Source organism: Pelodiscus sinensis, chromosome 15 (genome assembly GCF_049634645.1).
Source record: "Pelodiscus sinensis isolate JC-2024 chromosome 15, ASM4963464v1, whole genome shotgun sequence".
NCBI lineage: Eukaryota > Metazoa > Chordata > Testudines > Trionychidae > Pelodiscus > Pelodiscus sinensis.
In genome coordinates this window covers 37888146-38132131 of record NC_134725.1, presented here as the reverse complement: position 1 = coordinate 38132131, position 243986 = coordinate 37888146, and the positions used below count along the sequence as shown (strand labels likewise).

Genomic DNA, 243986 nt, shown 5'->3' with positions numbered 1-243986 from the left:
ACAAGAGCAATGGTCTTCACTAATTACATGTAATTGTCTCAAAGTGTTCTCATGGAATCATAGAACACTAGAACTGGAGGGATCCTGAAGATGTCATCAAGTCTAGTCCCCTACCCACACTGCTGGACCAAGCACCAACTATATTATCTAGGAGGAGGCACTTTTCAGACTTCTTTTCTGCCCATCTTTCTGAAACAGCTTCTAAACCAGTGCCACTGCTGGAGAAAATTAGATCTGTGCCTGTGCTGTGCAAAAGAATCAGTGATTCAAACCTCCCTTTTTTCACCAGCTGCTAACACGCTTTCTTCCTCTATTGACTCCTGAGAATCTCAGTATCTTCGGATGGTTGATTAGGCTTCAGCTGCATCTTGCTTTCCTGACACACTCAAAGGATGTTTTGAAAAAAAGGCACTCACTTTAACAAAACCCACAGTGTACATTTGACCCATGAAAAGCTTTCTTGTCAATGGGAGTTTTGAGTACCTACTGAGATTTTGATTCTTCACTTCTTTGATCTTACATCATCATTTATAGCCATAAACAGTAAGTCTGCATCCTATGTGTAAAACATATTCCATTTGATAACACATGCTTAAGTGTAACTGATGGCAAAAAGGAGTAAAGAATCAGGCTAAAAGAGATACAACACTTTCTACAACTCCTTTTCTAGTGTCTCTAGTCAGTAAAAGCACAGCGATAAACAACAGACAGAATTTTATTGATTTGAAAATACATTTAACCATAGAGAATATAGTTTTAGTTTGTCTTTCTCAATAACAGTAAGGAACATTTTACAAAGAAAACCCAAAAGCATGAGTAAAATATAAAACGGATATTATATACCACAGTGTGAAAGTGAAATATGCTCAGACAGACTTTAGCAGCACTTCTACAACGTTATAATAAAAGCTACAATGCTCATTATTCTCATACAGAGTGTATTCCAGAGACCAAAATGGCATCCTATGGGTAAAAGCAGCAATTAATTGTAGGGCAACATGAGGTTTAACACCATTTCCTACAGTACATTCCTAATCCTGTTAAATTTAATTCTTTTTCCAACACATCCTTGTGATAAGTTTACCATTAATTTCCTGGATGTATAAGACGTCTGTGCTCTAGGGTTTCCCACTGTACTTAGCAAAAACTAAAGTTAGAATTATAAGGTTTAGAATGAGACAGGTGCCACTCATGAGTCCATAGTGAAGGCAGAGTTGCATTTTGTATATAAAGCAGGGATGCAACTTCTTTTTATGAAAAATACAGATTATTCTCCCCAAATTCTCCACACTTAGATAAAAATGATTTTTCTGAGAATTTACACGTAAATCTATTAATTAGTTTTAAGAGAAAAATAATTTTTGTAAAACTATGTCCCTTTAAGAAATGTAGTATCCAGTGTCAGACCTTTTTATTTAACCTCAGTTATTTTGGTATGGAAACAACACAGACTTCAAATCTGTCATATGGTTAAAGCTTACTGAGAAATTGTGCATAGGTTAACATTTGAAGATTTTTATTTATGTTTCAGATAAATGGTCATTCTTAGCTATTGCTGAAAGTCCCTCCTTCTGCAGGAGCTGGAGATAAAGTTCTATTATAGAGCCTTCCCATGAAAAATTGCCCTCTTTTGAAATAGCTACTACTCTCTATTGTTCTTAATGGGAGTAGGGTCACTTGTTGCCCTTAGCAAAGATGTCCACTTCCTCCATTCAAGCAAGCTCTTCCTGGCACAGACAGAACCACTGTCTAAACTCTGGGAGCAACGTGCCTTCATGGTTATTGGAAAAAATGGGAGATGATGGCCATTTCGAAAGCAGGCAATTTTATGAGCTTTTCTAAACAATTTTATGTGCCAACTGCTGCTAAAGGAGACACTATAAGTTATGAAAAGTAGCAGAAAAAATTACCATTAATCCTAATGATTTCATTTTAAAACCAGTCCATTGCATTAGATCTACCCAATAGAAAGAGCATGGGGGTGGTGAACCAGGGTGAAATGTGGAGGACAGGCAGTAGACAGACACTAGGGTATAAACTCTGGTTGCTTCGTACTGATTTGGCAATGCAGAATGGTTGTAAATGCAGCTTAATGAGCCAGTAAGAGTCTGGCTACTTAGTCCTGCTTCCAAGTCCTATAACACAGTTAGAACCTACTGGGAAGCCTGGCCCTGAAAATAAAAATAAAGGCTGATACTTTGTACCCTTAAGTCTTGAGCAATTTCATGCAGTAACATTCTCTTTGGGCTTCTCAGTTAGTGTTCAGGTATAATTTTTTAGTATTTTTTTAAAGGAAATAATTGACAAAAACTAGAGTGCACACATCACTAATTTAGAGTAAAATAAAGTACAAGAAGGCTGTGAATATTTAAAACACAAGCATTATAAACCCAGGAAATTCAGAATTAAGATTAATCTTGAAAGTAATCCAAATATGCTGAGTTACAGAAATGCATAATTAAGGCACCCAAACAATCTTAACTCTTCCCTCAGTGACAAACACACACAAAAATCTAATACATCTTTAAATGTCTTTAATCTGGGACTGAAAAACTAAAAAAAATTTGAATCATTAACATGTGTCTTGCATGGTATAACTGCAGGGCAGAGTTAAGGTGGTTTGTAGACAGAAGAAGCAAAATTCAAAGGAATAAAAATGGAAAGGTATTTGAGAGAGGTATAATATTAGGAAAATACCATCTTGGCCTCTGATGATAGGACAATAATCAATTGTCTTAACTTGAAGCAAATGAGGTTTAGGTTGGACAGTAGGAAAAACTTCCTGTCAAGATAGTTAAACACTGGAATAAATTGCCTAAGGAGGTTGCCAAAGCTCCATCCCTGGGGATATTTAAGAGCAGGTTGGACAGACACCTGTCAGGGATGATCTAGATGGTGCTTGGTCCTGCTGTGAGGTCAGGGCACTGGACTCAATGACCTCTTAAGGTCCCTTCCAGTTCTAGTGTTCTATGATTCTATTACCTTTATCTCCTGCAGAGTTTTAATTATTCCTTCTAGCAATATTTATCACATTTCTAAATTGATGGAAAACATACACTTCATAAATAACAAATTATGTACTTCCGCTATCTACACGTGCTCAAGAAATATGGGAAACATTACTAAAACTGCGGGTATCAGCTAAGATTCCAAAGCAGATAGATAAATCAAAAGGGTGCCATATTTTCAATACTTTTATCAAATGTAAAAAAAATCTCTCCCTTTTATTTCTCTATAAAACTGGTTCAGACAATCACTGGCTGAACAAAACAAAGCAGCAACTTACACTGCATATTTTCAAGTCACTTAATTTTTTAAAGATAAAATGGTAATTCATTTGTGTGAGAAGGGTCATGGAACGAGCACTCTGTACTCTTTATAGACTATCGCTAAAGTAACTCCCAACTGAGTGAAATCACTTGATTGACAGAATAAGTGGGGACAGAAAAGAAAGTCGAGATTTCTGTCACCTGAGAGTTAAAATTAGTCATAAGAAACAAACTTAAGTAGAAGTAAAATTCACCCATGGCCTTGGCTCATGAAGACTTACATACCTCTGAAGAGGGACTTACATGGATTGTGCCTGTCCTCTGCTAAGACGTGAATTTTACCCAAACAGAACAGATAAGATTATGCTGTCTACATTATAGCATCAGGAACAACTGCTTCCCTTGAGTTGGCTTTTAAACCATCAGTAAAAGTTATCATTAACACTAATGCTGGCTGGACTGCAGCAAAAGCAAAGTTCTATATGCTAACAGGCTGCAAAAAAATAAAAGGCTCTGAGTGAAAGTAAAGGTATACCTACACTGCCCACACTGTAGCACAATGGACAGTGTAGTCACTCTTCATCACCAAGGGAGAGCTCTCTCAAAAACACCCCAAACGTGGGGTTACCACTGTAGAGCACAGCTCCCATTGATAAAATGCTGCCTATATTGGCAGTTTTCAGTGCTAAAACTTTTATTGCTCAGCGATGTGCTTTTCCCCACCCTGAACAACTAAAGTTTTAATGCTGCAAATGGCAGTATAGACACAACCTTCGATGCAATCTTGGTCTTTGTCAAGAAAAGTCAATCCGTATGAGAACTGTTTATGGAAAGGCCATCTAGTCTCAACACAGGTAAAAAGGAAATAAGTTTTCTATGTAAAGCACATTGAGGAACAAAGACCACTTCTAAAATGCTCACTTTATTAATGCTGAAGAAGATGGATATCGAGAGTTGTCACATCTGCAGAAAGCTCAAATGCAGGCAAAGAATCCATTAACAATCCCTTAGGAAAGGAGTAGAGTTGTGGTTTGTTTTGGACATTAAGTAGAATGTATACAAAGCAACCTGATCTCAGAGCTAAAAAAAACTTCCCCTTCCTATATAAGCTCTGGGTCTTTAAAGGTGGAAATTGCATCCATATGGAGTTGCAGAAAGAAAATATATTCACTTGGTTCATCTAATTTGCTCCATATCACAATAATTGTCTGACCCATTCCCCTGCCAAAGGCTCTATCTTTTGGTGCGTCTACACAGCACTCTAAACTCAAAATAAGATGTGCTACACAAATTGCATATTGTATTTCGAATCTATTTTGAAATAGTTGATTTTGAAATTTGATGTGTCGAAAGAAAGAAAGAAAGAAAGAAAGAAAGAAAGAAAGAAAGAAAGAAAGAAAGAAAGAAAGAAAGAAAGAAAGAAAGAAAGAAAGAAAGAAAGAAAGAAAAGTGATATGTTTCAGGGACAGTTGGGAATCTGATGGCATTTTAAAGACTAACAATTCTATTTTGCCATAAGCTTTCATGAGCTACACTCACTTCATCAGATGGATGGAGTGAAAGACAAAGGAAACAGTAGAGATACAGAGATGGGAGTGTTACATCAGAGCTAAGTCAATCAGGGTAGATGTGGGTAAGAATGTAAGAATATCTAAAGTGGAAAATTATTTATGATAATGAGTCAGCCATTCCCAATTCGAATTCAGACCCATTTTGATGGAATCAAATTTGCATATGAATTTCAGCCCAGCAGTTTCAAGTTGCTGCCAATTTTTGAGGGTTTTTTTTTTTTTTTTGCTTGAGGATTGCAGCTTTCAAGTCTGTAATTGTACGTCCAGGAGTTGCAGAACGAAAATATTAATCTGGCTCATCTAATATGCCCCATATCACAATAATCATCTAACATATTCATGCCAAAGGCTCTATCTTAGGCTACATCTAGACTACAAGCCTCTTTCAAAAGAAAGCATCTAGACTACAAGCAGATTTTTCAAAAAAGCAAGCCGCTTTTTCTAGACGCTCTCTTTCAAAAAAAGCACAATTTGCATTCAATAGCACCTTTTTTCGAAAGCATACTTTCAAAAACAGGCATTATTCCACAAAAAATTAGGTTTACCATGATCAAAAAAACTGCCGCATTCTTTCGATTTACTTTCAAAAGAACGTGGCTGCAGTCTACACGCAGGTGAAGTTTTTTCAAAAAAAGGCTACTTAAAAAAAACCAAACAAACCTGCAGTCTAGATACACCATTAGTGTCAAAAGGCACTTTGTCTGCTTGCAAGTCCGTAGCAAAGAAAGAAAGAAATGTTCTCATGCTAGTTTTTGTATGTTACCATTTTGAGGTCTGATTTGCATCCATTTATTCGGCTGCATATAGTCTCGTCCAATACGCATGGCAGAGGGGCATTGCTGGCACATGTTGGCTTAGATCACATTAGAAGATGTGCAGATGAATGAGCCTTAGGTAGTATCGCTGATGTAGGTAGGCCTTGGGATTGTGTCACTAGGGTGGATGTGTAGACAGAGCTGGCAACAGGGTTTGTTGTAGGGATTGGTTCCTGGGTGAGTGTTTCTGTGATGGGGTGCATGGTTGCTGGTGTGTGTTAGGTTCGGGGGCTGTCTGTAAGTGAGAATTGACCTGCCTTCCAATGTCTAGCTGTGAAAGTGCTGAGCTGGAATTCATATGCAAATTTGACACAATAAGAAAGAGTGTGAATAGGGAATGGGAATGGCTCACTCATTACCATAAGGAATTTCCCGTTTTTTATTCACATCCAACCTGATGGAAGTAGCTCTGATGTAACACTCCCATCTCTGCATCTCTATTTGTCTCCTTTGTCTTTCACTTCACCCATCTGATTAAGTGAGTTGCAGCTCACGAAAGCTTATGCCATAATAAAATTGTTGTCTCTCTAATTGATATGGCACTGTTTTCCCAGAAAATGCAGGGTGATTCTTAAATTTTAGGGCCTTTATGGCACAGGGGCACACTCAGACAGAAAGGAAAGGACTCAGGAGAGGGAAAAAGTTTAACAGCTAGACAAGCAAAATCTTCTTCTTGCAACTCTGAGCAGCTTTTGACTGGCCCTGACCCCAAGTCTTTCAGTATGTGCTTGTTTTCCACTTGTCTTACCACATCCTTATCCTTTCAACCCACAATCAAGCTCCTTCCCAATGGCCACCCTCTTAACTCGTTCTGTTTAAATTACCAGAAGGAAACCACTCAGTGTACGAACTAGATGTCTCATACACAAGCTCATCAATTTCAATAGGAACTGATACTCTATACGTGGAACACAATACAAGCTTGATTTAAAAGGTGGCCCCCATTTACCTTCAACTCATACATACAGTGCATGCTAGTGAAGATACACATTACCACAAAAATTATGTGGATACAAGTGGGTACTAAGGGTATATCTACACTGTTGACCTGGGTATGTACTGAGGCAGCTAACCAATGCTGTCATGGCTTTCCTGCTATTGGCACCTGAGCTAGTTAGATTAAAGCTATCTCCGGTCTGTCTACACACAGTGCAATTATCCCATTCATTGCTGTGTGGATTTTATCCAGTTGGAGCCCTAGACACACCAACCCCCATGTACATTACTTGAGAGTCCTGTGAGGTCAGTTCCCATTTATTACAATAGAACCCCTATTTATATCTAATTAGTGATCAAGGAGTTCAGAAAATTTAACATCTCACACTGAAAATGGTACAGTGCTCACGTTGCAGTATGGTTCTCAGCACCACTTACTTCTTGTCCTCTGAGCTGCCAAAAAGCGATTCCTGATGCACTGAGCCATTAGAGTATGTAGTGACAGCAACTCAGTTTTCAGCCACTAAAATGTGATTTTTTTCGCTCGTTACATAAAGGGCTGTGTAATGCTGTTTGTAAGACTAGTGTTCACACACATCACGGTTCTACAGTATTTAAACCACTGATGGATGGGAGTGGACATCACAGTCACGTTATTCTAATTCAAGGGTGGCAGTAATTTTTGATGGGGGGGCACTCCAAGAATTGAGTAAGTGGTTTAGGGCAACACTCTTCCATGATATTAATGGAGCGGGTACAGTGTCTAGGATGGAGAAGGGAGCTTGGGGTGTGGGACTGAGATGTGGGATCTCTGAGGGAGTTTGGGTGGAGGAGGGGACTGTGACCTAGGACAGCAAACTGGGGTGTAGGATGGGGTGCAGAGTCTGGGAGGGGAGTGTGATCTGGGATAGAAGGGTGGGGGGTCGTGTTGTGACCTAGGACAGAGGATTGGGATTCAGGGTCTGGGAGGAGTATGGGAGCAAGAGAGGATTCTGGCCTGGGGCAGGAGTGCAGGAGGTGGTGCAGGGTCTGCAAGGGCATTGAAACCTGGGGCAGGAATGAAGGAGGGCCTGCAGGGATTTGGGTTGTGACCAGGAACAGCAGATTGGGGTGCAAGGTCTGGAAGGGAGTTGTGACCTGAGGAGGGGTGTAGTATCTGGGAAGTGGTCTGGGGGCTGTAGCAAGGCTGCAGAAGGTTTGGATTACATGGGGTAGGGATGCAGGAGTGGGGACAGAGGGTTGGGGGAAGGAGAGACTCAGATGCCAGAGGCTTACTCTGGCTGGGAGACACTTACCTGGGCAGCTTCCAGCCAGCAGCCCAGCAGGTTCCTTAGCCAGGGTCCCTGCCTTCCATGCCCCTGCACTGCTCACATCTACACTACCATAATAATGAAATAATGTTGAGCTGAAGGACTTCTTACTCCGGCTCATAGTAACCCTCATTTCACGAGGAGTAAGAGAAGCCGGGGGAAGAGAGCTTTTCCTTCGACTTCCTGCTATGTAGACAGCGCCAAAAGCCAAATTAAGCTATTTCGACTTCAGCTGCACAATTGATGTAGTTGAAGTTGTGTAGCTTAATTTGACTTTAGCCCTGCTGTGTAGATGTACCCAAAGTGAGAGGAGACTGTATCCCTCTAAGTTTTTCATTATTTTCCTGGAGACTAGCCTGGGATCCGTTTAACGTTCAAACTCTCTGAGCTAAATGGATACAGGGTTTCTTTAACTACAGACTAATATATTACATTCTTGGGGGAGTGTAATTTGCTGCAACAAAACACACTAGGCCCTGATCCTGCAATCACTTCTACCCAGGCTGACCCCAGTGCCTATGCAGAGTCCCACAGAAATCAGTGGGGTGAAAAGAGCCACCTGTGGTGATTCCATTGAAGGATGAGGGATAAAATAATCATTTCTGTTTCTGTTCCACAGTTTTTAATCAGAGCGAAACCAAACAAAGCTGAGATTAAATGGTTTCTTAATGTGCACTGAGCTTTCTGTTGATGTAAACTGAGCAATTCTCACAGTACAAGGAAAGTGACAGATTGGCACATCATTGAGTAGGTGCTATAGAGAACCACACAATTCTTAGAAGTAAAGATTCCTTTTTTTTCCTCAAAAAAAATATCCCACTTAAATCACATTTTTTCTCTATACTGTATATATAGACACAATTTCCCAGTAAACATTTACAAGATATGTTTGCAACATTGAAAAGATATATCTCCATTTGCATAAAGATTCACACTCACTGAATTCAGTATACAAGGACACACAGTAATGTACAGTCAATAGAATAAATAAATACTTTTTTGTTAGAAGTTGTTCAAAAACACTGCTATTGATGGGCCCAAAGACACACTCACATAATACAGATAGCAGATATTTGTGCAGGGTTCTCAGCTATCTGTTTAAAAAAAAAAAAAAAAAAAAAGCCTGAAATCTAGGGTCATCAGAGTTGTTGCTTGATAAAATACTACTATTAATGCCTACCTAATGGTTATTATTCCTTAGCTTTGCTATGAGAAGGTGTCACTTTGACCCATTCCCATTTAGAACAAGGTTACTCAGATTATTTATCCATTCTAACATCTGAAAAGCGACATGGTCTAGAATCAGGAACAGGTCGCCAGAGCAGGCGTGAGGTTTGCACTCTGCTTGAGGACAAGAGGAGAGATTCATATTTGAATCTGAAGGTTAAAAGCCCAGCTTCTTCGGTTTCAGATGCTAGTGCAAACTGTTTTCTCCAGTAAATGAAGCTCTTTTTGTAGTGAAATATGGCAGATTGGCTCTACCCTGGGCAGGAAATTGCTTCAAAGGATTTCCTACCTCATATGCGTGAAGCACAAATAGCCTGCAAAATGAATAATTAGAGAAGACAGATTTCCTCTGCTTTCCCCTGGCCCTGTATTCTTCTCCAGCCAAAGAGGTCAGCAGGCACTGCCTTTCCCTAGTTTGTAATTACAGACTCTGCATCCCCATAGTTCTGAAAGATGAACTGCTTTGTGCACATGGCTGCACCCTGACTCACTGTATTGTGCAAGTGGATTCTGGAGCACGCACTGTTTTCTTCTGGACTTCTTCTGCAAGCAACATCTGAGACACACCACACATAAACACAAACACCATCAGTACAAAGGAGGCTTCTGCAGGAGGAGGGACAGCGGGGTCCCTTTCCCCAGCTGGTGAACACCACTCCCTCAGTGCAGGGGGCTCTGGCCTGGCCCTGCTCAGGGAGCTGAGCGAAGGAAGAGAGAACACATTGATCACACATTGTATGGCTGGCAAACAGATTTTTGCAGTACAATGAGAGAAAGTCCCCTTGAAAGAGCTACAGCAAAGCATTTTCCCAGCTGCTAGAAGCAATCCTGTACTGGCTTATCCAGGGTAATGACCTTCCTGGGCATGTAGGAACTAAGCCACTAACACCCACCTTTTCTCTCTTTGACTTTTTTTTTACCTGAGTTGAAAAATAATCCCAAACTCTTGGCCGCACTAAACTCACCAATTACACAGCAGCTCAGCTCTCCCGCTGCACATGGGCAGGCCAAGGGGCTACAGGCCACAGGTCTAGTGGTCCAAAAGACCATCCCACTGCAGGGGAGCTGCCCTGGAATTGCCCAGAGCAGAGGACACTAAGCTTGGTGTGTTCTCCACATGGGCTGGATCCAAGCCCACTGATGACCACTTGGAGCCTTTCCATTGACGCCAATGGGCTGAGGATTGGGCCCCACAAGCACAAGAGACCCCGCTGGGGACAAAACCCTGAATTTGCAAAACAGCTCAAGGCCGGATTTTCCAAGTGCTCAGGACCCACAACTGGAACCAGACTTGTCAGTACAGCTCAGCTCTGATTTTGGCACCTAACTACAGGGCATCCGCTGGTTGCAGCTCCACATGCTCTGGCCACAGGCTGAGGAGCAAACTGTAGTAAAGCCTGGGGAAGGGAAGGAAAACAAAAACCCAGAGTAGGAAGAGGGTCTGTCAGATCAGAGTATCTCCTCTGAAGGCACAGCCGCACTCTTCTCCCACACAGCAGAATACTGAGACCCACCTGGTTCTTACTAGCTTGAGAGGGGTGCAGCCTGGCTTTCCTGTCGCAGGGGAAGCTGCTTCCTGGGAGGTGCAGACCCCAGGGCCAGCAGAAGTGCAGCCAGCCTGTAGCCCAGCAGCCTTGAGAAAGCTTTGTCTGGAAAGTGCTCTTGCTCAAGATGGAAACCATAGCAGCAGGACTACCCTCAAAGCAAAGCAAGGCAGGGAAACATCTGCTCAGGGCTGGCTTCCAAAGTCAAAAGGTTTGAAAAAAGAAATAAAATGAAGGTTTACGGATCTTTGGTCAATCACTGAAAACGAATGCTGAGTGGAGAACTAAACCAGGGGATCCTTCCCCTAATGCCCAAGCCCAACAGCGTAAGAGCAGATATGAGGGTACTTTCACCTTAGGGAGCAGCATGTGTCGAACTACCAAGATTTTTTGTCACAGTTATGGCACTTTAAGGAGATGGGGCAGGAAGTATTGGACGGGAGTTCATGACGTCTCGCCGAACACTTCTCCCTTCCCAGGCCTTTCATTTATTCTCAATCAGCGTCTGCACTTTGTACACCAGGTCCCGGGCCAGCTTCAGGAGCTGTTTAGTGTTGTGCCGCTCAGCCATTTCTGGAACATGGAAAGAAACAGAATTAACAAACGATGGCCAAATAGCTTCCAGTCTTGAGAGAGGCAGGAGCCCACCAATGGTCTGCATCTCTCTCCCCAGGCCATGTTTGGGGAAGGAGTGAAAGCTGTTCAGCGCAGTTGTGGGCCTCTAATCTTGGCTGTGTCCAGAAGCTCCTCATTAAATACTGATGAGAATCATCATTAGCTAAAGAATCCTTGTAGAGACCAGTCCCCACAAGGGGATGTAACCATACACGTAGTGGAGAATCTGCGGCATGGAGCAGTGAAGCTACTGCCCTGAAGCCCCAGAGGGAAGCGGAATCCGGAGTCAGGATTAGAACTGACAAAGCGCTGGCTCACACCTCTGTGCTCAAGACATCAGCCTGGCGCCCTCTCGTGAGCGATACTGTCCCATTCTGTTTCAACATACACTGGTTATCAGGTGAGACTAACACTACCAAACCACGAATACTGGCTGACAAAGGCTGAGTGATTGCCAGTGGCTCTGCCCAACAAAATTCAGGACATACCATTGAAGAACTTGATGATATCTGTAAAATCCATGTTATTTTCCAAAATGATGTCCCGGTACATTTCCACCAAGGCCAGGGCTATGAAGAGGACATAGTGTGAAGAGGAAACGCGTGCAGCTGCCCAGATAGTCTCCCAGACAGAGAAAACATCATCATATACCAATTCTGTAACAGAGAGAACAACAGCGGCTATGCTAGGGCATCATTTGGGATGGGTTCAGGACTTAGAATGGGTCTATGGAGAATGCCCAGCAACAATGGAGGGTCCCTTCTCTGGAAGGTTTTAAAGGGGAATTGGATTCAGACTCAGGGTTAACTTATATGGAAAGTTGTTCTCATCAATGGAAAGTAATCAGACTCCTGCTAGGAAGTAAGGACTAAAATGTAGCCGACTCGGATCTCCCACCAGTATAATAAGGGGAAACCTTACTAGCTGTTGGAGTTAGATGGGTGGATGTGGCAGAACATTCAGTCCCGGTGCAAAAGATTTAAAGGAGAAAAGCAGAACAAGCACCAACATTAGGATTTAGCATCCAGCCAAATTCAAATTAGAAATATGGCAGCATTTTTTTAACACTGCGGGTGATTAACTGCTGTAACAAGCTCTCAAGAGAAGTAGCAGGTTTTCCATCTCTTGATGTCTTCCAACTTACACTGGCTGCCCTCCTGAGAGCTGCTTTTTCCAAACACAAGTTATAGGGCTCAATACAGAGATAACTTGTGAAATTCTCTGCCCTGTGTTATCCAGGAGGTCAGACGAGATGATCTAATGGTCCTATCCGGCCTTAAAGTATGTGACTCTATAAATTATTCCACTTTCCTGTGCCCAGATATTTGTTATCCACATTATGGCCTCTACATCTAATATACATTATTTTCCTATTATTGCTGCTCCAACATGAGAATACTGGGAAGTAGCATTCTGTGAAGGAATTACTCTCAAGTAAGGGATGGCCCCACCGCAGCTATCCGCAAGCTTAGTGTTAGCACTGCTCACATAACTCGCTCACTAGCAATCTGACATTCCAAACCCACAGCCTGCCTACTCTGGAAATCTCCCACTGGGCTGGCTTTTGATGCCACTTTGTGTTGTGACTTACGGGGACTAGGATGAAGCCAGATTATTATCTCTTCCACGTGGGAGGGAGGATGTCCGAGGGGTGAGAGGGGAGGCCATTAGATGAGAATGTCAGAGAGAGCCACAGCTGCAACTTATTTTTTAAAAAGAAGAATGAATTGTTGTTCCCCTAGGTTGAAAAGCTTTGAGACCGGGGGTGTTTTGCAAATATCAACCCTGTAATGACATCTGCTAATGTCACTCTGGCTTCATCATCACAAAGCCACTGAAATTAGACCCTGCTCTTCCTCCAAATGGATGGAGAGCTAGCCACGCCATATGTCAGTGGTATGCCACCACCACTGAACCGTGGCCCAGCTGCTCCTCCATCCATCCATCGGGTGGCTGGGCCAAATGGTGCAGCAAGCCGCAAGATGGGGAGTCTGTGCAATGGAGTGCAGAGCAGCCACTGAGAGCTTGACTCCTGGCAGCTTATATGCTAGATGGGTCGGAGGGAGGGGAGGCTCCCCAGACGAGCCTCCTGTGGGGCACAAGCAAAGACTGGGACAGGATCCCTGAATTTGTTCCTTTCCTTGCCCCCAGGAATATCTGAATCGATGCCAGGCTATGTCTATACTGTGCCCATTTTGCGCAAAAAACCATGCAAATGAGGCAAAACATAATTTGCATAATTAATTAGGCTCAATTTTTGCGCAAGAGGCTTTTGCACAAAAAGAAGCCATCTACATGGCTAAAATCCCCCTCTTGCGCTCTTGTGCAAAAGCCTCTTGCACAAAAATGGAGCCTCATTAATTATGCAAATGAGGCACAGCAATATTCCACACTTCGCCTCATTTGCATATTTTTTGCACAAAATGAGGGCAGTGTAGACATAGCCCCCGTTTTTAAGATACAGGCACCCTGGGACATTCCTGTTGTGCTGAGTTCAGTAGAGGTCTTGAGGCCATGGCTGGCTCACACCACTCACCTCGCTTGAAGTCCAGGAGAAACCATCGATAACAGAAGTAGAAATGGGTGTAGTCCCCATTCTGGTGCATCAGCTCAAAGAGTTCAGAGTCTAAGATCTGTCCAAGAAAAGCAAAGGGAACCCAGGAACCAGTTAGTGCACAAGAGGCACCAGCTACTCCTCCCATCCAGCCTTTTGGCCCTGCCCTCTGCCCTGCCCATGCTCCATCAAGCTCCTCTGTAGCTGTAACACTCCCTCCTGTATGGGGTTCCCCACAGGTGCCTCCAGTGCCCTCCCCAAACACCAAGGGAGCTGCCTCCAGAACCCAGGATTCCCCCACACCCTCCACCTACGAGCCCTTCAACACAGCAGCTGAATGAAAAAAACCTTCCTTTGGCCGGCCTGAGAAGCCATTGCCCTCCCGCCATGAGCCCAGCCCAGTACCTGGATCAGTGATCGCATGTTAGCGAAGTGGGTGTCCATGGCCCCCCCATGTGGGAAATTCTGGTTCATCCTTTTCATGAGCTCAGTGAAGCAGCTGAAAGCGAGCGCCTCTGCATGGGACCAGAGAGAGACACACACACACACACTCTCACAGAGTGCACAGCCACCTTAGCATGGTGTCAGTACGTACACATCGGCAACACGCACACACAACTGAAAGTAATTGTTGAGTCTCGGCAGCAGAGAGCCAGGGTGCAACGGAGCACGGAGACAGAGCCTCTTCCCCACCCAGAGGGTCTCTCCAGGCCCTGCTGGAGGCTGTGTAGAGGAAGTGTAACCTGTGCTCGTGCAGTCCCTGTTGGAAGCCTGCAGCAGCATGGGCACAGGGCACCCTGGCAGAGCCAGGCATGCCTGGACCTGGCAGATCTGTGGGAGTGGTGGAGTCAGCAAGCTCTCACCCCACCTCCCCTTTCAAACACTCAGCTGCACGCACCTGCTGGAGCTGCAGGGACATGCTCACTCACCATCGTCCAGGATGACCAGGAGAGGTGCCAGCAGGTCGCACATTCCCTGCACGTAGCCAATCTCAATGTGCTGCCAGATGTAGCTGGGGAGACAGTGGGGAAGACAGGCTGTGAACTCACCACGAGAGGCAGCTCATTAGGAGGGCAGCCCACCCTCCTCTGGGCAGCATGCAGAGTGCCTGCCTGTAGCCCACCTGCCCCTTCCGATTCCATGGACCCAAAGTCTGAAGCCAAAGGGCTCAGGTCCTTAGCGCCGTGTGCTGTCGTCATGCCCCCCAGGCGTGGATGGCAGTGCCTGGCATCTGGCAGGGGACACAGACCCCATGGATCCCCACCAACATCAATGGTGAACAAGGGCCAAGTAAAACTGAGTGAAGATGTGGCTCTGGGGGAAGGGGACAAGGCTTAGCTCTAGGTCCCCAGTGCACATTGCCTTTAGAAAGGACCTGCCAGCACAGCGATCATTGGTGGCCATGCACTGCAACATCCTTCTAGAAGGGCAGCACGCGGAGCAGCAGCTGGGGTCCTGCATGTGTCTGACAGAGATACAGTTGGTGCAAGATTAGCGGAGACATCTGCATCTTCCTTTCTCCCTAGGGAAGGTGCAGCAGGGGGCGCTCTCTGAGAACACGTTTCACTGCCACACTCTACCCTGCACCCGTTTGCTCCTCGACATGGCCCGGCCACCTTCCCTCAGAGACGGACTGGCAGGGCTCCTTTCAGAGCCCAGCAGTGCTGCTTGCTGCTCGAGCTTGCCTTTCCGTGCAGGAGGGCCATGGAGATCATCATGGAGACAGGAGAGCTGCCTTCTCTTCCCCCTGCTAATTCCACTCTCAGTTTGTTCACTCATTCCAGCAGCTCAGCTAGCCTATAAACGATTCACTGCCCTTCAGCGCTGAGCCATGAAGGGGCATGTTAGCAATTAGATTCGTGGTGCACATCCCAAGTCAATACCACACAATAACGACTCAGCCAGGACCAGCTCAGGAGCAAGTGAAATCAGAATCACACAGTGCCAGGGCAATGTGCGAACAGCAAAGATTTAACACCTTGTTTGTTAAAGGAAAAAAAAGACACATGCCCTGCCCTCCAGTCCCTTCTCTCACCCACTAGACAGCTCATCTGTGCAGACAACTTGCTGCTACTTGCTTCTCCCTCCCTGGATCAAGAGCTCCTGGCGAGCAATTATAGTTTGGCAAAGATCACATGCCATATTTGGCAATAAATCAAAATTCACTACAGAAGGCCACAAAAGCCTATTCGTGGCGTAAAAACATCATTACTTAACAATCCTGTCAGTCTTTTCTGTTAGCTTTCCAGCCGCCTGCTGCACCGGAGGTTTCATCTCAGCCAAAATCTTCCAGGCCTGCCTGTGAGATTCAGTGGCAGCACTAATGAAATGATTTCTTTTCCTCATATTGCTGAGCCATGTATTATTAACGGCCTGGGTCTGCTGTGCTGCAGCTGTTTGTGGGCTGTGATAGGCTCTACAATGACCTCCTCAGGAGATGACTAACCAACAGAAGAAATCCACCCAGGTATTTGTCATTCCAGGTACTCCTACAGCCCTCGCCACCTGCTGTAAGAAGCACAAGTAACGAACGTCTGGCATTTTCACTCCTCATTAGCATTTGGATTCTGCAGGGTGAATCATTAAAATTCTACATAGCCAGACAACTGAGTGGACTGAACTCTGTTCCGCAATGGGAGGCTGGATGTGGTGAAACAGTGTCTGCTGCTGTCCTGGGTGACCTTGTTAGCATGTAAGAGCAGAACCCACCTGCTCTGAGCTACACACAAGCCAGCAGGTCCATGTGGGGTTTCAGCAGGGCTGGAACAGTCCTCTCTCTGCCCACAGCTGGCTGCCAGCCGGGTGCCGCTCCCAGGCACTCGTTAACTAGTTAGCCAGTAAATATCATTCAGGAAGGGTTAGGGATGTTAAATTTCGATTAATTAACTAATCGAATAGTCGATGGGATTTCCATCGACTATTCGATTATTCAATAAGAACTTCTGTGTTTGCCTTTGAAATGTACCAAAGTCCCCAGCAGGGGGTCTTGTGCTTTTCAAAGTGGAAGCGCTGCATGGAGTCTGGGGTTAGCAAGGGACTCAGAGTCCTGCACTGGCCCCAGGCTCCATGCTGTGCTTCCTCTTTGAAAGGCACAAGTGTCCCTGCGGGTGACTTGGGTACATTTCAAAGCTGGCACGAGCCTGGGGCCAAAGGGGAGTTCTGCTTTGAAAGGCCCAAGAGCCCCAGCACTGGCCCAGGGCTCCATGCGGCATTCCAACTTTGAAATGAACAGGAGTCCCCAGCTGGAACTCTTGAATATTTCAAAGTTGGCTGCCGCTGCGCCCCTGCCCCCTCCCACAGAGCTGGAGCTAGGGGGAACTGGCTTTTAAGCAGGCTCACTCCAGCATCCCCCTCCTCATCCACCCACCCCGTTGATACCTCTTTGTGATAGAGGCAGCAAGTGGGGGGAAGCGACTAGTCGACTAGAGTGTCAACTAGCTGATAAGTTTTGCCTACTGGTTAGTTGACTAGTTGATTAGCCGCTTACATCCCTAGTAAGGGTAATGCTTATCAGGTAACTGTCAATCTGAGGTGCCAGAGAGGAGCTGACGGTCATTGCCATCAATGGCTATTGCGGGTGGGGTCTCAGAGGCTAGTTTCTTGTAGCCACCAATCCTGTCTTAATACCCTGATCGCAAGCTGCCTGAGGACATGGGAGCCTTCTAGGTGGGAGACACAATAAAACAGAAAACAAATGGGTTTGGAGCACCACTGAAGCCACCCCCCATGGCCTGGGGTTTCCTGTCACATGCACCCCACTTATGAATGGGCCACATGCGAGAGACTCAGCTCCTGCACCGACTCCCCCACCAAGCAGTACCTGCACATGACGTTGCGGAGCTTCTCCAGGTTGGCAGGTGTGAAGTACCAGTAATTCCGGTCACACCGCTGCACGTCCTTCTCAATGCGATGCAGGTTCACGGTGTACATGTCTAGGAGCTCTGGCTACAGAAGCAGGGATGGAAATAATACAGATATAACCCCACTCTTACCCCCTCAAAGGAATGCAGCAAGGTCAAATGAATCCCTGGGCCCTGCACTCCAGGTGGGAAGGCATTCCCATCACGCATGCAACTGCAGAACCAACGGGGCGAGTTGCACAGAGCAACCGGCAAATTGCATTTGCAAAGGGATCCACAAATGGCTGGGTCCCAGCCCGAGATGGAAATTCCTAAGTAATACTCACAGAGTAGGTGACCCCCGTTGAGGAGACAGGAGAGACTTGATTGTTAGCCAAGTCAGCCACAACCAGGGAATCCAGCTGTGGGTACAAGCTCTCCATCTCTGGTTCCTCCGACAGATTGTCTTCACTCCCCACCAAGCTGCGCTTTTCAGCTTCACCGCCAGCCCAGCTCCCATCCACCAGAGAACAGCTCCCCACTTCATTGTCTGCCGCAATCCCCGCCGTGCTCTCGCCAACTGGAATAAAGACTTCTAAGCTTCCATTGATGGGACATTCACTTTCTAGGGTGTCCTGACCCTGCAGCTCCTCTTCTGTCAGCCCACCCTCTGACACTGTGTTGGCTGAGCTTGGTGGTTTCTGGGTCTCTGCCCCACTGGCTCTTTCTTGGTGGCCGGCCACCATTTTGCTGCATTCAGCTGCATTATCTTCAGTGCTGAAGCTGTGCTCTGAATAGCCTGACGTGCTGGAGAAATACTGGGAGGAGGGATGGCCCGAGTCAGGGGAACATGTGCCATTGGCAGCAGCCCCATTCAGGATTTTGTGTTGTTTGCCGTTTTCGAGTTGGGCATCCGCCTCAGTCTGCTCCACCTCATCAACCGATTCAAACACCTGCGCAAACAATGAGCAGAAAGCCCCCTTAGCCCGGCCAAAAACCCTTTGCATTCACTAACCATCTCTAACTCTGGCTGGCAATGCAATCCCTGGGTTCCCTACTGAGTGAAGTTGCATGAAGCTCTGCTCTGAAAAGTGACACCCTCCTACTCAGTCACTGTGCTCCCTGCATACGTTCAAAGGCACCAATGAGCAGCTTTCACTGCTTGCAACTCCTGGAAGTTCTGCAGCACCAAAGCCACTCAAGAGAGAGCTGGGTCCTAGTTTGATTTGTGCATCATCAAATCAGTGATGCACCTGCAACCCCACAAACAACAGACATTGGGGCAGGACAGATGTGGCCAAAGGCAGAGTCTTTACAGCACATGACAATGAAGCAGCTAGAAAGACTCCAGCATGCCTCACAGACGCAGCCAGGCCTCCTTTGGCTTATGAGTAAGACATGGATCCAAACTCAGGCACCACGTTAAGACCTACTCCAGCTAAAGACAGAGCCCTGAGCTGAGCAAGGGTCACTCCGTAGAGAAGAGCCAACCCATCTTGATTCTGGCTCTGGCTATCCTTTGGGGATGCTCCAATACACTGCCTAGGATGAGCTGAATTTTAATTTGTATGTTGCTGAACTGCAGGGGTCTTCCATGGAGATGGCTAGGTCAGAAAACAAAAACATCCTCATTATCGTATCCACAGAAGTCCCCAGCTTCAAACATACAGTCTTACTCAGTCTAGCTAGAGGCAGGTTCTGGTTCTTTACAGAAAAAGTGACCACAGTCTACACAGTATTTTAATGCAGAAAGGCATGAGCAGGGTTGTAATTTAGGTACACAAATGGCTGCTCACATATGAATCAGCTAAAGCAGTGGTCTGCAACCTTTTCACACCCAAGATCACTTTTTAAATGACAGAACAATCCAAGATCTACCACCCGCCCCTTCTTTGAAGCCCCGCTCTGCCCTCTCTATTCACCTCCTCTCCATCACTTGCTATCCCCAACCCTTATACTGCTGCTTTTTTCCCCAATTCTTCTGTAGGAAGAGGTTTTTCCAACATTTGGCCTGTCTAGACTGGACCAAATGTCAGAAAACCTCCTTCTTTTGGAAGCCACCTTATTCCTTGTGGAAAGAGGAATACAGGGGTGACCGAAAGAGCATGTTTGCTCTTCCACTAAAAGAAGTGGAAGAATAAACACATCCCTGGATGCAGAAGAGTTTTTCTGGGGTATCTCCAGAATCCTGAAAAACTCCTGCAGTCTAGCCATACCCTCGCTGGGTTGAAACAGGATGTGTAGGTTCTGGGGTGGGAATGAGGGATTTGGGGGTGGGAAGGGGTGGGAGGTGCAAGCTCTGGGAGGAAATCTGGATGCAGGAGAAGGTGGATAAGGGGATACTGGCTTGGGGCGAGGGTGCCAGGCCAGGCAGTGTTGGGGTCAGATGTAGAGATAGGGTACTAAGCAAGCCACAGACTTCTGCATGTGAGGGTTCAGGAATTTGGGTTGGGGTATGTGAGGGGCTCAGGGCAGGGGGTCCCAGTGTATGATAGGCTCAGATGTAGGATCTGGGGGAAAGGGGAGTGCAGGAGTGTTATGATGCTGTGGCCAGATGGGGGCTTGGCCCCAATTTGGGATTTGTTGGCCAGGCTTCATTTTTAAATTAAATATTGTGTTAAACAAAAAGTTTCTGCATTGTCTTTATTTCTGAGAAGGGCAGCGAACCTGTCTTGAGTCAGGGGTCACTGACCCAAGAAAAGTCAGTTAGGGCCACACAAGTGAGATGCAAAAAAACCCTCCTCCACCCCCCCCAAAGCTACACTAATGTGGCCCCACCTGTGTTGGTGGGAACAGGGGACATAGTACCAGGGAAGGGAGCTAGTGGGTGCTTTGGCAGGGGACAGGGTGCCAGTGGGGACAGAGTTCTGTAGCTTGGGACAGGGGAGTGGGGACAGAGTTCTGTAGCTGGGGACAGGGGAGTGGGCAGTGGGGAGAGGGAATGGGAGAATGGGGATGGGGAGGCAGTGGAGGCAGAGGGTCCCCTGCATCTGCCCCCTCCCAAGATTCTCCACCACCTCACGGGAAGCCAGAGCATGCCTCCTCCAGGTGCAAACTCACTCCCCCCACCCTCCCACACACCTGCCCCGGGGCCGACTCCCCCAGCGCAGTGAAACCCCACGCGCATGCGTGCGTGCCTGCCCCATGGCTGGCTGGTTCTCCAGTCCTCCTCCTCCCGATCTCCCCTGCCCCCTTGCTCCCCCGGCACAAGGAAACCCCGCACACGCCTGCCCCAGGGCCTCCCCCTCCCCCCCCCCCCCCGGTGCAGAGAAACCCTGTGCGCGCACCTGCCCAGGGGCTGACTCACCCCTCCTGTGCAGTGCAGGGAACCAATGCTCCCTCCCGCAGTACACCCGGCAGAGCAGCTAGTGCTATTTCCAGAATCGCTGGAAGTGGCGCTAAGCTGTGGGACTTCTGTCCATCCCCAGGAAACCGACACTACCTCCATTTTCACTTGAGGTAGGTAATGAGGCTTCTTGGGGGTGGGAGGGAAATGGGGGAGCTCGCAATCGACCAGTTGATCGCGATCGACCTGTTGGTGACCACGGAGCTGAAGGCACCAAAGCTGGGAGCTAATGAGGTCAGCACATGCACAGCATTTGCAGAAAATGGAGCAAATCTTTCCTAGAACCCAGGCAGGACTCCTGGATGGCAAGTCATATAAAGCAGTGCCCTATCTTAATTTGTGCAGCCTTCAGAGTGGCATACAGGCTGCAGTGGGGTGAGTCCAACTGATTTTGGACACCCCTAAGACAAGTGCATCAACCCAAATGCAGGAGTCACACTGAGGGGCGGCAGCTGCTGAACAGGCACCAGCCTGCCCTACCAAGCTCTGCGCGTTACCTGTGTGCTGGAGCTGGAGTCACTCTGCAGCCGAGTATGGCCTTGTTGGCCAGAGCTGCAGCTTTGGGAAGACTGCAAAAGAGAGGAGAGGAATGGTCAGTGGAAGAGGCAACACACGGGCTTGTTCTACCACCCCACCTGGAACACCGGGGGAAGCAACACAGCAGTGATATTGGAAGCACGCGCCTCTGGATCAGGCAGGGGAAACTGACAAAGCCTCGCATTTCAACTGGGGAAATAAGAGATTCATGGGAGCATGGGACTTGTCCTATGGATTGGGTGATTTGTCCCTGCCTCTAGCAGGGACCAGAGCAGTGGTTTTCAAACTGTTTTTCTCATGACCCAGTTGAAGAAAATTGGTGATGCCTGTGAGTAGTGTTCCCTCCAAGATTCTCCATCCGTGAGTAGAGTGAGTTTTGTCTTGTGCACTAATAGTGAGGTCATGGGTGCATGTTCGGATGTGTGCCCCCATGGCACCTGCCAATGGCGCTGCCTCCCAAGAGACTCTCCCAGGTAGCGTCCCCCTACCATGTAGCCCCAGCTGTCCCCAGGCTTCAAGGGCAGCTCCATCTCCCTACCACCATTCAGCCTTAGCCGCCTGAGCAGCCCTGACCCCCCTGCCACGTGGCCCCAGGTAAGGTGCTGCCTGCCACGCAGCCTGCAGCTCCAGATTCTGAAGTGCCAGAATCTATCAGTCCCTATCCTGAGTCAGCAGTTAGCTGAGTCCCCATATCTTAGTTTGCATGGGTAACGATACCACAGGCCATAACCAACACTCCAGGCTTTGTGAAGCACTGTGATTGCAGAGAGACTCTGGAGACAGGCCGGCTAAGGAAGTGACAGCCGCATGTTCTGACTCCACGCTCTGTCTCGCTGTTACGGATCCATAATGAGCCACGCGATGCACGGTGCTTGCTGCTTCTCTGCTCCTGGTCACTGACCTCCATGGCTAAACAAAGGCTCTGGGGCGCATGGTAGCCCTGCTCCTCATCCCTCCAGAACTCACACCGTTACATGTCTTGGGACCAAGGTGCCATGTTGCTCCTGCCAAACTGACACCTGCACTCAGAGTGACACTTATTGATACATGAAGCTGCCATGAAGTAAAGACAAGAGCGTTCAGAGACAGACGAGGAGCAGGGATTTGCAGCCTGTGCCCACACTGGGACTGAGTTTGTTGGCCGGGTCTCCAGTGAGGAGATTGCTTTCTCCATCATCAGGGGGACACTTTGCAACCACAGATTTCAGATTTAAGGAAGGGCAGGGGTGACCCTCTACACTTCTTGGATCTGTCACAGCCCCGTGCAGGAACAGGCAGATGGGAAGGGTAAAACTAAACCACACACGGGAGGCACCAATGAGACAGGAATGATTCACTGATGTGAAGTAAATGCCATATTCTCAGCCCACTCATGCCTAGCTCAGTGTGAGAGATGTGTCACCTCAGATCCTGCAAGCAATAAATAGTATTTGTGCACTGCCTGCATCTCTCCTACACCCCACCCACAGCTACCTCCAGCTCTATCCGACAGACTCACCAACCAACACACGCACACACACACGTACACGTGTGCCCTCTTTCAGTAGGGAGACAGTGGAGCACAGATGCAGCTCAGATGGGCGGACCCAGGTGGTCTTTTTTGGCCTTCCTGGACATGGTTTTTGCTTGCAGTGGATGAGGTCAGAAGGCGTGGCTGATCACTTGTTCTGTGGCACAGAAAATTCTCCCCTCGGCACTGCAGTGCCCTGGTCTGTAGCTGGCACCTTCCCAGTTCCCACTGTCCCTGTATGGATGCCCTGCTCAGAGAACAAAGCTGGACCAATAGCTCTCGCATGCATCTGTGTTCAGTCCTCCAATGGACTCTCCTCCAGTCCCTGGTGCTTGTTCCCTAGATGTACGTGCCTTGCCACATGTGATCCTGTGACATCAAGTCTCTCTCTGCCTGGTCCATAGCTAAACCCAACAGCTTCCCTCCCACCTGCCTGCTCCCGCTGGACCAGTTTGCATCCCAGGACCCCAGCAGGGCTGAGGCAGAACAGGAACAGGGATCTGAGTGCAGACATCATGTCTTCAAAGGCCTGTCAGCTATTTCCATAGTGTCTGAGCCTGGCAGAACCCTCCTCCCCCGCCACCCTCGGGCCTGACTCTCCTCCCTCTTACACCAGTTCAACATGGTTTCTGCTCCACTGAAGTTATCTCACTGTGAGCGAGAGGGGCATCTGGCTCTCTCCCCATCTGTGCACCCCAGGAACATCTGTGTAAGGAGGCTCTGAACGGGAACAGTGCTGGGGGGGGGGGGGATGGCTTGTTCAAGGCCACATGCTACCGAGGCTGGGGTGGTGTTTTCCCAGAAGAATGCTGGGCTCCCTTCCCCGTTAATTGCCGTTCCCTTGTCACACGGACACCCTGCTTGCGAGTGGGAAGTGGCTCCTCGGGGTGGTGTTTAATGTTCCCACGTGCTGGGGGGAGGAGCCTTGAGCGGCTTTGGTTTCATGTTGGGAAGAGGAGCCCTTTGATGCTGAGCCCGGCTTTGCAGCCACCAACGCCTTGGAGCAGAAGGCTCGTGCCTGAGTACATCTGAGTGAGACTGAGCATGTGCGTGGCCGTGCATCTCTGTACTTATGGGCACGCTGCAGTCTACACTGATCAGCCTGCAACCCAGAAGTGCACTGTTCTGCCACCCCACCTTTCACACAACTGCCCCAGACAAGCCCATTCAGTCACAGCCTCTCCATCTCTGGGCAGGGGTGGTGAACTTCCAATGCACATCGCTGTGCCCTTCACATGCTGCAATGGCTCAAGTGGCAGATGCTCCACTACCAGCACCCCCTGGTCGCCCGATTCCTTTTCCAGATGCCAGTTAATCCAGACACAACACCCTGGAGCACGATCTTGTGTAATCTAGCCCATAGGGTAGCTGGCAGGCGTGACTGCAGTGCGGCAGGTCCCCGCACTTCCAGGGGTTATGTGTGGGGATTGCAGAGGCTGGAGCTCCCCAGGGAAAGGAAGAGGTGGGAGAAGACAAGGTTCTGCAGGAAGGCCGCAGGTAGGACAGGCCCAAGGGGACAGAGACATTACAGAGCACACAGCAGCGTCTCTGTCTAGCTGGGAAGTGAAACAGTCATTGTGTGAGCAATGTCTGCAGAGGAGCGGAAATGGGGAGAGGCAGAGAGGAAGGGAAGGAAAGAGAAAGGCAAATGGGCCAGCAGTAAAATGCTAGGGAAAAGGAGCCTTCTTCCTGGGCTGGGCAGTTGGGCCCCATCCTTGACAGGCCCCGAACCCCCTCACCTCATTGCTGACTGTCGAATCTCGGTGCATCATCCGCTGAATGTGGGAGTCTAGGCTCACCCCAGAAGAGCACTTGGCCAGAGCTGCAGCGTGGGATTCCTTCTCCCTTTGCCGAACAATGGCCTCACAGCCCAGCCACTCCGCCACGATTTGTTCGTAGCAGGCCCGGATCTGGTCATCGACCTGCAGCATTCAGGGACAACACCGACCGGGACAGTCCGTGAAAGAGGCAACCCACCCCAAGCATGCTCCCCACACCCCGAACACGCTTCATACCCACGCTGAGCACCAGGCCTCAAGACCTTCTGCTGTCTGGTCTGAGCTCCTGGACAGCCCAAGGCAGAGAACCTCATCCGGACAGGCGCCACCTCTTGCAGAAACAATGAGCCAGCTTCTTCCCTGCCCAAGAAGCTGTCAAAGGGTTGAGCAAAGTGTTCTTTGCAGGGGATCAGCCTCCAGCCAGACAGCAGCATCTCAATCCCTTGCTCACTGGGCACTCAGACCTTTCCTCAGGCACCACTGAGTCCCAGCCAACACATGCCTCTTTGCTGGTCCCAGCCCCGCTCTGAGCCTGCTGTCTTCTCGGCCCCTCCTTTCCCACCCTGGAACAGCCACCAGTGCAAAACGTCAGCCACTGCGGACCGAGCACAAAAACCGCAGCTCTACCAGCTGCCTTCCTCCCCAGGCTTTCAAGCCACCAGTCCCTGCTAGAGATGTAAGCAACTAGTCAACTAACCAATAAGCAGAAACCTATCGGATAGTTGACTAGTGATGTGACTAGTTGCTTCCTGCCCTCCCTTGCTGCCTCTATCAGAGCGAGGCAGAAAGGGGGGAGAGCAGGAGCCAGTGCTGTGGGGAGCCAGCTTAAAAGCTGGTTCCCTCACCACCATCTCCGCGGGAGGCAGGGGAGGTAGAGGTACAATGGGAAATGGCACGAGCGGGGACTGAAGCAGGGGACTGCTGCGATTCTGCTTTTGAAATGTACCAGAGCCCCACCAGGACTACTGTAGGTTTCAAAGGCTAAGGCACACAGGGATTGTGGGTCCAGTGCCCCGCTGTGGGTTTCTGCTTTTGAATTGAAGCAAGAGCCTGACAGGGCTCTTGCTACAGTTCAAAGGCAGAAGCCTCCTTGTTGACTAATCGAATAGTCGATGGAAATCCCATTGACTATTTGATTAGTTAACTAATCTAAATTTAACATCCCTAGTCCCTGCCCTGGCAGCAGCCCAGCTGGCAGGATACTGACCTCTCGCCTCTCCACTGTCGTCATCCCAAAGTGGTAGTGGCCCAGGAGGAACGGCCAGACAGCTTTCCTGATCTCATGCTGGATCCCACCAAAGTAGATAAGCCGTAGCAACTCCTGCTCCTCGTAACTCTGCCGGGAGAGCTCAGTTACTGGAAGACTGTGGACAGACTAGTTGAAAACTCTCTCTGGAGCACCGCATTCCCCCAGCATGCACTCCTTTTGGGTCCCAGTTCCGCCCCCCAAATCCTGAACTATAATGCTCAGCTTGAAACAAAACAGAGGCCTCCGAAGCTAGGGGCCTCCCTGGAGAACACTGGGCTGGAAGGGCCTTAGTTAAGCTGTGCAGGGTCCCTGTGCTCCAGCACCAAGGTGAGACACAGAAGGGAAAGGATCTGGCCCAGGTGAGATGGGGTCATTCTCACGCCTCTGCACCGCCAACAATGCAGCTCCAGTTCTACAGCCCAGGGCAGAGTTCCCACCCACAGCCACCACGTCACTCCACCCTGCGGTGGCTCGACCACCCAGCAAAGGCACCTAGTCCATGGGGGCTCTGGAGCACACACTGGCAAAAATTAGCAGGTGTGGAGAATCCACCAGCAGTTAACTCCCTCCACCTCCCAGCACCTCTCGCCCACTGGCAGCCCTGCTGAACAACTCCTCCTCCCTCCCTCCCAGTGCCTCCTGCTCGCTGTGAACCGCTGTTTTGCAGCATTCAGGACACTCCAGGAAGGGGAGGGGAGAATGGGGATGTGGTATGCTCAGGGGAGGAGGTAGAGAAGAGGCAGGGTGGGGGCAGAATTTGGGGGAAGGGTGGAGTGGAGCTGGGGCCTAGGAAGGAGAAGGGATTCAGCACCCTGGCTAGAGGGGAAGTCGATGCCTGGCCCTGTTCACACTAGCTACCATGGAGAAGCTTTGTGTTTTGAGGAAGCAGCACTAGTTCTTGCCTAGGCCTCTGTTGACCAGTCAAACTAGAATGCTGGACCTACTGTGCTGTCCTGCAGGTATTTTTGCCACGTCTCTGCAGTCAGGCCAGAGCTGGCATTCCCTGGCAGGTTGGGAGACACAATGCTGTGGTTAACCAACGCCGAGAGGTGAGTTCGCACAGTGGAGAGATGACGGCAGTATGCCAGCCCTGTCGGGAAGAGGCAAGGATCCATTCAGAACCAGAAGAACACAGGCAGAAGCGTGGAATGCCAATGAGTACATGCACCCTGTGTCACTGGGGAATTGCTCTCCAGTGCAGATTTTCCAGGGCTTTTTCCAGTCTAAGAGTCGCAAACAAGGGCTCTTCCCCCTGTGGGAGACTGGTCCACAGCCCAATATATTTCACCAGGGCTGTCCCGAGGGGACATGGGGCCTGGGGCACGTCCTCTCAGTGACCCAGGCATGGGGACCGGGGCAGCGCCCTGTCCCCATGGCAGGAACCATCCCACCCCTACTTCACCTCTTCCCCAAGCTCCACCCTGCTTGCCCCTTTGCGCCCTCCCCCAAGCAATGTGACTTAGGGGAGTCCAGGACTTGGTGCATCAGCGGCAATAGGGTCACCCCTGCATTTACCACATGGGGCAGTGAGAGCTGGAGTGGCCCAGCAGCCTGCTCTGCTCTGCCCTGCTGTGCCACTGAAAAGCAGGGAACCATGGGTCGGCAGGGCAATGGGGCAGAGTGAAGCAGGTGAGTGTGGAGGGGCCACCCCTACTGCTGCCCCATTCCTGAGGCGCCTCCCATCCATCGGACAGTTGGGCCACCCTGATTCATGCTGTGGATGGGGCAGCACTGCGTTTCACTGCCAGGAGGGCTTTCTTGATCGTGGGCAAATTGCTGCTGCTGTCTGTAGCTCCCTGGGCCACAGCTTGTGTTTCAGAGCAAGGCCACAGCTGTGCTAGGAGCCGTGCAAACCCAGAACGAAGGCAGTCAGATAATTTACAGTCTCTGTTTGTACATGAACAGCCAGGAGAGTCCCAGGAAGCAATGAGCCAATACTGGTCAGCGTGAAGGGCAGTGGTTCTGTCAGCCTGGCCCAAATTCTATTCCCCACACTCGGTGCATGCCGTCGGCGGGCAGCATGGGTGGGTGAGTATGCATTGTGTATGGCCCTAGACTGATCCCCCAGTTAACTTGCTGCTGACAGCATGCTGTACTGGCCAGGAGACTCTGACCCGCCCTCTCTTAGGGAGCACTCACAGCCGTAGAACGCCCGGGAGAGGATCTGGTATTTCATGTTGTCACACAGGAGCTTTAGTGGGGTTCTGCTGAGAGAGGAGAAAACGAATCAGAGAGGAATGGCCCCCCATTACTGCCCCTGCTGCCACACAGTGCCCTGGCCCGCCTGATGGCACTGACTGCTCATGTGCTCCCCCGGACAGAGCCCAAGTCATGCAATGACCAGATCACACAGCAGCCTGCCCTGCAGTGTGACCCGAGGGAGGGGGAAGGGTTCACTTTTAACGCTAATTTGTTTATCCTGCACTAATTGTCCCACCTCAGAGGTGGGCATCTGCTGAGCTGGGAAGCAAAGTGTGGCGGGAGAAGAGAACAGCCAGGAGGCTCAGCTCAAGCTTTTTGATCCATTGGTTTGCTCAGTCATGGCTTTCTGCTGCCACCACCTGACCAACGCTTACCCACATGGGCTGACTGTGCTTGGAGAAAGGGCAACTCAGAATCAATATGATATTTACAGATGGGAAACTGAGGCAGAGAGTAAAACTGGGATTTGTACAGAAGCTAGAGAGTTAGGCACCTAACTCCCCCAGTCTCCTCAGACAATGCCAGCCTACGCTACCTGCCCAAGGCTGCAGTGGGACTACACAGGAAAGCTGGGATCAGAACCTGGATGTGCCCAGCTCATAGGCCATCCCTATGAAGGGAGTCCTGTACCACGATTAGCCCCTTCCGGACAGTCACGCCCAGAAGAGCCTGAGCCCCTTTAGGCCACAGCAAGGATTTTGCTGCTAAAGATCTTTTCACTTCTCTGTGTGCTGCAAAACTGTTTCCATGGTCCTACTGCAAACACAACCAAGTGCCAGCCTGAGCATCCCAGCATAGGACAGAAACGCCCTGCAAAGGTGTTCCCGTTAGAGTTGTAGATAAGAGGGGGACACATGGCCTGGAGTCTGACCTCGCCCTGAGACAGCAGAGTCTTTCAGCTGACAAAGGAGGGCAGTGAGGCAAATGTCTACCCCATCCCCAGCTCTCCCCTAAGGCATTCTGAGGATCTCAGCATGGTCCCAGCACATGAACTGCGGTGCACGTGCATCCGCCACACCAAGAGGGCACCTGCCGGTCGTACCTTTCGTGGCTGCAGCCGTTGGATGGGCCACCATCAGAGGAGCTATTCTGAGAGCAGGAGGAGCAGGAGGACTTGCGGGTGCTGGGCTGCCACATGGACGGCAGGCCACTGACTGGTGTCTCTATCAGGTCCTGGGGAGCTGCGAGAAGCCAGGGAAGACATCACTGAACAACTGTGATAGGAGATAGATGCCTCACACACCAGAAAGAGCGAGAGACAGGACAGTTCTGATTCGAGAGATCAATATCCCCCAGTCTTCCCAAGCAGAATGTATTGAACCGCACAGGTCTGGTGCCAGCCAGTCCCATTGCTGAGTAGAGATGCATTTGCAGGAAGGGAAAGAACAAGGAAAGAGTAAGAAATGTCACCCAAGTCAAGCTCCGGTGCTCAGGACTGCAGAGCGCTGAAAAAGACCCGATAGCAAGCAGACATCCCTGCGTGTGAGAAGGCCAGCCACACACAGATCACTAGAAATCAATCAAGCACAGTAACGGATCATGGCTCCAAGATACGCCCATCCCAGTCACCCAGGAATGCCGCCGACATCAAAGGGGACACAGGAAGAAGGAGAGGATTCTAGAGTCGTGACTGAAGAAGCAAGTTTGATTAAGAAGCTGCAAGAGGTTAACCAGGGCAGGGCAAGGCAGCGCAGGCTGCTCCCAGGGTATTGTCATTTGCTAAATCTCTGGGTGATTTGAATGGTCACTTGCAATGGTTCGGGTTTGAAATTGTGAGCTAATTGAGCCTCCTGCCTGTTTGCAAATACAGGTTGAACCTCTCTGGTCTGTGACTCTCTGATCCAGCAACCTCCGTGGTCCAGCAGGAGCATATTGGCAGGGAACAGAGCTGGGAACACTGAAGCCCCAGTGGTCCCAGAGACCCCAGGACAGCACAGTGCCAGCAGCCTCAGAGCCCGGTGGAGGGGAGCCGTACGGCCGGGAAGAGAGCTTGGCCGGATCAGCCCATGGACCCTGGGAGAGTCCAGAGACTTCTCTGGTCTGGCAAACTCCCTTGTTCGGGACCCTGAGGATGCTGGACAAGGGAAGCCCAACCTGTAATAGGCCAAGCAGAGGCTAGCATGAGCTTCCAGTTCAGAGAGCCCTGCACATCCTGGGTTTGCTGCTTTACCTTGAACATACCCTGATGCTCCCCTGCCATTTCTGTCTGCGGCCTCTTATGTACAGAGATCTCCCAAACCAAAGGGAATCTTGGGGCTGGTACAACCTGAGATAAAGAAGCAATAATCCAGTCCACTCTCACGTAGGAGCTAAGAGAGGGTAGGAATTCTGGCCTCCAGATGGGAGAGGCTTCTGCACACCCACTGTTCCCTGTAAGCTAAGCGCTTGGGCAGCCACCCAGGAGAGATTCAAGTGCACCCCAGGTGATTAGCAGAGTACCCACAGCCAGCAGCGTGTGTGTTTCTAATGGTGGTGCACATGATACATGATTCAGTGCATCTAACAAACTTATTCCACACCTGGATGAAAATAATTAGAGGGGATATTGTGCACCGTGATGTGTTAATCAAACCTGCATGACCTAGGGGAAAGCCCTATTCCATGTGGCATAGGAGGGCACCTAGCCATAGGAGCTGTCAATCGCTCATTTAACAGAGAATTCTGCCGCAGTAGGGAGCGTCAGGGTATGCTCAAGGTAAAGCAGCAGAACCAGGATGTGCAGGGCTGTCTGAACAGGAAGCTCATGCTAGCCTCTGCTTGGCACCTTATAGCCCTCCCTGCTTTTCATTCTTGAGCAGCTGCTGGTGTTCAAGGTGAGCACCAGAAGTGATATTAGGCCTCACCAAGGCCTTCTCCCTTCTGACAACTCACAGAAGGAAAACAATAACCCAGGTGGGCCTGCTGAGGTCAGCACACAGGGATCCACCAGTGACAACACGGCCCAGACAGCAAAGCAATGAGAGGAACCGGGGTGACAGCAACATTACACTGACGCCATTCAGCCCTTGGTGCAGTGAAGGATCTGTTCAGGAGGCCCTGAGAGCATTTGGGGATCACCACAGTCTTGCTTGTAGCAGGAATCCTTGTGGTCCTTGCCCACCCAACGGCGACGGAGAGTGCAGGAGAGGCAAGGAAAGGACGAGAACGACTGTTAACCGGAACTAAAGACATGGGAGACAGACGAAGGCTCAAATGAATGAGGCGAGGCAGAATCCGTGCTGGAGTTAGAGCTAATCCAGCCTACATGCCCTAGGGGAAAGCTCTATTCCATGTGGCAGAGGAGCTGTCAATAGCCACAGGAGCTGTCAATCACTCATTTAACAGAGAATTTTGCCCCACTAGGAAATTGCACAGGAGGGTTCAAAACTAAATCAAACATCTCTGATGTTTGGTTTAGTTTTAAGCTGTGTCCACACTCACACGTCTGTCGGTAAAACTTTTGTCCATCCCAGGTGTGAAAAAAAACATTGACAAAAGCACCGGTGTGGACAGCGCCATGCTGGTGGGAGATGTTCTCTGGCCCACACAGTTACTGCCACTGGCTGGGCTGGTTTCATTATGCCAGCAGGACAGAGCAGCTACCCAGGAGACCTGACAGAGACAGAGCTGCAGTGTAGACATAACCATTCTCTGCCTTGTCACACACAAGTTATTGGGCACACTCCAGGAGTAATAGGGGGAAACCCTCTGGCTTCCATGATACAAGCCAAACTAGATGATCTAATAATGATCTATTTCTGCATCAGACAACCCAAGGAGGAGATGAGTAGGTGTGAGGACGCCAGCTAAGCCAATGTGAATTCTCCCCTCTACGTGCAGCTGGAGTAGCACAGAAAGGACTTATGTCTAGCTAAGGATCTAGCCCACTGGGGTTAGCAAAGTGTTTTCTGTTTTGCACCAGCATGAGAGGAGGAACAAACAGGACTTCCAATTAACACATTTGTGGCCACCTGCTTTTGCAAAAAAAGTGCCCAGAAAGGCTCAGGAACAAAGCCAGAAAAGGATCTCAGTCAGAGTCCAATATCTGGGGAAGACTCCTTCCAGTATTCCCAGAGCTCCATTGTACGGTAGCCTAGGGCCCTTCTCCAGCTATGAGAGAAAAAGGTCAAAACAAAACATGTGATACTGAAAAGGGAATTCCCTCACAGACAGCCTCTCTCCTGGAATAGATCCTGGCAGGGACTTCTGCTGGGCGTATCCAGCAGCACTGGTGTCAGGCTAGTTCCACTCCAGAAACAAGTCACATTGCATGTCATTACTGGGTGCACCTACCAAACTCCGACTGCATGCCAGGGTATATGATCCTGAAGACGTAGTCGGTAGCCTCATCATCCTCCTTATCAGACGCCGACTCGGAGGAGCCCTGAGGACTTCGTTTTCTCAGCTTTGGAAACACCTTCCCCTAAATAAATAAGAACTGCTGTTTATAGAGCCAGGCCATGGGTTTACATTCAGGGCAACCCTCAAATGCAACTAAAAAGGCTACGAACACCCACACTCTCCCACTGAACGAGGAGCACACACATCCTCACTAGGGATGTGACCGGTTAACGGGTTAACCAGAAAGCATCGCCTTTAACAGGTGATGCTTTCCAGTCATGGTTCATCAGCAGGGACTGGAGCAAGCCCCCCCCCCCACCTGACAAGGGCTGGGGGCTCTCCAGCGCAGAGGGGCCCACCGTGGGCAGGACGACAAAGCAGCTCCCCTGCACACCCCCGTTTAGGCAGATAACTAGTTAAATATATTGTTTAACCAGTGTACTAATCAAATGGGATTTTACACCCCTCCTCCTCACTATTTGCTCAGCTGGAGATCTGCCAGCCAAGCGAATGGTGAGGAGGAGGGGTGTAAAATCCCATTTGATTAGTTTACTGGTTAAACATTATATGTAACTAGTTATCTGCCTAAACAAGGGTGGGCAGGGGAGCTGCTTTGGCTGGACTGGAGTGTCCAAGTGTCCGCCCGCCCACGGTGGGCCCCTCTGGGCTGGATCTCCGTAGTCACAGTCCCACGTACGGAAGCGCTTACCCCCTGAAGTAGGAGCCTCGACTTGATCTTGTGCCAAATCTCCAGCAAGCCCCAGCCCATGTAACTTGCATAGACAGATGGGGAGCAGGGAGTGTGCAGATCCCAGCTTTCAATGGGACCCAGCTACCTCCCTTGAGAGAGGGCATCGCGAGCTAAGACCAACCACTAGCTCTGCTGCAGGGCACCAATACACCTGTGTGTTAGGTAAGAGCAGCTGCAAGCTGCTTTATGGCCCTCCGGCCCCCGGAACGTTGCCCAGTGGCCTAAGGCAACCAGCAGTGTCTGGTGAATTAAGCAAGTCAGGGGGAAAGGCAGCCCTGTCTGGGTACCACAAGTCTCACTTGCCCCTGCCCGGCTGACACTGTGCCCAGCTTTGCTGCTGGCTTTCAGGGTCAGGGATGCATTTCGCCCAGGGTACAAGCAACGGCAGGGACAGGAGTGTTTGCCTGAAATAAACCGGCACTTGTATTCAGCCCCCTCATGTGGGGACTCTGCTCTTTCTTGGTAGCTCTGGTTGCTGGCCCATGTGCATCAGAAACCGGAACAGACGAGTTAGCCTAGACCAGGGCCCAGGAAGAGCAGGGTACAGTTATAAAGGGAATGGGCTGAGATACAAGGCTTGATTGTTCATAGGCTGCAGGCTCCACTCTACTGTGTGGCCTTCTCTTCTGCAGGGGATGCAGATCATGTCATCACACCAGCTCCGGTCCAGCTCTAGGCTCCTGTTGTGTGTGACTCCAGAGCCATTCAAACGCAGGATTTGTAAAGTGTAGCTATCACCTGGTACAGGCTGAGACCACTCTGCAGCACCAGCCAGCAGCCCTTGTCAGCAAGGGGTATGTTCCCCGTAAGTGAGCCACCGCATTCCCTCAGTCAAGGTTCCTACCTTCCCTCTCTGAGACCAGAGAGGAGGGTCCAGCTGTCCATGAGGAAGGAGGCCATTTTCTAGGCAGGAGAGAAACTGTAGCAGGTGTCCTCCTTTGGGGAACCTGAGCGGAGGCCTCTGAATTCCATCTTGGCTCACCAAAACAACTGTCCCCCCGCTGTCTACTATGAGCAGCCGGAACAGAAGCAGAGAAGATACACAACACAGGCTTTAGGGAAGATAAAGAGATAAACCTACCAACCTGAAAGAATCATAGAATCACAGAACACTAGAACTGGAAGGGACTTCAAGAGGTCATTGAGACCAGTCCCCTGCCCTCATGGCAAGACCAAGCACCCTCTAGATCATCTCTGACAGGTGTCTGTCTAACCTGCTCTTAAATATCCCCAGGAACGAGAGATTCCATAACCCCCACAGAAAATTCATTCTAGTGTGTAACCACCCTGACAGGAAGTTTTTCCTAATATCCAACCTAAATCTTCCTGGCTGCAATTTAAGCCCATGGCTTCTTGTCCTATCAGAGGTCAAGGAGAACAATTTTCTCCATCCTCTTTGCAGCACCCTTAGTAAAACTAAGATAGTAAAATCGCTATCATGTCTCCTCTGTCTTCTCTTTTCTAAACTAAACAAGTCCAATTCTTTCGGCCTTCCCTCATAGGTCATGTTCTCTAGACCTTTAATCTTTTATGTTGCTCTTCTCTGGACCCTCTCCAATTTCTCCACATCTTTCTTGAAATGTGATTCCCAAAACTAGACACAATATTCCAATTGAGGTCTAATCACCACAGAGTAGAGCAGAAGAATGACTTCTCGTGTATTGCTCACAACCACTTTTGTTAATGCATCCCAGAATCATGTTTGCTTTTTTGTGTGTGTGCAACAGTGTCACACTGTTGACTCATATTTAGCTTGTGGTCCACTATGACCCCTAGATCTCTATCTGCAGTACTTCTTCCTAGACAGTCGCTTCCCATTCTGCATGTGTGAAACGGATTGTTCCTTCCTAAGTGGAGTACTTTGCATTTGTCCTTATTAAACTTCATCCTGTTTACCTCAGGCCATTTCTCCAGTTTGTACAGATCATTTTAATTATCCTCCAAAGCAGTGGCCATTCCTCCAAGGTTGTTATCATCTGCAAACTTAATGGCTATGTCTAGACTGGTGTGATTTTCCGGAAATGCTTTTAACGGAAAAGTTTTCCGTTAAAAGCGTTTTCAGAAAAGAGCATCTAGATTGGCAGGATGCTATTCTGCAAAAGCACTTTTTGCGGAAAAGCATCCGTGGCCAATCTAGACGCACTTTTCCGCAAAAAAGTCCCAATCGCCATTTTCGCGATCGGGGCTTTTTTGCGGAAAACAAATCTCAGCTGTCTACACTGGCCCTTTTGCACAAAAGTTTTGCGCAAAAGGGACTTTTGTCCGAACGGGAGCAGCATAGTATTTCTGCAAAAAGCACTGATTTCTTACAGTAGGAAGTCAGTGCTTTTGCGGAAATTCAAGCGGCCAGTGTAGACAACTGGCAAGTTTTTCCGGAAAAGCGGCTGCTTTTCCGGAAAAACTGGCCAGTCTAGGCATAGCCAATAAAAGTACTCTCTATGCCAACACCTAAATCGTTGATGAAGACATTGAACAGAACCGCTCCCAGAACAGATCCCTGCAAAATCCGTTTTTATGCCCTTCCGGCATGACTGTGAATTGTTAATAACTACTCTCAAAGGGTACATCTATACTTGCTCCCTAGTTTGAGCTAGGAATGTAAATGTAGCCAACCGAAATTGCTAATGAAGTGGGGATTTAAATATCCCACACTTCATTAGCATAATCTTGCCCGCACGTTATTCCGCTTGCCATCTGATTTGAACCAGGAAGTGCGCTCATTTGAGGAGTAACGTTAGTTAGAACCAAGGGGTTTGATTCAAACTAATGTGTCCCAGAGCACACTTCCTGGGTCAAATCAGCTGGCGAACAGAATAACGCGCGGGCGAGATTATGCTAATGAAGCGCGGGATATTTAAATCCCTGCTTCATTAGCAATTTTGGTCAACTACATTTGCATTCCTAGCTCGAACTAGGGAGCAAGTGTAGACGTACCCTAAGAATGGTTATCCAGCCAGTTATGCACCCACCTTTTAGTTGCCCCATGCAGGTTGTATTTGCCTAGTTTATTGATAAGAAGGTCATGCGAGATTGTATAAAATGCTTTACTAAATTCTAGGTATACCTCATCCACCGCTTCTTACTTATCCACAAGACTCGTTCTCCTGTCAAAGAAAGCTATCAGATTGGTTTGACATGATTTGTTCTTGACAAATCCATGCAGGCTGTTACCTATCACATTATTATCTTCTAAATGTTTGCAGATGAATTCCTTAATTCTTTGCTCCATTACCTTCCCTGATGCAGAAGTTAAGATGACTAGTTTCCACTAGATTTGCCCTTTTTTCAGTCTTCTGGACTCTCTCCTGACTTCCATGATTTTTCAAAGATGATAGCTAAAGGCTCAGATACCTCCTCTATCAGCTCCTTGATGCATTTCATCAGGATGCATTTCATTCTAGTATGCATTTCATCAGGCCCTGGTGCCTTGCAGACATCTAATTTCTCTAAGTGATTTTTAACTTGTTCTTTTCTTATTTTAACTCCCAAACTGAAGTCGTTTCCACGAGCATTCACTCTGTTAGGCATCCCATCACCATCAATCTTCTTGGTGAAAACTGAACTGAGTACAGGTTGGAGCTCTCTGGTCTGGGGATTTGCTGGATCGGGGAGGTCCCTCCTCTCATGGCACATACTGCCTCACTGTCCCTCGACTAGGGCTGCAGCCTGGCCCCACTGCTGCTCCAGTCCCCTGGAGCTCTGTAGCTGCCATTATCCCCACAGTACCACGGCCAGAGCTCTCCACTGGAGTCAGAGCTCCCTGGACACCGGGACCAGAACTCCCCTTCATACCACCTTCTGCCCCCCGGCATGGGGCTCCCATGTACAACCTCTATTTCCAGACTTGTTCTGGGCACTCTGCCATTGCCACGTTCTCTGGGCACTGGCTGTGAGTGGATGACACACGCTGCGCTGGAACAGTGCAAAGCCCACCTCCCTTACCCTGCTGGTGGCAGTGCAGGTAGACGATCTCCTCAAGACGGATGGTCATGGCATAGTCCCAGTACACACTGGAAGAAAAGAGGAGAGAGGCCTGAGTCACTCGGGGGAGTCCTATACCCCACGGCTTTCACCTGTCAGAGAAGCCAATCGGGCTATGCGACTCAACAAATGGCGAGAGTCCAGGCCCAGTCTTCTGTGGGTGCCGGAGCTGCCCACGTTTATGTCAGCTGAGGACTTTGCTCAGCAGATCCCAAGAACAGCAGTGACCCTCTGTCGCTCCAGGTGGGACACGGGGAGTGTGAGTGGCAGCCAGGTCCCCCCCAACCAGGCGCCTGCCATGCGAACAGCTTCTCTCTGTGCCTCCCAAAGCTGTTCAACAAGACCGAGATGTGTTAAACCCAGGACTGCGTGAATGAGGCCTTGGCTGTCTGGGCATCATTCCCTGTACACAGTCATATGCATCCTCCACGTATGTAGGAATGTGCACTGCACTGCCTGGGACCTGGAGCAGTGCCCTGCAGAGACCCTTCCTCTGGAACCTAGCCCACCCCTCCCACCTCCCCCCGCTCTGGGAAGGTAACAGTCATGTAGTTACGCTCCCCTCCCCCAAATGGATAGGAATTATGGGCACGGAATTAGTGGGGAGGGGGGACTAACCACGCTAAATTATACCCAGCTTCTTCTAGCTCACTTATGCTAAGGCAGATATCCCAGGATTCACTGGGGACACGTGAAACTCAGCCTTTGCCTTAGGCCAGGGTTGGGTAATAATGTTTGCAGGGGGGACACTTAATCAATTTTGATACATGGTCATGGGCCAGTTCCACCCTCCCAGAGGGGGGCAGGGTCTGGAGTGAAAGGGGCAGGGCTGGAGACTAATCTCCCCCCAGAATTGTCTGGAGCTGGGAGGCTTTGAGTTAAAAACACAGCAAAGGGCTTGCAGCTCCTGGACACTGCCACTACCACATTGCCTGGCAGCCATCCGCAGTTGCTGTGGCTATTTAAAGGGCTTGGCTACATCTACACTGGAATGATTTTGGGGAAATACTTTTAACGGAAAAGTTTTTCCATTAAAAGTATTTCCGCGAAAGAGCGTCTAGATTGGCAAGGATGCTTTTGCGCAAAAAGTGCTTTTGCGCAAAAGCATCCGTGCCTAGCCACGCTTTTGCGCAAGAAAGTTCCGATGGCCATTTTAGTCATTGGGCTTTGTTGCGCAAAAAATTAAGGTGCCTGTCTACACTGGCCCTCTTGCGCAAGTATTCTTGCGCAAGAGGGCTTATCCCTGAGTGGGAGCGTGAAAGTATTTGCACAAGAAGCACTGATTTTGTACATTACAAAGTCAGTGCTCTTGTGCAAATTCAAGCGGCCAGTGTAGACAGCTGGCAAGTTTTTGTGTAAAAGCAACTGCTTTTGCATAAAATCTTGCCAGTCTAGACGCACCCTTTGTGTCTACAGTCCCTGCAGGGGGTAATGCCATGACTGTGAGCTGTCAGCCATTTAAATAGGCTCCTGCTGCCTGAGTCATCACCTAGAAAATCAGTGGCACAGGCAGCAGGATATAAATAGAAAACAGCCAGATTCAGCCCCTGGGCTGGATGAAAATGTTAAGTGGGCCAGATCCGGCCCCTGGGCTGTATCTTGCTCAGCTCTGCCTTAGGCAAATAGAAAAACTGTCGCAAGCTAGATGGAGATGCACCACGGAAGAAAGGCACAATGTGATATAATAGAGTCTACGTGATTCCTTTGTGTTCTGGGGCAGCTGCATGCCCCATAACATTTGGAATCGAATGCCCCAAATGAAAGACGGGAACATACACAGGCACAGCCAGGACAAAGCTGGCCCAAGCTGGAGAGTTAACCTCCAGTGCTGTGAACAGCACAAGCAGACGTACTGGAGAAGATGGCTAGCTTAAGGGGCATTTGGGCAGCATCCCTTCTATGTAAAGCAAAGGGAACACGCAGGGAGAATTTGGCCCCTGGGAAGGAATGGTGATGGAGTAACTCTCTTTCCTGTGCTGGGCGGGTTTGTCTCGAGACAATAAACATGCCTGAGCTTGGTTCTTTGGTAATTTTCAAGAGCGAACGGTGAGGTCAACAATCGGTACCACCCACTTTTAATCAACAGGCCAAAGGGGCTCAGAATGGAGAGGGAGTGAAACGGCTTTTCAATTTTACGTTCCTGTTCTTAGCAGCAGAACCCCAGGGATCATACCAGACGCATCACAGAGCAGGACACCACTTGATAAGGCCTGGATGCTGCTTTTTTCAGCTGGGCTATTTGAATGTGGCTCCTAAACAGAGGAAGCCAGGTACCACTCCTCCTCCAACCCAACAGCTCTCCCCTGGCACGTTGTCTCCCCTCTGCTGGGGAAGCTGCACCTCCACACAGGAGGCAGCATGAGGCCTGTGCACCACTTGCCCCCAGTGAAGCCTAACAGGACATGAGAGGTGTGCAGGCCCCCTGCTGGCCATTTGTGCTGGGTACGTTTCACAACACCTCTGAACTCCCGGGCTCACCCCAGGGGACTCCATGCTCTGCAGAGCTGCACTGCTCATTTACTTCCGTAACAATACCCCTTGAAACTGGCTGAACAATTTTTCATTTTAAATTTCCTTCACCGCTGCTTTTACAGACAAACAGAATGATCGTCAAGTCGAGCCGTGCAGGATGACTGCACAGTCCTTGACCAGAGGGGAGCAGGGTGCAGGACAGAGGATTGGCTGGGCACAGCCTGGCACACAGATCACATGGGGAAATGAACATGGAATATAAAAAAAAAACTGTGTGAGGCCCATCCGAGAAATGTTTCCTTTTCTTCTTAAAGACAAAGCCTCAGCGATAGCAGTTTCATTTCCAGAAAGGATCAGGCAGGATGAAATCTCTATCTAGTTGTTTAAACTCTGTGTAGTTTTATCTTAAAAAAAAAAAGTCCAGGTTTTCAACAGCAATATCTATCATTTAGAAAAGCAGAGTGTGTGTGTAACATAATCCCAGAAGGAGGCATACTTACTTTGTGGTTTGACCACTCGCTCTCTCTGTCTTGCCTGGACACTGGGAAATTTTAGAAATTAGCCTGAGGGCCAAGTCAAGAACTCAGCCAAGCAATAGAGATGAAGGGGCATTCCAGCAGAGTGCCAGTCAGCCCCACCAGCAGCAAGAGAGACAGCCCCCGCCCCAGGGCACATGGGGTGAGAGTGAAGATGCAAGGAACACAGGCAAAAAAGGGAGATAAGTATAGAGAACAGACAAAAATGGAAATGAGTTACATAGACGCTGATGCGTCTCTCAGCTTATAGGACATAATGCTCAGTTATTTCCCTCCCTCAGTTTCCTACACTATTTATTGAGAAGCTTCAGGGGGTAGCCGAGTTTGTCTGTTACAGAAAAAAACAGCAAGCAAATGTTCTGGTTGAACAACAACCATTAACAGAATTCCCATGTGCTTTCCAGCAATAGATCAGTTCTCCCGAAACATCTCCTCTCAATAAATAGCAAGCAAATGGTCTGGTAGCACTTTATAGACTGACAAAACATGTAGATGGTATCATGAGCTTTCATGGGCACAGCCCACTTCTTCAGATGACTGGAGTTAGCTCCAGTCATCTGAAGAAGTGGGCTGTGCCCATGAAAGCTCATGATACCATCTACATGTTTAGCAGTCTATAAAGTGCTACCAGACCATTTGCTTGCTATTTATTGAGAGGAGATGTTTCGGGAGAACTGATCTATTGCTGGAAAGCACATGGGAATTCTGTTAATGGTTGTTGTTCAATCCAAGCTGTTATGCCTGTGCCAGTAATAAGTTGCTGGAATAGGCTTTTCTGAGTTGCACGTAAAGGGTTGGCATGAGTTTGTACAAGGGAATGTTGCAAGCAAGAAAAATGGCACCAATGCACATGCCAGATTCCAGGATTCATTTAATCAGGGAATGTCACCCAGAGGGCAGGTGTGACCTCATAAAGGTACGAGTGGTCCTGTAGCACTTTAGAGTGCGTCTACACAGCAGAACTAAACTCAAAATAAGCTATGCAGATTGAGCTATGCTAATTGTGAAGCTGAAGTCAAAATAGCTCATTTTGGCTTTTGGTGCTGTCAACACTAGCAGTTATTTCGAGAAAGAGCACTCTTCCTCCAACTTACCTTACTCCTTGTGAAATTAAAGTAGCAGGAATCGGAGTAAGAAGTCCTCCAATTCGACATTATTTTGAAGTTATCAGCTGTGTAGACATAGCCTTAGAGACTAACAAAAAATATAGATAATGTCATGAGCTTCTGTGGGCACAACTCTCCTCTTCAGAAGTGAGTTGTGCCCACTAAAGCTCGTGATACTATTTATAGTTTTCTTAGTCTCTAAGGTGCTGCAGGACCACTCGTTTTTTAAACTTTGTTTTTTAAGTTACAGACTAACATGACTACTTCTATGAGACTTTTACCCAAGAAGGGAGACGTGGCAGAGACTGTGGATTTTACTATGGATTTTCAGGGGAATGGGTTCAGATATATCAGTGACAGGCAGCAGAATACGGTGTAAGAGCAAGAGAAGGAACAGCCACCTGAGAACTAACTGTGTCCACCCCTTAGTCCCAGCACACATCAGCCACTTTAAGTCTGGGCTGATCCTGTAACTACACAAGCCCATTGCCCAGGGTTGTGAATCTGGAAGCTTCTCACATTTTTTCTCCTTGTTCTTGGAGTTCCCTGTTTATTTGCTTTGCAATTTCTAGATATATCAGCTCAAAATATTGAGACAGACACACCAAGCGATTACTCACAGGGCAAGAAGCTAATTGTTCCACACTCTTCAGCATCAACAGCCTCTGTGATTTGATCCACACAGCCTGGCCCTCAGAAGATGGATTCCTCAGGGGCTCTCTGTCCCTGCATCCCCTTCCTGCTCTCCATCCCCATGGGCTGCTTGCTTTCTGTGGGATTGTGTAAGTTCCTGGATAACTAGTAAGTGTTTCCTAAACAGGCTTTGGTAAAAACTGGCACCAACCTAGAACACAGAACTGGATTCCCCAGGCAGTCCAGAGGAGGGCTTTTCCCAAGCCCCAGTTTACATTATACCTCTCAGAAAGCAAAGGGATCAGACAACATCAGCTGAACAGCTGAGACTTGATCCAAAGCCAGCGGAGCTCAGTGGACGGATCCCCACTGACTACAGTGGCTGTTCCATCAGGCCCTTTTTTAGAGGCACCTAACAGGACAATTTTGCTTGGAATGGCTCATTGATTGCCCTCCTGTTCTCTGGCTGGCAGGATCTTGCATACAGAGCAAATCACCTTTTCTCATAGTCCAGATCTCCCACAGAACCGTTCATCAGTTGGTTGGGGGTCCATTTCAAAGTCATGATGTCGGCAGTCTGGTGAAGGGACAAATAACCCGGTATCGCCTCCATGTCGTCTCTCTTGATAAAGAAAACAGAGAAATGACGTCACTGACCCGCCTTGGCAGCATGGATGGCATGGCCGGGGGGTGTGGCTCTTGGGATCAGTAGGTCTCCATGGTCTGCTGAAACACACTGTTGGACCAACATCATAGTGGCCAGCCCACACACCCCCACAACCATGCCCAGGATCCTGAGTACTTCCTGCTCCAAAACCAGGAAGAGGGCTGTGAAGCCATTCATGCAGAGCTGATCTCCCATGAAACATCACTGCAAGCCTGGAAGAGCAACACCCTGGGCTGGTCAGAGGACTAGGGGCAGAGCATCCACTGGGGGAAACCGCCACAGCACCAGTGAAACTGTTTTATCGCACTCCCCTTACCAGCAGAAACTGCCCTGAGCAATCTACTTGAGCTAAACTGAACTCTGTGTCCTTCCCTAATTCCTTCCCCCACATCTAGGCTTGGCAGGTCAGAACCAAGCCTGCTGTCTGAAATCCCTGCATGGCTGATCCTTCAGGGGTTAGGGTGGCATGGAAGCTGCAGAACACAAGGCAAAAGATATGGAATGGCAGCTCCCCTGCAAGACCATCTCTGCCAAGCAATGGTATCTGTCTGGGTCACAGGCCTGCACACCAGACCCCCCAGCATGTGCAAGATAGATCTTCCCCTTCCCACGGAAGCCGTGCTCAGCGCAGCTCTCTCTGCCTGTATCTGTCCCCCAAAGCTGCAGGGCCCCTGCAAAAGCTTCCCCGTAGGCAGGCAGAGTGAGGAAAGAAGGTTGGCAGAGACATACCACCCAGCTCAGCAAAGCTGTGGGACTTGTACCGGGAAAGGGCCCAACAGACCCAAGCGGGCCCCTCATAGCTGCCTGTCTGCCTGGGCATGTCACTCCTCTGCCAGTCCAATGCTGCACCGTCAGCTGGGCAGTTACCCAGCGGATGGCTCCAGTGCAGCAGTCCCTAGAGACCCCCATGTACGGGCCCATCTGCCGTGCCGGGACACACACCAGCTGCAGTGCTGGAAATGGCTCATCTGGCCCACGCTCCTCTGGGTGAAGGAAAAGGGGACCAGCTTCTAGCCAAAGGAAAGAAGAATCCTCGCCCCTCCCCTCCCCCCAAAAAGATACACATTTCTAGCCGAAGAATCTCTCTCTCTTTTGCCTTGAGAAATGGAGCGCAGATTCTTCATTTCCCAAATGATGCACTGACAGTCAGCCTCTCTCACAGCCTGGGGCAGGGCTGGATAAAATGAAGAGAGCAGTCTTTTTAAGCACAGGTTTGCAGGCACAGGAAAGTCTCTGACTCCTTTACCTACTAACTGTAATGGTATAAAGGTTCTCTCTCTCTTCCATGCACACACATACACACACAATATGGAAGTCTAAGAGTCCTCTGCATGGGTAGGGTTGACAGGTGTCCAGTTTTCACCTGGAGAGTCCGGTATTTGTGACCCCTGTCCATTAAAAAAACCCAGAAAATACTGGACATGTAAAATGTCCAGTATTTTCTGTGTTTCTCAGACAGAAGACCGGTGGGGTCATTCTTCACCTGCTGCGTCTGATGAGGGCAGGGTGATTTAAAGGTGCAGTAACTTTTTTTTTTTTGCTCAACCAATTTTTTTCCCGCCATGTTTGGGATTTTTTGTGAAAGTATCTGGCAACCCTTTGCACAGGATCAGAGAGAGTGCCATGGCTCTACAGCATGGATGTGCTCATCAGAGGCAGGGTTCCCTTTAAGGTGTGCACCTGTGTGGGTGCCCACCAAAAATTTCAGTCTGGCCTACCTGTTCAGCAGAACTGTGCAGCTGTGGCCCCAGCTGCTTCCAAGGGTAGGTTTGTGTGGCAGATGGCTGCCCCACCCCAGGAGCAGCTGGGAAGCCATCATGTAGTCCATGTAGTGGCTGCCAGAGCTGGAGCCTGGGCTGCACTCATGCCCCTGGGAGTAGCTGCAGCTGTTGGGATCAGGACCATGGTACTAAAAATAGTACCACAGTCCCAGCCTCTGCCGCCTGCCATGGCTGGGGTCATGGCTGTTGGGATCAGGCCCATGGAACTAAAAATAGTACCACACTCCTAGCCCCAGCAGCCACCATGCAGCTGCAGCCCCAGCTGCTCCCAGGGGTGGGCTGCATGGCAGGCAGCTGCCCAGTGTTCCAGGACAGCAGCTGGGGCCATGGTGCAGGTGCTCCTGGGCCAGGTCTGCAGTGATAAAAATAGCACCACAGCCCAGCCCAGGTGCAGCCATCACACAGCCCAGGCAGAGCATGGGAGTCCTGAGCTGCAGTGAGGCTGCTGGGGAGAACACAGAGCTTTCCCAGGTAATATCAGAGCCTGGGGGGGGGGGGGGGAACAGAGCCCAGGGTGACAGCGGCACTATAGGAGGATAGGGGACTAGCAAAGCCTCCCTCCCCTATGTGAGAGCAGAGCTCCAAGCAGCAGTGTGGCTAGGAGCAAACGTGGAGACCAGGGTGCATTGACCTCCCCTGGTCCAACAAATTCCCTGGTCTGGAACCACTCAAGCCCCAACAGTGCCAGACCAGGGAGGTACAACCTGTAGTTTATTTTGCCAGGGTATCTTTGGAATCATTAAGGCTAGAGCTTTTTTTATTTTTTAATCAAAGTTGAGGTTCTGGAACACAACATAGAGCCTCCCGGAGAAAGAACCAACTCACTGAACCCCCATAAGTTTAGTCATTACTATAAAAGGTGCTTTGTTTCATTCACTTTGATGAGATACCAATTTACTTAACAAGCCATTTGCATGAATCTGTATTTAAGTAGCAAGCAGAGTTTTCTGTTGATAGCCTCATGTCATTTGCCTCTGTTGGTAGAGAAGACATATCTCTTGTCTCTGTCACAGTGCTCCCCATTAAAAAAAAATCAACGTTTGCCAAAAGTTACCATTGGGCATGAGATGACTGTGCTACCTCAAATAACACTGTGCTAACTGATGGCAACTGCTGAATTTTCTAGTGTTTGGAAAAAGGAGCTATAAATGGGACAATGTCAGATTGGCAGGAGGTCTCCTATGGAGTTGCACAGGGATTATTCTGGGTCTGGTGGTGTTTATTATCTTTAGTACTGACCCTGGATGTGGGAATGAGAGCGTATTAATCAAATTTGCAGGTGACAGAAAGGTAGCCAGGGGCAGGGTTGAAAATATAGTGAAGGATAGAACTAAAATTCAAAGGGATCTTGATAAATTAGAGACCTGGGGTATAGATCCAAAATACAGCAAGGACAAATATAAAGTGCTACACTCAAGGAAGAAAAAACAAATGTGCAAATTCAGAATTTTTTTTTTCTCTCTCTCTCTTTCTCTCTCACACACACACAGTGTATAGGCATCTAAAAACGTCTTAATGAATATAGATTATTTTGATGCAAGATCAATATAGAGTTGATGATGACATATTAAAGGGACTTTTCTGCAATGCCCAGAGTCTAAAGCATGCAGATATTATAAGAAATATAATCAGTAATTAGACTGTGTTCTGTTTACCATGTAGTAATGTGAACTAAAGAAAAAGAACTGGATGAAATTTTCTGGTGATATCCCTAAACTCATTTTCTGAAGGTCATTAACTTGCAACAGCAGAATGAGCTTGTAGAGTCAATGGGGAGGGACGATGCAGTCATTTTTTATGCTTTACTATTTACTTTGACTGGATTGGGCTGGGAGAAAAGTGCAGGGGTTGGGATGAAGGGGGCATTATGCAGAAGATAGGGGCAAAAGAGGCACAATACTGGCTGAGTGGTAAAGCATGCACAGGATAGAGGTTCAGGGGTTGGAGAGTCCATGGATGCAGAAGCACTAGGAGCAAGTCTGGATGGGAAGGAGATTTGGTGCTAAGCAGGGTGGTTTTCAGGGTGTGTGTGTGCAGGGTCACACACATTGTTAATTATCCCTTCTTTTAGTATTTTTTTCTTCCATAACAATATATATACATATTATTGTTAATAACTGATGGGTGTCACAATGGCACACATCTGAAGAAGCGCACATGCCATTAATATTGGAGCACAAAACAAAATTCACTTTGGCTATCGGATGAAAAATCTTAGAGGGAACACTGACCAAGGATGCCATTTTGGGGGGACAAGGGGGCAATAGCCCTCTCCCAAGTTTGAACTCCTGCATTTCATACTTAAGGTCTGCTTAAAGTCCATGCCCTGATTCCAGAGGCTGTTCTTAAATGCAGCAGAATTTGAGCTGCTTGCAGCTTTGCCTTTGGTGCAGGGAGTTTGTTATAAAAAGAGGGAGGCAGGTGATTAAGAATAACAAAAGGCTGGGCATTCAGGCAACTGAAGGATCGTTAGATCATCATGAAAACATTGCCGGATACTCCACTTAAAAGATGGGGGATGGGTAAGAGTAGGAATGAGTGTTTTGCTGCAGGAATCTGCATTTGGACCGCTACTGTTAAACTTCTCATAAATGTTCTTGAAAAAGGGGTGAACAGTGACTAATCCAAAGCTGACTGCAAAGAGTTACAGGGAGATCTCACAAAACCGGGTGATTGGGCAACACAAGGGCAGAGGTTGATAAGTGCAAAGTAATGCACGTGGGAAAATATAATCCTAATTACAGATACAAAAATGATGGGGTTAAAACTAGCTGTTACTACTCAAGAAAGGGATCTTGGAATACTTGTGGATAGTTCCCTAAAAACATCTGTTCAATGTTCAGTGGCAGTCTAAAAACTAAAAAGCTAACGGAATATTGGGAATCATTAGGAAAAGAACAGATAATAAGATAAAATATCATATTGCCTCTGTATAAAGTCATGGTATGCCCACATCTTGAATACTGTATGCAGGTCTGGTCATCCCATCTAAGAATGATATATTGAATTTGGAAAAGGTACAGAAAGGGCAACAGGAATGATGAGGGGTAAGAAACAGCTTCCATATGAGGAGAGATTAACAAGACTGGGACTTTTCAATTTGGAAAAGAAATGATTAAAGGGTGGGAGAATATGTCAGAGGTCTAGAAAATCACAAATGGTGTGGTAAAATAGAATAAAGAAATGTTATTCATTCCTTTACTCACATAACACAAGAAGCTGACCTAATTAAATTTATAGGCAGCAGATTTAAAATAAACAGAATAGGCAACAGGATTATGATAATTGCCTCTTCTATTTATTCCTTCAGAAGCACGTGGCATTAGCCACTATGGGACGACAGGACACTGGGTTAGATGGACCTTTGGTCTGATCCAGTATGGCCATTCCAATGTTCTTATATAGAGCTGAAATGTATCTGCCTCTTGCTATAACCCACTAGACCCCACTCCTGTTTCAGAGCAGAAAGGGCCCAGGCATCCTAACGAGATCTCTCTCTCCCCACAGAGTTAGTAACAAAATCAGAATATATAGTAAAATTTAAGACTAACCAGTGTCCTGACTTGCCATAAGATGTCAGATCATGATAGTCTTAGAGCTAAGTGGGTCTAATATATCTTTAATTTTCTTTCTGATGTATAAGACTTAGGTACAGTGCTCCTGTCAGCTAACTGCTAAGTTCCCTGCCAAAAAATTAGAGTTTTCCAGAGCTTTGGTAACCCCGGATAAAGATGATGGTGGGGAGGGGGGGCAAGTGGGCTTGGTTACCCTTCTCCCCAGTTTGATGCTTGGTTTGTACTGAGCATGCTCAGTCCCAATGCTGAAACCTCTGTCCTCAGTCCCCCCCTCATGCTCTCACTCTCCCCCCACATCATGGCATGCACAGGTCACCCACCAAAATCTGAAATGGCACTAATGGTGCTCACATGTACCCATACACCCAGGCGTGCATGCGTAAATACACACTCACACTGCGTACCGCCACCTTCACATGGTGTCTGTATGTACACAATTGGCAACACACAGACCCGCTAGCCATATGAGAGCACCGTGGCTTTAACCTTTCCTTCCACTCAGGCTACTTACCGGCTGCACCAGGACATTGTTTTTGCCATACAGTAGTGTGGCTCTGGAATTCTGATGCAAAGACTCCACGTAGTCTCTGGCAGACAGTGACGGCCGGTCATCCATGCTGCCACTCGAATGCCTTTTCTGAATCTAGAAGGGACCAGCACAGGATAGCTTTGTGACCTGCTCCTGCCCTAGACTAACCCAGCACCCAGAGGGGCTTTCGGCATATCACAGCAAGGATGGTCATTCTCTTTCCTCTTGTGATGAAGTGGGGATTGTATTCACCTTGTGACGTTCCATGTAAGTTTTACTGTCCTGTAGTAACCCTGAGAGTGTGCCTCAGTTTCCCTGGGCACTGCACCAATACCTAGACGGTGATGGGAATTTCATGTGACAGTCTCCCCTACATACACCATGGCTGATGTCCATCAAAATTTGAGCCTGGGAGGAGGATATGACCAGATGAGACCTTTTTCCCCAGAATCAGGACAAAGGCTGGAGAAGAGTGTGGCTGGGGGCTGGTTCCAGGCAGCTTTGTTGGGGGGTCTCGGTTGACTTGGGGTGCAGGGAGAGAGTCAGGGCACTGGGTTTGGGTCCCCTCTCCCTAAAATAGATTGTACTGGCTGCTTCTGGTTACTATGCTGGCAAGTCTGTTCTACAATGTCTCCCTGTGAACTAACAAGCCTTCTGTTCTATCTGCCAGCTGAGAGTCACATCAGACTACAGATTGGATTCCAGGACTCGGTGACACCTTTTTTTTTTCTTCTGTCTGGGTCAACAGTTTGACACTAGCCAAAGTCAGACCTGAACCAATGGAAACCCCAGGGCTATATTTAATTTGCACTAAATGCAGCAGATGGCAGCTGCCTTCATTTTTTATTTCAGTGGCCACCCACAGAGATCCCAGAATGCTCCATGCAGTCTGTAGACTCCAGAGGCTGAGTTCTGGATCCAGCCAGAGAGATCCTGTTACCACTATTGTTAATTTACACTTCTCTGGCCTCTTTCGTTTGCAGAGCTCAGTGAACTCTGCAGGTCAATTCAAGGAGCTTCAATGCTACCCAACTCTATCCCTGCTCACCACCATGGGAAGCAATCCACCCCCGCCATCCTCTGACACTCACGCAGAGGGCAGGGCGCTTGGTAGGAGAGTCCTGGCGACAGTGCGAGCTGTGAATGCGATGCCTCTGAACGAGTTCGTCAGCAGAAGGGTCTGTCCAGAAATGATCCGCCGTCTTCATCTTTGTGTACTCCAGTGCACAAGGTCCCACTGCGCAGGGAGGAGATTTACAAACCAAGCAAAGGGCAATCTTTTTCCCCTTGGGATCCTTGTGCCAAATGCTAAGACTCTGACATTTGGAACCAGAGAAGGTGCATCCCAGGAACTCGAATGTGACTCAGAGACATAGCCCAATTCCTGGCCTGCACCAGGGGCTATGCAGGGGCAGAGGGCCCCTATTCAGGCTGGGCTATAGGGTGACCAGCCAGCAGTGCATATGTATTCTACACACATACTGTCCCATGTAGTGGCACTTAGACCACATACGGAGAGAGAGAATGAGAGCAAGCTGGCTTTTAACTCAAGCTGTAGCGGCTCATGCACTAAGTTCCAGAGGTCCCAGGTTCCGTTCTGCCTTTCAATGCTACACTTAGGTTACTGATCCCTTCCAAGTCTTCATTTTAAAATAGAATGTGGGGGCATGGAAGATGCATTAATGTTCATTGTTCAATAGCTAAGAGAACCAATGGAAGCAGACATTCAGCATACTCCAACGCCGAGCAGTCGGGAATTATTTAGGGATTGGTAACAGCTCTTTTTAAATGTACTCATGCAATTAAGCACTGGAATAAACTGCCTAGGGAGGTTGTGGAATCTCCATCACTGGAGATATTTAAGAGCAGGTTAGACAAACATCTATCAGGGATAGTTTAGACAGTGCTTGGTCCTGCCAAGAGAGCAGGGGACTGGACTCAATGACCTCTCAAAGTCCCTCCCAATTCTAGTGTTCTAGGATTCTATTAATTCAATCTGCCCACCCCAGATGTGGCAAGACCTTTTAAAAATCTGTAAAGTTCTCAGGAAAAGATGGTATTGCGAGCATGCAGGGCCATTGGGGGGGAAGAAGTGTCTTGCCTGCAAAGTCAGCTCTGAGAGTAGGTTAAAGGATAAAGTTACCCAGCAAGGAAGCAAGAATTGGCCCATCTACAGGATCCATCAGGAGAGCTTCTTTCTCATAGTATTTACTAGAAGAAAAAAAAATGGTGTCGCTGGCAGACATGCTAAATGACAGAGGATGATTTTAGCCATACATTGCCCTATTCTTTCTGCTCCTCGGTGTGCTGCCACACATACATTATTGCTGATGAGAAAGGACAGGAGGTCATAGCTAGAGCTCTGCAAATCCACAGATACCGCTTTATATCCTTGGGTATCCGCATCCATCCAGGCTCATTTTTGCAGATACGGGTGTGGATACAAATCTTTTATCTAGAACAGGGCAAATGTGCAGATATCCGCTTTATCTCCACTGGTATCTGAATCCACTGATGTCAATTTGGATATCCATGGCTCATTTTTATGAAGGTGGAAACAAATTTTGTATCCGTATAGGGCTCTAGTCATCGCAGGCGGTGCTACTTCTCCAGAATTAGGCAGTCCTCCCCCAGCCTCCATCTCCATCTGACACCATCTGTACCAGCCCCCTGCCGGGCCCAAACCAACCCATTAGGAGCCCCAGCGGTCAGGAAGGCCTCCAAGAATGGAGCTTCCAGAATGGTCTCTAGCATAAGTGATGTCCAGGCAGAGCCTGACACCTGTCATTCATTCGCTGACAGCATAAGGACTCAAAGACCACGGGAATCCTGTGAGCCTAGCACCAAACAGGAATCCGACATAACTGCCTCCATGTCAGGGCGGGATGCAAGGGATCACTGAGTCCCAAGCCTTGACCATCCCACTAAGAAGAGGGTCTACATTTCAGATCCTGGGACATGTGCTGAGCTGCAAGAAAAAAAATGTGCTGGTCCTGTGATGCCTTCTGTCCAGCCAGGCACAGGAAAACTAAGTCAGCCATCCCTTCCCTGGGTGTTGGCTTTATGGCGGTCCCTGCTGGGAAGCAAGGGAAAGGAAACAGTTGGCCCACACCAGTCCTCACCTGCTGTTTTCTACCAGGTAATGCACGATTTTGTCCAGGACCTTTTCAAAGAGGGCTGTGCGGATCCAGAGGTGCTTGATGGCTTGGGGAGACAGGTTCGGCAGCTTCTGCACTTTGCGTACGTTCTCCTGAAGGCCTGGTACCTGGTTTCGGCTTCAGAGACACAAGGCAGAACAATACTGCAGACTTACTTTCCAAACCAAAGTAGCAAGCTGAGCGATGGTGGAATGTGTGCCCTGCTCCATGAGTGCAGAGCTGGCACACTAGCCCTTCCCTGAGTGGATGTGCCGCTAGGACTTGAACTGTCCCGTCTTGGCAGCCCAGAGGGTAAAGCCTACGGGAAAGTCCTCATGTGCTTGGAGCATCGTTTGGTAACAGAGCCCTTCATCTCATCCTTATGCTCTCCTTGCTGCTCCTTTCCTGGGAGACCTATGTCAGAGTGTTTAGATGTGACCTTGTTAAAGTAAATGGCCAGTTATAAATGAAGAGAACTGAGGCACAATACAAAGAAACCCCCAAAAGAGCTGCTGACTTAAGTCCTGATTCAGCCAAGGACAAAGTAGGCTTGGAAGGATCCGATTTTTATCGGTCCATGTTGGTAAACATCAATTTCACTGTGCTCACAAACCCATGGAAAACTATTTCCAACAATAATCACCAACATTTACAGAGAGACAAAGAAAGAAAAATGTGGTTTGAGAACGTGTTAGAGTTTGATTTAAAGCATAAGACCGTACGAAATCTGAGCAATGGTCCATCTATCCCAGGGTGTGTCTAGAATACAGGGTCTTTTCGAAAAAAAGTGGCCTTTTTTTCTGAAAAAATTTCTCAAAAGCAAATCGAAAGAATATGGCAGTTTTTTTCGACCATGGAAAACCTCGTTTTACGAGGAATAATGCCTTTTTTCAAGAGTGCTCTTTCGAAAAAAGGCGCTATGTAATGCAAACTGTGCTTTTCCGAAAGAGAGCATCCAGACTGCCTGGGTGCTCTCTTTCGAAAAAGCAGCTTGCTTTTTTTGAAAATGCTTGTTGTTGTCTAGACGCTCTTTTTCAAAAGAGGCTTGCACTCTAGATGTAGCCCCAGTGTCCTCTTTTTTGACTCTGGCTATTTACTTTGTCAATGTCACATCAAAATAGTGTGTTTCAATGGTAATAAAGTTATAACCTCATCAGTCTTAATGCCTACGGGTGTTAACTGATTATTGTCTATTCCCCCCATAATTTCCCACAACCATGAAAATTTAAAATTAAAAATGCTTTGAAATAAAACTTGATACTATCCACTGTAAAGATAAAATAAATAAAAATTGAATTGTGCCAAGCTGACACATAAGCAAGCCCGTCAATCCTACGGAAGTCAAGTACTAAAGTGATATAGGTCTCCAAGTTCCATTTTGAAATGTGGCTCAGTCACTGTGGGACCTACAGCTCATTGCAAGGCTCTGGGATTTGGGCTCCTACATCGCTTTTCCAACATGAGACCCAAGGGGCTCCCGTGACTTGCTGAGAAAAGCATGCGTTTCAGTCCAGTCTAAGAGCTTTGAACAGCATCTTTGTAAATCCCTCAGGACCAACTTCTGGGGAACGTTACTGATCTTGTCATGACTGAGAATCCTGAAAACAGCCAGCCTGTTAACGCCCTGGGCACCATACCTCCGGCCTGGCCCCAGCTCCTCCCTGAGAGGCAGGATTTTCAAACAGGGGTGCTTACTGGTGGGCATCTGATTCATGCCAAGCGTCTCAAACCCCCATTGGCCTCAGCACCTCTGACAATCAGGCTCTTGGGGAGGTGCCAAAGCAGGAATTTTGGTGCCTAACTTCGGGCCGCCATGTTTGAATATTGCAGCCCAAGTCTCCGCCCAGCATGGGTGCCTCCAGGCAGCCCAAGACAGTGGCAAATGCCTTACGTGTTCTCGATGAGCTGTTCCAGATCTTGGACCTTTCTAGAAAGCTCTTCTGCGGGAGGGAAGCTCCTGCCCACCTTCATGAACAGGGCTGCTATCTTGTTACTGCGCAAGAACCCTGCTGCTCTCCGCTTCAGGCCATGCAGGACGGAGGCTTCCACAGCCGCTGAAAGCAACAAAGCCAAAGGGTTACCCAGCCCTTGGAAGCCCCACAAACAGCCTCCCCAGGAGCCAGACAGGCCCGTAACTCATCATGGATGTTTCCTGTAGCATCCGAGGTCTTGCCCTACAAGGAGACACCTTCCCTGAAAACGAATCCAGTTCTCGCATTCTGTCTCCTGCCTAAACAAAGGAGAGATCCGCAGGCATGCACTTCCGGCTCAGCATCAGAGACAGGCTGGATGTTACACTCATTGAAAGAGAACTTCCAGGACCTGTGACACAGTGAGAATGTGCAGTCTTCCTGCCTCGGTGCTGAGAGACGGAGAGAGGACCCTGCAGCCCTACATTTCTAGGATTGTAAGACTTAAGATAACACGGACACCATCCATAAACAAGAAAGCAAGAGGGAGAGGAGCCACAGTGAAATAGAAAGCTAGTCGCCAGGATTTTGACTCCTCAGAGCACTCAGACACATTACTGTTTGGGGGGGAGTGGGTTTGTACCCCTTATTCCTACAGCCCTTTGCTCTTGAATGCTAGGAGCCAGTTTTGCTCACTGAGAAAACAAGTTATTGCTGGCATGCACGGGGCCACATTCTGCTCACTGATGTACCTGAGTCACCTCGCTGATCATAGGGATGTAAAATCCCACGTAACTAGTTAACTGCCTGCCATGGACTGGAGCAGCCCTCCTCCTGTCATGCAATGGGCCCAGCTATGCTGGAAGATCCCCCTGCCCATGGTGTGCCGCAGGTAGGGGGCTGCTCCAGCTGGATGCTGGTTAACAGGTAGGCATGCTGGTAAGGCAATGCTTACCAGTTAACCAGTTAACCCTTTCCATCCCTTCTGGATTTCAGTAGAGCTGTTCTCAAGTGAGAAAAATTGGGCTTGTGGCAAGGACTCTATGGCAAAACCAGGACAGGCAGAAATGCCTCTCACTCAAAATCAAGTACGTTAAGATCGATGAGCAAAAATCATGTCAATTCATTAAGATACACAGAAAATAAGTGCCTGCCCCCTGCACTGCCCCCGTGATGTCTCTGGTTATTCCTCCCCATCTGAATGCATTCCAGAGCGCGCTGAGTGAATGCTTTGATTATAGGCCAACTGCTGTGGAAAACTGGGAAACATTGGATAGATTTTTATGAAAAACAGCATGATCGGTTTCTGCTCTCGTTTCATATTGTGGGTTGGCTGGGAGGGAAGGGAGCAATTTTTCTTAAAAGAAGACTAACCATGCAGCAAGTGAGGGGAAGTCAAATGAAGCATCAGCCAACTCTTAGGAACTAAAATCGGGTGGGGCAAATAATGCAAATTGCTGAACAGTAACAAGGCTGTAGATGACCCAGCCCTTGCAGGACACTGGCTGGTTTTGACGGGGTGTGAGTGGGGAGCAGATAGAGAACTGAGAAGTGTCGGACTGGCAACCTGTTGTTGATGGGAGGTCACTCGCTGGACCCAGGAACTGACATGACACGGAGCAAGAGGGTGTGAAGGACTCTAGATCCTGCCAGAGTCTTTGTGAGGAAGACAGATCACGCCTGGCTAGACAGCTTTTCAGACCAGCTGTCTAGTTTCCAAGACACATTTTTCTCTGCTAGAGTGCTTTTGTTCTAAACAAAGAGTGCACTTTGTGAAAGCCGGTGGGTCACTGCACTCCCAGCATTGCTCTGGACAGAAAAAAGGGCATCAGGTCCTCAGATTCACTGATGTGATAAGGGCGGGCAGAAGGATCCCTGGCCTAGAGGGAAAGGAACACAGGTGCCCACCCTGAGAAAGGTGGTGGCCAGAGGTCTGAGCCCTGAGTGGGGTGCTCCAAGGAAGTCACAAAGACATCAACAGTGCAACCTTAGACACTGTAATGGGGTCTACATATGAAAAGTGCAGCCAACCTATTGGACAATACAGAAGTCCTTTCAGAGTCCTGAGGCCTGGCTGCATTGCAAGCAGGTTGGAGTCCCTGCAAGCATGCAAAGTGTTTCTGTATGTGCAGTGGGGGTTTTGACGCCAGCTCTCTGTTACCTGGGTCACCCTTAACTATAATTGTGCAGGACTGTATATATATGCAGATAGCTAGACAGTAAAACATCTGTGGCTCTCGTCTCGCACGGCATCTTTTAGGTGAGAGTTTCTCACATGAAGTATGTTTGGATTTACACCAGCTATTAAAAGTAGTGCACCAGAATGAGCTGGCTAGTGTCTGTCACTGCTGCCCTCCCCCAGACAGAGTTCCATCCCTGCTCCAACTGGGACGTTCTCAGTGGTCAGCTCTCATGGACAATTTGTGACGTCCTCAGTGCCGATAGGTTGGTTACAACATGGGCAAGGAGCACATGCACACCGAAGGATTTCAACAGCAGTACAGCAAACTGGGCAGTTTTCTAGCTCAGTTCTCAGAACTAAGTTTGTGCCTATAGCTAGTCTAAAAACTAGTGACTTGGAGAATCTGGCCCCTGCCAGTTCCTACAACATCCCAAGTAGCAGAGAACACCCCATGCTGACCCCTGGCAAACAGGGAAATTCACCCACAGCGACACCTCAGAGAACAATGCACCTGCACACTGATTTTACTGGCAATCTCCCTGCCTGAGCCCCTGGGGAGGATCAGGATATACGGCCCGCCTCAATCGAAAAATGTTTTCAATAGGGTGACCAAAGCCCCACCAATCAACAAGCTAGTGATCTGGGTGTGGACAGGATAAGCTTGCTGGCAGACAGACTGTTTCTTCTCTCCAGAAGGACTCACCAAAGAGCTAGCCACACTGGGGATTTTCTGCATCAGTTAGGCTGTCGCATTGTGTCTTGTTTTTGTAAAAATATTTTCCTGAATGGCTGAGCATGTCTAGGGAGACACTCAAAGTCGTTTCCCACAGACCTGCCAGACGTGGATCCCAGGGCCGAGGAAGTTGGTGTCGCATACCACTGCATCTGACCTTACCACACAGACAGTGGGGAGTTTGCAGCTGTGCAGGCATATGACATATGGTTAATCCTGATCTGAACAAAAAATTGAGAGAAGCAGATGGCATAAGCCCATTCCCTTGAGACATCGATTCAGAGCAGTGAGCTGAATTTCTGGTACAGGTCAAATCTCTAGTCTGGCATTTTCTGGTCTGGCAACATCTGTGATCTGGTATGATTTTAGTTAGCTGGTTCTCCACTTACCGTGGTGTGGCCAAGTTTCCTATGGTCCCATATAGTTTCTTTACAGCCACCAGTCCTGGCTCTCAATGTTCTGTGCTGTTCTTTAGCTCTAATTTACCCCCAACATGTCTTCCAACAGCCCAGTAAGCAGTGGCAGCGTTGGTAATGCTGCAAAACAATAGTGATCTCCCGGGGTTCAGCAAATTCTCTGGTGTAGAACCGATCAGGTCCGGAGGGTGCCAGACCAGAGAGGTTCAAGCTGTATTTCAATAACATGCTGTGTTCTCCCCAAGTGCAGTCTCTGCAGACAGCACAAGCTGTGCTGAGAGGGATCCTCCTGGCTGACAGTGAGATTTGTGCTGAGGCAAGGGATGCCTATGCTGCAGTAAACCTCCAGCTGGCCTGAGTCAGCTGACTCCAGCTCATGAGGCTCAGGCTGCAGGGCTCTATAATTGCAGCATCGCGGTTTGGGCTCAGGCTGGTTCCCAGGCTATGGGACCCTCCGCTTCTTGTGTGCTCTAGAACCTGGATTCCAGACCAAGCCTGAAAGTCTTCACTAATTTTATAGCCTTGCAGCTCAAGCCAGCTGCCTTGGGTGTTTTCTGGCAGTGTAGACAGGCCCTAACGGACAAGCTGCAGTTTGACTGCAGCGTAATCACTTCAAAATCAGACCTGCTTGTGGTATTGGCTTTGGGATTAGGACGCTCTAGAACGCTGTAAAACCCTGAATGTTTCCCTGGCATTCCTGTGCAGATTTCTGGGCAGCTTACTGCATGCAGGACAGTTACACACAGTTGGCCTTCCAGATCTTGTGTACTCATGGCTATCTTCTTGTGCCCAGCTGGCATGTCACACTTCAGGGAGGAGAGAAAACGGCTGCCAAAAGCCCACAGCCTAAGGATATAAAGGTCGTGCTTTTTAACTACCCAGCTGTTTCCACAGTTGTTGGCCTCCTGAGCGTCCCCTTGTGGCCTCAGGGCAGGCCTGCAAGTGAGACCTCGCCTCAGTTCCCCCTGCAAGGGGCTTCTTACACTCCACGCAGGCTTTCATCAGTCCATGACCACAGCTCTCCTGAGGGTCTGACTTTATTCACAGGAAGTGCACAAATTAATACAAACGTCTTCCTGCTCAGCCATTTCGCACCATTGCGCTGTCTCTCCCTGAGCATCCATCCCCCACCCACCCCTGCAGCTCCCTGCTGCCCTTTCTAGGGGAATCAGGTGGTTCCAGTGTAGGCTGGTCTCCTTAGCAACTGAGGCTGGCTTGCCCCAGGCCTGCCCAGCTCCATTCCAGCTATTCAGATTAAGCCAGTGCACTACGTGGTTCAGTTCCGTCTGTGTCTATTAGGCATTTGAATGGTTAATGAGTTAACCAGTAAGCATCACTCATACTGGGTGATGTTTGCTGGTTACAGTTAACCAGTGAGGGGCTGGAGCGCTGCCCCCCCCCCACCAGCCGCTTCCAGCCAGGCCAGAGTAGCCCCCCCCCGGAGCAGCATACTGTGGGTGGAGGCACTCTACACCCCCTCCCCCCCGCTGCCGCCAGCTAACCGTAACTGATGTTAACCATTCACATTCCCAGTTTGATCCCTACAGTTGTTGCCGTGTGGAAGACAGTGTACTCCTCACTGAAACACGGGCTCACTTCCCCATTGACAAGGAACTGGTCTCACTGATGATGGGGATTTAAAAAAGCAAAATATCTTCCCACTGTTTTTATATCACCACTGCCAACTTTCAGTTTCATTGTGAATCCTGTGGTATTTGCTGGTTTTCAGAAAGCCCCAGCTCCTGGAATCACAGAACAGAATGAGACCTTCCGCTTTCATTGAGGGAAGAAGGAAAGCTGAAAAATGTGACCTCAGGGCACTTGAAAGATTAAAAAACCGGAATTAAGAAACCAAACATTTGTGAAAAGTCTTGCAATGTCTGGGGGCTGGCTCCTGGTTTCTGAATGTTTGGGGTTGGTGTCTGAACAATTCACAGTAACTCTCCTCCCAACTCTCTCTCGCACCCACATGCACATGCACACACGTTAAATAAAGTTTTGTAACATGGTAAGTGCATACAAAAATATATTTTCAAGTGCAAATTCCATCTATCCCCACAGATTATAATCTGTAGCAAAATACACACAAACTAGCCATGTTTTTCCCATAGCTGCCCAACCACTAGGCTACTTTTTGTTCCTCGTACAAGGCTACAGTGGCTTTGACAGATGGACAGCAGGTGGGAATGTGGCCGAGGGTGTTTACATTTACTCTGAACAGCTGAGGAACTTTAATGTATTCATTAATTTAATGTATTTATTTATGTATTAAATAAATTCATTTATTAATTAATTTAATGTCTTCATTCACAGGATAGCCATTATGAACGAATAAACCCTAGTACCACAGAGGACTCATTTTAGCTTTGGAAGGGATGTTGGTACTTGACAGGTGTCAACACACGTTTATCTTCCCCAAACCTTGCAGCTCCATAATCAGCAACACTGGACTGCTGAGATCAGCTGCCCTTTTCTGTCACTCAGAAGCTTCATTAACAGGGATTTTAGTTAGAGAAGGCATGGGAGGGCTCAGATCACAAAGCCCGGCAGAGGAGAAAGCTGCCCCTGTAAGGCATTTTGCTGATTATGAAGACTGCGTTCTTTATACAGCCAACTCCTACTACAGCACCCAGGGACCCTTTCAGACTTGAAATTTAAATGGCAGCAACAGATCGAGACTATGCTGTAAATACCCAGAAGCCACTGGCAAGTCCCATGACATCATTCACGTGACCAAAGAGCCCTTCCCATTGCCTGGATGCCTCAGCTCTGTGGCGCAGGATGCTAGAAATAGTTCCAGGCTGTGATGCCTCACACTGCACAGAAAGCGGTGAGTGAGTCACACCTAGAAGTTCTGCTCTTTCAGAGAGCCTCTCTGCTGGTACAGACTGGCACATGCACTCACAGAGAGCAAAATAGGCACAAGAAACTCCATCCAATGGTGATCACCATCATGCAGGAACGTGGGGATTATATGTGCTTAGCAGGATCGTGACAATGTCCTAGGGAACATGACAATAAGCACCTTATATAAGCTACATGATCTCTCCCTTCCCCCACCCTCAGCTCTCCTACTCTTCTAGCGTTGGCCTGCACACAACTCTGCATTTCAACTTGATCTACCACATTCTCTTTCATTCTATTCCTAGCACCCTCCCAAAGCTGTGCCAATGCATCTCAACCCCAACCCATAGCACACACAGCGTCACCAATGCACCTTGATAATTGGCCTTTTGCTTCCCTCACCCTGATGCTGTTCCAGCCATCACACATCTGTGTCCGAAAGCTTTGGCTAAACACCTCAATCCTGGCCCGATGGTGTCAAATTCCACATTGCCCTTCTCCCACAAAGAAGACATTAGAAGTGGCTACGCAGCGGATGGCCTAGCAGCTTTCTGTCTGAGCTCTGCTTTCCTGGCAAGAATAGGCTGCATTGGGAGCTGGTCTCCAAAGAGGATCGTGTCTTCCTGAACACTATGGGCTTGATTTTCAGGGGTATGGAGCCACCTCAGATTTCACCAGCTAGGAAGGGAGGGCTCTGCTTTGCCCTTCTGAAACTCTTGCCCTGTCCAGGACAAGCGCTCGTTTGTTTGCAACAGGGTCAGTGTTCGCAGCGGTTCTCAAACGTCCCTGCACTGCAGCCCTCCTCTGACAACAAAAATTACTGCATAACCCCAGGAGGAGGTACTAAAATCTGAGCCCACCCGAGCCATGCCACCCCCAGTGGGGAGTCAAAGCCCAAGCCCTGCTGTCCAGAGCAAAGTGGGGTCCAAAGCCAAAGCCCTCTGCCCCACGTGGGGGGCGTGGGTGAGAGGGGCCTGTAATCAGAGCCCTGCCACTCAGGGCTCAAGACCTTGGGCTTCCGTCCTAGGTGTTGGGGCTCAGGCTCCAGCTTCAGTCCCAGGCTTTGGCCCCAGGTCTCAGCAAGTCTACCACAAGCTCATTAAAACAGGGACACGACCCATTTGGGGTCCCTACCCACAGTTTGAGAGCCGCTATGCTAAAGAATGAGGCACCTTCTCCATGGGTCCCAGTGCAAGGTACAGAGAGCTAAGTTGCTAAGACAGCCTCTGGCCTATACCTCTCCTGGCGTGGCACCCCAAGCTCAGCATTGGACAGCTCCACTATCCGCTCCCCACATCTTCCAATGCAAGAGCTCTTCATTCACTTTTCCTGGCTTCTTAGCTCCTATCCTCCGGGCAACCCACACTAACCAGGACACCACTCAGCTGGCTGATCAAACCACATCAGGCTCTGTGCACTGGCTGTCTCATGGATCCCCACACAGGTGGGGCTCAGGTTAAAATCAAAAGGCTTCCCTCCACCCCCTTAACTGGGTTTTTTCCCCCATCTTGTGCATCATCATGAGCAGCAAAGGCCATGTGGAGCATATCCATGTGCTCAGAACTTAGTAAACAATGCTCTGAAGGATGCACCAGCTGGAAGAGACTCTGGAGTTCACAATCTCAGCAGGGTTGGCTACTAGGGTTGCCGGGTGTCCAGTATTGACACAGACAGTCCGGTATTTTCGCCTCCTGTCCAGTAAAAAAAATAGAAAATACTGGACACCTAAAATATCCGGTATTTTCTGATTTTCTGATTTTTTTTCCCGGCCAGGAGGTGAAAATACCGGGTGCTTACCTGGTTCTGCAAGGGGGCTGTTTGGCCCAGAGCAGGAAGACACGATGGCAGATGGCCACCCGCAGCCTCAAAAGCATTTCTTAAAGGGGCTATGCTGGGTTTTTATTTTTTTACTTAATAATTTTTTGCTGAACAACTTTGGTCTCCCCCCTTTTTTTCCCTTAACACAATTTTTTTCCCCGGTGGGGGTTTTTTCGGTGGCGGAGGGAGGGAGGGAAGGGTGTTTGGTATTTTTGGTTAAACCATCTGGCAACCCTATTGACTACCCAGGGCAGTTAGCAGATATCACTCTGAATACATGCAGCCAGACATCCCTGCCCCCATCTCAGCTGCCCCTGCCGAACAACACAGCTCAAAATACGTAGCATGGGGTGAAGGGAGAGGTGATTTTAAGACACTACTGCATCCCTTGAGTTTAGTCACAGTTTCTCTAGGTTACAGTGGGCTGAAGAGCTATCTATGGGCCCTGCTTCTGACATTCTCTAGTGTTGAGATCCCAGAATCAAGTCACAGAGCAGGCCTGTTCAGATCAAGAGACTAATTCCCAAAGAAAACATATTTAAATGATTTTTACCTTTAAGCCCCAAGTCGTTGCCTTAGGACCCAGCTATCAGAACAACCTTCCCGTCTGCAAGAGCCCAGAGGGAAGAGTTCTGCCCATTGGGGCAGCAGCCTGGAACACTGAATGTCAGTCCAGTCTGGCAGTACCTTCCACAGCTCTACTCTCCAGCTGATGAGCCTCCGCCCTGCAGGGAGCAGAGGCTGTGGCACGGGGCCTGCAGGGAAGGCTGGCTGTCATGTCAGGAGAAGAGTGACAGCAAACAGGCTGCTTTCCTAGCTCTGGAGAGGAGTCTCATTCAAGCACCCACCATTGTGCTCAGGGCTCGTGCGAGGAAAGGCAGCTCCTGCCAGGACCAGAGGGTTTTCAGCTCCCACTGAAATGCTCTCCAGCGAACAAGTAGCCCCTTACACTAAAGACGTTCTTTGCTTCCTACGCAAAATCCATCTGGACCCAGGACTCCAAGTTACAGTCCTAGTCCTGCAATAACTGGGGTTTGTTGCTGCTTACCTCATCAGGGCATTGGGAAATTTTGTTAATGGCCAGTACTTGGGGATCTCTAGATGCAGCGTGCAAGATGAGCAATGAGCACGGCCACTGTAAGCGTGCCACCTGGTGGGAGTCAATCAAGTCTCATCCTTCCGGATGTAAGTGGACTACTAGAGGGGGTCCAGTGGCCCCAACCCCCGCTGCAAGGCTGCCTGGGGTGCATTACAGCAGAGTTCCTGCTGCATTCTGCTGATGATGCAGCAGCTCTCTGATGGGTGTGATGGCACAATAGCCAGCCGAGGAAGCTGTGGTCTAGGGAGATTTTGTCTTCCCTTTCCTCTGACAGCGTCTGCTCTCCTGCCAGCTGGCATCCAGACAGGACAGGGACTGTCATAAGAAGTCTTAAATTCAACCCTTAGCTAACTGCTTCTGGAAAGTCTCCCCCATCTCTGTTTGGTGAACGCCTCTGGATCCCTGGTTCTGCCCCCATGACTCCCACCCTGCCTCCTATTTTCTCATTTTTTGTTCTCTGAAATTAACTGATTTTGTGGCTCAGAATCTCCCCGCCTCGTCTGAGGGAATGGGCCTTTCGATGCACCAGCAGGCCTCTCCCAATGACTCGGGAATAGGCCACCAGCAAATTCAATTCAGGGTCAGTCTGGACCGGACAGTGCTGGACAAAGCTTCACTGGCTGTGAGCCAGAGACCATTTAGAGGCCTGTTTCTGGGACACATTCGAGGTCACGCACAGTCCCACTGACGCTCCCGGCTGTGTTATTCAGAAGGTAAGGGTGGAAAAGCTGACTGGCTTATGGTGTTTTGATGCTACACGACGCATAGGGGAGGCTGTGGAGCAGGGAGCCTGCTTTCCCCAGCATGTGTTGCCATGGACACTGCCCTGGGAGTCCTGCAGCCATGAAGGAGAGGAGCAACATCAACAGGCTGAAAATGCTGTTTCCTCAGGCTGGGTTCAAATGCCTTTTTAGTGACTTTCTTTCCAAGAGACATGTGCCACGTGGGAAGGGATGGAGCAGCAGGGAGAAGGCAATCAGATTCCCAGAGTCACGTCTGTTGTCAGCACGGAAAACCCCACTTCTCCCTGGAGTTGGAAGCAAGAGAGAACCATCTGCTTCTGCCCAGAATGCCCAGTGTACACTTGGGGAATCTCCTCATCCTCTTAGGAACAGTTCCTGTTAAGGTGCGCACCTGCGCAGCCGCCCACAAAAAATTATTCCCCCCTACCACCTCCCCCGGAGAGCCGCACAGCCACTCTCGTGCAGCAGGCGGCTGCTCCAGTAGGCGGGGCTGGCTGCTCTGGCATGGTGAGGCAGCTGCTGGGACAGGGAGTCGTGACTGCCGTGGCTGAGTGGCAGGGAGGCCTGCTCCAGTGGCCGGGGCTAACACGTGGCAGGGGGGCTGGAGCCAGTTCTGATGCCTGGGGCCAGAAATGGGATCTGCCACATAGTGGGGGGATGGGTGTCTGCTCCAGTGGTTCAGAATGGGACATGCCACATGGCTGGGGAGGTGGGGTCTGCTCTGGCAGCTCAGAACGGGTCATGCCAGATGGTGGAGAGAAGGGTTTCCGTTCCATCAGCTGGGAATGTGTGTGTGTTAATAACTTGGGTGCCACGGTGGCACACATCCAAACCAGTGCACATGACCTCAATGCTTGTGCACAGGCCCAAAACTCACTACATTCATGGTGGGGAAATCTGAGAGGGAACACTGCCCGCAGGGATGAGATACTTCCATGTTTCCCAACCATGCAAAGCCAGACAGGCAGTGCCTACATTGTACAGTGGGTTTTGGCCCCCAGATCTGCCCTGCAGAGGGTTGTTCACGCTGGTGTTGTCATATGGCACTGGGGCCTCCTGGCTGCAGTAGGAGGCAACTGCAATACCAGGACAAAGAGGTGCTCATGCGAGAGGGAGGAGGAGGACAGGTGGGGCAGTTTCCAGAACTGCAATAATTCTGCTTTTAAATAAAGAAACATCTCTAACGAGGCAGCCCCACATTCCCAACAGATGGACAGAGAAAGTAAAATCCCATCTCATATGCCATCAGAAAAGCTGGTAATTGGATAAGAGATTAGGAGCCCTGCAAAGTAATCCAAGTCCAGAGGACTATGCACCAACACTGAAAGGAACAGAAAGGGCAAGGGCTGAGCTCTGGGAGCTCTGGGAGCCAGGCTGAGTGGAGGTGGCTGACAGGACCCCTGACAGATTCAGCTCTCATAATTCAAGCCTCAGCTTTATACAAACCACTTGCAGGAAGGAAGTTGCTGCTGTGCACTTCAGTTCTCAGCTCGGAGGAGAACACTTGTACCTCTTGCTCTTACATTATCCAGTGCCAACAGCCTCGCCTCCAGACACACCTCTACTGCGACATCAATGAGCACTTGGCCCAAAGCTGAGGTGAAGAAGCAGTAGCGGGCTTTCATCCCAAAATATGATAAAGCTTCTGGGGGACAGAACTTTGTGGGTTTGTTTGAAGGGTTTGCCCAGTTCAGATTCTGCCCACTTAACAAGGTGGGACTCAGCTGGCTTCTGCTGAGTTGCATCCACTTACACTTGGGCTGAATTCATCTCCATGTGTCTAGGAGATTCTCCCAAGAGGGCCCCTTCCACCAGATTTCTGGGTCCCTGCCGCGGCTGCTATCAGCACCACACAGTGGTCTGGACAATCCAAGAAGTTCCAGAACCTGCCTCCCAGACACCCTTAACAGAATTCCCTCCCAGCATGTTCCTGTCTTCTATTAACTCAGAGAGTGGAGCTTCAAAGGCTGACTCCACCCACAGGACTCCCACATGCTGCTTCTGCTTCTGCTGTGCCACTGGCTGAGTTGCATTTCTGTCAAACAGCTTCTCTAAAAGGAGTCAACCATCTATCTTGGGAACGATGCATTCACTGCCCCTGCTAGAAACTCCACTGCCTTGGCACACCACAACCTAAGGAGCTGCTCAGCTGGAGGGGAAGTGTGCAAGTTCAGACCTCCAAGGCTTGTCTAAAGAGGCCTCCCATTAACAGCTGTAGGCAGAACTAGCGAGTTGGTTCTCCAACACCTAGAAGGGCTGGGAGTAGGCAAAGGCCAATCACAGTCCAGCAGTGCAGATAAAGACTGGCTGCTTCTACACAGGCAGTTCTGGGGGACTAGAGTTCTTTTAGGGACTTTAATATCCAAGTGGCTAATCTGAGTTCAGATTTACTTAGTTTACAGTTCTCTCGGAGTGGGGATCCAGCCAGAGTGTTAGGCCACAGAAGCATGTGGCCATTGCAAAACTAGGACAAGGCTGTCAGAGAGGAAGAGTCCCAGCAATGTCACACCCTGACATGGAGGGGAGGGGGAAGTGTGTCTGGAGGTGAAGCACATTAGCCCCCTCCATGCCAAATGCATCATCTTTGACAGTCGACACTGGCAGAATTACCCTTTGGTCCCTGTAGCCTAGACCATTCATGCTACTCCTGAATTCTCAGCAGAGAAAGGCTCAAGTCACACGGTGACTCGATGTCTTGATTTTATCGGGACAATCCCAATATTCAAGGCTTTGACCTGAACAGGACCCTATAACTTCCCTCCCCCTGTCCTGATTTTTCACATTTGCTATCTGCTTTGGTATCCAGTCATAGAAGAAAGAGCCATTACACAGGGAGAAATACTGGGAGGCACCAATAGAAAAGCACCTCATTTTGCCTCTTAATCCCAGAATCTCATTTCTGATTAGCCGCAGCGATGCTCCAAGAACCATCTCCATCATCCCCCTGGTCTTCCAAAAAAAAAAAAAAAAAAAAAAAAGAGAGACATTGTGGCAAATGTACTGACCTAGTAGCAGCGTTATTTGCTTTGAGACAATCTCCAAGAAACCTCTCCAGCCCTGCAGCACTAACAAAGAAGCAGAGAAGGCTGCTCCATCAGCCACTGGCTAGTTTGCTGCAAGAGGCTATTAGTTCTGTTTGTTGGACACACAACCATGGAGATCTGCAGCTTGACCATCTCCGGCCTGATTATTTTGTCTCCCAAGCTGCACTTTGCCTGGTTGTCTTTGCACCAGGCTAACAGAAAACAGACCTGCAATCTCTTGAATTGGATGATGGATTGTCCAATGGGAAAATGAAAAACGAAGCAGCTTGCTTCCGCTATTGTACTGGAATGTTCAAAGGAAAAAAACACCTATGGGTAAGGACGCTCCTAAAATCCCCCCAGATTTCTGTTCTACAATTCCTGCTGCAAACTCACCTCTGGGTTCACATCTCACAGCCAAGCCAAGCAAAACCTTTAGGGAGCCATTTCATGCTTTGCCTGACTGTTCTTTTAACTGGCTCATGCTAGCACACGTTTTCCAAAAGTTAAAATTATCACTACACCTGGCAAAAGCCAGGTATTAATAAACTGAGTAAAGAACCTTGTCAAAGACCAGATGCCAAAAATTGAACCAGCAAAGGAGGCTGGAGGCAGATCTCCCATATGGTCTCATAATACAATTTTAAAAGGATTTAAAATCTTCACTAGACATGCTCCCTGTACCTCTGCTCCCACCCCCACATGTACCATTTATAAATAGGAAGCAGGCTGTCTCCCAAAGCTCTGGCTCTCATTTGCATACATTGACCACAACAATAAAATATTCAAACCTCACATAACAAGGCCTTTGTTCAATCCATTTATACACAAATAAAAGACACTAAGCTCTCCCCACATCCATTGGTCTTATTTGTTTTCTAAAATGAGACAAGCAGATGACATCTCTGTCCTCTCCTTTCCTAAATCGTTTTCACCATCCTGGGGGTTAATTTTGTTGACAAAAGGATTAATTTCTTGGCCCTGATACTCATTGGTCTTTGCACAAGGTACCATAAGAACAATACATCGGGATATCAAAAAAAGGGTTTGTAATTCAGTTTTAATGGGGTTGCCAGGGCTGGTGTTAGACTTGCTGGGGCTGAGGACAAAGCCCAGGCCACACGCCCAAGGCCAAAATCATAGAACTTCATCCCTGAGTCATAGGGTTCAGGTTACAAGTCCCCTGACCTTGGGCTTTGCCCTCCTCCTGACCCAGGGTGATGGAGCCTGGGCTAGTGTTGCCTGTAAGCTGTGCTCTTGAGCAGACACCCATGCCACCCAGCTGATTAAAAGAGTGCCCACAAGTTGGTAGCATGGGTTTCTACTGGTGGTGCACATCTGCACATGCCTTGATGCACATAATAAAATTTATCCCACACATGGATAGAAAAAATTAGAGAGAGTGTTGGCTTGGGCAGCTCAGGCTTTGGTTCTGCCTTCCGAGATCTTGCAGTAATTTTTGTTGCCAGAAGGCAGCTGTGGTGCAGGGAAAGTTGAGAACCGCTGCCATAGAAGAACTCAAATGGGAAGTTCTCAGGCCAGAACTATGCTGCAATGTGGCAACAACCCAAAATGCAGATGGAGCTGGGCTGTCAATTTCTCAGAGTCCATTTCTTTTCTATACTCTGTCCTTGGAGGCTTACCGCAGAACGATATGATGTGGCTGCTGTCCTCGTGCACAAACTTCCTCGTCACAGCTTCCTCCATAATCTGCTTCACCTGTCGAATAGAGGAGAATTAGGAACAACCCTTTACAATACAAACAATATAACTGCAGTGGAACCAGAGAATTGCAGATGGAGCAGGTATGACATGTTCCATCTGAGTAGGGGGTAGCAGTGAACATCTGCGTAACATCTGCAAGAGCCAAAGTCACAGGGCTCAGAGAGCACAATGCTATTTAAATGCTTGGAACATGCTTGATCATCATCCCTTCCAGTAAGGAACTCTCTCACCTCCTGCTGTCCTTCCCTGATGACCACTAGCAGGCCTTGTGGCTACTATTGGTTGCAGGGTCCCATGGGAAGCCACTATCCACTGACCTGATGAATGAGACTATAAAAATGAAGCAAATGATTTAGCTTCATTTATATTTTTGGAGCGGCCTTAGACTGGAAAAAGGAAACAGAAAATTAAATCCAGGGATTGAATGGTATTTCATTAAAAAGTATCAATCAGGGTTCTCAAATCCAGCTTTCGCTCACTTATGATATTTTTATGCACTTCTGCTTTATGGGCATCTGACAAATGTCATGCCACACAGTTGGCCTGAACAACCTAGAATTACCCATCAAACCAGATGACACTGAATCCACTCTCATCTTATGAAACAGGAACTGTTATTTGCATAGCAGTGTAATTAGTGCTGAACTCTGCATGACTGAATCTCTATTGCCTGTGACTTATTGTTGGCATTCTGTTCAGTTCACTTCATTAAAGGGAACCTGTCAAGTATGTTGGACATTTAGGGCATGACAGGTAAAAAAGGAACCCACATAATTACGAGCAGCTTTTGAAAGTACAAAATGGGAGGTCAGATGTAAGAATCAGACCTAAAATGTGGCCCCTGGCACAGTGCCACAGGGGCAGATGAGTGACCCTGGCAGGACAGAGCACAGGTTTGTCCTAATGGCTCCAGAGGCTTTAACTACTGATTTTGGCAGAACTAGGAAAGAAACGACCCATAAATTTAATCAAGGTCACTCTCCTTGAAGCTTTTTCAGCCACCTACTGCAGCACTAGCTTCCTCTAGAGCAATGTTTCTGAAAATGCTCTGTGTGATCACTTTGAGAAACACATTAACTGGCCGCCCCAGTTTGTTTATTTACTGGCCCCGCAGCCATGGAGACTGGCAGCTCCCATTGGCTCCGTTTCATCCTTTGCAGCCAAGGGGAGCCATGGGAAATGGCATGGCATCTAGAGAAAAAAAAAGAGGGAGACCAAAGTTGTTGAGCAAAAATAAATAAATAAATAAATAAAAACAGTATGGCCCCTTTAAGAAATGCTTTTTTGAGGATTTTTTTTTTCTTTTTCTTGGCCCTAACAGGTTGCTGGCGGCCGTCCACCATCTTGTCTTCCTGCTCCAGGCCAGACACTCACTTTTTCCTTTTACCCTAGAGGTGAACAAACAGCCCTTGGAGCTAAATCACAACCTGCCTCTACAAACAGGGCCTCTGGCTGTACAATGGTGAACAGCCCAGTGCCCAAGTGCTGGTCTCAGAATGCAAAGTGGTTCTGTTCCCACTGATGCTCCTGATTCCGAGACCCTTCCCCTTTCTGTCTCAGTTTCCCTGTCTGTTAAATGATGAGAACACAGACTTGCTTCAGGGAGGAAATGTAAGGGTTAATATTTGTCATATGCTTTGAAACTCTTGCTTCAAATGAGAGCAGGAAACACAACATGTTATAAATGAAAAAGAAGCAACCCTGGATGAAGGAGCACTGACAGCTACACATAGCTGATCTCATACTGTTGGTCTTGGCATTCCCTTGTCCTGCTGGTGGTTGGCCCTCCTGGTACATCATTTCCTTGCTGTGGTCATATAACATTATACCACACTGTCACTTGGTAAAGGTCAAACCCTGCCAGCTGATACAGCTAACCAGAGGAACGGCTATGACTGTTTTCCCCTGCACTGTGGTCCCCACTGAAATATGCCTGGTGCACATCCCAAAGCTTCTCCCAGGGAACTCTTGGAACATCTGTCCTTGCCAAGCACAGGGCTGCTCACATCTCTCTCTCGCAACTCAAGGCAGCTCTAGGTTACGTCCCCAGCTAGTATCAGTTGCCACTGCAGTCAGTGAAGATTCAATTGGGTAGCAGGCCCTTAGTTGGAAATCATTTTCTTTTTAACAACTTGCAAGCCACAGAATTTCCCTTTCCAGTTTCTCAAAAGCATCTTGCTGTTCACCCTTCAGGGTTCTGACACACAGGAGAATTCACTTTGTGGTGCTTCTTGTGTGAATGAAATGCTCCACTTATAAGGATGCTTATCTCTGTGATGGTCTCTTAAGAAGGTCTTTTTTATTATTTTTATTTAAGATTTGACCAAGCAGAGCCTACATATTCTAGACACTTAATGATTACCATTTGGAAAATTAAACTCCTTCAGAAGAATTACCCAGGGTCAACTGGGCATAATTGTCAGCATGACAGATGGAGTTCTTTACTGAATACAGATATAAAATCTGTAAAGCCAAATCCACCCTGGCCTTTTGAAGCAAAATGGGTCAGCTCTCAGTGCAGCTCTGTCTCCTACGTGCTTGGTGACTAACAGAGGCTGTTCTTGAACCCAGGAGGAAGCTGAATCTGAGAAGAATGATTTCAGCTGTCTCCCGGGGGGTTTAAATTGGCTGACACCAACGCAATTACTCTCAGCAGAAAATGTAACACAAATGAGAAGACAGGCCCTCGACAGTTGCATCCAACAAGGTAGCTAGCATGGGCTTGTAGACCCTAGCTCATCAGAGGTACCTCCCATGAAGCTGCTCACTGAAGGAGAGGTCCAGCCCCTCGACTTGGCTCAGACTCTCTATATAGACCAGAAGGAGGCACAGGACGTTGTCATTGCAATGAGGTGAATCCCTGGATAGCTACTACATTGGACCCTGCCTCCCTGCCCTGCTCCTAGTCCCTGACTTGTCCAGCTTCCCTGCTTCTCTCCCGCAGCTCTAGCATCTGACTCTGACACTGACCCATGGCTGGACTCCTGACTCTGGCTCTGGTTCCCAGCTCCTGCTCCAATAGGACCCTTCAGCCTGAGGACTACTGCTCTGCTCAGCTACTTCCTAGGCCAAGACAAGAGCCAGCATCGGCTCGCCCACCATCACCACAGGAATGGTGGGCTGGTGGTTAAGACCCTGGTCCAGACACTTGGATTCAGTTCCCAGCTCCGAGGCAAGTGACAAGACAGGGCAGGACAGTGCCTCGGGGCTTCAGTTCTCCGTCTGTCAGAGTGAGACCATTGTTCCTTTCTTCCACCCTTTGTCCATCTTCTGTGTTTCCTGGACATATGTACAGCATCTAACACACATCTCAATACTAACAATGCTGCTGCTGCTCGACCTTCGGTCCCGGCTGGTCTGAGAGGATGAGGAAACCGTTAAACTGCCAAGGACCTGGTATGTGAAATTAGGCTTTATGGTGCACAGCGGAGACTCAAAGCTGCAAGACAACACCGAGGACAGGAAGAAGTTTGAGATGCAGGGAGATCTGGTTCTTTAACGTACAGCACCCACATGTTTCCATACTTCCATGACTCTGCCCATCTGATGTCAACCACGCACACAAACGGGCAGCAAGAGCCCCCGGGGTCTGCATGGCACTGGGATGAATTCAGATGTGAAGAGAGCCATGCACAGGGGGCTGAGGGACAGGCAGGGTGCCTCCTTTTTTCTGCCCAGAGGCTACGAGCTGCCTGGGGAATGCCATGGCTGCCTGCCAGATACTGGATTCTGCGCTGCTTCAAGAGCTGCCCCGTTTACAGTACGCTACGAAGCAGCCAATCCAGGCTTGGGCAAAACACCCTTCACGGGCTGGGTCAGGCCTGCCAAGCCACCGGATCAGGCCCGCAGATGCAGTAGGGGGCCTCAGGCAGACTCCCTGCTTGCCCCGCCCCTGCACGCCCTCAGAAAAGCGGCTGCCGGGGCTCTTTGCGCTCCACTCGCTGTGAGCAGGGGGAGTGGTGCCTCATGGCTGCTCCCACCCCCAGCACAATCCCATTGGCCGGTTTCTGACCAATGGAAGCTCCCTGTTTCAAGAACAGGCAGCACGTGAAGCACCCCTCCCTCCCTCCTCTCAGGCTCTGCCTAAGAACAAGCTGGGCTGCTGGCCAGGAGTCACATAGGTAAGTCTCTTGGCCAGAGCATTCCTCTAGCACCCCAGCCGCTCCCTTCCCCCAGTTCTCTGCCCTCTCTCCTGCCCTCCTACCCCACACATGCTAAACCCCCTACCCCACTCCTAAGCCCCCCTCCCAGACCCTGCACCCCAATCCCCTGGCTCTAGGTCACAACTGCTTCCTTCACCCAAACTCCGTCCCAGATCTCACACTCCCTCCTGCACACCAGTTCCTTACCCCAAGCTCCCTTCTGTACCCAACCCAGACCCCGCACCTCCTCCATTAATATCACGGGAGAGTGTGGCCCTCGATCACTTTCCAAAATCTTGAAGTGGCCCCCCATCAAAAATTATTGCCCTCCCCTGAGGTAATCTGAATGCAAATAACCAGCCAATCCAGAATTTAGCGGGTGATGCTTACCGGTTATGGTTAACTGGTGGGAACTGGAGCAGCCCCTGCACACTCCCATTTAATTGGTTAACCAGTTAAACATGTTAACTGGTTAACTAATTAAACGGGATTTTACATTTCTAGCTGTTAGGCAGGTATATACCTCATTCCCTGCACACTAATTCACTGCATTGGGAATACCTGTTGAACCATGTCTTAGAAAAACCGTTCCCAACCACCGGTCCACAGACCAGTGGCAGGCCGCAAACCCCGCCTGCGGCACCACGGCACTCTGCCAGGCCATACCCCCAACTGCTAATGATCCCTGCCTGCTGGAGAGCTCCATTCCCTATAAGATGTGCACCTGCGCATGCACTAAAAATTCTCCTCTCACAGTGAGTGGCACAGCGGGCTGCCCTGGAGTGCCACGGCTGGAGCTGGGCTGTGGTGAGGCTGTCCCTACTGGGGTATGGCCCCGGTACCAGCTCCACTGGCAGCCACACAGCCCAGCTGGTGGGCCTGTATGGCGGTCAGTTGCTCCTTGACCTTTCTGTTGCGGGCAGCATGTTCAGGACCAAAGGAGCAGAGCCTTCACAGCCATGAGAGTCCCAGCCTTTATTGATACTGAGAAAGATCAGGTGAGAGGCCCCGGGGAGCTGCGCTGGGTGTCTGCGATATCCGCACCTCCTCCAGCAGGTCCCAGCTTCTCCCACAGAGTCTCCCCTGCCGGCTCAGGGAGATTCTGTGGGAGTCTGGCCGCTTCCCAGTGTCCAGGGGTGCCACAGCCAGCAGCACCGGTCGGAGATGTGCAGGGGGAGCCTGCCAGGGGACTAGTACCACCCGGCTGTCGGGTGGGTGCTGCAAGCCCGAGACATGCATGGGCTGAGTGATCCAGCACCTCTAGGCCCCAACTATTAATGGACTGGAGGGGAACTCTTGAGCCATCAGAAACGTGTGCCCGCCCCCTGTCGCTTGTGTGGCAGACACCGCCGATCCTGTGTGTTGGGGCCTGGGCTGTCACCCGGCCGCGGAAGAGCACTTTGCTGCATGGCAGGAGAGCCGCGCGGAGCCCAACATGGCAGCCTTAGAGCAGCCACGACCTGGGCAGGATCACTTAGCTGGTGGCTGGGAGGCAGTGTAGGGCTAGGTGAGGGGAGTGGGGCTAGTGCTGGGGGACTCTGTGGGTGGGGAGCTCTAAGAGGCGGGGAGCTGGCACTAGGGGGGTTTGGGGACTCTTGAGGTCAGTGACTGCCATTGGGGGGTGGTAGTGGAAGGGAGGGGAGTTCTAGGAGTTAGGGCTGGCACTGAGGGACTCTGGAGGCCGGGGCTTTTGGGAGACCGGTAACATTTTATTTGAATATTTGTATATTAATTATACAAATAATGAATAAGCAAATATGCAAAATTTACCAGTCTGCCAAAAGTTTATGAATAAGTTTGCTGGTCCATGGTATCAAAAAGGTCGGGAACCACTTTCTTAGAACACCATCCCACCACTATGCATGCATGGCAGCCATCTTGTATCTGCCTAGTGCCACAACCCAGCATCCCAAACCCCTACTGATACCTAAAGAATTCTACAAACTATAGACGTCATCCTTCCCTCCTAGTGCCAGTGGTACCCAGTGCACAACAATAATGCACCACAGTTTAGGACAGGAACCAAAAAACATTTGCCAGTTGATGCTGCTACAAGAAGTCAGAACTCACCTAGGACTCTGTCCAGGCCGGCTTGTTTCACACAGAGAACACCATGACTCTTAATGACCACAATGGCTCAGCTTTCATTTAGGGATGTGAATGGGTAACTGGTTAACTGTTACCTGATAAGCATCACCCAATAAGGCTAACCGGTTCCCTAAGAGCAGCCCCCCACCACAGCCTGCTGTTGGTGGAGGGCTGCTCCAACCCCACCAGGCCCTCATGCAGGGCCACCAGCCAGCAGCCCATCACACACAGCTGGGAGCTTGTCCTGGCAGCCAGCTGGGGCTGGGAGTGAGAGCCTCACGAGCTGGAGTAGTTCTCCCCTCTCCAGGATCCCGCATTGATGGTTAACTGGTTAACATGTTAGATTAACCCAATATTTAATCAGTTACTTGATTAATCAGGATTTCACATCTCTAGTTTCATCCCAAGGTGGCCTGGTCTTTGCACTGAGTTGGAGCAAACAGTGCTCCCTAATGAATTACCAGCACCTCTTCCCCATAGTACACAGCTGAAATAAGAGGTTTCCTGTCCGAGTACCCAGCCCATACCTGCCTCACTTACAGAGTCTTAGAGGATCACAGAGCAGTGTGCTACAACTGCAGGCTGTAACAGAAATTGCACTTTAGCCACAGAGCCTCATAAAGTTGGAATAAGAGCATCTATGGCATTCCGGGGCAGGCTAGGACAGATACCCCACAACTGGCCAATATTTATTGGAGAAAACACTACAAAATTTGCATTTCAGCATTTTTATGCTAATCCATATACAGATATAAGATCAAGAGCCTCTGGCAGATGAAAATGCCCACTATTGAGTTAAAGCAACACTCTCTTGAAGGTAATGAGATGTTTGCTGCCCTTTGATGAGAACAATACATTAAAAGAGCAATTAACAATGTAACTGTAGGTCCTAATCATTCCATGGTCCCTATTTATTACTTTTATAAGTTGATCAATATCCTTCAGGAGACCAATCTTTTCCCAATGCAGTCCGAGAGATCAATCAGTAAACAATATGCCCATCTGTCCATAATGCATCTGTCCATAATACACTTTGCACAGGGAGAAATGACTTTTCCAGCAACTGAGATCTCAAGAGGCCTATGGAAAAATGACCAAGTGAATTCCATTAACACTGTAAAAATAAAACGCTCTTAGTATCTGGCCCTCATTCCATACCAGTTTCTGCAATATATTTGTATGCCTTTATATCCTGTACACTTATTTGCTCAGGTGTGTGGAAATTAACATTAAACATCTGCATGTAGGCCAAGAGAGCAGAAATGGCTGTGGGCAAGCTATCTAGGTTTGCTGTAAGTTGCATCACAACTTCAGTGGAAGATCAGGAACACAAACAGGATTTGTGTTCCTGATCTTCCACTGAGGTTGTGATGCAACTTACAGCAAACCTAGATAGCTTGCCCACAGCCATTTCTACTCTCTTGGCCTTGGGGCCTGCAAACACATAAGCACCGGCTTAATTTTATTCACGAGACATCCTATTGACTTCAGTGAATCTGCTAATCTGCTTCAAATTAAACATGCATGTTTACAGAATCCGGGTATGGGTATGCTAAACCTATGCCACAGATCTGTTTCAGCCACAACACCCAATCTCGAAAAACCAGCCTATACACAGGGATTCAGGCGTATGTCTCCAGGTTTTTAGCCTCTAACCATAAAACCCAAACCAAGTTATCCCATTCATTTGTCTGCACGTCGCTCCTGAGCCCCACAATCCTATCTGCCATTGCTCTTCAGTTCAGACAACAGCTGGAGTACAGGGACCAGGAAAATGAATAAATTCCAAGTGTAATGAGTAAGTCAATATTTACCCATAATATTGCCTTTTCCCTTGGCTAGGTTTTTCCACCTGTCTTGTCACATACTACTGCAAACAATGTGCCTCCTATATTAAATTATATCTGCATTCACAATTTCCTATGCAATAAGGATAAAAAGGCTGTTTTACTGACTACATGCACATGTCTCTCCCAGAGGTTTGGCTCTGTAGGACAGTTTATGTCAAGGCTGTTTCGCACTCTGGTACTCAGAGTGCAGAAGGTCAGGACCCTCAAGAGACTTTAAAAGACCCTGCCATTAAAGGTTTCTGCTTAAAAAAGTCCCCAAGGTCACAGATACCCTGACTTTGGGTGGTATGCTGCCACTATCCAAATGCAAAAAAAACCCAAAAAAACTTAAAAGCAAGGAAGACACACCTGGGAATTTCTTTGGTTAAACCCCAAGCTTTTAAACACTTCTTCAGGATAGAGCTTGAAAACAAATGGTAATCTTTCAATAGCTGACCCTCCATCTCAGGCACAGGCACACAGAGTCCCCTGCCTTCTAGGACACTGGAATCAGATCAGAATCTTAAAATGATGATTTTATTAAAAAACAAAGAAGATGCATTTGGTAAAGATGGTTGCTAGGTTGCTAGACGTGATAGAGCAACTGAAAAAAGCAGATTAAAGCACAGAGAATTGCTTCCCTAGATTCAGGTTTAGTTACAGTGTACGGGGGGGGGGGGGGGGGGGTTAGCATAGAAGAGTTTAACCAAATTAAAAAAAAAAAACCAAAGAACATAACCTCATTGTGTCTAACTAAATATTCTCTGTTCACTTACATATCCTCTACCCATGGTCACCAAGCAGTAGCTCAGGATCTACTGGTAGATCTTGGAGCCTGTGACAGATGATCCTGACAGGTCTGGCCAAGAGGCTGTCAAATGCTGGCACTTCAACCGCCCCTCCCCACACACTGCTGTGCATCTTTTGCCCTTTGTCTTAGAGCTTGTCCCCCACCAGGAGCCTCCCGCTTACTGTAAAAAACAGGGAAGGGAGCGGGGGAGGGGGGGCGCTTATGTCCGGGTGCCCCCCTTCCACCTTGTATGCTATCTTCACAGAACGGAGGGGGGCACAACAGGGTTTGGGATGGAGGAAGTTTGCTGGCTGCTTTGGAGAGTGGTGAGATGCCAGGGCGGGAATGAGCTGCCCTTAGCCCCACCGCACCACCTCCCAGGAGCCACCTGAGGTAAGTAGGGTATGTCTACACTACAGCACTAATTCGAACTAACTTAATTCGAATTAGTTAATTTGAACTAAGCTAATTCAAACTAGCGCATCTAGACCTAAAAACTAGTTCGAATTAGCATTTTGCTAATTCGAACTAGCATGTCCACATTGAGTGGACCCTGAATCGAGGTTAAGGCTGGCCGGAAGCAGTGCCGGCAGGGCATCAGATTAAGACCTAGAGTGTGGAGCTGCTGTCTCAGGCTAGCCGAGGGCTGTGCTTAAAGGCACCCGACCCCTACCCCGGACAGACAGTTCTTAGGGGTTCCCCGCTCGCTTGTCTAACTCGATGAGGGATAGCAAAGCAGTTCTGACTTGGAGTGCCCTGAATGCCCACATCTCACACTCGGCACATCACAGCACTCGGCCATCAGCCCGGCTGCACTTGCCGCAGGCTGCCATCCGGGGGGAAGATCAATCGGGGGGCTGCAGGAGAGCTTCCACCCCGAGGAGCCTGCAGAGCCAACCCAGTCCTCCCCATCGGGGGCTCATACCCCATTCCTCTCTCACCTCCTTCCACTTACCCCTTCCTAGCCCCCCTTACTGATGTACAAAATAAAGGACACGTGTGTTCAAAAATAGAAACTCTCTTTATTGAACAAAACTCGGGGAGACTTGGAAAAGGAGGTGGGAGAGGGGAAGAGAGAGGGTGAGAGAGGGGAGGGGGAAACCTGGGAGGAGGGAGCTGGAAGGGGGAAGCCAGGGGAAGGAGGAGGAGGGGAAGTATCAAACTATGGTACGCCATATCTTCAGTACTGTGTACAGATGTGATCTCCTCACCCCAGAAAAGATATTTTGGCCTTGGAAAAGGTTCAGAAAAGGGCAACTAAAATGATCAGGGGTTTGGAACAGGTCCCATATGAAGAGAGGCTAGAGAGACTGGGACTTTTCAGCTTAGAAAAGAGGAGACTGAGGGAGGATATGATAGAGGTCTATAAAATCATGAGTGGTGTGGAGAGGGTGAATAAAGAAAAGTTCTTCATTAGTTCCCATAATAGAAGGACTAGAGGACACCAAATGAAATGAATGGGTAGCAGGCTTCAAACTAATAACAGAAAGTTCTTCTTAACAAAGCAAGTAGTCAACCTGTGGAACTCCTTGCTGCAGGAGGCTGTGAAGGCTAGAACTAGAACAGAGTTTAAAGAGAATTTAGATAAATTCATGGAGGTTGGGTCCATGGAGTGGTATTAACCAGGGGGTAGGAATGGTGTCCCTGGCCTCTGTTTGTGGAAGGCTGGAGATGGCTTGATCATTGTCTTCGGTCCATCCCCTCCAGGGTAGCTGATGTTGGCCGCTGTCGGCAGACAGGCTACTGGGCAAATGGACCTTTGGTCTGATCCAGTACGGCCATTCTAAGCTCAGGGCTCAGGGTTGTGGGTCTCACTGGACCACCCTGATTTTCATGCAAACCTGCTCCTGGGTGGCCAGGCTGGCAGCTATCCTGCCCTAGACGGCCACTTTCCTGTGCCTAGTGCGGAGGTTGTGGATGAGATCCACGATCTCCGTACTAGACCAGGTGGGCGCCCACCGCTTGCGGACCTGGGCAGGTTCCTGGGAGCCGCCAGCCTGGTCCCGGGAAGAGGTGGAGGGCTGGGTGGCAGCGGGTGGCTGGCTCGTGCCGTGCCAGGTGCAGGGTCTGCTGGCTGGGTGCTGGCAGGCTTTCACCTGGCATGGGCACTGTAGCCAGACCGTGCCCCTTTAAGGGCTCAGGAGCCAGGAGGGGGGCAGACGAGTTTCCCTGTTGGTGCCTAGAGTGGCCACCAGGGAAAGCTGGGGAGGGCTAGCCTCCCACTAGTTCGAATTAAGGGGCTACACAGCCCTTAATTCGAACTACTTAATTCGAACTAGGCGTTAGTCCTCGTGGAATGAGGTTTACCTAGTTCGATCTAAGCGTTCCGCTAGTTCAAATTAAGTTCGAACTAGCGGTTTGCCTGTGTAGCGCCTATCAAAGTTAATTCGAACTAACAGCTGTTAGTTCGAATTAACTTTGTAGTGTAGACATACCCGTAGTGTCCAGCTGGAGCCAGCTCCAAACTCCTGCACTAATCATGAACCCGCTCCTCACCCGAAGTCCCAGCTCTAACCCTGGGCCCCCTGGACCCAAACTCCCTTACAGAGCCTGTACCCTGAACCCCTTCCTGCACCCTAAGCCTCTGCCTCAGGCTCAGCTTGGAGCCCCTCTCACACTCCAGATCCTTTAGCCCAAGACCAGAGCCTGCACCCCAATTTTCTGCCTCTGCCTGATGAAAGGGAGAAAGGATGAGGGAGGGAAGGAGGACACAGTCAGCAGGGGCAGGATCTCAGAGAAGGGGCACAAAGGAGGCGGGGCCAAGGTATTTGGGTGTGAGGTAGATGCACTTAAATTCAAAAAGTGATCTTGTGCTTAAAAAGGCTGGAGACCACCACTCTATTCCAAGGTTGAGTCCTTCCTTCGGTGTGGATATTGCTGAAAAATCCATGCCTTTATTCCTGGTTCAGTCCATCTCTCTCTGCTTCATTTCAAATCTCTTACTTTCTTCCCATTGGCACTCCTGGCTCCCTGCCAACACTGTTAGGGTACCCACTCTTCTGGCTTTAGCCCTTTGCAGGCAATTTAGTTACTGAATACGGGGATGTCTAGAAAACGGTAGTAGTCCTCCAATCCATAACAGTTTATAATAAACTAAACGTGGTTAGATGGAGAAGTATGAAACAAGCCAAAATATGCACTGTTCACTTCAACTACAGCTCTAGCTTCCACCCCTCAGATGGTGTCCTTGGCCTCTGTTTGTCAGAGACTGGAGAGGGATGGCAGGAGACAAATCGCTTGATCATTGTCTTTGGTCCACTCTCTCTGGGGCACCTGGTGCTGGCCACTGTCAGCAGACAGGCTACTGGGATAGATTGACCTTTGGTCTGACCCAGTACGGCAGTTCTTATGTTCTTATGTTGACAGTTGCATTAAACCTGACACAGTAACAGCTCTGAATTTGTCTCCATCCTGTCCTCCAAGAGTTGTGGATCTGAATACCCTTCAGCCACGTCCACACTCACAGACTGGCATTTCTGGAAGACAGAGTTATTATTTTGAACACGTCTGGCTACAAGAGTCTCTGCAGAGATCATAAGCTTTCGGCCGGGTCTGGCACATGCAGATCTGCTCAGCAGAAATCTTGGAAGGATGCTGATGCAGATACAGCTCTGATCTGGGGCTCAGAGAGCTGGGTTCCATTCTTCCATTCACTAGACTCCCTGAACGACCTTGGACAAGTCACTCATGTCCCAGTGCCCACATCTGTAATACTGCTGTTGCCCTATGCTGAGCTGCAGGAGATGTCTGTGGCCTTACAGATTGGCTGCCCAGTGAAGGAAAATCAGTGATGAACAGACGGAGCACATGTTAAATGTAACCGACTTTATTTACACATCAGCATCAGCCCTAGAACAGAGATGGTCACACAACATGCAGGCAATCCCTTTCCATGAATAGCTCAGCCTAACACCAAGGCCCAGATCCCAGGGGAAGCAACACTACTTCCAGGCACTAGCCCAGAAAGAGGCCAAGGCAGAGAGCAAACTCTCACACAGCTGCCTCTCCCTCAGCCTCGTGTAATGAGAACACCATGCAGGATGTCTTGACAAGGCTTTTTTTTTAAATATGTGCAAATGCAAATACATGTGGGTGGGCAACAGCACCTGCTATAGTGAGACCTGCCATATAAACACTCCCTTTTTGCCACCTCTAGCCTTCCTTGTATACCTCACCTGGAAGCTCCTGGGAGCAGCCACTGTTTTCCCCCAGGGGCACATACTGTGCCTCGCACAACTTGGCCTCAGACTTGCCTGGGGACTCTGTAATAAATAATGCTATAATGCTGTTGTAAAAAGAGGCCATCTCTGCATCTTTGCCATGCTTGTGGTTGGTGATCTGTCACCCTGGAGGGGTGAGCACACTAGACCAGATTTTTAAAGACTGGCCCCCGTTTTGAATCTGCAGTGGGAGCACACTGATGGGGGGCAGTTTTACCCCTCCAAGTCTGGCAGAACCAAATAATCTCATGGAAGGAAACTGTGATGAGCACTGTAGTTTGGATCCCAAGATGCCATTCCCAGCCCACACCGCAACAGCTGAGAGATACCTGGAGTCCAGGCACACCCCTGGGGGGTTCTATCACAAAGCTATACCAGCCTCCTCCCAGCTGTTCTTCCAGCATCTCTGTGCCCCAGCCCCCATCTCACTTCCAACCCCAACACAAAGCCTCTTTGCTTTGATTGTAATGGCACAGCTCAGAGGTCTCAGAGATGGTAGGAAAGCGAGGAACAATCTAATAAGATGAGCCTTTGACAAGAGTGCGGCGGAAAGAGAAGCAAAGGCAGGGAAAGTGATTTGCCTGAGGTCATCTGGCACATTAGTGGCTGAGCAGGGGATTGGCTCCTGGTCTCTTGAGCCGGAGTCCAAATTCTATGCCACTAGGACAAAATCAGTAGGAACAACACAGGACAAAATAAGCCCATGGTGTAGCAAACAAGCCAGGCACTGGAAATGTCAGAAGGCAGCCGGAAGGCTGTTTGGAATCTAGAATCCCTGTTCACAATTATTCCAACTATGCCATTGTGGAAGGGTTATTTGTAACTTTTATTCCATGCCCATTGTCTGAACATGCCTGGGACTCCTGTTTCAAAATGCCTGCACCTAGTCATGAAACAAGTGCCCAGAAAAGCTGCCTTTCAGTGCCATCTCCAACGCATGGCAGGCTGACACAACTTCCTGCTCAGGTTAGCAGCAATATTCATGCCCTGCCTGAGCAGGGCTCCCTCCCTCCCCCCACACACATACACCTGGGGTTGCAATCTTTGTTTCCTGTGGTGTTGATCATATATTCAACAAGTTCTTCCTTGAGCCATTTTAACTGCCAGCTTTGGTGCCTCTAATTTAAGGATGGAGGCTCCAACCCAGCAGTCCTCATTCAAGTCTCAATTCAACAGAGTCCTTAAGGGAGACATAAAATGAGACATAAGGACATGTTGAATTTTAAGCACATGTTTAAATGCTTTGCTGAATTGGGGCCTCACTCCTTTAACAGCCAAAGCGCCAGTTAAAAGGAATGCAGCATTTGTTCATGCGATGGCATAAGTTTATGATTTTGTAAGAAGCTATGGCCACGTCTCCATTTACCGGAGGATGACGCTCTAGCGACTGATCCTCCTGGGTTTGATTTAGCGGGTGCCAGTACTCCTAGTTGTCACAAGGAGTAAGGGATATCAACAGGAGAGTTTCTCCCGTCAACCTCTTGCTATGGAGCCGTCCTAGAAAATCTGTGCAAGGGACGTCACAGTTCACATAGCTGAAGTTGCTTATCTTACATCAATTTTTTCCATCAGTGTAGACCTGGCCTATGGAATCTTCAGGGAGACAGAGGCCAAAGGCAACTGTGGGTACATCTACTCTACAAAGAATTTGAACAGAATTCACCAGCAGCACAGTTCAATCAGCAGTAATGCCACTGTTTTGTCAGCAGGCCATCTAGCTGGTATTTTTCAGTGACAAAGCTGCAAGACTGGCTTTTTATTACCCCAAAGACAGAAGCCACGCTGGTAAAACACCTTCACCCTTGCGACAATGTCCCTTTATTGGACTGGTGACTAGATTCAGAGAGCTGAAATCTCTTCTGTCTTTCATGTTGTTGCTTTAACAGATGTCACTGCCTACAGCTCTGAAGCGACACACGTTTCCACAGGATACAGGTGGTAACCGCTAGCATCTGCGGTGATACAGAGCCCAGCAATAATCCATGTGTCAAGTGGTTTACCTGTTAGAAGTCCCAAGGAATGATCAGTTTAGTGCACAAACACTGCAGCAAAGCTAAGTGATGTAGGGGACTGCAATCTAGCCCCCTCCAATCGTGGTGCAAAGCAGTTCCCAGGAATTCATCTGCAGAGATTTTGCCTCAACCTAGGGACCAGTGAGCATTTAACCTCAACAGGGCTGGATGGCTCAGGACATAGAATCATAGAATCATAGAATAATAGGACTGGAAGGGACCTCGAGAGGTCATCGAGTCCAGCCCCCCCCCCTCAAGGCAGGACCAAGCTCTGTCTACACCATCCCTGACATAGACCTTCCACCTCCAGGGCACAGTGGGTATGAATTCAGCCTAAGTCAATCATACCCCTTCGAAGGCTGATTGGTGGCCAACGTTGAGAATCTTGGTTCAATTCCTAGTAGACACCTGAAGAATCACACAACCCATCACAACAAATGTCTGTCTAGTGGAGAGCTTTTGCAAAGACCCAGGGAGAGATAACCCTGGAGTTCCTCCGGGTCAGGATTGAGGCCCACTGGTGGTGCAGTGCCGGGAAATGAATATTTATTATTCTTGGTATTACGGGCCTGAAAGATGCCATGGTGAACAAAAGACAGCTCTTACCCAAGAAGTTGACAACCCAAGATAAGACACAACAAATGACACAGACTGGCAGGGGAGTACCAGGAAACCATTTGCCGATACAAGTGACAGGCAGCGGTCACAGCGCACCACCATGCTGTAGCTGTGCCGCAAGTCATTACATGACTTCAGTCTCCTTGGGGCTGCCAATCCAACACCTTTCACAAGCATCAGATTTGCTTTTACATTGCAGGGATAAAGGCAACAGAGTTGTTAATCTGGTTCCTTTAGAAAATAGAACCACAACACCCTGTTTTATCTGCTGTCTTTATCACATTTACAATATCACGATGTAGGTGCTTTTAACAACTGGCTCATAGCCTTTCCAGCAATGAACGGTCTGATTATTCCAAGGGCAGGTGCCAAGCAGGCCTCTAAAGCACCCTGCAAGCTGCAGCCAAAGTCTGCTGCTTATCAGCTTGAGAGTTTACTAGCTGACCATTAAATAAATAACCAAATGAATTGTGCTCTGCTCGGTTAGACCGCTGCCAGCCCCTGAACGCACAAACCATCCCTATCCCAAGACTGCACAGGCTCTGTTCATGTCCACAAGGTCACTAATGAACTCTTCCCAGAGAACTTTGGCATAGTGTAGTCACTGGGGGTTGGGGCCGGCCCACAACATTTTGGCACCTGAGGCGGGAAGCTCAAATGATGCCCTCATGCCACCTTTTCTCCTGCCTGCCTGTTATGTCTCTTGTGCCCTCCTTCCTGCAGCACGGCACTCCACCATCTCTGTGCATCTAGAGCAGAGAGAATGCGTATGCACCAGCAGCAGACGCAATTTTCTACACTCTAGAACCTAGTGGTACCCCCCTCACCCCCCACACACACACACAGCCTGGCACCTGACGTAGCTGTCTCAATTCGCCTCATGGTAAGGCCATCCCTGCTAGGGGTGCATCTAGACAGCGGTGTTATTTCGGGATATTTCCGGTATCCTGAAATAGCATTTTCTACATCTTGACAGTGCTCCCATTATTTCAAAATAGCTTTTGAAATAACGGGCGTGCTATTCCGATTTCCCTATAAACCTCGTTCCATGAGGATTAAGGAACATTTCAGAATAGCGCTCTATTTCAAAATCAGCTATTTCAAAATTAACTCGATATACTCTACACAATTTGCGTAGCTCAGACTGCGCAGCTTATTTCAAGCTAAGGGTGCAGTGTAGACGCACCTTGGGTTACCTGCAAAAACCACTTTACTGGACAACCTGACACTAGGGAATTATTGCTACCATGCACACTCTAGAGACTAGGAACTGATCACCATGCAAAATGCTGCCCCCAGGCATGCTAGGGTAAATCCACAGTAGAGATGTAAAATCACATTCAATTGGTTAACCATTTAAAAATTATGTTTAACCGGTTAACCGACTAATTGGGGCACGGGCAGGGGGCCACTCCAGTCTCCCATCCTTTGCCTGCCAGGGCCAGGCTAGAACACCACTCCCCTCTCCCTGCCTTAAGCAGAGGCTGCTCCAGCCCAGTCAGAGTAGCCCCTGTCTACAGGGTGCCCAGACTCCAAATGACTGGAGCAGTCCTTGTTCACGGCAGTTCCACGGCTGGAGCATCCTCCCTCTCACAGCCAGTGATGTAGGGAATTGCAATCTTGCGCACGGGGAAGAGAGCAGCACAGATAGAAGAGCAGTGCATGTTAAGTAGCTTTTAATTAGCTAATCAAGTAGCTGATGGATTTCTATCGACTACTCGATTAGTCGATAAGGGGAGGCGGGTGCTCACTTCCCCCACTGCGGTTCTGCAGTTTAAACATAGTAGGGTTAGCTCCCGAGGGTGGTGTAAGCCGGGACTGAGCAGTCTCGTCTTGTACCAGCTCCGAGACCGCTGTGCCTCTGCGTTTTAAATGCAATAAGTCTGCCCGGCTCTTACCACATTTAAAAGGCAGAGCCATAGCAGGGGAACCGGCGTGAGCCAGTTCTGAACGCTGGCCCTGTGCTCCCTGCAACACTTTTGCCTTTGAAGTGTAGCAACAACCCTGGAGTGGCGCACTTATCGATTAGCCGATTAATCTAAATTTAACATCCCTAATCCCAGCTAGCCTAGGTTTATCAGGTAGTCAACTACTCGACTAGTTGCTTACATCCCTAGTAGTGCAAAGCAGCTCCTAGTTGACAGTTAACCAGAACCGGTAAGCATGACTCATTAAGGTGATTTGGACTGGTATAGGTGAGAGCTGTAATCCACAAAACCAGATTCTCAGCTGGAAAAAATCAGCATAGCCCCACTGAAACCAAGCCAAGACTCTGGTCCTTTTTGCATAATGTTCACATATTGCCTCTCCCGAGCTAAGAAGTTGTTGGCTGCTACTGCCTTAGCCTGGTCTGAAGTGTGCACCGGGTGGATAGTTCCCAGGCTCACACACAGGCAAAAGCAGATCTGTCATTTAATAAATAAACAAACATGGATAGGTGCAAATCCTACTGAAATTTTACTTTCAGTTGCATTCACGCAAAACTACTGAAGTGAGAGCTGTTACTCCAGATTTACCTCAGAGACACTGGACTTTGGCCCATCCTTTCCACATTATATTTAATAAACAAATAAATCCTTCCATATGCTGCCTGCAATTCCAGGATCCTCAATGACACATTGAAAAGTATGCTTCACTGATACAGGAGTACTCAAACAGCCAGCCCAGGAACATATTAATAGAAGCAGAATAAATATTCTGGGTTAGCCAGAGCAGCTACATCAGTGGGAACAGTCATTGCTGTTAGTAATTTCTCTCTTGCTCCAGTGACAAGAAAGCTTAAAATTTCTTTGAAAGAGAAGCACTGGCGACCAAATGTAAAGAGAGAAAACAGCACTGCCAAGCAATCAAAAAACTCTGAGTACGACCCAGAAAATAATGAGGGATTTTTTTATTATTATTAAAAGTGTTTCATTCTTTTTATATGACTTCAGGGTTCAGGTTTTCTGGCTTTTCTTCCCCACCATAAAGGCTGGGAAACTTCCATTTAAAAAAAAGGAAATTACATGAGAATGTCAATCACATGACTCATGGAGTAAGGACTTCATAGTAAAATCCCAAGAACTGGCAACACAGAAAAACCTAAAATACCTTGAAAAGGCTTTGTTTATCTAATCAAATAACCCCCTGCCTCAAGCCCTGCTGTAGATGGTCTCCTGATGGGCTATTTACAATTTTGCTTTTAAAAATAATTGTCCAAGCGAACTGATCCAAGAAATGCTTCAAATCAGAGGAGCATCATAATGTAGCCTCAGTGAGCCAAGCATATGCTGGCCTCCAGCGCCAGAGAGGCAATGGATCTTCGAGGCCTGCCCAGGGGCTGGAGTGAATCACACCAGCGTAGGCCCCATCATTTACCCAGAAAAAGGGTCTAATTTTCTTCTCACTGACCACTGTTAATGCTGTAGGCCCAGATTCATTGCTAGGCACGACTCCATTAAAGACACTTTTCCAGCAGAGAATCCTGCCTACAGATTTCAATGTAGTTACACCAACGAACCCAGCCATTACCAGGGCTCTGGAGTTTCCAGTGGGAAGGGTGACTTCCATCTACCTCCATGGGCAGAGACCCACGCTTGCACTGCACTCACAGCATCCAACTGTTTAACCACATTTCCACTGAGAGATGTTCAGCAGCTGGATATTGCTGTAGTCAATGAACCGCTAATTTCAACCCTTTGACTCAACCTTTGGGTTTTCTGGACATGTTGTTTAATAGTTTATAGCCACTTATTAACTACAGCATAACACCTCCATCATCTGCCATATAAACCCCATTGCTGTCCATGGGTTTGTACAGGATTACTCCAGACTGAGCCAGTCTATACGACTCTGGAATTTCCTGACTCTTCAGAGCTTGATTGTTTTGTGCCCTTTTTCCTTCCTCTGCCCACCTTACTGTTGCCTCAGTGTCAACCCTTCCACATAGACCATGCAAGAGATTTGCAGATCTTTATGCCGGCCAACAAGTATTCCACATGACCTGGCCATATCGCTAGTTAGTTTTCATTTGGGAAATATGTTATGTCTATATATATCACAATGTTCAATGGGGCAATTCACTGATAGCTGCCTCTCATTTTTCTTTTACAAACACATACAAACTAAATGCAAAGGTTGATGTTCATGCAACATGAAGATGGGGTGAGCAGCCAACACAGAACCACCAAGTGACCAGGAGTCAGGAAATGCCAGAGTCTCACAGGTAGTTCAAATCTTGAGGAAACCAGGTACAAACCCGCTCATTTACACCAGGTCTGGACTACCTGTGAGACTCTGGCATTTCCTAACTCCTGATCACCTAGTGGTTCTGTGCCCTCTGCTCACCCTGTCTTGAACTTGTCCTGTGGTTTCTACTTGCAAACATTTAATTTGTGCACTATGCACATGTGTAGTAGGATCTGTGCCTGTTTTCCTCATTCCGTGCAAACTTGCAGACACGGATATTGGTGGTGTTGGTGAACATGTGAAAGATGCTTCACTCTGGTAATTTCTTGACTTTCGAAGGCGTGATCCTTCAGCTGCAGCCCAGTCACAGCACAGCCTGCACCATGCAACTGGCAGCCAGGAAATAAAGAACATGAATGTTACGCTGATGTTTGTTTTGATTTTGTTGTCTCACCAGTGCCACATTTGCCAAACATGGATGCTGTTTGCAAGTGCGCTCTTCCCAGCCTGTCTTGCTTTGAAGCCATAATGCTGAGTTTGTGACAAGGCAGGCATTTCCATGGCAACCGACTGATGCCACTAGCACAAGAGGATGACTTCATGGCGGCCTCAAATCAAGGCTGGACTGGGAGGGGAAGAGGAAGTCTTAATTGAAGCAGAGATCTTCCGGAAGTGCTATCAAAGGGAACATGGAAAAGGAGGAAGCAAGAAAATTGGGTATGATATGAAAGCTCCCCCAGGTAAGGTTTGCTGGAATCTGAGAAAGCGGCTGTAAGCAAGTGATTTCATCATCAGCCAGTCAGAAAATGGCTCCCTAGTGATTAGAAATACTGTTTTCAGCAGAGATCAGCGCAGACATCCAAATCTTCCTTTATAATTAGTAGCTTTCATTATAAACTGACAGCATTTCAGTCTCATGTTGGTTAGATCTGAGCAGTTCTTACAGCTGAATCACCGTTTGTTACTGTCTTGACAATAGTTAATTCTCAAAAACTGATTCTGCTTGAAAGCCCGATAATTTTAAAAGACAATGAACAATTTGCTAACAATCCAGAAATAAGTGAGTTTGCATTGGCTCCAGTAAGCCAGTATTTCAGGAGGACTGGTGGACACAGCCCAAGAATGCAGACACAAGCTGTGCAAACATTGATATTGCTGACAATTTTGCATAACTTAGCTGCCAACTCAACAACAAGGCTTGTGTAGCAAAGAAATAAACGTAGGAGGTGGGAGGATGAGTGATTGATTTTTGGCCATCTAGCCCAGAATGGTATTACATAAAACCTTCAGCAGAACTCATTCAAGCTATAAAAGAAGCAAAAGAGCTCATCTAATAGATAAAAACTATAAAGCATTGTTAATGCACTAGGATGTGACCAATCAATAATTAAAGAAAAAAATCTAAGGCGAGGCAGTACAGTGTACAGTACAGGGAAACCAACTGTTTATTGATAAAACATTTAAAAATGTCTATTTGCTGAGTGGCAAGTGAAAAAAGCAGTCTCAACAGATGAATAAATAGAATAATTAGAGAGCTGATTTTCCTGTTTCAGGCATTTATTTCATGCATGACGGCTGTTCATGTAATTAGCTCCTTCTAAGCACACTGTGGGCTTGACTCCAGAGGTTCTGGGCCAATTTTTATAGTGTGGGGACTGGAAACCATGTAGTTGGTTGTTATTACCACTCCAAGCCAAGGAGTGCTGCTGCAGCACCTGCCGCAGTTCCAGCTCCCCTGCCTCTCATGTGCCTTTCACGTTTTAACAGAGCATAGTGAATGTAAAATGCAGCCATTTTGATCTGCTATCTTTACCTTTTGCACTAGTGTAAATGACAGCACAAAGTATGGGGAGGTAAAGAACTAAGGACAGCTGTGAATGGATAAAAATTTTTATCCACATCTGTATTTGCAAAAATGAATCACGATATCTACATTGACCTCCGCAGATGTGGATACCTGCAGGTATCTGCACATTTGCAGAGTTCTATATACAAAATTCGTATTTGCCTCCATATCTGCAAAAATGAGCAAGGAAGTCTTAGGGGTGCAACAAAGAGAGGAAATTCCTGCAGTGCTGCTATCCTGACCCAATGTGAGCCCTAGTCTTCTGGCTTGACCCCAAAAAGAGCATTCAATTCAGACAGGAAAAATCGGGTTAAAAAATATGAAGCAGATCCAATGAGCAGCAGAAGAGAGGGCAATGCTGCACCAAACAAATATGCCTAGGAGCCACCTGTTTTAATGATCAGGAACATCACTAAATAATTAGCTGCATAGCCCAGAGACCCCTATTTTCTCAGATGCTTTTCTGACTTCTAATGGACAAAAACAGTGGGAAGAGAAATGCAGCTCCTGAGCTCAGCAAGGCCAGACTGCATCTTGCTGAATCTGGATCTTAGAGACAAGCCTCCATTGACGTCAACGGCAGTAGGTCCAGCCATCTAATGCCTTCACCTCCCTCAAGCCTTTGCCAACAGCACAGTGACCTGAGTAAAGAGAAACTATATATTTGGATGCTGCACTCAATGCTCAGGTCCTGCCAGAAAATCCCATGCAAAGCATTGAAAATAAAAGAAAAAAGCAAATGTTTTGCAATCCAGTATAGGTGAATGTTGGGAAATTCTGCAGGGTTTCTATATCTCTTGCACAGATGACACTGAAAAAGGCTATTACAATAATGCACTCAGCTTGAGGCCTATTAAACAAAAAGCAAATATTAGTCTGTGCCATAGGCTGACATTCATGCACCCCAGATGGGATGACTAGAGCTATTTCACTTGGCCACCGTGTCCTTCCTCTTTCCCCCCCCCCCCCCACCTCCTCTTCATGTCTCCTTTGATACAGACTTCATCTTTGGCTGATTTTACCTGGACCCACTGAAATGTTGCATCACATGGCTGCTCATCTGTGCAACAGAATGGCACTGAATAAAGTGCTAATCCCAGACTGTGGAACACACTCCCCCAGAAACTAAAGACCATCACAAACTAGGGATGTTAAATATTGGTTAACTGAATAGTTGAGTAACCTCATGAAATTTTATTGGTTAGTCGACTATTCTGTAGTCCCCGGGGGCAGGGCCGGCAGCCACTGTATCAGAGGCAGCAGCATGTGGTGCCAGATGGGAGCTAGTCCGCAAGGGGAGCCAGTTTAAAAACCAGCTCCCCTCGCAGATCAGCTGCCTGTTGTCTTGTGCTGAGAAAAAGGCAGCAGCGCAGGGTGGCAGAGGTCTCTGTCTGGGGGCGGTCTGAGCTCCCGGACCCAGTGCAAGCCAGAACTGAGCTGAACTGCCTACCTGCCCAGCTCTTAATATACTTGAAATGCAGAGCTGAAATGGGAGTAGGTCCCTGACCCAGTGTGAGCCAGGACTGAGCCAAGCTGCTGGCCTGCCCAGCTCCTAATACACTTCAAATGCAGAGACACAGCAGGGGTAGGTCCCAGACCCATTGCAAGCCAGGACTGAGCACTAAAAAATGTACTGGTAGGGAGGAGAGAGAAGGAAATGTGTGTAGTCAATAGCATTAATCTATAAGCTTTTGCTTATCGGTTAAACGGTTAATCAATATACTATTACATCCCTATCACAAACCTTACTGTCATCTACCCCACGTGCAGGGCACATTTCTTCAACCTGTCTTCTCTAGCACACTCAGAGCTATGTGCACATTTAAAAAAACAAAAAACAACGCCCCTCCCTGGGGAGAGAATGAACTACACAACTGTGCTACCATGATGAGGGCAGGATCAGAACCAATGCAGAACAGATTTCCAGACCTGAAGATCATGCCCATTGTTCGAACCTGTGTTATCAAATATTACTCATCTTCTTTGCTATCACCTGCCTGCCATGAGAGTTTGCCTTCTCGTTCTGTGTTCACCCTTTCTATTAATCTCAGTTCAGGAGGGGTTACAGAAGAACTGTTAAATGTCATACCCTTCTTCCAGTTTAATAGCAATTGTCAGGGCAACGAGAAGTTTCTTTCCATCATGCTTGTCGCAACAAGCGTACGTGTGGGTAAGGGCACAAACTGGTTGGTTTGTTGTTTGGCTGCTCAACTGCGTTTGTCCATTTTCCTGGAAATAATTTTTTCAATTTTTCAAACTTTGTTAAAAATGCAGGATGTTTAGTTGATAAAGTGACTAGACAAGGCAGGAAATCCAGAGACCTCAATTCTGTTCTTGGCAGTGCCACTCACTCCCAGAATAATCACTTCCTCATCTCTGAAAAAGGGGGCTCAGAATGCTTATCCACCCTGGGGAAATATTTCAAAGTGAGAGGAGCTGCACGAGTGTTGCAGTTATACATGACATAGTGTGCTCTGTCCGAGGCACAAGTTGGCAGCACAAGACTGGGACAGTAGAAGCTCTTAAACTAAACAGACTGTATGGATGTCTTAAAAGGGAGACCATAAAGCCATTCAGGCCTGAACTTAAGCCCCCGAGCTGTCCCATGTTGTGGGCACTCACACAGCACTGACGTGCACATGCATGCCCTTCTTGTGAGCAACACAGAAGAGCTGCAGTCAGGATTCTGAAACATTTTGACATGCTGCTAACTTATACAAAGGAAGCAGTCAGGCAGAAGACAGGAACAAGTTGTACTGGGGGAGGTCTAGGCTGGATATTAGGAAAAACTATTTCCCTAGGAGGGTGGGGAAGCACTGGAATGGGTTACCTAGGGAGGGAGTGGACTCTCTATCCCTAGAGATTTTTAAGTCCTAGCTTGACAAAGCCCTGGCTAGGATGTTATAGCTGGGGTTGGTCCTGCTTTGGGCAGGGGGCTGTACTTGATAACCTCCTAAGCTCTCTGCCAGCCCTAGGATTCTATGATTAAAAATTAGAGTCATTCCTGCCACTGGGACAAACACTGTGCTGTTCTGCTCTGCTGGGGTGGGGGGTATCAGCATTGTCAGCAACCAGCAGCAAAACCATATATTTACACAACACCGGACAAAGGACTCTGTACCTCCAATGTTAGAAGGGCCAAGCGTGCAAATGCACACCACCTGCAATGCTCAGCAACCCAGCAATCAGCCAGAAACACTGAAGACAACATAGACCCCGCATTCAAGCTGGCATTGAATATAGTTACATCCATTACTATACTCTGCTATGCTGGATTTTTGGTTGGCTTTCTTTATTTGATTCTGCGAGATATGAGTATGGACCCACAGTGACATACCACACTTATATGGTAATATAAATACCAATAATTCTGCTCCTCTTTGCAAGTCCCACACTGTCAAAATAGAAGAGAAAGGGTCCACGCACAATCTGTGCAATATACATTCCACTTGCGGGTTCCAAAGAACGAGGGGGCTCCCGCGGGCTGCACTTCCCTGATTAGATGGAGCCAAAACAACTGTTAAAATGATCACTAAAGCACCGTTTCTGGCGAGGAGGCAAGGGGTGAAGGTGACCTGGGACTTGGGTTAAGCCCAGAATCCTATCACCCCAAAAGATGCTGCTTTGCCTTCTTTTTTAAGCAGAGTAAATATTGGGCCTTTGAATTAGGGATGTAAAAACGTGATGTTTAACCAGTTAACCAATTAAAGGGAAGACTGGAGGGGTTCCATTAAGGGTGATGCTTACCAGTTAACCTTTCACATCCCTCCCATGAGTTTTCTCAAAGGAGCTGACTAAAACCCTGAAAAGAGGGAAAAATAAAGGATCAAGACAGCTGAACCTGGGTGCTAAGTTCCCAGGCTCTGCTCACACAAACGACTCATGTCTGCAATTCCACTATAGACAAAGTGTATGCTTTCCTTGGGATGCTCTCACTTGGGAGAGGCAAAACGAGACAAGGGGCAATCTAGCAAAGCACCTCCAGGCAGTACACCTCCAGGACGGCTGCTAACACAGCTCTCTCCCCAATCAACCCAAGGAGAATGTAGCTGTGTGTTATCAAAGCATAGCCTTTAATGGTTACAGCACTGAGACTGGGAGCTCTTTGGGATAGGGGCTGTCTCTTTATTCTGTCTGTACCATGGCTAATACAGTGGGGTTCTGATTCACAACTGGGCTCCTAGATACTAACATGGTACAAGCAATGCCAATACCCTAAAGGATTTATAAATGGAAACAACCCTTCATATCTGTACAGGCCCCTGACTCTGAAGATCTAATAGCAGTTAACAAACCTCATAGCATCCCTGAGACACAGAGAGAGCTGAGGTGACTCTGCCAAGGTCACATGGCAGATCAGAGGACCTGCTAGAATGAGGACCCAAGAGCCCAGGCTTCCACTAATCACTGGGCCCTGCTGCTCCTCCATTACCTGTAGACAGCTATAAAAATCAAGCCCGAGAGTCCTTCAGGGAAAGTCTATCCCTGCCAATACTAAGCTCTTTTGTGTCAATGCAGCCAATAAAACCCCCTCGGGAACAGGAGCCAGTGACCAAGCAGTCACTTTTCAAAATGACATAAACAGTCAGGCTTCATGTGCCTCTTTTCAGCACCCAAAATGAGGTGTTCACGTTCCGAACTACTTACTCACAGAGTCATGTTAGAAAACCCGAGACCTGTGCATGTACCAGCAGGGACAGCCATGCCAATAAGCAACCCAGTGGCTGTGAGCTTGATGCTGACTTCCCCTGCTGAAGCCCCTCAGGAAGCAAGCAAACCGGCTCTCCCCCTCACTCTGCTGAATTCTTTCCATGCAGGGAAGGGACGTGGCCAGCAATTCACCTCCCAGAGAGGTGATGGGGACCTTGCTCATGCAGTCACCCAGGATTCAAGCCAATCTCTCCTTTAGAAGGTGCAAACGGATGAGAATTTTTGACTGTCCAACTAAATCACTCCTAACTGCTGCTAGTGATTACACAACCTTTGCTGGCTCAGGGCCCTGGTGACCTAGCCTGCTGGGAGCAAGGGACAGTTATTGGCAATGGTTGCAACAGATACAAGCAGAGATCCCAGCACTTCAATCTGGAGATAGGGGGAAAGGAAAGATTTGCTTATCAAAACAACTCTGCATCTCAGATGAACCCCAGCCCTGCAACACCGCAAATCACTAGATCCCCATTGGCTGAGAGGGCCAAATAGGAGACGGGGCTGTTCAGAACAGAGCCATCAGGACTCACAACCTTGCAGCAATCACAAACAAAATGAACATGATGGGAGGGGAAGAGATATAGCCCTATCCCTCCAACCAATAAGAGCCATTCCATAGGCAACCAGGTGCACTGACCCCTTCATGCTCCGGAACAACATCTGGAGCATTCTTTAGTCTTCACCCATACCTCAGGCTCCTGATATGCAGCCACCTGTGGTAACCCCAAAACCGTCAGGAGCTTACCCCTCAAACCTTAGGCACCAATTAATTCAGCTATGCAGCTGACTGTGGTACTCCTCAAAAACCGTCAGGTGCCTCCCCCAAATCCAGGCACTGGCTAATCCAGATGTGCAGCTACATGTGATACCCCCCAAAAAACAAACGGTGCCTCCCTCAAATACAGGCACTGGCTAATCCAGATGTGCAGCTACATGTGATACCCCCCAAAAAACAAACGGTGCCTCCCTCAAATCCAGGCACTGGCTAATCCAGATGTGCAGCTACATGTGATACCCCCCAAAAAACAAACGGTGCCTCCCTCAAATACAGGCACTGGCTAATCCAGATGTGCAGCTACATGTGATACCCCCCAAAAAACAAACGGTGCCTCCCTCAAATACAGGCACTGGCTAATCCAGATGTGCAGCTACATGTGATACCCCCCAAAAAACAAACGGTGCCTCCCTCAAATCCAGGCACTGGCTAATCCAGATGTGCAGCTACATGTAATGCCTCCAAAAAAACATACGGTGCCTCCCCCAAACCCAGGCACTGGCTGATCCAGATGTGCACAGACCTCTGGCGCATCCTCCACTCCCCTCCCCCGGCATATCTGGCGCCCCCCCGCACCCACCTCCTTCTTGACGGTGCGCAGCAGCCTCTGCCGGGTCTCCGCCTCTGTGGGGAGAAGGGGGAGAGGCGCGTTAGTGGCCCCGGCGCCGCCCGGCCACGCCGCCCGGATCCCCCCGACAGGGCGCCCCGTCCTACCCGCCGGAGCCGCGGCCATCGTGCTGCTCCTCCGCCGGGCGTCTGCGCCTCTGCAGCAGCCCGCGGGAGGGAGCCGGGCAGCAGCCGGGCTGGGCTGGGCCAGCGACGCCGCCCACTGCCTGGGACCGGCGGGCGGGGAGGTGCGGAGTCGGGCTGGGCTCTCCGCAGCCTGCGGGGCGCGTCCTGCAGCCGCGTCTGTCTGCCCCCTCCCAGCCCCTAAAACACCCATTGCGTGGTCCCACCCTCCCAGCGCGCACTGCCCATGCGCTGCAGAGCCCAGGCGCCGGGCTCTGCGGGGGGGGGGGGGGGGGGACACCAAACCAGGGACACCCCCTCCCCCTCAGAGCAGCCCAGAGCTCTGAGTCTGCTTCCACCTGGCGCCCAGGGGTCACCCCAGTAACCTCCCCAAGGAAGCCTCCCAACCAGTAGGCAGCTCTGCAACCCCCCCCCCCCCCCCCCCCCCAGGGCCATAATGTGTAAACATGAGACCCAGAGCATCAAATGAGGGCTGGGGACACTGCAGCATCCTTAGCTGGCCACAAAACTTTCCTCCTTCGCTACCGCACTGTACTGGGAGAATACTGCAAATCTTTCTACCCATGTAAAAATACCGGGCAGATTACAATATTTTTTTCTGGCAACTGGCAAATCCATAAACAAACCAGGCCAGTCAAACACCAGCCAGCTGGTAACCCTATTAGCCCTCCCTGTGCTTAATAATACCAGGGCCAGATCCATACTATTATCCCCTAGGCTATGCACAGAAGTGAGGCCCAGAAGCTAAGGCCCCAGTCTCTGAAGGCAGATAGGCACTTCAACTGATGTCAAGGGGAATTAGGCACTCAATACCTTTACAGAACTGGGCCTAAGTGACTCTGCACAAAGGGAGTCTGTGGCAGGGAATCAGATGGGGTATGTCTACACAGCAGGGCTAAACTCAAAATAAGCTATACATCTTGAGCTGCACTTATTGCATAGCTTAAGTTGAAATAGTTTATTTCAAATTTGGGCACATCTGCACAGCACTTATTTTGAAATAAAGCACTCTTCCTCTGACCTCCCTCACTCCTCGTGCAATGAGAGTTACAGGAGTCGGAGTAAGCAGTCCTCCGGCTGGACATTATTTCAACATTTTGGTGAAATAACTGCTTGTGTGTAGATGCACACTTTGTTATTCCAAAATAACTATGATGTGTAGACGTACCCCATATGGAGGTTTCCTAGGCTAGCCTCCGAACCAGCTGGCCTTTGCTTTTTAGTAAGAGGGGCAAAATTAGCACAAATGTGGACCCAGCTACCCTGGGGCTGACCCCAGCTATCCAGAATGATCCAGTGGGTGTATATCATCATCATTGGTCCAGCCTACAAACCTCTCATGAACCACTCACTGTGCATCACAATTTGACTGTTTGTGTTGTATGCATTGACACCTTTGTCACAGTGTCCCCATGACTTTATATATGCACTCACAAGTACACTGGAGGCCTGGCCCTTTTGCTCACTTATGCCGGTAACTGAGGCTATGTCTATACAGCAGCATTATATCGGAATAACTGTTTTTATTTCAAAATAATATAGTGTGCGTCTGCACAGCAAGCCATTATTTAAAATAATGTCAAACTGGAGGACTTCCTACTTTGACTCATGGTCACCCCCATTTCACAAGGAATAAGGAAAGTCAGAGGAAGAGTGTTGTTCCTTCACCTTCCTGCTGTGTAGACAGTGCCAAAAGCCAAACTAAGCTATTTAGACTTCAGCTACACAATTGACGTACCTGAAGTAACGTAACTTAATTTGACTTTTGCCCTGCTGTGTAGACATGCCCTGTGGAGGTAGGGCCAGAGATAAGTGAAATTAGGGTCAAGCTTGCTGTGTTTAGCATGACATCGCTGAATTATGGTGCCCCTGGTGACAGCCTGCAGCTTTAATGCAGAAAGCCTGCAACCAATATTCCCTGTGAGCTGTGCACTTGAATGGCTGCTTGGGAAAGATTCAAATGCTGCCCAGGTGATTAGCAGAGCACCCACAGCTAAGTTTTTGTTTCTACTGGTGGTGCATGTCTGCCCATGCCTCGGTGCACATAGAAAAATGTATTCCCTGCATGGATGGAAAAGATAAACCTGAACCTTGGTTCCAACCTACAGAGATAATCCCCTGGTTTACTATGGTCTTTCTCGATCCAAAAGTCTTGGAAGTTATGTGTGAGCCAAATCCTTATCAGACATAAAGTGGAATAACCCCATTGACTTCAGTGGAGTTATGCCCATCTGCAGGAGCTAGCCCATTGCCTTTCCAGTATCAAGAGAGTAAAGATCAAGGAAGTGGTGATGATTTGGAGAGGGCTAGCCCACTAAACTACATAGATGTCACACGGAAATATTGTAAATTACATAGAAACATCTCTGCCTCTGTCTCATTAACATATCTCCTGTGTTTCTCTTCCCTCATTTGTTGTTTCTAAGGACATTTCCATAGAAACGGGCTCTTTGTTCCTTTGCAGTTCAGTTCCTAATAACGACAAACCATGTTAAAGATGAAGGCAGCTGCAATCAACTTCAACATATGCAAATAAGTTGTGACCGTCTTGCTGCTGGCAGCTTGGTGAAGCAAAGCTGAACTGGGCCTCAGTTTCTTTAATTGAAAAATGAGGTTAGAATGCCAGCACCAGAAGGGTTCAGTGAATATTGAATTAATTCATGTTTGCAAAGCAAAGAGAGATCCTCAAATGATGGCTGGATCCTATACAAGTGCAGAGAAGTATTCCCTATTCCTCTCATTCTGCTTGTGACCTTCATTTAGTGTACCAAATTCTGTCCATGCCACAGCTGGGAATCCAGCCAGGGCCAAGCAAGTTGCCAGAAGCTGGCAACACCATCCAGGTAACCACATATTCTCCCAGGTCCTGAGCAGAGCTTCCTTTTGCTAATGCCAATAGCAATCCACCTACTGGAGTTTCTCTGGGATATTTACGCAACTTCATCAATAATTCCCCATGATAGCTGTGATTTCAGCATTCAGCAGCTTGGAGAAACCCTGCCAGACCCTTTGGACACCAGCTTAATGCTAAGCCTCTTCCATGGTAGCCATCTGCAATTCATCTGTGTTCTAACTAACCCTGTGTAAAATGAGGGGTCTTTTGATTCATAAAATATGCCTGTCTGGTGAAGAGCCATCTGCCTGGCTATACTTAGGCAGAATTTGGCTAGAGAGAATGAAGAAGAGCTTCTCCCCAAATAATGAGAGCCTACGATTATTTCCAGCCAGAGGCATGTCAGATGAATGTTTGCATTGATAGGCCTTGCTTTCACTTTGCCTATAATAAGGAGGCGTTAGCTTACCTTGTGCCCTAATGCAGTGGTTCCCAACCTTTTTGAGCATACAGACTCCTTTTTAATCTATTAACATTTTATGGAACCCTCAAACAATATAGCTGTTTTCAAACATTCCATTCCTTGATAATGCGGCGGCCAACATGTCCCCTGGCCTGCACTGCTTCCTCAGCTCCCACCCTCTCTGTCTCCTGCCCATCCACAGAGAATACAGGCGAGGAGGCTCTCGTGGCCAAAGGCATCTCCTGCCTCAGCACTCTGCCCTTGGCAGGGCATGAAGTCCTGGGGGAGAAAAAAAGAAAAAGAAAAGATCAGGCCCACTGCGGGACTGGGAGGGGGAAGAGGGCTGGAGCGTAAACGGCAGTGCAGCTGGTGGCAGGAGGACAGATGGTCGTGAACAGCAAGCTCCAGGTGAGAATCACGTAGAGAAAAGTTCCAGCCCTGAGGGGAGCCCGATCCTTACTTTTAAACTTTCTGTGGACCCCCTATAATACTGTTGCAGACCACCAGGAGTCCACAGACCACAGGCTGGGAACCACTGCCCTAATAAATCTGTTAGGGTACGTCTACACTACAGCACTAATTCGAACTAACTTAGTTCGAATTAGTTAATTCAAACTAAGCTAATTCAAATTAGCGCATCTAGACTTAAAAACTAGTTCGAATTAGCATTTTGCTAATTCGAACTAGCATGTCCACATTGAGTGGACCCTGAACCGAGGTTAAGGCTGGCCGGAAGCAGTGCCGGCAGGGCATCAGATTAGGACTTAGAGCGTGGAGATGCTGCCTCAGGCTAGCCGAGGGCTGTGCTTAAAGGGACCCGATCCCCACCCCGGACAGACAGTTCTCAGGGGTTCTCCGCTTGCAAAGCAGTCCTGGCTTGGAGTGCCCTGAGTGCCCACACTCAGCACATCACAGCACTCGGCCATCAGCCCGGCTGCATTTGCCGCAGGCTGCCATCCGGAGGGGGGGTCAATCAAGGGGCTTCAGGAGAGTTTCCACCCCGAGGAGCCCGCAGAGCCAGCCCAGTCCTCCCCATCGGGGGCTCATACCCCATTCCTCCCTCACCTCCTTCCACTTACCCCTCCCTAGCTCCCCTTCCTGATGTACCAAATAAAGGACACGTGTGTTCAAAAATAGAAACTCTCTTTATTGAACAAAACTCGGGGAGACTGGGAAAAAAAGGTGGGAGAGGGGAAGAGAGAGGGTGAGAGAGGGGAGGGCAATGAAAATGATCAGGGGTTTGGAACAGATACCATATGAAGAGAGGCTAAAGAGACTGGGACTTCTCAGCTTAGAAAAGAGGAGACTGAGGGGGGATATGATAGAGGTCTATAAAAGCATGAGTGGTGTGGAGAGGGTGCATAAAGAAAAGTTCTTCATTAGTTCCCATAATAAAAGGACTAGAGGACACCAAATGAAATGAATGGGTAGCAGGCTTCAAACTAACAATAGAAAGTTGTTCTTCACAAAGCAAATAGTCAACCTGTGGAACTCCTTGCTGCAGGAGGCTGTGAAGGCTAGAACTAGAACAGAGTTTAAAGAGAAGTTAAAGTCATGGAGGTTGGGTCCATGAAGTGCTATTAACCAGGGGGTAGAAATGGTGTCCCTGGCCTCTGTTTGTGGAAGGCTGGAGATGGATGGAACGAGACAAATGGCTTGATCATTGTCTTCAGTCCATCCCCTCCAGGGTACGTAGTGTTGGCCGCTGTTGGCAGACAGGCTACTGGGCTAGATGGACCTTTGGTCTGACCCAGGACGGCCATTCTAAGCTCAGGACTCAGGGTCGGGGGTCTCAGTGGACCACCCTGATTTTCATGCACACCTGCTCCTGGGTGGCCAGGCTGGCAGCTCTCCTGCCCTAGACGGCCACTTTCCTGTGCCTAGTGCGGAGGTCGTGGATGAGGTCCACGATGTCTGCACTAGACCAGGCGGGTGCCCGCCTCTTGCGGTCCCGGGCAGACTCCTGGGAGCCGCCAGCCTGGTCCCGGGAAGAGGGGGAGGGCTGGGTGACAGTGGGTGGCTGGCTCAAGCCGTGCCAGGTGCAGGGTCTGCTGGCTGGGTGCTGGCAGGCTTGCACCTGGCACGGGCACCGTAGCCAGCCCGTGCCCCTTTAAGGGCTCCAGGGCTGGGAGGGGGGCAGAAGAGTTTCCCTGGTGGTGCCCAGTGTGGCCACCAGGGCAAGCTGGGGAGGGCTAGCCTCCCACTAGTTCAAATTAAGGGGCTACACATCCCTTAATTCGAACTACTTAATTCGAACTAGGCTTAGTCCTCGTGGAATGAGGTTTACCTAGTTCGAATTAAGCGCTCCGCTAGTTCGAATTAAGTTCGAACTAGCAGTTTGCATGTGTAGCGCCTATCAAAGTTAATTCGAACTAACGTGTAGTCATACCCTAAGTCGCTAAGGTGCAATAGGACTGTTCGTTGTTTTTGCAGAGACAGACTAACATGGTTACCCCTCTGAGACTTTTCACCTATAATGCCCTTGCTTCTGTACTTGAAGGAATGTGGAGAAATTGGAAAGGGTACAGAGAAGAGCGACAAGAATGATTAAAGGTCTAGAGAACATGACCTATGAAGCCAGGCTTCATGAACTGGGCTTGTTTAGTTTGGAAAAAAGAAGATTAAGGGGGGACATGATAGCGGTTTTCAAATATCTAAAAGGGTGTCACAAGGAGGAAGGAGAAAATTTGTTCCTCTTGGTTTCTGAGGACAGGACAAGGAGTAATGGGCTTAAAGTGCAGCAGGGGAGGTTTAGATTGGACATTAGGAAAAAATTCCTAACTGTCAGGGTGGTCAAATATTGGAATAAATTGCCAAGGGAGGTGGTGGAATCTCCCTCTCTGGAGATATTTAAGAACAGGTTAGATAGACATCTGTCAGGGATGGTGTAGGTGGAGCTTGGTCCTGCCTTGAGGGCGGGGGGCTGGACTCGATGACCTCTTGAGGTCCCTTCCAGTCCTATTATTCTATGATTCTATGATAACACTGCAGCAGGACCTTTATGGCTTGTAATACTGCCCTCTGCTGGACAGAATATGTTACATCTGCTCCTGTGTACGGCAGTTCTCCCTTGCTGAGGGCGGCTCCTTCACTTCACTAGGAACTGGCCTGTGTTTTCCCTGCAGCCAAAGTCCATGAGCTTTGTTCCTAGTGTTCTGTGCAGGTGCTTAGCCGATCACCATGTCAAGTATGTGCCTGTAGCAGGAAGCCACCACACATTACAGCCGCCCTCTCCAAGCCACTTCATGGCACTAGTCCCAGAATGATGTGGCTTTGGGAAAGAGCACTGAACCAGAAACCATGGACCCAAGATACAGAGCAAGTATGGCTCATATACTTTACAGGCCTGTCCCTAATTATTTAACAGTAATCCACTTCAAGAGACTGCTTCCTGGAAAATTAGATGGAATAGGTTGGATTTAGCTGTTTATTTATTACTAGCTAAGATCCAGCATAATAAAAAGAACAGCCCATGCATTTATAATTGCGTCATTATTCAGTGCTTGTATAAGATGCAATATGTGATGGCTATTTAGTTTATTTAATATAATAAACTAGCATCCAAGTGTTATTACATTCTCTTAAAGAGCTCCCTTGTTGCAGTAGTAAACAACTGGGCATCTTTGCACTGCTTAACATCCTCTCAATACCCCTTAGGACCTTAAATTTAATTATTCCAGGATCTTTCCATTTATAGTTTTAAACAAAAATCAAGGATAGGAGATGAGCCCTCACATGTTGGTCTTTTTCTGGGAGTTTTTAAAGGGACTGCTCACTCTTCTGGTACAAAAAAAAATTGTCATGCTGTTGTGTCCCAGGGATGGAAGTGGTTATCAGATAACAACAGCAATCAGCAGGGCTATTTTAGGATTTTCATGGGATCTGAAAACTGGGTTCAAGGTTGAGACAGGACAAGGTTTCCAAGATGGAAAGGCAAAAGATGTAAAATCACTAAGTCAGATCTAGATGCCACTGAAGCCAATGGCTAAAACTCCCATTATTATTAATTATTGGCTAATTACTGAAATGCTGAAAACTGTGCAACTTACTAGTATAAACAGTGTCCAGAGTCCACCCTAAACAGTTCACAGTCCAAACTGATTTCAAATGTGAAGCAGGACTGAACCAACTGTGTTTATTTCACCATCTTGTTTGTTTTGGGCTTCTGCATCTTTCATCTAATAAAATGCCTCATTTACCTGAATTTACTCCTCAGTGTAGAGTGGGTTTCTTATCACAAGATGGTGCCATTGTGTTTGGTTTATTACAGAAACTTTCTGCTTTGTGCAAAACAATTGGTCTGGGTGGAGTTGGACAGATTTAATAACTGATCCAGACGGTGTCCCCTTTCTTATCAGGGAATTGTTGCATGAGTTGATGGCATAAGAACATGCTGGTGAGAAAAAGCAGATCTGGTCTTGTTTTATCTGAACCCAAACTGCCAGCAATGACATTGGGAAAGAAGCAGATGTCAGGAGAACTGGCATGATGGCACAGAGTCCCTTCCCCAGATTATTGAAATATTCACGTTAAGGGCTGTTTATCTTCTGCACCATTCCTTGCTCCCCACCCCTAGCCACCTGAGGGGATGGGACATCAGAATGCAAGGTTGTCAAACTTTTCAGCAGATTGTAAATTAGCCCCAAAAATATTCCTTTGTCTAGGCCTGGAACCGATGCAGATTCAGTCCAAATTCTGCAAATCGTTTCAGATGAGCTGTTTGCTGTTCAAACCACATTTCAGTTTCTTATCAACACTCACATATTGCTTTGTTTCACCCTCATGAAATATTTGGGATTTTTTTTTTTTTGTTCAAAAAATTGTTTGGGTTCAAAACAAACCAGTTCAATTTGTTCAGTTCGGTGGCCAATCCCAACATCCAAAAATCCAGAGTAAGACCCAAGATCAACAAAACACTGCAGCAGGTTTACCCCACCCACCCCCTTCTGTGTGAATGCTGCCAGCTGCTCTCTCTGCCTCCTCTCAACTCTTGAGGGGGCGGAAGAGGGCCAACTGGCAGCAGCAGCCTCTTTGCAAGAAGGTGGGCAAGCGGGGCAGGTGGTTGAAATTTGGGGGAGGGCTGGAGATTCCCCGTCATTAGGAGATCAGTCTCCCAGTCCTGTCAGAATCACATCACTGGCTCACCTCGCCATACCCCCTGTACAAAAGGGTTGTACTGATGTATTGATTCCTCCTCCTTGTGGTGGGCAGGGGATGTCAGAATAGGCTCAGGGCTGGTACGCTCCCTCCAGGAATCATCCTTATCCCAGACCCAGCCTGCCGGGACAGCAAGCCTGTCCCAGGCACTGACCCATTCTCACAGCCTCATGATGAGGGTCCCAAAGTACCAGCACAATGTGTCAAGCTGTTCTGCAGCCAGTAAAATGGGGGCTTTGGTGGATGCCCTGTCCCACCCACCCTGAGGGGCCACAGGTCCCATCATGCCCTGCCCCCAAAATATCAATTTGCCCCCATCAATTCTGTTCCACCTGCCCTGTCTCTGCCTCCCCTGTGGCTCTAGGGACTCTTTACAGCCCCTCCCCCTCTCCATTCCAGCTCAGATGTCACATGCAGGCAAATGAAGGATTTCCCATCAAAGAAGGATTTCCATCAAAGAAGGATTTCCATCAAAGAAGGAAACAGCCCATCAAAGAAGGATTTCCCCAGGCTCGTCTGAAATTAGTGATGCCGCTGGAGCTCTTCTACCCATCACAGACCAGTCCCGGGTAAAATCCGGCCACATGTGAAAAAGGTACCAAAGCTGGCAACACTGTCATGGCCTGGGGCTATAATAGGGCAGAATTAAGGGTGTCTGGCTGCCTTTGTTGGGCATTATGATGTATCCCAGGGTTTCACCTAGAGACAGAGCACAAGGCCCCATTACACCAGGCACTATCCAAACACACTGAAATTGAAAGGGATTGGAATTTGACTACCTTTGCAAATGCCAGGTTATGTCCCCATTCAAGGCCAATGGAACTGGCCATTCCTCAGCCTATAACATGCATTTGGCTTCTGCATTGCCTACAAAGAACTGCTGCTGCTGCTCTATTTGATACGCTCTCCTGGGAAGCACCCACAGCCATGGAAGGCTGCACAGAAGTCAGTTTGCCCCCAGGGAAGGCATCTCCCCAGAGGAGATGGGTCAGAGCCTTCAGCAGCAGAAAATTAAGTCATTAAGCCTAACCCAAAGAGTGTTGAGTGCATTCCCTTTGTGCCAAAGTTAACATCCTTCTCTAGCAGCTTTAACAAATGAACACAGCATGGGCTGGGTCTCCAGCTAGCTACCTGTGGTGCCCAGGGAGCCCAGCAAACCCATCGGCCCCAAGAGCAAGAAAAGGGCTCAGAGTTAGACTGCCATTGCAGAGTTCAGACACCACAACCAGTTCACTATTTACAGACCCTTTGGGGTAACCGCCCTGTAGCAAGGTTGGAACACACAGCCATGGTACCTCCTGCTGGGCCGTCTGGGAATTAGCTCTTCTCTAGCCCCCAAGCACCCTCTTCTGGCCAGTGTCTCACCTGCAATTACCCATCTTTCCCCTTGTTCTCCCCCACATCATGTCCCGCCTCATGTCCCTCCCGGACCATGGTGCCCTTTTCCCTGGGTACCACCTGGAAGCTGCATCCCCACTCTAGGGTCCTCCTTTGCCAGGGAGCCCAAACACCCCTAAACCAGCATTTTCGTCAGTGACCCATAGCTGTTCTTCATCTAGCCCTTTCCCTCAGAGGCGAAGTGCTGTCTGAACTTAATCAATGGCAAGAGGGAAAGCGCCTATTGCCCATTCCTGCCCTGGCTGTTCCTCTGCTGCCCTACTACCTCCTTCAGCCTCTGTTGCTGGGCCTCAGCCTGGGGTTTATTCAGGCCTGAGCTCCCCTGGCTCTCCCTGCCTTCCCCCTAGAATTGCTCTGTCTGTACAAAGTACCCTGCTAGCATGCAGGTAGAGCCCTCTCCCTCCAGAGCTGGAGTGAGAGAGAGTGAGCTCTTCCTATCCAGCAGCTCTTCTTCCCAACCATTTTGATATTGGGGACCAGCAAAGCCATTCACAAACTTTTGGTGAACTGGAAATAGTTTATTTGCATATTCATTGTGCAAATGATGGATATGCAGATATGCACATAAAATGTTACAGGCCCACCAAAAGCCCAGACCCCAGAGCCCCCAGTGCCAGCACTAACCCTAGAGCCTTCTGCCCCTCCACTATGCCTCAGCACCAACCACTGACCCCAGACTCCCCTGCACCCAACCCTGTAGTGCCAGCCCCCATCCCAAATGCCTCAATGCCAGTCCCCTGCCCCTTAGAGTCTCCCATCAGACCCCCCAGTACCAATCTCCTGTTTCCAGAGACCCACTACACCCAACCCCCAAGAACTGCTCCCAGTGCCAGCCCCCAATATTAGCCCCATCCCCAGAGCTTCCCAGTGCCAGCCCTGCTCCCATAGCCCCACACTAATAGCTCAGCCTCCAAAGCCACTCAGACTAGCCCCGACCCTAGAGCCCACAGTGCCTGGCCCACCCCCCTCACCTATCCCTGCATTACTGCCCATGTCATGGTGACTCTGGGGGCCGGGGCTGGGGAATACCACCCAGCATTTCCCCCCCTGCCGTGGCTGTTGGGAGAGGCGTGTCCTGCCCCGCCTCTTAGCCAGTCAGCATGGAACAGGGGCTGGTCTCCTCCGGTTGTGGAAGATCGCTTCCCTGTGTGGTGGGAGGGCCGTGTGGAACCGGGAAGTGCTTTTCTGGAGCCAGGAGGAGACCCCATTCCTACCTGATGCTGGTTGGCTGAGGTGGGGCAGGACACTTCTTTCCCAACAGCCACAGTGAGTACGGTGTACTTCAGTCCCTAGAGCCACTGTGGCCTGGAAACTGCTGTTCCAGTGGATGCATCATCTCCGCTAGGTTCAGCTCAGCTAGGTATTTGCCTAGTTTTATAACAAGTTAGGTCACAAGCATGAGCACAGTCAGTACAAACTAACATTTCATGCAAAGCTTTGTTTCCACTGCCCTATGTACTACACACTGAAATGTAAAGTACAATATTTATATTCCAATCGGCACGCTACCGGGGGAAATGAGAAAGTCTGCCATTTTGCAGTACCGCTGTGCTTCGACCCTTCTGTATTTTGTGGGCAAGGAGTTGGAAGTGAAATCTGGGGTACCCAAGACGAATCAGACTCCTGAAGGGGTGTGGAAAGGTTGAGAGTCACTTCTCTAACCTGCCCTGAGCATGAATGGCTCCAAACCCGTCTATAGCTACTAGTTGCTCACTCTCTGCAGTCATGCAGTGCTGACTCTGCCAGGTATTCACAGAGCCTCCACCACTGTTAGATCTTGGTAAGTCTGCACTGCAGGAAAAGACCCCCTGCTGGCCAGGGTCAGTTGGCTCAGGCTTTTGGGGCTCAGGTTGTGGGGCACTTACTGTGTAGATGATCAGGTTTGGTCTGGAGCCCACACTCTGAGATCCCACAGTTGGTCCAGAAGTGAGCACCACCCCATTATTGCTGCCCTAAGATCCCCGTGCTGCACTAATCCCAGGTAAACCTGCTCTGCTGTGGTGAGGAGGGCCTTACTCTCAGTGCCATGTTGTTTGTCGTCAGACAACAGGACTGGCTCAGCCTTTGCCACTGCAGGGAATGGAAGGCAAGGCAAGCGTGTGGATAAGACAAAGAGCTGAGACACTCCCCACACTCACAGGGCCTCCAGCTCTCCCCACACTCACAGAGCAATGCTGGGCAGCCACTTCATCTCTGTGGCTCACTTTCCCCTCCTGCCTTCCAAGGGGTGGGAGCTGCACTGCATCTGTCAGGGCATAAGAACCAGGAAGGGAATCTGGCCCAAATCAGTCCAACCCTGACATGCCCAGGGCACTGTCTAAGCTGAGTGAAATTTTAAAAAGCAAGCAGGCAGCCTGAGTGATGTGTCATCAATCTTCCTGGAAGAGCTTTTCCCGCTTTAGCCATCAAAGTGTTTATCATTAGAGACATAGATACATTTCAGGGACTGCACACAGCCCAAATCCAGCAGTGCCTTCTCAGACAAGACAATAAAGGCTCCAGGAAGTGGCTCATATTTGCTACCATCCCTGTAAAAACTCACACAGAGGGAAACACCCCTCCCCCCTTCCTTCAATCTGGCTATTAGGAACATAGGCACCTTGGGATGTCCTGGAGCAAAGCAGTGGTCTTTTCCCCAGTCCAACAGCCGGGTGTTTTTACAAGGGGTATAATACTTTCTTCAATCTGAGATAATCTGTCCAGTCTCTCTGTGTGGCTAAGGAGCCTATCATCAGTGCAGTGCCTTCTCCTCTTCCTGCCACAGGGGTTTTCCTGAAAACGGAGTCATGTGGTGAGACCCGCCCCTGTGGCCAGTTCTTCAGTAAAGTGCAGCTCACGTCAAGACACCTCACTGAAATGGTCAGATTTTAAGATCTCTCCCTCCCAGCACCTACCTTGGGGGAGAATGAGAGCTGAATCCTTTTGAAAAGCCCCCCCCCCTTACTACTGAACATGATTGACAGAGGTTTTCTGAGATAATTCCAAAGAATTCGCAGTATTTCTCACGCCCCACGTGCTTTACAAGTGCTACCTAGTGTGACTCTGTGGTGACAACCCATTTTACAAAGACAGATCCAACAGGGACGATGCTGTTTTTGTTTCACTATTTCACGTTAAGACTCATATTTACAACACAGCAAGCTTTGGAGTGGCTGAAATGTGAAGCCTGTTAGAATAAAACAAAGCACCAGCAGAGTGGAAGCCAGAGGAGTAGACAGATCATGATTTCTCATAACTTAAGGATGAAATTTTTGTGCAATGTTATATTCGTTTCTGAAATCTCCAGTCTTGTCAATCTCTCTGCCTCACTCCAGGCAAATTAACATTGGATGGGCATATTTGAGTCATTGCTCACGCTACGCAGTGATGACCCGTCCCTTCCCATCATTCCCTGAGGAAGGATTTCTTTCCCTGCAGAACTTTTGGGTTTGGTTAAAGTTTCAAAGCAAACGTGCATGATTCACTTTCAGCTCATCCTTCAGGGGGGAAGGGATAGCTCAATGGTTTGTGGCTTGGCCAGCTAAACCCTGGGTTGAGAAGTCAATCCTTAAGTGGGCCATTTAGGAGTTTGGGGCAAATCTGTCAGTGACAGTGCTTAGTCCTACTGTGAGGGCAGGGGGACTAGACTCAATGACCTCTCAAGGTCCCTTCCAGTTCTAGGAGACAGGTATATCTCTGATTATAAGCACACCTTTTATCAAGCCTGTAAGAAAACTATCTCTTATTACAATGACATAGGGCCTTTGCAGGAGCCCTGTGAGGGTTTTACCCTAGTACGGAATACTGAACCAGGCTCCGGATTATCTACCCCATCTTGCCTGATGCTAGAAGATGAAGTAATGAGTTGAATTCCCATTAACCTCCACCATCAGTTTCACTCTTCCTGAGAATGCTCCCTCCCCTCAGGCAGAGCACCTCACCAATGCAAATTTATATCCACCTGGAAATCAAGATACACTGGCTACACGCCTTTGGCTGTCACAAGGCAATCACTGCGTGGCGTTTAGACTTACATTCTGCCTAATGACCATCAAGTGCCAGCACCACAGCAAGCAAATGGGGATGGTGCATCAGCACCACAGCCATAAACGGTGCCAGGCTACTGCCTCCAGGGCTGACAATTCATGCCTGCTGCATGCATTTAGCTGGGTATTTGCCAAGGAGCGGTGCTAAAAAGAATGCAGTTAAAGCCACGTGAAGCCCAGCAAAAAATGCTACTGTAGTGAGTTAAAGAGCTTCCCCAGTGCCCAGATACCTAGCAGTGAGCCTCTTCTCCATGCTAACAACACAGCACATCCTCAGGGTGAGCAACAGGGGCTGTAACTCCAGACGCATGTGACAAGTCAGTGGCTGCATGTGGACAAACTTCATGGCCGGCTGCTGCATGGAACCTTCTGCTTCCAAATCTTAGAGCTTTACCCAGTGCCATGAAGGAGACGTGTCACTGAGGCTGTTTGTTTGCCTGTGGGTGTGTCTACACAGTAGGTCTTAATTCAAAATAAGCTACGTCAGTTGAGCTACATCACTTGCGTAGCTTATTTCAAAATAGCTTATTTTGTAATTGGGAGCGTCTACACAGGACTTATTTCGAAACAGAGCACTCTTCCTCCGACTTCCCTTACTCCTCGTACAATGAGGGTTACAAGAGTCAGAGTAAGATGTCCTCCAGCTTGACAGTATTTCGACATTATTTCAAAATAACTGCCTGCTGTATAGACATGGACTAAGTTGCTTCGAAATAAAGCTAGTTATTTCAAAATAGCGTTGCTGTGTTTAGACTTCCAGGCACTGGAGGGCAACATAGTCACAAATACGTGCTGTAATGGGTAACACACACATGCATGCGCATGCACGCGTGTGTGCTCTTTAGCTCTTGGCCTTGGCTCCACACCAAGCCTGGCTTCCTTCCTCTTTTTGTCTGACTTCTTTCTATATAGGAGGGAGTGTTCCTCTTTCAGGGCGTTGTTGGTTAGAATGCATGCAAACAAAATATCTTTACAAAGCCACCTGGCAAACTCACAGCATCTTGCCATTGGTCTTTTCTTCCCAGCTCCGACAGAAATTGATGACTTGACGACTGGGGTGATCTGTGTGAGATGTGATTGGCTCTAATTTTCTGAAGGCCAGGGAGCTTAAATGAGAGCAAGTTGCTTTGTTCTGAATGTGATTATGTTGCATCTCTGAGTACCATGCTAAATACATTAAACTGGCCCTGGCTGTCTCTGCAGCTTAAACTAAATTGCCCAAAATTGGTTTAATACAGCAGCTCTTTGCTGGACAGCTCAGTGCATGGATGAGCAGGTAGGAAGGTTGATCAGCTAAGCAAATGCATGCAGAGGACTCTGCCTAGTCACTAGTGCAACACATTGCCATATCAAGGTTGTACTTTGAGGCCGTGGGGGAGACCCATTTCCAGCTCTACTCAGAGAGAGGAAGAGTCAAAGCCCTTCAGGCTGATGTATGGCAGGAAGAGAGTAAGAGGGGTGAATAGGGATAGAGCCACAGGGCTAGAACCTCCACTGACATAAATCAGGGTAATGCCATAGACATACCTAACATAGATGGATAGGCCCCAGTAGAGGATTTGATCCATATTATTAGAAATGGGCCCAAACATACCCCAGCTTTGGGAAGACTTTAAATCTAAAAAAGGTTTTGTGCAGAATAACAAGAAAGAACAAAGTAAAGTCTCCAGGAGAGAGCACAGGGTGTGTCTGACTGTAACAGGCTGGAGTGACCCAGAGCAGAACACAGCTGCGGTCTCTGCACAGAGGGTGAGCTTTAGAAATGTTCAGGCACAACATACAAAAAGGAAAGCCTCCACAATGTCGTAGCTATGGACTTTGCCACCCCAAAACTTTGACCACCCCACAAACTTGGGAAAAAGATCTAGGTGTTGTATCTTCTGTCTCATGCTAGCCCATCTGCATGCCCCAAAGTCTATCCTCTGAAATGCTTTTTAAAGGATGTCAGATAATGGAGAAAAACCTCTGAGCTACTGTTGGCATAACAGCACCATTGTTCCCTGTGTAACAAATCAGTTTAGCAGGTCATTGGTCTTCATGTGTTTCAGTTGGCCCCCTTTCCTTGCACATACACGGTGACAGCCTAAACTACACAGGGGAAAGTTCTGCTCTCCAGTAAGGCCAGCAGAGTTCAACATCAATATCTGACACCTCCATGAAATCCCAGAGGGAAAGGAGAACAAAGGACTGGCGTTGAGAGCAAAGCGTGAGTTTGACCATCGGCAGTCAGAGCCAGTCACTGAGACAGCCCTCTGCTGCTTCCGACCCAGCCTCAGTGAACAAGAAGCAACATATTGATCTGAGGCTTTATTCACGTTGGCCTTCTCTGGTACCTACAATTAGTTTGCCAAATTGCCATTGCTAAAGACCTTGTGTTTCAAAGCTCCCCATCATTACTTTGACAGTCGCAGGCAGGATGCAATTCCAGAATACACAGGAGTTGTGTAGCTGCATAGCTCCTGGGCAAACACTGGGCTGCATGGGTGGCTGATACAATGTTCAGAGAGAGAGTCATAAACTCAAGAGGTTGGTGAGTTTAGCTTTATGAATTGTGTTGCTTATTTGACAGGAAGATCCCCAGGGTGGGATCTGTCAAAGGTGACAGGCTGGTGGAATAGAAGCCTGGAAATCAAACTGACAGCAATGTGTTGGGTAAAGGTAGATTGCTCATCCTCAGATTGGGTTCCATAGGGGCAGCACCGACATTTTGTGCAGATTCTAGTCTGCAGCATAATTTACTGAACTCCTTTGAATTTTAAATGGGATCGATCAGGTATCATACAAAATGAGCAGTCATCCCTGAATAACGAAGAGCCTCTTCAAAAGGAAGGTAGGTCAGGAACTGCTCAGCATTGGTGCTTGAGGTTTAATTTTTATGCCTCACTTATCTTGGTCAGTGAAAACGGGCCAATAGTTTCACTTTTGTGTCCATTCAGTTTGACTTGCAGGCACCAGACACCTCGTTTGTTCTGCAGCCATTTTGGGAGAATTGAATCCAGACAATTCAAGACATGTTCTTGAAAACATTTGAATATAGGTTGCAAACACACACACCTTACACCACAGTATCAGCTCTCGTTATTGTAAAAACTTAAAAAACAGTGAATCACCATAAAGGCTAACAAAACTTGTAGATGGTATCATGAGCTTTCATGGGCAAAACCCACTTCTTCAGATGACTGGAGCATTTAAAGTCCAGATCCAAGAATAAATAAGATGGGGAGAGGAGTAGGAGGGGGAGGGGAGAGGAACAGAATGTGAACTAGAGTGTTCATGTTACAAAAAGCTGATAAGAACAATTTGCACCTTCTCTAAGTACCCATTACTTAGTTGGTTAAATCATTAGAATGTGGAAGGTAGTGTGCTAGCCAGCCAATGTCTTTATTTGTACCTCTGTGATAGGAATCAAATATGTAAATGAAGTTAAATTCTGAGTCTTCTCTGTGTGTTTGGCTTGTGGAATTGGCCTGAAACAACATGGTGACTTTGAGATCCATTATTGTCTCTTTATTGTGTCACTTACATCTCTGAGACAGTCCTCTAGCGGAAGGGATTAAATATTGGTTGCCCCTTGAACACTCAATGAATAGATCCAGGGGAGAAGCAGAGCCTTCTCACATGGAGTGCTAAGGAAAGATACAAACCCCCCTTTCAGTTCAGCAATTTTCAGCCCTGCTTGTCGAAGGTGACAGCAGCACCCAGAAAACCAAGCACGGACCTTTCAGCAGTTTGCCCCAACTGCACTCACCCCTGTTCTGCATTCATCCCAGGAGAAATTCACTGCTGTGCACAGCGGCAGCATGAGGCCAAGTCACTCTTGAAAAATTGCTTCAGCCACACTGCTGCCATCAAATCCAATGCACCAGAGAAATTCTTGTCAACCAAGTGGGAAGAACACAGCAGATGGGTATGGACAGAGGCAGGAGGTAGAAAGGCACTATGCTGGCTAAATAGAAAGGGAGAATGCCTAGTTCCCAGGTCTTTCTAACTCACACTATCAGTGGAGTTTTAGGCTCAGTCCAGTTCTCAAGAATGAATAGACCATTTGCTTTCATGAGAGCTGGCTAAGGCCCTTACGGAGCATCTGTGGCATGTACCATTTCTTGCCTCTGATGAAGTGGTTTTTACCCACAAAAGCTGATGCCCAAATGAATCTGTTAGTCTCTAAGGTGCCACAGGACTCCTCATTGTTTCTGCAGATACAGACTAACATGGTTCCCCCCCGAGACTTGTCTGCCATGATAGTGACTCCATTTAACACCATGCCCAGGCCTGTCCAGACAGCTGTCTCCTGAGGTCAGCAAAGAGGGTTGCACAGGCAGGTGTAGTGAATGCTAAAATTAGGCTGTGGATAGTCTCTCAAGGTCAATGGTGAACCCCCAGCCAGAGACAGCTAAACCTGCACTCAGCACAGTGTTGGCTTTCAGGTGGCTGAGAAAGACACTGCATGGCCAGGGTTGGGCAGGGACTGAAGAGGATCCTGTTTTCCAGCTCAACGATGCTTCTGTAAAATCCCTTGTGTTCCGACTGAAGCCTGCCATCAGTGAAGTCTCAATAAATCAGCAGCAGGGGCAGATGACAGCATGGAATTCCTTACTGTTGTGCCAACAGAGCGTCATGCGCTACCTATCCAACGACAGCAGGTGTCAGCGCATTTATACAGCACAGTGTCACTCTCTGCTTGTCTGTGCTAGGGCTTGATCCTCAGTCGGGCAGATCAGTGACCCTCCCCCACCACATTCCCTGGGCCAGCTGGGGATCTGGCCCTTCATTTGCACCTCTGGAAACATATCCGTTCCTTGACAGACTTTTTATGCTCCTGGAATGGCTTTCACTAGCCACCCCCGAGGCAGCAGTTTTCAGCCACATGATGCCCGTGCATCCTGACATCTTTTTATTTGACTGTTCCCAACAGATTTTTGCATAGATGTGAATTCTTTATAAAAAGGCTCCAGGAAAAAGTTGTCCCTGATTCCCTTCCCCCTCTCCCCTCAGTCCCGCTGGGAGCAAAGCCCAAGGGAACCAAACCACTGCTGAGAGTTGGGGAGGAGGCACGCTCAGAAAATGCTATTGTGTCCCTCTGAGCGGGTTTCAGCACAGGTGTCCTCAGAATGGTGGAGTGTGTGGAAAAGCAGACGTCATGTAGCCATGGAAACCTGTTTATCCTGATGGGAACTAACCACACGTCCAATTGTGATCTCTTTTGCAGTTCCTCTTCATGACAGCTGAGAAGGGCCTGAAAAACCCGGCTTTGGAGCAGCGCTTGCTCTGGAAGCGGCCAACATAGCTGGACTGGGCCCTGCTTCCTGGCCCACTGGAAACCAGGCAGAAGTCTAGGATCTCCAGACCCTCAGTGACGGGGGACAGAGCCTGTCCCTGGGCAATCACTGCTTTGAACCTAGCACAGGGCAGATCTCAGGTCCGGGGCCAACGTGAAACCAGTTAGTGGCCTCAGCCCAATGCCAACCAGACAAGTGTGCTCAGAACATAAAGTCTCCACAGCAGTTGACCCCATGAGGGCCAAGGACTGACTGGATCATGGGGCAGCCTATAGGCCTGGGGCTCACATCCCTTCTAACACCACCCACCACTCTATTGCCAGCTCGCTGGGGCCAGGGCTAGGGTTAGGAACAACAGTTCAGTGGCTGTCCTGCCCTGCAGAGCAGTGCCTGTGTGTGGGCAGGGTCAGAGCCACTCAGCCAAAGGACAGAAGGTGTTTCTGGGAGGCCCCTGGAGCTGGCCCAGTGAGGCAAACATGACCCGGATTCTCTTGTGCACCGTGCAGCACATCCACAGTGTGGGGTGTTCCAGTCCTGCTGCAGGAAGCCCCGGGAGGGTCTAATTTGCCCTGCAGAACCAGTGATATTAGTACTGCATGAGGAGGGAATGACCCCAGCTTGGTTCTCAGAGCCCAGAACACTTTGCAGGACAACAGCTGTTCACTTGTAAGCTGAGCTGGGTCGTGGTGTCCATGAGGTACAGTGACCTCTGCAGTACCCATAAGGGGTTTGTACAGACACGCCAAGACCTTGGCAGTGCTGCCTCGCTGGACGGGGGCAGCCGTTCCTGAGCACTGCAGGTGGCTTAAGATTCATGTCACTTGAAGATTGTTTCGATGTCAACTCTTTGGGGCTGGATGCATCTCTCTGACAGTGATTGCATAGGGCCCAGCATACTGGGGCCCGTTGCCTTCCTGCAAGTTCAATAGGAAATGGTAATACAGGTTGTAAGTCCCTGGTTTGGCACCCTTGGGACCTGACCAGTCCTGATCCAGAGAATTTGCCGCACTAAGGGAGGTTAATGCCACCCCTTAGGCTCTCACTGGCTGCTGAGCTCCAGTGTGGCCACAGTAGAGGGACCAGCATTGACCAAGCAGGGTCTGGGGGAGCACCAGGGGAAGAGAAAAGGTGACTTCAGAGCCCCACAGATGGGGGCTAAGAGCCCAGCCCTGCAGGAGTGCACCGAACCACATGACACCTGGGCTGCACTCCCAGATCCCACCGCCAGCTACAGGGCTATGCTTCTGATCCCCACATGCAGGGCCCCACAGCCCCCTGCCTCTTCCCCTGAGCATCCCCCTGTCTTCTTCCCTTCCTGGAAGCTCTGGGAAGGTTGGGGAGGAGTTGCTGAGTGGGAGGGGGGCAGCCTGGGAGCACTCACAGGGATGCGGGACCACAGATGATGCTGGACCCTTGAAATCTGGACCAGAGATTGAACCTGCCATGTTAAGCCAGCCCAGAAATGAGGCGAGCAAGTGCTAACCTGAGAAACCCTGGGCCAGCAGGAGCTGAAAATGCAGTGCCAAGAGCTGTGTCTGGTCAGTGCATGGAGGGGACTATATCCACCTTCCTGTGTTTGCACAGAAGATGGCTGGCCAATACCAACAGATGTCCCATGCCAGGAAAGATGCTGCTCTCTTCCTGGCTGCACCCATTTCCAGCTCATATTCTGAATATGGTCTGAGGAAGTCAGTCTGCCCCATGAAAGCTCATCATCTGAGTTTTTTGCCAATTTTCTCTCTTTTCTCTTCCCATTCTTCCCCTCCTCCTCTAGCTCTATCATGCATGAAGAGCTCCCACCTATCTCAAACATCTAGCAAGGACTAAAGTTGAAGTTTGACCAACCAGTGAAGCCAGATCAGAGATGCTGCATCCCTCTGCATGGACCATAGTGTGGGTGTCTGCAGCACTGTGGCTATTTCGGCCACACAAGAGGGCAGATGAAAAGACAAGGAAGGTTGTTGGTCATCTCACATGGCTGGTTCCCTCCAGGAAAGAACTGAGCCACTGAAGTCAAACTGATTGTATGCATCTTGTGTCCAACTGGCCACCCTCTTCCTGGCTGCACCCATTTCCAGCTCATATTCTGAATAATGTCTGAGGAAGTCAGTCTGCCCCATGAAAGCTCATCATCTAATAAACCATCTTCTTCGTCTTTAAAGTGCTGCATGACTGCTTTTTCTGTTTTACCTTAAAGAATAATGCAGATAGAGAAATCTGAAAGTTCACTACAAGAATTGGAAACATGCACATGCCTGCTGGTTTATAACGGCTCCAATGGTGGGGCTTTTGTGGTTTTGTTTGTTTGTTTGTTTTCTTTTTGTAATCTGAGTAAACACAGTGCATTTGGGGTGCGTTCATTAGTACCTTTTGCATCCTAACAAGTAGAATGCCATTTTAGGTCATAACTTAGGACAGATTTCCCCTGGAAAACTGAATTGTCCTTATAGTCATTCATTATAATTTCTGCATTATTAGTGATTACAGTAAGGAGACTGTAACTTCCTAAAAAAAATCGAAAAAGGAGGAAGCCACAGCTGTTTGTCAGATAGGGTGAGAGCAAAGCGGAACTGCTGCTTCTGATGAGAGATAATGCTATGTCTATATTGATCCACAGTTTTTATTGAGCCTGCCACGCCAGCCCTACGCATGGTATAATCAAGAACAACTGAATGTAGGAGGCAGTGGTCATGAAAATACATTTTCACTTAACCTGAGTTGTTCCAAGTGAACCTAACATAGGAGGTATGATGATGATAAATCTTGCACTCTGCCATGTAGCAACTTTACCCTGAACAAGGGCATAGTGCACACCTGCACTGATATCAAACCTCTATAAAGAGAACTGGTTAAAACACCAGCACTAGAAAGTTGGTCCCGGCATTTCAGCTATATGCTCGCCACAAAATGCTTTCTCCACTCCCCCTCCTGCCTTTGATCAAAGGATGGGTCTTTCTTATGGCTCCTTTCTCCTGGCGTGGATTTTCAGGCTGGAGGTGGAGAAGCCCAGTCAATGTGACCCTCCCCTCCTTGGATCTGTCATCAGCAATAACAAATCCTTCTCTTCTCAAACTTATTCAGCTTGAATCCTGCAGGATTGCCATCAGAAGCAGAATGTCAGAGCAGAACTCTCCAGTTCAAGCCGATAGCCTTCCCCAGCAGGGTAGAAACACAAGCCCGAGCCATCCTGCCAACCCAGTGTTGCTTATGACCCAAACAGATTCCCGGGACAAGTGGAGCAAAAAAATGGATTTCCTTTTGTCAGTGATTGGATTTGCTGTAGATTTGGGCAACGTCTGGAGATTCCCTTATATCTGTTATCAGAACGGAGGGGGTAAGGATGCAGCTTTATTATTTTAATCCTTGTCTAAAGAAAATAAAGCAGCTTTTTATTTGTCAATTTTAAAAAGTGTATTGTTTCTTTGTTTTGTGTAGTTGGTTCTTACAGCCTTTCTTGTGAGCCCAGAAAGTTCCAAGAATGACAAAACTTCAGCTGGGATTTGTCTCTTTTCTGCTTTACCTGTTCTTATTTTAAACATCTTTCTAGCAATGCTGCTCCTCCTGGGATTAGAGGGGTACATTTATGAAGAGGGGAGAGGCATCCCAATTTCTATGGTTAATATAGAAGTTTTTTTAAAAAGAAAACTGAAAATGATGAATTGCGACCAGAGATCAAATCTTGTGTTGCTGTGGTTAACTTTGCAGTCTTCCCAGTTTGTGAAACTGATCACTTGTGATATTTTACATTTTAAGATCATCATTTCAAATGTCCAAAACATTCTTGCTTTAAGATTACTGTGAAGGATTATAGGCATATTGCTAGTGCACTTAGGGGCTTTAAAAATAAAGCCAAACAGCTTTTTTGGGAGCTGTCCATGGTCCTTCCTTTCAGACCAAAATAAAACAGATTTCAGTAGTTCAACTGATCAATTAAAAATCCCAATTATTTCTTCCTGATAGAAATAATTACCTGAAAGTTCAAGGCAACCATAATCCTGATTTGAGAACAGGTTTCCAGCACCAGATGAGCAAACCAACAATTTTAAATAAACAAGAGTAGAAAAATTCTTTTTAAGAAGTAAGGATGTGGAAATGAAGACTGTGTTGTTTGCAGATGACAAAGTAGATTCAATTGCCAAAAGCCACAGGCACTTGAGTATTATACCTTAATGAACTGCAAATTACAAGAAAATAATTAATGTCTTGCTATATACTGCAGGCCTGATTCTGGTTTCCATTTCACCCATGTAGATCCAAAATACCTGCACTCAATTCCACAGAGTTATTCTGGATTAACCACAGTGAAACTGAGGATAGCTGCTAGCTCCTAGTTGGTCAATTTGGTCTGAATACATTTTCCTTTTAATAAAACTGTCAATTTGGTCTGAATACATTTTCCATTTAATAAAACTGTCAAAACATTCAGAGGGTATCTTTAATAAAGGAAAGAAAGCAGAAATGGCACAAAGAGAGAAGGGGAGAGCAAGTGAACATGTATCTGACTGGATTAGTTCTTCATGTATGCTCCTAACATAAACTAATAAGTCATTGCATTTTAGCTGGCTTTCCTGATTTGCAGACTTGCTGCTTTAGTCACATGCTAGAACTTACACAACTATTTGCACTCTCATGAAAAAGCCATTTCCCAAGCTGTTCTCCCAAGACCAACATTCTGTTTTCAGAAAAGCCAGGTTCTGGGCTTTGGTTGCTCAGAAAAATGGAGCGTTGTGTAAGTTGATACAGTGGTATGCTACAAGTTACCTGCAAAGTATGAGGAAACTTTAAGCTCCGTCCATGGTGAACATTTTTCTTTTTATATATATATTTAAAACACACCCTGAAAGCCTCTATAAGCAATGCCAGTTAGCACAGTCTTGTTCCATTCAGGAGTCTGCATGAGTATTTGCTTTCCTTGCACAGATGTGTGCAGCTTTTTTTGTTCTCTTCCTTGGCAAATGACCAAGGAGCAGGCCAGGGTGACTGTAGTGAACCAGGTCTCAATCATTCTATGCCTCTGTTTGCATGCCCTGAAGTTGTTTCTGCTGACTTCCAGTAGGACACACATGCATTGCAGCACTACCTGTTCTGGGTTTTGTTGCTCCTGGGAAGGGACCAAATATACATGCCAAGCAATTGGCTAGTTAGCCTAGTTACTAGCTGCATTAGGAGAGGTGCTCTGGGGTCCTATTTGTACTCAGAATTGTTTGTGCCTCTCTAATCTAGCCTGTAATGGATGGAGTTACAGCCACTGAAAACTGCCATCCACTAACAGGATCATCCCCTTCAGGTCACTATCAATATTATAATTAATGGACCCTCTGGAACTGCGGGGGCTGATGCAGGTGCAGCTGTAGTGAAATCTGTGGTCAGAAATCCGGCTGGGAAAGGCTGACGTGGCTTCTACAAAAAGGTGGCAGCGGGGGCTCATGTTTGGATCTGGGTTGTCAGTCCCCTTCTGCTCTAGTCAGATACCACTGAGTTTTGGAGTCAGGCTTTTCACACCATGAGGGAATGTCTAAGTCCATGCTCCTCTCACACAGAACTCCAAAAGGGGATGGAGCCAGAGCTCACTTGCTCCACCTGCGAAGGGCACCATCTGGGGAGCAGTAAATTGCATCCTTCACAGGAAAAGCCTTTGCAGGCCTGAGAGTCTGGTGAGCTTTCTATACCTGCAAGCCACCATGCTTCCCATTGCTCCCCTGCTCAGTGAGACTTGACACCAACTCTCTCTCTCTGGGCTATGCCCAGATGGTACGACCCAGCCAATAGCAACAAATCTCTGTCCCTGTCTGCACCACTGCCCTTGTGGTAGGGCCTTTTCTGACTATAAGAGTTCGGTACAGTTCTTCCATCCTCCTTGCCACTGAGACCCAACATCATTCATTACATTTGTGATCGCATGTTACCCCCCCCCCCCACACACACTCTCATTTACATTAGTCATGCTCAGGATCAGGCTTCATTGTGCTTGGGGCTGCACAGACATAAGAACCTAGAAACATAAGAACGGCCAGATTGGGTCAGCCCAATGGTCCATCTAGCCCAATACCCTGTCTTCCAACAGTGACCAATGCCAGATGCCCCTCAGGGAATGAACAGAACAGGTAATCATCAAGTGATCCCCTACTAGCCATTCCCAGAGGCTAGGGACACCATTCTTACTCATCCTGGCTAATAGCTATCCCCATCTTCCATGAATTTGTCTTGCTTTTTTTGTACCCTTTTAAAGTCCTGGTCTTCACCACATCCTCTGGCAAGGAGTTCCACAGGTTGACTATGTGCTGTGTGAAGAAATACTTTCTTTGGTTTGTTTTAAACCTGCTATCTATTAATTTCATTTGGTGACCCACAGTTTCTTATGGTATGGGAACAAGTAAATAACTTTTCCTTATTCACGTTCTACATACCACTCATGATTGTATAGACCTCTATCGTATCCCCTCTTAGTTTCCTCTTTTCCAAGCTGAAAAGTCCCAGTCTGATTAATCTCTCCTCATATGGCAGCTGTTCCCAACCCCTTATCATTATTGTTGCACTTCTCTGACTCTTGTCCAATTCTAAATGTATCTTTTTTGAGATGTGTCAACCACTTCTGCACGCAGTGTTCAGGACGTGGGCGATCCATGGATTTATACAAAGGCAATAAGATATTTTCCATTTTATTATCTAATTCCAAACTTAATGATTCCCAAGATGCTGTTTGCTTTTCTGACTGCTGCTGCACATTGCGTGGGTGTTTTCAGAGGACTATTCACAGTGACTCCAAGATCTCTTTGTAACAACTACAGCGGACCCCATCATTTGATATGTGTGTCTGGGATAATGTTTTCCAACATGCATTACTTTGCATTTATCTACATTGAATGTCATTAGCTATTTTGTTGCCCACTCCCCCAGTTTAGCCAGAGCCCTATGGAATACATTTCCGTTGCTTGTGACTCCACTAGCTTGAGTAGTTTTGTATCAGAGAGCAAGGCATCGTCCCTGTTGTTGGTGGCTCTGGCAGCTCTAGCCAGGCCTGTGCTGGAGGGAGATAATGGTGGGATGAATAGCCATGAATTCCTTGGGATCCAGGTCACTTTCCTTCCTTCACTAACAAGATCTGTCTGCATTATGACCTTTCAGCTGCTGCGCCGGCATTTGCACCCTTGCCCTCTGGCTTTCTGGGGCTGTGTGACACTGACGCACTGGAACAGGTGTTCTCAGTCTTTGCTTCACAGCCAGAAACAAATTACTATGGTGAGACAGGCTGTGCTTGTGCCTCTTTCCAGTAGGCGCTGGCACTGCCCAGTGCCCAAGATTCCCAGCCAGAGTCTGTAGCTGCAGGTGGCTTGGATAGTTCTGAGAAGGGCCCAGATTTCTGGATACCGAGCCAAGCATGAACCCAACACCTTTGCAGATTCTCCCCGCCTAGTCACATAACCTTCCTGAGAGGAAGGAGTTAATATCCCTTGCTCACATTCACAGGATCTCTGGTGATGCTCAGATCTCCCTCCACCACCTCTTGCCAGTGGCCATTCGTCTAAAGGAAACCCCCACATGTACACTGGTTAGTATCAAACAGCCAGTTCCTTGGGCATCGGCCTTTCAGAGAGAGGAGCCGTGGGGGGTAAATTAACTAATCCCAGTAGGGTATTTCTGATGAGTAGAGAGAGCAGTTCCAGTTTGAAAGAATCCAGTGGGTACAAATCTAGCCCCAGTAATTACTGCTTCATTATGAATAATGCAAATTACAGCAGTAATTACTGAGTTCATTGAGTGATGATACATATTCATTGGGATTTTTCTCTGTAGAACCTCTGACACCTGAAAGGTGTTTAATATTTCTTTCTCTCCCTTGTGATGGTCTGCACTGCCCAGTCTTACAACCAATCCCTCCGTTCCTACCAAAAATGGGGCCCCTTGATGTAACGATTCAGTGGCACATGAACTTCAGAGCATCCATCCACTCAAACGAGCCAGGGAGTTTCTGCAGAGAGAAAATGTTGTTTCCTTGGCTAAGTTACAGACACACACTTATCCCAATGGGATTGCAGTAAGTTTCTCAGACACTGTGCTCACTTGTACGGTATTTCTCATCTACTTTTTCCCACTTTATAAGGATGGGCCAAGTTCACCAACATCAGCTCCCCAGGGAGCTGGGGGATCGGTATGTACCTACCTGTTTGCAGGCAGGTCTGCTACACAAAGGAGTCGCTTGTTGTCAGGGATGGGCTGATGATGAGGTCTGAGTAGGAAGAGGCCTTGTGCAACCCATCCTCTGTCAGTGGAGTAGTGGGGAAGCCAGAGCTGTAACTTGGAGGTAGAATCCAGGCTCTGCTGAAGTCACTGGGCAGGATTAGTGTTCCTGTCAGCTTGGCACATGTGCAGCTGTCCATGAGAGATTCTAATGTGACCCAGCTGCAGAGTGCCCACAGCTAGGTTTGTGTTTCTACTGGTGGTACACATTGCCTTGGTGCATGTTTTAAAAATTTATTCTGCAATGCTGAAGAAATAAAAATGTTCTCCTGGATGGAAAAGATGAGAGGGAACATTTGGGTAGGACTCCCACAGATTTCAGCTCAGCTGCTCCCCTCAGTTTCAGAGAGGGGCAGGACCGCTGACTGGAGTCTGGAGATGCTATTTCAAATAGATATTCCCAGCCCGTCAGGCTGGCTTGTGAGCCTACCTTTACTGCTGTGGATGACATGATGCCCTGCAGTGGTTTTGCCTCTCTCCGCAGGAGCCTTTCTTATTCCTTACACGCTGATGGCCATCTTTGGAGGGGTGCCTCTCTTCTACATGGAGTTGGCCCTAGGACAGTTTCATAGGACAGGAGCTATCTCCATCTGGAAACACATCTGTCCCATGTTTAAAGGTAAGACACCCTCGCTCCTGACCTGGCAGCTCAACATTCACTGAGCATTAATATGCTGAGTCCTCTGCTTTGCTGAATGGAGAAAAATTAGAGCACCCTGGAGTCTTGCTGCAGGTTGGTGTGCCATCACTCCTTGTGAGATACATTTGCAGGGATATTGTAGCAAATGCATTTGCAGGGATATTGCAGGGATCATGCCTCTTCCATTCGCAACAGCCACTCCCTCCCTGCACACAGAGTCTTACAGAGCATAGCTGTCCAAGCTCCCCAGCTCCCGACCCCATTCCCGGAGGGGCCCCTTCCCCTTCTCATCTCCCCGCTCCCCCTCCCTCCCCAGCCTGTTCCCCTGCAGCAGTGTCCAAAATGTGGCAAATCACAGACATAAGCAGCTTTCACAATAGGGAAAATTCACCCCAGGTGGATTAACTAGCCTGACACAACTAATTCTACTAGCAGGGCATGGGAATTGAGCACCCAGTGCTCTGTGCACAGTTCCCACGCAGGACCAGGGGAGCCATGCTCAGGGATGCCGTCACTGCAGCAGAAGAATAGCACTGTGCAGGAACTGGGGTCCCGTGATGTGCTCCCCTCCTCTCTCCCCACACAGGCATTGGCTTTGCTATTTGCATCATTGCCCTGTACGTCTCCTTCTACTACAACACCATCATCGCCTGGGCCCTGTACTATTTCTACTCCTCCTTTACTGGCACTCTGCCCTGGACAAGCTGCGACAATGCCTGGAACACCCCCAACTGCACCAACTACTTTGGAAAGAGCAACGTGACCTGGACCAGCTTCTCCAAGTCGCCGGCGGAAGAGTTTTATACGTAAGTGCATGTAAGTGCGCTATGTGACTGGGCCAGGGGGAAATCTCTCTCCCTCTCTCGTTAATACCCAGTCCCCTCAGCACCTATGCACCAGGGCATGCTATGCAAGGTATAGGAAGAATGATCATTGACATCTCTGTTTCAGCCACATATATAATAACACTGCTTTGTATTTCTACTAGCAGATTTGCCGGGCATTGCCTAGATCTTCAGGGCAGGACCTTGGGGATGTGGGAGAGGGGAAGGATGCAGGAAGCTGGGGCCGGGGGTGTATTCTCCCTCCCCAGTATTCCCTACCCAGGGCCTGTTCTCTTCCCCTTGGGCCTCTCCCAGCTGCCAGGGGCCTGTTCTCTTCCCCATCTTCAGCCAAGTACCAGGAGGAAAGGGTTTGGGGCAGAGGGACTACCACTGGCAGGCAAGATGGTGGAGCTCCAGCCCTGCTGGTCACTCCCTTGGTGGGGCGGCTCCGCTGGTGGGCACTCTGCAGGATAACTTTCCCCTGTGGGCTCGCTGTCCACCATGGCCACTCTCATATTGTGTCCCTCCGAACACCCCCTCCATGTTATGGAAAACAGTCCTTTTCCTGGAGTTTCCAGTTGTCCTGGCACAATCAAACACTATTGGAAACACGATTGTTTACTTCAGCCTGTGGAAACAATCAAATTAGAGGATTTACCCAGCATTGCTCAGGTCCTTAACTTAAACAAGATTTTCTTTCCTTCATTGGGATCATGGCTTTGGGGTGGGGCTGGGTGTGTGGGGATCAGTATGCAGGCTGCCCTGAGGAGAGAGGACTACTGGGGCCAAGTGAAAAGCGCCTCTCTATGGCTGCTGCAGCTTCAGTGGACACAGCCAGGGAGGGGGTGCATGTCCCCTGGCTGGGGGACAGACAAAGACAGACAAACAGACACACACAGAGACAAACTATCTGAAATATATAATAGATTTGGGATTCTCAGTGCGGGTTACAACCAGAGTTCCTGCTGCTCCCCACGGTGGGTAAGGATTCTTTCCCTCCTTTCCCAGACGGGAAAATTGAGACCTAGAGTGGTTATGTGATTTGCCAGCCTGAGGCCATTGCTCACAATAAGCCAGGGACAGGGTGAAGAGCAGCATGTCCCCATGCTTAAGGTTGGACCCTACCCCCTTGACCATGGTTCCTCCAGGTCTCACAGCCCAGCAATAGTCACTGTGGAGGACAAGCTGGGCTGTGCACACAAGGGGCAGAGAGTCAAATCTGACCATTTTCTCAGCTCCCAGTGGCTCAACATTCCCTTCTCTTGCTTGTATTGGTGACTAAGCCAACGGGGGGCTTATCTGACACAGGAGGAAAGTCCTCGAGATTCAGAAATCCGGTGGCCTGAACGACGTAGGCGGGATCCGCTGGCAGCTTGTCCTCTGCCTTTTTCTCATCTTCACGATTGTTTACTTCAGCCTGTGGAAAGGAGTGAAAACCTCAGGGAAGGTAAGAAGACCTCCCATGCCCCTTCTGACTCTCAGCTCTCAGTGAGCAATAGCAGGCTGCTTCAGTGCATCATACAGCTAGTGCAGAGCCAGGGCCCCTAACCCCTCAGTGGCTGCATGTAGATGCACGCCCCTAGTGCTCTGCATCTGCAGGCAGAGGAGCCTGGTGTGGCACATTTGCTGCACTTGTGAACTGCTGAAACTTGTGAACTGCTAACAGAGTGGGGTTTGCATGGTATCAAAGGTCTGCCCATAGGATTGTTCACCCCTGAAAATCTAGAACCCATTTCAATAATAAACACACATGAAAACTCTGGGGCCGGATCTCTGGCAATTTGCAACTAGAGGGGGAAAAGGCAAAATTCATCTAATATCGTATAACTTGTATCTGCTCTGCCATCATGGGGGAGTCCATAAGTAATGTGGCGGGCGGTGTGTGGGGGGGTTCCTCCTGCAGTCTCTCTGCCTCATTTCTCACTGCCCCAAAGCTTGTAACAGTGTTATTCACTCTAGTCTGGTGCTAAATAAATAACTTTTCAGTGGTGTAAGGTGCCTTTGAATCTGGGCACTCTTGCTTCCTAGGGCCACTCATAACAGCGGGGTTTACTCGGTATTCTGTAATACAGCCTGCAAAGAATAAATCAGAAGCAGAAGGAGAAAACATACCCTCCCGGCCCGTTTTTCAGCAGTGCTGAGTAGAATTTTGCAAAGAACTGATTTTTTTTTCAGTTTGAGGACAAGTGAAAAAAACCCACTTTTCAGCCTCAAAATGAAATTGTTTAAAAACTCTTCAGTGACAGAAAACATTGGAAAGACATTTACTTTGGGTTCAATGGACTGTTTTATTTTGATTTCAAGCACTGAAAGTTGTTTTTTTTAACTTTTACAAAACAAAATTGAAGGAAATTTTAAAACAAAAAGTCATTTTGAATTGAAACATTTTGATTTGTTCCAAATCTCTCTCTGTTTTTAAATAGAAACCATCAGCAAAACAGACACAAATCCCCCAAACAGTTCATGTTGTAGAATCCTCTTTTTTTCACTGAAAAACGGTTTGGCAGAATTAGTATTTTGCCCTGCTTGGGCTGAATGCCACTTGGAATCAGAAGGGGTTCGGCCAGTGATGAAAGTAACTTTCTTACAGGTGCTGTCCTATTCTAGCCCAGGTCCCTGACAGTTCTTTAAATAGCTCCCTGCTGGCTTTTGCTGCAGCTCAGCCAGTTCCTGCCAGAACTCTGCAAATCAGACCTCCAGAATCCATACGAAGGGTAAAATGTTGTTAGGATGAGCTAGTGCAATCTCTGTTCCAACGGTTGTAGCTGAATGAGCATTGTATGCACAGTCACTAAGCAGCAAACTCTACCCACTTACAACCAGGTCAGACTTCCCAACCCACAGAAGTAAGATCTCACTCTCACAAAGACTAAATGAGGTGACCTAGCTATTTCCCTGCCAAGGTTGCTACTAAGTACCCCCACAAGCTGTATCTTTCAGCCTTTCACAACAGCGCAGCATCACTTGGGTGATGTGAAACTCTTTCCTACGTTTGCCAAAGGTAATGAGCAAACCCATTCTAAGCTGACCACCTCACTGATCAGCGAGCCTGGGCAGATTCAGATCACTCAAGTTTGGAAAGTCCTTTTTTGATCTCCCTTCCCCCCCCCCCCCCCACTCCTGAAGAGTGATCATTCCAAACAGTGGCCATTAAAACTGAATTCCATTCATATTCCACCGCTCAGACTCAAAGGCGGGAGTGCATTTGACGCCGAGTGTCTGTGGTGACCTGTTTGCGCTAATACTCTTTGATGGATGTGACCTATGGTAGCAGTTGGTGTCTGTCTCTACTGTCACTGAAACGCCTGTCTGGTCGGTTTCTGCTTTCCAGGTGGTGTGGGTGACAGCTACACTGCCTTACATCGTCCTCCTCATACTGCTGGTTCGGGGAGCAACTCTGCCAGGGGCTTGGAGAGGGATTGTCTTCTATCTCAGACCTGACTGGGAGAAGCTCACAAGCACTGCTGTAAGTTACAGCCAGCCATTCCCCTGCTCAGGCTCTGGCCTGCTACAGTGCCCTCCCCACTGCTGGGGGTTGCTGTATTTAGCAATGTGGCCAGGAGCCACCTGAGAGCCTGGAAGATAAGCTAAGGCAGGTGCAATACAGGGCTGGCTGGACAACCCTGGAGTCATTGGGCCGCAGACTGTCTATCCCAGGACAAACACAGGTTAAGCTCCACACACCCCAGCCCAAACTCAACAGGCTGGGCATCACGAGGAACAATCAGATGTGCAGGTTTTCCACCAACACCAGCCATGCTATGGGGCAGGCTGGGCATAGGCCTTCTGCCATGTCACCTCGCCCTGCTCTCAGTGTGACAGCATGGTAACAGCGAGCGCCTAGCCACACGGCCCTTCCATTGCTTGGCCTATGTCATCAGGGGCCTCAAGGTTCATCACGACAGCCACACAGGGTCAGACCAAGCACCTAGCCCTGTAACCTGTCTTCCAGTAGAGGCTGGTGCTACTTGCTTTAGAGGGAATGAACAGAAGAGGGCAGTTACTGAGTGATCCAAACCCTGCTTCTGGTAGTCAGAAGTTTAGGGACCCCCTGATCATGGGGGTCACATCCCTGCTCATCCTGGCTAGTAGCCATTGATGGACCTATCCTCCTCAAAACTTATCTAATTCTTTTTTGAACCTTGTTAAAGTCCTGGCTTTCACAACATCTTCTGGCGAGGAGTTCCACAGATTGACTGTGTGCTGCATGCAGAAATATTTCCTTATGCTGGTTTGAAACATGTGGCCCATTAACTTAATTGGTCACTGAGTTATGCAAAGGGGTGAAAATAACCCTTCCTGATTCACTTTCTCCACCCCAGTCATGATTTGATAGACCTTGAGTTGTCTCTTTTATAAGCCTAATAGTCCTGGTCGAAAGGCCAGGACAAAGATTTGTGAGCAATTTATTAGGGAAGGGGGGAACCCAAGGGAGGGACTGATGTGATCACAGCAACCTGTCAGGGAGGTGATGCGAGTAGCGGTGTTAAAAGTGCTTTAACGTGACATTAATTGCACCTGCTGGAGCTCCCATCCTCCCACATGATGTATATCTGATGTAGCCACCGCAGAAAGCAACTTCCTTTAAATGCCACCCCGACCTCCTAGCAGCCAGTACTTGCAGATGCAGTAGGCAGAAATGAGCAGCGCAGATCTGAGAACCAGAATGTAATAGGTTCATTATTCCTTCAGAAAACAGAGGCACACTGGACAAGCTCTTGGAAATGTAAATCTTTAATTGAATTACCCATCTCATTTGCAGTCTAGTTTTATTTATGCTGTGTTTTCGCCCCCTCTTTGTAAAGCTGGCCTGACAATAGACTTCCTGTCTGTAATTACCCCTGAGCTGCACTTGAGAATTTTCATTAAAGTTAATCAGTGATATACTTTCCAATTAAAACCTTCCATAACAGATAGACGGCCTATCATGCCACTTCTTCCAGGAACTGTGTGAGCCAAGCCCTGGTGTGGCTGGATGCCAGGAAAGATTTGGGGAGCGTGTCACATCCTGATTCCTCTCTCACCCTGATTTCTCTGCTTAGCTTGCAGCTGAGCATTGCTCAAGTTTTCTACGGCTGAATTACCACTGGGAGGACATCTGCTTCCCTTCATTCCTGTGTTAGGGGTGTCCTTCCTGGAGGAACTGGGAAGCTAGGGCAAGCAAGGGAACCCCATCCAAGAATCAGTATTGAGGCAAATATATTTAAATGGAGTTTCTCCAAGATGACACACAACCCAGGGCTCGACTGCACTGGGACCTCACACTGTGTTACAGCCAGTCCCTGAGCTGCATGGGAACCATTATAATTACACATGTAACACTGGTTGTCACTGCAAGTGCAGTGCAGAGGGGCCGCAGTGTGAACAAGAATCCAGGGTGGCATGTCCTGCATTGGGGCAGCATATACCTAAGACCCAGGGCCACAGGCTCCCAGGCCAACCTGGAATTTGCACTTTCAAAGCAAGGCAATCGGCAAATTTCAGAGCCAGATGGTTAGATCTGTGCTCCATTACAATGGCCTGGGGGGCAGAGAGAATGCAAAGGGAACTGAGCTGTTTTTGGGGCCCAGATTCATACCCCATGTGGCAGGTCTCCCTGGCTAGATCACAGCCCCTGGGATCCACCCACATTCCCACCTCTAACCAGCATCGATGCTTATTCGGCCAGGTTTGGGTGGATGCTGCTGCCCAGATCTTTTTCTCCTTGGGGCCTGGTTTCGGGGTTCTTCTTGCTCTCGCCAGTTACAACCATTTCAACAACAACTGTTACCGGTAAGAAACTACAGACTTTGAGCTTCCCATGGGCAGCAGAACAGTCCAAAACTCACCCACAGCCCTGCCCTGGCTAGCATGGGGCAGACTCCCTTTGGCCAGCCTGGAACTTGGCCCCCCTTTTGGCCTGCAGGTGAGAATGCAGCTCCTTGGGCCCCTTCTGCTCTCAGGGCAGGCCCAAAGAGAAAAGCCAAAGAAGCAAGTTCTCAGAACAGGGTCCCCATTTCACCTCTGCAGGGTACAAAGATGCAGGTGCAAGTTTTCAGGGCACAAATTAGAGATATTAACTATCAGGTATTTGTGTAAATGTGTAACCACTTGAAATTTTAGCACTTACACATTTACACACAGAGAGAGCGGACTCCCCATGAGCACTAACTCCTCATGAGCACCAGCTCCCACCTCCCCTGACTCTGCTGTCTCTGATAAAGAGGTAGCAAAGCAGGGGGCAGGTGGTTCTGAGTAGCCGATATGTGCGGGGCGCCAGCTTGAAAGCTACTTCCTTGTGTACTGGCTCCCACCTGCTCTCCCACCCCTCATGCTGCTGCTTCTCTCTCTGTGAGAGACAGCAAGTGGGGGGGAAAGGTGGCTCCGCAAAAATCAGCATGCACAGAGGGCTGGCTTAAAAGCCAGCTCCCAATGTGTAACAGCTCCCGTCTCCTCCCACTCTTGCTGCCTCTAATACAGAGGCAGCAAGGGGGGAAGTGCATGTAGTTGATAGGATTAACTGATAAGCCCAGGCTAATTGGTTAATCATGTGGTTGACTGCACGTTGACATCCCTAGCACAAACTGCACTTGAGCAATTGCTCTAGCTGAACAAAAATACCTTGGAACGGACCAGTCCCTGGTGGCCATGCAGTGCACCCCAAGCCACATCATGGCAGGACAGTTAGCCCCAGCAGCGAGATGGGAGCCTCTGCCAAGGACCTCCGTCTACCCTGCTGCCCCCAGGCATGGCAGGGGCGGGAAGGGGGCTGGCGTCAGCAGCATTGTCTCTGTGGCCTGGGAATGCTGCTCCAAGCAGCCAGCACCTTCCAGCAGATTTCCAGAGAACACTGGGGCCTTTCATGCCATTGCTCAGCTGGGTGGTCTGGAGCAGTTTCTGTCCTCCAAAAAGAGCCTGTTTCCATGCTGTTTCCATGCATACTGGCCACACATCCCCAAAGGCGGGGCCAGCTGCCCCAAATTATTCAGTGCTCTCATCCCAGCACCGGGGAGACCAGGCTGTCACCAGGACAGAGCGCTGCCTGGGACCATTTGTCATGGGCCTGACAGGATCCAATGTGGGATCTACTGAAGAGAAAAAACCTGCTGAAGGACTGGGAGCCAGGCACTCCGGAGCCAGAATCCCAGCTCTGACAGTGTGAAAGCTACTGTGTTCTGCACAGCACAGGGACAGCCCTCTGGCTCCTGGCTAGTGTCAGCCTGGGCGCCAACAGCCGCTACAGCCCCGAGGAAGGAGGGAGGGGCAGGTCCATGCTCCTGGAAGGGCCAGAGCCTTGTGCAGAAGGGGCAAGGCTGAGGCAGCCAGCCCTCAGCACCACCTGGAATACGGCATCCCCCCAGCCCTCAAAGCCACCCAGAGCCCACCACGTGGTACTCCAGCGGCAATTTAAAGGGCCTGGGGATCTAGCTGCCATGGCAGTGGCTGGGAGCCCTGCACTCCTTCCGTTGGCTGGCCTGGTCCCAGAGACTGGACCTCCAGGTGCAATGCAAATCTCAGCATTTATGCCTATGTTTGCTCTATTCTGTAGTGCTCTGGATACTAAGGAAATTCTGCCCAGCTCTTTGTTCATTCCTGAGCAGGCAGAGTTGTCCTTCCCAAAGCTGCCTCTGGAACTGGAAGCAGGCGTAGCCCTGGCTGCCCAGCCACATGGGAGTGAATCCTGCTTGTGCCTCCTGATGTGAGCCAATGGAGCTTCCCTTTTACTGCTTGTGCTCTTTAGGGCATGATTGGGGAGGGGGATACAGGAAAGATTTGGGGCTGGCAGATTCTGGGGCTAGAAATGCAGAGGAAAAAGAAGTTGTTGAAATGCCCTGCCCTTTCCAGTCATCTGTTCCTGTTCTGCCTTCCAGAGACGCCCTTGTTACCAGCGCGGTGAATTGTCTGACCAGCTTCCTGTCAGGGTTTGTCATTTTCACAGTGCTGGGCTACATGGCTGAAATGAGAGACGTGGAGGTGGAAGATGTAGCAAAAGACAAAGGTTTGTCTCTCTTACACCAGCAAGCAGCCTATCTGCAGCCATACATTCGGATGGGGGAGGTTAAACCAGGGTATGGAGCATCAAGATCTGAGTTAGGTTCCTTGTTTTGCTGTAAGACCGTGGGCAAGTCACTTCCCTTTCTGTGTCTCAAAGTCCCTATCTATCTCAAGGCAAGACACTTCCCACTGACCTCCTGGGGCTTATATAACCTTTGTCGAACAGTGATCACTGGATGAAAGGTTTGATTCTGGACCACAACTCAGGTTAGAGCCTTGCCTAGAAGTGTCAAAGCACTGAGGTCACACAAATGCACATGGGGGCAGAATTTAGCCCTCTGCAAGCTAATAAACATTGGGTAAGCAACTGGGTGTGGTGCCTACTACTGGAGATTGCAGATATAGTAACAGCCAATGCTCAACTGAATAGGCTAAACCACGGCAAGGTCAATTGAGCAATGGAATAACCTGGCATGGGAGCAGGGAATCCCTAGCAATGCAGTAAAGGAAATTCCAGACTGGTATTGCCTGGTAGGTCTGAGTATACTGAACATGGAAAGTTGGCTTCAGGTACACAGCTCCAGCTACGTAAATACCATAGCTGAAGTCAACATACCTTAAGCCAAGCTTAGTGCTGTCTTCACAGTGCGAGTTCGGTGGGAGCAAACGTTCCCATCGGCTTCCCTTACTCCTCACGACTGCCAGGAGTACCGGCACCAACTGGGGGTGCCCTCGGCATTTGATTTAGTGCGTGTTTTCTAGACCCACTAAACTGAATGCCAGAAGACGGATCTTTGGCACTGCAAGTGGAGACGTGCCCTGAGGGCAAGATTTTCACAGACATTTATCTGTCAATTTGAAAATCTGCACCAAAATGTTCCTCCATTATAGGAAGAAAATCACCCTATTTCTTTCAGCTTGAGCAGAAGGCAGACACCCAGGGACTTTCATAACCCAGACTAGCTTCATAGGAAATGGAGGGAAGGAAATAACCGGATGTTCCCTTTTAGGTCCAAGTCTCCTTTTCATCACCTATCCTGAGGCTATTGCAAATATGGTGGGCTCTACCTTCTTTGCCATCATATTCTTCCTCATGATGATCACTCTGGGGTTGGACAGCACAGTAAGTTCTTTGATTTCCCTTTGGGGAGAGAGCAAATTGATCCTACAAAGGCACGATTGTACATTCCGCGTGTCTTGCTCCCTGAAAGTTTACACTGGGGTGGGATTTTCAGCCATTCCTGTGCATCATTCAAAATGGGGAGTACACATGGGGGCAGGGGCAGGGGCAGTAACAAAGAATATCCCCAACTTACATCACTTGCTATGACCCATGTGTGGATGAAGTCAACATGATTTGGATCCATCTCTGTTCAGTACGATTTTGGTCCTGCTTCCCCCAGAGTCCATGGAAAGAGAATACTGACTTAAAAGAACTAGGATTGTGTCATGAGCAAGGCTCGACAGCACAGCCACACAGTGCGGTCAGCGCATGTACAGTGCGCCAAACCGCGTGGCTGGCGAACAGGGCTCACCACTGCTTGGCGAGCCGTGGTCATAAGTGATATTCCCTGCAGGCAGTGGGAGCAACAGGTACTCAGCATGACTCAGGATCGGGCCCCATTGCTATTTCGGGTTACGTGGTTCCTAAATAAGGATGCTAAGAAGCGGGTGTTTCACTAATCATGAGTCGACAAGGGAAGGTGCTCAGTCCTGGCTCACGCTGGGCCCAGGCTGCCTGCCCACCCAGCTCTTACTACATTTAAACTGCAGAGCTGCACTGGGGGTAGGTCCCAGAGCCGGCGTGAGCTGGGACTGTGCCAGGCTTGCTCAGTCTTGACTCGCACTGGGTCCAGCAGCCCCTGTCTGTGGGAGTCCCAGCGGGGAGCTGGTTTTCCTTGTGAACAGAGGCTGCTGCTGGAGCAGCCTCTGTTCGAGGCCAGCCCAGACCACCATGGAAAAGGGCTGCTCCACAGGACGTGAAGCAGCCTCTGCCTGTGCCGAGCCTGGGCCCACTGCAGGCAGAGGTTGCTTCACCCTCACACACTCACACACGCACACGCACACATGCTGCTGTCTCTATTAGAGGCAGTAGTGAGGTGGGGCAGGTGTCACCATGGAGGCAGTGCTGGGGGGGAACTGGCTTTTAATACAGAGGCAGCGAGGGTGAGGGAATGCAAGTAGGCGATTCAATTACCTGGTAAGCCTAGGCTTATCAGTTAATCAATTACTCAACTAGTCACTTACATCCCTATTCCTAACAAGCCCCAACAATGCCAGAAGAAATTGAGCTCTGGCAGAGCTGGTTTGGAAAATGGGGACAAACAAAAGCATAAAACTTTTCACCCTCAAAAAATGTTTTTGTATCTATAAATTTCATTTCATATGATCATTTATTATAATTTTTTTTTTAATCGTGAAACCTGAAAATAAACCATGGTGAACCATAATGGTCCTAATGGTTGATAATCTCCATGCAGCAAACTGCAAATCACACCCAGGGTGGAGGGTAAATTCCACTCTCTGGGTATGTCTACACTACCCTCCTATTTCAAAATAGGAGGGTAATGTAGGCATACCGCACTTGCAAATGAAGCCCGGGATTTGAATTTCCCGGGCTTCATTTGCATAAGCCGGGCGCCGCCATTTTTAAATCCCGGCTGGTTCGAACCCCGTGCCGCGCGGCTACACGCGGCACGAACTAGGTAGTTCGAACTAGGCTTCCTTCCACGAGGAGTAACGGTAGTTCGATCTAGGAAGCCTAGTTCGAACTACCTAGTTCGTGCCGCGTGTAGCCGCGCGGCATGGGGTTCGAACCAGCCGGGATTTAAAAATGGCGGCGCCCGGCTTATGCAAATGAAGCCTGGGAAATTCAAATCCCGGGCTTCATTTGCAAGTGCAGTATGCCTACATTACCCCGCTAGTTTGAATTAGCGGGGTAGTGTAGACATACCCTTTGTTACATGAGTGTAAATCACAGCAGAGGCCAAAGAAGCTAACAAAACAACAAACATGTTAATAGGGTTATACCAAGAGTGGAATTTCACCCTTTGCTTTGTTTTCCTGGCTCACCTCAATGGCGTTATGTGTTTCCTTTTCAGTTTGGAGGCCTGGAGGCTGTCATCACGGCAGTAATGGATGAGTACCCTCACATCCTAGCAAAGCGAAGGGAGCTCTTTGTTCTTGGCCTCATCACCATATGCTTTTTGGGCTCTCTCACCACCCTTACACATGTGAGTAAGCCTGAGCCACATTAGATGCTCCCTCCTTCCTTTGCAAACTCTAAATTCTTTGTGAAAAGTTCAGCCATGAAAACTGGCTACAGCTAACATACAGTCCAGCAACATGAAGGAGCAATTCAGATTATCCTTCCCAATCAGTACAGAACTGCTGTCCTCAGCCCAAAACTAATTTCCTGAAGTTAGGGCCTAGAACAGGTCTACATTACCAGGGAAGATCGAATTAAGATACACAACTCCAGCTATGTTAATAATATAGCTGCAGTCAATGTACCGTCATCTGAGTTTCCACGCCATATCGCCAGTGGGAGGTCAATGGAAGCAAATGCTCCCATCAGCATCCCTTAATCCCTGCGAGGAGCAGGAATCCTGGCACTGACGGGGATGCCCTCTGAGTTTGTGAATGTTTACTAGACCTGCTAAATCGAAGAAAGAAGATCAATCACAAGAGCATCCATCTTTTGTGTAGTGAAGACAAGCCCTCCTGGTACATTTCATCAGCCGACTCTCCATTTTCACTAGTTTGTTGACACATTCAAAGCATTCTGATAGTCTGAAGTGTCCATGTTTGCCTTTTCAGAGCCCATTCTGTTTTGTGGGTGTGTTCCTGTTACTTTTATCGGGGCAGAAGGAAAATAACTTTTCTCTCCCTTCTTCATCCCGCTCCTCTTGACCCAGCACACTCCCTTTATACTGACTCCCTCAATCAGCCTCGCCTAAAGCAGTGGTTGAAAATTGCTGATGCCCGTGGCCCAACATGATTATACCTTTTGACTCGCGTGTGGGCTCCAGGATGGGACCGAGAGTGAGGGGTTTAGGGTGCAGGGCAGGGGATTGGGGCAGCAGGTTGGGCATGGATTTACCTCCAGTGACTCACAGTCAACAGAGCAGTGGGGATTCTAAGGCTGCTTCCCATCTGTCCTGGCACCCCAGACCATGCTGTGACCCGGAAGCAGCCAGGAGCAGGTCTGAGTCCTAAGCAGAGGTGTGCCAGCAGCTCTGCACACTGCTCTCACACAGCCCCCATCCTCCTCAGCTCCCATTGGCTGGGAACTAGCCAGCTGGTGCTCAGGTGGAGGGCAATACGTGGAGCCCCATGGCCCCCTGCGTAGGAGCTGGACTCACTGCTGGTCACTTCTTGCTTGCAGTGTGGCCTATGGTGCTAGGACAGGTAGGAAATCTGCCTTAGCAATCCCTGCTAGTCACCTGGTCATCCTACAGAAAAGCGACCCAGTGCCTGGTAATCCATGACCCAGTACAGGGTCACAACCTGTTCTTTAAAAAACACCGACCTACAGGACTTCATGTCCATGACCAACACCTGAGCCAATATCTTGAGGGAGAGAAAAAGAGTTTCCTTCACTTTCTTCTTAACCCCATTCACTCCCAGGTTCTGGCTTGTTAATGCCAGTGTGGACTGAATGCTTCAGAAAACTGGTGCAATACAAGTCAGAGACACTAACATCACAGCCTGTTTGCATTTGTCATTCCAGGGTGGGGCATATGTTGTCAAACTCCTGGAGGAGTTTGGTGCTGGCTGCTCAATTCTGGCGGTGGTGTTATTGGAAGCAATAGCTGTGTCGTGGTTTTATGGTAAGGAGGAAAAAAAATCCCTCTCCAGCAAAGGCTTATATTTTGTGCTCAAATAACCTATGACTGTGGTTCTGCAAAGACTTACATATGTGCTTTCCTTTATGCACATGGGTTAGTCCCAGTGACTTCAATGGATTTCTCATGTATAAATGTTTGCATGCATGTTAATCATTCCTGGGATCCCCAACAAATACAGCAGCTCCAAGCTCTTTCATGCAACTCTTTCTAAATAAGCCCTCTGCTCTGAATGGGCTGCCTGGTTCCTCCCTGCTTGTGACAGTGATACAATGTCAGTGGCATAGCAAGGGGTAAGCGGAGGAGGCAGACAATTGCCCCCAGGCACCACACCAATTTAGTCCCCCTCCGCTCGCCCTGTCATCCCTCAGCTCGCCTTCTCCTCCTCTGGCTGCTGCTGCAGGCTAGAGCCTCCTCCCCGCTCCCAGCCTGACCCTCTTCCAACTCTGGGTTAGTGCATGTGGAGGCCCAGCCTCAAACTGGAGGGGGGGTGGGAAGATGAGGTACAAGCACCCTCTCTTCTCCCAGGGTCGGGCTCAGCCGTGCACCAGGTTCAGGGCCCCGCCATATGGTGACGGCAGGGGGAGGGGAGCAAATTTTTTCCTTTGCACAATGTCTGTGATTTTCCTGCCCTCCGCCCCCATACAGGAATTCAGAGGTTCTGTAATGATGTCAAATCCATGCTGGGTTTCACCCCAGGGATTTTCTGGAAGGTCTGCTGGGTTGCCATCAGCCCTGCCTTTTTAGCGGTAAGTATATTTGTCCCAAACAAAAAATTAAGTCTCCAACTCTCCTTTCACCTTCCACCAAAGGAGTACGGCAGAAAGGGATCTAGGGGTCATAGTGGACCAAAAGCTAAATATGAGTCAACAGTGTGACACTGTTGTAAAAAACAAAAATAAAAAAACTCCATGACTCTAGGGGTATGTCTAGGGGTATGAACTGGCAGTCAAGATGGGGATCGGTCGGCAAGGAAAGCCATTGCCAACCAATCCTGTAAACCTTGTTGCACGAGGCATAAGGGATCGGTCAGAAAAGGCTTTCCTTGCTGACTGATACCCGTCTTGACTGCTGGTTCGTGCCGACAAACAGCTGAGCCGGCACAACGCGGCATCCATTTTTATTCTAATGAAGTGGGGGATATTTAAATCCCCACTTCATTGATTATGTCGGTAGGTCTAATTTACATGCCTCTGGCGACAGAGACATGTACAGGCAGTCCCCGACTTACGTGGATCCGACTTACGTCGGATCCCTAGATACGAACGGGGTGAGGCAACTCCTGCACATGCGCAGCAGCATTCCCGGGGCTCGCTCACCTGGGTCCTAGGATCCTCCTCCTCCTCGGGCCGGCTCCGACTCGGGTCCCGCAGAGCTGCCAGGCAGAGGAAAAGTGCCTCCCCACGCCCGCTGCCCCCCCCCCCCCGCCCCCCTGCCAGCAACAGGCTGCCCCCTCCCCTGAGCAACAGGCTGCCGAACAGACAAAAGCAGCCTCTCTGCCCCTCCTCCCCTCTATACATGCCGGGCTCCCGGAGCGCAGCAGCGTCCCCGTCCCCGGGGCTCGCTCACCTGGGTCCTAGAATCCACCTCCTCCTCCTCTTCGGCCGGCTCCAACTGGCCTCTGCCTGCAGCAGCTGGCCACAGGGACAGGGATCCCACAGAGCTGCCGGGCAGAGGAAAAGTGCCTCCCCACGCCCGCTGCCCCCCCCCCGCGGCCTCGCATCCTGCACGCCTCCCCCCTCCCCCCCTGCCAGCAACAGGCTGCCCCCTCCCCTGAGCAACAGGCTGCCGAACAGCAGACAAAAGCAGCCTCTCCGCCCCTCCTCCCCCTATACATGCTGGGCTCCCTGGGCAAACAAAGACTCCACCAAAACAAACAAAGTGCTGGCCTCATTGTGTTAGCAAACAAAGGACCCTCCTCCTAGAACCCTGGGTGGTGTGTGGAAATAAAGCTATTAGCTCAAAGCATGGTGCAGAGCTGTTTGGTATTTGATGAGTTACTCCTTTAGTCCTGAGTTTGTCACAGGGACAGAAATAGATGTGAAATCTTCTGAACAGGGGAACAGACAGCAAAACAAACATTAGAGGGGAGTTAACCTTTCCCTATGCTATCCAAAACTAAAAAAAATATTTGGCTAGAGTTTCCCCTACAATATGTACCAGTTCCGACTTACATACAAATTCAACTTAAGAACAAACCTACAGTCCCTATCTTGTACGTAACCCAGGGACTGCCTGTAGTCTGGACATACCCTAGGAGGCATTAACAGGAGTGTTGTGAGCAAGACACGAGAAGTAATTCTTCTGCTCTGCTCTGTGCTGATTAGGCCTTAGTTGGAGTACTGTCTACAGTTGAGGGCACTACATTTCAGGAAAGTTGTGAAGAAATTGGAGAAGGTCCAGAAAAGAGCAAGAAAAATGATTAAAGGTCTAGAGAACATGAGCTCTGAGGGAAGGCTGAAAGAACTGGTGGGCTACGCCTACATTGAGCATTCTTGCGCAAGAAGATATGTAAATGAGGCGTGGCAATGAATATCGCTGTGCCTCATTTGCATACCTAATGAGCCATCGTTTTTGCGTAAGAGGTTTTTGTGCAAGAAGGAGCAGTCTACACTGCTCCTTTTTGTGCAAACACCCCCCTCTTGCGCAAGAGCCGTTCTGCCACTTATTTTCAGGCAGCACGGCTCTTACACAAGAAGGGGGTGTTTGCACAAAAAGGTGCAGTGTAGACTGCTCCTTCTTGCACAAAAGTCCCTTGCGCAAAATGGTGGCTCATTAGGTATGCAAATGAGGCATGGTGATATTCATCGCCGTGCTTCATTTTCATATCTTCTTGTGCAAGAATACACAATCTAGATGTAGCCGTGTTGTTTAGTCTGGAAAAGAGAAGATGAGAGGTGACATAATAGCTTTCAAGTACCTAAAAGATGGTTACAAGGAAGACGGAGAAAAATTGTTCTCCTTGGCCTCTGAGGACAGGACAAGAAGCAATGGGCTTAAACTGCAGCAAGGGAGGTTTAGGTTGGACATTAGGAAAAATTTCCTAACTGTCAGGGTGGTTAAACACTGGAATAAATTGCCTAGGGAGATTGTGAAGATATTTAAGAGCAGGCTGGATAGACACCTGTCAGGGATAATCTAGATCAGTGGTCCCCAACCTTTTCAGGTTGTCGGGCGCCAGGGGGCGTGGCCGTTCACCCGCCGGGCGCCAGGGGGCGGGGACACTTGCCCGCCCGGGGGCGGGGCCCCCCATAGCCATGCGCCCAGGGCCGGGGCCCCCCCATAGCCACGCGCCCGGGGCTGGCACCCCCCTGTAAGCGCCGCGCGCCCGGGGGCGGGGCCAAGGCTGGGGCTGGCACCGGGGGCAGGGCATGCACGGCGCCCCCGGGGGCGGGGCCGGCGCCGGGGCCGGCGCCGGGGCCAGGGAACGCGCGGCGCACCCGGGTTGGGGACCATGGATCTAGATGGTGCTTGATCCTGCCGTCAGGGCAGGGGATGGGACTCAATGACCTCTTGAGGTCCCTTTCAGTTCTAGTGTTCTATGATTCCATGATTCTATGTTTCTGTCCAGTTCATGGTGACAGAGAAAACCAGTGGGATGTGTCAGAGAGAACGGTTGTTTATGGAAAGTCTCCCCTTTGGTTTTGGTAGCAAGAAATCAACAGGAAACTCTTAAGTTCAAAAGAGAGCACAATGGTCCGCCTGTACTCATGGAGACAGAGTATTTGTCAAAGAAAAGGCCATACAATATATGCTCAGGCTCATAAGGATCTACCATATGTACCATGGGCAAAGCTCACAGCTGACAGCTGCAGTTCAGTTAAAGTCAACCCAATCAGGCCTGCTTACACCAGCAATGTATTTGGCCCTGTCATGCCCACCTTAGAAAATAAAGCTGTTGACACTGAAGGCTGCAATGTACTGGGGCTTAACCTACCAAGCTTGCTATTTTAAATGCAACTCCAGTGCTATGCTTTGTACCAGATCCATCACCTTTGAAGTGCCAACCTTTCATTGGACTTCAAAGCATGCCCCATCTGTAAATCGGCGAGGATATTCATATTACCTATCTTGCACAGGGAGAGGGATTGTGAGGATTAATTAATGTTTTAAGCACTTTGAGATTCTAGGTTGTCATCAAGGCAGAAGGGAAATTATTTAATTATATAAATCACACATGTGACTGGACTGCTGTTTTCTTCATCTGATGAGAACCCCATAGACAAACTGGATCGGCGTTAGGAATATAATTCTGGGAAATAGCAGTTTAAAATGCAGATTGGCCTTTAAAGATTAGAATACAAATAGCTGAGAAACCAGTGTAACAGGTTAGGCTGTACAGTAAATTTATATTAACAGTGGGTTAGATGAGATGCTGTACATATTTATTTAATTGGAGAGCTAGTTCCAGGTGATCCTAGTATAATCACAATTATTACCAGGAGGAAAAAACCTAGTCGTGTTGATTTGAATGGATTTTTATTACATTGTGTTCTATTGCCACACTAGCTTTCTATATTCTTCCAAATGCTACTGCCGCTCTGTTCTGTATTTATCTTCCTTATTTGTCCTTGGAAATTTTAGATTTCCAGGGGTGTGTGTGTTTCTGTGTGTGTGTGTGTGTGTGTGTGTGTGTGTGTGTGTGTGTGTGTGTGTGTATGAGAGAGAGATTGAAGTGGAGATTGTGATGGTGCTATCAATACAGCAAAGTCTGCATTATTAACAGCCAAGTATCACATTGAACCTGTAGCTTCTCCACCCACGGCAGAAACGGGCTAGAATTTCTTAATTCAATCCCAAGCCATTTGCCTTGCAATAGGAAGCACTGAGCATCTGCAGGGAACCCAACTTGCAGTTGCTGAGCTCCCACCAGACTGGCATGAAACTTAAATGCCACCCTTCTATGAACATTACGAGGGGAGTGGCAAGGGGGTGGGTGTCGCAATGCAGGCACCGTGAAAGGACACTCCAAGGGGCAGCCGACTGGGCAGATGGCCACACCACAAAGCCAGCCTCCCCATTGACCTCAGCTGGCCCCCTCACTGGCTGGGCAGGCAAAGAGGCCACTGGCTGTTGTGAGCCTGGAAACTGAGCTCTTCTTAGATCAGGGGTGAGGGCCCTGGATGGGGAAGAATGAGGAAGCTGGCACTGGAGCAGTGCTGGGGAGAAAGACAGTGAGTCCGACCCCAGAGCTGTCCGCACAGCACTGTCACCAACACTGAACTCACTTACATGTATCTTAAAGATGACATTAAATTCGAGGGCCAAATGATCCACCCTAATCGATCCCCTGGGAATTCAGGGAGGTTACCCCAGGGATGAACGTACCCCCCACACAGGAGCAGCTGGCATTGTACCTTATGCTGCAGAAAGTGCCATGACTGGCTGGTGGAAGGTTGGCGGCAGAGCTGGCATGATTATTTGCAGAGCCGAGTTTGGACTTGCTGACTGGCCGGCGTGGTCCGAGCCTTGACAAGGACACAAGCCCAGGCACTGGCCGGGCAAGCTCAGCACTCTCCAGGTGGTGTCTGACATTGCCCGATGTCCTAGCAGGCGGGAGCACGGTTCAGCCCAACCCTGACCGGAGGTGGCCAGCCCAACTCATTTCTAGAGTGCGGCTGCCAGGAGTCACCGGGTGATCTGGGCCTTCCACAGGCAGCTGCTCCCCCTTGGAAACCCACTCAGGATGCTGGGCTCTGTGCTAGCAAGCTGGGGAGTTTGCTGTGCCCTGTCCATTCCACCAGCCCCAACGGGCTCAGCTCAGCACAAGGGGGCTGTGTGGGGCATGGTTCGAGACAGGGCACGGGTGGGGAAACAATCCTGTGGGCGTGTCAGCCGAGAGGTCACTTGAGCCAGGCTTGTTGTGCCTGGAGCGGGGCCAAAAATAAAGTGAGGATCCATGTGCGGGGGAACCGACTGCTCACGCCAGCTCTGGTGGACAAGTCCCAGCTCACAGCTGGCCCAATGAAAGGCGTCTCTTTAGCCTCCCATTGTACAGGTTTGCCGCATCGTGTGATTTAGCACCTTGGCACACAACACACATGAGAGAGGCCAAGTTAACTGCTCAGAGCAGCCTTGTCCTCTTCCAACATGTCTCTAAGGGTATGTCTACACTACCCCGCTAGTTCGAACTAGGAGGGTAATGTACGCATACCGCACTTGCAAATGAAGCCCGGGATTTGAATTTCCCGGGCTTCATTTGCATAAGCCGGGTGCCGCCATTTTTAAAACCCCGCTGGTTCGAACCCCGTGCAGCGCGGCTACACGGGGCACGAACTAGGTAGTTCGGAATAGGAAGCCTAGTTCGAACAACCTAGTTCGAGCCCCGTGTAGCCGCGCTGCATGGTGTTCGAACCAGCGGGGTTTTAAAAATGGCGGCTCCCCGCTTATGCAAATGAAGCCCGGGAAATTCAAATCCCGGGCTTCATTTGCAAGTGCGGTATGCCTACATTACCCTCCTAGTTCGAACTAGCGGGGTAGTGTAGACATACCCTAACTAACCACTTCTCTCATCACAAGGAACACCAGGCCTGATTCATCCCTGGCATGAATCCACTGACACTTGCTGAGGTGTGCTTCTGAAGCAAGTGACTTTTCACACTGCTTCCTGAATGGGCTCCCCTGACATTGGTTGTGTTCTCTGTTAATAGTTTATAATAGTCAGCTCTCTCCTGGACCAGCCACCTCTCGTGCTGTTTGACTATCACTACCCTGAGTGGAGTATCTCCGTGGGGTACTTCATAGGAGCGTCGTCCTTCATCTGTATCCCTTTCTACATGGTGTACAAGCTGGTCTGGACTCCCGGATCCTTTAAGCAGGTAGGAAGAGCTGAGTATAATCCTTCACAAACCCGTGTGGGCCAGATATTGTAGATGCCAGCGTCTGTTGCAGCACAGTTTGAAAGACTTGAAAGGGCTCAAGGCTTCCACGGGCCAGCCAGGTCTGGAAGCTTGGTAGAGAAGTTCTACTGATTCCCTAGTGCAGGGGAGGGCAATAATTTTTTATGGGGAACCACTCCAAGAATCTGGAAAGTGGTCGAGGGCCGCACTCGTCCATGCTATTAAAGGAGAAGGTGCAGGGTCTCGGATGGAGGTTGGGTGCAGAAGAGAGCTTGGAGTAAGGGAGGGAGTTTGGGTGAAGGAGACAGTTGTGACCTGGGGCACTGAACTAGGGTGCAGGGGGTTGGATTGTGACATAGGGCAGGGAATTGGGGTACAGGAGGGGGTGCAGGTTGTAAGCTAGGGAAGAAGGGGACTGTGATCTAGGGCAGGGGATTGGGGTGTCGGATTTGGGAGGGGGTATGGGTGCAGGAGGGGGGCAGAGGATTTGGGTATGTGGAGTAGGGGAGCAGGAGTGGGGGGGCAGAGGGGTGGAGAAGGAGGGACTGGGGTGCCAGAGGCAGGATCTGGCCAGGACACTTACCAGCCAGCAGCCCATTTCTAAATCAGCCTCCCTGCCTGCCCCACCCCCTACACCTGCACAGGCTGCAGCCATGTGCTCTGGGAATAACTATGAGTCCCTTGTGCTTCGTGGCTGCCTGTTATTGAAACAGGAAGCTCTCATTGGCTGTTTTTTTGCCAGAAGCAAGCCAATGAGATTGTGCTGGGAGTGGGAGCAGCTCCTAAAGCTTTACCCCCTTCCCATCGGGCTCTGTTCTTAAAGTGAAACTGCCCAGCAGTCACATTTCTGTGTGGCGTGCAGGTGGGACAAGGCAAGCGGGGACCCCGACTGGGGCTCCCCTCAGTGTCCACGGGCCAGATCCAGTGGCTTGGTGGGCCATATTTTGCCTAGGCCTGCCCTAGTGGCCTTGTTCATGGGGCAATTAAATCACAACAGATGAACTGGTTTTAAAGGGGCTCAGGCTGGCACTGTCTGTCCACCCAGCATCAACCAGTCATAATCATATTAAAGCCTTTCTCTAGGCCTGGCTAGGAGACTGGGGGGCACCATCTGGAATATAGCTCTAATGGTTATTCCTGGTCTACAATGGCCAGAACTCCTCCTTGGTGGAATCCCAATGGCTTTAATGGGTGAACTTGGCCAAATGGGTTTCAATTGCTTTAGCCTGATTCTTTCTAAAACCCTGAGGCCAAGCAGTTTCTCTCACGGGCTGTGATCCCATGTTGCACTGCAGTGACTGATCTGAGAGCAGTGTCAGTACATTCCAAAGTCCCTCATTCCTCCTCTGCTGAAGGAAAGACCCCTTTCTCCCCTACACAGGGCTCCTGTGCCCTACGCACCTTCACACCTGTGGCCGTCCTGGCCGAAGAGAGGTATGTCAGCATAAACCTGAGAGCACAGTGGAACCACTGAGCTATCATGCCATCATCTGTGATTGGCTCCATCTGCACCAGGCACCACCAGACCTTCAACCATGTAAGAATCATGAGTATGTACCCAGACTTCTGGCATCTCAATGGCATGTGATAGAGACAAAGATAGTGCCCAGCTTTTGTGCCAACATGGCACCTGTTGCTCTAACCACTAGAGCTGTGATTCTCAAAGTGTGGTCCATGGACTACTAGTGGTCCATGACCATCTTGCAAGTGGGCTGTGGATTCAAAGCTCAAACCCCACCCCTGCAGCAGGGTGTGTTGTTGGAGTGCCAGCGCTGGCTTCTTACTAGGTGGAGTTCTGAGCCTTATGGGCCAGATCTAGCTTGTGGGGGAGGAAGCAACTCTGTGCACTGCCACTCCCCTCCCTCCAGCTGGGGGAATGTCAGCACAGGAAACCACTTGACTGGAGGTTTTCTCTGCTGCTCCCATTGGCTGGAATCATGGCCAATGGGAGCAGTGGGGGGGATGGTGCCTGGGAACAGCAGAGGGTAAAAGCCAGGTAAGCATCCCTGATCTTCCTCCTAACCCTCATCCTCCTCATACACCTCCTCCCACCAAGACCATACACACACACCTACCCTCCTGCCCAGACTCCATACCCTCAGCCCACTTCTGCACCCATTCTGTCATCATGAATGGTTGGCTGGCGGTCTGCAGAACGGTGTGCATTGAGTGAGGTGGGCCACTAGCCAAAAAGTGAGAACCGCTGCTCTAGGGCCATAGGTAACCTCTGGCATTTTCTTTACTTATGTCCTCCAGCGTCTAGCAGTGTGTGTTCGACCAGAGAAAGCAATACGAGACCAGCAAGCGGATTCAGTGTGTATGTCATCAGGGCCGTAGTCCCATGATGCACACACAAGGACATGAGACTGCTGTTTGGCTTTACCGTGACTGACCAAACCAACTAAAGAGACAAGGAAGAGAAGAGCTGCTGTCACTGTTTAAATTGCTCCCCTGCTTCTCTCCCTAAGAGTTGTACACACTGGCCAAAGCTCACTACACAGTTTGGAGCACATAATCCCCCTTCTGTGGGCCATGTCCTCCTGCCATAGCAGCAGTGCACTTCTCATTAAAAGCCTGGACTGCCCATGATTTAATAATGGGCAGGCTCTAACCCCAACTGAAGGCAGCAAGTGTCTTCCTGGATGTCCAGGAAGCTGGATGTCCCTTAAACATGGCTGAGATATACACAACATTTTAAGCTGAGCAGGAGCCTGGGTGTTATAGAATCACAAAGATGTAGGACAGGGCAGGACCACAAGAGGCCATCTAGCCCCTCCCCGAGGCTAGCTTGGCCACCATATATACGACCTCTGTTGTGCTCCCCACTACCCTATGATTAGACCATTGTTACGCCCCGAAGTGGCTTCTTCTTCCGTACCTGCACTATCTGCTGAAAGGTCAGTTTCGCCATTGCAGATGTGGCTCAGCCTGAGCCAAGGGCACAACAGAGCAGAGAGAACCGCTGCTTTTGGAAGTGCAATAATTCCCAGCACCAGGTCTTCAGCCTCCTTTTCATTGTTACAGCTCCTGAGAGCATTCCACAAAGTGGAGCCGCTTCCATTGCTGGGCCTGGGAGCCCCTGTAGCTATGAGATGAACCACGGGTTGGAACTCTGTTCGGTCATATTGAAACCTAAATCTACTTCCCTCCTATCGTGCTTCAGGATTTTCCAGCTGCTTTGCTTGTTATCAAGGAGATCTTGTTGGAGAAAGGGTTTGCCCCTCCTCCCCAAAAGCACTCCCTCCTCCCTCCTAAAGTGGGGCCAAACCTGGGGCAGCCAGGTGTGGAGGGTACCTGGATATGTGTGTAAATAGTCATTTTTTTTTACAGTATTCAAAGCCAAACAGTGAGATAAGTTTGATATTAGATATAAATTGGCCAGAAAATAATGGCAAGTCCTAGAGGAATGTAATTTGCATCAAAATGTAGGTAGGTATACAAAACTAGAGTAATTGACATGCTGAAGGAGCCCAGGAATGTGGCACATAACGGGAGAAACAACTCCTAGGAAAGCATAAGATAGGCTATGTCCACACAGCAGTGCTATTTTGGAATAATTGAGTTATTCCAAAATAACATACTCTGCGTCTACACTACTAGCTGTTATTTCAACATAATGTCAAAATAATGTCGAGCTGGAGGACTTCTTACTCCAACTTCTGTAACCCTCATTGTACAAGGAGTAAGGGAAGTCGGAGGAAGATTTGGACTTTCTGCTGTGTAGACAGTGCCAAAAGCTGAAATAAGCTATTTTGACTTAAATTATACAGTTGACATAGCTCAAGTTGCATAGCTTATTTCAGCTTTAGCCGTGCTATGTAGACGTACCCTGAGGGCTTGTTGAGGTCTCTGTTATGGTTTGTACACCCAGGCTGTGTCTAGACTGGCAAGTTTTTCCGCAAAAGCAGATGATTTTGCGGAAAAACTTGCCAGCTGTCTACACTGGCCGCTTGAATTTCCGCAAAAGCACTGACGATCTCATGTAAGATTGTCAGTGCTTTTCCGGAAATATTATGCTGCTCCCGTTCGGGCAAAAGTCCTTTTGCGCAAAAATTTTGTGCAAAAGGGCCAGTGTAGACCAGTAGCTCAGATTTGTTTTCCTCAAAAAAGCTCTAATCACAAAAATGGCGATCGGGGCTTTTTTGCGGAAAAGCGTGTCTAGATTGGCACGGACGCTTTTCCGGAAAAAGTGCTTTTGCGGAAAAGCATCCATGCCAATCTAGACGCTCTTTTCCGCAAATGCTTTTAACGGAAAAACTTTTCCGTTAAAAGCATTTGCGGAAAATCATGCCAGTCTAGGCGAAGCCCCAGGCTAACTCCACTGACTTCACTCAAACAGCCCTAGCTTTACCTCTGGATAACTAAGATCACAATCTAGCCCAAAATGCTTTATGCTAAATCAGCACAAGTTACTCTCTCTTGCAACTGGCATGATTTTCTGGCCCCTAACACACCAAACCCTGAATGTGGCAGACAGACTTCCACGGGAGGTTCACCTGAACCTGTATTTGACTCATTGTTCTGACATCAAAATCCCCTTTCAAAGAGAAAAGCCAAGCACAATAGCAAGTATAATTCACTGCTGAGAAAGCAAAACAAGCTCCCTTCCTTGTTCACTTGTTTGAAAATAATGATTCCGAATTCAAAACCACTTGGGTTCCGGCTACATATGGACTGAATTCCTTATTGCTAATTCTCATTCTGAAATGAAAACCCTGGCCTTTGGGGCCGCACAAAGAAGGGACAAATAGCTGTGAATATGCTCTGCATATGTAGGATTGTTATGTCTGACATTATAAGACATGAATCGTTTAGAAATGCTAAACGTACTAACTGTGGAGTGCAAAAGCTGCATGATTGCTTATTTAATGTGAGTGATGTGGAATATATATGTGACGTCGAGTGTTACAAGATAGATCTAGTTATGGATCTAGAATCTGAAGTTTTGTTTTCCTAAAAGCAAAATGCTTTCAGATCATCTTAGAATACCTCACTGGGGTGTTTGGTTTTTTGTAGACATATTAAAGAGTCAACTGTGGATTTAGATTTGGACTCACAACTGGTCTGTGTGTGTTTCATTGGGGAAACTGTGACAGTGGTAAACTGTGCTGTCACACAAATACAGCTCTGCTGCTCTGCCTTAGCACATGAACAGCATTCTACCATAATAGAAGCCTGTTAGGGAAATCCTATTTAAAGAAGAACCACAAAGTTTCAGCTTGCTAACTAAATGTGCCTGGCACAATAACACTTAGCAGCTGTGTAGGGAGCCTTTCTCCAGACTGCACAAATCACATTACAAAAAGTCTCGGAATCCCCATTGTACAGATGAGGTACAGAGAGGGGAAGTGACTTGCTTAGGCAGATCGCAGATCACGCTCCTAATCTGGTGCCTTGCTGAACTGAAGATCATTTCCTTTTTTGTTTACCTTCCAAGACCTGATTTCAGGATTCCACATTTTATTGGATAGTAGGAGCGGGCAAAATACAGCCCACAGGATGGATCTGGTCTGTGGCCTGCCAGGATCTTCAGGCAGGCTCCCTGCCTGCTAAAGCCCCAGGCCACTCACAGCAGTGCTTAGATGCCATACACCCCTTTTGGTTGGAGAGAATTTGTGTCCTGCCCCTGCCTCCAGCACAATCATCACAGTCAGTTCCAGTTGTGAACTGTGATGGCTGTGGTGAGGGCAGGGGCAGCGCACAAAGTCTCTTCTCTCCCCCAGAAGAGGCCCATGGCCCCTGCAGTTGACCAGTTCAAACAGCTTGGGGCTGCAGCAGGCAGGAAGCCTGCCTGAGGGTCCTGCTGGGCTGCTGATCGGGAGCTGCTTAGGAAGCACCTCCTGGCCATAACCTTCACCCAGCACCTCAGTCCCTCCCGCACCCCAACTCCTTGTCCCAGGTCACCAACCAAACCCTCTGCATTCCCACTTCCCTCCTGCCCTCGGTCAGAACTCCTTCCCAGACCCTGCACCCCCTTCTACACTCCTCCCCCAATCCAGAATCCTCTCCAGCACCCATAGCCACCCCTCAACTCTGCACTGTACCCTCTTCTGCACCCCTCCCCCAGGTCAGAAAACTCTTCTACACTCATATCCCCTTCTAGACCATGCACCCCAATCTCCTGCCCAGGTCACAACCCCCTCCTTCACCCAAACTCCCTCTCAGACCCCATACTCGCTCCTGCACATCAGTCCCTTATCTTGAATTCCCTTCTGCACACAACCTCCATCCCAGATCCCACATCCGCTCCATGGGAAAGTGCAGCCCTTGACCACTTACCTACATCTTGGAATGCCCCCCCATTAAAAATTATTGCCCTCCTGTCCTACAGTGACTGAGAACATCCTAGTTACCTAAAACAGCTCTCCCTATACTACAGGAAATGCCTGGGAGATCACCAACTACTGCAGAAGGGACAGCATCCCTAGGTTTAGTGTAGTATATATAAACCAGAATGCTCTTGAACTATTTTCTTTTATAAAAGCAAATGTAACAAAACCTAGGACTTCATGGTTATCATGACATTGCCTTTTGGGACCACCTGAAACTCAGTAATGAGAGTGAGGACAGAATTCAGATCCTCCTGCTCCAAAAGCTCATATCCCTACAACTTAAGCTAAATGAGGACCTTCATTAGCTGTTAGCAGCATGGGAACTATGGCATTTATTTGAGCAATTCTGAATTCATCCAGTAAGACAGCAATGGTATTTATGCAAGTGGCTTAGTTCATTAAATACACTGTACTTGTTCCACATTAGTAATCTGGGAATTTAAACAGTGTTTTTAATCTTTACAGTTTATATTTAATGTAATTTGCCAACTTTTTCAGCTTTTACAGAAACCTATTGTTAACACTTAAACACTTTCCAACTTTTTTTTATCACAACAGCTATAACACTATAAGTGACACTTAGTTTCTGGCATATCTTCTGCATACACAATTTTGCTCTCCCTAATATACTTTTCAATCTCCAACGCTTGTTTGTAAACTACTTCCCTACCACTATTGCATTAAAAGTACTCTGCCTTATTTTCATTTAACTCAAGAATGAATATGTTTAGCAAAGCTGAATAGTGTTAGAATACATATTTCTGCTCACGATGTTTTCATCAATTGTATGTAACCCCGCTGTCTCCTACATTTATTTGTTACCTTATATGTGGACATTATCTTAAAGATTTAAAACTTGCATAATGAAACGTAAGAACATCAGAATGGCCAGACTGGGTCAGATCAGTGGTCCATTTAGCTCAGTATTCTGTCTTCCAACAGGAGCCAACATCAGGTGCTTCACAGGAATGAATAGAATAGACAATTTTTGAGAGATCAAACCTTCCCATTAAAAATGTTATTTATTTTATGCAGCTATGTGACTGCAAACTTCATTCTGCAGCTTTCACTCTGATGACTTACTCCCATTTCTTATACCTGATGTGAACTAATTTTTGTAGTAAATGAAGGATTACTATACAATACTTCTTTAAAATGCAAAATGATTCTGTTATTGTACACATTATTCTTACATGCTCTGCACATAGTTCTCCCTTGCATACATTAACTTCCAGGCAAGTTTCCTTTAAAACAGACTGATCATTATTGCTAACTAGCCAATTAGCCCAGCATAAGACAGGAGTTTCAGGTCTCTCCTCCACGTCGGTCTTCTCTCCTGAGCCTCCGGTCTCTCGCTCCGTCTCTCTCGCTCCTCCTCTTCCTACTGCTTCCCCGCCTCTCTCTCTCAGCTCTCCTCCGCCTCCTGACTCTCTCTCTGTCTCTCTCTTTCTCTTCTCCCCTTCCTGCCTCTCACTCGGGGGACCACGGAGCCCAAACAGCCATTTGGGCTCCACACTCCCCGTGCTGCATGGGGAGCACGGAGTCCAAACGGCCACTTATGCCACTTGCTCTCCCGCGGTGGCCTGGCTGAGCAGCGCAGAAGTCACCCAGCGCCACGGCGGGAGGCGAAAGGGGGTGGGGCAGTGACGTTCATGGCAGGGGCGGGGCCTGCAACCGCTGTCACACCGCACGTCATCATCCCGCCCTCCTTCCCCTCCTGCTGTGGTGCTTGGCTGACTTCTGTGCCACTCAGCCGGGCCGCCGTAGGGGAGCAAGTGGAGCAAGCGGCTGTTTGGGCCCCGCACTCCCCATGCAGCATGGGCCGCCCAGAGGGAACAGCCAGCATTTCAGGCAACAGCACCCCCCAGAGGGAACAGCCAGCATTTCAGGCAACAGCACCCCCCAGAGGGAACAGCCAGCATTTCAGCATTACAGACACTCAGACACTGGGCTACTATATATATGATGCTTTTCTGAGTAATTTCATGGAAAAACCTGTGGAATGAGCCCAGATGTCTGTTACAAAACAGTCTCCCTGCATAAGTGCCGGGTATAATATGTTAATAAGAATGATTGTGGTAAGTATCTCTTCTGAAAGACAACAAATAGAACATGCCTGAGATTGATGCCAAGAACAAGAGGATTCCCAAAGCAAAGCCCTCTGTGAGAAAGCACAGAAATATCTCCTTTCTAGTGCACAAGGAATCATCAGAGAAAGCCCAGACCGGTAGCAGGTGGGAAGAGAAGGTATCATGAAAAGACTGACTTTCGCTGCTTTAAAACCCTGTATCTTAATCCTGCTGATCCCTAGCAAAGGGGTGAGTAATCCAGACTTCCAGCAAGCCAAGCTCCAGTGTGATTTGAGGAATTTAATCCCTGTAGAAACAGGTACGAGACAGAGAGAGCACTTGCACACTAGAGGGGAAGAAACTGCAAAATATCTTGGTTAATACCTGAGAACTTAAGAATGGCCATACTGGGTCAGACGAAAGGTCCATCTAGGCCAGTATCCCACCTATTCCTGGTGCCCTGAGGGAATGAACAGAACAGGTAATCATCAAATGATCCATTCCCTGTTGTTTATTCCAAACTTCTGACAAACAGAGGCTAGAGATATGATTCCTGCCCATCCTGGCTAACAGTCATTGTGAGACCAATTCTCCATTAATTTATCTAGCTCTTTTTGAACCCTATTATAACCTTGGCCTTCACAACATAGTCTGGCAAAGAGTTCCACTGGCTGACGCAATTCTGTTCTTCCTGAAAAGTAATAGGTGTAACAGCATTGCTCAAGAGGGTTTTTCTTGCGCAAGAAGGGGCGGTGTAGACGCTCCTTCTTGCGCAAGAGCCTCTTTTGAAAAAAATGGTGGCTCATTAGGTATGCAAATGAGGCTTGGTGATATTCCCCACTTAGCCTAATTTGCATATTACTCACGCAAGAAGCTGTGAGTGTAGACATGGCCTAGGGTGTGTGGGTTACACTACACCACAGGATAGTAGGGGTTTTGTAAGCTGCTGACCCCAGGTGTTGTTCAGAGCCTCTGGATAACACAGCTCCTAAGTGTGTGTTCTGCGCTTAGCCCCTGTGTAAGAGCACAACTGGATGGCCTTTTCCCACTGGGCTGTAAAGAACAGGTACTTGTATTGGGGCTCTGAAGAGGGTCTCAAGAACTAATTGTTTAAATAATTGTTATCAATAAACTAGATGTCAATATAAAACCCCTACTGGTACCATGTGCAGGTGACAAAACACGAGGAGAGTGGTAAATGAGGCTGAGGCTAGGGCAGTGCTATAGAGCAATCTGGATCCTTTGGAAAGCTGGACTCATGTTACCCCTGGGGCTTAGATAACACTCAGATATAGCCTGTGAGTGAACCCCCTCTCTTAAAAGAAAACAGACTCAAATTAAGAGTGATGCCAAAGGAAACTGTATTAGGGATTTTTATACAATATCGAGGGGAAAGCTAATAACCTTTAACAAAACAGTGGAAATGTACAGTAAAACAATTCCTAGGACCCCTCAATGCCCCAACTGGACTGCGCGAAAATAAATGATAAGTTCTACCCCACATACAAAGGGTTACTTTACTCTCCTGGACTGGAGTGGCTGAGGCAGAGGCTGTACCACATGGACCTACTGACAGGGGCAGATGACCATTTTGCGGGGCCCACGGCAGCCCAATTTCGCGGGGCCCCCCTTTGCCATGGCGCATGCGCGGTGGCGCCACACGCATGCGTGGGGCTTCTTGAAGCGCGGGGCCAGGAGCGGCCACCCCGCTCGCCCTGCCCTATATCCGCCCCTGCCTATTGAAGACATGAGGAGACCAAGAGGACCAGCATCCTCATCATGCCTTTTTCTCTAGCACCTGAACTAGGGCTGCCAGTGCCCTTAATCCCGGATGCTGATGCAAAAAGAAACAGCAAATACAATGAAGACCTTCCCTTGGTGTTCATAGCATGGCCAGGGCATTCTGACACGGCCTGCCATACAGTGCAGACCACTCTGGGGGAAAAAGTCCCTGAGACTCTATGGTCTATTCCATGGAAGCTATGGGAAATGGTCTGCCAGAAACTTTTGGCCAAGCTGGACCTCAGGATCATTGGGGAATCCCTAAGTACAGCCTTTCTCCAACTGGGTCTTCCCTGAGAGAAGAGGGTCACAAGGTGAGTGTAGGGGGGGTCGTGAGTAGGGTCACTAGCCATCCAGGTTTTTCCAAACATAACCTCTTTTTTGGTCATCAGGTCCTCCTCCAGGCAGATCTTGAAATATTGAAAATGTGATTTTTTTTCCTGGCCTTCCAAGCTTGGAAGCTGGAGACCAGTGGTTACTATCTGGGCACCCAGTTCAGATAGCAGCACCACTGCCAGCAACAGTATAGAAGGAAGGGCGGCATGGTACTGCCACCCTTCCATTTGCACTGCTGCTGCTGGTGGCACTGCCTTTGGATCTGGGTGGCAGCAAAGCAGTGGCCGCTAGCAGGTCATCCAGCTCAGAAGCCAGTGCCACCACTAGCCACAGCACAGAAGGAAGGTTGGAATACTGCCTCTGGGGCTAGAACATGCACTGTAAGCAGACCTGAAGTAAGAAATTGGGGAGGGGTACAGACCCTCCTAGTCTCCTTTAAATGGCACCCATGGGTGCATTACTCTTGGATCCATGTTTCATGGCTTAAGCCAATCGCTAGCAGTTAGAGATGAGGAGGAAACTAAATGTGTGTGAGTGAGGTGATGGGGAAATAATTCTGTTCCTTCTACAGGGTTCTTACACTTTCTCTGAAGCAGCTTGTGCTGGCCACTGTCAGAGACAGGATGATCGATAAGATGGATCCTGGGTCAAACCCCAGTTCAGCAATTCCTGTTTTTAAGTTTTCTGTGAACATTCAGTAGTATTCAGTCTGGGTGCAGCTAGAATTTTCAGCAATACAAGGGATCTGCCTGGACAACACAGCCATGAAATAAAATCTACACCTTTCTCTTTTAATCCCATCTCTTTGGTCATATGTACCATTCCCACAAGGTTACACATAAACTGAGTGACGAGAGATTAATAGTTGTAATATTATAAGACATCTATCTTCACTCTACGCTTCTGTTCACTCAGATTGCTTCATGCCCTATGTAATATCAAGATATGGGGGTTCACACACAGGAAATTAGATATGAAGAAAAACCTCAGGAATAAATCTAAAAAAAGTCTTAGAAATCAGTATGGCCTCAAGTTGTATCAGCCTCCTGTCTGAACGCATGTACTTGGACTGTTGCTTCATCTGCCTTTATCTATGTAAAAGGTACAGAGATCAGCAGAAAGGAAATTGAATGCATCTATAGCCCTGTCTCCAACCAGTATGTTGGATAGAAGAGTAGTTTCTATCTCATCACTGCTTTCCTGGGCACACTCAGTCTGCTTTAATAAAACTAGCTCCTTACTTCAAAGAGCTGTCTCATTTATTTTGATAAAGATCACATAACTAACACAAACTTAAAACTTCCCTTTAAACAACCCCAGTTTATCTGTATCATGCCTGGAACAGTGCTATGAATATGTATTTGGATTTTTTAACAAATTTACTTCTGCTGTATTCATGTCCTTTTTGCATTTGTTCACCAGGGTTGGCCTTACCATGAGGGAAATTGAGGTGGCCTCAGGTGCCAGACTGTGTGTGTGAGGCGGGGGTGGAGAGGAAGGGAGGGGGGAAAGGCGCCACTAGGACCCAGAATGTAGAAAATTGTGTCTGCTGCTGGTGCAGGGAGGGGACATGGGGGCATCATTTGAGCTCCCCACTGCAGGTGCCAAAATGTTGTGGGTTGGCCCTGTTTGTTCCACGTGGACTTTTAAGCCAGTGCATCAGAAACATTCATGGGGAGAGGAGGCCAAATCAAAATGTGTCAGTACTGACAGAAATGAAGCTCAACATAGGCAGGTGGTCAACTTCTCTGGCTCACCTCCAACTTGAAGTCAGAAATAACAAGAGGTGATTTACCAAGCAGCATGCTCCTAGCACCCGTGGAGGCCCTGTGAAACAATAGCACAGGCTAATAGAGCAGGCTCACAATAATGACCTGCAAACAATGAGCCACACAGCCTGATGTCTGGCTGGTTAGCAAGGGAGGAAGGAAGGAATTAAAATGGGAAGGAGAGGGTGGGAAGAAGGCAGAGGAAAGAAAAGGAGGGAGAGGAAAATGCGAAATAAAAGAGGAGGAAGGCAGAGGGAAGGGGAAATGGAATTAAAAGGAAAGGGGAAGGCAGAGGAAAAGGGAGAAAGCGGGAGGGGGGGGGGGGGTAGAGGGAAGGCCGGAGAACGCGATCAAGGGCCGAGCGGAGCAGGCAGGCAGGCGCCCCGCCCTGCCCCGCCTCCCACTTATCCGCGGCCAGAGCCGGCCGTAGGCGGCGGCGGGAGGATGCTGCGGCGCGGGGCGCGGCTGGGCTGGGGGCTCGCCCTGCTGCTGGCGCTGGCGGGGCCGGGCGGGGCGGCGGTGCCTGCGGAGCGGAGCCGGCCCTACGCTGTGCTGCGGAGACAGAACCTGGGTAAGGAGGGGCCGGGCGCCCCCATCCCCTCGGGCCCCGCCCGGCTGCCCCCCGCCCAAGGCGGGGCTCGCTCGCTGCTCCCCCCGGGGGGCAGGACTCGGTCCCTTGCTCCCCTCCGCGGGCCCCTTCTCCCAGGGCGGCCAGGGCTCCTCCGGCGGCCTGCTGGGCTCTGGCTAGCCCGGGAGGCCAGGTGGGGTGCGCTGCAGGCTGCCCGGGCTCGTACCCGGGAGGGGAGGGCGCGGGCCAGCCGGTCAGTGGCGCTGCTGTTTGCACCATGCCCGCCCCGCTGTGCACGGTCCCGAGGTCGCCCTGCGCTGTCACTTCCGAAGCTCGGGATCCGCCGCAGAATGCCCCTGGCCAGACCCACCGCTGCCCGCTCGGGCCCGCTGGCCAGGGTGATGTTCAGACAGGGGGGGAGGCTCTGACTGTGGCCAGAGCCCGTGCCCTTAATTTGGGGCCTGAAATGATTTGATGGGTCCCTCCCCGCCGTGGATTTGCATCTTGTGTTCTCTTGTCCCTATCACGTAAAATCAGGATCCCAGCAAAACATTTGGCTTTGGACAAAATTGCATTCCGCCCCCCCCCCCCCTTCTGAGTTTTCTTTGGTAGGGAATTTTGTACTTTGCAAAATGTCCCTTTTCCCATGTGGCTGCTAGCACCACTTGAGTATTATTGGGCACCTACAGCCCAGTAAGCGTGCACAGAGCTCGCATAGGCAGCTGGACATGCTGCTGATGATTTGATGTTTAAACTCTCGAAATGATGTAAAGCCGATGGAAGGCATGGGGGCCCCTGCATAGTGAAGGCTTGGACATGTGTACCCAGCCAAGGACAGCAAGCTCCCCTCAAACTGTGGTGCAATGTGCCCTCAGTTCTGGAGAGATCACCTCTAGAGGCGTTTTTATGGCCCACTCACTCCTTGATGCCTCTAGGGAGATAATTGAAGTCAGGGGTCTTGTGACACAGGTGGCCGGTTCTGTGATGTGGACTGCAATGGTGGCTCAAGCACTACTGAGAAGAGTTGCATTGAGGATCCAGATATGTGTTTGATAAACGCATATGCAATGTGCAGGGACAGCTTCCCCTTGTTGACTCTATTCAGGCACACAAACAGAGCTGCCTCCTCTCCACACCTGCAGACTCATCAGACCTATACTGCTCCAGATTGAACTTGAAGGAATCAGTCAAAGTTCTAATATTTACAAATTATAAGATGTACCCAGCGTTGCTCAGGTCCTTAAATAAGTTTTGTTTATCTTCATTTAAGTAATTGCTCTGAGGTGGAGAGGAGTGGTTCAGGATGCAGGCTGCCTTGGGTAGAGAGGATAACCTCTCTCCCCAGGTGAGAAGTGCCTCTCCATGGCCTCTGCAGCTTCAGTGGACACAGCCAGGGTAGGGGTGCAATGGTGACAGGTGACGGGAAGGAAGGGGGACATTAGCTTCACCTCTCCCTACTCCTTTACCCCACCCCACCCTGCCTCCTCCCAGCACTCCCTGGAGTGCCATGGCCAGGGAGCGGCGCCACATGGCCTGGAACTACCCAGTTTGCAGTTTCTTTGCCACCACTTGTGAGGGGTGGGGGGAGGATGTTTTGCAGATTCCTGCTGCCAGCACTGGCCCTCCTGGCAGCTGCTGATTGGCCCCTCTTGCCTTTGAGGTACCTATAGCCCTGCGTTCACTCCCCGTGCATTGCCAGTGGAAGGGTACACCCCCTGTGCTAGGAGTGAGGAATGCAGCAAACTCTTCACTTTCTGGACACTCCCAGATGAAGGGAAACAGTCAGCAATATAAAGGGTGCCTGGGAGTGGGAAGCTAAGGGTTGCGCCAGTCCTGGTTGCAGGGGGAGCGTGCCTCCAGCCATCTTCTTTCACCTGCCTGGTGATTGTCTCTTTTCTGAATGGTTTTCTGAAAAGCTTTCCAGGTGCATCCCATTTTCCTGGCGCAACCAAACCCTGACATTGCTTTAAGTAATGATAAAAGGAAGCTGTGTACTAATTTCGTGGTCCTAGCTCTTCCCATTTAGGAGTTCCTGAACAAACAGACATACAGACACACTCACAGATAGACAAATTCTCTACAATTTAGAAGGCTACCAAGGGAGTTCCTTTACAGGTATGTGAGCTGAAAGGAAGTTAAACCTTGCATTTTGACATTCTTGGGAACTTTTGAAAAAATGTTTTGAATTTCTTTTATTTTGTATTACCTAATAGTCAAAAGCAAAAATGAAATACTTCAATTGACCTGACTTTTTTTAATTACTTTTATTTTTTCTGGAGAATTTTGAAAATTTCAGGATTTATTCCTAATTCAAATGAAAACAAATTGCAAAATAGTCCTTAGTGCCAGTCAACGAAGGGGATTACAAGAATATCCCGAGTCTAGTATGTATGTTCTGTTTCACCAGAGATGGTCACATTAGGTCTTAAATGAAAGCTGGCGTCACGCTGGTTGTTAATGTCACTATGAGTTGTATGCACACATAATATGGTGGGAGTTAGGCATATACAGTAAAACTCCATTGGTCCGGAATCCAGTGCTCTGGCACTCCTGATGGTCTGGCACCATCGGGAACCCGGAAGTGTTCCGGGCAGCCGGACAATTGGAGCTGCTCTGCGCCCAGCTTCCCCGTTTCAGCCGCTACTGAAACTGACCAGAAGCTGAATCTGCGAAGCCGGGGGCAGAGCAGCTGGGGTGCTGCCGGGTTGGTCCTATAGTGCTGCCTCTCAGGGATGTGGGACCAACCCGGCAGCACCCCAGCTGCTCTTGGGGACACCTGGGGCAGAGCAGCTGGAGTGCTGCCGGGTTGGTCCCGCAGCACCGAGGGGCGGCACTATGGGACCAACTCGGCAGCACCCTAGCTGCTCTTCCCCAGGTGTCCCCGATTCAGCCACTGCTGAAACTGACCAGCAGCTGATTTTCCCCCCCTCACCCCATCCCTGACCCCTCAAAGCCCCCCCTTCCAATAGTCTGGCATATTTGATAATCTGGCACCCCTTGGGTCCTAAAGCTGCTGGATTATCGGAAGTTTACTGTATACTGAAAATGTTTGAAAACCTGTATCAAGGCAAAGTTGACAAATAGATTTTCTGTCTGATCTGATGGCTGCACGCCTGCATATGAAATCAACAGGGAAGAAGCTGGACAAAAAAAAAAAAACAAGCAGTGGATCTTTTTGTTGTCTTTGAGTACAGACAAAGAACTTTGGGGGGATATAAGTAGAAGACAAAAAGACTCCTCTTTATCCTGCATCTTGAAAGTAAATGGTCAGTGTATTGACATTCATGGAAACAGAATCTATGCCCTACCTGGGTGGCAAATGTTGAAAAGGACTTTGTGTTAGATAGATCTTCTTTAAACTGTAAGTTAGCCTGTTAGGTTTAGTTTCTGGAAAGAGTCTCTAGAAAGATTTTGTTTATATATAACCTTTTTGTTTCCATTAGTCTTGCTCATCTCTTAAATTAGGGTTGAGGAACCTCAGGCCTGGAGGCCGGATGTGGCCTCTGGATTAACTGGATCTGGCCCCTGAGGCTTGGGGCTCCCCTCACACCTGCAGTGGGGGAGCCCTGAGCCTTGCATGCCTGCGTCAGGAAAGCTTGGGGCTGCATCCAACCCATGGGCTCGGCCTGGTGGGAGGGAGAAGTGGCTCCATGCACTATTGCACGCTCTCCTCTCACTGGAAAAACAAAGCACAGCCCAGAGGCTTTTCCCCTGCTACTCGTGCCCAGACCCCACACTAAAAGCTCTCTTCCCAGTAGTCCTCTCCCATACACTGAACCTTTCATTTTTTGGCCCCACCCCAGAGCTGGGGATCCACAAAATCTACTAGCCAAGGTCCCCATAGCTCTGATGTGTAAGGTGGGGGAGGGGTTGGTGGTTTTGGTTGGGTTTTTTTTGCTTCTCTTGTATGTAACACTCCCCCCCCCTCCCAAATTTGATTTTTCTGTGGGTCTTTGGCCCTGACCCCCAAAAAAGGTTTCTCACCCCTGCCTTAAATCTTTGGTAAACTCACCCTCAGTTTCTCTAGAAATGTACCTCAGTGCTGTGATATGAAATCAGGATCTGATAGTGAGGTGATTCTCGCAGGCTTTTGGAGACAGCAGACTTGGTATCTCTGTAAGTGTTCCGTGAAGAAGGCTTGGACTACTGGGAAATGATTCCAAGGGGGTTAGGGACTGAGATGCACTTACTATTGCAAGGCAAAGTAAGGGCTGACTCCTCCATGGCCTTGAGCAGCTGGGGACAAGGGGAGGCTGCTCCAGCCCTGGTTCCACTGCAGCTTTGGGCAGTGAGAGCTGCTCCAGCAGTGAATGCTACTCTGGCTCCAGCCCTGGTCCTGCCACAGACAGGTTCCTGCCAGCCAGGCTGGTTAACTGGTTACCTGGTAAGCAGGCTGATAAGCCATGTGATTATCAGGTAACCTGTTAACCTCTTACATCCCTAGTTCTGACCTGGAAATACAGTAACTTTTACCCTCTTTGGGATGATAGCAAGGGTCACTGGAATGGGACACCGATCTCCCCATGTGTGGGATCCCCTCAAAGCAGGCCTGTTCATCCACACCAGTGATTATTTAGTATAAACATTCCATCTTCTTGCCTGTTTAAACAGTGGTTAGGTGTGAGCAGAAAGTCTCTTCTGGTCATCTGATTAAAATCAGAAATGTGAACAAGGGAACAAAACTACTCTTGAGTGCAAAGCACAGCAGGTGCTCAGGGTTAGTTCTGTTTTTTCTCTCTCTGGCTCTCGCGTACATGAGTTGAAAGGGTTCTGAAAGCAAAAGCCTTTTGAGTTGCAGGTGCCAATGAAATAATGTAAAGTTTAGTTTGAAAGGCTCATCTCTAGGAAATGTACTCTTGAAAAAGAGATGTTCTTCATGTGACAGATTGTCTAATAGCGATGATCAAATGCTCACTTTTTTCACAGTCTGTCTGCAAATGAGAAGTGCAAGTTGAGAGGGGAGGAGAGATAACATGCTAGCAGTGAACAGGGTGAAATACAAGTTGGCTCTAAATTTTCAGCTGCTGCTTTTGGAACCTGCAAGAGAACTAACCCTATGTTGTGTGAATTTCTTTTGGCATGTGTGGGGGAATAGTATTTTCTAAATTGCGATGACTACAGGCAGTCCCCGGGTTACATGGATCCGACTTACATCAGATCCCTACTTACAAACGGGGTGAGGCAACCCCGCACTAGCTGCTTCCCCGCAGCAGACCAGGGAGACGCAAAGCTAGCGCCCCCCTCCCCCCCAGCAGACCAGGGAGACGCAAAGCTAGCGCCCCCCTCCCCCCCAGCAGACCAGGGAGACGCAAAGCTAGCGCCCCCCTGCCCCCCAGCAGACCAGGGAGACGCGAAGCGGCTTTTTTCAGCAGACCCCTCAGCTTGAGAATAAAGGACTGAGGGAAGTGAGGTGTGGGAGAATAAAACTGAGCTCTGGAGAAATGTTTGGCTAGAGTTTCCCCTACAATATGTACCAGTTCCGACTTACATACAAATTCAACTTAAGAACAAACCTACAGTCCCTATCTTGTACGTAACCCGGGGACTGCCTGTATATGTTGTTAGATAAAAACTGGCTAACTTTTAGAGAACTATAAGTAATCATCATCCAGGGATTTCTAGAAGGGTCTAGTGAGTATGGATCAGTTCTTGATCAAGTGCTATTCAATATCTTTATCATCAATCTGGAGGAAAACACATAATTATTGATCAAGTCTGCAGATGACAGCAGTTGGTGGAGTAGATAATTGTAAGGTCAAGTCAGTTCTACAGAGCCATCTGGGTTGCAGGAGAAACAAGGCTCATGCAGTCACGTTTTAATGCCACTAAATGGAAGCTCATGTACAGCAGGGCTGGACAAAATATGGCCCAGCAGCTGGATCCAGTCTGCGAAGCCACCAGATCCGGCCCACGGACCACGCTGCTGGGACACTCAGGCTCACACAGCTGCTGCGGTTTAAAACACAGTCCCTGCAGCTCTCTGCTCTACAGAGAGGGGGAGGCTGTGTGAGATCCCTGCAGCCCAATCCTCAGCTCCTGTAGGCCAGAAACAACCAGCCAATAAGAACTGACCTCGGCCAATCTCTCAGCTCCTATTGGCTGGAAACAGCCAGCTGGTCTCAGCTGAGAAATTGGCCTGAGAGACTGGGGCAGTGCAAGCATCTGTCTCCCCCCACCTCCTGGAGTTGAGAGCCACGTGGTGGGAGCATCCTGTATTTTCTAGTGGGCCAGGGCTGCAGCAGGTAGGGAGCCCAGCCTACCCTGGGGGGTGCAGCAGCCTGCTGGCCAGGAGACACTTAGGTAAACTCCTCTCGGCCAGAGCCTGCCTGGAGCACTCCTGCCCCTCCTGCACACCAACTCCCTTCCCCAGATCACCACCCAAACCCTCTGCACCTCCTCCCCCAGGCCAGAATCCTCTCCTGCACCCACACTCCCTGACCCTACACTCATCCCCTGACCCAGGTCACAACTTCCTCCTTCAACCAAACACCTTCTCAGACCCCACACTGTTTCCTGCACCCCAGTCTCTTACCTCCAACCTAGATCCTGCATCTCCTCCACAGAAAAGTGTGACCTTTGACTACTTACCAAAATCTTGGAGTGGCCCCCCCATAAAAATTGTTGCCCACCTCTGCTGTACGTCCTGCTACACCTCTCACCTAGGCCAGAATCCTCTCCTGCACCCAAACACCCTGCTAGATCTTGCACCCCAACCCTCTGCCCCAGGTTACTACCCACACTGTCTGTAGTCTGTACCCCCTTTTCTCATCCCAGGTTACAATTCCCACCCAGACTTTGTATCTCCTCCTCGAGCCCCTCCTCCCAGGCCAGAATCCTCTCCTGCACCCATACTCCCACCCTGAACTTACATCCCTATCCCCTGACCCAGGTCACAACCCCCTCCTTCTTCCAAACTCCCTCTCAGACCCCCTACTGTCTCTTGCACCCCAATCCCTTATCCTGTGCGCCCTTCCATACCCAGCCTCCACCGTGGACCCTGCATCTCCTTCACAGAAAAGTGCAGCACTTGACCATTTTCCAAAATCTTGGAGTGCCCCCACATAAAAAATTATTACCCACCCCTATGTACAGGTTGAACCTCTCTAATGTGGCACCCTTGGGATCTGACTGGTGCTGATCCAGAGAATTTGCCAAACCACAAGAGTTCAGTATTGTCTAGCAGTGTTACCAACACTTCCACTGTTTAGTGGGCTCTTAGAAGACATTTAGGGGTAAATTAAAGTAAGAACAACACAAAACACTGAGAACCAGGACTGATGGCTGTAAAAAAAACTTTATGGGACTGCAGGAAACTTGGCCGACCACAAATGTTGCCAGACCAGACTGTGTCAGACTAGAAAGGTTCAGCCTGTTTCTGACTTACAAAAAGAGGGATTGTGACTAAGAAATGAACTGCAGGGTTGTGGATGATGAGGAGGGGAGTCCTGGTGGATAACCTGCTAAACATGAGCATGCAGTGTAGGGATTTTAAATAGTGGTTAATAAGAGTGATTGGAATTTCCATCGACTGCTCGATTAGTTGATAAGGTGGTTTGCTGTGGCTCTGCTTTTTAAATATAGCAAGAGCCACCGTCTGTCCCAGCTTGAGCCCAATTCCAGGCCACTGTGGCTCTGCTTTTTAAATGTAGTAAGAGCCTAGCAGCTCTTATTACATTTAACAAGCAGAGGTGCAGTGGGGGAACCAGCACAAGCAGGGACTGAGCTGTTCAGACACTGCACCTGTGCTTTCTCCCTCCCCCCCCCTTCCATGGAGATGGTGCTGAGGGGAACAGGCTTTTAAGCCGCGCTCCCGCTCCCCCCATTTGCTGCCTCTGATACAGAGGCAGCTACGAATGGGGAGAGCGATTAGTCAAGTAGAGACTTGACTTCCCAGTAAGCCTACGCTTACAGGGTAGACAACTGCTCAACTAGTCACTTACATCTCTAGTGCAATGTGATGTGGCATCTGACATCAAATGCATTCGTTGGCTGTGTAAGCAGGGCATGTTGAATACAAGGGAAATGTTAATACTCCTGTACTGAAATTAGTGAGCCCCATGGGAAAGCCTTCAGAAAAGGAAACTGATTCAAGGTCACTGCATCACGGAGAGAGGATAAAGCGCAGTCTGCCTAGTTTACCGAAGAGAAGGCTGAGTCTAGGTATATCTACCTGGGGAGAAGATTTGTAGTACTAAAGGCCTCTTCCTGCTCACAGACAAAGGCCCCAAATCCCTTGACTATATGCTGAAACTGCACCAATTCAGGCTAGCAAGAAGGTGCAGATGATTTACTGTGTATAATTAGTTGGGATGTTATCATGTAGATGACTATTGGCTAACTGATAAGCCCAGGCTGATTGGTTAATCTTCTCGACTTAATGCACACATACCCCCTTGCTGCCTCTGTATTAGCAGCAACAAGGTGGGGTGCAGGAACCTGTGCTTGTAAGAAGCTGCCTTTAAGCAGGCTCCCCATGAGCACCGGATCCGCCAGCTGCTTCCTCTGCTAGAGAGGCAGTAGTTCAGAGAGAGGGGGCCTGGCACAAGCCAATACGCACAAGGAGCTGGCTCAGCAAACTCACCTGCATTCCCCTCTTCCTGCGGCCATAAAAGCTAGTTCAACTCAGCACCAGCTCCTTGGTGCCACCTGCTTCCCACCCCCAGAGGAGGGCGAGGGCAGGGGAGGCTATCACAAAGCAGCCTTTGTCGGCAGCAGGCCTGAGCTCCCCCATGGACAGAGACTGCTCTCACCTGTGTAAGGAGAGGAACTCCCATTATAGACCATGGAAAAACTGACTTAATTGGGAATTGAAACAAGCCTTGAGTGATATCGAAGGACTCCTGACAAATTCATAACAGAACCTTTGATGTCACTGGTTTGGGACATGCTGCCCTAAATAGGACGATAAATGGTCCCTTTCCCATCTTAAGCTTACCCCTGTCCCATGCATGCTGTTTGTTTCCTCTTGCAGTGCTCATGGGAAGCATCTTCAGTATCCTGTTAATCACCATGATCCTGTTGGCAGTGTGTGTCTACAAGCCCATTCGGCGACGGTAGCAGAGCTGGAGGAATCTAATCGGATCAGTCACCTTGCCCGTGGAAATTTTGCCGTCACAACTCTGGTGCTCAAAAATGACCTGTGCTATGCAGCAACCGTAAATCCATCCTGATGTTTCGTCTGAGATCTAGCTTGTAAACTACTATGTCTACTTAGTAATGAGACTATGAGAAGTATTTTTTCCCCTCTAACATGTAACATAACCGGTTGTTTCCCTTGCAGAGGCATGCCTACAACTGCTTGGCTGCTCTCAGACTCCTTAGCTTGAATCTTAAAATCTCCTTTAGCTTAATAGAGACCTGTGTCTACAGACATGGGTGCCTAAAGTTAGACACTTAAATAAATGGGGGCCTCAGTCTGACAGATCTTATGTCAGTGACTAATTCTAAGCACTCATGTTTGACAATGTTAGCTGTGAACTTCAGTTAGTATTTGCCCTAACTCTGATAAGAAAAGCTAGGAGTATGTGAAGTATTTTACTTTGGTACTGCCCACAGACAAGTTCTCTCCTTAGACTTGTTCTGTTTCTGAATTCTGCTCTCAATTCCCGGATGGGAATATGACATAAATAACCTTCATGAATTTTCCTGAAACACAGACTCTAATTGATCTTAAAATGACAATACAGTGTACTTTAGATAATGTGGGTCATGTGCCATATTTGGCAGCAAGATGGGTTAAATTTCAGCTCTTTCATATATCAGAAGTCTTCTAGATCTAGTCTGTCAAATGCCCATTGGATTACAGTTTGGTGGTATCAGTAACAGTTGAAGGTTTTTTATTTCTGTTCTAAAAATCATAATTTTTAATTTTTAACTTTTTTTTAATTTTTAAATCATAATTTTTAAGTCCCAAGGGCATTAGATTATGGTATAGTGAGTTGTTTTGCAGTCTTAAGGAGTGCAACTCTCCTCAAGCATGGAGTCTTCTGTCAAGTGTCTAGAGTGACTCTTATAAAAGCCAATCAAAAGGCAAGGGCTTACCTGTACTTTAGAACCATGAACTTGGCTTTGTAGGGCTAGCCTACACACACACATTTGAACTGAAATAAAATAGGAATTTAAACTGCCTGACTTATTTTTGGGGCACTGGTTTGTTAGTGGCATTAACAACTTTCATTCTGAATTAAGTGTCCACATGCAGACTTGCACCAAAATAGCCATGGTTGGCTTTAGGAATCCAGTCCAAATTTGTCTGTAGAGCAGACCCCAGCAGTGAGCATGTGTTTAACTGTATAATAGGCTGGGGCTCAGTAGCTGAAATGAACAACAGTATAAACTTCAGTCCCTTAGATGTTTCCAGGAAAGTCAGTCATGGCTGAGAGGCTGCTTTGATGAGAGTGAGGGAATGTCACTTTCAAAACCTTTTGGAAGTGTTGTGTGTTTGTGATAAATGTTGATGCTGGCAAATTCCAGTTGCTGCTATTTTTATTTTGCACTAGTTTAAGTGTTAGTTGGATTTTTTTTGTTTGTTATTTAACAAAGAACTGCTTTGTGGAGGTAATTTATTTTAGACTATTTTAATTTCATGTGAGGAATAGCTCCCTGTGTCTCTTCTGTTGGCTTCAACCTTCTATTGTGGCTCATGTAAGTAACATCCACTGGTTCCATTTTATTTAGCGGGATGATGTGACTTCTGCTGAAAGTAGCGATGACTCTTTGTAGTAAGATGATGCCCTGGTGTTTGTACCCTGCAATACCCAGCCTTGAAGTAAAATCTGAGCTAAAGTGAGAGTACACTGGTGGTGCGTTTTAGTTCTTGTTGCACCTTTTTCTGTTTGGTAAATTGTATCAGCCAAGTCGTCTCCTTACTCTCCCTGTCTTCATTTCACCTAAAATCACGTGTTCCTTTTCATTAGCATGGCAGTAAGGGAAAGTCCAGCTGCATTCAAGGTTATGGGCTTGTAGTTACAGCTCTGTCTGATTGCTTGAAGTGATATTCTTGTTTACATTCTCCACTCCCAGCTAATCCCCTTTTTGTACAAATAACAAGTTAACAAAACAAGTCTGCTATATACAGATACTCTGCACATCCTACAAACTCTGTCCCAGCTTCCTGGAAGGACTTGGCAATCCACCCAGCAGCCATTACTGGCAGGTGCCTGAAAGGCATTGACAGCCCATGGGTGAGGAAAGATGAGCCTGTCTTATAATCTGCATAGGGGGCACTCAAGAAGGTGAAGAAATTAAAGGAAAGATATGAAGTTAATGTGCAAAAGCTGAAATGTAGGAAGAGCCTCTGTGGTTACTAAGGGCACGTCTCCACTACGCTGGGGATAGACACACTTAATCGGTGTCCAAGTGTTCCCCGTCCACGCCAGTGGAGAAGAGTAGCTGGTGTGGATGGGAGAGCAACCCTGCTGGCCTTACCACACACAAGACACAAGGTAAGTATAAACAGGAAGGCTGCGTCTAGACTGGCAAGTTTTTCCGCAAAAGCAAGTGCTTTTCCGGAAAAACTTGCCAGCTGTCTACACTGGCCGCTTGAATTTCCGCAAGAACACTGACCGATCTCATGAAAGATTGTCAGTGTTCTTGCGGAAATGCTTTTGCACAAGAGGGCCAGTGTAGACAACGCGGTATTGTTTTGCACAAAAAAGCCCAGATGGCGAAAATGGCGATTGGGGCTTTCTTGTGCAAAATCGTGTCTAGATTGGCATAGACGCTTTTCCACAAAAAGTGCTTTTGCGGAAAAGCGTCCGTGCCAACCTACTCTCTTTTCCGCAAATGCTTTTAACGGAAAAACTTTTCCGTTAAAAGCATTTGCGGATAATCATGCCAGTCTAGACGTAGCCGAATGGTATAGGACCCCACAACAGAAATAAAATACACAAGCTTGACTGTGACTCAGGTAAGCACAGAATAAGAACCCAGATGACAGGAGGAGGGTCTCAGGGACATTACCATCTCTCGCAGGTGAGGACCTCACAGCGATGCCTGGCACCGGGGTTTCAGACTTAGTCTTACCTGTCTGGAACTCAGCATGATTGACAGCAGGATCCTGCTCCGGCTGGATCCGTTCGGCCTAACACCCCAACGAACCCCTTTCTCCCTGCGCCGTCGTGGGTGCAAGTATGTCCTAATCAGGAAGGAGTGACGATGGATGTCACTCTGTGCCTCCCTAAACTTAACAAGCATGAATCCTGGCGTACCCGCCTGAGTAACCCTGCACTCTGCCACTTAGATGCTGTTACCAGGCAGACTATAGTCACGTGTCTGCGGGAAAAGGAGGGCCAAAATGGAGTCCCTGTTGTTGTTGGGCTCTCAAAATGGCAACTGTGTAACTTTAAAACTACAGTGTCACCTGGTCTCTTTTTTTATCCAGGACTCTGACCTGTCTCGTGGAGGAAGTCCTGGTTGGCTACTGATCCAAGAAAAGGAGGAAGGTAGCCAAAAAGAGAAGTTCTCATGAACAGGGTTGAAAAAAAAAAATCAGACAAGTGCTAGAAACTATGTCATTGTGAGAGTGGCCCCAGCAGGGGCTAAAATAGCGTTACAATCAATTCAGGAGGGTTGGGGCTACTAGTCTTCTACCCCTCTTACCAGCTATTCCCAACCAAGTTCTGGTGGGGATCAATGCTGTGACAGCCCTGTTTAATTCCTGCAGCTCAAAAGCAGAGCGGGCACAGTTGTTCTTTGGGTATGGCACAGTCAGGTCAGCAGGAAGAAACTGTGTGGAAATCAAGCACACTCAGTGCAGATAAAGCTTCAGAGATGTAGCTGCTAATCAATAACATGCCACTGTGTATCTAGGAATTGCTATTTTTAAGATGCTTATCACCTGGGTAAATTTGGCCAGATTGTTAGAAGCAGCATCACCTCCCAACCCGAAGGCATCCCTGTTCCAGAGTACAGAGACAGTAGAACTTTTCAATTAAATTTAAGGTTTACCAACATTGTCCTCTCTCTGCAATCTTTGTTGTCGAAGGGTGCTGAAGCTTTAAAAAAAAAAATAGTAATTTGGCCCGAGGCAGACGTCGGCTGTGGTAAGTCTCAGTCCCAATGATCCCAGTTGCATCTAAACTGAAAACATCAAATAATAGAAAGTATACAGCAATATGACCTATGGTTGTTGGTATCAGCTCTGCCTAGAATACAATTATTCTGCTTAAAGAATTGCTATGATCCCACTCAGCTACCATTCTCATTTGGGTGGCTCTTCAATGAGCAGGAAGCAAATGAACATTTAGTTTACAGTGACCAAAGCACAGAAAATAAATTGCTGGTTTTCTATTAGTAATCATACTACCAGACAAATACTCTTAAAAGGGAACAATGCTCTTTATTTTCACTTGAGGAAAAAACCTGAATGTTCTGTTACTTCACACCTTGTTAAAAACCGCACGAAAGGCGATAGTGTCTTTCAGGTAAGTGTGACAATTACTGCAAGTCTCTCTTCAAAAAGAGGAGCAATAATTGTAGAGCTGCTTATGGGTAGCAAGTGACAGCGTTGCAGCTAATCCCAAATAAACTATTCAGGAGTGAAGTGACAGTTTTATGAAATACATGTTGCATCATCTGAAACAAACATGGCACAGATCATACTGGTACAAATGTGCATACAATAAAATGTTTAATCTGATTGCTACATAAACAAATGGATGATTATACGGTATAAAATTGAGTCTAAATTACCGTTACTGATTACAACTTTGTCCATTTTATTGCAAGTTATACTGGTTAATAGTATGTTACATAGGGCCAGAGGCAGCCCTGTGTTTTGCCTGAGTAATAAATGCAGGATAGGACCACATGTACCATAGGTGTCTTTGCACTTCTGCCAGCTATAAAGTAAGAAATATTGCTCAGTAATATGTATTACTGCAATAAGGCTTTCCCGTGGATGCATAGTATGTCCTGGAGGAATGCATTTGACAATCACAGCATGTATGTTGTATACATTTATAGAAGTGCAGACAAAAGAACTAAAAATATATAATATGAAAAGACCTGAGAAAACTCGGTTAAAGTACACTTATGTATTGCTTGTGATACTAAAAGATTCCCTAAAAGTAATTCTATTGTATTAGTTTGTCTTAAATCAATAAAGAGATTTAGATAAAAAAATATGTATTCACAGGAAAGAGTTACATTTGACTTAAAAACAATCTTGGTATTTCCCTTTGAGATGGCAGAACTTACTTTAGGCATAAATGAAAATTTCACTTAATTTCTCTGCATGAGAAATCAAATCAAAGTGCAAATTTCTTTCACAAAAAAGTAAATGGATCTTTTAAAAAACCACCTACTTCTGCTATGTATTTTCTTGCTGCACTCTGATTGTGTGAATTAGATGGCCTTGAATCACTACAGAGAGATATGTATTTGAATTAACAGGTCATCCCTTTTCAAGGTAAAAAACTTCTATTAGCTATCTCTTTTGCCTTTGGCCAGAGAGCATAAGTTTAAATCTTGAAAGCACCTTTAGTCAGAATTAATTCTTCAAGTTTAAAAATCAGCTATGTTGATAAGCATGCTGCATTTTAAATACTCAGTATCTGAAAAGAGAAAATTTCCTTAGCCATGTGCACTCAGACCTAATGGAAAAACACTTGTTGCAGCAAAAAGACTAATTCACAAATTCTCCTCCCCATTTAGGGAAGAAACAGTGACTGGCATTCAATTACTAGACAAGACTGAACAGAGTAATATTTCTTTGGTAGGTATTAAGGAAGTTTCTCTTCTGAACTCCTTACGTACCAGTTTCTCAAACACTGCTGAACTCCTACATATATAGCACAGGCAAGATTTCCAGTTGTTCTCTGATATTTTTCTCTTTTCCCTTCATGAAATTTTTGAACAGGACATGGCCTGGGAGCCAAATTCAGATCCTGGAATTCTACAGCTGCCCTCACCTTTAATCATGGAGGCTGCAGCCCACAGAAACTGCAGGTGTCCACACACAATACGTCAGGCCACTGAGACCAAGATGGAGACTGCATGTAGAAAGCTGTAGCATTTCTGGACCACATCTCTATGTTAAATGTGACCTTTTGGGGGCTAGAATGTCCTTTACTTATGCAGCCCAAGAGTGGTCCTCGGGGCCCTAGCTACTGCAGCCCTCAATAACACGCATACTGAGGCATCTCTGTTTCAGAGGCTCCATGGAAGACTATTTTTCTGTGAGAGAGCGCTGCAAAGCTTGCTTAAGTTCTTCTTCTTCCTCTTCACGGTGCCGTTTCTCCTGCTCCTGTTGCTCTCTGACAGACAATTCCATGGCAAGCTGCAAGTCTTTATCAAAACTGGAAGACTCACTTGGGATGCTTATGTGTGGATTACTTGAACTAGTAATGATATAGCTCTCCTGAAGTGCCCTGGAGAGAGAGAAACACAGTTTCAAGTTACATATCCTATTCTGATTTCATTTTCTTCCTATCAGTCTTTGAATGATGTCTCCAAGAGACTCTCAATCTGGTACATAGCCTCCCTTTCCTGAGGGGAAATAAGCAACCCCCAGGACAGTTTCAGAGAGGATTGCATTCTATGAAAAAGTCGTCATGCAATTTCTGAATATGAAATTCATTTTTCTCTGAAAGTTCCCGAGAGTTCCTGCCATCGAAGATCTACTTCATAATGGCTAAGTTTTGAGCAGGCCTCAACGTGCACTCAATTTATAAGCACAATCATGAATGAAGTAAGCTGGTAGAGAAATATTCTTTATGCATGCACAAAAACTCCTTTGCATCTGCAAGAGGAATAATCTACAGGTACAACAGCCTGTTTTCAGAGGGCCATTAAAAGTTTGCTCCTACATTTGTAACAGGTTCCTTAGTATGGGGGGAAACTTCTCCTTAAGTGCCCAATGTGTAGTAAATTAGAATTAAGACACTTTTTAGAGGGGTTGCAGGAGGAAAAAAAGAGAACCTTGAATTCTGAGTTAGATAAAAGATCCTTTGTTTAAAGGGTGATCATGGGATGGTCAAAGAAATTCAAACTCCTATCCTAAGACTGAGGTAGCAAGCCCATATTCTACTATACAAAGAGACTCATTTGAGGTTCTTCTTGGAGCATCAAAAAATAAGTGATCTGGGCTTCTGTTCTTCTGCTATGCCATGATTGGGCACTGTCCTACTTGTCTAGACAAAGTGCAGCATACCTTTGGTTTACTATTGGAGGTGTTTAGACTCTAGTCCAAAAACCTGGCCTGGCACGTTTAAAAATTTTAGAAGCTGACATTACCTTTGATACTGTATATTAAAGTCCTGTGCATAAGCAACCGCTCCATTGGAGTGCATTCCTAAGGCTTCCTGGGGAAGGGGAAGAAAGTACCACAGTGATTAAGCAATGCAAGTCATGCTTGAAAGTCATTTCGCAGTCATGCATGAATCTCTCATTGATATTTGCTGTGACAAGTTTAAAAAATGTTAAGATTTTTTGAAAACTGCGATATCTATTCCTGTAGAAACTATATATACCCTGGTATGAATTTAGTGATGTGTCTTACTATATACAGCTCATGTTAAAATAAAGAAATATTGCTTTGGTGGTTAATAGACAGCTGAAAGAGGAAGATCACCTAAGTATTAGTAACATAATACAGAGTTAACAGGTATTTCATCTTTAAACTAGCCGAGCCAATCTTTCCAAGTCAAAAAAGAAGACATACTACATTTTATCTAGAAAGAGAAAAAATATTAAACAGCTTGCAATACAGACTTACTTTATTTCCACTGGATTCCAACAAACTCTGCTGAATAGCAAACTGCATTATTTCATTATCTTCATCCTGCACACGCAAGTTCCTACCATCATCCTGAGTGTGGTAAGATTTGGGGATCTCAAACACAGACTGGTCGACCTCAAAGTTAGAGGCTGTAGAAGTTAAAGATATTGTACTCTTACAGTTTGTTAATCCAACAATTAATGCCCAAAGCCCACTTTCATTTCTATAAATAATACAAAACAAGACTCTAAGAATGGCCATACTGGATCAGAACAACAGTTCATCTCATCAGCATCTTGTGTTCTATCAGTGGCCAATGCCAGGAGCTTCAGGTGGATAATCATCAAGTGATCCATTCCCTATTGCCCTTGTCAAGCTTCTGGCAAACAGAGTCTAGGGACACTTCACAACATTGTTGTGCATCCTGCCCATTAGCCACTGATGGACCGATCCCCTATGCACTTACCTAGTTCTTTTTTTAGCCCTATTACAGTCTTGGCCTGCAGTTCAGACAAACCACCCTAGTATGTATGCCCTATGCAAATAAGGTGCCAAGAGGCTTACAGAGCAGCCAAGATAAAGGAAAAAACAGAACATAAATGACATGGCACCAGCAAGTTTCACAGTAGGGAAATCAAACATGTGGCACCAAAGAACTGAGCAGGCTCCATTGTACATTGATAAGTAAAAACAAAAAAGAGACAAGTTTGCCAAAAACTTAAAAGACACTGAAGAGTACCCAATCTATCAGTAAGGCTGCTGATTTCTAGCAGAAATTTGTCAGAAGCTCACAGGGGAATGTATTATACATGTGCAATGTTTCCCATGATTGTGCACATCTGCCCCATTGTACTGTTTTTATGTATGCTTGGAAGCTAATCTGCTGCTGCTCTGCCATTGTACTTCTCAGATGTATAGGTTTTGTATAAAAAGTAAAGGCAAGGACACTAGTCTCCAGTACCCAAGGAGTTAACCTTGAAGAGGCAACTGTGTAGAGGTTTGAAATGAGAAAGGGTTAATTGGATTGGTGGATACCCATTCCAGTCACTTAGATATTTTACTATACATACGGCTTTCCAGATCAGTTACAATAAGGACTACAACCTACTGTAGTCTCATAAGTTGAAGTCTATACAGTCCACAGACAGGTTTTCTTTATTCTACACATCCCAAATATACCAAGTAAACATTGCGTAAAACTACCAGAGCTTTACACCTGGTTATCCAACTCACACTGTGCACCTTCATCAGTTTGTGATGACCTTTCCTCAGCTGTCCTGCAGCCATTAACATTTTCAAATGTAATTCGAGCATTAAGCACATGAAACAAGGGAATTTCTGTAAATGGAAGACATACAAGATTTCTATAAGGCTCAGCAGAACCACATACATTTCAGGTTACAGCAACAGCAACGGACTTTTATACATGCTCAAATTTCACAGATGTTATGTAGCTGTACAGTGAAATGCCACCCCACTTTACCACAGAAAAGATTTCAGTAATCTGTCCGTCTCATAATTTAGCACTGAGTAAGCATTACACTCACAGAAAAGTTAACCAAACTCCTACCCCGGCACACTAGATGCTGATCACTGCAATGCACTCTTCACAAGAACACATCTTTATGTCATTTGGAGGTTGCAGCTAGTGTAGACTGCAGCGATGGCCTGTTTATTAGGCCACAGCTCCAGGAAGAGAGCATATAAAACATCTTCTTGACTTGCTGCGGCCACCTCAGTGAAGTTTAAGATGATGAGTTGGACCTATATAAACCCCCAATTATTTGAGTCCCAACTTTGGGTGAAGAGGGGTGATATCTTGAGAGTCTGAAACTGTTGCAGTCACGAAAACCAACTTTCTAACAGAAAGGACTAGCAATAACTAGTTCTTAGCGAGGTGTCCTTGCCTTTGGAATTCGCTTCCCTGCTTGGTCCTTCAGAGCTTAGATTTTAATGCCCATCAGATACATGGTAAGGCTCAGCATTTTTCCAGATTCTCTGACTGGGAGATGGACAGGATGACAGGTAGTATTTTTAGAAAATGAAATGTATTTTAATTTTTGTCCCCGCTTTTAAACTTTTGTGCTGCGGTTGAAGAACATGAAGAAAAGCAGATGGAAATGAAGAAAGAGGCTAAATGCAAAAGATTGCTGAACTGTACCAATTTTGACAGGAAATCCAGGTGGAAATTCCAAAGTGATGAAATCTTTAAGTCTAGCAAAATGAGCACTAGCTCTGGCCATCAGATCAATGATTGGGGTGACTTGCTCCACGAGAGAGAGGGGGAATTCTTCACACATCCACAAGGTTGCTTTAAACCTGTAACAGTGAGTTATACAAGAGGATATTAGAAAAGTCTGAACTTTAGCCCCACTCCCTAAATAAAAAGTCTGAACTTTTCTACTATACATGTAGCAAAATACATATTCTATTATCTGATGATAATACCACTGGGGTTAGAGAATGAATTATACAGTTCTAGCACATACTGCGATACAAGCTTTTTTTTTTTTTTTTCAACCTGTGGCTTATATGTATTATAATCCAGGTAAGCAGTGAGAGCCAAGAATAATTACCACCTAAGAGTGCATGCAGTCGAATGGTGATGTCGGTTATGTTTCCAGCAGAGAGATTTGTGTATCTCAGAAATTAAACCTCATAAAACGTCACCCTCGCTGGAAGTCTCAGAGGCTGAAGATCAGCAACACACAGACCAAATTTCACTCCCCTTCAGACTTGAGGCACCGCATGGGAGAAGTTAGTGTTGGTACTGTCCATGTTGCATTTAGTTTGCTGATAGATTTCAGCCTCCAGAGCCTTTGGACAGACTGTCACTGTACACTTGTATTAACAGTAGGCTTTTACTAATATGGTTAGCATTCACTTAACTCTCCTCCCACTGGTTTTATAGGGAACATGGGTAGGCCAAAGCTAAGTGCTTTTGAAAATGCCACCCTTAATTCAATCCCCACTCCCTAAATAAAGTGAATTATATTAGAAATTTACAATATGGTTTCTGAAAGCAAAACACTGGAGGAGAATCGAAGCAAGCTGTCATCAAACAGGAAGAGTTTAAGACAGGGTCATTTAAAGTTATACATTAACATTTCTTACTTCTGTGTTCTAATAGTGACTTCTTTAGGTCTTCCTATGTCCCTATCTTTCAGATCAAACTTTGGGTCAAAATATTCTTCCAGAGTAATGGCTGTTGGGTTATTCATTGTGGCGAATTCTGTTGTGAGATCCTGTAAAAATAAACAGCACATAATAGCAGCTGAAGCTTTCTGTAGGAGAGTAGATGGCTCCCTATCTCAGATTCTAGTGAAGCCTAAGTGACAACTGCATAACACAGTTTAGGTGAGATCAATAGTGAAATGAACACACAGGTACAACAGACTAAAACAGATCTAGACACTAATATAGTGCTTTCCATGAGGGTTTTGAATGTTTTCCAAAGATAGTACAACTTGTCGCCACAAAAATTAGGCCAAACTAGAATGGTGTGAGGATTTAATATGCCTAATATAAAAACTATGAAGAAGAGTTATATGCAGCTCAAAAGCTTATCTCACTCACCAACAGAAGTTGGCTCAATATAAGACATTACCTCACCCACCTTGTCTCTAATATTCTGGGATGGACATAGTTACAACTACACTGAATACATAAAGTGGGGACCTCAAATCCAAGCAGAAAGAGTCCCTATTCATCCATACAAGATCCTCAGCAAAACCCATGGCAAAGCCACCAGCTGGTAAATCCATTACCTGCTCATCTATAAACTTGTACAGGTGTAAAAACATTTGCTCTTATGCAAGGCTGGTAACATCAATAAATTCACACTCCATACAGAGCCCAAGGACATCTCCCTTTTCTCAGAGTTGCTATATGCTAGCATGCTGCTGCAGCACTTGTACCCCCAAGCTACTGTACTTCTTTGTATGGCTGGGTCACCACTGAAACTTTGGGTCTTCAAAACAATGCAGGTCTGCAAGCTTTCTGTGTCAGTACATTTGGTTATTCTAGTCTCTTTTTTGGGGGAAGAAGGGGAGTGGTGGTAAGAACAGAAGCCCATAGCAAACCCTGATTTTCACCTCACTCCAGCAGCCCAGTTTCCCAATCTTCCTTCCAGATTCCAAGACCCTCGCCCACTCACAGGCTTCTTCACAAGGAAAGATAGAACTACTCTCTTACAGCAACATTTTGGGGTGCATGAGGCAATGGTGGAAGGACTGAAATTTTCAAGTGTAATTCTAGAACCCAGCGTTTGAACTACATTTCTATAACTAAAGAAACAGTTTTGGTGAAATTTTGGCAAAAACTTTACTTAACTCATTTGTGTTACTTCTCAACACTGCAGTGACTGCTTTTAACATGATGAGAGAAGCATTTTACTCACCTGTGCCCCATACTCATGCTCTACAGTACCCAGAAAAGATTCCAGTGGACTCCTGTCAGCTAGAGAAGAAAAGGAAGAGAGAAGGGTAGGCTAGTTAGAAGAGTTTAACACACAGAGAAGTGCTCATGCATCAATTCAGGCTCAGAGACAAGGGAAGCCCAAGCTCCACAGGCAGCTGATAGACACAGTCTTGTTTGCACTGCTCATTCAACATGGGAGAACTACAGCGAGGCTGGTTTTTGATTAACTCTCCGAAAAGCCCAGGATTGATGAATAAAATGAATAGAAGGTGAGAAGGAAGGGACAATGATTTTAAAGGACACTAACATCCGGACCATCTAAAAATGTATCATCATTGTCCACTCTACCTCGTTCTTGGGAGTGTCTGAAAACTGCTGAAAGGCATTTGTTTCCCCACACAAGGTTATTGTCTGGCTTGCTTCTACCTTCTACTATAATCTTAATATGTACCCCAGATATAAGAATACAAAACTAATGTGGACATTTTAAGGCAGGTAAAGTAAATAGATATGAAATGAAAGTACAGAGGCTTTCAGGGCAGAGAATATGCAGGGACAGAAAAAGAAACCATAGCGGAGGATACCACCTTCTGAAGCTTTAGAGAAGGGGAGGGCAAGAGTTTGGGTGCAGGAGGGAGCTCTGGGCAGGGGATTAGGTTGCAGAGTGGGTTGTGACTTGGAGCAGGAGGTTGGGGTGCAGGAGAAGGATTCCAGGAGCAGACTCTGGCTGGGTGATGCTTACTTTAGGCAACTCCCAGATGGTGGCCTAGCAGTATGCTCAGGGAGGCTGCCTGCCTGCTGCAGCCCCACACACTGTTCAAAGCAGCTGGCTGCTAGAGCAAGCACAGCTCTATGCACCCCTTGGAAGCACTGACTGGTTTCTGGCCAATGGGAGCTGTGAGGACAGTGTTGGGGTAGGGAAAGCACATGCAGATCTGCTGCCCCTGCTCTCCTCCCAAGGAGCATTGCATGCAGGGACACACTTGCCCCAGCAGTCGGTTGCTTTGAGCAGTATGTGGGGCTGTGGCAGACAGGTAGCCTGCTTAAGTGCACTGCTGCGCTGTGGGACATTAGCAGTCTGGAGGATCATAGCAGACAAGATCAAATGTTTGGCAGGCCAGATCGATGGCCCATTCATGCTTTAGAGCAGTGGTCCCCAACGCAGTGGTCCCCATGGCACCCACCGGGGCATTTATGTGTGTCCACTGAAACATCTGGGCTGGCCTCACCCCCGGCGCGCGGCACATGCGTGGTGCCAGCCCTGGGCTCAGGGCGCGTGGGCAGCCCCTGCCGTGGGCGCGTGGCACATGTGCGGTGCTGGTCCAGAGCATGTGGGCAACCCCTGCCCCGGGTGCACAGCACATGCGTGGTGCCGGCCCTGGGCTCAGGGCGCGTGGGCAGCCCCCACCCCTGGGCATGCGGCGCATGCGTGGCCCCACCCCCGGAAGCGCGGTGCGTGAGCAGCCCCGTCCCTGGATGCCCGGCAGCCATGAAAGGTTGCAGACCACTACTTTAGAGGAAACCCTGATAATAGTTTTCAAAACACTTTTTCCCTAGAAATACAATCAAAACTACACAGAATTATTCACACTTACATTAAAACTTCAGAGAGACAAGTAATAAGCCATCTCAGGTACACAGCAATTGGAATTAGCTAGAGCAGGTTCAGAGGCAAGTGAAAGTAACTTACTTGGTTACTCTGCACCACCCATGTGCTGTGCACAAAGGTTACGTCCTGTCTCTTTGAACAAAGATTTTAACAAAATGTTCTATTTAGTTTCAGATAACCAAGGGGAAGTTACCTTTATATCTTTTTTTCTCTTCTTCTGTCAAATGTTCTGTTCGGATTTTTGTGACTACATTCACATTGTTTGCTGTATACACCTTTAAAAAGATATATTATTATCTATCTTATGTATTACGACTCATCACTCTTAGGGGCTAATGTCACAGATCAGGACCCACATTAAAGATAAGAAAAGCAGCATCTTTACAGATGCTCAAGCAACAAGTTCAAAAGTTTAAACCAAGAAGGAGGGGAAAGAGGAAAAACCAACAATCTGCCTACTTTTAACATATAGAAATCTGTGAAACACAAATGTGTGATCTACCTATTTAATGCATTTTCCCATGAAGTGCTGAAAAGATTATACATAAATATTGTAATGTCATTACTTTGACAGAGTCTCTGATAATGCTGAGCTAGACAACCATAAGCTGGGCAAGCAGCTAGAATCAATACAAAAATACCTATTCAAAAATCCCTTAAAGGAAAACAAGCAAGCATGAGTCATTTAAGCCCAATCCTACAGCAGCAAAAGTTCAAGACATTGTCATTGGATTCACTGAGAACTAGGTCTAGCCCTGGCAGGGACTCTTGGGAGAAGATTCAGGTGCTGGAAGATAAATTTCCTGTTAATAAAGCTGGCTCCAAACGAAAGTGGATGGGCACTTTAAACTAAGGATGTTAATTTTGAGGGAGAAGGGACAGGGAAAAGAAGTTAGTATGTGCTCTCTCTCTTTCTACTTAAAAGTCACTGATACCATTCTGCAGGTGGAATTTAGCCGATGATTACTTTGAATATGCAACTAGAAGGTATTCTGCTCTCTACTTAGGAGTGGTTCTGTAGCAGTGATATAATTTAAACCTCGCTGGTTTGAGTCCAAGCAACCAGAGGAGTAAAAAAGTTCCATTTACATTTTTTTTGACCATATTAGAGCTTCAAAGGATTTTAGTTTCACATGGGTCAATTGTACAGGTTTAAATCACTACACTTTAACAACCCCCCACCCCATTAAAAAAAACAATAAGTTTGCAAAGAGAAACAAACACTCAAAGTTAAGAAATGCTAGAGTTAAAGTAACTTTAAATCTCTGGTTTCCAACAGGCTAGGCACATGTGGCTATTTGGCCAGTTGAGTATGGCTTGTTCAAGCCAACTATGGGGTTATTTGGCTGGTTGAGTGGGGCTAGTTTGCTATAGTGGCTACTGCTTCAGAACTGGTTGGACACCATGGCATTAAATTGTCCTGCTTGAGCATTTACATTATTGTACTATTTAATTATATGGCAGATAGCACCAGAGATGGACAGTGTTCATTCAATGGAAAGCTATTCATTATTTATTTTTATCCTCATTAAATGTGTAGTAAATAATGTAGCAGACTACCCATCATCCAAATCCTTCACCAAAGGTAAATTAACATTTCTTCATGGTCTCCTGTGGTGCTCTCCTTGTAGTATCTCAGTTCTTTACAAAGATTAATTAATTTATCTTAATAATCCTATGATCTAAGTAGATATAATCCCCATTTTACACACAAAGATCTAAATCACAGAGCAATTAAGGCAAGAAGTGTCAACAAATTTTAAGTAACCAAGTTGACAAGTCAAAGACCTTATTTTTCAGAATACAGTACTTAGAAAATACTATGTTCAGAGTACCTCTCCCATTGACCTCAGTTGCAGTTGGATGTTCTCAGCTCTTTTGCAAAAACAAAACAAAACAAAAAATAAAACCTTTGGATAATCAATTTAGGCACTCAAAAATGAGGAACAGTTAGCATCCCAAGTGAAAAGGTTTGTTTACTTAATTTGCCCATGTGATGTTATGGACTCAGTGACAGAGGCAGGAATAAAATCCAAAAGCAATGTTTTCCCTTTCTGTAGTTTTAACTTGAGCAACAGATGCAGCAGAGGTCCTATAGATTCTATTCTAACAGGTTCTTCCACCATGTTCAGTCATCACCATACTGTTTAAGACCTGGTCTACACTATATGGGAAGGTCGAAGTAAGATATGCAACTCCAGCTATGAAAATTACATAGCTGGAATTGACATTATTTACACTTCATTTCCATGCCAAACAAGTTACAGATACCAAAGGGTGCTATAAAAATCCAAGATCTGCAGGGGATACAGAAGGTAACAATTATAATTCAGTTAGCTATAAGACATCTTAGTTGTAAATAACTACTTTTTACCTTTGCTACATAACCATTAACACCTTCTGCTTTCTCAGTCCTCCAGACCCAAAATCCAGACGTATTTCTAATAAACAAAGGAAAAAACAATTGTCTATGTATTTGTAGCTTATAGTTAGCTCCTAGTCCCTATTTTCCTAAATAATTTTTAACCTGGACAATGTTTTAAGAGGTATTAAATATAAGAGTGCTAGAGAAGAGGAACAGCACAGACATAAGATGACCTTGCAAATAGCAACACCAACATAGGACTTAGAGAATAGTTTAATTTCTGTTTTCATTCCGATTTTGGCTTAACTGCAAAGATCAATGAACTGTGCCTTTAGTTTGTGATGTGAATATCTGACCAACTAAGAACTGGGAGGTTCTGAAAACCGCAGATAGCCTCCTTTTACAAAAATCAAAAATTCCTAACTTGCTGACCTTAATTTTAAACAGCAACACATAGCTGACAGTTGGGGAACTGGATTGGTAGAGCCAAAACAACAATTATCTATGAATCAAGTGATATTTTCAAATGCTTCTAAGTCCCATTTTCTTAATTAATTTAAATACTTGGAAATGTAAGTTTCATTGAAAGCCTCTGAATCTTAAGTCTTAAACATTTTAAAATCTTACCCCTTAAGTACATCTTGCTATTCAAGAGAGAGAGAAATCTTTACACATCCATTGGAATCAGTGATTTGGATAGCTGCTGTCCTCACTGGCTGCAATTCTGCACCCATGTTTGGACAAACATTTCTTTCTTGGAGTAAAACACCAAACCAAAAAATCCCCCCACACTTCTTCTAGCAATTATAACAATGGTTTTAAAAAGTGTCTACATAGAACAATATACAGTGTTATGGTTACACACCATTATTATTTTAAGATACACAATACAAGCCTTTTTTAAAACTACACTGCAAGTATAATCATCGTGCATATTTGTACCTGGAGAACTTGTTCATTAACAGAAGCTTAAATACCTTACCTTTCAAAAGCAATGCTTTTAGTATCAAGGCACGTATTAATAATTGGAGATGTAAGGCGTCTTTCCACTTCCTTTCTTTCTGGCGTCATAGAGCTCAAGGTCAAACACTTCATTTGTTGAGAGATTTCAAAACGCTCTGTCGTGACAACTTTGTCATCATGGTTTATCTCAATTAGTTCTGCCCAGCCTCCAGTATCTGTTAAAGAGATATATCTTATGGACTACAGACTTCAGAACAAACCTTCAGTGTAAAGAGCTGACCAAGACACACAGTATAGACCAAAATGAGAATTAAAGCTGACTTACAAAGTTTTCTCCCTCATTTACCTAGGTGGTAGTAACTTAAAAAACTTGCCCAACAAGGTAAGGATGTTCAAGCAGACTGCGTGCCTGCCTAAGTCATTTTTATTATAATTTTGCATAGTGGAATTAACAGTCTATAATAATGAAGATTCAGATCTCCAAGAAGAAAAATACAGCTGATTACTTTGGAGGTTTTTTTTTTTTTTTTTGAGAGCGAGAGAAAAGGGTAAAGTCAAGTTCTAGTGATTCATATTTGCTCTAGATGATTTTTCTTAACAGAAAGTCCAAGCACTTCTACTTAGCCTAGTGAGCTGAAATCCTAGAAAATTCACATCCCAGCATAAATAAGTCATGTGAAAATAAAACTTATTACATATGTCCTTTCCAGTAATACTGAGAGTCTGTCAGTGTAGTTTGTGTACTATTTAAATTATGATCAATTATTATTTCAATTATGATCAATTAATCAAATGTATTATAACAACATTTACCTTCTCCCTTGAAAATTAAGCTACGTCTCCCTCGTTCCCAGCTCATATTTTCAAAGCCCAATAACGTGATATCAACACGTAATTTAGCACCACTTTTCCAGATCCGACAGGTATCATTTGGACATACTCTGGAAACTAGTGGAACTATAAAGAAACAAAATGACACACACAGATGCAAATATAAAAATCCTTAAAAGACAGGACCAATGTCTGAAGATTAAACTCAATCAGAATCTATATGTGCTTGATAAAGAAATTTCTTGGTGAAATTTTAGGGTCTGTTATGCAGGCCATAAAGTAGATGGATTTTAGCATTCCCTTCTTATCTTACACACACCTATGAATCAATGTCTAGATAACAAAACACATAAGGATTATCAGAACGGATTCTTGATTTATTGATGAACGCGATAGGGAAATGAAACACAAAAACAGACCAGTGGCCTAATGCAATTTTGTATCCTGTCTCATACAATGGCTAAATATGTAGTGGTCTGGAGAAAGTCTATTCAGGTGTAATGCTATTTTGTGGTGTAAAGAAATAAGTTTCCTGAATGTTCTGTCTCAATGCATGTGTGTGACTGTCTCCCAAGTGTCAGGATGGCTTAGTCTTTAGAAGAAACCTACTGCACAGTACTCGCTTTTTAAAACAAACAAAAACAAACAAGCAAAAAAGCCCACAAACACAAACAAAACAAACCCAAGGGATATTTTCAGGGAGGATACAGTTTGTGCACCAGGCAAAAGTGATCAGGAGGAATCTAAGTCTCAAAGGACTTTGGCTCCCATGTCATATTTTTTTCCTTTCAACTCACAATGAGAGCACAAGTGTGTTTTCTTTGCAAACTTACTTTTTACTTCAGCAATTCTTAAAACTTAGAGATAAGAAATTTTAAAAATCCCCCCCAAAACAAACTTACCCCAGCTAGTGAATTCCCATTTCATTTCCACATAAAAATCAGAAGTCTAGTGTAGAAACAAAGTATTCAATGAACCAATGAGGGTGAGAACACTAGATTAATATTCAGTACAGTATGTCACATGTACATTTTAGAAACAAGAGCAAATAGATGTTTTGAGATGTTCCTGATAGTAAGCACAATGAAATCAATAAGTATGATTTTTACATGAGCTGATATTTTTTATTTATTGAAAATAATGGGCACAGAGTGTAAAATTGTTCTGTAACAAAATTACACTGAATTACTGAACTACTCTTCATTTGTTATTCTGCTACAAAAGCACATAACTCTAAGCCTTTGACATAGGAAGAATAAGCATCCTTTTCCAAGACACAGGAATATTAACAAAAACTCCACAGTCTCCCATATGTTTATATATATTGCTGATAAGCACAATTATGAACTGAATAATGCATCCTCCTGAATTTAAAGTAGTTGATTTAAGTAAAATGGAACCAAACTAACAATTCTTCCAGATGCAACTGATGAGCATGCAATTCAGGTCTCAGGAAGCATTTACCTCATTAATTTTTTGGAGTAACTCAGGAACTCCTCCAAGTGTTGCAGATGTTTGGTGGTAGTCCCGATGCTGTAAAATCAGGTGTGCCATTTCTGGGTCTCCTGTGCTTACAGCCTCATGTAAAACTGCAAGAAATCAAAACACAGGCTAGGTTTAATATTAACAAAAACAAAGTAAACACTGCAGCCACATCCCATGGCTAGATGACATTTATAAGGGACAGATTTTAGATCTTCAATGTTTAAGGTGAAAGCTATTAACATACAGCTGCCTTTGAGCTAGGAATGTAAACAGTTACCTAGTAGGCATTAGGCTTACTGGATAGGTAACCGGTTAACTAAACTGGGTGGTAGGAACCCAGACAGGGCAGCAGCCCTTATAGCCCCCAGCCTTGCACTGCTCTAGTCTGGAAGCCCTGTCTGCATCCACAGCCCTAGCCCTGAGAGGGGACAGGTGGGATATCAATCACCTGTGCTGGCAGACTCAACCTTGCAAGTGGGGGCAGCTGGGACCCCAGCAAACTGTGCTGCAGCAGCAGCGCCAGCCCTGACATGCTCCGGGTGTGACACGGGCAGGAGACGCTTCAGCCTGGCCAGGACAATTGCATTACACTGCAGTGCATCTAGCTGCTCCAGCCCAGCCTGGCTGGAGCAGTCCCTGCCCACGTCCTGGGTGCTGCCCCAGCCTTGTCAGGCCCACCGCCCCTGCCTGCAGGATAACGGTTAACCAGTTAAACATTTTAACTGGTTAACTGATTAACTGCAATTTTGCATCTCTACTTGAAGCTGATCTCTTACCTGTCCAACCCTGTGCATTCTCTTTGGTAACATCTGCTTTGTGTCGAAGGAGGACTTTGACAGATTCAATATAGCCCAAGGAAACAGCAAGGTGCAGCAATGTCCGACCCCGTGGATCACGCTGATCTACATCCTGTTGAGTAATCAAGAGTTAGCTAATATTGAAACTGTGCTATCAAATGTAAATCATCAGAACACACTTAAGAAAGTTAAAACAAAGATGTTCAGCAATAAGCTGTAATAGCTCAATACGTATTATGTATTCTTACAAAACAGTTAATTGCTTGAATGTAAGAACAGCCAGATGAGTCAGACCAAACGTCCATACAGCCTAGTATCCTGTCCGCTGACAGTGGCCAATGCCAGGTGCCCCAGAGGGAATTTATCCTACATGACTTGCTTTGACATTGCTACTCAATTGCCTATTTGTCTTCTTAAAAGCCTGATCCTACCTCTGCACATAAAATCATACAGGAATAGAATTGGGCACCATCGGAGTGACTGTGGTCAGAAAAAGGGAGGGGGCACAAACAGTCTAGATTATTCCTCTCTTCCACCCCATTCTTCATGGGCAGTTTATTTTAGGAGTAGATAGCGCTCCATTCTTTTTATTTTCTACCAGGAGTGGTCACCAGTTAAATGGCCACTGGAGTTTATAATAGAAGATATCCAACATACTAAAAATCAGCAAAAGTTTACAAGAGCAGGTGATAGTTTACAATATACATTTTGTATTTGGGGGTGAGTATATGAAAGAACATGGCAATTAAAAGATCATCTGTTTGACTGACACACAGAACAATGGAGAGTGAATGCATTCTCTACAAATCACTAGGAAATGAAACTACACAAGGCACAAATAGCCAAAACATGCAAGCATAACATACTCATACCTTACATATATTTTTCACTACTAGCTTTAGAGATTTGAAACAGAAGAGCATCTATAACTAAAGGAAAATGGGAAAAGTCAATAGTGGGCTAAAGAAAGGAAAGTTATTACATAACTTAACACGGTTATTTGACAGCATTATGTTTAAAATACCAACTAGTGAGCATAAGGAAACTGAGTTAAATCATCCTAATTTCAGAGCTGCAGCTCATGTGATCTTCAATCTTGCTTTCACAAACAAAACAAACAAACAAACCAAAAACCTAGACTTTGGAAAAGTCTGTATCTGAATTTTGGACTACAATTAACCTGAAGCTGTACTTTATATCCATGTATCATTTCATATGCTGATTGTATCTGGTAGAGCTACCTTAAATACCTTAAGATCTATCACAGCACATCTGTTACACACAGCAAGCAGTTTGTCCCGAAGATGTAAGAGGAAGTATACGCTTCCAGAATGCCTTTTAAAACTTTCACTTAAGAGAGAAGTTTCAGACTTCATGGAATGTCTTTCCAATTCTTCATGTTGCTTGTCTTGTCTTCATGTTGCCTGCCTTCTTCTACTGTAAGATCTTTGGGGCATGGAACAGGACTACATGTGTATAAACAGGACTTTATGCAGCGTGGATGATATCAGAATTCAGATAAAAATAAACTGAGGCAATAAAATCTTTGTTAAGATTCAAGTGTTTATTTTAATAACGTTCTAACCTTAAAAGATTTGACATCCAACAAAAGATTCAGTAAAATTTATAGAGAATTCTTTAGTACAGACCAAAGATTAATGGGAATAAGAGACAGCAGCAGCATTGCACGATTATTAAAAAAGCATGCTTTCAGACAATACCAGTGTTTCATAGTCTACAACTGGTATTGTGGATGACTATCAGGGTGCATGTCAAGAAGGTAGCATTAGCTGATGAGTCCAAACATATTCTCACTGTCTCAGGTACAAAGCAGTTTATATCAAGCAGAACTGAATCTCAAAGTTCAGAGTATTCCTGAAGCAGGCATGGTCACCTAAGTTACACTAGCATGCAATACTGTTTGTTGCTTGGGATCTGATGCAGATTTTTGAACATTTCCTACTTCCTTTCTTTTAACATTTGGTACTTCAATCACAGCCCTTACCTAAATGCTGGATTATTGTGTCCTCTGTTCTACTGTTAGTCATGATGATCAGTTATTTTCTACCACTATATGATTCTATAGTTTAGCAAAACCTGCTAGGCTTCTACTTCTCAGGCAGCCAGTGAAGATCAGAGGACTACATTTGAAACAAGCTCTTTGTGTTTTAACAAGGAAGGAAATTACTGCACTGGCTATTTTTGCAAGGCAGCTATCTTACCACCAGATCAGTGTGAGGGGAAGGAAGATACTGGGTCAATACAACATAAAGAAAGAAAAATAAACCCTTCAATTTTCAATAGACTGAGGCTGCCATTCTGATGAAAAAGTCAATTTGTATCTCTCTTTGGCAGTAGCTGATACATTCACTGTATACTTCCCCTTCACCTCTCCCCCCTATTTCCTCTTCACCTCCCTCAAGGTGGTACTTATTTGCTGCTTTTCTGGCAAACAGCATTAGTACCCGTCACATCTGTCTATTGGCTCTGCTTCAAATGATTTATAAGATTTTCCTGTCAGCAACAGAGTTGTTTACAATCAATCTGTATCTCTCTCAATGTCTTGAATCTGGCTTTATTAAAAGAGACAGTCAAATATTTAATACACAGAAGTTGCATGACAAAGGGTGTACTCTCTGTGCCTGAGGTGATAACCACAAACACCTGTAAAACAAACAAATCCCCCCAAAGAGCTTAAGAAAGAGAAACATCACTAAAATTAAGGTTACTTTCTAGGTCTTCATGTCACATAAAATGCCTATAGACAATCTATTACCCAGATCTAATTATCAGTCCATCACATCCTGCATTCTGCTTTCGGCAGTTTCAGAGGAAAATCCCTGTCCTTACAAGTCACTGCGCCATATGTTGGTCTGGTGCCAGTTTTACCTTTCCGTCCAGCTCTTTATCCAGCTGCCTGTAGTCATTATTCCAGACCAAGACGTGCAGAGGAAACCTGCTACTCGCCTTACCTAGAGAACTCATCCTGCCACCTACCAGACAGCAGAACCCTCCCTGCCCCCTCTTTGCGCCTCGCGTGCCCTCAGCGCATCCCTCACCTCTAGCCCCACTGACAACCCCCCTTCCGCTGCCTCACAAACCCCCCGCTCCTCAACCCCCCCTTCAAAGCAAACACGCCCCTGCCCCTCACCCTGATCCCTTACAGACTCCCAGCCCCTCAGCCCCACCACTTCCTCAGCGGCCCCCAGCCCCCTCACTCCTTGACCCCTCACAGACTCCCGGCCCCCAGCCCCCCACCGCCTGCGCCCCTCCCCCTTGGGAAGCCCCGCTCCAGAGGGCCCTGCAGCCTGGCGCTGACCTTTCCCCTCTCCCGACCCCAGCCCCCGCTTTCCTGCTCTCCCTGGAACGTCTCACGCCAGGCCAGCGGCCGGAACGAACCACTGGGCTCCCGGAATGGGGATGGGGAGGCTGCCGGCTCCCACAAAGCCTCTCCGCTAGCGAGCCCGAGGAAGAGAATGTTGCCCCCTCGCGGGCTAATGGGACTTCCCATCCCTCAAACGCGCCCCTTGCCTTGCGGGGGGAAGTACCCGGGACAGAACGAAGTGGGAGCTCGACCCCCGCCCCGCCAGGGGATTGGTTTCTTCTGAAGGCTCAGTGACAGAGCAGCACTTCCTTCCTAGCACTTGAAGCCGGGCGCTCGAGGCCGCCGTTTTGGAGGAGGGTGGCACCTTGCACTGACTCCGCGGCCGCCATCTCCGGTGAGGGCAGCGGGATCCACCCTCCAATGCTTCTCGTCTCGGCTGCCATCTTGGGCGAGGGCAGCAATGCTACCCCTCCGCCCCGCGCGCACACCAAGCGTGCTGCATGCCCGCTGCTTCCTCTCCATCCTTCGTTTGGGTTGCCGTTTTGGAAGAGGGCGGCTGGCTGCCCTGCACAGATCTTTGGCAGTGGCATTGTGTGTGTGTGTGTCTCACTCAGGCCAGTGCGTTGTTGGGGGAGGGTGGCACTCAGTTCCCTTTTGGGTGACTTTTCAATAAGGTATTTGCTGGATAAATGGATGTGCAGTGTGGAGACACCTTAGATAAAGAGCCAAATAGGTAAGTATAGAGACAGGCTGATGGATAGATTAATATCTATCTATATAAAACCTAGAGGCACTGAGACCACTGAGAAGGGAGAGAGAGATCTGCTCTACAGCATTAGCTAAGAGTCATTTGGCTTTTAGCCCATAGAATACAGGCATATGGTTTTAGCCCTGAGGTTTCCCAGGATCCATTCCACCAGGCTAGTCACATATAGATTGGGTGAGAAATAACTAGGTAGGGAGTTAGATGTCATAAGGTGAGGCAGCTAATACTTACCATATGGAAAAAAACTTAAAAAACAACTAATAGTCTAGACCCTTGTTTCTCAAACTATGGGTCCTGACCTCTGGGGGTCGTGAACAACTTAGAGGGGGCTCCCAGTATCACAAAGTTTGAGAACCCCATGTCTAGGCAGCATCTTAAAGACTAACAAAACATGTAGATGGTATCATGAGCTTTTGTGTGAGCTCACCATGCCATCCACAAAGTTTTGCTAGTTTTTAAGGTGCTGCTAGACTTTTCGTTGTTTTTTTTAAGTTTTCCCAGTTACAAACTAACTCAACCACCCCTCTGATACTTATCGTATGGTCAGTTGTCCAGGTTGCTGTATTTGCAGGCAGATTGCCCCCTTCCTATTCTAGCCACCTATTAATTAGCTGCTATGCTACAGCAAGAGGGTGGATTCTAGATAAGTTTATGGATGATCATACCCCAGTGAATGTTATGGTTAACCTGCGAGGGCTCGGGAGCTAGTCTGCTTTTTGGGCCTGCTTCTGCCAGGAGCTAAACTAGTCTCCGAACGTTCCACAGGCCTTTCTGTGCCAGGAATTAAGATGGCGGCGATGCCTGAGGGGCGGGGGAGAGGGGCATTCCCAGTCACGTGACAGTCGCCGTGTCGGCGCCTGGCCTCGGCCCCCGCGGCTTGGTGAATGGCGCTGGAGGCGGTGCTGGCGTACGCCTGCGCGGTGCGGCCCCCTGCTGGCTGGCGGGGCCTCCTCAGCGGGCCCCGTTAGAGCGGCAGGAAGGAGCGGCCCCCGCCCGAGCCACCATGTCGAAGCGGCTGAGGAGCAGCGAAGTGTGCGCCGACTGCAGCGCGCCGGGTAGGAGCGGGCAGGGTCGCGGGCCCTTCACTCGGGACAGCCGCTGAGGAGAAGCCGGGGCGGGACCCGGCCGAGCCTTGCCCCGGCGCCCGCCCGCCCGCCCAGCGGGCTTTGTGGGGCGGGGAAAGCCGCGCGGGCGGGAGGCAGCGGCCCGGCCGGTGACAGCTGAGCTGCTCTCGGGCCCAGGACCCCGCCGGCCCCTCCTCTGGGGGGGCTAGCGCTGCCCCTCCCCCTCCCGGGCCGCGCCCTCTCTGCGGGCCGTCGGGCTCCCTGGGGCTCTGCAGCCGCCTGGCTCCCCTCCGCTTCCGGCTTGTGCGGGAAAGCCTTTGTCCCGCACGGCTCGCCCAGCGTGGCTGTAGCCAGCCCACGGCTGATTCCTGGACAGTGCAGTTCTCCAGTTAGCCTCTAGCCCGGAGCAAGAATTACAGTTTTAAAATGAAACAAAAGACAGGGCTGTGTAGCACTTTAAAGACTAACAAGATGGTTTGTTTATGCTTTGATAAAGTTTCCTCATTTGGAGGCACCATCTCTAAAAACAAGCGATTGTAGCTCATTCAGTCACTGACATTTCCAGAGAAGGAAATGAAAGGGCATACTGGGCCACCAACTTACTAGCTTCCCATGGCTGTTTGCGTGTGTGTTTTTTGGAGAGAGGTTTAAATAGCAGTATTGTTTAAAACTTCAGTTTATTTTAAATTTCAAGTTTGATATGTGAGCTGATATTCAGTGATACCAGCACAACTTAAAAAAATGTGGTGGCTCAGCTAATAACATTTAGATTGTAAACGGGGTGTGTGTGTGTGTGTGTGTGTGCGTGCGCGCGAACGCCTTTAAATTTATTGCCACACTGATTTAAATAGGTTGATGTGGAAGGGGGAAGGCAGGAAGAAGGGATGTAATAGTGTAGTCGATTAACCAATAAGCAAAAGCTTGTCAATTAATGCTGTCAGCTACACACATGTCCACCCTACCCTACACACTACAGTTTTAAGCAGGGATTTATCTTGAAAACTTTTCAGATTAGTTTTACAGCTATATCAGAAAATGAAAGATTGCTTGGTTATTTCATTTACCTAAGGAGCCAGCTTGTGTGGGGAATCTTGAAAGCTGGCTCATCATGCACTGGCCTTTCCCTCCCTCCCTCTGTTGCCTCTGATACAGAGGCAGCAGGGCGGGGGCCTGCCTGTAACTGTGAGGGTTAACCAGTGAGCCTGGTACATATTCACATCCCTAATTATTATAATAATCTTTCACTTTTCCTATACGTTATTTTTTCCTGGCTTGTCTTTCTCTTGATGTAATTAATGATTGTTCATTCTAGCTTTGTAAATGCCTTAAAATAATAATACTTTGCATTCTATAGCAAAGTGCAAATATTTTGCGTACTGTAACTTGTGACATGTGCTTTGCCAGTACAGTTCCTGTTTTGTATTATTTTTACAAATTCACTTTTCAGATGTATCTCAATCACATCGTACTACTTGTTTTGAATTACTCTGTAGTGTTCTTGCAAGCATATTTTTAACCTATTTTTCTGACTTCCTTGAACATCTTGCCAGCAACATGAACTTATTTGTGGCTAAAACTAGGTATTGACTACATGCAGACTTTCACCAGTTTGTTAGTATCTGTTTAAATAAATTTTTCAGTTAAACAGTATACACATGAGATTTTGCACTAATTAATATTTAGTTAAACTAGTTTAACTATAATGACATTCCTCTGTCTTTTTCTTTCCTTCTACACCTCCCAGTCTCTCATTCTCTCTGTCAGAAGTCATTATCCTCTGTGTCACTCCGGCCTGTAATCTGGGGGTTTTCTTTAACACTCCTGCTTTCTTGCCTAACACATCCAGGCTTTGTCTAAATCTTGCTGCTTCCGCTTCCACCCCAAACATTTTTAAAAATCAAACATTTTGAGGCCGTGTTGATTACTATGATTTAGACTCTTAGCATATCATGTCTTAATGATTATGTCCACTTCCTCTGTGGACTATGTAACACTTAGAAGCAGCTAAGAACAACATCTTGGCCCATCATTTTGATTGTGTCAATCCCTCATGATTCCTTCCATTGACTTCCCTGTTTTCCACTGTATCACATTTTAACTCTGTTTTATGTTTTTATCCCATCAAACTCTCCATTCTTTCAATGTCTTAAGGCCTTAAATGCCTGTTCGTCATTTATTGACAAGCTCCTGTGTGCTTTTGTTCACACTGCCTCTCAGGCATAGAATGCCCTCTCTGAACTATTCAGGAAGGTTACTACCTTCTCAGCCTTTGTACTATTTCAAACAGAGACTTACATAGTGAAACTTAGTGGAAATAGCAATACAGTAGCCAGGCTTAAATTTAAAAAGCTCATCTTTATCTAAAATAAACTTTATGTAAACAATATATAAAGGAGGGTCGAAAACTTCTAATGTATCTGCAGAGAGGAGTAAGGAATTGAAGTGTTCTTTTCAGATATTCAGTCCTTAAAGTATATTGAAGTTTTTTCTGATTTGTGATGCCATCATTCATTTCAACATAAATGTTTAGTTTGTTAAATAGTTCTGATTATATTGAATGATCCTGAAATTAACTGTCATAAATTAGCTAAATAACACAGACCAGTGCAATATTATCTTGTTTTTGAGTTTTGTTCCTGACTATATGGATTTATTGGTAAGACAGATACCTTGTTTAGAGCATTATGCTCTTGAAAGGGTGGTGTAAGTGAACTGGCACATGTTCTGGGGTATAGTCTTTCTTTAAAACCTGATACACAACTTTATTTTTAGTGGTGAAACTAGCTCAGCAGTAAATAATTGAATTGGTCTGCCTATGCTTATCTTGCTTGAGCCTCCACTAAAAGGAAACAGCATGTCTGACTTCTGGCTAACTTGCAAATTTTCATGTGATGCTATCTAAAATGTATAATTGAATTTAAAAAAGTGATGTATACATTCAGTAAAAAAGTGTGTATTTTCTCATTTCCCCTTAACATTTGTGTCTTCATTTGTGAGCTCTTCAGAGCTGGGGTCATTTTTTTGTCTGACTTGAGTAGTGCACTACCATATTCCAATTATAAAAATTGGAATTGTAACTTTGGAAGTCAAGGCAGTAGTTTGAGAAATGGGTTATTGACTTCTTTAAAGGCCATATTCAAGTCAGTAGTTTCAAGTGACATGCACCTTTAAGATGTGGGTAAAGGTTTCAGGAATATGCTTCAGTTTGGTCCCCCCCCCCCCCCCCATGTATCAGAATTATATGAGCCATACTCTAAGGCAAGGGTTCTCAACCTGTGGCCCACGGGCTGCTTGTACCCCAATCAGCATGCAGCTGTAGTCCATATGACATCCTCAGGACCAAAGAAGTAAGACTGGATGCAGCCCACAATGTAAATAGGTTGAGAGCCACTTCCCTGAAGCACTGTTACATCCTGTAATGGTCAAGACTATTCCATGGAACACTGAACAGATCATCTCATTGACTTGTTTAGTCTTACTATGGAGAGCTGTTGGTGATAACACATGCTGTGCTATAATGATACATGGTTATTGACTTAGTGTGGAAGTGGCATTGTAAGGAATTGTATCAACGTAGCATGTAATTTTTTTACTAGTGCTTGAAACAAACATAGCCATATTTTGCTCTTTTGTCTTATAAAAATGGTGCCTCTTATTTGTATATTCAAATATAAATACCAAAGAACACACTGTAGATCTAATAAGGCAGGACTTAAAACTAACATACACTACATACAGTAACACTTGTAATTTATATTGCAAAAATTTTGCATTTTGAGATATCCCAGTCCGTCTCAAAAATGAGATCTATCATTATCCCTATTTTACAGACAGGAAAACTGATTTTGTTAATTACAGGCTTTTCTTGAGCACTCCTCACTAAAGTTGATGAGGTGCTAAGATACTATAATTAATCTAGCCTCACAACACTATTATTGAGGATGGGAACTATTGTCCTCATTTTACAGGTGTGAAAACAGGCCAAAATAAGGGATTTTTTTTCTCATGAAGGTCCCACAGCAAGTCAGAACTCAAACAGAACCCAGATCTCTTGAGTCTCAGTCCAATGTCTAACCCATCTAATTCACAAGACCGATATTTCCCCCAACATTTTGAGGCCCAAGGAGTTTGCAACTTGTCCAAGCTCATGTAGTAAGTGGTAGTAGATCCAGAAATAGAACCATGACTTCTGATTCTTAGTTCTGTGATTCCCATAGTATAATGAATGTACTTACTTCTCTTTTTCCAGACCCCTGCTGGGCATCAGTAAACAGGGGAATTCTGATTTGTGATGAATGCTGCAGTGTGCATCGGAGTCTAGGACGTCATATCTCCCAAGTGAGGCATCTTAAACACACGCCATGGCCTCCAACATTGTTGCAGGTAAAAGCTGAGAATTACTTTCTTATGAGACTTGAAGATAGTTCTTAGAGAATTCTAATGATTAAACTTTCTGGTGGGGAGAGTAGCTGCATTAAGTGCTTCTTGAAATCGGTTTCTTGGTTTCTGTTAAATTACTAGAATAGATTACTAAAGTTAGTGTTACTACCACATTTCCAATTTATAATTAGGGCAGATTAGAACCTGGAACGTAGTTAAAATTCCCATGGTTTAGATATAAAGTTAACTTTAATCAGAATTCTTCAGTGTATACGCTTCTCAAGCTGTCAAGTTGTAACAAGATTGTCTTTTTCAGAGAGCTACTGATAGCGGTCCATTGCTGTGGCTATTTAGGAGATTCTAGTTCTATGCACCTGCCATTTCTGCTTTCATTTCTTCCTTCTCGTATTTTCTGGATTTTGGGAAGCCTCAAATATTCTTTGATAGCTACTTCAATGGATCCTTCCTGAAAAGTTGCTTTGCTCTTTCAAAGCTTAAATTTACATATGGGTTTGTCTATGCTACAGAGACTGCACAAGCACATATACATTGTCACAGCTATTCTGGCATAACCCAGTATTTTAGATGTAGCCTACACTGATGGGAGGGATTCTTTTACCACTGGTGTAAGAATAATACCTTCCTGAACAGGAGTAGCTATGTCAACAGAAGTTTTCTCCCATTGACATGACTGTGCATAGTGACCTAGCCCCCAGTGTAGTCAGACAAATAGACAAATATGTGTATGTGAACATTTATTCCCAAAACAAAGGCTTTCTCCTAGTTAATTTAAAGGAGCTATTTTTCTTGCCCAGTATTAGAATCTGGTGTGCACATGAATAGATCTGACACTCCTCCTAGGGCATAAACATATAAGTGTAACCATTATGATTTACCTTAATGTGAGCCTGTGCATGAAATTAAAATAAAAAAAGAGTTTAGGTTAATATTCAGGCAAATTCTATTTTACTTTTAATATAAGGTTAGATTGTATGTGTGTGATTTGTCTCCCTTTCCTTGCTCCAAAATGCACACAATCTTTCTGCTCTGTGCTCCGGTGTTACTACATAAATACCGAAGACAGTGCTTTTCTTAAGACAGGCAGATGCTGTTTTTAGCAACAGAAGATCTCCAACTAGGGACAAGCTATGCCATGCATGTCCTACCTTTTGTACAAACTAAAAAAAAACACTCTGCCAAAATGGGGAGATACTACCCATGCTTCCAGTTCCTACACAATAGGGAGATCTGAGGATTCAACCAGTTGCCTCTTAACCTTACAACAAAATAAAGAACCTGTAAGGAGAAGAGGCTAGTGGATAATGTGCTAGTTTCATGGAATGTAACTAGTTGACTGACCTTCCCAGGAATTCTGCCTCTCTCTCCTTTGTGGGTGAGTTTGTCTCAGAGACCAAAGTCTCTGGTTCCCAGAGATAGAGCTGTGGCTCTATTTACACTAGTGAATTTAAAGTAGCATTAGGTGTCCGCCTTCAGGTAGATGCTGCTTTCCCTGCTTGTGATATAATCTGTGAAACTACTTACTGTTAGAGCCCATTCCAAGTGTGGTATAATAATAAAATGAATAGGATAGGTAAACATAGATGATGAACCTCTTTAACTCAGATTGAGGGAGAGGTGCTTACTGAAAAAGGGAAGAGCTGCATTAAGCTAACAGGGCTTGAGACATGTATAATGGAAACTGTAGACAAAATCACCCAAAACCTCTCTTTTTTTATCAAAATAAGGTTTGACAGTAACTACCTTTTAATGTTAATATTTTCAAAAGTCGAACAAATCCTTTCCCTTGGCAACTTTCTGGAGTAGCATAAAAATGCTCTCTACTTGAGAGCACCATCTGTGAACTGCTCTGTCTGTTTAAGTAGTAGTGAAATACTTAATGTCTTTTGCACGCATTTTGGATTTCAGATGGTTGAAACACTGTATAACAATGGTGCTAATTCCATATGGGAACATTCTTTGCTGGACCCTGCATCTGTTATGAGTGGAAGGCGCAAAGCTAACCCACAGGATAAAGTGCAGTAAGTAGAATGTTTATAAAATTATTTGCATTGTCAGGGGCCCCTTTGTAAAAATTTACCTATTTTTGACTAGTTGTGATAAAGGCATCAGCAGATGAATAAAAACCTACTCTTGGTATCAAGTCTTATCAAGGACATTGAATCATGTTGCTGATATGAATAAATCTGAGAAAATCTAGTCTCATGTATTCACTAATTTAACCCTTGATCTGTACTCACAGCAGAGGGAGATGTTGAAAATCTCTAAAGGATACTTTAGCGAATATTTAAGTTTGGATTTCCAAGATTACGTTGAAATGAAATGAGTGGATAGATCTTTTCATTCTCTTACATCTTGTGCAGTAGTATTAATGTATTAATTATGGTCCCAATTGTTGGGTATTGATTTATTTTAATCTTTTAAAGCCTCAAATGTCATCTTTTCCATTTCTTTATCACTATTTTCTTTCAGAAGCTCAGCTGATTAGTTTTAAAAGCAGGTTTCTGACCTGACCTTATTTATTAGTTTTAAGTTTTTGATCCTGAGAGATGCAGCAGCTTTCAGTGAATGCAATAGACGTTGAGGATAACGTTTCAGGATAATTGAAAACAGTAAAGTAACTGTATTATTAGAGTCCAGCTAATCTGTGGACTCTATTTTGTATCTGCGGGTATTACAGTGCCTTACTTTTGCTGATATGGTTGTACATGTGGATACAAATTTTGTATCTAGAAACTTGCAAATTGGGTGGTTATCTGCTTTATAGCTGTATCCATAAATCATTTTTGCAGATGCAGATACCAAGTTTGTATCCACACAAGGCTCTATTTAATACTTTTAGAGTTGGTCCGAAATTTTTTCCCAAAAGTCTCAATTTCAGCCATAATTCTAAGGGGGGGAGGAGGGGCTATCTGAAAATTGAAGCATTTTCAGTTTTTCTATGACCCTCCCCCCAACAAAGAAAATTTTGAAGAAAAAAACCCTTTGATTTGATTTTAAAAATTTCACGAGGAGCGGGAGATTATTTTGTTATTCCTTTCAGTAACAGTGCCCTTCAGAAGGGAATCTGAATTGAACTGTGTGTCTGATGACAATATTTCCAAATGCATTAGTCTGTCGTTTATTATATACAAAAATTCAAATCTGTTGGCATTCTGTATGAAAATATGCTATGTGCTTTATTTTATTTCATAAATGCCAGCATTTATTTTGCATTTCCTTTGCTTTTCTTTCTATAGTCCCAACAAAGCAGAATTCATTAGAGCTAAATATCAAATGTTGGCATTTGTTCATCGTTTGCCATGCCGAGAAGATGACAGTGTTACTGCCAAAGACCTTAGTAAGGTAATGTCACATGGCTGAGGTGGGGTAAGGGGCCTGCCTCACGTCTGTCATGCTGATGAATGCCCCTTTTTCTCCCTAGCCAGTGTCTCTAATTTCGCACCCCAAAGTCTATCTGCTCCTTCCCTCTAGTCTTCTTGTAGGAATCCTATTGAGAGGGCAGCACAGTTCAATAGTTCCCACACGACCCCATGGTCAGAGTCTATTTAAGGGGCAGTAGATAGGGGAAATGTTTATATCCTCATGCAGGGAGTTTCAGGTCCTCCCACTCCACTGGACCCCAGCCCAGTGGCTTGCTCTAACCACTGAGTCAGTGTGGAAATTCCATCCACAACATACTGACTCTCTGACAGTGGATCACTCACCCTATAGCTATCGCTGTCCCTGGGCTGCTTCCTGCTTCCAACATCTCCATGCACTCATGGCTCTCCACTTCCCCTTCTTCCTCTGGGATCTGGCTGCCTCCACTTGCTTCTGGAACCTGGGCGGTTTATAGATGTGTCGGGTCTCCGTCTGTGTGGTAGTGTCTCAGCATTTAGGCAGTCATTGGGGTTTGCAGAGAGCTGGCCAGGCATGTCTTCTCCCTCTGGCTGCCAGTCCCAACTAAGTTAATCCCTTCTTGCTCAGTGCGGGGAGAGTATGTTCTATCACAGGTAAGTATTAGGTTTTTTTTCAGGACCAAAAACAGTTTTGCAAGAACAAAAGTTTTCAGTTGTCAAAAGATACAGTAAGACTGATTCCAAAGTCAAATTTCAGAACAGACATTTACCTCACCCCACATCCCCCTTCTGTTCTGAAATTTGGTTTGTCCTTTTCATATGTGTTCATTTTTTTAATTGTATCCTTTGGTATATATGGTTGTGACAATTTTCTTCCACTATTTGATCTGAGGAAGTGGGTCTGGCTCATCACCTGTTAAACCATCTTGTTAGTCTTTAAAGTGCTACATAGTCCTGTTTTTTGTTTCATAATACAAAGGATAACTAGTATCTCTGTGGTGCAGCATTTTTGTGTACACATGTATTAAGCATTCATATTTAACTTTGAAGAGAAATATTTTTCATCAGGGTCTGATTGGCACTAATAGAAGTTATGCCTCTAAAGTTAACTGATCCATATTACCAGAAACTCAGAAAATATAATATGCAAGGACAATAGCTAGGTTTTTAAAAATATCTGTTTCTAATACAATAAAGATGACTTTGATTCATTGTTCTTGTATAGACAGACTTTTAACAGAATCTTTTTTGTTTTCCAGCAACTCCATTCCAGTGTGAGGACAGGGAATCTGGAGACGTGTTTGAGATTACTCTCCTTAGGCGCTCAGGCCAACTTTTTTCATCCTGTACGAAACCTTTTTTTATTAGCTTGGTGCTAGATCAATTTTTAATCTGTCAATATATTTATCATCTGTGTGGTTTTTAATGATATTTTAGGAGAAAGGAAACTCCCCACTTCATGTTGCTGCCAAAGCAGGACAGATTCTACAGGCAGAGTTGTTGGCTGTCTACGGTGCTGACCCTGGAACACAAGACTCAAATGGAAAAACTCCAGTTGACTATGCAAAGTAAATGTCTTTATTTTGATTTTTTTAAAAAAATAATGATAGTTTCTCCCAAGTTAGCTAGATAACCTGACATTTAGTTTCACAATTAAACCTCAGAAGAGTGCGTATCACTGAATAAAGTAAATGTATGCCTAGCAAATAAAATGTCTCCAGTTCTCAAGTCCTCTCTTTTCAAATGTTGGAAAGAACGGATTGGCCTTGCAGGGTCTCAGAAGGTATTTGGGCCTACCAATTAAGTGGCTCTCTAGGGCCAGTAGTGACTCATTTCCAAATTCTCTAGTAAAGAATTTTGTATCCAGTGAGCTGCAGTGGCATAAATGCCTGTCTGATCTCAAGTGCAGCAGTCTTCAAATGAAGAGGGACATCTGAGTACCCAGATCTCAAATGATATTTATTTGTATTCCTGTAGTAAGCCTTAACGTGCATTATGAGTATGAAATTGCAGACTAACTACCAAATGAAGATTATATTTCAAACAGTTCAAGTAGCAGCAAGATTCAGAAGTCATGTTGTCTCAGTGCTTGAATTTGTTAGTTTATTTGGAAGTTTTATGTAAGGAGAAACCGAGGATAGAACAAGTCTTCTGTAATAATGAGACACCATGTATCAAACTTGTGCCCACTGCTATTATTCCAATACAAACCAGACCAGGTTGTTTTTCCATCTCAAAAACTGCTCAAAAAGACTATTCTGCCTATTCTGGATAAATTGTTAAGCAGTTTCTCTAACAAAGTGATAAGCAAATCTATTCCATAGTACTCAGCAACTCATTTTGAACAGATAAGGAAAGTCTGATTCCCTTTTAGTATTTACTTCTGAAGATTCTCTTGTGTTTCTGTGACTTTTTGGGAAACAAATCTCAAACACTACATCAAACATGGTAGTGGTCTTATTTCATGTTCACAATGCTAAACTTAATTTTTTTGGATCAATCTTGAATTTTTGCAATTTATAGCTAATGAATCATAAATGAATGTCATGTTCTGTTTGATGTTTAATAGACAAGGAGGCCACCATGAATTGGCAGAGCGCCTTGTAGAAATACAGTATGAACTTACTGATAGGCTAGCATTCTATCTCTGTGGCAGGAAACCAGGTGAGTACAAAAAAACCTATACCAAAAGTGTTATATTTCAATTAGTGATTTTTTTTGAATATTCAAACCAAGAAGAACAATACTCCTGTCATTAATGTTAACACTAGTCCCATTACATCATTTTTAAAAGTCTGAATTCTTTTTAAAATAGGAATTAAGTTACAGAACAGAAAAATGACAAGTCTCAGAGGGGTAGCTGTGTTAGTCTGTATCTGCAAATGCAATGAGAAGTCCTGTGGCACCTTAGAGACTAAACGATGTGTTAGAGCATAGGCTTGCATGGGTAAAACCCATTCTATCAGGTGAATTGGAGTGTAAATTACAGAGGCAGGGTGTGTGTGTGTGTATATATAAAGTACTAATATTACAAAAAAGGGCTATGTTGGCACTCTCCTCAGACCTTTGCTACCAGAACTCCTAGCTATCTTTGAAACACCACTGACTTCTTGAGGAAACTATATTGCATCAGTAATCTTCCTGAAGTCATCATCCTGTCCACCATGGATGTAGAAGCTCTTTACACCAACATTCCACACAACGATGGACTATAGGCTGTCAGGAGTACTATCCCCAATGATGCCATGATACACCTGATGGCTGAGCTATGTGCTTGATCCTCCCCCACAACTATATCCAATTTGGGGACAATTTATACCTTCAAGTCAGTGGCTCTGCTATGGGTACAATATAATGCCTTTGTATAAGTAAATGGTGTGCCTTGCCTATATTCTGTAGTATTGGTCAGCCCCTCTCAAAATAGATGTTGAAGAATTAGAGGGTACTTAGAGAAGAGTAACAAATTATTAGGAGGCAAGGAAAAAACAAAGAGACGGATTGTTTACTTTAGAAAGAAGGTGAATAAGAGGAGACATAATGAAAGTATATAAAATAATGAATGGTCTGAAGAAGGCAATTTTGAGTTTCTGTTCTTTCTGTCACAATCCAAAAGCAAGGGGACATTTTAGTGTTCTTATCGTAGTGAATCGGAATGTGACAAAAGGAAATACTTTCTCAAATAATATGTAACTAACATGCAGAACTTCTTGTGACAGGATGTCATTGAGGTCCACATCTTAGTATATTTCAAAAAAGGATTGTATATTTATATGGATAGTCAAACTATCTAGCATTGTTAGTTAAATGCTAACAAATTCTGGAAGAAGTCTTATGCTTCAGGGCTTAAAACACTCTCTGTTAAGGATTACAAGGAAATCTAATGTGGGAGGCCTATTGTCCTGCATCTGCTGCTAAATTCAAATATTCCCTTTTTGCAATTTGCAGAGCTAAGATCTGTGAACAACTAACGAGTTTTATAGTCTGATAAAACTGAGAAATGTAGGCCTAAGAATGTTTGTTTGCAATGCATACTAAATATTTTAACATTTAGCTTTACTCAATTTCAGATCACAAAAATGGACAACATTTTATTATACCTCAAATGGCAGACAGGTAAGACTGCTGATTGAATAGCATGTATTTGAATACATATCAAATCATTAATAATTGTTACTTTAAATTTTCTATTAAGATATATTTCAATCCTCTTGTCAGTACATTGTTTCTTGTTTGACACATTTGGTCCATCATATGAGTTTTCTACCTTAAAACTTCAGAATCTGAGGCAAAGTATAAAAGGTGAAATGTATCATGTAGCTGGGAGGGGAAAGAAAATACAGAGGTTATGTTGGAAAGGCTACTTGATAATATCAGTAATTATTCTTGAACTTGTATTCTGATTCAGCACTGTAAGACTTATATTTGAAGAAATATTGTGTGTTTTCTAGTAAACTTTTAGAAGTGTTCAGTGTACTAGTGGTAAGAATTTAGGAATGTAAAGATCGTGTATATTTAAAAGAAAAATGAAGTGTTAACTTAACATATAACAAAGCCCATATTTTTCTTTTATTGCTGTGCAATTGGAAATAAGACGGCTGTAAGTAAACAGATTTCAGTTACTTTGCAAACACAGTAATGGATATAACAGTTGCTTTAATTATAAACAGTCAGTCTTCCATTATATAGGTGATGAGTATAGCTTTGTACAATACTTAATGGTGCAGTAGGGCCTTTATCCATTAATATTAATACTTAGCTATTATATAGGACTACTCATCCGTGGCGTTCAAAGCACTGTACATAGCAAGGTGAGCATTTCACATTCTGGACATTGAGCTGCTTTTCTGTCTTTGTACCTAATTGAGCCCTAGTTTTGGAATGGCATAGTCTGACTACTCCCCCTCAGCTCTTGTTAACTTGCTTTCCCTGCCTTCATTGCAGTATGTGTATAGTTTTTACAGATCATACCTTCATATCTTTCTAAGGGGGACTTTTTGACACAATCTGATTCAGTGGTTAGTGAGATTCCTCCCCCCCACCCTTAGCCTCTGAGCCAGGTGTTGGAATGCCTCCAGTGCCTCAGATGCGGTACATTCATGCTACATCCTCTGCACCTTTGAGGTATGGCAGAGCAGCATGAAGAACACCAAATGAAATATGAACAATGCTCCATCTGTGATACTGCCCTCCCAAGTTTAACAGCCAGTGCCCAGTCTGCATCCAGTTTTCTTTCCCTAATGTTAGGTCCCAGGGCTATGAGTCAGAGGCATGTGGGATCTTCTGCTCACTGGAGCAGCTGCAACTCCAACCCTAGAAAAATGGACCAGGAAACTATGTGCAGAACAGGGAGAGGCTCTATGGACGAGAAGGACCCTAGTCAGCCAACTCAGGGAGTAAGTTCCAATAGACCTCTGGAGAACAAAGAAGATGGCACACATGTGGGGGTCAAAGATCCCCTACCCTAAAATACTAAAAGGGTCCTGAGCACCATGGGGGAAAAATAATGCTTGTAAACACTCTCCTTCCTTTTCCAGTTCACCTTGTCCTCATGTCTTTACAAAAATAAGATGGCATCCTTTCTTGGATGCCATCTTAGCTAGAGTTCCATCCTCAGCACACACAGCTGTGTCCCTAACCTTTAATGTCCTACAAAGGTACATTGTTATATCAACATTAAAAAAAGGTGATTGAATCCAACCACATAACTCATTGGGTGTAAACATAGACACCTAATAGCAAGGATATTTCCATCTCTAGAGAAGTTCCTGAAAATTCAAGACCATCTCCCATTGTTTTGGAGCTGCAGTAGGACCCAATTGTACTGAGTCTTCAACTGCATGACCTCCTCCTAGTGTTTTGCATATGGATCATTCCTTGGGTATAATCACATCTTGAGTAACTTCAAGGTTCATTTGAAAGGTAAGGACCACTCCCCAGAATGTATGAAAAATCAAGGGAGAGTTCTGGCACATGGTGATCAGCTCAGAGCAGTGTCTTCAAAGGACATGTCCATCTGTTTTCCAGATTCCCTGTTCCTCACAACTGACACCTGAGGTCTCACATAGCTGATGAATCTGGAGGAAAGCACTTATGCCATAAACCTAGAACTAAAAATGCTTAACTTGACACTACAAAGGATTCAGCTCAGCCTAGAGGGGAACCTTGTCCTCCTGATTGTGATCATGTTGTCTGACAATCACATACGAGAACACTCAACCGGGAACAAGAAACCCAGTGCTACATGCTGAAAAAATGCAAATCATGCAGTGGGCGGAGCAGTCTCTCCTCTCCTTCAAGGCAGCTCACATAAAGAGAGACCTGAACCAGAAGGTGGACTGATTCAGCAGTTATAAGGTGAACAACTCCAAATGGGGCCTGTATTAGGGATGTCAAAGGTTAACCGGTTACCCAGTAAGCATTAGGTTTATCAGCATGTTTACCTAGTAACCAGATAACCAGACTTGTCCAACCCTGGCAGAGGGCCAGGCTGTGGCAGTACTGCAGCCCCAGCTACTCTGCAGCAGCCCTCTAGTGGTTAACTGGTTAAATGATGTAATTTTAATCGTTTAACCTGTTGCCTGATTTAATGGGTATTTACATCCCTAACCTGAATTAGGATGTCTTACAGTTATTTATCTGATTGTTTGGCTTGCTTTCAACTGACTTTTTTGTGAACCACATATATGTGAAGAGACTAAAGCACTTCACCAGGGAACTGGACCTCAGATCCATGGAGAACAGATGCCTTATTGCAGTGATAGCTAAAAGTTCTGCTCTCTGCATTTCCACTCTTCCCATTATTAGGGAAGATGGTCAAGAAAATAAAATGGAAGAGGATACCCTATTTTTTTGGTCTTGTTGGGGCTGAAATAGAAACTTCCACTACATCTTCCAAAGAGACAGGACTTCCTCCCAGGTCCTTTTGTTTCATGTGGATCTGAACAAATGCATTGAATAGCCTGACTATGGAAAAGGAAGCATTATCTCTGAGTTTGTCCTCCAAAGTCGTCAGAACACTTTTCTCCTAGAATAGGATCAACCTTGAAAGCATACTTCTCCATGTGGACCAAGTTTTGCGTCTAATGCCAGAAGCATGAAGCAAACCCAAGAAATCCAGGAATTCTGGCTATCTTGGGTTTTCCTGAAGAAGTCTTTGTCAAAGTTCTCCAGCCAAATACCATTACTTGTCAGATGACTGCCTTTAGTAGCGTGGTGTTTTCAGGATCCACAGGTTCTCTGGCAAAGAACCCTCAGGTAGGTAGATTCCTTAGGACAGTGTAGATAGCAAAGCTGACAGACCTCCTTTTCCCAAGTGGGATCACTGTATGGAGAGCTCTGACAAACTCCTGGCATCCATGTCAGCTTTTTATTGGTGCATCAAAACTTGTTTTGATAGCCATCTCATCTTCCAGGCAAGTTTCAGAGCTAGTGACACTCCCTACGCAAGAGCTTGCTGCATGTTTCACAAGGACAAGGTGGTGCTCAGAACTCCAAAATCATTGATGAACTCTACTTTCCACGGTTCCCAAGAGATGTTTCTACTTTTTCTGTCCAAGGCCACAATATCCCAGCAAAGAGAGGTGTCATAAAAAGGCTGTGAACATTTGCCTCAAAGTGAGTCCACGAGGTGATCTGCTGCCTTATTTGTATCTTTCCATGCGAGGACTCGAAGGTTTCATTGCTCTATTGGTAGTGCATTAGACTATGCATTGTAGAAACAAAGAAAGCAGCAGAGATATTCCAGTTTCAGAATGTTAGGTCATGTACTATGTGATCCCTGGAAACCTCATGGGCAAAAATAGTGCCTTCTCAGAAGAAATTTGTAATTCTAGTCTAATGCTCCCCCCTTTATTAAGCACTACAAGGTGGACTTTCTGTCCTCTGCAGAGGCATCCTTTGGCGGGAAGGCGTGACAAGTAGTGGACCATAAATGATTTGACCTTTGGACAAATATTATGGATGGGAATGGATACCATTTTTTCGCCCTGACCTTTTTTATTACTTTCCCAGACATCAGGAATTGCGGGAGATGCTGGGCTGCAGAGTGGGAATTTCTTTACCAATAATTTCCTTTTCTGCTTATGGTGTTTCTCTCAACTCTCTCAATTCTGGATGGCTTATGAGTCAAAGATCAGATATCAAGTGGAATCATTACCATATGCAGTCTTTCTTGGTAGAATGTACATAGTTAATTATCTCTGGAATAATTATTAATGGCATGCAAGTTTTACAGCTTAGAAATAATTCATCTAGAAACAAGCAAAAGCTGGGGGATATGGGTATGTGACTTCAACTTGGATTGACTTCTATGAGCTGCAGAGAGAGGAGAGCACCCCAGACTAAGAATTATGGGAGGTGCTGCTAGCAGAAAGGAAAATTTCTTACCGATAGTTTGCTATCATAAGCCCTATTTTATATTGAGTGAAATGGAAGCAAAGAGAGGTTCAGCGACTTGTTCTAGGATCAATATCAGGTCATATAGACTTCAGTAGGATTTTGGTGTCTCAGAGCTGTCTAGTGCCTACTCCATTGGGCATTTCTTCCTCTTTGTCCTTATCTAAGATAATTGCATGCAGGAACTTACCCACAGCCTTCCATCAAACTACCTTATTTGAGTCTTTTCTTCATGGAGTTGCTTGGAAGAAGTCTTACTGGAAGGATTTTGTGTCCGTGCTGGGGAAATTCCACCTAACAGTGCACACAGAGTATGGGGTTTCCACATCAAGTTTTGTTTTTGTTCTAACCACAAAGTTTGCAATTTGTGTGTCCTTCTTGAGACAGGAAGCTGATAGCAGAGGATTGCTTCATAGTTAGTCAATACAGTACATCTTGTGGGTGACTTTGAGGTGAGCCCTAAAGAGTTTTAACAGATTTATCCAACAGGTGGCCCCACTTCTGCCACTAATAAAGTAAAATAATCTTTTAATTTTACAGCTGTTCTTCAGTTGATGGGACATTTTTTAGGGCATGGTCAGAAGAGTATTTATTTAACTTCTCTTTAGGAGCATTTCAGTATCCTATAACACATTCTGCTGCTTTAGACATTCAGGATAGCCATTTGGATTTCTAATAGCCACATGATTCTTCAAGTGATGTCCCCATGGGTGCTCCACTACTGGTGTCAGGTCATTCCAGAGCCACAGATTGGTGTTTTTCATAGCAGTAGGCGGTTGGGCCACGCCTGTGCAGTAGGCAGCTTGTGGTGTTCGCGCCACGTGTGTGGCCCAACCCACTTCAGTTCTTTTGCTATTGTTCTTGGTTGCAGATGGAGCTCAGTTTCTCTCCTCAGCATTTCTAGTCAGATTAGAAAAAATCATTATAGTTAGTTTCTAGCTTTTTGTTATTCTTGTTATTGGTTCTTGTTTGTTTTCATTTAAAAAAAATTTGGGACACGGGTTGGGCTGCAACCTTTCCCTTCAGACTGCTTTCTTCTTGTTTTGCCTCAGTTACTCCATTGTATATACTTCTCCCTTTAAAAAAAAAAAAAAGATACAACAAAAACAAACACACACACACACACACACACACACACACACACATTCCCCTCCCCCCCCAAAATATAAGAAGAGGCCGAGCCACCCTGGAGGCAACATGCCAGGCTCCCCCAGTATCAAGAAGTTCAATACTTGTCAGGACCGAATGCCAGTTACCAATGGCAATTTGTCATGCATTCAATGCCTGGACGATTTGCATGTCCCTCAGAAGTGCACTTGTTGCTGTAGCCTCACTTCAAGAATGTGACGAGACAGGGAGTTACGCTTTCACATGCCGCTTTTTGATAAGACGTTAAAACCTTCAGAGCCTCATGACTCCTCAGCCCAACCTGAGTCCTCTAAGACCCAGAAAATGTGAGCCAGTTCCCCAGTGGCAAAGTCAACAGCTAAATGGAAGGTTTCTTCAGCTCAGTCCCTTCCAGCCACTACATCTACTAGAGGTAGTGCAGGGAACAAACCCGGAACCTGCAGCACCAGTCACTCCTGTTGCACTTCTGACATGGAGCCTAAGTCCATCATTCACACTCATGGGCACTGTCTTATTCAACCTTATTGCCAGCTAAGGGAACCAGACAGAATGCCAGCTCCGACCAAGCCATAAGAATCTGGCAAATCTTGTGCACTGGCCAACGTGCAATCAAAATCTGGTGCACCAACCAAGACTATACACTAGGCACCAAACCTGGAACCGCTTTTTTTGCCAGCGGTACCCATGCCACCTCCACTGGCACTGCACTCAGCAGCACTGACTGATAACACAGCAACAGGGAGCCGCGCTGCACTGAGAGAGCTGGATTGCGGCACTTCTGTGCCGGCTGCTGCTGAGCCATCTCATTCCCCATGGCACCGTGTCTAGAGACCGATCACCATGATCTTCTTTAAGGGTTTTCCCTGGTTCACCAAGATCCCCGGCACTCTCGGCGCAGTAATTTTGAGGATGATCATAGGAGTGTTTGTTCCTCACAACACTCCTTTCCTACTTGCTCTCACTTGGCTTCAAACTGTCACAGATCACATTATTCACAATAACTTCAATGGTTTGCACACTGACCATACCCTCCACCATAGTATCCAGAGCAGTGGTCACCATGGGACCCCGGATGTCTACTCGGCACCATTCTATTGCCTCATCCACTCCAGTTAAAAGAACTCCTCCACCTTCACAAGCTCGTAGTCCTCCTAGTCACCAGATTATTGATGATGATGATGATTCTCACCACATCATCAATCTTCCTTTTCCCCAGATAAGGCAGTCATTCCCTTTGATCCATCTCCAGCAGACAATTTAAAGCAATTCCAGGAACTGTTCATACATGCAACTACTAGCCCGGAGGTATCTCTTCAGGAGGTACAGGAGAAACAACATTGTCTCTTAAATCTTCAGCCAACGTTGTATGCCAAAATCATGCTTCCTTATTGACGAGGCCAGAATTGAGGCCTCAAATGAGATCTGGCAGACCCTAGCTTCCACTCCCCCCACCAACAAGAGGGCTGACAAAGTATTTTGTCCCAGCCAACGGTATGGATTTTGTTCTCCCATCGTCAGCCGAACTCCCTTGTGGTGGATGCTGCCCTCCATCGGTCAAAGCTGCCATAATTTAAAGCCATGGCTCTTGACAGGGACCACAAACTACTGGGCCTATTCGGTCAGAAGATGTATTCCTCAGCCATGCTTCAAATCTGCATTGCCAGCTATTCCATCGTGTTGGTCAGTCACAGTTTTGATAACTACTCAAAACTCACAGAGTTAATGGAGCACAAGCATCTGATTCTCAAGTCCGTAATTCAAGAGAGCCACACTTTCACCCTCACGGCTCTCTAGTCTGCATTGGACATTGCCAACACTGCAGTTTGTGCTACTGTGACCTCCAGGCCTCCGGAATCCCAAGAGAACTTTAGGGCAAGGTCGAAGACCTGCACTTTGATAAGGACAAGCTCTATTCTGCTAAAACAGATGAGGTGCTACATACTAGCAAATATTCTTGTACAGCCTTACGCATGCTTGGCATGTACACTCCAGCTTACTACAGCAGGCGATATGCTCCATACCACTGGCAAAGAGACCTCGCTTACACTCAATCACAGCAGAGGGGGTTTGAATATGGTTGGTTGCTTTAGGCCAGGAGTGCAGAAAAAGCACCTTTCCAAGAGCCGCTCCTCAGCTCCACATTCTTCTAAACATCAGTTTTGAAGATTTGGTCAATGGTCTGCCTTACCTCTCCCCCGTACCAGTGCCTCAACAGGATATAAACCTTTTCTCCCACCATTTATACCCATTTTACTATCATTGGATTTACATTACAACAGATTGGTTGGATTTTGAGATCATGTGACAGGGATATGCTGTCCTCCTTCCCCCAACTTCTTGTCTACCCCGTCCTTTTTCAGGGACCCCTCTCATAAGCAGCTCCTATGGCAAGAATTTGATTGCCTACAACACATAAGAGCCATTGAGAGGGTTCCCAACCTATATGGTGACAGAAGATTCTATTCCAACTACAGGCAGTCCCCGGGTTACGTACAAGATAGGGACTATAGGTTTGTTCTTAAGTTGAATTTGTACGTAACTCGGAACTGGCTCCAGATTCAGCTGCTGCTGCTGAAACTGACATGGGACTGACTACAGGAAGCCCGAGGCAGAGTTGCTCTGTCCCCAGCTTCCTGGAATCAGACACTGATCAGTTTCAACAGCGGCTGAATCTGGAGCCTGGGACCGAACAGCTGGGGCGCTGCTGGGTAGGTCCCCCCAGGACCAACCCAGCAGCACCCCAGCTGCTCTACCCCAGGCGTCCACAACAAAAGCCTGGTCTGCTGGAGGGGGGGGGGCGCACTAGCTGTGCCCCCCCCCCAGCAGACCAGGGAGACCCGGAGCAAAGCCGCGGAGGCGGCGGGGTCCCGCGCCTCCAAGGCTTTGCTCTGGGTGTCCCTGGTCCGCGGGGGGGGGGGTCCCCCCCCGCAGACCAGGGACACCCGGAGCAAAGCCGCAGAGGCAGCGGGGTCCTGCACCTCCAAGGCTTTGCTCCGGAGCAAAGGCCTTGCTCGGGGTGTCCCTGGTCTGCTGGGAGGGGTCCCCAGCAGACCAGGGACACCCGGAGCAGCTTTTCTCGCCCCGGAGGACGCGGTGGCGGGACCACTGCACATCTGGGTGGTCCCGCCACTTGCGAGTTCCGGGGCAAGAAAAGTCCCGTTCGTAAGTGCGGATCCGACGTAATTCGGGGACTGCCTGTACTTCCTCTAGTGCCTCACCCAGAAAAGAATGGTGGGTTGTAGATCTGTTCTGACCTGCTACAGATTAAACAGATGTGCAAACAACATTTCAGAATGATCGCTTTCACATCGATTATCCCAGCACTGGACAAAGGAGACTGGTTCACAGCCCTGGACCTACAAGATGCATAGTTTCATGCCACCACTCATCCCTTTCACAGACGATTTCTCTGATTTACAATACGTTCGGACAGTTTCAATACAGGGTCCTGCCATTTGGCCTATCTTTTCCCCCATGGTTTTCTTGATGACCTTCTCCACAGACGGGATGATTGTTTTTCTGTACTTGGACAACTGTCTGATAAAGGGTCCATCACGCTTAGACAGTCAATATGGTGCACATCATCAAATAACTTTGAGACATTAAGACTCTTGATAAACGAGCAAAAGTCCACATAGGTGCTGGAGTTTATAGGCTGTCAACTGGATTTGCTAACAGCTTGTGCCTGCTTACCATGTCAGCGTTTTCAGGCCACACAGGACCTTAACACCATAGTCTCGGTGAGTCCTACTGTGACAGTGCTCACCTGCCTGCAGCTTATGGGACATGGTCCAGCATGCTCGCCTGTACTTCTGTTGTCTTCAGTACTGGCTGTCTTTGGTCTACATCCCCTCCAAACATCATGTACGCAGGCTAGTTTCCTCCCTGCTCAACATCCTGGCCGCTCTCTGTTGGTAGATGATTCCCAACGACCTCCTTGCCAGGGTCTCCTTTCATCAAAGGCAATCTTCTTCCCAGATTACAACCTATGCCTCCCTTTTGGGATGGGTGCCCACTTCCAATACCACCTAGCTCAGGGCAGGTGATCCCCGCAGGAGTGCAGAGTCCATATCAACTTGTTAGAACTCAGCATGGCGTGGAACACTTGCATTCAATTTGTTCCGAGTGTGTGCAGCTACGCAGTCCACATTCTGACTGACAACATGATTACCATATTTTATATAAACCGACAGGGTGAGGCTCATTCCCATTCACTATGCACTGAGGCTATTAGATTATAGAATTGGTGCATCTGACACAATGTCACGTTCATAGGCTCATCTACTGAGTGTCAACAACACCACAGCTGTAACCCTTAGTTGATCATTGTAGATGGATCATGGATGGGATCGTCACCTTCACACCTTGTTTCTGTCTTTTGACAGTGGGGGTGTCCCGTAGATTTCTTTCACATCCCATCGTAATACAAAACGTTCCCAGTATTTCTCTCAAGTGGGCATAGGACTGAGGTCTTTGGGCGATGCATTCCTGGTAGCCTTCGTTATGCTTTCCCCCCAATTCCCCTCATTGCAAAGGTTCTCCACAAAATCAGAGTAGACAGAGCTTGAGTCATCCTGATAGCTCCCTCATGGTCCAGATAGTCCTCGTATCCATACCATCACCGAATGTCTCTCCTCTCTCCCTAGTCTTTCTTGGACCATCACAACTTCCTCTCTCAAAATGGGCACGATACTACATTCTCAACCCCAGTCTATTCACCTCACTGCATGGCTCCTGTCTGGTTCAGGGACTCTGAAGCATACTGCTCTGATCAGGTAAAAGAAGTCCTTTTACGGAGTAGATGTGAAACTACTCATGCTACTTACCTTTCTAAGTGGAGACATTTCTCTGCTTAGTGTGTTCAAAGGCAAATGGATCCCTGCTCAACACTAATCCATATCCTTCTCAACTACATTTTCAAGCTGAAAGCTATGGGCTTGTCCATCTGGTTGTTCAGGGTTCATCTCTCTGCAATTACTGCCTTCCATTCCCAGATAGAGTGTGAGGAAATGGAGAATCCCTCTGTCACAAGGAGGTTTCTTAAAGGTCTCCACAATTTAAATCCCCCATATAGACAGCCACTTACTAGTATGGGATTTGGACTTAGTTTTGGATTCACTGATTTGGCCTCCCTTCGAACCTCTGGCAACCTGCTCCCTCGCTCCTGCTCTCAATGAAGCATTCTTAGTCATAATTACATCTGCTCACCAGTCAGCGAGACTGGGGCACTGACAATAGAACTGCCTTATACAGTGCTCACAAAGAACAGTCACTTTACAATGGCACCCCTCCTTTCTGCCTCATCTTAATGAATCTGTCATGTTACGCACATTCTACCCAAAATCCCATGCCTCTCGCCAGGCGGCCATCCTTCACACACTGGACGTTCGAAGGACCCCTGCCTTTTACATTGGCAGGACTTCCCTAAATCACAGCACCTGTTTGTTTCCATCACAGACCATTCCAACAGTGTGTCATTTTCTGTCCTGCGTATTTTCAAGCTGATATCCTCTTGCATTACTTGCTGCTTCTCGCTACAGAACAAGACTCTCCCAGCTCTGCCCAGAGCACATTCCACCTGAGCTGTCTCCATGAGTTTCTTCAGGGCGTATCGCTGAAGACATTTATCAGGCAGCCACCTGGTCGTCTGCACACACCTTTGCGAGACATTTTGCCATCCCTCCACCACCCTCAGTAGCCACGGCAGTCCTTCTACTGCTGCCAATCAGTGACTCTGAAGCCCACCTTCCTATTCAATCACTGCTTTGTAGTCACCAATAGTGGAGCACCCATGGAAATATCACTCGAAGAAAGGGAAGTTACTCACCTCATGTAGTAATGATGGTTCTTTGAGATGTCTCCCCATGGGTGTTTCACTACCCATCATCCTCCCCTTTACTTCGGAGGATTTTACTTACTCTGGCATAGGCAAGGAGCTGAGGAGTGTCAGCCTGTGCACGTCACACACAAAGACATGAATGCTACGAGGCATCTACTGTGCATGTGTGGCCCAACCGGCTATATCTATGAAAAACTCCAATCTGCTGGGCCAGGACAACTTGACACCAATAGAGGAGCATCCCCGGGGGGTAGGGAGTGCACATCTCAAAGAACTGTCATTAGTTGCATGAGGTGAGTAACTTCCCTTTCTGTGTATTCTGGAACAACTATGTACAAGAAACCCACAGACTGTCTCACATATATCTTCATAGTAATCACCCAAAACACACCAAACAATCTATCTACAGCCAATTGGCTATCTACACTCATATCACTGGCTGAGATATACACCTTTACGTACACAAAACCATCTTCGCCAAACAAGGACACTCAACCAGAGACGCGTCAATCATCTCATGGAACAGGCATCCCAAACATCCCAAGATAACTTTGTTTCAGTTCAGAAATAAAACAAAAACCGTCCAGCCACACACCCTTAGTTGTCAACTTCCAACACTCTGGAATGCATATGATGTATTGTCAAAGTACAATTTGTGCTCTATGGAGGCCTATCCTGAAAGAAATCTTTCGTGAGCCAGTTCCTCTTTTCTTAAAACAATCCCTCAACTTGTCCAAGCTCCCCACAGACCCAGACCCACCCAATCAAAGCACCAAGTCTTGCTAGAACAGATACAAAACCTGCAGCCATTGCTACAGATAGTGACACTTCTCCCACAACACACTTTTCAACATTCATGTATCCTACTCATGGCTGTCTCATACACAAGCATGATCCAGCACTATAAACATACACAAGCATGTTTTCCATCTATGTAGGGGAAAACAATCACTTTAAATGAACTTGGGAAAATACAACAAACACCCTTTCACCTGTGAGTGAACACTTTTTTCACGAAGTAGTCACTCTGTATCTGAAATCTGCAAAATGCTGGGAACCTGGGAACTTAAATTCATAACTTTGCTAGATAGTAAAAATCATGGTCTTAAAGACACTGGATTTATGGCTTTTTACAACTATTCATAACCTTCTAACGCCCTGGTTTTTGTCCTGTGAATACAGGGGTAGTAATAGGTCATATCACATTGAATGGTCCCTTAGAAAAGTATTTCTTAACAACCAATTGGAAGACTAGTGCTGGTCCCCAAGCTCTCCCTGACACAATTTAGGAAAGCAGTAGGTCAGTGCCTGGTATAAAAAAGATTGAGTGACACTGCCTTAGAATATGTGTTAAGTACTTATGCTAAACTGTCTGTTCCATCTCATATTTAGTTGTGATGCTCAGAATACTTGTCAGAGCTGAAGAAGAGCTCTGTGTAGCTCAAAAGCTTGTCTCTCATGAACAGAAGTTGGTCCTATAAGATATTATCACGTCCACCTTGTCTTTTAATATTCTGGTATCAACATAACTATAAAAACACTACATATATGTACCTGATACATATGTTAAACTCTTAAGGCTTGTCTATGTGGACAGCTATTCCTTTCGTAAATCTGTGTGTGGATGCACTCTTTCCCAGAGTGGATTGATTTAAATCGCCTTGAATTACATCAATCCACCAGAAAAAAATCATTGATTTTAAATCAAATTTCCCACTGGTGCTGCTTCACATTTCTTAAACAATGGTGCAAATCTGATCACTAAAACATATTAATTTACAACTCGGGTATAGCATTTTACAACATCTAAGAGGTATACTCTGTGTAATTTTTTTTAGATAATTTCATTTTTATTCATTTAAAAATAGTGCATAATACTCATAATCTGTGTCAAGCTGCTGATGCAGCAGCAATACATTAGAAATGATGAGAACTAACACAATAGTACTTTCATTTTTATTAAACTAAATCTTTAATGTTACATAAATGTTTCAAATTTGCAATTGCATCAGTCACCTGAATTGCTGGCTAATGGCTGTCCTTCAATTTTCAAATTTTCAGATTTTATTAACTCAGACATTCCCAGAATACTAAATGTTCAGTGTCTTTAAAACTTCTACATCTAGCTCTCTCCTATTTGCTACTCACACTCTCATTTTGATTTATAAGCAGTAAGAGATTTCCAGTTTTTTCAACTCCCAGTTGATTTCTTAGATTTGAGTGAATAATGTCAAACAATGAAAATATTCTTTCTATGCCTATAGAGCAGGGGTTCTCAAAATTTGTGATACTGCCACCCCCCTCTAAGTTGCTCATGACCCCCTGGGGGGGTCAGGACCCACAGTTTGAGAAATGCAGCTATAGAGGAAACTGCTGCTATGAAAAGCTGGCTTAGCAATTGAAGGAGCTCTGTTTCGAGGTACCTGGCTAATAATTTCCACCAGTTAAGGGGAGTGACTTTGTTCAAAACATCATCAGTAACCGTGTGCTGATTAAATGGTTTTGCTCTAGTCCTAGAATTTATTATGAGTTGCATAACTGAGGAGTAATTTTGAGCCCATTCCAAGACAGCAGCTTCATCTTCAGAAATTAGGCACCTGCCTTTATATCTGGGATTTAGAAAGTTTGCAAGAAAATGAGGTGGAATCAGTGCTTGATCCAGTTCACTTCTTTATTGCATGCAGTAATTTCTCTGAAGTTTGTTTAAAGCTAGGGATAATAGGTTCCTCTTTAATCCAATATTAAATACTTTGGATGACAGCATTTTATCTATTTAATCACAAAGTTTTATGAGAATAGGCCAATTCTTAATAAACTGTGCGAAACAATGAACCCTAGAATTCCATTAATCTTTTTTTTGAGAGACAATTAGTTTGGATCCTCCTGCTCTCTTCAGTGAAACTGAAGCAACATGGTTATTACGGCAGTATTGTGTTACTTCAAGAACATTTTCTTTTATTCCTGGAGAAAACGTGCTTAAGTCTTTGGCTTATAATACATTAAATGGGAATTTCTGCCATATGTCATTAATGAGCATCCTTCTTTTTCTCTTCTAAGTATCTTCTCATCTTTGCCACATTTGAAGCATTATTTGTGACAAAACTGTGCATATAAAAGTTTTGGTCACTTTAATTGCAGCTTTCGTTGCCACTTCTTTTAAATGTAGTGTAGACGTTTCCCAATGTTTCTGAAAGATATGCAACCTAATTTTCTATTGTAAGACAGGCAAATATTACTGGATCATTGTGTACATTGCTCCACCCATCAAAGCTTAAACTGTTATATTTTCCCTTAGTATTTCTTGCACACTGTTCAACTTCATTCTCATACACTGTTTCTGGCGAACTTTTACCACTGTCTGTTGTACCAGCTGGAGTGTAGCCTGGTTGTAAAGGCTCAACCATGTCAATGAAGGTGTTTATTGTTAATACCATGAAAAAGAGAATTTGTGACATAAATAAACTGAGTCTTTTTATCTATTATGTGATGTGGGTATTTGCTGGTCCTTGCAACCAACTCACCCGTAGGATTTTTACTGCATGATTGAAATCTTTTGCTTGCTAATTATACTTTATTTAGTTGTAGCACTCTTGTTAAAAGTATCAACAGATGATTCTGAAGTTGTTGTAGTTAGTTTACATGCCTGCTTGAATGGGATCCTGAAACAAAACTCAACTATTACTTTGAATAGTCATTCTTCTCAGTTCTTCTCGTTATGTTGTTCAGTTAATCATTTACCATTTTTTTCAGCAAGAATGCTGATCCATATCTGAATTGCCAAAAAAATCTAGACTCGCTGCGCCTAGAGTGCACTTTTAAGCTGGCTCCCAAGTGTACTGTCTACTGTTTCCCCTTGCCCTGTGGTGTTGGTGAAAGGAAGCAGTGCCCGGAGTTGGGGGCAAGGGTGTCAGGCAGCTCTGCAGAAGTTGCGTTACATGGGGACTAGGCTTGAAAGCCAGCTCCCTATGTGTACCTGCCCCCCTCTCCTGCACTGCTGCCTTTGCATGAGAGGTGGAAGTGTGGGTGGGAGCGGGAGGCAGCTTTTAAACCAGCTCCCAGTGAGCACTGGCTCCCGCCTCACCTCCCTGTTGCCTCTGTGGGAGGCAATGGGGGTGGATGCATGAAGTGGCTCCATGGAGCTGGCTCCCCACATGCACCAGCTTCCACCTCTCAGCCTCCCCCTGCCACCTCTCATACAGTATCAGTCGGTGAAGGGGTGGCTGTATATGACCAAGACCGTTAACTGATGAGTCCAGGCTCATTGGCTAAACATGTTCTCAATTACACAGTTACATCCCTATTTATGACATCAACATTGTGGTCATAATGTTCCAAAATAAGGAGCATGTATTATGTATTACAAAATAAGAAAATTATGCTTAGTGGTAACTGACAACTCTAGATTACTGCAGCTTTCTTATCTGTGGTAAAATTCTAGCTATGCCTTAAGGGTCCTGCACTTCTGGCTGATAGTGTTTGCTTCAGAGGCTTTCTGTAACCATCCAAACAGCCTCTTTCCCTTTATTAGAGGCAAGAGTCACAGCTTACTGAAGTGACGAGGAGTCCTGTTGCACCTGATAGACTAACAGATTTATTGGAGCATAAGCTTTCGTGGGCAAAAACCCACTTCATCAGGGTTAGTCTATAAGGTGTCACAGGAATCCTTGTCGCTTTTGCAGATTCATACTAATATGGCTACCCCTCCGATACTTGATAGCCTAGTGAGTAATCCTAATCATAAACTAGTTCTCAGTTTGGAGCAGAATCACTGCCGTAGTCCTGGTCTCCCCTCTCACAGGGAAACTCTGTGGTGGCATTGGGAGGGTTGGGGGGAACCCGGCCTGCCCACTACTCCTGGTTCCAGCCCAGAGACCTGAAGATAGGGGCAACAGACAGTGTGTCCTCTTTTCCCAGTCTGGCAGCTTCTTCCCTGGGAACTTCCCCATATGATCCCTCCCAGTACCTTTCCTCTGGTACATGAGCAAGACAGTCTTGCTCCACCACGGCATTCTGCCTCGCTTGCAATCCTCACCCACAGCAATTTTTATTCTCAGATCTTGTGCTGCTGCCCACGCTGCAGGGAGAACTTTTTTGGGTTGGGGGCCACTGACCCACAGAAAAATCAGTCGGGGGCCATATGCAAGTGAAAAACAAAGAAACCCAAACAATCCTTCACTGACATGGCCCCCAACTGAAGAGAGAGACACTCCCCACATTCTCCTCACACACTGGAGTCTTGGAGGGCCCAAGCTAGTAGATTTTGTGTGCTCCAGCCCCATGGGAGAATGGCAGGAGGTTGGAGCACTAGCGCAGGCTCCCCAATGCTTCAGGGGGCCAAATTTGAGCCCTACGTATTAGGTTCCCCATCCCTATTTTCAGGGCTTGCCGAGTGGCGGCGAGCCCTGCTCGCCAGCCGTGCAATTCTGCATTCTGCGCTTGTGCAGATTCTTCTGTGCACGTGCAGATCACTCTGCACCGGCTCTTCCAGGGCGAGTAGATTACATTGTTTGAGCCCTGCCTATTTTAATTAAACACCAGCAGGCCTTTATGGACTGCAGGTGCTCTTATTAGCCTGCTACTTCTGGCAAACTCTTAATTGGCCCTAGGTACCTGCCTGATTGTGCTGCACTAGGCTTGATCCTGGTTACTCAGGGAAGAGGAAACTGTTTATCTAGAGCCCAGCACATCTGCCTTCCATTAGAGTGCATCAGCCATCTGGTCTGGGTCTGTCACACACCATGTATTTGGGTGACATTCTAACCCTAGTTAACTAATTAAGCAAGCCATAAGGATTAGCTCAGATATTCTAGAAACATCCAACACATCAAACAGTTTTGGACTTTGCTTGTCAAATAACACTTATAATAAAAGGCATAGAGTCTTAAGAATGATGCATTGCAAAGTGAATTATTAAGTTACTCACTAGTTGATCTTCTTAGCCATATCTGCATCTTCATCTACATTTTCTCCCAATGAGCAGTTTTCCTTAAGATGTTTCATTCTTGCAGCTAGGCCCTGTATCATCATCTTGCACTGCTTACACTTGACACATTTCCCTCCTTCTCTCTCCCCCTCCTTCCCCCCCGGGAACAAATTTCTTCAAAATATTCCCAGATAGGTTCTGGGCATAAAAAATAAACTATGAGCGTACACTTAAGTTTGCAGATGACACCAGGCTGAGAGGGGTTGCAAGTGCTATGGAGGATAGAGTCATAATTCAAAATGATCTGGACAAACTAGAGAAATGGTCTGAGGAAAATAGGATGAAGTTTAATAAGGAGAAATGCAAAGCGCTCCTCTTAGGAAGGAACAATCTGTTTCACACATACAGAATGGGAAATGATTGTCTAGGAAGGAGTCCTGAAGAAAGAGATCTAGGGGGTCATAATGGACCACAAGCTAAATATGAGTCAACAGTGTGACACGGTTGGGGGAAAAAAAGCCAACATGATTCTGGGCTGCATTAACAGGACTGTTGTTAGCAAGACAGGAGACCTCATTCTTCTGCTCTACTCTGCGCTGATTATGTCCAGTTCTGAGCATCACATTTCAAAAAAGATGTGGAAAAAAGGAGAAGTTCTGGAAAAGAGCGACAAAAATGATTAAAGGTCTTAAAAACAGCTATGAGGGAAGACTGATGGAACTGGGCTTGTTTAGTTTAGAAAAGAGAAGACGGGGGGAGAGTGAACGACACAACATAATAGCTGTTTTCAAGTATCTAAAAGGGTGTTACAAGGAGGAGAGAGGAAAAATTGTTCTCCTTGACTTCTGATGATAGCACAAGAAGCAATGGACGAAACTTGCAGCAAAAGAGGTTTAGGTTGGAAATTAGTAAAAACTTCCTATCAGAGTGATGAAACACAGGAATAAAGTGCCTACGGAGGTTGTGGAATCTTCGTCACTGGAGCAGGTTGGATAGACATCTATCAGGGATGATCTAGAGCTGTGGTCAACAACCAGTAGATCTCAGGGGCTCCAAGAGTAGCTCTTGAGCCCTCTCTTAACTGCACACTGCGCAGTACATTTACATTAGATTTCCTCATTTGAGGAGCAGCTACTCACCGAGCAACAACACAGGTGAGTAGCTGCGAAGAATGGTGGGAGTTGGGAGGTTGAGAGGGCTGAAACACTCCAGCAAACTGACTGTGGCTTTCAGCTGAAAGTGGCTGCCCCGCGCTCCCGCTGATCGGCAGCTTCTCCTCTGCGCCTGCCCACATGGAGCTTGGTGCACCCTGGCTGAGCGCCATGGCCAACTGGCTGGGCAGCCACTTCTCTTCCCTCCAGCCCGGCTGCCCTGCGCTCAGCCCAGGGAGGCTGCGTCTAGCTCCAGCTGTGCTGGAGCAAGCTTCCCAGGCTGAGCGCAGGATCACAGATGCCCATCTGATGGACTGTATACAACTAGCAATCTCAGACTACAACCCAGACTTCAAGACACTGGCAGATACTGTTCAGTCACAGGTGTCACACTGAGACTTTGTTATTGGAAGAAAAAATATATAATTATCAATACTTGATTTTAGATTTACAAAATAGCAGAGAACAAAATGTATAATTGTAAATGCTTCATTTGACATTTAAATAGCATGAATTAAAAACAGACCATTTATTTCATAACTATAAACATGTGATTTTAATTTTATACATCACATAATTTAAAAATAAACTGTTTAATGGAGTGTATAAGGGCTGGGGATAGCAAGTGATGGACAGGAGAATAGAGTGGGCGGGGCTTCAAGGAAGGGGCGGGGCAGTAGATCTTCGCCTGTTCTGAGACTTAAAAAGTGTTCTTGGGTTTAAAAAGGTTGGAGACCACTGATCTAGACGGTGCTTGGTTCTGCTGTAAGGGCAGGGTACTGGACTTGATGATCTCTTGCAGTCCTTTCCAGTTCTAGTATTTTATGATTCTATGACTAGAGGCATTCATTCATTTTATGAAACGGTAAGTATATGTGTAGCATGTTTGTAATGAAATGTAATTGTAACTATTATTTTTAAGTGATAAATTTAGAATTTTATTAATTTTAAAGGGATAAATAATCTAATTTAAATAAATTATCTGATTTTTTTTTTAATAATTGAATTTTATCCATCATGTTCTCTCCAGAATAAGAGTATCTGCATGTGGAGAAAATAAGGAATAGTTAATTTGACTTAAGTGGCAAATGGAAATGAGTTGACTTTTTATGGAGAAACTTAACAATTAAGAATTGCTGTTTATGTTGACCTCTTTATTGTTGTAGATATAGTGATCACTTCTTCTTTTCATAGCAGTCTAGATTTGTCTGAATTGGCAAAAGCAGCTAAGAAGAAGCTTCAGTCTGTAAGTAAAACTTCTACTTAACCTCTGCTATGTCATGTCTAACTAATAACATGGCAAACTTCTGTACTTTATCTCCCCAGTTATTACTGACTTCATAATGCAGCATGCTTTTCATTGGTTCTGGCATATACAAATATCACTTCCATGCTAACTGATACATTCAAAGGGAAACCTGGAAGGAGAGTGAAAAGGCAAAGAGGGGGAAATTTTTAAAAATGCAGTATTTACTGGTGGATAGGAGACTAAGTTTAATTGTGCCTTGTTTAGAAAAGGCTGCAAGGGAAGATCTCTGTGATTCTACCTCTCATTGATAATGTTATCTCAAACTAATTATCTTTAATTGTATATTATTTCCTGTCATCATGGGTTCCATATGTGCACTGGATGCTCAAATATTATTTTATTTGCCTGTAACTTTTTAAAAAGTAAGAATAGCTGCATTAGTGTTTGCCTGGTGCAGTTGCCTTTAATACTAGCTTATCTAGTATAGGTATGTAATAGTGTAGTTGGTTAACCAATTAACTGATAAGCTAAAGCTTATTGGTTAATGCTATAGACTACATGCATTTCTCCCCTCCTTCCCCTTTGTCATTACATTTTTTAGCAGGCTGGCCAGCATTCCGGCTGAATCCTGATTTGCAACGGGTGCAGGACCTAACCCCTGCTGCATCTCTGCATTTAAAGTGTAGTAGAAACCGGGCAGGCAGGCAGCCCAGCTCAGTTCTGACTTGTGCCGGGTCTAGGAGCTCAGACTCTACCCCTAGACAGGAGCTGTTGCCACTCCATACTGCTGCCTCTTTATCAGAGGCAACATCACAGGGTGACAGGCAGCCGATCTGCAAGGGAAGCTGGTTTTTAAACTGGCTCCCAGTGCACACCAGCTCCTGCCTGGCACTCTGCGCTGCTGCCGCTGATACAGAGGCAGCAGCACGGAGTGGCAGGGGGCTCCTTGGGAGTGAGGTGCACTGGCTGCTCGCCCCACCCCCAGGGACTATAGAATAGTCAACTAACAAATAAGAATTCATGAGGTTACTCAACTGTTCAATTAACAGATATTTAACATCCCTAATCTAGTATCTTTAAAATACTGCCCAAACCAAATTCTTGCGTAAGACAAGTCGATAATATATTTCACCTGGTCCTAATACCATCCATGTTCTCTCTAAAGAGAGAATTTTCAATTATTTTAGTCTGACTTCTATGCAGGGGATGAAAGATTAGTAAACTGGGGAAGAATAACTTTTGTAGCATCCTTTTATGCAGTAATATGGTGTTTCCTGCAAATATTATCGTGATGGCAGTGAAACTTTTCATTAAATTGGGCGGTAAGTCTGGAGAAAAAAATTCAGTATAGGAAAACAAGAATTTCAGCTGAACACAAATCCTCCAAAATTGAACCCTATCTCCACCAAAAACCCACTCTGTTAGCAGGTATTACAACCCTGTAAGTCCATGGTGTCCAACACACATGCCACATGTGGCTATTTGGCTGTTTGAGTGTAGCTAGCTGGCTTGAATAATTAAAGTAGCTATTGCTTCAGAACTGGTTGGACACCACGGCTGTAAGTAGATGTACTCTTGATACCTTACTGTAGCTGCTGTTAACTTCACCCTGGACATAAAGGTTGGGAGTTTCTCTGGCTAGAGAAAGTTTTGGGCCAAACAGCCCTGGGGACCGTGCTGGGAGCTGCCATACCTGGAAGAGGTGGGTGATTTGGGCAGTGATTTATTACTTTTTTTGTAAATGAAATCAGATCCCAGGAAAGATGTTAAGTTATCCCTGCCTATTTGTCTTATATTGAGGACGGGAAGTAGGGCTGCATTCAGTCATGCACTTTTACAGTTTTTAATTTGCAGTTTATATTACTGGCCATTGTGAAAATCCCAGGGTCTCCTACCTGAATAAAACTACAGGTTGGAGGGTGCCAGACCATGAGGGTCCAGACCTGACTGGTCCTGGACAAAGGAGTTTGATGCTCCCCCCCCCCTTCCCCAGACCTCTCTTGGTCTGGCAGTCTCCCTGCTGGGCTCCTCTTCCTAGCTACCCGGCACTGCTGGCTCTGTTCCCCTGGCTGTAGCAACCCTGAGAGCTCCTGCAGCTCACCAGCTTTATTGCCCGATGAGTCCTGGGAGCTCCAGCAGCCCTGCTGGTTTTGTAACTCTGGGAACTCCGGCAGCCTTGCCCTGCTTGGCTGTGAGCTCCGCAGCCCTACAGGTTCTGCTGCCCCACTGGTCCCGCCACCCAGCTCTGCTCCACGCCGCTGGCAGTCTCTGCCCCTGGAATGTTGCCAGACCAGAGTGTCGTGGACCACAGAGGTTCAACCTGTACTGGTATAACCCTGACATTTTGGTTTATATAATTGTTGCTCTCTCAGCAAGTTCCTCATTCCTAATATAAGCATCTCTCTTGAACTGTTCATGTTAGGAATAAATTCTTGAACAAATCATCGCTACATAAGCCTGCTCTGCTCACTTAATCATAGAAATACCTCCTTTTCTCCTCCCCTAGGATATTATTGGAGGGGCAGGGACTCTTACAAGGTCGGAGGGGGAAGTCAGTTTTTTTTATCTGTACTGACCAGTTGTAGAACAGGATTGATCTGTTTAGATCCAGCACTGGCCCTGCTTTGGAGATTGAATACCAAAGATTCACTATATAGCTGTTAACCAATTCATTCTTCCTGGACTGCAAAAGTACCAGATTACCTCTGGAGTACAGACATGCAACCTGCTTTCTGCAGCATAAGAGATTTGGTGGGGGGAGCTAATTTCTTGTTACCTAATCCTTAATCACTTCTTCTCATATTTTCAGTTAAGTAACCATTTGTTTGAAGAACTTGCCATGGACGTATATGATGAAGTTGACAGGAGGGAAACAGATGCAGGTAAATGATGCTTTTTGGAATATACTTGTAGTTAAAACTTGAAATGCAGTATTACGCATAACTTGTTAATTCAACTAACTGGTGTGGGCAGAGTAATTTTTATGTTGAGGAATTGATTGGCACATAGATTCTACTACATAGAATGAGTGTTCAGTTTTATTTTGGGTTATAAAATATGTTTTCCTAATTATTTTGCTGAGTGAAGAATTCTCAGAAAAAGCAGTTGCTTTGACTTTGGTTATCTTTAGTGTTGAAATGGTAATCTCTTGAGCTAGTTTAATGAGTAGATTGTTCATAAAGTTGCTCTGTCTCTGTCTATTTTTTCTAAATAGTTTGGCTTGCTACTCAGAACCACAGTACACTGGTAACTGAGACAACACTTGTCCCTTTTCTTCCTGTAAATCCTGAATATTCCTCAACACGGAATCAGGTAAGTTATCTTGTTTGTGAGTGTTACAAAAGCATTTTATTAACATAAAGAGTTCAGATTTTTTTTTTACGTTATTAAACTGAGGGGAAAGGGACACTTCATTTGAAGTGTGCTCCATTTAGGAAATTAAAAGAATTTCATATTATATGTGTCCCAGTTCTTTAGTTTTACAATTATATTTTCCTAATTTTAAAAGAAGTATTCCTCTGCCTTATTTGAATCTTTCATAAAGCAGGGAAAACAATAATCAATGTATCGTAAAGGGAGAATGATGAAACTGAAACAAAAAGTAGGGGAAAATAGAGGCACTGTTTCCCTAATCTTTCTATTACAATAATCTTGGGGGGGGGGGGGTGATTAAGCAGATGGTGCCGTCAGTGTACTTTAAGAAACTCAGTATATTCATGTTTAATACAAAAAGTTCACTATTGTAAACACCTTTGTATTGCTAGTAGGTAGTCTTTGTATGCAATTTTTTTATAAAAATGAATGTTTGCAGGGTATTTTTAAAACCCTGAGAATGGGGTTATAATATAAACACACAGATTTGTTTATGGTTCATAAACAGTGTTGCTATGCATTTGTTTTGTCGTGAAATTGCTATGCACTCTGTATAACTCTTTGTATCATCTTCTATATTTTAGGGAAGACAGAAACTAGCTCGGTTTAATGCCCATGAATTTGCTACACTAGTTATAGATATTCTGAGTGATGCCAAAAAAAGACAGCAAGGGAATCCTGTCACTGGCTCTAAAGGTGAATATATTTTTGACTAATTATCTGACCTTCTGTATTTGAATTGGTATACTTGTAATTTCAGTGACAACATTATGAAGTACCTCGTGTGGCTTGATCACTTTTTGAAATGAATAAACATATTAAAGTCATCACTATAAAACAATGTGTGTATGATCTGATGGATGAAAAGAGGCCATTAGTGTTTGCTGATGACAGCACATTTGAGATCAAGAGTAATGTTTAATTATAGAAAATTTGAATATTAATGGTGATATTTCTTACAAAGTGGACTTGAAATATGCACATAATCCAGAAGTGTTCTTTCTGATGGAATAGAAGAGCAGACAGAGGCATTTCCAAAGTGGCTTTCTAAATCTTTGTAGAGCAGAAGTTCTGCAACTATCTAACATTTATGACTAGTAATCAGGAAAGTGCTAGTGTTCTAGGGGATATAGACTCTTATCTAAACTGGGGACTCTGCTGTGCTTGCAAACTTGCTAAGTGTTAGGTTTCCTGCACAGGCTCACTTTTTATGCCATTTGAACATATCTGTAGAATTCACTCATGTCAAGGAATACAAATAATTAAAACGGCAATCAAAAAGTAAGGACACAGCTGTAGTTCCAATACTAGAGATATGAAACAAATAATTAAATACAATAATACCTCTCTCAAGAGATATCTAAAGATCTTATCTTATTATTCAATTTCCTTGTATTGTCCATCTGAATAATGAAGTGTATGTGCTGGCAATTTTATTATATTTTGTATTTCACTGTATGAAAAGTGTTAAATAGGCTGGTAAAAATTAATTCACCTTAGTTACTTAAAGTTTCCTAATACTTTAATGGGATCAAAGAAATAAAATTGGAGACTACATACTAGCTTTCATTGTAGATTTGGCTGTTCTTGGCTGATATAATCCAGTCACTCTAGATGGTGCTATCAGAATATTTTTTTTCTATTAGAAAGGAGATTTTTTTTTTGTCCTAACATTTCTTTTCATATGTTCTTTTGGTCTGATTGATGTTCTCTTCTGATATTAATTAATAAACTAAATCAATTTTGCATACAAATCCTAAATTTAACTCATTTTTGTTACAGACAATGTGGAACTGATTTTGAAAGCTATCACCAGCCAGCATAGTAGTGAGAGTCAAGATAATGACCAGCCAGATTATGACAGTGTTGCGTCCGATGAAGATATAGACCTGGAAGCAAATGCAGCAAGAGCAAACAGAAAGAAGGTAGGTTTATTAAACTCCTTTCTAGCAAATACTTATGTACGTGCTTCCATTGAAATCAGTTGATGAACTCATGTAGTGAAGTTAAACACATGTGCAAGTGTTCCTGGGATTAGGCACTCAGTGATTATTTCAACTCTGTCACAGCTGCTTCCTACATTATAAATCACTATGCAGGATCAGAAATATAACTTTAAACATTTGTAACTAAAGTATTAATAAAACATTTATAAAAAATGAGCACCACAGAGAATTTATTTTATTTGGAGACAAACTATGGACCCAGTTGCACAAATACAAAAGCACTAGGGCAGTTTATGTTGTTATGTCACTTGATTCCTTTCATCAGAATATCTCAGAATATTTTTCATTAAGTTTCTTCTACTTATCAATGAAATAACAAATACAGGTCGATAAATGAATGCTGAGAAGTGAAATAATTCCTGAAAATAATGCAATAGGGTAGAGAACAGGGAATTGAATGTAAGAATCCTGGCTCTGTCATTTGCTCTAACCCATAAATTAATGTGACTACTAAGGACCAGAATATCAAATACTTGTTCATGCTCACTTACAAAAATCTTTATTAAACACCATCCATTTTTTGATTGAAATTACAAGGCTAATATTATTGGATATAATGAACTAAGAATTCATTGAAACCATATTTCTTCTGAGATGATCTGTAGCTTCAGTTGTATAAAGTGTGCTATTAGTTTGTTAATTTCCTCAGTAACTTATGTAAAGAAGTGTGGTGTTTGTTTATTTTATTTGTAGAGCCTGGATTCAGACTTGTCAGATGGATCAATCACAGCCCAAGAATATATGCAAGTTAAAAATGCTTTGGTGGCTTCTGAGGTAAAGATACAGCAGTTAATGAAAGTGAACATCAACTTGAGTGATGAACTGAGAATCATGCAGAAAAAGGTAACAAGTATAGTAACTTAAGCAAAATTAAAATCCTATAGCCAACTGGGTTTATTTTTATGTAAATACAAGATAAAGGACCATGTGTGAAGACCAGTTAAACTATTTTGACAAGTCAGAACTAGTTTGGAGTTGATGTGATGAAAATGAATGTCCACGAAGTGTAAACTCTTAATGTTTTATTTCTTGTGAAAGGTGTTATTGGGAACTTTGTAGTTCAACCTCATTGATATTTCCTCATTTCTAAATCATTTATTTTAGAAACCCCTTATTTAGTTCCATTGTCTTGTTTCCAAATGAGCAATTGTTTGAGGCTTTGGAAACCGCTCCTAGCAGAAAGTGTACCTTCTGCTTTTTGTTGGGTTTTTTTTATTCCAATAATAATAATGGCTAGTGAATATCAGTAGAAGATTGAAATGGCTCTCCAAGTTGGAAGGAGAAGAGAAATTTAAAAATACCATGGCCTCAATATTTTTGTATAAAGCAGTCACAGTTGTTTTCCTGTCCCCATTTTAGATCTGAGGAAGTATAATTCACAATGGATTGTGGATCAAAGGGAACTTAAGTACAAATCTGCCATCTCTATGTTTAGTAGAACAGCTCTTTTAAAACTTCAACACTGGCTTTGGTTGATGAGGATAAAAGGTGTAGTGTTTAGAACATGTTAAGTTATGTGCTTGTATGCTTTTTAAAAGTCTGTCTTGCTAGCAAGACTACTTTAGTATATGTTAAAAGTATACCTATGTCAAGGTAGTCAGGCTACCAAACCTTCAAATCCTAATATAGATGTCAGCACTGTGTCCCTACAAGCCAGTAACAAATATAATACATCACATGCTTGCAAATTAGTTGTCTTAGAACTAGTTATTGCTTGCATGCTAAGGTATCTTCTAGGCTTTCAGAAAACAAGACAGCTTTAATGGATGATCATCACTAGAGTGACTGGAAGCGAAGGTGCAAAAAATTCATTGCTGGAGAAGAAAATAGAATTGCTGAAAATTTTTAAGACCGACAAGATCAGGGGTTCTCAAACTTCATTGCACCATGACTCCCTTCTGACAACAGAAATTACTACATGACCCCAGGAGAGCCTGAGTTCACCTAAGCCCCACTGTTCTGTGCTGGGTGTGTGTGTGTGGGGAGGGGGGCAAATGCAAGGATTTGAGCCTCAGGTTGGGGGCCTATCCAACCCAGGCAGTGGGGCTTGGACTTGGGACTTCAGTCCTAAGCCACAGCAAGTCTAACACCAGCCATGGTGTCACCTTTAAAATATAGTCATGACTAGGCATGTAAAATCCTGTTTAATTTAGATAACCAGTTAAACATGATGTTTAACCAGTTAACTGATCAAATAGTGAGGTGGGAAGTCTGTGCCTGGACTGGAGCAGCCCCTACGGGTTAACTGTAACTGGTAAGCCTCACCCATCAAGTATGTAATGAGTTAACCCTTCACATCCCTAATCACAACCCACTTTCGAGTCCTGACCTACAGTTTTGAGCCCTGCTGCACTAGATTGTCATGGTGGATTCTCTATAGGGTATCAGTTACCGATACTAAAAAGTTACTAGGATTCTATAATTTAACTAGGTTCAGCCAAAATTCAGATAGGTATGAGGTAGGATCCAGTACGCAAAACATAGCTGTGTTCTTTTTAGTGGGTCAGTGTACATGTGAATTTCTTATCAAAACCTGTCACTGATTGCTTAGTCTCAGTGTATGTGTGTATACATCATGATTAACCGGTTAACTAATTAAACAGTATTTTACATGTATGCACTGACAGAAAGCATTTAGGTACAGGCTTTATATATATGTGATCTGCACTGCCCCTTATCCTGTATATGTTTGCCATGCTCTCTGGGGAAAATCCTGTCTTCTTTATCAGGAAGGGATTCCATTAATTGACATAACCAGTTCCCCTTGAAGTTGTGCAGTTTTAGAAACAGCATGTAAATTGTAACTACAATATTCTATAATTAAGAGAAAATCAGCCAAGAGATCCTGTCAAACTACTGTACTGGAGATAACTTTTGTAAGGTACCTCGAGTTATATTAATGAGGACTGGGAAGATTGTCCTCCCTGTTTTTTCTAGGGTCCTGAATGATGCCACTGTGCAGTGCTGCATCTTTCAAGGGCCTGAAGTGTTTGTGGCCTCTCCGACAGTGTAATTTGTGGCTTGAAAATATCTTCAGCTTTATCCCTAACCTGATAAACTGAGTAATTGGGAGATTTCAAATATAACTGTCCAGGTTGCTCTCTCCCAAGGCAGGTAACAGAAGATGCAGAACATATCTGTGTACCTTAAGAGGGTAGTTGTATGTATGTGTTTGCTTTTGAGACCTCTGTTGGAACCCAACATTTGTAGAGGACTGTAAGTATAGTATATTTAGTATATTGATGCAGCATAGTGGGAGGACCCAGACCCAGAGCCAGATACTCCTTTGTAGCAGAACTTGTCCTGATGCAGGACATAGCGTCAAAGAACCAGTGATGAGGATCCAGTGATATGTAGAACAGTGATGGGGTTGTTCTAACTTATGTCACTGGCATAGGGTCCTTAGTGACTCCTGAACCAATGACAGCTAAGTGCAGCAAAGCTCATAAGAGCCACACTGGGGAAGACCAAACATCCATCTAGTCTGGTATTCTGTTTTCCGACTGTGGCCAATGTCAGCTGTCCCAGAGGGAATGAAGAGATAATCATCAAGTGATTCCCCCCCCCCCGGTCACCCATTCCCCAGCGTCTGACAAACAGAGGTTAGGGATGCCACCTCCACCGTACCCTCAACTCTAAGGGGAAGGGGGAAGAGATGGCATAGTACCTAGCTGCAGTAGCTTTAGGCAACAAGAAGTTGCCCTATGATATTGGAGTTTTCTGCTGGCCATTTGTGGTCAGAATCACAGGCCACATCTATACTTACCCACAGAACAATGCTCCAGAGATTGATCTGATGTTCAGTTTAGAGGGTCTTACTTATCTACTAGATTGAACGCTGAGGGTGACCCTGTCAGAGCCTGTACTCCTGCCCCTCGCAAAGAGCAAGGGAAGTTGATGGGAGATTTTCTCTCATTGACCTCCCAGTGTGGGCACAGTGCCAAAATTCAGATCAAGGTACATTGACTCCAGCTATGCAATTAACATAGCTGGAGTTGTGTATCTTAATTTGAACATATCCCCTGGTATAGATTTTGCCCAAATGCTTTGCAGCACCTGAGTGGAGCCAGACCTTATTTTAGAATATGACCCTTTAGTCTCTTAATTGGCATAGCTTTATTTGATTTTTAGGCAAGATTAAATATGTAAGCTAAAAGTTATCTGTCCTGTATTGTCTTGTAGCATTAGATGTATCTGAGCTTTCACACTTGAATTATTTGAAAAAAATGCTAATTAAAGATGAGGCTTTATTGACTGTATGTCACTTATGGAAGGGTTCTCTCTAGATCACATGAAAACCCTTATAAATGAATGGGTGTTATGAAAAATGGATGACTTTCTGACATGCATTTGTTTGTCATCTTAAATCTTAACAGTAGAGGAGAATTTGGACGGTGGTGGTGAATTGATCTGATATGAAATAGAAGAACAGCAGCGGATAGCTGAAATTATACTGTACCAGGTTTATAAAATATGTGGTGGAAAATAAAGAGAAAAAGAGAGTGTGCAGCGTGGACCTGCTTGATTTTATTAAAATGTCAGATTTTTAAGAAGTAATATTGCTCTTTGACGATCCTTAAATCTTAACACACAATACATGGTATGAAAGATTGCACAGTTGGGAAAGCCAGTATTTAAAATGGAAATCAGGATGCCAATCAGAATCTTCACTAACGAGTTCTGAACAGTGTCAGACCCACTACCTAGCATTGACTAGCTTATTTGAAGGTTTACATGACACAAGGCAAAATGCAAGTAAACACTGAATATTGTGACTCCTAATTGAAAGTCCATCAGCTGTCTGAAACAGTATTCTCCATATATTTGAAAAGATATACATAATAATTAAATATTTGCAGTTTTCTTCATGATGTGTTAATATAGCAAACTTATTCTGAGGCTTTCTTGTATAACAACATTTAAATTGCTACCTTTTTTCACCTACCCACTGATGTTCTTTGTAGGCTGTGCACTTGCATGGCTACCCAGGAGAGATTCAGGTAGGGCCCAGCTGGTTAGTTGAGTGCCCAGAGCTGGCAGCGTGTGTGTGTGTGTTTTTACTGAGTCGGTACACATAACACAAACAGTACAGAGTAGCCATAGCTGCAGGAGATCAAAAGGTAGCCAGAGAAACTCCTGTGAAGAGAGAGAGCCTGAAGCAGCAGGAAAACTCTGTCTGTGACCTGGGTGGTAGAAGAGGAACTGAGGGGTGGGGGTCGGGCCGCACTCAGCTGTCAAACTGTCAGCAGCACGAGATGCTTGCTGCGCATGCACGGCCCGACTGCTAACTCCTATGGAAAAAGTCTCCGATCCTGCGGCTCCGGGGATGACCTGTCACCTTACGTGGAGCACCCACAGGAACATCACCCAAAAAAGAACAAAACTTATTCTGTACATGGATGGAAAAAATTGGAAGGGACATTGCTGCCCACAGATTTTAATAATAATCTTGTTGGCTTCTTAGAAAGAAGTAGCTGGTATCCTATTTTTGTATTCTTAACTCCACTGTCCTCTTGCTTTGCAAAGCAAACTGTAGTTTTCTTTTTGCTGTATCTGTGCTATAATTTTATCATTTGCATATTCACAGCTTTATTTAAGTCATCTGTATGTTACTATAGTGACCATTTCCTGAACCTGGAATGCTTTGCTTGAAAAGAATTTATTTTTCTATTCAAACAACCTTCATGGTAATGGAAAATATATGTACAAGTACGCTAGCCTGGAAATAGATCTTATGCTTTTAATTGCAAAGGCCAAATTTAAAAACCAATTTGACTTGCATCAACTAAAATAATCATGTTAAAGCTGACACTAATAAATCTACCAGACCTATAATAAAACATTTTTGTCTCATAGAGTGAGCAAGTGAAATAAATTTTGAGAGAGAATTCCATTTAATAATAATAAATCCAGCAATATCTAGCTGGATTTTTTTTCTTATGGTGACAAACATGTATTTGTATACTCAATTTGCTTGTTTTAGAAAAACAAAGTCCCACTGCTAAACATTTCTTTCAGCTTCAAACACTACAGAGTGAAAATACGAACCTCAGAAGACAGGCCACAACCAATATATATCAGGTCCAAACTGGTTCTGAATACACAGACCCCAACAATCATTCTTCTTTAAAGCGCCGACCATCTGCACGAGGTAGCAGACCTATGTCCATGTACGAGACTGGATCGGGTCAGAAACCCTACCTCCCAATGGGAGAAGTCCCATATCCAGAAGAGAGCATAACAAGACTGCAGCCTTTCCCTCCACATGTAAGTAAAACTGCTAACGCTTCTGCTCTTCTTTGTATGTTCAGCTTTTTCTATTGAAACTCTGCTTGTTTACCTGATTTACCAGAATCTCTAGACTGCTTCATGGTAAAGTGAAACAGTAAGAACTCTCACTGTTTCTTGAAGTGATTACTCATGTCCATTCAACAGTAGATATACCTTAGCAGTAACCTTAGGGGAGTGCCTCTAGTGACCCCTGGAGTGGTACCTCCATGGCATGTTATAAGGGGCAATGCGTACTCCCCTTGCACCTGCCCCTACCCTCGCCATGCTCCATTACTTCTTGCCTCCAGTGGCGCACTGCTGGAACACTTTCTGCTGTAGCTAATGCTGTCTTCATTCTTTCAGAACTTTCTGTTTTTAGTTAGTTTCCCATTAAAAGTAGTACTACCAAATAACCGACATTCTGCTGCAAGTTGAGATTCTTTAGTTTTCAAATCTCATGCAATAAGCAACCCTCATAGGAGCTGTTTGTACTGCCTGGGAAGGACCATATGAATGAAAAATGCTAGTGGGACGTTCATCTAAAAGCAATCATTATGGAGTTGGTTCTTGCCCTGACACCAAGCACCATAATGTTGGTGTGTAGTTTGCCAGCTTTGACAAGACGTCATCACTGGCCATCCACGGCCCACCTGAAAAAGACAGGAAGACACCAAAGGATCAGTCTCTGCCCTCTTGCATACAGAGGGGCACATCTGGGAGTGAGCAATATCCCATGTTCGGCAGCTCTCTATCCCCCTTGGATAGCTCAGGTGAAGCAGAGCAATCCTGTACACATTGCCCTGGCCTCCCCACAGGATAGAGTAGATGGTAGTCAGTTCCAGGTGCCACCCACACTGTAGGTCTTGCAGGAGGCACAGGACATCATGCCAACCTTGGTGCCGTCCTGTCAGTCTCTGGTGGCATCCCTCGCACAGGGTAAGCCTCCCCTTGGACCATCACAGTCCTTGCCTTGCTAGCACCGGGCCCAGTTGAAGGAGATTTTGAGACAACTCATCCCTCCAAGCAGCCACCACGAATTGGGCTGACACAGTCAAAAGTAGGTTGCCTGCAACTTGTATCTGAAAGCAGTAGAGTTGGGAGGAGCTCTCAGACTTGCACTTCAACATCTTTTCCCCTGGGATACCAGCTAGAATGGCACTGCCCATTCCTGTAGGGGTGGTCAGAATTATTAGTGTGCTTTGACAAATCCCATCTTCTTTTCCCCCTATTTTGAAGAGGGCAAAGGGGAATATTATGTACCTTTCAGAGACCATAAATACCTATATATACTCACCTGTCTCCAACTCACTTATATTGGAAGCAGTGAACCACAGATATAGTGCCAAGAGGGCACTACCCCCAAAAATAAAGACTCCAGGAGATGGGATTTATTTGAGCAAAAAGTTTATTTCTCCACCAGCTTACAACTGAGGGTGGTGAACCACCAGGCCCTCTTGGGCTGGTAGGAGATTAACCTTTGGCATAACATGGCCATGTTTGAGAACTCTCTCCAGGAAGAGACCAAGAAGGAATTCAAAGCACTCCTCGACAAAGGCATAACACCAGCTAGAGTGACCCTGCAGGCGGCAATGGATGCTGGGGACACAGACACCCAAACCATGGCATCTGCAATATCTATACACAGTGTGTAGTTGTTGCTCCTCTCCAGCCTTTCCATTGAGGCCCAGAACTTGCTGAAAGATCTTTCCTTTGAGGGGCAAGGTCTATTTGCAGAACAAATAATAAATTCCATAGACTCAAGGACTGTCATATTACCTTGAAAACACAGTGCCTTTATGTCCCACCCCTGGAGCCAGGAGAGCCAGTCCTGTCAGGTAACCCCTCCCATGAAATATAGGGCCTTGCAAGAGGCACTCTTCCCAGCAATCCCGTCCCGTGCCCTCGCATGGCTTATCCAAAGGCGAGCATGCAGCCATTTTGGTGGAAATTGGCCTTTCTAGTCAAGTCTGCGGATCCAGGCCTCCCCCCCCCCCCCCCCCCCCACATTTTCCAATCACCTTTCCTAATTTCTCCCTACATGAAGGTCAATTATATTGGATGGCTGGGTCCTCAATGTCATTTCCTAGGGTTATACCCTTCAGCTACTAGGGATGTAAAGGGTTAATTGGTAGCACACTGCTGTGACCTGGTTGGACTGGAGCAGGCCCCTGCCCACGGTGTGGCGTTCTCACCACAGCCGAGCCAGAGCAGTCCACCTGAAACAGTCTGTGGCATGGTGAGCCTGGCTGGGTGGAGGGAAGTACTCGCCTATCTTTGGTGGTGGAGTGAGCTGAAAAATATCCAACAAGGAGTTCTGTTCCAAGGTGATACCCCATCAGCCAAATTGGTGACAGATTTCTTGGATCCTGACTGAGGGGCTCACCTTGGAGATGTCAAAATCCAAGGGTCTTGTTTCATCTCCCTCTGTAAACTACACATAAATGTCAGAGCTCAGGGCAGTCTGTCTCACATGCGTAGCCCTCTTACCTCACCTTCCAGGCTGGGCAATCCATGGTCCTCACAATCAACATGGCCTCCATGTTTTGTATCAAGAGGCAAAAGGGAGCCTGCTTATCTGCCCTCTGCCAGGAGGCCATCAAGCTATGGGACTTTTGTGCCGCCCATGAAATTGAGTTCACAGCCTGTCACTTCTAGGGACCAAGAACACTCTGGCAGATTGTGTAAACAGGGATTGTGGCTCTCACCATCAATGGGAATTCTACCCAAATGGAACAAGAAATACCTCAGGTTCTGTTCCAGCAGAGTATTGGGCACAGGATTCATGTCTGACATCTTTCTCATCTCATGGGCAGGGGACCTGATGTACACATTTTCCCTGATTCCATTTATTGGCAAGGTTCTCTCAAAAATCAAGAGGGACAGAACTCGGATCATTGCAGTTTCACCAGCCTGACCACAGCAACACTGGCTCATTGTTTTGTTGAACCTGGCTGATCTTCCTCTGTGGCCCCTACTGAATCAGCTGGATCATCTGTTCCAGGACTGTGGATAGCTATTGCACTTGAACCTTGTGTCCCGCCATCTCGTGGCTTGGACATTGCATGGTTGAATCCAGTGGAATGCTTGGAAGATGTCCAGCAGATCCTACTTGAGAGCAGAAAGCCTTCAGCTAGATAAGCCTACCTGGTAGAATGAACAAGATTCTCATATTGGGCTGCATTCCCCCTCGGCCCACTACTCTTGTCAATTCTTGACTACATGCTCCACCTACAAAACCAAAGTATCTCATTCTTCTATTCAAGTTCCTTGAGCCTCTAGCCTTATGCTTGTGAACCCACTTGTCAGAGAAGGTAGTTTTCTTGGTGGCCATAGTATCTGCCAGATGTATCTCAGAACTTCAAGCCTGACTTAGGAACCCTGTATGCCATCTTCCATAAGGGCAAAGTCCCACTCCTATCCCACCTGACTTTTTCTCCAAGGTGATGTGTACCTTCCACATGAGGCAGGAGATCTTCTTTCTAGTAGTGTCTCAAACCACATAGGACAGTGCCTTCACATGGATATGAGATGGGCTCTGGCCTTCTACCTAGAGTAGATGAAGACTTTCTGCAAGTTGATCCAACTTATTTCCATGGCAGAGAATGAAAGGTCTCCTTGTCTTCACACAGAGTATCTCTGACTGGATTATCTCATGTGTTTCGGCCTGCTACCGCCTAGCAGGAGTCCCACCATCACCACTTACTGACTGGGTGCATTCCACAAGGGGCCAGGTTTCATAGGCAGCATTTCTAGCTCGCATTCCAGTCCCTACATTTGCAGCCCCCTGCACCATTGTTCACCAGGCTAGAGATAATGCTGGGTTTGGTAGGTCTGTATTGTTCCCTACGTGTTAGTGAACTCCTCCCCACCCTGGGGGAATTGCTTGGAGTCACCTGCTCTGGAATGGACGCAAGCAATCACTCAGAGAAGGAAAGACAACTTACCTGTTTCCATAACTGATGTTCTTCAAGATGAGTTGCTCATATCTATTCCATCCCACACCACTGTTGGAGAGTTCTTACTGTTTGAAAGCTGAAACTCTTCTCTCTCCATGTTTCTGGCAAGAAGGAACTGAAGGTGGGTGGGTGTGTGCGTGGCACCTTTATACCACATGATGGAAGCACCACTCAGAAGCACTCCTCAGAGACATTCCTCTGCAGGTACTGCTAAAGTAAAATCTTGCAGCATCAGTCTGTCAAATGGACATGAGCAACACATCAAAACACCAATTATAGAAACAGATAACTGTCTTTTGCTATATTAACATGTCTTCAAGAGCTTGATGGTTTGAATTACAAAGCTATAATGTAATTCTCAATTTAAATTGGAGCGTTTGGCTTCTGCTTATCTATTTCTTTTAGCCACAATATATTTGCCAGTATAGCCATGCATGAATATTTCAATAGCAGGAGAGCAAAAGCCTAGTATTGTGGATCTCTGTTCTTGGGATATACATATAAATGCTTATATATAGAACTTGCAAGAGTTTTAAAAATACTAGGATTGAACTTTGTTGAAGATTGTGCATGAGTAAAAAAGCTATATCAAAGCATCCTAACCTTTTTCTTGGAGCAGAGTCTTTTTTTATGGCCTTCTCTGCAGTACAACTTTTTCATTATAGTCTCTTATTTCATTTGTTTTTAACTCTAGTGTTCAGTCTAGTTTTTTAGGAGACTGAGTCCATTCTGATATTTCTTAGAGTGTTCAAATGCCGGTGGTAGGGTCAAGATAGACACTGATTCTGCCCTAAGACTCGACTGACAACAGAAAAATACATCAACACTTGAGTTCATTCTTTATAGTACTTAATTAAATTGCTACAGGCAATGGAAATGTGACAGTTTGGTCTCATTTTCTGATATGAGTCAAAATTTTAAGGCATTGTCAATGTGGCATCTGTGGGGCAGCACTATCTTGTATTCTCTTAATTGCATACATTAAATGCATTTGAAATACTGTTCAATAATTTGGAAGTTTAAATTTCTTTCTTAGCTTGAAAAAAGTACTATGTGCATATAAAACAAAATACTTGGTGCAAGAAGTAATCGTGGATATCTGAACTATTTTATAAGAAGGATTTTTTTGGTTTTGCTGAACTATCTGACAGTGTCACAATCTTGGATGTGTTTCAATCTGATGAACAAGTCTGGGATGTCTCAAAGTGCTGGAAATAATAAAATGCTAGTTTTATTAAGGGATAAAATGCTAATGATAAAAGCTAAATCATTGTAGATTATGTTGACTTGCTATGGAAGATTTCAGTATAAATAAAGGCTGTTCCCACAGCAAGAAATGACAGAACTCTTTTTTGTACAAAGCAATTTATACAAATTGTAAGAAATCTTCATAGGTTCCTGAAACTTCTCATTTGATGATGTCTTGCTGGTTTAGAATTAACAGTTCTAAAGCATTGCTTGCTTTCCTGTGAAACTTGGTTACAGAAACGCACTTTTTTCCCCTTTAATAAAATCTTTTTACTCAATCCTAGTGGGAGATATTAGTTAAATGAGCATCTTTGGAGACGCAGAATTTTAACATCACATTTTTGTGAATGTATTTTTTCACTTTGGGATTCAACACCTTTTAATATGAATACCAGAATTAGCTTGAAGTCAAGAGTGTTTTGCAGGAGTTGCAAGTCCAGTCTAGCTTGGTCAATTTTCTCTGTCACTGGCCACGTCACCGGTTTGATTTTCCAATTTAAAAAATGCACGTATTTGTTTAAAAGCTATTTTCAGATTATTTGTGGGGTTTTTGTTTTCCCAAGTGTTTCTCTTCCCTTCCCTCCCCCCCCCCTTTTTTTTTTAGATCGGGAGGAGTACGTTTGTGACCTCCTCTTCATCTCTGCCTTCCTTCCCCTCCACGCTTTCCTGGTCAAGGGATGAAAGCACACGAAGGGTTAAGTACCTTCTGAATTGGTCTGTTACTTGGAGGAGGTAGCCATCTCCTTGGAAGCTTTGCCCGTCTGGCCTTTCCCCTTTATCTGCTAACTTGTCTTCATCCTTGCATGAAGCAGCACTTCATCACTTTCAGTTTCTTCTGCCACAAACTATGGATACACTTGCTTCATTCTTGTCTAATTTCCCACCAACTAAAATACCTGTAGCATTTAACACCATGCACATATTGCTCCAAATCACTTATTACATGTTATGTTATTGAAAATGGATTGATTGCTGAAGAAAAGTAATTTAGCAGGCACTTACTGATATTTCATGAGCCAGTACATACTTTATTTCTGCTGACTAAAATGCATTGCATGGGACAAAGGTATGCTCAAAGGGTTAGTAAAAGCTATGAAGCCTGTTACCTCTAGAAGTCAGTACTTTGCATCCAGTCCAGGTTAGTACTTATGGACAGAGATGTTACGTTTTGACTGCTGTTCAGTAGACAGTTTGAAATGAATTTAACCAGTTATATCACTTAATTTTATATTACATAGCCCTTTTACAGGTGGAATTGAAAGAGGTTAAGGATTGAATAGGCCTGGAGACTGAACTCATTCTTAGCAATGCTGCTTTTAGGTCACAGTTAAAGAACATTGATGGCACAATGTAGGATCTTACAGAAGCCCCACACTGATTTAACAATGCATTATGAGATATGAATTGCACTATAAAAGTCTATGGCATTCCAAAGACTACTCTGTTTGCATTGTTTCTACCGCATGGATGAACAGTTGTGGTTCTGAACTACAGAACTGCAGGATTCAAGGGCATTATGCGCCTTTTTATGAAACCACTGACATGTGAAATTGATAAATAGGCTATATTCTCTTTCATGTTGTACACTGTTCCTCTGCAGCCTTCAGTCCAACCCAATGTAAGGACAATTAATAGATGCACAGAATGAAGTATCCTCATTACAACAAAACAGTAAGGTGTTAGGGATGATTGACTAATGGAACAATTTGATACAGTACATTAGTTAGACCTGATTTCTATTTTAAAGACTTAACCTTTTGTGTGGGATCTTGTGTATCCAAATAATTGCAGAATAATACTATGTGAACCAGCCCCATCAACCAGCTAACCATTGTCAAAGAAAAGTGCTTTTTACAAATAGATTCTTGCTACACATGTTTATTCAGCATATTTCAGAATAATTTATAATTTGAAAATGGATGTCTTTTACACACTCTTTGAGCAAGATGAAATATTTGCATAGTGAATGATAGCTGAATCTCCTTGGACCATAACAGCGAATGAATTGCATTTCTCATCTGCACCTTGGATCCATAGTCATTAAATGTCTTTAATGGATTGGATGTAATTATCATAGCTTTATCTTTCTTAGAACCTTTGTGTTCTTGCTGTACTTTTATGCCTGTTTTATACAAACATATTGATTGTAACTTGACAGAACCCATTTTATAATATTGTGTGTTATCGATTTAAGTTTCACTTTTTATCATTAAAGCGGGACTTTCACAGGAGCAAAATAAAGGAGAAAAATATTCATAGATGACTTTTTAAAATGTGGCTTTTTAAATTTGTTTGGAGAGATACCTTTCTTTTTAAAAAATCTCCTTTCTCTTTTTAGCCCAACTCTTCCATGTATCTGATACCTCAGTAAAATCACAATCATGTTGCTGATGCTGTATTAGTCACTTCATTTGGCAGCTATACAGTAACTCAAGTCAAGCTTTATTATTTAACAGTTGAACTGAGAGAAAAAGAGACATTTGTGTATCATGATTTTAGGGATTTATTTGCCTTTCAGGTACTTTTTTTTAAAACAGATACTTGTTTTCTTCAGCTTGATAGTCCCTCTTTAAAATCTCAGATCACAAATTAATCTGACTACAAATGGTGTGGTGATCTCTGCCCAGTCTGAAAAATACTTTGATTTACATGGAGATGACAAATCTTTAAGTGACTGTCATCCATCATGATACAGTGCAGATTGCTAATTTGGATACAATTGATTTGTAACTTGAACTTAAAATTTGCTTGGATTCGAGCATTTGTAATTCTGTCTTACACATCTCTCAATCAATTACTCAAGCAGAGTTCTGGGGTTTAACTGTATGTTTTTATTTGTGACCAGGATGTTCAGCTTTGCCACTTAGCAAAACAGTTTCTATCTGAGTACCAACTGATTGATAAATGCCATATAGATGGCTTTACATACAGCTTTATATTGTCAGAGTATGCCTAGCATTTTTTCAGATTCTGTCTTCTCTAGTTACCTTACTAGAGTAGAGTAATAATCAAAAGAACATCATAATATAGGTTTCTTTTTAGGTAAGGTAGCTATAAATTGTATAGAAACGCTTTAGCTTCTGTTGTTCAGAGCAGAAACTACCCTTTAATGATTGCAAAGCTCTTAGTACATGGGGGCACCTCTGTAAATGAGAATAATAGAAAGTGTTTGTCCATCAGTCTTAGTCTCATTTGTGCCTGTTATAATAGAAAGTGCATGTGTTAAGCATGCTTCTTCAAGCCTTCCTTTAATATCCGACACTGAAGAGTCCCTTGATTCTCACTGTTTTTCTAATACAGATCAGTGGCAGATTAATATGACTGGAAACGAAGAAATTCCATGGCATTGTTGGTCTTACTTCAATTCCAGGATGTACAGTGTGCATTAATAGACCAACCTTCATTATTAATTAATAAACATTAATGTAACATGTTTGAGGGTCATAAGGGTATAATGGTCTGTCCTCTAGAAAAAGGACACATACTAATATAGCATGCTCTGGCCCAGGCACCACTGGGAGGAACTGGCAAGTTGGTGCGCCTGCGCTGTTCTTTGGTTTCAGCCCCAGGAAAGGAGAATTAAGTAAAGCAGAGCTGCTGCTTGAGAGAGGAAGAATAGTGCTCCAGAGTGCGCTGTCCTTGCTTGGTTGGGCAACATGTTTTCCAGTCCCATGACAGTATTTTGGAATTATTTTAAAATCTCAAGTTGCAAACTGGTTGGTGTGGTTGTGGGATACTTAGAACAAAAGACATTAGGGTACCATTTT

The 243986-nt window shown here is 46.4% G+C and overlaps 5 protein-coding genes and 1 long non-coding RNA gene across 21 annotated transcripts in view; 4 read left to right on the top strand and 2 right to left on the bottom strand.

The window, feature by feature from the left end:
• Positions 1–697: 697 nt before the first annotated feature.
• On the bottom strand, positions 698–96383 carry SGSM1 (small G protein signaling modulator 1). Of its 6 annotated transcripts, none has more exons than XM_075898859.1 (27): positions 96192–96383; positions 96058–96101; positions 68202–68277; positions 53682–53844; positions 51776–51928; positions 50797–50864; positions 49745–49890; positions 48636–48767; positions 42599–42723; positions 40327–40389; positions 37316–37383; positions 34218–34381; positions 32575–32704; positions 31296–31463; positions 29345–29483; positions 28240–28304; positions 27045–27190; positions 26059–26187; positions 24813–24995; positions 21524–21595; positions 18028–18633; positions 17662–17786; positions 14771–14853; positions 14247–14356; positions 13824–13920; positions 11776–11943; positions 698–11245 (listed from the first exon to the last, which is right to left on the bottom strand). In XM_075898859.1, exons 1-27 carry the CDS (start codon positions 96208–96210, stop codon positions 11157–11159), a joined length of 3531 nt encoding a protein of 1176 aa, XP_075754974.1. In that variant the 5' UTR covers positions 96211–96383; the 3' UTR covers positions 698–11156. The 6 variants fall into 6 exon arrangements, with proteins under 6 accessions (XP_075754974.1, XP_075754975.1, XP_075754978.1 ...); XM_075898860.1 differs by having other exon boundaries at positions 34218–34378; XM_075898863.1 differs by lacking the exon at positions 31296–31463.
• On the top strand, positions 88795–137946 carry LOC102443842 (sodium-dependent serotonin transporter-like). The gene is made up of 11 exons (XM_075897753.1): positions 88795–88889; positions 105085–105275; positions 124105–124239; positions 124847–125066; positions 126393–126531; positions 128416–128550; positions 130753–130856; positions 132935–133062; positions 134069–134181; positions 136160–136291; positions 137791–137946. Exons 3-11 carry the CDS (start codon positions 124131–124133, stop codon positions 137944–137946), a joined length of 1236 nt encoding a protein of 411 aa, XP_075753868.1. The 5' UTR covers positions 88795–88889; positions 105085–105275; positions 124105–124130.
• Positions 137947–138552: 606 nt separating this feature from the next.
• LOC142818528 (uncharacterized) lies at positions 138553–147263 on the top strand. The gene is made up of 3 exons (XR_012896032.1): positions 138553–138654; positions 144556–144723; positions 147001–147263. It is a non-coding gene; the product is annotated as an uncharacterized LOC142818528 (long non-coding RNA).
• Positions 147264–157374: 10111 nt separating this feature from the next.
• On the top strand, positions 157375–170793 carry C15H12orf76 (chromosome 15 C12orf76 homolog). Its single transcript, XM_075898858.1, has 2 exons — positions 157375–157603; positions 166572–170793. The coding sequence occupies exons 1-2, from the start codon at positions 157477–157479 to the stop codon at positions 166655–166657; spliced, it is 213 nt and encodes a 70-aa protein (XP_075754973.1). The 5' UTR covers positions 157375–157476; the 3' UTR covers positions 166658–170793.
• A 126-nt stretch (positions 170794–170919) lies between these two features.
• On the bottom strand, positions 170920–189887 carry ANKRD13A (ankyrin repeat domain 13A). Of its 2 annotated transcripts, XM_075898856.1 has the most exons (16): positions 189679–189832; positions 187662–187718; positions 186769–186901; positions 185972–186096; positions 185410–185455; positions 184490–184633; positions 183696–183891; positions 182723–182789; positions 180542–180623; positions 178720–178778; positions 177435–177565; positions 176482–176639; positions 175554–175658; positions 174318–174469; positions 173837–173904; positions 170920–172971 (listed from the first exon to the last, which is right to left on the bottom strand). In XM_075898856.1, the coding sequence occupies exons 2-16, from the start codon at positions 187710–187712 to the stop codon at positions 172770–172772; spliced, it is 1719 nt and encodes a 572-aa protein (XP_075754971.1). In that variant the 5' UTR covers positions 187713–187718; positions 189679–189832; the 3' UTR covers positions 170920–172769. The 2 variants fall into 2 exon arrangements, with proteins under 2 accessions (XP_075754971.1, XP_075754970.1); XM_075898855.1 differs by lacking the exon at positions 187662–187718 and having other exon boundaries at positions 189679–189887.
• Positions 189888–191735: 1848 nt separating this feature from the next.
• GIT2 (GIT ArfGAP 2) overlaps positions 191736–243986 on the top strand; it is a 69185-nt gene continuing 16934 nt past the window's right edge. For 2 of the 10 annotated variants that reach the window (XM_075898844.1, XM_075898848.1), the window contains exons 1-16: positions 191736–191935; positions 196194–196327; positions 198251–198363; positions 199582–199687; positions 200943–201029; positions 201121–201251; positions 202253–202347; positions 203751–203796; positions 223313–223364; positions 226177–226249; positions 226582–226679; positions 227324–227435; positions 228522–228664; positions 229439–229588; positions 234764–235012; positions 240824–240913. In XM_075898844.1, coding sequence (XP_075754959.1) covers positions 191884–191935; positions 196194–196327; positions 198251–198363; positions 199582–199687; positions 200943–201029; positions 201121–201251; positions 202253–202347; positions 203751–203796; positions 223313–223364; positions 226177–226249; positions 226582–226679; positions 227324–227435; positions 228522–228664; positions 229439–229588; positions 234764–235012; positions 240824–240913 — 1731 coding nt within the window. In that variant the 5' untranslated portion in view covers positions 191736–191883. Of the gene's footprint in view, positions 191936–196193; positions 196328–198250; positions 198364–199581; positions 199688–200942; positions 201030–201120; positions 201252–202252; positions 202348–203750; positions 203797–223312; positions 223365–226176; positions 226250–226581; positions 226680–227323; positions 227436–228521; positions 228665–229438; positions 229589–233121; positions 233303–234763; positions 235013–240823; positions 240914–243986 lie in introns of those variants that run through there. The other 8 variants (XM_075898845.1, XM_075898854.1, XM_075898847.1 and 5 more) reach the window with 8 other exon arrangements.

Excerpts from the sequence above, each read along its gene's own strand:
- SGSM1 (XM_075898859.1), bottom strand. Across the intron at positions 42,724-48,635 it reads ACAATGTCCTGGTGCAGCCG|AGAGACGACATGGAGGCGAT; the intron begins GTAAGTAGCCTG and ends TTCTTTATCAAG. Across the intron at positions 13,921-14,246 it reads ACATGCGATCACTGATCCAG|ATCTTAGACTCTGAACTCTT; the intron begins GTACTGGGCTGG and ends TTTCTTGGACAG.
- ANKRD13A (XM_075898855.1), bottom strand. The coding sequence starts at position 189,774 with ATGAGTTCTCTAGGTAAGGCGAGTAGCAGGTTTCCTCTGCACGTCTTG. Across the intron at positions 184,634-185,409 it reads ATGGGAATTCACTAGCTGGG|TTCCACTAGTTTCCAGAGTA; the intron begins GTAAGTTTGTTT and ends GTTTCTTTATAG. Across the intron at positions 176,640-177,434 it reads GTCACTATTAGAACACAGAA|GTTTAAAGCAACCTTGTGGA; the intron begins GTAAGAAATGTT and ends TCACTGTTACAG.
- C15H12orf76 (XM_075898858.1), top strand. The coding sequence starts at position 157,477 with ATGCTGCGGCGCGGGGCGCGGCTGGGCTGGGGGCTCGCCCTGCTGCTG. Across the intron at positions 157,604-166,571 it reads GCTGCGGAGACAGAACCTGG|TGCTCATGGGAAGCATCTTC; the intron begins GTAAGGAGGGGC and ends TTCCTCTTGCAG.
- LOC102443842 (XM_075897753.1), top strand. The coding sequence starts at position 124,131 with ATGGCCATCTTTGGAGGGGTGCCTCTCTTCTACATGGAGTTGGCCCTA. Across the intron at positions 124,240-124,846 it reads CATCTGTCCCATGTTTAAAG|GCATTGGCTTTGCTATTTGC; the intron begins GTAAGACACCCT and ends CTCCCCACACAG. Across the intron at positions 133,063-134,068 it reads AGATGTAGCAAAAGACAAAG|GTCCAAGTCTCCTTTTCATC; the intron begins GTTTGTCTCTCT and ends GTTCCCTTTTAG.